Source organism: Lingula anatina, chromosome 1 (assembly GCF_051362555.1).
Source record: "Lingula anatina isolate TDL-2025a chromosome 1, LinAna3.0, whole genome shotgun sequence".
NCBI lineage: Eukaryota > Metazoa > Brachiopoda > Lingulata > Lingulida > Lingulidae > Lingula > Lingula anatina.
In genome coordinates, this window is record NC_141767.1 from 27,560,067 (window position 1) to 27,776,977 (window position 216,911).

At 36.1% G+C, this 216,911-nt stretch overlaps 17 protein-coding genes and 1 long non-coding RNA gene across 39 annotated transcripts; 7 read left to right on the top strand and 11 right to left on the bottom strand.

The window, feature by feature from the left end:
- Positions 1-2,689: 2,689 nt before the first annotated feature.
- Positions 2,690-33,262, bottom strand: LOC106157148 (uncharacterized). 8 transcript variants are annotated; one of them, XM_087014882.1, is made up of 16 exons: positions 33,015-33,261; positions 30,215-30,269; positions 27,552-27,735; positions 23,971-24,189; positions 22,983-23,122; positions 19,704-20,135; positions 15,853-15,888; positions 11,809-14,163; positions 9,731-9,864; positions 7,631-7,744; positions 6,875-7,059; positions 6,592-6,694; positions 6,271-6,432; positions 5,420-5,643; positions 4,932-5,140; positions 2,690-4,610 (listed from the first exon to the last, which is right to left on the bottom strand). In XM_087014882.1, exons 3-16 carry the CDS (start codon positions 27,707-27,709, stop codon positions 4,471-4,473), a joined length of 4,611 nt encoding a protein of 1,536 aa, XP_086871008.1. In that variant the 5' UTR covers positions 27,710-27,735; positions 30,215-30,269; positions 33,015-33,261; the 3' UTR covers positions 2,690-4,470. The 8 variants fall into 8 exon arrangements, with proteins under 8 accessions (XP_086871008.1, XP_086870984.1, XP_086870988.1 ...); XM_087014858.1 differs by having other exon boundaries at positions 19,467-20,135; XM_087014862.1 differs by having other exon boundaries at positions 19,467-20,135; positions 30,215-30,276.
- Positions 33,263-34,793: 1,531 nt separating this feature from the next.
- Positions 34,794-40,193, top strand: LOC106155504 (uncharacterized). 3 transcript variants are annotated; one of them, XM_013530384.3, is made up of 6 exons: positions 34,794-35,115; positions 36,800-36,994; positions 37,350-37,500; positions 37,790-37,919; positions 38,299-38,456; positions 38,985-40,193. In XM_013530384.3, the coding sequence occupies exons 2-6, from the start codon at positions 36,805-36,807 to the stop codon at positions 39,154-39,156; spliced, it is 801 nt and encodes a 266-aa protein (XP_013385838.2). In that variant the 5' UTR covers positions 34,794-35,115; positions 36,800-36,804; the 3' UTR covers positions 39,157-40,193. The 3 variants fall into 3 exon arrangements, with proteins under 3 accessions (XP_013385838.2, XP_086856247.1, XP_086856248.1); XM_087000121.1 differs by lacking the exon at positions 34,794-35,115 and adding an exon at positions 35,763-35,793; XM_087000122.1 differs by lacking the exon at positions 34,794-35,115 and adding an exon at positions 35,763-35,793 and having other exon boundaries at positions 39,453-40,193.
- LOC106157153 (popeye domain-containing protein 3) lies at positions 39,900-42,997 on the bottom strand. Of its 3 annotated transcripts, none has more exons than XM_087000120.1 (5): positions 42,838-42,997; positions 41,974-42,543; positions 41,675-41,777; positions 41,130-41,256; positions 39,900-40,629 (listed from the first exon to the last, which is right to left on the bottom strand). In XM_087000120.1, exons 2-5 carry the CDS (start codon positions 42,534-42,536, stop codon positions 40,409-40,411), a joined length of 1,014 nt encoding a protein of 337 aa, XP_086856246.1. In that variant the 5' UTR covers positions 42,537-42,543; positions 42,838-42,997; the 3' UTR covers positions 39,900-40,408. The 3 variants fall into 3 exon arrangements, with proteins under 3 accessions (XP_086856246.1, XP_013388128.2, XP_086856245.1); XM_013532674.2 differs by having other exon boundaries at positions 41,040-41,256; XM_087000119.1 differs by having other exon boundaries at positions 41,040-41,256; positions 42,823-42,978.
- A 2,267-nt stretch (positions 42,998-45,264) lies between these two features.
- On the top strand, positions 45,265-53,448 carry LOC106157151 (allene oxide synthase-lipoxygenase protein). The gene is made up of 11 exons (XM_013532664.2): positions 45,265-45,767; positions 47,108-47,263; positions 47,403-47,680; positions 48,040-48,228; positions 48,598-48,700; positions 49,025-49,397; positions 49,540-49,797; positions 49,984-50,099; positions 50,356-50,763; positions 50,931-51,923; positions 52,208-53,448. Exons 1-11 carry the CDS (start codon positions 45,621-45,623, stop codon positions 52,385-52,387), a joined length of 3,201 nt encoding a protein of 1,066 aa, XP_013388118.2. The 5' UTR covers positions 45,265-45,620; the 3' UTR covers positions 52,388-53,448.
- Positions 53,016-75,129, bottom strand: LOC106157152 (carbohydrate-responsive element-binding protein). Of its 3 annotated transcripts, none has more exons than XM_086996075.1 (18): positions 74,714-75,129; positions 67,147-67,253; positions 65,968-66,041; positions 62,818-62,943; positions 62,226-62,403; positions 61,898-61,990; positions 61,541-61,650; positions 60,539-61,201; positions 59,810-59,957; positions 58,536-58,675; positions 57,974-58,118; positions 57,646-57,704; positions 57,365-57,475; positions 57,123-57,213; positions 56,732-56,831; positions 56,395-56,518; positions 56,021-56,150; positions 53,016-55,811 (listed from the first exon to the last, which is right to left on the bottom strand). In XM_086996075.1, the coding sequence occupies exons 1-18, from the start codon at positions 75,070-75,072 to the stop codon at positions 55,705-55,707; spliced, it is 2,865 nt and encodes a 954-aa protein (XP_086852201.1). In that variant the 5' UTR covers positions 75,073-75,129; the 3' UTR covers positions 53,016-55,704. The 3 variants fall into 3 exon arrangements, with proteins under 3 accessions (XP_086852201.1, XP_086852197.1, XP_086852191.1); XM_086996071.1 differs by having other exon boundaries at positions 57,123-57,210; positions 58,536-58,687; XM_086996065.1 differs by having other exon boundaries at positions 58,536-58,687.
- A 2,090-nt stretch (positions 75,130-77,219) lies between these two features.
- Positions 77,220-84,690, top strand: LOC106177895 (uncharacterized). Of its 2 annotated transcripts, XM_087008585.1 has the most exons (6): positions 77,233-77,403; positions 78,947-79,452; positions 80,715-80,822; positions 81,204-81,344; positions 82,168-82,212; positions 82,959-84,690. In XM_087008585.1, the coding sequence occupies exons 2-6, from the start codon at positions 79,437-79,439 to the stop codon at positions 83,174-83,176; spliced, it is 528 nt and encodes a 175-aa protein (XP_086864711.1). In that variant the 5' UTR covers positions 77,233-77,403; positions 78,947-79,436; the 3' UTR covers positions 83,177-84,690. The 2 variants fall into 2 exon arrangements, with proteins under 2 accessions (XP_013416289.2, XP_086864711.1); XM_013560835.2 differs by lacking the exon at positions 78,947-79,452 and having other exon boundaries at positions 77,220-77,403.
- Positions 84,691-85,212: 522 nt separating this feature from the next.
- Positions 85,213-126,194, bottom strand: LOC106177909 (dynein axonemal heavy chain 5). 2 transcript variants are annotated; one of them, XM_013560854.2, is made up of 79 exons: positions 125,910-126,194; positions 124,214-124,275; positions 123,566-123,661; positions 122,148-122,180; positions 121,870-121,932; positions 121,647-121,715; positions 121,324-121,416; positions 120,955-121,131; positions 120,556-120,739; positions 120,033-120,198; positions 119,653-119,845; positions 119,019-119,200; positions 118,472-118,591; positions 118,081-118,282; positions 117,762-117,857; positions 117,347-117,610; positions 117,086-117,151; positions 116,697-116,926; positions 116,343-116,494; positions 115,886-116,093; positions 115,429-115,649; positions 114,886-115,145; positions 113,705-113,722; positions 112,896-113,102; positions 112,643-112,723; positions 112,004-112,408; positions 111,684-111,802; positions 111,163-111,462; positions 110,669-110,909; positions 110,213-110,339; positions 107,737-107,809; positions 107,062-107,482; positions 106,753-106,881; positions 106,361-106,498; positions 105,828-106,052; positions 105,356-105,528; positions 104,840-105,018; positions 104,286-104,473; positions 103,849-104,043; positions 103,465-103,707; positions 102,927-103,226; positions 102,437-102,680; positions 101,863-101,975; positions 101,417-101,590; positions 101,089-101,214; positions 100,552-100,692; positions 100,101-100,211; positions 99,651-99,773; positions 99,111-99,353; positions 98,640-98,792; positions 98,217-98,357; positions 97,867-97,960; positions 96,934-97,082; positions 96,475-96,629; positions 96,024-96,177; positions 95,637-95,801; positions 95,121-95,309; positions 94,543-94,905; positions 94,031-94,321; positions 93,458-93,625; positions 92,995-93,132; positions 92,499-92,756; positions 92,061-92,255; positions 91,619-91,774; positions 91,265-91,447; positions 90,683-90,926; positions 90,125-90,430; positions 89,863-90,002; positions 89,478-89,645; positions 89,136-89,271; positions 88,771-88,910; positions 88,443-88,607; positions 88,062-88,256; positions 87,762-87,912; positions 87,546-87,657; positions 86,951-87,320; positions 86,439-86,567; positions 86,066-86,192; positions 85,213-85,806 (listed from the first exon to the last, which is right to left on the bottom strand). In XM_013560854.2, the coding sequence occupies exons 1-79, from the start codon at positions 126,019-126,021 to the stop codon at positions 85,523-85,525; spliced, it is 13,905 nt and encodes a 4,634-aa protein (XP_013416308.2). In that variant the 5' UTR covers positions 126,022-126,194; the 3' UTR covers positions 85,213-85,522. The 2 variants fall into 2 exon arrangements, with proteins under 2 accessions (XP_013416308.2, XP_086864699.1); XM_087008573.1 differs by lacking the exon at positions 113,705-113,722.
- Positions 126,195-129,937: 3,743 nt separating this feature from the next.
- On the top strand, positions 129,938-138,340 carry LOC106177910 (coadhesin). The gene is made up of 8 exons (XM_013560855.3): positions 129,938-130,675; positions 130,968-131,010; positions 133,494-133,571; positions 133,937-134,530; positions 134,920-135,957; positions 136,191-136,367; positions 136,498-137,094; positions 137,800-138,340. The coding sequence occupies exons 1-8, from the start codon at positions 130,628-130,630 to the stop codon at positions 137,808-137,810; spliced, it is 2,586 nt and encodes an 861-aa protein (XP_013416309.2). The 5' UTR covers positions 129,938-130,627; the 3' UTR covers positions 137,811-138,340.
- Positions 138,341-138,384: 44 nt separating this feature from the next.
- On the bottom strand, positions 138,385-143,186 carry LOC106177901 (protein CMSS1). Of its 2 annotated transcripts, XM_013560844.2 has the most exons (7): positions 143,037-143,186; positions 141,757-141,879; positions 141,130-141,259; positions 140,247-140,412; positions 139,708-139,771; positions 139,283-139,370; positions 138,385-139,020 (listed from the first exon to the last, which is right to left on the bottom strand). In XM_013560844.2, the coding sequence occupies exons 1-7, from the start codon at positions 143,073-143,075 to the stop codon at positions 138,848-138,850; spliced, it is 783 nt and encodes a 260-aa protein (XP_013416298.2). In that variant the 5' UTR covers positions 143,076-143,186; the 3' UTR covers positions 138,385-138,847. The 2 variants fall into 2 exon arrangements, with proteins under 2 accessions (XP_013416298.2, XP_013416299.2); XM_013560845.2 differs by lacking the exon at positions 141,757-141,879 and having other exon boundaries at positions 143,037-143,175.
- A 3,116-nt stretch (positions 143,187-146,302) lies between these two features.
- LOC112041233 (cytochrome P450 1A1-like) lies at positions 146,303-147,533 on the top strand. Its single transcript, XM_024077460.2, has one exon. The coding sequence runs from the start codon at positions 146,350-146,352 to the stop codon at positions 147,496-147,498; it is 1,149 nt and encodes a 382-aa protein (XP_023933228.2). The 5' UTR covers positions 146,303-146,349; the 3' UTR covers positions 147,499-147,533.
- Positions 147,534-150,120: 2,587 nt separating this feature from the next.
- LOC147764179 (uncharacterized) lies at positions 150,121-151,682 on the bottom strand. The gene is made up of 2 exons (XM_086999783.1): positions 151,477-151,682; positions 150,121-151,228 (listed from the first exon to the last, which is right to left on the bottom strand). Exons 1-2 carry the CDS (start codon positions 151,680-151,682, stop codon positions 150,433-150,435), a joined length of 1,002 nt encoding a protein of 333 aa, XP_086855909.1. The 3' UTR covers positions 150,121-150,432.
- Positions 151,683-151,726: 44 nt separating this feature from the next.
- Positions 151,727-155,780, bottom strand: LOC147764180 (protein CMSS1-like). The gene is made up of 6 exons (XM_087002257.1): positions 155,633-155,780; positions 154,246-154,368; positions 153,578-153,707; positions 152,675-152,840; positions 152,136-152,199; positions 151,727-151,753 (listed from the first exon to the last, which is right to left on the bottom strand). The coding sequence occupies exons 1-6, from the start codon at positions 155,669-155,671 to the stop codon at positions 151,727-151,729; spliced, it is 549 nt and encodes a 182-aa protein (XP_086858383.1). The 5' UTR covers positions 155,672-155,780.
- Positions 155,781-157,957: 2,177 nt separating this feature from the next.
- On the top strand, positions 157,958-160,695 carry LOC106162646 (cytochrome P450 1A1). Its single transcript, XM_087002736.1, has 2 exons — positions 157,958-158,456; positions 158,965-160,695. Exons 1-2 carry the CDS (start codon positions 158,150-158,152, stop codon positions 160,158-160,160), a joined length of 1,503 nt encoding a protein of 500 aa, XP_086858862.1. The 5' UTR covers positions 157,958-158,149; the 3' UTR covers positions 160,161-160,695.
- A 4,885-nt stretch (positions 160,696-165,580) lies between these two features.
- On the bottom strand, positions 165,581-168,741 carry LOC106162716 (uncharacterized). Of its 3 annotated transcripts, none has more exons than XM_013540119.2 (3): positions 168,450-168,741; positions 167,514-167,754; positions 165,581-167,267 (listed from the first exon to the last, which is right to left on the bottom strand). In XM_013540119.2, the coding sequence occupies exons 2-3, from the start codon at positions 167,717-167,719 to the stop codon at positions 166,442-166,444; spliced, it is 1,032 nt and encodes a 343-aa protein (XP_013395573.2). In that variant the 5' UTR covers positions 167,720-167,754; positions 168,450-168,741; the 3' UTR covers positions 165,581-166,441. The 3 variants fall into 3 exon arrangements, with proteins under 3 accessions (XP_013395573.2, XP_013395581.2, XP_013395564.2); XM_013540127.2 differs by lacking the exon at positions 168,450-168,741 and adding an exon at positions 168,244-168,409; XM_013540110.2 differs by lacking the exon at positions 168,450-168,741 and adding an exon at positions 168,055-168,211.
- Positions 168,742-168,875: 134 nt separating this feature from the next.
- On the bottom strand, positions 168,876-188,820 carry LOC106162707 (rho GTPase-activating protein 1). 3 transcript variants are annotated; one of them, XM_013540086.2, is made up of 15 exons: positions 188,429-188,820; positions 186,911-186,946; positions 182,436-182,543; positions 179,301-179,407; positions 177,854-177,917; positions 176,999-177,086; positions 176,344-176,475; positions 176,028-176,114; positions 175,708-175,806; positions 175,327-175,431; positions 175,060-175,133; positions 174,752-174,829; positions 174,442-174,567; positions 174,030-174,136; positions 168,876-171,309 (listed from the first exon to the last, which is right to left on the bottom strand). In XM_013540086.2, the coding sequence occupies exons 1-15, from the start codon at positions 188,553-188,555 to the stop codon at positions 171,142-171,144; spliced, it is 1,506 nt and encodes a 501-aa protein (XP_013395540.1). In that variant the 5' UTR covers positions 188,556-188,820; the 3' UTR covers positions 168,876-171,141. The 3 variants fall into 3 exon arrangements, with proteins under 3 accessions (XP_013395540.1, XP_013395550.1, XP_023930306.1); XM_013540096.2 differs by having other exon boundaries at positions 177,857-177,917; positions 188,429-188,818; XM_024074538.2 differs by lacking the exon at positions 186,911-186,946 and having other exon boundaries at positions 188,429-188,819.
- LOC147764181 (uncharacterized) lies at positions 183,100-184,559 on the top strand. Its single transcript, XR_015331390.1, has 2 exons — positions 183,100-183,601; positions 183,988-184,559. It is a non-coding gene; the product is annotated as an uncharacterized LOC147764181 (long non-coding RNA).
- Positions 188,821-189,985: 1,165 nt separating the features above from the next.
- On the bottom strand, positions 189,986-202,133 carry LOC106177897 (sodium- and chloride-dependent neutral and basic amino acid transporter B(0+)-like). Of its 2 annotated transcripts, none has more exons than XM_086999926.1 (16): positions 201,907-202,133; positions 200,541-200,588; positions 197,601-197,769; positions 196,902-197,033; positions 196,183-196,347; positions 195,710-195,881; positions 195,166-195,304; positions 194,605-194,846; positions 194,204-194,328; positions 193,897-194,009; positions 193,522-193,650; positions 192,879-192,978; positions 192,509-192,630; positions 192,182-192,349; positions 191,697-191,837; positions 189,986-191,257 (listed from the first exon to the last, which is right to left on the bottom strand). In XM_086999926.1, exons 1-16 carry the CDS (start codon positions 202,018-202,020, stop codon positions 191,204-191,206), a joined length of 2,133 nt encoding a protein of 710 aa, XP_086856052.1. In that variant the 5' UTR covers positions 202,021-202,133; the 3' UTR covers positions 189,986-191,203. The 2 variants fall into 2 exon arrangements, with proteins under 2 accessions (XP_086856052.1, XP_086856053.1); XM_086999927.1 differs by lacking the exon at positions 201,907-202,133 and adding an exon at positions 201,750-201,782.
- A 1,179-nt stretch (positions 202,134-203,312) lies between these two features.
- On the bottom strand, positions 203,313-206,824 carry LOC106162633 (uncharacterized). Its single transcript, XM_013539975.2, has 6 exons — positions 206,499-206,824; positions 205,468-205,578; positions 205,078-205,171; positions 204,625-204,828; positions 204,237-204,376; positions 203,313-203,909 (listed from the first exon to the last, which is right to left on the bottom strand). The coding sequence occupies exons 1-6, from the start codon at positions 206,682-206,684 to the stop codon at positions 203,853-203,855; spliced, it is 792 nt and encodes a 263-aa protein (XP_013395429.2). The 5' UTR covers positions 206,685-206,824; the 3' UTR covers positions 203,313-203,852.
- Positions 206,825-216,911: the final 10,087 nt, after the last annotated feature.

Sequence of the window (216,911 nt, forward strand, 5' to 3'; positions counted from 1 at the left end):
GTTCATGGTGTAAAGTAGGTCAAAGGTCAATTTTAAGGTCACATTTAGATTGCCAGTATATGACTTCCTATTCAAGTTCAATAGTAACTATGGACCTATCTCTGCCAGTTTTGGAGATAAAAGGGAAGAAACATTTGCAAAGTTCAGTTCATGGTGAAAAGTAGGTCAAAGGTCAATTTCAAGGTCACATTTAGATTGCCAGTATATGACTTCCTATTCAAGTTCAATAGTAACTATGGACCTATCTCTGCCAGTTTTGGAGATATATGACTTCCTATTCAAGTTCAATAGTAACTACGGACCTATCTCAGCCAGTTTTGGAGATAAAAGGAAAGCAAAATTTGCAAAATTCAGTTCATGGTGTAAAGTAGGTCAAAGGTCAATTTTAAGGTCACATTTAGATTGCCAGTATATGACTTCCTTTTCAAGTTCAATAGTAACTATGGACCTATCTCTGCCAGTTTGAGAGATAAAAGGGAAGAAAAGTTTGCAAAGTTCAGTTCATGGTGAAAAGTAGGTCAAAGGTCAATTTCAAGGTCACATTTAGATTGCCAGTATATGACTTCCTATTCAAGTTCAATAGTAACTATGGACCTATCTCTGCCAGTTTTGGAGATAAAAGGGAAGCAAATTTTGCAAAGTTCAGTTTATGGTGAAAAGTAGGTCAAAGGTCAATTTTGAGGTCACATTTAGATTGCCAGTATATGACTTCCTATTCAAGTTCAATAGTAACTATGGACCTATCTCTGCCAGTTTTGGAGATAAAAGGAAAGCAAAATTTGCAAAGTTCAGTTCATGGTGAAAAGTAGGTCAAAGGTCAATTTTAAGGTCACATATAGATTGCCAGTATATGACTTCCTATTCAAGTTCAATAGTAACTATGGACCTATCTCTGCCAGTTTTGGAGATAAAAGGGAAGAAAAATTTGCAAAGTTCAGTTCATGGTGAAAAGTAGGTCAAAGGTCAATTTCAAGGTCACATATAGATTGCCAGTATATGACTTCCTATTCAACTTCAATAGTAACTATAGACCTATCTCTGCCAGTTTTGGAGATATAAGGGACTAAATGTTATAATTTTGGAGTTACCATAATGTGCCTTAAATTTTGTACAGAAAAAATTAATTAAAATAAAGAAAATGTCATTTTGGTCAAAATTCTTGAAATAGGAGGTGCTCTGAAGTTTCAGAAGTTCAAATTTGATGAAATAATGTCATTTTTGAACACAAGTTGTCTGCTTTGCCAAGCCTAATGTTTTATTTTTCCAGAGTTCAAAATTTATTATCCATTACCGTACTGCACATTTTGCTTTTACCACCAATATGTACTTTTTGATACAGCGTAACTCGAAAACCGTATGGAATACAAAAAAACCGAGACCACCTCCAGTGTTGGGCTTTACATGCTCTACAAAATGCAAAAAAGAATGGGTCTCTAGCATTAACGGTTCCCGAATTAGAGACAGTTTTCAGTTTCCGTATCTTATGGCCGCTACTCCCGTGAAAATGCACCGATTGACCCCAAATTCATGGAGATGAAAGATGACCTGAAGGGTAACACTTTCCAATAATATTATTGGTTAAGTCTGTGTGGTGTCTGAATAACAGGGCAAAAAAATTTTTTTTCGTAAAAAATTTCATTTTTTTGAAAATTTTGGCCCATTTGACCTTGAAGTAAAGGTCAAAGGTCAAATCCAAGGGTATATTTGAAATCTACACATATGACTTTTGGAAAGCCGTCTATAGAAATTTTTCCCATAACTCCTTCCGTAGGGTAGATAATTAGCATTTAATTTTGCCATTTTTAGACAAGGGTGCATTGCAATGAGTGCCACACCCAGACCCCAATACCGACAAAGCCCAAATTTTACGTGGAACGAGTTGAGATTATAGGTGACCTAAATCCATGAGATGGGTACGGGGGGCCTTACCGTCTAGGAGGAGAAGCGGTAACGGTAGCCGTCCGGCGGAGCCGGCGGAACGATCCGGACGGGACCGAAACCATGTGTACCGCCAGCGCTAACGCTGGTGGTACAATTACAATCCATGTCTGTAAGGTTGTGTCAATGACCAAAATACAACGTTGAGTCAACATCACATTATGACGGTGTTTTGATGTGGCTGGATCAAAGTTGATTTTACGTTGAATTTAGGTAGATCAACAGCAATTCAACATATCAACCTGTTTTCAACGTTGATCCAACTCGACTATGCCTGCTGGGAAACGTTATGAATGGAAAACTATTACTTTTTGTTTTGTAACTTACAAGAATGATACTTAATTAGGATTGAAATACAGCTTAAATTGGAAAGCCAGCTTCATTGGATTCTTTTTTTCCTGAATTTAGTTCTAAGCACTTTTTTGTGAAAGTTTCATTTTTGTCATACTAGCATTTCAAAGTGTGAACTTGAATTCTCATGGGCCTGAAGTATTATATGCTAGTTATACACTTTATTTACATCAACCTGTTGTGCATAATTAAATTTTGGTGTTTACTTTGCATTAGTCTTTATTGTGCATCATTTTTTTTTCTGCTGTTTGTCTGTACATTTGACAGCTTTGCTGCCTTGTTCTCTGTTGCAAGTGAAATTCACCAGTCTCAATTTGGATACTTCTAGAGCATGCAATGCACGTATCTCAGTAGTTTGTACATACATATCTGTGGAATAAAAAAAAAACACACACAAGCATGTAAGTGAGAATTTATTACATTTCAACAATAAACATATTCAAGGCAATTGTAGAGTACAATGATATCACTTTCTGACAGAAAATAAGAGTATTAGAAAAATTATAGGTACACAAAAACAAACAAACAAACAAACAAAAATACATAAATGTGTCTGCAAGTTTTTACTAATGTAAAGAGTCCCACAACCCTGTTTATCATAAAATATCATTATGTTTATGAAATACGTGTTTAATTTTTACAATTTGATGTCTTTTCCTCCTAAATGATTGACTTAACTTAGTTTCATGCATCCCTACCAGCACAGGTTAGTCATTCCCTTGTCAAGAGACTGACAGATCTACAAGCAGTAGATTTGTATTCAGTGTTTCAGGCAGTGAAAAAAATGTTTTGACAGGAAAATTTGCAAATTTTGTTACTTTGTGAATAGAAGAGGATAACTTATGAGTATACAAATTCAAAGCTGCGTATACTTAAAATTATACTTAAACTATAAACTGATTATTTATTTTCTAAATGCCATTAAGTCGCAGGAAAGTCAAAAGGCATTATGCATGAGAGAGTTAGTTCATAACAAAAATCAAATTTAACACATACTCTAAGCAATAAAGAGGCCATATAAAGATTCAATACGCATTTAATGCAATTCTAATACACTCTTTCCAATTGTAAAAGTTACAAGTGATGTATTTATATCATCATCAAACATAATTCAACCGAATTAATCTTTTAAAAAGTCAAAATACAACCTATGTTTTTATATTTGAGTAGGGCTTATTAACAAAGACATGTCAAAATTCAAAGATAATTTTCTGCAACCCATACCAATTTTAAGTAAGATTACAAAGAGCTTCAGCCATTTATTTAAGTGGATTGACTATTGATGCATAACCAAGGTATGTATGCCAGGATTGCCTGGGCAGGCTATTTATGAGATTATTGTTTTTGCTACAATCCCACTTCTGCAATTCTGCAATTCAAATTATGTTTAATTGTGACATATGGTGCAACACAACTGACTTTATTATTACTGGCCTCTTTCAACCTACTTAAGGCCCTAAATGCTAAAGTTCTTAGCAAGGAGACAGCAGATGCCATATTTATTATGGTCTTTGGCTTGACCTTAGTGGGGTTTATAATTGATAGATAGATGAGGTAATGTACAGGCTTCTAATATCAGACATTAACATCTTCTGAAAATTAAATAAAATGCCCGTTTTCATAAGAAAACATGAATTTAATCTATATTTTGTTTTGTTAAGGGCATTTAAAGAGACTGGCATTAAAAAGGGATCCTTTTGGAATGTATGCTCTCTAATATAGTGCCTGACCATCAAAAATTGAGCCAAGAAAAATCAAGTAAAATAAATAGCGATTAATTGCACATATTTGTGAAACACAGGTACCACAATGTAAATATATTTTTTGTACATGAAGTGATAGTCCTATAATATTGCTATAGAAGTACTTGGTAAAGTTTTGCAGTCATTAGGGAATGTTAAGCAGTGGATTAAGTATAGACTGTAAGTTAACTTGTATGCCAGAGTAGAATTTGAAGTGGGGTCATGATGCTTGGACTGAAAACTACAGACTGCTCAAAGTACATAATATTCTAGTCAAAATACAAATGTTGCCATTTACATTGAACAACTTAACTATTCAAACGGGTTAATAATTCTGAATAATTCAATAATATTTTACAGCTTGGCATGGGCAATCCAACATCACAGTGTTCAATCTCTCTATGTACTATAACCTTCGGAAGGATGACACTTTCCAGTTTCATGAACTTTTGCCCATGGTTGCTCTAAGCATCAAAGTTACATCTGCCCAGGCATTGGGATGATCCAACATGTGCTGCCAGACAGAAATTTCTTCTCCTCGGGAATCCATCCAACTGACCTCACGTCCATAGCTGCGGCCTACAATAATTAAATACATATAAATACACTGAGTAGATAAAAAACCAAAAACAGCATTCTTTTATCTTGTGGTTTTCCTTTGAGTATTTTCTTCTAAAAATTTCTATTGTTATTTCTTTTTTTTTTTGAATGATATCTGATATTAAAAGGAAAAAATTCTTAGCACGTATGACTTAGAAGTAAAGGCTTTGTGATGTTACATAAGTTACTTAACCAGAAATAAAGCCATTGTTATGTTCCATTTTAATAGTCATAATGCTTGCACTACATTCTGAAAAAAAAAGGCTAGGAGAAAAGTTTTGTATAATAAATCTAACTTGCCTGTTCCCAAACTGAGTCTAGTGCCACCAAGGAAATCATTGCTAGTAAGCAAATCATGGTCCCAAATTGTGAGTTCCAGGCAGCGTTCCTCCAACTCTTCAAGAGTCAAATTTTCGAACACTAAGGTTTCATTCCACTTTGGGTTACAATTCTTCTTAATAATCTTAGTTTTTTGCTTGGCATGTTTGCTCTTCTCAGGAAGAATGTATCTGAAAAATAAATAGTATATGTAGCTGTCACAGAGGAGATTCAAATCCAGGTAGATTGACATCCTGCTTCACATATATACTTCAAATGTACACGGCATCATTATGAGAAGTATAAGAACTTGCATGCTAAGTTTGACACGTGATAATACAATGATTTATGATATTAATTCAGAAAAAAGCCCAATTGCTTTGCTTACAGACCATATAAAAAACAGAAATCTAACAGCGGCATGGGAATACAAGATACAAATGCTCAATATTGCATAACAAAGAACTTACCCTTTACAGAAAGGATCAGAGGTCCCCCCAGATTTCATCGCAATGAGATTCTTAGCCTCCCTGATCATAACATGGAGCTGACCATTTTTTGGTTCTGTGGAAGACCTCTTGCTTTTCTTCTTACTCTTTGCTGGAGAGTCACTGGAGAGGAACTCTGGTGGGACAAACTTCAGAGAAATACTCAGATCACCCCTGTAAGCCAATGAAGTATCTTCTTCTGCAATCTGAAATAATCCAATCATCGGTAATTATGATAATGCATGAGGATATACATGTATAGAAGTGCAAGATAAACAAGTGCCATTTTTCTTCACAGATAAATTTGGAGAGCCGTCTTTAATCAATACAAATCATACTTCATGGAGTTCCACCTCAGCTAGTTTTAACTAGTTTGCAATTTTAAAACCCAGCCAACCATTAAAAAAAGTGTTCAGTGAAAATAAAACTTCAATGTTATGTTAACGTATTTTAACATGACTTTTAAAAATAATATTGTATTCACTGATAATATAAATTTCACAATAAAATTCCAATCACTTGCTATATATGCCATGCCAGAAAAACATAAAAATGTAAAAATAACCATAATGCCATTTGCCATCAATGTGAAAATGCCAGCTCTAGGAATGAGCACCACCCATCTCATTCAAACCTATAAACATACGGTAATCATGCAAACACTGCAACAGATACCTTGGTTGCCTGGCAATTTTACATATCAAAACAAACCTACAGGCACTACTGCACTGAAATGAACCCAATATTTTTTTACCAAAGTAAATATTTCAACCTGCTTTCTTAATCAAAATTTAACATTGCTTTAAAATACCACTCCAACTTCTTCTACTTACCCTTTCTGATAGCTGGAACCACCTCGGCGAGGTGTCATCGAAGTTCTGCTCATTAAGGGGCAGAAGAACCTCACCCAGGAACTCATTGTGCCCAAATGTATCACTGTGCCAGACTGACAACCACAGAGTTCTCGTTTCCAGCTCACTCTTAGTGACAATGTACTAAAACAGGAAAGTGGGCAACTGTCAGGAGATAAATCACAGCATATACATAACCAAAAACATATTTCTCGATGTACTGAACGATTTACCTTGTATACTTAGCACCAACTATTGAAACCAAATTATTTCCTTTATAGCTCATGCTGAAACTTATCTTACCCGCAATGATTCATCAAATGTGGGGTTCAAGGTATGCTTCTTAATCTTTGTTTTTCTCTTCCCTCCTCTTGTTTTATCTGGCAAAAGGTAGGTCTTGACGTAGCTGTAACCCAAAGATATTTAAATGGTAAAAATTCAAGAAAATTGTGTTGAGTTCTAGGCATTTGGAAAAACACATGGAAATTATTTTTTGGTGGACAAAATCTACAAATGACATGTTTTGCATTCACATGATTTACGATCTTGAATTGTCTCATCTGGCAAACAACTTAAAAAAACTTACGGGTCAGATCTATTCTTCTTGACATCAGCTGGAGCTAGGTCTTGGCAGCGTTTTATATGTATAACCAGCCACCCTTTCTTGTAGTCATACTCCATACTGAGCAGGATTTCTCCAGACACAGGGATGTTGCCATAGCGATCCTCCCCTGCATTGCTGTAATAACTGGAAAGACTTCCTTGGCTTCCCTAGAAGAGAAAAAAAGAGAAATCAACTTCCTACTTCTTTCACATTTTGTTGTCTCATACTTGTTTATTCACTGTCTTAAAGACACATACACAAGGGTTCATGTTTATGTGTAAATCATACAAATCTTCTTACCCTGTCAGGATATAATGTAGTTTTTGTCAACCAGCACATAACAGATATCACTGCTTCAGCTTTGTATCATGAATTGATCAAATTTCAGTGTAATTCAAATAGTTCACTTCACCACTAATGATGTTCTCTAACACTGTGTGGGATACTGTAGCCCATCAATATATATTGAACACAATAAGGGGGGGGGGGGAGTATCTTATCGATGGCATCAAGCAGTTAACACGTCATATTTAGACTTCAATAAATCTTAAGACTTCTTTTTAACACAAAATTTATTCCAATGTGATTTATACTAACAGCATGAATGTAGACAATCCCAAGAAAATGTAGTGTATTTGAACTTCAACAATAGCAATCATCAGGGATACAGCCAATATCCAAGCTCCACAGTTCCCAAAGTGTAGTATTGAGTGAGAAGTATGACACAAAATCACTTACGCCAAATGAAACATGCAAATTTCCTGTACTGGAATGGATGGACCTGTGTGTTGCGAAGAGCTCATCAATATTCTCATCTTCTTTGAAAGTGTCAGTAAGCTCCTCAGAGAGAATCTGAAAAATGACAACAGTAGGTTGTTATTTCTGTTTCAACCACAGTTCAGCTCTCAGCAGATGTTCTTACTCTGTTTTATGTTACATTGATACATTTCAATGGAAACATATTTCCCACATAATGCTTCTCACATCCTGTTTCTTTTGTACACTATCAACATAATTTGTAAATTATTTTGTTCATGAGGAAAGACGTGTTCTTATCAACCATGGTACTGTGTCACATGATTTTTTTTCTGCGCGTGTGTGTGTGTGTGTGTGGGGGGGGGGGGGGGGGGGAGGGAGGAGGGGGGGAGGGTTGAATGTATAGTATTAAATAAGACATTTATAAATTCAATTTTCATTTGATATGAATACAGATAACATTTCATTTCAAACTTATAGACCAGGCATTCAATCCTGGGACTAACTAAGAACTGCGACAGCATAAATTTGGATCAAAACGCCATCTTTAAAAAGGCTGTACTGCTCCTTAATGAGGCGTCAGCCTGACTATATACTCAGCTGCCAACAGGAACCAAGTGGTTTAGGACCAACTGAAATTATTTCACTGCCAGTGATAAACATGTGTCTGAGAGTTAGGCTAACACACAGACCATTACCTGGTGTTAACATGCAGTAATTCTTTTATCTTTTCAGTTCAGGGATGAGACTGCCATTTAGCGAAAAAAAAAGTTTGAAAATATGATGTAGGGTTCAGGGCCCTCTGCATTGATATCAAATGATATTATTGGCTCCCAAAAAGTTGGAAAACTGCCAGTAGTGAGTTATACTGGTGTTTCCTTAGTGAAAGTCCATTTTGGTTAGATAGCTGCTAGATGGGTTAAAATATATTTTAAAAATTGTCATTGTCCAGAACAAAGATTTAGTGCAAACTCTTTTGAATAATTTCACATACCTACAGCAATAGAAATTGCCTTGATGAAAAGTTTTCCATAAGAATTTGCAATTCATCAAGGGCAATGATTGTGCATTATTAACTTCAGAGGTTCCAATCATCTTATTTACATAGAAGCCAAACGCTCTTCACAAAAACTGTTTAGGTAAGATGTACTTTCACTCTTTATTAAATTGATTACAAGTATATCTTTCCACTGGCCATCAATTGTATTGCTTCTGAAAAGATTACTTGCATGAGCTATATTACATTACCCCCTTGCTTCTGCTTACCCTTCACTTATCTACAATTACTGATAAAAGCAGAATGATTTCCCGGGTGTATTTCATGTTGTCTGGCAAATGTAATATTAGGAAAAACAACTGTTCATCTGTAACCTCAGCATGCTGGACTTTCATCACACTTAGTCATATTTATGTAGATTTGTATTTGCGACTTCCCAGCCCCCTCCAAACTGCATTATTGGCATTACCTTAAGTGCTCTGTGAAATTTATGGTGCATCCTAAACACTGTAGTATCATACTAACTGCCAAGGTAAGATAATTGGCATGTGCATTTTTTTTACTGATTTTCTTGATAATAAATGCAAAAAGTAAAGCATGCAGAGATAAAATACAGAGCAGTCTGAATTGTTAACCACTGGCCTGACTGCCAATGCCGGTAAAAATCGAACCAGGCCAGTGAAATTTCTGAAAAGCAGTCAGTTACTGGTTGTTTTTCAGCTTTGAGTTGTGTAACATGTACTCTAATTGATTTATAAATGTTCAGTCTAAATGATGAAGTCTTTTTTTGCAATTAACTTAGGAAAATCCCAACTTTTTGTTCTTCTTTGTAATAAGAAACCCATTTAATCTCAATGTGTTAATACAAGTAAATTTTTTTGAAACTTCGGCTTGGGCCAGTGAATTTTGGTTTGGGTCAGTAGATTGTCAGACCTGGATGACATATGATATTACAGTGATAACATATATAGTATAAGTCTATTGCTAAGAAATCATTTACTGCAATGATTGAAACATTTATCTCATAAAACAAAACTGACACTGATGAGCTGGAACTTTATGTCTATGGATAAAAAAAATCTTACCTCCTGGTCATCTTCAGCATGAGAAGTGACCGAGATAGAGGGAGGCCTGACTGAGTGACCATTAGCATGACCATTGCTCTGCTCTGTGTCTAATGGAGTGGAAGCTAGTGCTCTGTCAGAATCATCAGCTTCATCTGTGAAAAAATAAACTTGTTATTCTTAATTATTACAAGTACATTTTACAGGATTTATCACATCATTTTTTTTCATCAATGTGTAAGTTCATTTAGAATGTCACCATGATGGAAAATCTAAAAGAAGCATAAGCTTCTGTCATAGGTTGTTTCAAAGGGCTCTTTTCCAATTATATTATCATTCTATGTAAACTGATCCAACTCTGCGGGGACTTTTGCTGAATGCAATCAGATTAACAGATTGGCACGCCTCCTCTTGGCATTAAGTAGAATACAGAAAAGCTGGTACTTTTTACAAGTGCCCCTGAAACAGTCGGAGGCTTAATTTGATTGCATTCAACAAGAGTCCCTTCGAAGTTGAGTCAATGTACAGAGAATGATGGTTTCATTGGCAATAAGCCCAAAAACTTTTCTTGCCTTTGGACATTCTGTCTCGTTGACAACTCTTATCAATAATAATAAAAAACAACAACATTACTTGCATTTTGCAAACTTCTAAAATTTACATTTTACATTTGTGAAAACCATTATTAATTGGTAGTTACCACTCCATACTTTAAAAAATGCTCTCACATAAAATTTTATGATACAAAATTTAAAATACATATGAAAAGCTTCTGTAAAAAAAGAAAAAAAAACATTAAGACCAAACTTCGAATGTTTTGTTCATTTGGCAAAATATGCATAATAAATATCATTTTAACACATACCTTAAATATCTTTAAAAATCCATTAAATGTCTAAAGAAGTTTTCTCACTATATTTACTTTCTTTAAAAAAATTAATGAAGTGTCTTATCACAAAACAAGCCATTTTGCCTATAGAAACATCTACCTTGTGATAAGTTCAATCTGACATTATATCAACAACATCATATCCAATTCATGAATAAATGATAACCCATCGTAGCCCAGACCCCAACTTAATGAGGCTTGCAAAGTTGTGTTCCCTGTAGCACCTAAAATATATATGCCTCAATAATTTTTTTTTTGCCTTTGTTTGAAAAAAATGTCAAGAGATTGCAATTCAACTTATCAACCCTACCAAAACTGTTTTGTAGGATTCAAGGCAATTAAACTCAAGGGAGCAAAAATTCCACTAATGTAATTCATAATTTCTTAACATGCAATGTTCTCATTTACAAGCCAAACACAATAAGAGAACAGTTTCTTTGTGGAGAAAGGCAATTTTTTTTCAATTTGCATGTTTTCTCAAAATTGATACGATGATGTAGATCTTCCCCCTCAAAAAAGAAAAAAATGTCACTTCAATTTAAGGAAACATGCCACCTGGTGCTCAACATAAGATCAACAACATTATCCCCAGCTAGCATGATAAAACAAGCTTCCACTTTGTGTTTAAAATAAAGTCAATATAATATTACTACAAGAAGCCAAACACTGGTCTAAGGGGAATATGGGAATACAGATAACAACCAAGCACATGGTATGCCTGTAAGACTATAATGCCAAGACAAACAGGATTCCACAAGGGAGCTTAAATGTCATAGATACCTTGCAGCATCTCTGACTTAACATATGCTTAGGTCCCAACCTTAACACTGTTTCACTTACTGATACACTGCACAACAATGGTATTTTCTAACAGTCTGTTTAACGAAAGACAAACACTGGTTGTATAAAAAATTAAGTGCTTTCTTCTCATGTGGTTTCAAATCTTCATCATGGAAGTTCATCACAACTAGTGCATGTATTAAGATATTAGTGTCCAAGTCAAATCTCAACCAAAACAATAAGCATAAAATCACCTCACTAGAAAGCAAAACACAACAAATTTAGTGTAACGATTATCAAAAATATAATGACACAACAATTACAAAAATAATAATGAAAAAATAAATATATGAAATAAAATAAAGCATGAAGCCTATTGTCTTCCATCTTTCTCTGGGCGTTTTCTTGTTTCATATAGAATCCCATTTACCTGCTGGAAAAGTACCGGAATCAATGCTGACTGGCTGATGTCGCAGTGGTTTGGGTGGAGGGGAGGAGGAGGGCGAGGGGGCTACAGCAGGAGAGGAGTTATAGCGCAGGAAAGGTCTGGTGCGACTAGAAATAGAAGAAGTACTAGGAGAATCTGGCAGAGAGTGATCAGAGGAAGAAGATTTTAAACTAGTATGATCTCCTATTTTGGATGAATCAGAATTTGTTGGCCCTCCACCACTGAGAGAAAGGTTTAAAGAAAGCTTTCTATCACCTGCCATTTGCTTTTCAAATGATTCTTGCACTTGATGTTCATGAAGTGGGGTAGATGCTGCTTCAGGTTGTTTAACTTGTGTACTGTCTTCACAACTGACCTTCTCTTGGAGATTGTCTGCATTTCCACTTAATGGAGCATCAGTATCGATAGCTTCATCAAAACTGATGTTTTCATCTGTAACTTCCACAGAGTCATTACTGCTTGATGTTCTCTTTGCAGTTTCCTGCTCATCTGAAATGGCATCTCTTGTTCTATCCAAATCACTTCCCCCTACTGAGGGTTCACTCACCTCCATTAATTCTTCTGCATTATTACCATTTCCTCTGGAATTAGCACTAGCATTAAGGTTTTCCTCTCCATCCACATGAATGATGCTATTCCTATTTTCACTTTCAGCAGACAAATGCCCCTCATCACAGCTGATAGTGCTGTCGCTGTCACCTTGACTGTGTTCCCCTTTGCTTCCAACGGAGGAGCTTTCAGTTTTAACTTTTTCTGCGGCACTGAAAAAAGGAGCTGTTTTATACCTGGGTTCAGGCTGATCTTCCACCTTTGGTAGTGGTTGCTGTTCCTGAAACAGTGGAACAGAAAGGTCCTTTCCTTCTGGTTCTGTGAGATCTTGTGTGGCCTTTCTCTTTGAATGAGGGCTCATGGATTCCCACTTCCCAACCAAATCCGATACATTCAGGTAATCATCTGGACTGTTACCTGAAGTCTCTTTCTTTTCATATCTCCTTTTCTGACCAGAGGTGGCAAGATGTGACTTTGGCTCTGCTGCAGTTGGCGTGACAACTACTTTGACAGGATGAGGAGCTGTGTCTGTTTGATAACTGTCAGTTGCTACTATCTGAGGTTCTGTTACGTTGGCAAGTTTCGACTGCTCAAGTGCTTGGCCACTAGGTGGCGTGGGGGGTGTACCTGTGGCACCCTGTACAGGTTCTGCTGTATCTGGGATGTCTAAACTTACATTTGAAATTGTTCTGTCGAGTTGTTTCAAATTTTGTTCCACCACATCATCAAATGATGCCCCAAAAGAGGCAAAACTACTGGTCTGACCAGAATTGTCCTTTTGGTCTTTTTCATTGTTCTTGGATTTCCTTCTGAAAAACTTCAGTCTTCTCTTTTTGGCTTTTTCTGAAGACTTAGATTTTTCAAAGTGCTTTTCAGAAGCCTGGGCTTTTACATCAGTTGTTTCAAAACTTTTTTCTGTAACTGCATTGTCCGTCTGTCCATCTGTTGTACTAACATCAAATACTTCCTGATGATCACTCTCTTCAGCTGTGCTCTCTGATGACGAAATAGGTATGCCATCTATGCCTAATTTTGTGTAATATTCAATTATCTTTGCCTTTTGCTCTTCCCCATATTCACTGACTGAAATGGACCTTACAGAAATGTCATCCCCAGGCTCTGTTATCTCAGTGATTATACTCAGAGTGTCTGACATAGCATCTTCCTGACTGGGCTGTTTTTGTCTCATAGAGTTGATTTTTTTGATGGTGTCCGCCATTTCTGTCAAGATGTCATCATCATCCAGTACATCACCTCTGGTATTGGCTTCCTTAAACTTGGACAGAGATTCTTCGCTGTCAAAACTTTGGTTTTTCAAAGAATCTTTCAGTGCATTTCTGAGTTCAAGCAGCATTCTTTCATCCTCATCAGACTCGTGGTTGCTATCGGAATCGAGAACGGCAGCTGTCTTTTCTGGAACAGCCACATCTTCATCATCTTCTTCAAACAATGGGTTTTCAAAGCTATTACTCTTTGCAAGTGGGTATCTAGGTCTATTAGCTGAAGGCTTCCCTGCCTCATTCTCTTCACCACCCTTTCCCTTCCCTTCATGCTGGGGTAGAAACTGGCCATGGCTAGCTACAGATCTAGAGGAGGGTTTATTAGTAAGCGGGTGGCTACTACTGTGGTTAGACTTAAGAGAAGGATTAGTACCTGAGTGGGGCCCATCAGGAAAGTTAGTTGAGTATGATGACGGTTGCTGTCCCGCCCAGCTATGTTCCTCCTCCCCAGTTTGAGAGTCAACAGAGGAGCGGTCTTCACAACTAGAGTCCACAGGTGGAAGCGATGCTGCAGAAAAAAAAAGAGAAAACATTAACTGCTTGGGTGCTGATATTACCCAGACTTAAATGAGTTTATGAGATGTTATAGTTACAGGATAATAAAATAAATAATAATTACAATGTTGAAATTAATTACTGAATATTTTATGTCACGTGTATGCAATGGATTTATCAATCACTACATCATAAAATAGAATTAGCAAATGCACTTGTAAATCACTAATCAAATTCAAAAAACAGTAGTAAAATCTCTAACACCTTCAAAGTACAAGAAGTCCATTTAATCCAGCATTTGTTTTAATTATGAATGCATGAATTATAAAGATTAGAAAGCAGTATAGTTGTATTTGTTGAGCAACACTTGAAAAAGAGATGCAGATTCAATAAATTAACTGAACCATGATACCCCCTCTTGGTACTAGCCACTTGTTGAGTACAGAACTATGACTGAATTGTTGACGGACGGATGGATGGATAGATATGAAGCATTAGAATACTTTGACAAGTTAAAACAATTCAGGGTTTGATAACAGGACATCTTCAATGCCACTTGACTGGCAGTCTTTCCAAGGGTATATATATATTTTTAAATATAAAATATATTAATGTTATATAATGGCCAAAATTTTAGTTTCAATGACAGTTGTGCTTTTTTTTTCAGATGAATATGGGGTCTTGTAAAAAATGACAAGCTTCAAAGCAAAAATGATAAATCAAAACTAAAGCACTTTTAGATCATGCATGCAATTCCCCTATGTCAGTGGTATCACTAATTTGTTAAGCAGCAGCATGAACTACTTTCAGCAACCTATGCAGTACTCTCCCTACGAAAATTACAAGAAACTGAAGCATGTTTGCTCTTCATAGGCTCTTATAATAAGCAAAATCCTATGAATTTGATTGTGTGCAAATGTACTACTCCAACACTGGAAATGAAAGAAATAAAACTCAATATGAGCCCGATCAATAAAAACCAGGTTCAGCTGAATAAAAAATACCAAACAAACAATGTTTTAAGTGTATATTGTGGATATGGTCATCAAAGCTGGCTGGTTAACTTAGGGACAGGTCTCATGTGGATACTGACTCTGTGGTTCTGACTTGGACTGTCACATCAATTAAGATAAGACTTAACTATCATAATCATAATCATACTGCCAAAAAGTTGAGTATTTTATTTAAAAAATGAAAAATCAGTCATCCACAAGTGCACAGCATTATATCAAGACCATTTTCAAAATATATATATATATATATATATATATATATATATATATATATATATATATATATATATATATATAACAACCCCATTTAATGAAAAAAGAAAAAACATCAAGTCCATCTACCTTCAATTATCCAGGACGCAAACTCCTCTTCCACTTAAAAACTTTCCCAAAATCATACATATATCTCCTCAAAATGGATAAAGTACACAAGAACATAATCCATCAAATCATTTAAGTTGCCTCCATCACCACAGAATTATACATGTTGAAAGGGATAATTCCCTCTGGAGAGTATAGGTCAATTAAAAAAAAAATCCCTCAGAACAAAATCTAGAAAGCTAAGTCATGCTGTTCATGTATTTGTAGATAGAGTAAACTATCCTCATGCAGTGAAACACAAACAAAAAAGCTATGGTTTAAATATCAAACCATTTCTTCATGCTTCACAAACCCCATTTTATAATTACCATCAAATCCTCCTTGTAGCTGAACATCAAATGAGCCTAACATAAAGAAAAATTGGCTATATATTTACATTTAAAATGAATGTTTATTTCTGCAGAAATTAGCTCCAAGTAACAAGAAAATGTCAGAAATGAACAAAGCATTTTTAATTATACTGTTTTTGCCAATTGCAAATTATCATTCCCATCATCTGAATTCCAGACTCCACTATGTGATATATACATGCATGACCTAGTTAATAAAACTATTCACCTAGGATTCAATATGTGTGAAAATTCATTCAAATATGTTATTTAGCATGTTCCAGAGGATATCGAGTAAATCATTACAGATATCTAAAATGTTTTACTCCTCCTCTGAAATCATCTTTTTACAAAGGTCAAAAATTGGTGTTAAAACAATACATTCTATAAATGTTTATAGTTTTTTTAACTAATAGGTACATCATCTTCAAGCAGATGCCTGTAAACCACTGGATTATTGTGTTGCTATGGATAGTGTATAGTTGACAGATGGACAACACTTAGGTTCCATCTAGGGCCCACCAAACACCAAAGGTGGAGACCAGAAGTTCTAAAATAAACAAGGTATCTCACATCAGACCAAAAAGCTCAGTGTAAAAAGAATCAGTAAAAAGGTAAGACACACATCATCACACCTTGGGATGTAATATGTATTTATCTGGTGACAGAATACACCTATCTAAATCACACAACTGTTCAAAAATAATTCAGCGGGGCAGCCTATTTCCAAAACTATTCAAGAGGCGCAATGGATTTAACTCCCTTCAAAAAAGTGAGCTGTTTGGCTACATTTATGATATCCTTCCAATAAGATTAAAGAATCAATAGTGCCTTTTTCTACACCTCATGCAGTAAGTGAAGAAACCATCATGTGACAGTAAAAGCTTCATAAATCAAATAAGACAGGGTCATTCTCCTTACCAATGACATTTTTGTGTTACTTAATTTGGCCAATTAGTAAAGTCTCCAACTTGAATTCCTGCGTGCATTGTCAAAGAATAAAAATCAATCTGAACCACAAATTAACTTTGCCTAATTTATTATCTGTGGAGAAAATAGACATTATCAGCCAGACTAAAATCTCTCTGGAAGCAAAATACACAGACAGTTGGCTGCTGACTATTAATATTTGAAGACAATGACTGTCAAACATAAGGGTACTCGAACTCTTGATACCATTTGCTATGCAAGGTCACATATATATATCCAAGTTATTTACAACAGATAAGGAAAGGAAAGAAAAGTAAGATATATGAATGGGTACAATTTTAAATACACTGTATAAAATGTGCTCAGGGGCAGCTCCAATAAGATAGTGGCTGTTTCTGACATGATTATTGCCTACAGATACTGGATGACTAAAATAACCCTTCATACACAGAGGACATCTTTTCTCTTCAAGATAATCTTTCTATATTCTATCTTTCTATATTAAAATTAAGACTGATAATGAATTCTGGTTAACTTGACCAAATGACCAGATCGATTCCTTAAACAAAAGACCATGGAATTTTAAAACGACAAATTGTTAGATTTTAAACACACATTTTTTACTTGAAAGTACATAAACTACTTCATGTTGAACTTGGCTAAGGACAAGTAATATATTAATACATTTTGATTACTTCTAACAAAAAAAAAAATGCCATGAATGTTGCCAAAAATGATATAATTCAACATTTCATAACAAATCTTGACACAAACAAACAGTTTTGAATCATGTGCAACCCAAAATTTGCACTTATTATAATAAGTGATGCCAAAATTTCAAAAACCCATGCTTAGGCATGGATTAAGGACTTTTCATTTTCCCAGATTTTGAATAACTAGTGTCAGGAAAGGAGGATCAAAGTTGGTTAGTTGTAATAATTGTTTACCCCAGGAAAATTTTTCACAGAAAAATCTTGTGCTGGGCACATTTAACCTTTTTTTTTCACATTAATTTGATGTCTTCAAAAGATTAAAAGTTTTGTCATCGGGACTTGAACTTTGGTAAAACATAATTGCATAAAAGATTCCCGGGGATAGATTGGCCTGAAATTCAGGTCAAAAGATTAAATATTCATTAAATGGTATTTCCCTGTGGGCATTTGAAATTTGGACAAAAGGCTGTTTCCACCAAAGATTAATTTCCGTGCGGCAACACTTGATTTACAAAATCAATCCTTGGTGACAAAAGAAGAGTTGATGTACAATAAGATAACATTGTGTTAGAGGATGATTGAAGATTTCCCTCGTAAAGGGCAGGTAGATTACCTAGAAAAACAGTCAGGACATACAGATAGCCTTCTTTTACACATTGTGTAAAGTTGATTTGTAACTTTAACGTTGATTATCAAATATTGTCAAAGTCTCAACTTTGAAGTTGGTGAGAATGTACAAAATTTGTTCTTCAAGCAGTGGAAAGGCCCGTGAAACAGGTGTTTTATTTCTATATCACAGGTTTATTCTGATTGTGTAAATTTCTAATAAAGCCAAAAAAGCAGCTGTCAATGGTAGATTTAGTCTACCAAGTGATAACACCATAGTAGTTTATTGTAATATAACACTGTCATTCCCATGTTTGTGCATACCAAGTAATCAATATATCAGTCTAATCCATAGGATTGCTTTGTTTCTCTAGGGGTACCAAATGTCAGTGACCACATACAGTAAGTAAGGAAAAGGGAGAAAAAAATAGCATTTGAAATCACAATGTTCATTCTTTTGTATAATTAGCATTTTGTTCATGTAAATTAACACTGCTAACGATTATTTGTCAAAGAATGGAAATGACAAACTTCTTGGACTTAAACTTAAGATGAAAGACTTCTTTTTGCATCTTATTTTGTTACAACACCCTAGATCAAACAACTATGTATAAATGAATAATTTATCAAAAGTTTCAATTAAAGCATTATTAATTATGATGAATATGTAACTGTCCATTGGGAAAAAAGACAACTTTTAATTTTGTGCTATTAAAAAAAACACTAATTTTACCTTCTGCAATGCATGTTTTTTATGATAAGGGTTTTCCTTTCTTATTGAATGCCAAACACTTTTTGTTAAGATGTTTTAACCAAAGAAAATATTTTAAACAGTAATTACCAAGCTAACAGGATTTTTTCATTCATGCAAACCCTTTTTTTTAACAGAATGTCCCATAAGCCTAAACATACTTTGGCCAACAAATATTTGAACATGTATTGATATTTGGATATCCTCCCCCCCCCCTCCAAAAAAAAAAAAAAAAAAAAAAATCCATGAGGAATCCAATTTTCCAGGGGTTCATCAACAGATAAAAGAAAGCATAAACATCCAACTTTGTGCATATAACACTGCTACCTTCCTGTCTTTAAATCTGCCTTAATGCTTCTCCAGATAAAAATAATCGCAATAATGCATTCAATTGATCCTGACATTTAGCTAATTTGAAAAACAAAAACCACTCCAAACACCAACTGAACAACCCTCAAACCTAAAAATGAAAATGAAAATGTTCAATACCTGGTCTATTTGTTAAAGGGTTATGTACAAACAGCTTTGCTTGTTTATGAAAAAAAGTAAAATAAAACTGCAGTGCTTTTCACCAACAGGAGACAAATACTTACTTTGTTTTGAAACCCTGGCAGATGCATTTGAGCCATTGTCCCGTCTTGACGAACAGCGCTTGAACTTAATTTGCGTCAGTTCTTCCACAGTAAAATCCTCAGTCCCATCTGTCCTCTCAAGCCCCTCCTCTTCTTGGCTAAGTGGGACAGTGTTATTGTTGGATTCTTTCAGACCTTGTAAATCATACCTATTTTTAGTTGGAGGATGATTATTAATTTTGTCTATGTTTAACTGACCTTGACCTCTGACCTTGTAAGCCTGGACATCATCCATCTGAATGTCATGTCCCCCTGGGGGCCTGTGCTTGGATTTCTGTTTAACGTCAGGAGTCCTTGATGGAGTTTCTTCATCAGAAGTGGAGATGATTGTAGTGCGATCACTAGAGATAGCGGAAGAGCTCTTTAAAGAGGGACTTCTTCTTTGTGAGGATAGTTTTGGTGAGTCGGGTCCACTGTCACTACTGTCAGAATCGTCTGCCAGGCCTTTTGAGGTTACTTTTTTTACCACCACACGCTGTTGCTCAGGTGAATCATTTTTTAATCCTTTCACCAAGTCCAACAGTTTTCTCTTCTCAGCAGAGTCTGAGCGATTGCCGTCAGCTGTACTCTGGGTATCACTGCATTCTTCATCAATGCTACTGTTGAAGGAGGTCTCTCTTACAGTACGAGCTAGGAAAATAAAAAAGAAATTAGATCCCTTTATTACAGGATTTGCATATCATTTAAAAACAAAATTCTTTTTTCCATTATTTCCCAAAATAAAGAGGTGAAAAATATGATTCTGATAAACTGTCAATTTTCAAAACTGCAATGACAAAAGGTGTCTGAAATTAATAATTAGCCTGTGCATTTTTCCAAGACATAAATTGATTTCAGATACTTTTTGTATTCCTTATAATCTTATCTCTACTGATTTTTTAAAAAAATTATATATGTATTAAAGTTACATCTAGAATACTTTCTTGAGCACTCAGTCGCAACATATCCACACAACCAGTGTATACTGACCAAATACAATTGGAGTTATCCTGAAGATAATACTTTTTCAAAAAACAAAAACAAAAAAAATGTAGGCTAGTACCAAGTAACTTCTGAAGAGCAATATTTAATGAAAACAGCACGGATAGCATCTGCTACAACATGGTATGTCTGAGCTTTATTCTCTATTCCCCAGGGAGAACTCAGGTGGATATGTTTTTAAATGTTTTCATCTTCAATTCAAAATTGCTTTGAACTCATGTACTTAGCTAACAAAGCGATACTTTGAGTGTTTTCTTTAATGATATTCAATTTTTAGCTAGGGATCTGCCTCTTTCCCAACTATATTTGGAAACACAGTAAAATGTGTCAACAACTATAAAACACATTCCTCTGCAATCATTGTCAACTAGCAAAACGGCTGCAAACTCCAGATGCCTCAGTGAAAAAAAAAAAAACATCAAGCTAGCAAAACACATCACCCACTTGGGGCACCCTCACCTACCTAACTCATGCAAACTCCCAACAATGGTAGCCCATACTTTGAACCTCTCAGTAAAAGTGCCTTCCTCACGACTCATCCTTGCAACTGTCTATACAACACTGACTCCAACTCTCCCTGCGAGCAGTTGGGAACAGTGTTTAATAATTGTGTATTGATCAATACTATATATCACCCGGCTGCTTTAATGACTGGCAGGTTCCAGAGTCAAGTCAAGTTCTTTGTGATCCTTTGGTAAACAAGCAAAGCAGCGATTTGCATTTATTCAAGCAAGAGGCATTGACCCATGTGTCAGAGGAACTTATTTTCAGAATATTTGATCTTATTTTAAACTTGACATGAATACAATGTAAATCCAATTTTTTTTTAACAGTGAATAAATGATGGAAAAGCCAAGGTAAAATTCTTTGAGTTTTTCAACACCTATTTTAACCAAAATTTAACAAAGCCACTAACCAAATCAATGCAAAAAAAATTAAAGAAAATTTCTTCTTTTATTAAATTAATCACTAAATTATAAGGACTAAATCAATATTCATTCTTCTAAAAAAATGATTGGCTTTTAGTGGAATTTGTGGCAAAAGCAGCCCAGCATGGAGCAAAAAATCTGATCTCAGAAATGTCATGGCATATTTCAGCTTAAGTGCCCCAGACAATATGAGGTGACCTTGTGCACCACGGTGTTCTCTGTAGATAAGCTGTCATTTTGTAATTAGGGTTAAATATGAGTTTCTATACTCAAATACTGAGCCACCACTCACTGTCTGTTCTAGAGGGCTTACCACTGAAACTCCCACCTTTAATGAGGCATTTTTTTTATATGTATGTCTTGAATACTAATGATTCCTCCTCTAGGCTTTATTGTAATAATAGCTTGGCACAAATTATTCCGTCTTATGTAAATGAAGGCAATATTTTTAGTGTGAAAGCAAAGGTTTTGGTACAACTGCAAAACCAAGGCCATGTGCATGAGTAGAACAATTAAATATAAGTTTTTTCCCTTTGTTAGTATATTTTGCATACTAAAAATACACACAAATTTGAAACTGCATCTTCAGGGCTTTATAGACGCTCCCTATTTCGTAATCACAATACACTAACATTTCTGGCAGACACCTTCACAGTCTATTCTGATCAATAACAAACATCCAAATCAAAAAAACTTTCATGTAAATCCAAACAATCAATATTCCTTTGAAAGCCATACAAGCAAATCCACAGGGATAGAGAATGGGAGATGGTTAACATGAATTATTAACATGCATACAAACTCTCTGATCAGAAACCATATCAAACACCACAAAAAACAATTAGTTTAAAGCAAGAGAAAATGCCTTAGTGCAACAATCTTAATGCAGGCATTAGAGAAATATTTGTAATTTTTTGGTCTCCAAGCCAAGTAATACATGTAAGTGATGCAGTCTTTATTTCTTTGTCCTCATTTCAAGTGAGATTTTTTAACATCTTAATTCGTATTTTTTAACAGATGTGTTTGTTGTGCAAACACAATTCACACTTATCACAATGTGGACAGGTCTACCACGTATTTACCAATATACAGTAGTTTCTGAGCCTTATCAGTTATTTATATTAAACAATAAAAGTGAACACACCCATATAACACCCCTACACATTCAATATACACATTGCCATACAGACTAGTGTGCATTTATGCATTATGGAAGGAAATTAATATAAAATGATTACTATCAAATAACACCAGTTTTCATTAATTTGGTAGAAAGGCTGTGCTGTGCTACAGCCTCAAACAGCTATAAAATGGTTCAAAATACTGATGTTCAGCTGATGAGTTTTAGAAGTCACTTCAATACCATGATAGCAAACATCACAAAAACTGTATTTAGTGGAATCATTTTTTTTCTTCAATGAATCACCAGGCATCAAGATTTCTTCAAAAATACTTCAGACATCAGTTACTTTAAAAAAATCATATAATAATATTTAAACTGTTCACAGCAACCTAAGATATGTTGGTCCAAGGAGCTTGACCTTCCCATACGTTAACCTCCCCTTACCTTTGCCACCTCTGCGTATGGAAGCCCTGACAATGTCGGAGCCAAGAAGCACAACCTTCCCGCTCTGACCACTGCTTACTTTATCAGTATTTGCTATAAGGTTGCTATAGAACCATTCCCCTGACTGCATTTTGATTTGCCTAATGAAAATCAACAGAAAACAACCATGCACACAAAATAAAGATATAGAGCAAACACTCATCTGTTTCCCAGAACCAATTTTTGTGACTCTCACATTTTTTCCAGGTTTTCTTTTCTTCAAACTTAAAAAAAATTGTAATAAATAAATAAATAAATAAATAAATAAATAAATAAATAAATATACTGATAATCAGCAGATTATCAGATTTATCAGCAAAATGTGTTGATTTTACATTTGAATCTTAATTTTTTTCTACATGTACAATGACCAAGGGAGGTGACAATGTAGCCTTTCTCCACATATCATTACTACAGCACAAATATATGGTTCTGAGTAACAACAGGAACAACGCAAGTGAAACTAAATCATCAAAACATTTGGTAATCACAAATAAAAGTAAACCAAACATCATTTGAAATTTTACAATATCTATGCATAAGAAAATGCAAGTGCATGCAACAATATCAATTTTTTAAAACTAAACATCTTGAAATCAGGATTGAAATAAACTGAGAGATACACTCTAAAACAACAATTAATAAGATGAGTACAAGGTAAAGATACCAAAAGGGGCAAAAATTCTACAGTCAATGTTACAATACAAAAATGTTTGGGCAATGTCATGGTTGTGATTTACCATTTCTCCCATATTTTATCCACCAAAACCGGTAAATACATGTACCTTGTGGTGTATTAAGGCTGGAGTGGTCAAATGGTCCAACTTCCATAACAATGAGAATTAAGATTTTGTTCCTACAGGTATCTTTAGCCTATACTTATCATCAAAATAACGGAGCACAACAATCTTCTCAGTGTCAAAAATCGATAAATAAATAAATCCAGTACCTCTGTTTGTAACACAGCGTACACACCCATCCTTCTTCCTCTTCTGGGACCACTTCCCTGCATAGTTTACACACTTTGGCATGGCAGTTGGGGCAGAAGGCGCCACTGTTGAACAGAATGCCCAGCTCACTACGGCACCTAGTGCAAGTCTTCTCAGCGTCCTGGCCTGGCTTCAAGGCCCCCTGTCTTCGCAATAACTGTATATCTGCCCGTAATTTGCTAAAGAGATGAAAAGAATATGACATAAACCTTAATGATTCAATATTTTGCACTGACAAAACAGGTTTATATATATTTAAAGTCCACAAGGCACATTTTTGTTGTAAAATGAAAAAAAAATGGAGCACATTTTCTGTACAATTTGTTCAGTGACCAGTGGGTAATTTTAATTATCTATTCAAAACACTTTATTCAAATGTTTGCCAGATAATTTTTTGACTTACATTCTATAATATGAGTCTTGATATGATTATCTCCTATTTAAAATTTTTATGTTATGATGTTTAAATGTCATTAATAAGGTTTAAAATTATATAACTAACTCCATTAGAAAACCTTTTGATACAAAAAAAAAAATTAAAAAAATACCCCTATGACTTTAAGGTTTCAAAAACTGATAAATTGATGATATGATGTGAGAATATAAAATATGCAGTAAACAAACAATCATTCAATTTTCAAAATGTCATCATGTATTAACACAGAAGCTTGGAAATTGATTTCATTAGATTAAAATTTGCATCATTTTGATAATGGTCTTGTCTTTTCTTATTAGTCTCATATTATGAATTACATCTATATACACTGATGATGAGCCACTAACACTCGGAATCAAGATGAGAGATTTCACAAATTTTCTTTTGGTATTTTCTCAAAATAAGAAGGTATAAAATGAAATGACACTACTGGTACATGTATTCGCTGTCTTTTTATTGATAAATTTTATTTTCATATGAAGATGTGTTTTATGTGACATTTTTTATTAAAATTAATGTTTTATTCCATATAATATAAGGACCTGCATTGCATTTTTCCCCCGAACATACAATTACAGTTACTGATCATTTAAAAGTAATAATTATCTCATTCCTGTTTTATATTTGAAGGAATTAATCATGGCAAAAGTCAACAGCACAAGCAGACTTGATGTTAGGGGATTATAGTGGGACACATTTCCAGTGAGTGGTATAACATTCCAATCTTTTCACCTTTTGAAATGAAAAGAAAACTATTTGAGCAACACAGTCTAACTAGTTTATACCACATATTTTAGCTGCAATGTTCACTGGGTAAAAAAAAAAAAAACAACAAATGTGCCATGGCATGTAGAGTATGTATGACTACCGTATAGTACCTGGTCCTAAATTTTAAGAATTTATGCTATGTAAAGAAAAAAGGGGAAGGTGGGAGACATTTTACTTTCTTCCATGGCCAGAGTTCATCATCACAAAGTCAATATACTGTGCAAACTAAAAAGTGTGTATTTGCATATGTAGTAAATACCATTAAAAATCAAGATTAATGGTTCTTGGTAAATAATTTAGAGAATATTTTGAATTAATGTACTAGTACCACAGCTGCTAACCAATATTTTATTTGCTAGCATTCTTTACTGACATCTTTAAAAAAAATTAACAAAATACAAGCCTGCCATGCAATGCAGCACAGAATGCATCTGGGTCATTACAGGCACTAACAATGTCTGTAACAACCCAGATACATTTCTTTTAAAACTGCTGATTTTTTGCAGGTAAAATAAAAACAACAATATACACAAAACTGAAAGAGAGGCCCAATGTTTCAGTAGTTCCTTATATTGTACCATTTTCATATGAAGTTTTTCACTGAGCATAATAGCAAATAAAGAGAAGCTAATCCAAGCCCAAGGTTAAATCACATCATTATCATTTTGTGTCTTGTACTAAAATTGGTAGCCATCACACTATAAGTAATCCCAGACAGAGATTAATACCTTGACAAATGAGCACTTTAACTCAAATGTCTGGGTTTATTGCATGTTAATTCTGATGTCAATCATCTTATGTGCAAATTTCATAACACCAGAAGTGTTCCACCAACATGACCAAGCTTTAAAAATATTGGAATATGAACAGGGTCATCTTTTATGAATAGACTAGAATACTATGCCTCTCACCACTTTTTTTTACATAAGAATGCCCATATAGATACAGGCAATGCAGTACAGAATTCCATGCTGTTGCCTTGTCGCTCTTGAAGCATGAAATAAGGTCACATAATTCTCCAATGAATAGCAATTTTCAAACCAAATGGACACATTGTGTGATGTGTGTCACACCTGCCTGCATTACAGGTATTCATAATATAGAACAAAGCTACAGTTTAAGTTCAACTAAAATTATCATTCCAAAGGTGGATAATGAGTCTCCTTGGACATATACTATGCTGGTCCAGTGCCTGCCTCATACTTCTCATTATTACAGCTTTGTTTTAGCAAGTCTGCTATTCAGTAAATTGGCTAGCTATTCAATACATTAAGCTGTTGTCTAATTTTTCTTTTCAAATTATTTTGGGCACCTTTTCCAATGCATATGTAGTTTTGTGGCATTTACTTTATTTGCAGTTTATATGGAGTAATTTACTTGCTTCAATGTTTCTCATATATCACAAAAATTAGTTGTTGGCTAAACTAAAAATTAACTTAAAACCTTTGCACTCTTCGTTTTGCAAATTAGTTAAAAATCAGATACTAACATTTTTTCTTATTGCAACACAAATACAATCACATCACAAGTCTTCGATGGCACCCATGACAAATTATAACAAAGCACCGCTGTCATATTATAACAAATAGTCTCATTTTCATGAGATGATTTCATCCCCATGCTATCAAAGGGTGGCTGTTTACTCCCTCCAAACACTGTCCTGTTCACCCCCACATAACATGTATCTCCAGTGTCTGGAACTAGTGGCCTGTGACTAAAAGGGCAAGGTATGGGGGTCCCTTTTTTTCTTTCTGAACACTCGGCTTATATAAGTTTTATACTGTATTCAACGTTTTCATCAACCCACATCTTTTGGGACACAAAGGTGGAGACTCCTTGAGGTGAATCCTTCTCTAAGCTGTGTGATGCTCAATGTACACATCTCAACAAAATCGCAGTTTTTTTTCTTTTTTTTTTTAAATCAATCTTATCACATTTTTCCTGAGCAAAGGTGAGGTAAAAGGTAATGTTACAAATGCAACAAAAGCATTAACTTTGAAGGTACTTATCTTTAATTTCAATACCAAATTTCTAACATTTAACTAAGGTCTCTGCTCTAGATTTATTGCAAGTTAAGAGTTAAAATATATGGTTAGAGTTTGGGAGGAAAAAAAAACATTAAGTGCTTTTCAAGCAGGCAGGCATTTTTTTCTCTGCTTCATGACTTTCAGCAATTGTAGTTTTCCATTTGCTTTGAGTTAATATTTTACACCATTTCAATTATCATCATGCAGTTCAAAATACATGCTGGTGCTACATCAGGATGAAAAAATATACTGTATATTAATATCTATAGTGCCAAATTAACTGACACAACAGTTACTAAATCATTCTTACTTGATTCTTTTCTCTTCAGCTTTTTGTAATTCTTCATCTTTGTGCAGTACATTAAGAATGATATCCCTCTCAGTCTCTGTCAGGTGGTTTAAGTCCACAAAGAAGTCCATCTTTGCAGCTGGCCATCTTCTTACGTGCCTGTCTACTGAAGTAGCCATTATCGTAGCTTGTTGATCAAAACATGCTGGAAAAAATTTCATGTACATTATGAGCTAAGAAAGACTAAACTATTTTTATACACGAATATAAAACAATTAAAACAATACTGGTATTCAGTATTTTTAGAACATTTACACATTTCAAAACCAATCTTTTTAAATCTGAAACAAAGGCTCCCAAAAGGCAGACACATACACCAGAAGAAAACTCTTTTGTAGGTGAATTAGTAGAGTTTCAATAGGCTTGTGTAAGGATTAATACATGTAGTATGCATGCTGTTTCGTGTACAAAAAGGTCAGACAAAGTAAAAAATATTCAACAACAAAGTTTAAAACCTTGACTTAATAAATTGGTGTTTTTTCGAAATCCTTCAGTTTGTGACAAGATGCAACACCTTCAATTTTTAAACCACATGCACAAATTCCACTGCAGCACCTTACAACTACCTGAACATTACTATAAGTAAAAAAATAGTTTCACTTATTTTTTTCTAAAACTATCAGTTCATAAACATTTCACTTTGACAACAATGATTTTTCTTTTCTTTCTTTCTTTTTTTGACTTCCACCACAATTATGTTAGAATGCTCAGTGCCTACCCTATACCTACTGTCAGCATCAAAACAGCAGCAACAGCATCTGTCCCCATCTACTCTAGCTGCTTATTCCATCAAAGCACAGTTTACATGTAGCATGACTTAATAAGTACTTAGCCTTGTCAGGAACTGCTTATCTGGCACCTCACAGCGATGCTACTTAACAAGACAAGTGGTTTTCGCAAGGGTCACATTTTACAAAACAACACGTAATTATCTTAACAACGTCTCTGACCCCAAACTCAAACCTAAAAAATACATACAATTATTGTTGGAAGTATGCAAATATATATTTTTTCTTGTTGCTGTTTTGAGAATGCTTAGAGCAAAGGTATGCACTTGTACTGTGTGTAAATTCCTTTTCTTGTAAACAACATTCATGTATATGTTATGACAAGTAAATTCTAAAAGCTAACCTCTAATCCAATTTGTTTATCCAAATAAACTAGGGGGCAACCTATCTAGATATGAAGGTAACTTCATTTGAAAACATGGCCACAGACACTATATGTCACTTAATATAGCCTTATTAATGTAATATATGTCTTTTCATTAGATATTCATATAAGGGCCATTCCTATCATTTTCCCATTGTGAAACATCCTCTTCCCTACATACATTTTTGCATGTCTTTAAGATACTATAAAAGACGGAAATCGCACCTTATCTTTAACTTCTTATTAATTTTTCAGTGAATAGAAGGAGAAATGTATCTTAATAAAAGAAATAAGAACATCCTGTAAAAACAAGTTCAAGACTATAAACAATCCAAAGGAACAGTTAATATAAAGAATTATTCCATGTATAAATTACCAATCTACAACTCAGACTAAAGACACATCATAATGTATACATGTACTTAGAACATATACATAATAAAGATTTACTGTACTCTTTGCAATATATAAAATATATACTGAATGCATAATGCATACGCATACGTTTTATCTTTTCTTTGACCGAAAATGCTGTAATTTCCGTGAAAAAGCCCACATATTGATTGTTCTCATTTGCTTTACTTAAAAATGGTTATTTTTTCCAAGCAGAACCCCTATACTTATAATACTAATGTCTACACATTGATATATACTCTCATTTACAGTATGTGTAAATATACAACTGTATAGCCTTATGTGACCAGAATAAATCTATTTGAGAAATGCTCAGAGGGGTTTAAATGAAAACAATTTTGTTTCCAACCTTTGAAATCAAAAACTTGATTGCTACCCACCCCCCACCTCCACCCCCACCAACAAGCTGAGCTAAGCAGCCAACATAAGCTGTTTGATAAAGGGAGGGGAATCAAGTGTCTACTTCCTTATGTTAAACCATAAAAGTAGTTTTTTTCTTTGTATTAGTAAAACTATTCTGAGACAAACATACAATCAATTTTGTTTGTCATGTTTCCCAGCTGCAAGGAAGTTTCTCAAGCATATCACAAAACTGCACAAACTGAGAAAAAAACAATGCTCATGTATTTGTGGTCAATCTCTTTCAAATCATGAACAGCAGTGGAGGATAAACTTTACTTCAACAAAAATATATTAACTCTACTTCCTTATGTTAAATCAGAAAAGTTTAATTTTTTTCTTTGTCTAAGTAGAAATATTCTGAGAGAAAACAAACAATCTATTTTGTTTGTCATGTTTCTCAAGCACATCACAAAATTGAACAAACTGAGATAAAAAACACAATACTCTTACGTGCATCATGTATTTGCGGTCAACCACCCTCAAATCATGAAAAGCAGTGGAGGATAAACTTTACTTCAAAAATATATTAACTCCTAATAACATACTATGCCAGATCTTAAGGTGACCCCCTTAACTGTTATTACAGTATGATTTAGAATTGAGTTCACTAGCATATATGTATATATAGCTGGGTAAATAAAGTGCTGTATACTCACCCGTCTTAAAGAAAGCAGTTGAAATTCTCCTGTAGTAGTTCACTCATTGTTTGGCCTGCATACTAAGATGAAAAATAAAAAGATGGACACATTTTAACTGAAATTATTAACATTATAAAACCTTCTAAATAGAAATGTGGCACACCTGCATCGTGGATTACAATATATATATTTAAGGTCCCAGGGAAACATTAAGTTGATCTGAATGTTGATATTGTAGTAATGGTAGATATATCTAGAGCAGTCATCCAAAAATATGACCCTTGTCCATGAATAAATACAACAGAGAGGGGCAACAGGAGACAGGATATATTCATCAATAGCCGAAGAAATGTTTTTCACTGTTCTACGACTTTTTTTCTCAAACCATATTTTTTTTTTGGCTTAAGTTTTCAACTAAAATAGATGAAAATGAAACTGGTAAAGGTCTCATCAAAGTGTAATAAACCTAGGACCCAAATTATGAATGTTGCATCCATAGACAAAGTAAATATAAAGCAATTTTTTTTATCAGATCTTCTCCATGGTGGCAGGTAGATCTATTCTGTCATGTCCATAAATAAATGCAGTGCTTATTCACGTTTCTTACATAGCCCCTGGTCACAATACAAGGGGTCTTTTCATCTAAACATGCCTCCTACTTCCAAGATAATAACATGTTTATGAGCAACCATGATATATAAATCATAATACCCTCAAAACATGAGGACTAAAGACCACGATGTCAAAGTGTACCCCAATTTTTTAAAACCTTCCTTTTTAAGACACATTTTGTGCAAAAGCAAAATTGCTTTCTTTAAATAAATGTGCTTTACTTGGGTGTATGATATATTATTTATTCATACACGTATCTAATCTTCTCGTGATTCCAAATTAATAGTAAGAGCATCAAATTGATCTTAGCTTTTTCTAAACCACTAACACCCTGCATAAAAACAATTATCAAGGCAGTAAAATTAAGTTTTGTTTGGAAAAAAACCCTGCTAACAACCAATTCACTACAAAAAAAAAAGCAAGGATTAGAGCATTCAACTACTGAAGTCTCTAAGAATGGGGTTCAATTTTATCAGCAAACTGCATCATCACACACTGATATAAATGAGAATTAAGCAGTCTGATAATGTGTGGAGTGTAGCTCGAAGATGTTTTTGTCAATATTTGGCTGCAGTTCCAAGTAGCTACACGTGCTTAGTGTGCCTTTTATCAAGTGGTTTCATGTGTGCCCCACAAAAGTTGTATGTAAACAAGACTCACCCATACACTGATATTTCTTTAGGGTTAACTTCAAAACATAAACATACTGTAAAATTTAAGTTTATATTGACATCAGAATACAGCCTCATATACAGTGTGACTTAGAGAGCATTTCCAGAGATTTAGATTGACCTTACTAGATTGTCCTAACTCCCTGGGGGGTTCAGGCTAAATTGCAGTCAGCCGACTGTGCACGGAAGTTAATTACCCCCTTACAGCTTGTAGTAGGCGGGATGGACATTTAAGACGGATTATCTGACAGTAATCTAGTGAGACTCCCCACAGGGATAGATCGATCTAAAATCTATGGGAATGCACCCTTATACAAGCATATGAAACATCTAAAATATCCATATGACAGGAGTTTAGATCTTTTCATTAACCACATCTAATGCTATGATAAGAATTTAGATTAACAGTATAAATTTACATATTAATGATTCCCATTTGGACATATCTATGAACCTTGGTGTATGTAGATAAAATTTTACCCAGGAGGGACCTTTTCCTGGCAAAAAGGGTGTTTTTTTTCACCCCCTCCTCCCCCCCGGCTACGGGCCTGGAATGACATAGCAGATGAATACACAGATGAATACAAAGATAAATTATTAAATTTCTCATTCTCTGTTCTTAACAGAAATTATTATAGTTGATTGAAAGGATGAACTACCTTTCACAAATCTTATATGACCTAGACTGTTGAAAAATAGCTGAGACACTTTCCAAACATACCATAGCATACTGGTACTCATATATCACATAGGGAGAGTGTCAAGGTACACACACTATCATACCTACCATACCAGTACACAGTTGTCCGTGTTATTACTGTTAAAAAAATAAAGTATTGCACGAATCATCATGCATTCACACTTATTTTCCATTTTTAAAAATATCTTCTACATGTGTTAATTAGCACATTATTGGTGTTATATTTCCATGGTGCTGAATCAATGTTACTTGATTATCCTCAAGCCAATACTGTCTTTTAATTATGCAATCCGATAATTAATTTAATAACTGACCATGTGATCCCATCTTTAAGTATATATACGTATATATATATACTGACAGATGAATTCAAATTAAGTTTATCTTTAAAGATTTATGTAACCAGACTTCCTCTTTCTATTAAGCGAATTGCCTGAAGTAATAAAATATTCACGCCTGAAAGATAATAGACTATTTAGTATACAGCTCGTATGACCTTACCTCAGTCAAAGGAAAGCAAAATGAAATAATAGGGCATCAATTAAAACTTATTCATATCCCCTTTTTGCAGATTATGGGGAAGGATTTTGCAATGACGGACAAGACATCAATATGGTTATTTTTATTTACAATGTACTGGTCCATATGAAAGTGACACTAACTGATCGACATCTCCCATCGTTATTAAAACTCCATGGCATTAAATACCAAATAAGGCAATATAATTGACGTACAGAATTTCGAAAGGTCGCCTGTGCTTAAAGCCCTGATGACACCGGTTGGCGGAACAGGAGACGAGTGTCAGCCACAAACAACAGCACATATAAACACTCACCGCAAGTTTACGCCACAAAATCGGACATGTCCACTGGTATTTGCACCAGAAACACTGTGCGCTTCAATTCCAAGTTTTCCACTACTTCATAGGAGATAAAACTGGTCATGAAAATGACCTGGAAAGCAAACAGATGTCTAGGCCTTTGCCTCGCGACAGCTAAAACACGCAGAGCTGGCAGTGAATGACACACAACAAGCTTGACGGTACGTGTGTGAAACGGAAATTACAGGCACTTGTTGCTTCCGCTCCCAATAGCTGGCGCCACGTGCTTGAGGCAGCAAGATGAAACGATTACCTAGGGCTCCTATTATTAGATTAGATAAGTAGAATTTAACGTCGGTTAAAATAAAACTCCAGTATATATGTATTTCTAAAAATAAATCAGAGTTTCACATTTATTCAACTTCACTGGTAATATTCTTTTCAGGCCAATGGATGAACAAAAAAAGAATGGACTTACGTTTGCGGAGTTAACCTATTAAGATGGCAGCACGGGAAAGGGCGTGGCTCTAATGTTAATAAAATGATAAACTTTAGCCCTGGTCGTAAACTTGGCTTCGCAGTTTCCGTTGAGTGCTATCTTAGAGTGATACGATTTAGATAGCGAATACAACATAGGCTGTTACGGGCTATCGTATTCATAGATCTGCGTAAAAATGAGTAAAGGGAAAATGTCCGATAAAATAGTTTAACATTAACGCTATTAAACTTAGGGTGAATTTGGTCTTGTTTAACCACTGCAGGATAAGGCTAATGGTGGAGATAATTTTACAGTAAGCTCTGGTACTCGAAAAACTGGCTTTTTCGTCTGTTTATTGTTGTTCTACTTTGATCTGTTTTTAAAAAGAAAGAAAGAAAGACAGAAAGAAAGAAAAATATCAGAAAGAATTTTTCCGCAGGTAATGATACTGAATATTTTACTTGTCTATGAACAATTTACCAAAACAATTTATTTGAAAAGGAAAATACCATTGCCCAATTTTTCTATTTTAGTATTTAATTTCTGAAGCAAACCCTATCTGACTAAATGTTTTTCGTAAACCGCACGGAATTCCCCATGACATTCGTGGTTGATGTGTGGACAGAAAGATTCATATGTTTTGATGAAATTAGATTTAGCAAATTTCACAGCTCTGTGAGAAACTGAGCCTCGATCACAATTTGACTAATTTTTTTACTTATTACACAGTGAAATTACTTGTCATTATATCAGAAATATCTAATGCGATATAAATATATATGCGATAAATACAACTTTTATACAAAACATGTAGAATCATAGAAGTTTTCTACTTCTATGCTAGAATCCAACAATACAGCTAGGAATTGTTGAATACAACCGGGTTGTCCAGATTAAGTGAATCATATAGTATGGAACGAGTGGATTTGTAAATGTTTTAAATGAAAATCTGCTCATCATCGAGAATTGACGTAAAATCAGTGCAGTTTCAGCTACAAAATACATTTATACGCATCGTCGGACTTGAAATTGATTTGAAGCCTTTCATTTTTAAATTGGCAACATACAGGGGGGGAAAAGCAAAAAAGTGTTGATATCACTAGTACTCTGGTAATTTGAAAACCATTGCCCAAGTTACCGAAAAAACATCGCTTCAGAAAATGATCATGGCAAAAAAATCCACCTTGAATGAGCTATTGGAGTGCGAACAGTTTGAAGCGTTTTAATCGGGATTTTACCTAGCACTCCATATTCCACCAGGACTTAAGCCTTAAGAACCTGTTTGAAGTATTTGACGTGCTGGTTTTGATGAACCATTTTTGGCATACTGATGCCGCATCTTTGGCAATCCTATACCTGGGTGATTCATTTATCAGCGTTCTACATACGCAATGTCTCGAGTTTTGGTGTAAATTGGGTCGACCGCAAACGGGCAGATAAAGGAGTTCTTTTTGTAAACTGTAAACCTCATCGCCTACTCAAGAGGGAGTTTATTTTGTACGCGAAGGCACAGGAAATACGACAGAACGAGAATTAATTCCAGTTCAACCGGGAGGGGCCTCAGCAGTAAGGACAGCAGAAAACACGCCGGAGTCGACGGACTACGTAAAGCAGTAAAGGGGGGCAACAGAATCTCAGGTGAGTGCTTTGCTCTTGTATTAGGCCTATATTCTTTCAACTGTCGACGGGCATATTTAACTATTAGTACTGAACACACAATATTCCAGTGTGATTAAACTGTGTTGAGTATTGGACACGTTTTTTAATCCAGTGTTTATGTCTGGTTGAGAAATCTCTGTCGCTTTAAGTTTGTCTGGCCGAGGTTTGTCCAGGTTCGTACTCCCATGGCTATAGCTTTATCAGGATGAAGGCGAAAATTCTCATAAAGTGTCCGAATAGAAGTACTGAAGAGTAAGCTTTTTAGATAGCGGGGCTTCATGGGGATTTTTTTTCACTCCAAATGCTTTGGAACAGCCTTTTGGGATTGGCGTAATAAAAAAAGTAACCTCAGGTGAAAGATAAATTATTTGATAACTTGCAGTCTCGTCATGTTATTTGACTTTGTATACCAAATTCAACGTCTTGGTGGATAGAAAGGGTGGTGTTATTACGTTCACACAAACAAACCGAATATTGTTGCGAGGTCTTGCTTTGCATTCATCAACTTCTCGTTAAACCTGTTTCCTTGCCCAACATAAACATACTACTTATTCATGTAGTTGGTATATATATATGCATGCAACCTACTAGTTCATTTGACCTACATTTAGAATCATCTGGACTTCCTTTTGCTTTCATTCATGTTCACTGACTGTGGTAAGTTAAGTATTTAAAGATATAGTTTAACTTGTACATGTACTGGGTATATCCCGTATAGTAATCCATGTGCAATATAATTATAGTTCAAATCAGATTAGCATACCTCAATTTTTTATGTGACAGACTGATAAATGAACCATTTATAGGCCTATGAATATGCTTGGTAGATATACAGTAAGTGAGAAAAAGTTTGGTGTATAAAGAGCATTTTGAGAATTGCTCATCCTCGGAAGTAATTAAGATACTCTCTCAGCTTGTTTTTGCCAATATTTATGACCCTGCTTCACCTTGATAGGTAATTGTTCACTGAAACCGGTCAGGTAGGATGCCCAGAATAAACACCAATGGTTTGAGAGCATTCTGCTTGCATACCTTGAGAAACCAATTTCAGCCAAAAGGATGCTCCTTGGCAACATTGGCACTTGTTTCTTTTTTGGACTGGTAGAGTTAATGTGTGAATGCCCCCTCACCCCCCCCCCCCCTTTTTTTTTTTTTTTTTTTTTTTGCTCAACTGGTTAGCCTTAGTCATTCTAATTGCCCCAACAGAACTCTTGACTAAATATCCATGTATTCTGTCAATTTCTGTGAGTCAACGGCATAAGTGATTAACTTAGCCATTTGCTGGTGGAAGACTTAATATTTTTGGGCTTGAGTTTAAATAATAAATGAACTGGATATTGGCACCCCATGGTTCAGAGTACTGTACTGTTTTAGACATTCCTCTGTCCATCATTGCTCAGTTGCTGAAGACAGCAGATAATAGAGTAAGGGAGCTCTTGAGCAGACTCTGAGGCTCGGTATATGTTCACGTATCGCTTCCTCACAATAAATTATGAGCACATTCATTTGCTGACCAGGATCATCGTACATTTTATTTCCAAGGTTATTTTGAAGCACTGATAATTATTAAAGCTACAGTACTAGTACATGCATGTTATATAAAATATGTTCCCATAGCTTTTTTTTATAATATTAGCTAACATATATTATCATTTTTTAACAGGAAAGATGTTCAGTCTGTATGTGGTGTTAGCAGCTGGGTTAGTGACGGTGGCCATTGGTCAGGCTAACCCAGACAGGTGGAGCCCTAGTGACTACCCAAACCCAAGGATGCCCAACAGTGGCTCATACAGCTGTCTACGGAAACAAAAGAAGTCCTATATCTGTGATCCAAATACTCTTATTTCATTTGAGGATGGTAAATAATGTTTTTATCACTTGTAAAATCAGATGTTATTTGCTATGATATCATTTGCTCAATTCAATTGATAAATTATTTAGATACCTTATACTGTTCTCATTTTATCACACAAGGCATGCTTTTTTAAAATTGAATAGATTGAATGGTGCTGCAGTTTATTGAAAGAAAAACAGCTGAGAAAAACATATAATGATGAAGTAATCATTATCACATTATATGCATGTGTTACAGGGTCATTTTTTCCAAAACTATACTAGTAATGATGTTTGTTCATGAATTCCATCATAGTCCATGGCTACATCTGCAACTTCTGTTTAAATATGCACATATACAGTAAACTTATTTCTTATAGCCAACATGTTGGACAAAGACTTGGAGCGGATAGCAAACAATAGCCGCTGCCTGTGTTCTGCCAGTGAGTGCAATAGGAGACAGCAGAATAAGGAACCCAGGGGAACAAGGATGGCTGTTGCTTTGATGCAGGAAATGAAAAGAGAAGTAGAGTGAGTAAAGTACTTTTTTTTCTTCTTTCATAACTTTTTAAGCAATTTTTTTAAACATTTTGGTCAAAAAATATAAGTTGTTATTATAAGCACATTTTTCACATGAGCAGAGAAAAGTCAAATTTAACATTCACAAAGTTTCAGATCCTATGTTATTGGTAATGTACGGACATTTGAAAATGAAGAACCTGTATTATATGGGGCCTGAAAAATTTTTATATGAAATCCAAGGACATAAAAATTTATGCATTTATGCTAAAGAAACTTATGGTTTGTCACCTACTTCCAGTGGCGAGGATTCTGATGAAAAACGTATTGGGGATGCACAGTCATTTGCTCACCGACTTTATCCCAACTGGAACTTAGGAGGAGAGTGCCACGATGTTGTACTGTTAATTTATTCTAAGCATGAGAATGTAGTAAGTACACATACTTTGTTTATCAGTTGATTTATTTTTCAAAATGTTAAATTTAGATGGTTGAGTGAATATTATAGAAATGAACATATCAACTCAGAAGAATGGAAAACTTTTTGTTATAGAATCTTAGTTAGAATGTTATAAATGTTAACAACATTAAGTTGGGTGTTATGCTCATTTTCACTTACTAGTACTATAATCCAGCCTCACTTCTTTAATAATTAATTCCTTTGAGTTTAATTTGTGTTTATTCATCTAGATCAAAGTGTAAAACAATGTTAAAAAGGCAATCTAAGATAAAGCTATTTGAGGCAAGTTTCTCAGAAAAATTAGGTAGCATAAAGTATAGAAAGCACTGACATTTATGGGTTGGTTTCAGTTGTATGTTGCCACTGGTCCAGCAGCTAGTCAAGTTGTCAGCAATATGGATCTGAACAGAATCTTGGCTGACTCACGACAATATTTCTCCAGTGGCAATGATGAAAACAGCAGAAGAAAACTTAAAGAGGGACTTCAAAGACTGATAAATGATTTCAAGTAAGCATACATTGGCTTTTTATATGAAACAACATATAAATGTTCGCTTTTTTATCTATTGCATTTTTCTTTTTGTTTTTATTCAAAGGAATCAACATTCAAATGCTGTTGCATGTTTAGATAAAGAGGTTGCCTTTTTTGGGGGGTGAGGCGCTTTGCTTGTCAGCATTGTTTCACTTGCCAACACTGGTAAGATTTCTTTTCAGACATGTTTTTGATGAAAAATTAAATATAGCAAGAAAACCACCTTAAGACACACTTCGTTATTTTATCTTATGCTGGGTTGCTTAGGTCTTGTTTAATCACCCTTACAGAAAAGTTCCATGTTAATTTCAGCTGACTACAGCAGCAAATGCATTAAGGCACAATTTTGTTGTGCAGCACTGCCCCTTCTTTCCATTAAATATATAATTTTTTTTTTATCCCACAGCAGAAATAAGGTCATCATTTGAGAGATTTTACTTGCAAATTAATATAAATAATGAAAAGGAGATGGCTGTCAAAGCATTGTTTTCCTTCGCATTGCAGGACTGCTTTCATTCGTGGCCAGTATATTCCACGCAAATGGCATGGGGGGAGATCAGAGTACAGCCCAGGGTCAGCTGGCCAGTCGGGCAGAAGATCGTCTGCTTTCATGAATACTTTCAGTGGATTGTTAACAATGACAGCTCTTTTCATTTCCTTCCTTGTGATTTACTAAATTTGTTGCAAGTGAATACAAATTCAAGCGCCAGCTGGTCTATAGCTTTTACTGCTCTGCCAAAGTTTACGGGTCTATCGGTGGTTCCAAGGCATGGCCCTATTACCGTACCAAAGATACCACAAAAGTCTGTTGACGGTGCTACAGTTTATACCAAAGCAACCCAGCATTGAAAAAAATGTTACAAATGCTCTTTTTCAAAATCTGAGAGACATTAAAATAATTCTAGTCTTTGTATTTAATGAGAATTATGTAATTTAAAGTAAATTATATGTTTTTGCCTTTGACTCTTGCAGAGAGCATTTAACCGGACAAAAAACAAATATCGAATACAGAATTGAAGCTCAGAAATCCAGTGGAAAGAGAAACACAGTACAGCCAATAATCTTGATGACTCTTGCCATAAGCTTCTTACTGCAGATATTCAAGTAAATATACAGACTTACCAAATGTTCACATTTTTATGTGAAAATCAGTTTCCAAGAGTTCTTTAAAGAAGTTGTGGTCCCTGTGCTCTTAGCAAAAAGGGCTTGAAAATATAAAATATTCTGTAATTAGACATTTTACAGGGCAGTGCCAATTATATTTTAATGTTCATACAGGTGTTTATGCTCATGCACTAAGTTGAAAGTAGTGTTCACATCGTTTACAAATGTTTTTGAATACAAGTAGTTTTTCATCATGCATAGGCTGTAATAGAATTTGCTTTTACACATATTAACTTATATAACCTAGACACTGCATTTATATCAAATATGATAATTTATTGCATTTAGGTTAAATGTATTCTGTTCTGTGCTTTTTAATACAAATAAATAAAATTAATCTTGCAGCATACGTTATAACTTTACCTGTAGAATATATAATTATGTATAAAGCTTGTTATTTTACACTTTCTTATACCAGTATTGCAAAAAGGGAAAAGTTACCAATGACACTAATATTTCACACTTAAATCAAGGATAATACATTTTACCATATTAAGATGATTGTCATAAAAATATTGAAATTCAAATAAAAGTTACATTTAAACATTATTGATTTTTGTTTGTATAACCAATACATTAACCATAAAATTTATTAGAAAATGTTGTGTTGTTCATTAGTCCTGTTTTGCCGCAGAATCTGATAAAAATATCTCTTAAAAACAATCCAAATAAAATGATATAAATTATAATATACAGCGTCAAAACAAAACGGCATTTATAAATAGTCTCTAAAATAGTAAAATCTTTTTAAATAAAAAAGCACTTCAAACTGCAGTATCTCTTTCTGATTTCTTTCTGTTAAGTACAGGAAAAGAAGTGCTTGTAGACGGCCGCGATACAAGTAAACTGTCCAATGCCGTTTCCTCCTCGACATTTCTTTCAGTGTGTGTAATTCCATGTAGAACTGCAAGAGTAGGCAAGCTTTTGTACTGAAGTCCCGTATCACCTTCATTGGTAATTTCATCACGACAAGTGGCCACAATTTCTGTCAATTAGAAAAAAAGAATTGCTGTGATCTTTTTTTATGCAAAAAAAGGCTATAAAAATATCAAAGCCATTATTTGGACAAAACAAACAGCCACATTCAAAATAGCAAAGGCCCGAAAGACTACCATATCACAAAGCACCTATACCAGGAGTACAAAGAAAATTTTGAAGGTAATATACTTCAGATCTAAAAGTAAGGACATTGAAACATATTCCAGGTAGTGTACTACAGTCGCAAATAGAAGAGCAGAAAGGTTAAATAAAAAATCAATACCTACAATAATCACATCACAGAAACTCATGCAGAGAAGGTCTCTGTAATGTTTTTAATCTTCATGTTGAGTTACAATATTTTAAATAGATGATCTTCAAATGTAAAAAAATCGCACGTTACAAATTTTAACTTACCCATTTCCAATGTACATAGATCAGCTGCCCTCAAGTTCTCTAAAGACAGTGGGGAATTTAGGAGATGTCTGTTCATCATGAAAAGCTTACTTGCAATATCTCTCCCAATCACATTCTCAAATATGGCACTGAGGAATGGCTCCTTTGATAGAGCATTTTTGATCCTGCTCTTGGACCAGCGAATGTAGCGACAGTCCTCCAAAGCCACTATAGTCACCTGAATAATAGGTATTCATATCTTCATCTACATAAGTTAGAAAATTTGTTTTCCATTACTTTTGAGATGATTAATTTGAAAGGGGTTTAATGAATTTCATTCTTGCAATAATGGTACATGTTTCCCCTTTTTCATTGTACATACTTCAACCAAATAAATACTTTTATCACTACTTACCGGTATCTACCAGTATCAGTTTCTAAATGAGCTACTGCATGCTGTAATATTAATACTGTGTAGATATATGGTTAAAATTATAAGTAACTGAGACTATGTTATTCTCCAACTAGCACAAACAGAGCACAACAAAATTTAGTCAAGTTCATACACTAGTAGAAAGTTTTTCACCCTGTGTACACATAATGAAATATAAGTAAGAGGAACATAATAGTGAATGAATTTTCATGCAACCAAGTACCTTAAAGCAATCATGCTCAGTGAAAGACACATACTCAGGAGAGTCAAGGAACTGAAATTCACTGATTTCATGAGCAAACTTGCCTGTTATTGATACTGACATTCTGAAACAAGAAAGTGAGGAAGTATAGAGAAAAGGCATTTACTTAAGTTAACAGTGCTGATTTTATTGCCTTCTGAATCTGGGTGGCATACCAGTATGTAATTATACAATACTATAAATAAACAATTACAATTAGTACCCAGTTTGAAAAAAAAAAGATTTTTCTCAAATTTAAATGCCATCAAAAATGCACTTGCCTCCCAGAGATGAGGAGAGACAATCCACTAGTTTTAGTTGACCCTTCTGTGGCAAATAGTTCCCCTTTATTTACACTGAATATGCCATCATGGAGATCCACTGCTTTTTTGAAAAGATGCCTTGGAACTTTCAGGGGTTTAAATAACTGCTCATACATCAATTCAATCTCTGGTGGAAAAGAAAGTGGTCTAAGGTGATAGATAATGAGCACTGCTTGTACAAAGTTGATTATAGCTAAGAAAAAGTTCCATAGGAAAGTGTCAAAAGCACACAGCACGTCCCATCCCCAAACTGAAAAAAATATTGACGCTATGCAAAGAACAGTCCTCAAGAACAACAAGCCATATATTCCATTTGGCGCCAAGTAGGAAAGTAGAAGGCAAACGTTGGCCATTTGAAAGTACACATGATTTGGTGGCAGCCATTCACAACCCATCCAAGAAGTCGTGGAGATATTGTCAAGTAGAGATTCATTGGATACTGCCCCCATTATGACATAGCTTGATGGATCTGTTGTGTTTTCAAAGCTTATCTTCATTGTGGCGAGATTCTGCGTGGGCATCTACAGGCTACAATTCAATAAAAGGCAGCATAATAAAAATGAGTGGTGTATTCAATTTCAATTAAAAACAAACTAAACGCTAAAATACTTGTGCTGAAAAAAGTATTGGGTAAAAAGAACAGTAGTGTCTAACTTAATTTTCAAAATAATGATCACTGCTATATATAAGTCATATTATTAAAATTAACTCATGCATTAGATTCTATTGTTACTGTTATCATAGAAGTAGAGAACCGGTAACTAAATATAACCACGTAGTTAAAATGTCATTGGTTCACGATATTACATTAAAATGTTTTACCCCCTGTTAGCTTTGTGCCAGTAGATTCGGATACGCAACGTTTAACAAAAGGCTTCTAATTCCTGGCTATAATGACATTTTCTTCTTGTCCGAAATAGCTCTGTTCAGTTTTTGTCGTGATAATAAAATTTTGCTGATTAGTTCTTCAAACTAAAGCATACTTTTAAACTCAAGGTAGCTGGTGACAAAGTCAATTGATAAATAAGATTCTTAACATAAAAATAATTATTTTAAAGTGTACGTAATACAATTTCAAATATAGCTATAAACTTTGTAATTGGACATTTAATTATTACTGTCCGTTTTTGCCACGGTGAACTAATCGAAAAGATGTGCGTGAAGTGTGTTTGTTGAGATTGGGGGAACTTGGCGCGTGTGGGAATCAAAAACATTCCGTTTACAATTGTGCTCACCGTGCGTTGGAGGTATTTCAATTGTACCATGGCCCATAGGAGCCTACGCGTGCGTCTTTTAGACGCCCCTTTACATGCGAAAACGACAAGGCCTATGCCGAGTTCGTCTTTTACTACAGAGCTTTGAGAGCCGAAAATGACATGGCTGTGTCTCTTTCGCCACTTACTGAACTCCACAGATGCGAGATTGACACGACCCATGTCGCGTTCGTCTCTCAAATGACACTGTTATAAAACATGAAATAGGCATAACGTGTGATTTTCGCAGCTGAATAAGTAGACCCTTATAAACGAAGTTGACGTAACTTGAGAGTCATGTCGCTTTCAACTCTTACAAACCTCCAACAAAATCTATCTCCACACAGACGCGCGCGACATGTACTATTGGACATGGGTCAGTTGAAACCCTATTAACCTAAAGGGCTCATGTTACTTTCAGCCAACTCTTATATGTCAAATCCAATTAATTTGAAACAGTGCTGTGCTGTCCCAAAACATTTTTTTCATTTGAATCCCATCATAATTTAGTGCTATCTAGATAACAGTGTGGCTAATTGCTTGTAATAATTATATGGCCTCATATTTTTATTTTCAAGGATTCAAATAAAAAGGGTTTTAAGACGGTCCTTCTGTTTCAAATTAATTGGCTGAAAGTAACATGAGCCATTTAGGTTAATGTCGCTTTCAACTGACCCATATCCAATAGTACATGTCGCGCGCGTCTGTGTGGAGATAGATTTTGTTGGAGGTTTGTAAAAGTTGAAAGCGACATGACTCTAAGGTCACGTCAACTTCGTTTATAAGGGTCTACTTATTCAGCTGCGAAAATCACACGTAATGCCTATTTCATGTTTTATAACAGTGTCTTTTGAGAGACAAACGCGACATGGGTCGTGTCAATCTCGCATCTCTGGAGTTCAGTAAGTGGCGAAACAGACACAGCCATGCCATTTTCGGCTCTCAAAGCTCTGTAGTAAAAGACGAACTCGGCATAGGCCTTGTCGTTTTCGCATGTAAAGGGGCGTCTAAAAGATGCACGCGTAGGCTCCTATGGGCCATGGTACAATTGAATTAATTTTGGTACATTTCGCTTATTTGTTTTTTTTTTTTTTTTTTTTTTTTTTTTTGATGAAATTTATTAAAAAGAAGGATTTAAGTCACTAACGTAAATGCTTTTCACCAGTTATAAAATTGATATGCATGCTTTACCTCTCAACTCACATCTGATTTATTCTTATTTCTGCACCTCGATCTTTAGGTGTGTTTATAATATTTTTACATCATCAAGAAAACCAAGTCAAAACACATCAAAGCCAAACAAACAACGATTTGAAGTCGTTAAAAGAACCCTAGCCAGAATCCGAATAGGCCTAACGATTATCTTGGGCGGTTTTTTTTTTTTACTCTGAAAGTTCTTTGATCCGAACATCTAGTGAAACGAGGCCTTTTAATTCCGAAAAGCTTTCTCCTAGAAGGCCATTTGCTCTTAATTTTTATCGCTGATAGAAACCTTATCTTTGAATAAGCAGCTACATATACGCCAGTAGCCATGTTTGGGTGTGACATATGAATAAGGCGTGGTCCTTCACTCCTAAATATCACCCTTGTTATAGACCTATAGAAAATAATGCAAAAGAGTTATGCACGCTTCATACTGACAAAAATGAACGAAAAAGATATGTATCAGTGGGAATCGTCTAAATGCTATTAAGGATATGTAAACGGTTTTTATATTCTCGATTTAGCATCAAACGGTCATGAACAGGCAAAAGTTTTCTTATCAAAGTGAATTCAGGTCATGTTCAGGCGACAGTTATTCCATTTTTTCTTATAAGTTGGTTAATACGAAAGCGAGCCTTAATGTAATTTTTATAAGCCCTTATTAATCTAATCCTTTTTGCGGAATTGTCAAAATCATTATAACTTTAAAGTGGCATCCGTTCTCCCTTATATTTTATGGGATAATTTCGATAAGAACCAATTATTATAGAGACACTGGAACTGGGACATTAACCTTGTTTTGCAATGTCAGCTAGTGAAATAGGACACTACTCGACATTTGTTATGCATGGTGGCCGTTAATATCCAATATTGTAAGTAAACACTTTTTCTCTTTATTCCTGTCGAGGATTCATAGCGTGCGCGGTGCCTCGTTTGTTAAAACGTCCATTGGGCAGTCTTCGTTGTCCTTTGACTCCCAACCGTGACGGAGACAAGCTAAGAGGGAAAACGTAGTGCATACAGTCACATGACTGATATATATTTATGAGTGAATACATATATATGTGTATTGCGCCTCTAGTGTACCGTCTGAAGTGGCACCGGGGACATAAGTACAATAATTGAAGCAAACTTAAGAAATTTACAGCGATGGAGACGACCATTCCTGCACCCCACGAAGTTTACTTTGGCCCCCCTTACGGAAGCCACGAGCAGTGGCAAAACAGAGCATACAACATTGTCGAGGAACACTTAGGAAAGGAAGATTTCGAGAGAAGATTAGCCAAACAGTTTCAGGTATTTTGTTTTTTACAAGATTTAGGTTAGGTGAGGTCTGTAACATTTTTACCGCGAATAGTACCGTGAATTGTACTCTTGAAGCACCTGTGCTTTATTTAAGAAATATCATATATCGTATGCACTGAGGTTTGACAGGTTCATGCTGGCGGTTGATGCCATAAGTATATGCCTTCCTCCGTGCTGAGATTATTATTTGTCATTATTCTTGTTGTCAAGCTTAACACGTGTAGTTTTTTTAAATGTAATTATGTGTTTGGCTTTGCACACTTTTGTCGCGAGGCAGTTGGGTACGTCGTATAGTTGTCTTTTGTCACAGTGGATATGTTCACTGCAATAAGAACAGGTTTTGCTTGATGTAGGCCTACCTTTGCAACATCAATGCTTCATTTACTAGTCGACCCAGGCGACATTCAGTGCACGCAGGCATTCGATACACATATACAAATTTAACAAAAAAAATCCAGCCAAGTATAAAGAACCATTTCGAGCTTTTCATAAGATTATAAGATACACTATTACAAATAGATAACAAGATGCCGAGGTCACTGCCTCCATAGAATTCTTTCCTCTGACATTTCAAGAATTATTAGAACGTGTCCTCTAGGTCAGCTAAGCAAATTTCACCAGCTTCTGTTTGTTCATCTGCCTTGTAACCTTGACAGTCATGGCGAGAAGATCATATATCGCATTTGCAGCAATTTCCCTTTAAACAATGATGCATAATGAACATAAAGAGATGTATTATAGTATTGAAAATATCAATTTACTGCATATCATAAGGCCGTCTATATGCCTATTATGGAAAATCGAGTGCTGTAAATAAGAGGAGTATATAGTCTGATCAAATACAAATCGGAAATTAAACCTAAATCCACATTGCAGTAAGCAGGGCCCGCATTAGCTTTATTTGAAGTCTCGTGAATATTTCACGATGACATCAGACGATAGGCCAAAAGTTTACGTTCTATCATGGCCATGCTGAAAATGATCAAATTTATGAACAAGAAATGTAACGTAAATGACAGATGTAGGCCCATTAGAAAGTTTTTTTTTTTTTTTAAATTATGAAGGCCTTTACAAAGCACGTTGAAGGTCAGTGCATGTACCATGCATGCAAGTAATTTACTTTGTAATTACTTTATAAAGTAATTTGCAAAATGTACCTGCCTTTTCACTTGAAATATGTTTTAAACCCCATCTAAAACTTGCCCCCTGTGCCATAAGGTTCTGTTGTACCTATTCACTTTTTGTTTTTAATATTAACAGAAAACAAAGCACAAGTTTTCTTCTGTTTATATATTACAATATGAATAATATATATATAAATAAAATTGTAGGACGGTTACAATACTCCGACTTGGTTGAGCGGTTTGAAGTTGTCATGGAAGTCTACCAAGATCAGGAACCTTTTTGGTCTAGATTCCATAAAGGGGAACGGATCATTCACCTATCATTCTAGCGTTGGAGGAGCGGGGTTCGCTGTTTTATCCGAGGTAAAAATCTGTGTGTTATGGAACTAAAACTCATTCTTTCCAAGGAATATCGAAAACAATTTAGCAACGTTATTTAAATTATTTCTAATGAAAAAACTAGTTTACATTTTTCTTTTTTTTTCCTTTCTACTACACAAAGAATCTCAATATACCAGAAAACGATTTCTTCAAACCGGGAAAAGTGTTCCCCATACGCATGCGCCATGCAAATCTGTTCACAGACGACGATGCAAGTTGCGACTTTCGCTTGGCAAGTTTGAAGTTTGCTGATGAGGACGGCGGAGGGCCTCTTGATTTGATTTTCTCAACAGGTCGAATGCCTTTATTCTACAACTTGGCCGAATTAGAAAAGCTGGACGGAGCTCTAGGAAAACAAGAGGACGGGTTTAGGAAATGGTTGTTTGAGCGTCCCATCAAGTGAGTTGATGCTAGATATCACTATACTTATCTTTTTTTCTGACGCTTTTTGGCGGTTTTTCATCACTTCGATATTATATCGTTTAGGGTAGATATATCGCCTTTCTGCTATATAGATTATCACAGAGTTATAAAAACATTTTGCTACTTCTATGATATTTATATTTTTTGAAATAATGCGGATCATTTTGCTCGTAAATTAGCATTTTTTATTTCACTTGATTTTCCTTGTGTGTTTGTGTGTGTGTGTGTGTGTGTGTCAGACTTTGTTTCAAGTGCCCATACCGTACACTTCTCCTGTCATTTTTTTTTTCATGTGCGTTATATACTTTCGTGTACTCCGTATCTTTCGCATGCAGTTATTGGGCAGCTGTGGACGGTATGAGACGCGCACCGACTTCATATTCATCCCAGGTTTATTACAACCACTTCACCTATCACATGACGTTTTCTGACGAAAGCACCGAATTGGTTCGGTTTCGACTGGTTCCCGCCGCGGATGTTTCAGAAAGTGGGCTTCTTAACGAACAGCAGCAAAAGCAAGCTTGGTAAGGTCGAATATTTCGATATTTAATCTATCGGCTTCACTCTTGTTAAAAATGTGAAATGTTATTATTTCAAACCATGTCCACCTACCTAAAACACCATAGGCTACAATGACCCGTTCATCATTTCACAAATTTGAATTTATCTTGAAATAAGAACATGGAATTATAATAAAAGACTAATGATTTTGTTGGTTGATGTATCTTCTAATTTGACGTTATCAAAATCATATTTTCAGCAAGCGTGATAAAAAAATCTTTAACCCCGAAGCCAAATCGATGATTTTAAAACCACTTTTCACCATTTCGAAACAAATAAAAATTGCTTTTCATAATTCCCATGATTCATTTTATTGAACATTGTATATTCAGGGTCAGAGAAAGACATTCAGATATTGGTAATCGTGAGAGCTACCTGAGTGAGGAATACGAGTCTCAGGTTGAGAAGCACGGTGCTGTGAGGTGGATTCTACAGGTAGTGGTCTAAACTTTTAATTCACAAACTAAGGAGAAGGCCCACAACTTGACATTCTGAAACATTCTGTATTATATGCAAAGATTTCGGCTCAGCTGATAATTACCTTGTACGTGCAACTGAAAGAAAATGAATGTGGCAAAATTTGCATAATGAAGCTGTTCAGTAGTTGGCTGTTCAGTTATAATATTGCTCAAGTAAAGTGATAACTGCATGTGATCTGCCTTTCAATTAAGAAGATTTAAGGTATACACTTATCTACTTGTAAGCAATGATTTAAGCTGGCCGTCATTCAGTCACCCACAACTCTCAATATGTGTACAGGTACAGCTACATGATGTGACCGAGCTTTCCGGCTACAACCCATGTGAGCTATGGGACCCCGTAACCCATCCATGGCGCAATGTGGCGGACGTCTTTGTAACAGGAATTCTCCCTGCTCAATTCACCGACAAGATGGACTTCAACATAGACAACAGGCCCGATATCCTCTCATTTCCTGAGGCGAAATCTGTTTTTGATTTCAAGTCCGCCAACAAAGCACTTCAAATTATGTATGAATGTCACCAGACACGGATGCAGCGTCGACAAGTTCTTCAAGACCCTGAGGAGAAAGTTTCCTCTTACGTTATCACGTTGGAGTCGGGACAACAGAGCCGTTCCGGTACCCTTTCGTCAGTACAGGTAACACTGCAAGGTACGTATGGTATAAAGACACCCTTTGCGCCATTGTAAATATATCATCTCAGGCATATTGCAGGGCCGAGTCGAATCGGTACGCCAAGTTTTTTAAAGCGGTGCCCAGCCCGTAGTTGCTTACAAAAAGCTTCCCTTTCCAGGTAAAACCAGACGCACAGGCCGACACACACTCAGCAACGTTTACCTGACGTCAGGACTTCATGTGCACCTTGTCAAAGACCGGTCGATAGGCAACTTGATTGCAATACAAGTTGACATCCGTCATCGGTTGTCCAGTGATTGGTACCTCAACCGACTTTTAGTGACTTGCTTGGAAAGGAACGAAACTTACGTTTTTCCTTGCTTTGCTTGGTTCACTGACGATAACAAAACCATGGTTCTAAGACCAGATCCGGCAGGTAAGGTATATCTTTTAAGAATACACTAATATCACGTAGAAAGATACACACACACACACACTGACAGTATACAAGTACTCTTCATCAAGATGCGATAAAGAACCATGTGGCCCCTGAACCATTGGCAACCATTGAATTTCATTTTGGGTTAATATTGGTGTTTTCATGAAATTTTCTCTTTTTTAGTGTCTCTGCCTCAGATGGAACAATACACCAAGCTTGCGGTAGTGCGCAAGTGGGAGCTTCAGAAGAAGAAAGAGCAGTATCGCTGGGCAGATTCAAAGACCGTGGTCAAAACTCAGGTGGGAAATCTAATGTCAATATTGCATGACTTCTAAATGTATTAGTTGGAAGAAACATATTTTTTAATTGTTGTTATTATTCTCATGACAACTACGTTACCTTTGCCAGTTTTTTCGTGGGAAAGAAGGAAGAAGCTGCAAAGAATACGAATGTGTTCTTTGCGGTAAAGAAAAGCGACATTTATCCTATTGGAAATGGTGGAGGGATATATGAATGACATAAAAAGTTTACTTTAATCAAGTTTATGTCGCTCAGGTTGAAGGGCACAATGAAGACAACCTCCCAGGGCGGATCGCTGTGAAAGAAATGAAACATCTACCTAGAGATGCCCAAATACCTGAGGAACGCATAAAACACTTCTGGCACAACCTGAACGCTGGGTTCCTCAACCTCCAACTGGGGCGCCTGGCATCTCTGATTAGTGAATGGAAGCACACTGACGACTTTAAAACCATGGTGAATAGGCTTTTGGAGAAGACCGATACCATGGACTATGTTATGGAGCATTGGACTGAAGATAAAGAATTTGGGCGGCAGATGTTGGATGGAACGTATCCAACCCTCATTCGTCGGTTGGCAAGTCTTCCACCTAACTTCGTTGTGCCAGATGACGCTCTTGTTGGTGTACTTGATAGGGGACGCACTTTGGGAGAAGAAATCCAGGTGAAATGTTAATTGGGTCACGATTGTACTTATCACATACACAGTTGATGTTTCGTTTAAGAAAGAAAGTTAAAACTGAGATGTCAGTATGTTTACAAAATACTAAAACTCAAAGCAATACTCGTTTCTATAAGTTTTCAAACTTACACAATTTATATTTCATCCAGGAAGGGACTATCTTCATGGTGGAGTATCCAGACCTGCAAACAGTGCTGCGTTATCCAGACCGTTACGTAGCAGAAGCCACCTGCCTCCTGTACGTACGCTCTGACGGAGCTTTGGTTCCAATCGCAATACGTCTTATACAGTCCTCCGACAGCCATGAGCAGATTTGGACCCCTAACGACAGCCCGATGGACTGGCTGTGTGCCAAAATTTGGGTGAAGTGCGCCCACTACCAGTACCATCAAATTGTTGGCAGGATGATGTGCAGGTTAATGTTGGAACCAATTGCGGTGGCACTGAACCGTTGCTTGTCTGTGGCTCACCCCGTGTATCAGCTACTGCAGTCCCATCTTAAGACCGCCATTGGAATCAATGTGATGGATCGCCAGGTCTTTGGAGCGGGGTACAATGAATTTCTAGCAATTGCTGCCGGGGGACACATCGCCCTGTTGAAGAAAACCTACAAGAAATTCACCTTCAAGATTTTGAACCTGCCGCTGGATCTGGAGACCCGTGGTGTTGACGACCCAGCAGCTCTACCCAATTATCACTACCGCGACGATGCCTTGGCCCTCTGGCAGGTAATCCGGCAGTTTGTAGAAAAGATGATCTCACTTTTCTACCACTGCGACTCAGACGTCGCTGGGGATGAAGAAATCCAAGCTTGGATCGACGAATGCCATTCTAAGGGATTCCTCAACTGGGAAGAGAACATCGACCACGGGTTTCCAGACAAGATCAGTAGCTTGGAAGGGTTATCTGAGATACTGACCAGTGTGATCTTTACGGCAACTGGTCAGTACGCAGCTCTCAATTATTCACAGTATGATTACAATACGTTTGCTCCCAATATGCCTTCCACAATGAACAGACCACCACCTAAAGAAAAGGGTGTCGTCACCATGAAGTCGATCGTAGAAATGTTGCCAACCAGACGACAGACCGCGTTCTCCATTGCTGTTGCGTACGCGATGTCTCGGCACGAAGGGGGCGAAGTGAGTGTCAATCGTCTACTGGTACCAATTCGTGTGATCGTTTATAATAAAACGAAAGTAGCTGTTTTTAACGGTGTAGATATTGCATGACGATGGCTAATCATAAATTGATAAGACTCAAAATTACGTTTTATTAGCTCAATGTTGACGAAAACATAAATGAAGATTCCTTCACGTCCAGACTTATTACCTTTTACACGTAATTGGCCTTATTCCCCATATTTTTAAACAACAGTTACAATTTTTGTGTTTATGATTGTTTTTTTTTCTTCTTAAAATACTAGGTGCTGCTTGGGAATTATCCAGAGTACAGTTTCACCGAGCCTGGGCCGAGAAAGGCAGTGGACAATTTCCAGGGGGATTTGAAGAAGTTATCCAGTGCTATTCATGTACGCAACAGAAAACTTGCGGTTCCGTATCGCACTCTCTTGCCTGAGAAAATCCCCCATTTCATTGCCATATGATGAGTCTAAGGCCGTTTTGTATAACTTCATACTCGGAGCCCCGAGGTTTCATGAGGTTTAAGAGGCGGTTCTCCTCCTTATTCTTCCCAACGTCACTTTAATGACCTAGCGCACGTGATGTGTGTGACAGTTCAGAATGAGCAAGATAAATACACAGATTCCAACGCTCCAACTACACTTTATCAAGTTTAGATGCCTAGTACTGGAACTTTTTTAACCTACGGTGATACGAATGATATTCAAGGGTTTCAAAAACCCACGTCAGCAAGTTTATACAACTTTGCTCAATATATTTTGTATATTTATATGGCGAAGGGTTTGTAAAAGTAGCAGCAGTAGCGGGGAAGGTGCACATGCTTTTAGCTTTTAGGGGACTGGTGATGGTTTTTTTCATCCTTTTAAGTCTGTTCGAGGGAGACCTACTTTTCCTTTTAAATAGAGAAAATACCAGCCCCTGCCAAAATAATGTCTACTAAGTGCGCCACAATAAAAAAATCCAATGTGTAAAAAAGCAATTATTTACTGGTCAATAGGGTGATGGTTTAAGTAGCGAGTAATTGTTAAATAATTCTTGAAAATGTGTTTGTACCAAACTGTATCCTACCGAAGACATTTCAAACTTACTGTATTAAGTTTTGCTTTTTATTTGCTTCTACAAAACATTATACAGCATTATGCTGCAGCAATAAACAAATTGTACAACATGCAGTACGTTCTCTATAACCACATGAACTATGCTAACTTCACTTTTTTTTATACAAAATTGAAACTGAGACAGATATTGACGATGAAATAACTGTTGCTTTGAACAATAAGTGTATCATTAATATAAAGTGATATACGTCTTCCAGTGCCTTTCTCCACATTCTACATTAAGCTACCTATTCAACATGGCACATTTAAGGTAAAGCTCACAGAGCTTGCCATTATGTAAATGCTTTTTATAACTTCATATGTACAACTACACAAGTGAACTACAATATCAGCAACAAGTGAGCTTTTTATATTATTTTACAATGTATGTATTATTCATCAGATGATTAAAAACAAGATGATTCAAATCTTTTAACTCTTGTGTTATTCTATAACAATTGCTGCAAATTTGTCAGTGTGAAAATTCACCCAAAGAGATGTTTATATTGCTTTTAAATGTTCTTTATTCTCCACCACTGACTTTCACGTGCATTTAAATTATCTATATACAATATTGTCAGAAAATACTCATATATTTAAAAAAATGAAAATCTGTGAACACATTCTTCTACAAAATTATGAAGCTTGTTAATATACTCCCTGCGAATCAAATAATCATGTTACACAAACACCAGAAATAACTTACATTCAATGCAAGCATAATTATTTGGTAAATTCACCTCTTAATTACAGTTTCATTCTGAAAAGATGACATTTACAGCTTGAAAAGGTGTGATAAAAACCTAGCAAGATCAGAGAATTGCTTTAACCTATTAATGTTACATGCACATTTACGAACAGACAATAAAAAATTATATCTTGTTTATGTTTTTTTTAACACTTATTCATCATATGTATTAGTCTTAAGGCTGTAAACATGGTGAAGAACTTTTCAGCAAATCAAGTGTTTAAAAATGTGCTGACATTTAAGGCAAATCTAGATTAGGATTACAGAAGTACAGGCCACTTTTCATTTTTACCACCAAAGAATTTTAGTAAACCATATGTAATGATCACAATTTTTATGAGCATGTTATGACAGCACAGGTCAGCAAATGCATACTCACCGAAATAATTGTTTCTACTGCTCATCTTATTTAAAATTATACCTGACAAACCTGAAGTATCTAAATTAGCTTTTTCTTGTGTCTTAAGTTCCAGTGTTATGCTGGTCTGTGTTGTTGTTTTTACCATATAAGAGCATGCCTGTAGTATTATATGTTTCAAAACTTCTATTCATACCTGAGAAAAGCACATGGCTGCCATCAAGCACCATTCAGCAATTTAAAATGATAGAAGTCTGAATCTTAGACCTCAGTTCTTTACAGTTCAAAAATTACAAAGCTGATCCTAAGAGTTTACAATTCAATTCATCCTGTCTTAAAACAATTTACAAACCTTGTAAACATAATTTTCATGGAGATCAATGCCCATATCCACATTTGCAGTGCCATGGGCACCTTATCAAAGCAATAACAAAGTGTATATAATATATATATTCATACTAAAAATTATAATAAACAATAACAAAAATTTAACCTTATGTATCATCTTTCTTCCTTCTTGTATATTGAACCATAATAAATATATAATCAGGCATTAAGTGAGGCAGATGTTCTATCTACAAAATTCCATGCAATAGAACACCCAATTCACAAGAATAAGTTTGAAATAAATATGTAAATTCTCAATGGTTTATTTTGAAATTGAGCGAAGAATCAGTTCTGTTGCTACAGCATTTGGCAAACTCTAAACCACTGTGCAGAAACGACCCTCTCTATAATCAAAATGCAAGGTCTGCCATGCTGTAGAACTCACTTGTCTTCTCCACTTGTCAAAAACTAACACACTCTACAGACAGTGCATATGAAAACTCTAAAAGTGTTCAGATGCCCATCTGAGACAAATGCTTAACACCAACGTGGAAGTCAGAAAACATGCTAACATGCCAAGTGTTAAAGTTCTGCTGACCACATATCAACTCCGCCGGACAGGTCACATTATTTGTATGGATGACTCCAGATTCCTTAAAGCTGTCTTCTATGATGAACTACAGCAAGAAAAAGAAAGGTCTGACTGCCAATGCTTCGCTACAAAGACTGCATTAAATGTCACTTGTCAACTGCCAATTTTATCAATTCCTGGGAGAAAGAAGTTAAAAACTGTCCTATCTGGGCTATTGAACAATGTTTAGAGAGAGAGAGAAACAGTTCAATACAGTAACGGTGAAGTACATGGGCCTACTGCTGACAGTGGCAAGACCACTTAACATCCCTTCCATGCCAAGACCGTGGAAGATCCTGTGCTGTCCACATTGGGCTCATCCCCATGTTGCAGTTGAAATACTCTTAATGAGTGACAGCCAATGATAACGATGATGAAAACTTTGTACACAAATAGCACCCAAGTATCTCTGGCCTGGCAATACATTATTGCTTCATAACATTAAAGCTTTTATATGATCTTCCTGTTTCAATTTCAATCATTATAGAGTTCTGGGACGCCGAAATATAATACTTTCCCCTTTGTTATATCAACATGCCTAAGCTTGGTTCAGCTTTTTCATTCCCGATGAAACTTTTGTCTTATTAACAGTTTTAAGTACCAGCTTTATGGAAGGAGTCTCAGCCTGGTTTCTTGCCAACTGCAGCTTGTGCCTGCTCTGGTACACGGGAGGGGTCTGACAGTATGGATGTTGATGTACTCAGCTGGCGCAATGAGTTCAGAACACCTGAGGAGATATACACAGCAGAGGTAAATTTGCAGTGAAATATTTCGTTATAGCAGTTTCAAGCCTTATTTGATACAAAAAAGTTAAAAATGACTTTCACTATGTGATTTTTAAAAAGCATTCATTACTCATGGTGAAAAAGGATATTTTCAAATAAGCCAATAAAACATAAACAAATTTCTGTATAACTACTTATATTGACTACCCACCTGGTCTGAGAGCTACCAGTGAACAGTGCTGGTCAAGCCAAGCCAACACAGTCCGACACAGTTCCTCAGCACTGGCTGTGGACACCATGTTATTGTAGGAGTCAAACAATGGGCGGATTATTGTACTGAACTGAACACTATGGTTAAGGGTATATCAGATTAGACAATACTACACTTTCATTTTCTTTATTTTATAACAATACTAGTCAGTAATTTGTGTAAATATTACTTCTAGTGTTAATATCTTAACCATAAAAGACATTCGGCCTAACGCAAACATTCTAGAACCAACATTCTAGAACTGACAAATATGCACAGACTTATTTCTAAGGTTATAACAATGAAGTAATTTAATACAATACTCCCAAGGATACAATCCAAAATTTCCAGTTCTGAAGTGTTCTACTGCGCACGTATTCATCAAACATTTCCCTCATCTGGTCAGCTCTCTGCCTTGTGACGGGGGCTCCAGTTGCTGGTAGCTGGGACTGGCACGTGCTGGAATTGAACAAATAAGTTCATCTTTATGGGACTGACAGAAAGGAATAGACAATCATGAATTTAGTATTTAACAAGTAAGCTGATGTCATGTTGACGGAGAGGTTGCAATCAGTAGCATTCATTCTTATTTTAAAGAAAAATTGCAAATACTTCCTTATGCAGCAGTTTACCAGTTCTTTACATGAATCAATTTGAAATGGGAATCCTTACTTGATAGCAGAGTTGAGGGATTCAATTTCCTGCCTCAGGATTTCTGCCTCATCTTGCATCTGCTTTCTGTCAGATTTCAACTTTTTACAGTACTCAGCAGCTGAAATTGTGTCTTCAGTGTAAGTCACAAGCTTATCTTTATTGAACAACAACCATATATGTGCCTATTTTACATAAGGAGTTAAAATGCTAACCCGAATGTTAAGGTTATTGCTGCTCTTAATTTTTCCTTGGCCATCTACTCTGCTAAAATGTGGTTCTCCTGTGAGATGCCACCCTCGCCACCTGGTGGCATCAGTGTGAACCAGTTTATGGTATATATCCCAAAGCATTTGGATTTAAAACTAATGTCAGTTTAACTACTCATACAAAGACTAAATTTAACACTTACTCTTCTGCAGCATCTGTGCCTTGCTTATTTTAGCATTTGGGTTCTGTATGAGTGCAGGAATTAGGGTATGCAAGACATCGAATCCACCCTGCTCAAATACAAAGACAAAGAAAACAGATCAAGTGTTAGTTTTTGCTGTGAACAAGCTATAAAATCAATACAATACCTGATATCTGATATTTTTTCCAGAAAATAAGTAAATGCCATTGGAAAATGTTGTCTTCAAATCATGAATGCCTCACCTTTATATTCCCCCGTCTTTTTTGTTCTGCTGAAATATGGGACACTCTCCTATGTTCCTTGTACTGCTGGCGTTCATCCTCATTCTTAGGTCTGAATGCCTTACCCGGGGACTAATGATAAATAATAATGATTTTTTAAAAAATTCATTCAAACATTTACAGCATTGAGGTAAATTTACATGCCATCCCTTCATATTTGGCACTCTTTTCAATTCACTAAAATAAAAATATTTTGTTTTGTGTTCATCATTATATTCAGGTACTATAGATTTTGAACTCACCGGCACATCTGAGTCAGGACTAGCTGAAGCAGTCAGGTAACCAGGTGGGGAATCTGCATCTATTAGGGAGAAAATAAAGGGTTCTTTAAATAACCTGCAAATTGCATAAATCTTCTATCAATCTAAATCATATATATGTAGAGTTGTTTTTATCAATTTCAAAATATATCAACCTAGAATGATTAACACAATTGACAATATATTGTCAGGACTACACTGTTTAAAAGCACAACAGCTAAATTACTACAACCAGAACCCAAGGATATTTTCAAACCCTTCATAATGGCTATTTTTCATGTAATTTTTCTACTCAGTATTTTCTACTTACTGTATTTATATTCTGGGGAGTTAGATAATGCTGTGTAATCTCCAGATGACAAACTAGAACCAGGTAAGGAGGTCACAGTGCCCAGCAGGGGATTCTTCTGAAGGCTTAGAGGGCTACTCATACTGCTGTTTTCCAGACTAGCAACCTAAGATCAAAGAAACTCAAGTTGAACTATCTATTGTCATGACAAAATGTAGCATAATTTGAAAGCGACAACTGACAAAATGTAGCATAATTTGAAAGCGACAACTAACACTTACTGTGTTATCAGAGCTTTCACAAGGAATTAAAATGACCAGCTGTCTGACAAAATCTTGATGTTCATATATCGTTTCACCTGTTTTAAATATAGACACAATACTTATAGATCAATCAGTGATTATGGCCAAGGCAGCTCTTTAAACAATCTTTGGAAATGCAGACATAATGGGCCACTCTACAAAACAGATGTTGTGTGAAATATACCTACAAAACTACTGCTTATCTATAGATCTACAAAGGCCCAATTAAAACTGGAGATCTTAGTTAAACCGGATGTGCATGTGCCCATTCCTATACTCACTGCAGCAATCATAGACATGCTATTTGTGGTGACGGCGGTGGTGGACACCGGTGGTGCAGGTCTTATGGGTGTGAACATCTTCCCTCCGCAAGATGCAGGGGTCTCTGTCTTCATGGTGATGTTGGCACCAGGATAAGTCCCTGAAATGTCCCCTTGGGTAAATAAATGACATGAAAATGTTGATGTTAGTACAAACATGCAAAGTGGAGTAAACATCTAAAATTAGAGTCTTAATATCATGCAGATTTTGAAATAGCTCTTGAACCAGAGAATATGGCATCATTGTGGAGTTTTTTGTTTGAAATTTTATGAAATAAATGTTCAAAAAAAAAAAAATTTTTTTTTTTTGGGGGGGGGGAGGGAGAATAGAAGTGGGTGAATCTAGAGATTTCTTACATGAAGAAGATAACTACAAATTCATTTAGCTACACTTCCCCATTTTTGTTTTCTATCAATACACCCCTGCAGACTAACTGCTTCCTTCAGATAGTTTAGAGGATTCTGTAATGCACTAGGAATGAGTCTGAGTTGAATTTTCAACACTTTCACCAAATTCCAAACTAGTTCACTTCCTGTTATTCATTCAGTCTACCAATCAGCCAGTCAGTCAGAACTCTATATCCCCAAGCACATTTTTCAAATCATTAAAAAAGTGTCCTAAACCAATCTTTTGCCATCATAAAAATGGGAGTATGGCATTTGATTAGGTGATGAGTTTTCTTTTCATTATTTTTCATTAATTGAGAAATTTCTTTTCATTTGAGTAATTCTTTTCATTATTATGTATACAAATGAAATTGAGTCTTCAGTCATGTAATGGTTTGCTATCACAGAAATTGTTTATCATGGAACAAAGTACTCTCTCTCTGTGCTGTAATTATACATGCAGGCAGACAATTAAAAGGGTTGTGCTAATTAATTTTCTTAGATAGAAAACTTAATTATAACCAAAATTTTTGATGATTCACCTAAGGTAGGTCATTAGCCAAAGGAAAAAGCCACTTATAGATACATTCAAGATAGCAAATTAGAAATCAGACACTGCAGTAAACAGCAAAGAAAGAATATAATATTACAAAACATAAATAAGGAACAAAAGAACAAATGAATCAATAAAGGAAAAATGATTCTCTTTTGACAAACATCAGGTTCCTCAACAACAAAAAATAGGAAACAATCACATGAAAAAATCAGAAAGAACAATAAGTTTTGTTCTTTGACATCACATAATATCTTGCATAATAACTAGACTACTGTCATCTAACAGACAATACCTGTTGTTAAGAGCTGTGCCAGAAATGTATTCTGCTGTGTAATGGAGGTTCCAGAGGGCTGCGTTGTCATGGCAATAGTAGCTGCAGGTGGGACAGTCGGAGCTGGGACAATAGTTCTTGGTTTAGCACGATTAAAAGTTGGTTTTCCCTAAAAAATAATCCAACATTTTGTGCTCTTGGTGTCTGGGTTATTCAAAGAAATCGGTGTTTTTTGGGGTTTTTTTTGTTTTTTTTAACTATACAAGTTGACTGCTATTTTATTTCATATTACCAAATCTTTTAACATATTTATACTGAAAACAAAATCCTTGATTCACAACAGTACAGCAAATTTGAGTCAACTGCTAAAACTTTTCTTAATTGACAAAAGAAAACATGAAATAACATAGCCACTTTTCACCATATTTCTTTTTGATCTGCTTCATGCATTTGTGTAAAATAATGTCATTTTGATGACTGAGCTTGCCATAAATGAAAGAAAAACCAGTCTGTTGATGATATAATTCGTGTAAAAAGTATCCACAAAAATGATCTTTCTTCTTTCATATTTAAAATGCATTTTTTTTTTCATTTCAAGGCTCTTTTCTTGGAAAAGCTAGTAACAAGAACTTGGGGTATAAGTAAATGCACTTTTAAATGCCATATGTAAATTTTCAGCCATTGAAAGCCCCATTATATGCTCTTTTAATGGTGCCACTAAATGGATAGATCTAGGATGTTGATTCATACCTTTGGCACAACAAAGTCTCCATCTTTTTTGGCAACAGGCTGCTGCTGTGGCTTTTGGTGTTGCTGGCTTGCAAAAGTAACAGTTGCACTGGCTTTCTTGGTTTTGGCTGGTTTCTGTGAATTTAAAATGCTCTGAGCAGATACTGGTGGCTTCTGCACAACACGAGTCTGTATCTTGTTGATAGGTAATTTTCCAGTTGGTTGGGTATCATTCAACTTTACCAGAAAACTTCGCAGGGGCTGTTGCTGTGTTTGTTGTTGTACTTGTTGCTGCTGACCGAGTCGTTCAGAATGCACCGAAATTGGAAGGCTGCTATCCAGATCATTTTGCAAATTAGTGGTTCTATAATTCACCTTGGCCTTTGTATTGTCATTCTGACTTGCCACTGTTTGAATCTGTTGCAAGTTTGCTGCTGCCTGGTTATCATATTGCAATTGTAAATTTACACCAACATTATCCAACCCAATGTCTCTCTGCTGCTGCTGCTGTGAAAAAGATGGTGTTAAAATAGTCACGTTCCCAGTTAAGGACAGTCCCTGGTCTTGCAATTGCAATTGTTGCTGCTGGTTAAGTGTCTGTGATGTCTGCTCCAGAGCTGTCAACAGACTCATGTCATCTGTCATTGGCATTCCGTCACCTTCTGGGACTGGCTGACTGAACATCTGCCCAGAGAAATAGAAAAGATGCACTTAGTTTATCATTACTCTGTACATCTCTGATCATTTGTCAATTGAAAGATATTTCAAATGCTACCATTTCTTCAAAAAACAAAGTATCAGTGTAATTTTCGTCACTTGTAAGCAATTTCTGAAGAACACACTTCAAACTTCACTTAAGTATTTATATCATACAACACCTAGGTAAAGGCACAACTACAGTTCATATGACAAGAACTTCAATCATATCAATTTTCTTACTAGCAACCTAATAGAAGTTATATCAAACTGGACAAAATGAGTGTATATTATTTTCTTGAAGCTTGACCTAAGACTGTCATTCACCTGGTTTCTGAGAACACCTGCTGCACTGTTCATGTCAATAGTGGGCAGTGGTGACTGGGATGTGGTCAAGTTAGGGCTGGACATTGGCTTATGCAGGGACGTGATGATGTCTGTAATATAGAAAACCATTTAAAATAGTGACAGAATTATGAAGTCTTTTAAATAGATGAATAACAAACAAAAAATAAAGAAAAAAAAACTCAACAAATACTGTGTCAACACAGATGTGAAGTATTTTGAATATTTACCCAACCAAAAAATGTTGCCAAAATAGTAATACTCAGTTTTATATAAATGACATGGTACTTTTCTCCTGTGATATAAGTTGTTTCCAGAGTTCAATGCTAGATACACTACCTTGTAAAGGCTCCAAGGTGTCCATGAAATCTTCCAATGCTGGCTGCAACTGTATCAAACCAGGCTGGATGAAGTCAGCATTTCCCAGCAATCCTGGAAAAATGACATGAAGAATGCTTTCTTTTTGTTTTACATGCTAGAAAATAAAAATGCTTGATAAACCTGCATTGAGTTGCCATATTTTGCTGACATATAAAACAGAAAATTGCCCTTTAAGCAATGCCTATTATTAATTAAACTTTTCACCATGGTTTGGTAAAAAAAATTACTTGAAAGAATGAAGTAATATCTTTTTATACTTCCGATGACTTTTTTTGCAACGCCTTACCCATTTCTTTTGGATTTGGGAAAGCAAAGGGCATGTTAAGGCTAGAAAATAAGGTATCCGTGAAGTCCATATAGAAGTCATCATCATTCATCTGGGGTGACCTGGGGGGCTGCAGAGTGTTGGCAAAACGGAATGAATCTTGTTCTGCCACGCGTTGCAGGAGGTCAGCATGAGAAGGCTAAAATATATCAAATGAGTACTTTTAATTTAGACTTCTGTTTTTCCTCTTCATAATTCATTTTCTTTTCCTATAGGCACATTGTCTGTATAATAATTTAAGGTGGTTGTTTACTGCTGATTCAGCATGATTATGAAGTAACCCATTTGTTATAATTTCCCCACTTGGTAGCTGCAGTTGAATAATATTCTGTTAATGAGGCATACCACAATAAGAAAAACACAGACAAGTCTTACTGATTATTTTAAAGATAAAGAGCTATGAATAAATGTACCAAGCTAGGGTCAGGACATCCCCTTTTTATATGACTCCAATCTACATATAGAATTGATATTGTGAAATAAATCATGCTATGGTATTAAAATTTATAATTAAGTCTTTCAGATAAATCAGAAATAAAGCCTCTTCTCTTACCAAATGTATGTCTGATGTTGGTGGCCTGCATTTGAGGCGGTGCTTGTAGAAAACACGCCATTTTTTGTATTCTGCTGTTACAACTTCTAACTTCCTTTTCCAGTACTTGCCTTCCAGCACAACTGCCTGTTCAAATAAAATAAAAGAAAATCAAATATTATCTACCATAAAGTTTATGAACACTTTTTTATTTTCTTCAAAACTACCAGTCCTGTGGTGATGCAATTTTTTTCTTGTAATAAATCTTCAAAAGAGAGAAAAACAGCAATAAAAAGCACTAAATAAAGTCTAAACCACAAAGATAATTCATGGTTAACCAGTCTACCCAAGGTCACAAACTGCCATGCCTGTTTATGTACTACTTCCGAATCAGAGACCCGTGAGTCAACTCCTGATGTAAGTAGTCATCTTTTCTTCTTTACCTTAATCTCAGAAGGGAGACATGTCACTTGCAGGTATGATAAAAAGGGCTTTTAAGGTCACAAGTGCACGCAAGTCAGCCAGAGTGCTATCTATTACACACACACATATATTGGCCTAGGAACAGGTGCCCCTTAAAGGGATGCATACGAGTCTGTTTTTCAGTTTTGTCATGGCTAGAAGACCTGTACCACATGTGTCGCCTTCAAGCACACACTTCATTCATATGCCCTCCGAAATGTTTACAAAATCAACCCAAATGCTGTCAAAACCAGTCTGTGTTCCAAAGTAGGGACCTGATAACTTTTACAACCTGTTATTTCCTTACAAGTGAAATTATTTACCAATTAAAAGGCATGAGATGATTTTTAAATAGGCAAACAAGTTTTGGGTATTCACAAATACCAATTGCCAAAATGATTCAAGAGTGACTTCTTCATATATCCATATGCACATTATGTATTGACCATTAAATATTAAAGTCATAATAACTCTTCGTTTTGGCCAAAAATTGGATTTTCCTGGAAAAAACGGCAATTTTCCCGTACTTACCAATGGCCAACGACCCCATTCCTGCATTCAAAGTTAATCCAGGGTTTTTTTTCCTAAACGTACGGTTTTTTGTTAAAATCTCTTAAGAGATTTTAACTGACGGAGCTCTCTCTGACATTGCAAAGTCACTGGTGACCTACTTAAAACCGCGGGAAAAGCAGACAACAACAACACTATATAAGATTCATGAGATATATTCGTCTTTTTGTTAAAAATGCATTTATATCCACAATGTGTGCCATTCTGGGCTTTTCGTTATCCGACGCACTGTACAAAAACTCGCAACTTACGTCTGAGGGTGTCCCGCCATGTTATTTTGGTCTCGAATGAACGTGAGAATCCGCGTGACACCATTACGTCATTAGCAACGAATGCACTTGTCGACCGGAAAAAAGGGATCGAAAGCCCTATTGACAAGCACAGATTTTAGTTTTCCTACAATAACGGCCGTTTTAGTGGTAAAATACAATAGAATATATTTCCATGCGTTGTTTACAATGTATTTCATGCGGATTTTTGAATCTCAAAGGAAGAGTTATTATTGCTTTAAAACTGGTATATAAATGCAGTATAATATATTTTTTCAGCTCCATTTTCTATCTGGTTCTTTGTATCTTATGAGTTACTGAATCAGCTCAAAATGTACAATGAAAGAAATGTTTATTCTAAAATATGCCTTCAGCTTTACCATTACTAGTGGAGAGAGACTTGACTTATGGTCTTTCCTTTGATTATAGTGTAAATTACCTGTTCATTTTCAAAACAATGAACGTACACATCCGTAAATATTAACTAAGAAGTTGTTAGCTGATGGTTGTCATATCTGTGCTGCTCATTAATTCTATTTGTGCAGTTGATATTAAAATGAAGCAAATTATGTCTATGACAAGTCCTTAGCTAAAGAATTGTGTCCATGCACGGCAATATGTGAAGGACTACAACTGAGTCGATATCTCTCTAATTACTACAGTTCACAGGCCATACATATAAAATAGCATAATGTCTGTATTATATACACATCAAACAGCACTGATCTAATTCAAAGATCTGGTAGCAACCATATCTGATATGGTCATCAACAAGTACTGTAGACTAAATTTACAAAATCATACAGGGGAAACCCCTGACATGTGACCTCAGTTCCATTCAGAGTTACTCAGTGGACCAAGCTGTCCCATAATGGCTGAAGATCAAGTAACTGATCTGGTATCTCCAAGGACATACAGGTTATGACTTATGTCCAGTAACTCTTTTCAAACACAGCAACAAAGGAATTTATCTGCCTAAGTTCAGTGAGCAATGTGTATAAGGGCTTGAATGATACTATGACTGAAACAGATCTCAGATGAGTTAACTTTAGAAATGCAGCTGTCCCACTAGATACAAAAAATGGTAACGAGTTGAAATTTTAACAATAATCACCAAGCTGAATAAATATCATAAAACACACACACACACACACACACACACACACACACACACACACACACACACACACACACAACAGGCTGGCCCTCACATTAGTGCTGTAAAGATGTCCAAAGCTAATGGAAGAAAACAACATGGCTGCATTCATATCACAGTTGATCCGCAGATCAAACATGACCGACCCTCTTGAAAACTAGCCCCATAATCCCTGTGGGGAATCTATTCAGTGACTATTGGGGGGATAATGTGGTTAGCTTTCAAGTGGGTCCCCAAATTTGATCCATAGATCTGTTAGAGCTCTTTCAGAACAGGGGAGTAACAGATGTGCGGGTCAAATATGAATGCTGGTTGAGTAATCCTCGCAGGAAATCTATTCAGTGTCTAATCCTGAATTAAGCGACAAGCTTTTAGTGGGTCCCCATATTTGATCTGTGGATCTGTTAGTCCCCTGTTCTGAATGGTCTCTAAGGCTTCGTTCACATGCAATGTCTATTTTCTAAATTCTATTTTCTATTCGCGGTATGTCTTATGATCACGGTCTGTGCCCTGAATATCCCGCGGCGTAATTACTGGCTTACTATAAGTAACTGGCTCGCGCTGCCAGTAATTACGCGGCGGGATATTCAGGGCACAGACCGTGATAACAAGATACTGCGAATAGAAAATAGATTTTTAGAAAATAGACTTTCCATGTGAATGAAGCCTTAGTCTTGGGACCAACTCTGTTGTGAATGCTCTCTATGAGTTTACCTCTGGCCTTATGTGGGTATCATCTGATACAGGAGTGGCAAACTGGCAGACCACTGGGAACTGACCCTTTACATCTGAAAAGAAAAATAAAATATTTTCAATCACTAGTACAGATCATTGTACCAAGAGGTGGACAGTAAAGTGTTGCCAGCTAAGCTGACAAAATAACATCTGTCTGACAGCAAAAAGAAGGGAAAAAATTAGTCATTACCTTGACTGGTTGACTACACAAAAGAATAATCCTTATGAAACCATACTTGACTTTTGCAGTATTGATAAAAATCATTAGTTTTCATGAAAATACTAAAGATGCCAAACAAAATAAAGTAATATTCAGAACTTCTTTCTTGTTATCTACTAGTTAATGTTTTTGCTCACTGCCATTTACAATGACGAAACTGAAAAAGAACTGAGAAATGTCAACCTGCCTCCATAGGCCAGACTGGTGTTATATAGCAACCTGTCTGCTGTACTTTGGACCCAGTTTGGACCCGTTTGTTTACTTTAGCAAATAGTCAGAGTGAACTGGACAGGTAGACTAAGAGTTTGACAAATAACCCTGATCAATTTTCAAAGGAAGAAATTTACCATGACATATCACAAACTGCACAATTTTCAATGACAAGAAACTGACTTCATTCACATGATAATTTATTTCTCTTATCTACTTGCAACTGAAGTTAAGCACAACTGGGATGAATCAAAATGAATTTAGATTTGGAAAAAAATCTACCCTGAAAGTGTGAATTAATAATTCATCTATATCAGTTACAGTAATTTGTAAATGTATTTTAAGCTTTTGCTTTTTCATGTTGGGTTTAGCTGGCTTTTGTGTTAGCCGCTAAGTGAGCCTTGTGTGTGACAGGTTGAGGTGAAAACTGTTTATCATGTTTGGTAACCTGCTTCGGGAAGTGTTATGGTCACTATGTAGATTCAAGCTCATCTTCTTACACGACAGTTTTCTACAGCTCATATACCTTAGGATAAGCAATCAAAATATCTACTGATTTACTTTTTTCTTGCAAAACTTTTTATAGGAGACAATTTAATTTTAGTGAAAAAAAAAACACTTTTTTTCTATTGAAAATATCAAAATTACACTTTGGAAAATTTTTATTAATTTCAAATATTCAAACATCTCAAACATCATGAAAAATTTCAATTGGAAACAATACTCACATTGCATATGCCATTCTCTCCAGATGATATTATTTAGTCTCAATTTATCTTTTAAACGTAGTTTCAGTCCACGGAAATTCTTGAATTTTGGTGAACACAGCTTTCCACTGTAAAACAAAAAAGAATATCTTATACTATAATAAAATTATAACAAACAAAAAGTTCTATTGCAATCACCATTTAAATCAAAAGAAGTACTTATGCTCTGATGTGAAAAATGTGAAAGGCAGGATATATAATAAATAACATAAATGCAAAGCTATATGCCTAAAGGAAATTTCACTCAAAATATTTTATTTTATTTAAGACTATAACATACTGACCCCCAATTTTATTTATTTATATCATTTTTACTAATAACAAAAGATACCAAAGCTATGGTTGTTAAAACAAACTTGTTTCTTAAATTCTGACTAACACAGCTTAATCCATTAGCATCTCACCAATAATGTGCACTCCAATAATCTCCTTCATGTGACAAAAAAGCCTCTTTGCTACAAGTCCCCATGATCATTAAAATTATGTAACAAATATGTTCAAATCCTTTGCATTATGACTTATGGAGCCATACCTTGAATTTTCAAGTTATAACTTATGAAGCCATACCTTGAATTTTCAAAATATGTTATATTAAATGCTGCACAATTTTTTTCTTTTGTCAAGTATAAGACATTACAAGAGCACATGATCAGCAAGTGATCACTGTAGCCTAGCACAGAGAAGGGGGGTCAGTCCTCAGAAAACATGACATACATTTTCAAAACCTCTGTGGCATCAATCAAGCAGCTGTTATAAATATTTTCTCTGGCACAATGAATGATAATGATCAGTAATGAGCATATGTAAGGGCAAAACGGTACTTTCTTTCGCTTTTAGCAAGTCTTAAACAGCTCCAGACATGACCTATATATTGGCTCAAGCTACTAATGATGAAAATCAGACTTGACCTATATATAGGCAGGACCAAAATAGATATTCACATGCACAGAGCGTGATCAGCTCTGCATTGCACTGTTTTTGTTGGCCCACACATATGATAACAACAGTCAACCTAGCAGGGCAAACACCTCGTTTAGGCCACATGTACCAGTGTGATGTATTTACAAAATTATTTGATTATTATGAATCAAGTCACTGTTGTTTGTGTGTTTATTTTTTCTTCCTTTTTTTTTTTTTTTTTTTTTGGGGGGGGGGAGGGGGGAGGGATAACAAGACAAACACCAGATATTGAGTGAAATAAAGTTTTACTAGTAGTTTGTCGCCTTTTCTTTTGAAAGAATGACACAACAAAGGCCAGTCAATGTCTAGGACAAACATTTACCAAAAATAAAAAGTTCCTCTGCACTTCATGCCCTGCATGGTCAGAAAAAAAACTTCAAAAATCTGAAAATGCAAAATTGATTTATATTTCTTTACAAACTGAATGTGAAAACTAATGGGGCAGATTAGTGAGCACCAATAAGACATGGGGAAATTGCCTGTCTGACATGTCATGGTCACTTGAAATACCAGTAGATCTGCAAATCTTTTGATTCCACAGGTCCTCTGGACTAGCATGGTTAAAGTAAAAATACAGCATGCAATAATAAATCGCACATAAACAAAAACTAGCAGAAAAATAGCCCAGAATTGGGAGGGCCTACATGCACAGAATTCTTGTAGTGCAGGCAACAGTCCTTTGCACCTTCAGTATTTAAGTTTTCACCTATGTGCGCTCAATGAGTGAGTTGACATACCTGCTACTACATTCTGACCTCCCCTGTTGAGGTCAAAGTTTATCTCCAGACATCCGTCCCAATAACAGTGCACAAGCACTGCAGATATAAATGCCATTGTTTCAAAAGGACAAGGCAAACACAGATTATGCATATGATTTCAACATTGGCGACTTTTAGTCATTTTTCTGCACATCACCAGGTCACACTCATGACAAATATATGCTCTGTCCACACAAATGGACAAAAATGATGACAATATGTACAGACACTGTTACTGTCAATACATTAAAATGTGATACTACATTTCTGAAATACATGAAAATGTGATACTACTTTTCTTAGTCTTTTTTATTCAATAAACAATAACTTCCTTTTTTATTCAATAAACAATAACTTCCTTTTTTATTCAATAAACAATAACTTCCTTTTTTATTCAATAAACAATAACTTCCTTTCAAGATTAGCTTTAAACTTCACTATTCAAGCCAAATATATGAGAGGTAAATGCTTCAGAAACCAAGCATTTCAACAAGTACAGGTTGCCAGTAAATAAGAATATCAGTTTAAATATAGAAAACAAATCTCACTTTTCAATTCATTTAATTTTTAAGTACAATTTGAACCAGCTGGTATTATAGATGGTCTGGCATAAAGCCAATCTTTTAGTGAAGGTTGTTTATATCACTACATGCCTTCAGCTAAAAATAGATCTGAAACTGGTAAACAAAGATCATTTGCGCTACCTCACTGATTTTTTCAAATCTATTTGTATTTTCTTAAATGAAGATCAAAACTGAGAAATGCACGAGTGCATTCATGGTACAGGTCCACTGATAACACTCTGATTTATAAATTCTACAAAGGACAGGCAATAATTACAAATATAACTCCCGAAAATTAAGTCTTTTTAGCTTTAGCTTACCTGTATAGTGTCAACAAGATGTGGTAAGTCTTGTTTGTCTACAGCTTCCAGTGTGACAGATCAAACCAGTCATTGCTCAAGTGCATAAATTATTATTCATTAATTACAATCACAAGAAAATGATGCAGATAGCTAGATGATGAAAAGTAAGGAAAAGTTCATATAAAAGAGTATGTACGGCTATTTTTTTTAATTTAATTTTATTTTTTACTAAAAAAAGCCTTGATTTCCAAGCTCAAAATTTCGGTGGATTCCTTAAACAACATTAGTCAGATATGGTGAACCTCAAAACACACTGAGTTGACCAATAAAAATCTCAGAAGACAAAGTTCGGAGTTTTTCAATACTACTGACTTCATTCAAAGTTACAAGAACATTATATTTCTTGAGTATTTAATCTATCTTAAATAAGAGTGTGGTTTACAGCTGTAATTTTTTTATATTCACAGCTCCAAAGTCAACTTTATATAGAAAGTTGAGAAGCCCTGCTTTCTGTCTCACTGTGGTTTTATTTACTCTAAAAATAAATAACAAATTGACAAGGGGGGTGAGTGACTTTACATTGCCACAAAAATGTTATAACTAAAAAAGCAAAAAAAAAAAAAAAAATTATTTCCCAGTAATTGCAAGGTTCAAATCATTTGAAATTGTCTAATTTAAAACCATCAGTTCATCCAGTACAGGCACCCTGAGCTTCAGAGCTAACTTGACACTAACATTTTCACTGTAGCCTATCTCCATCGTGTCAAGTAACCTCTGACCAGATTCGAGTGCCCCCGCTGCCCGCCAATCAAATTTAAAGCCCGCACTCAATGACTCATTAAACGATCTAGCCAATGAACGCGAACGAGTCAAAGCGCGCTTTGTTCAAATCCGGACCAATCAAAGATAAGGCTGAATATCAGGGACTTGCCGTAACCTGTGGGCAGCACGCAAAATACATCATCCCTCAGTAGATAATGATGCAGGGCATCATACTGCTCTGGTTTCAATTCCGATATACTCCATGCTTTCTTTGTGTACGGTTATGCACTCGGAACTACTCGGATGTTTCCGCACTCGACAATAACTATGTTGTTAGTATGGAGCTTGCGGAATCAGCCGAGGATTGCCGATTGACGATCAACCAATCAGCGTTTTCACCAAACTTTGGTGAAAAATTTTGAAACATGGATTCGATTGGCTTATATAAACTAGGTCAAACTATTTTCGTCAGAGGTTACTTGACACGATGGAGATAGGCTACAGTGAAAAGGTTAGTGTCAAGTTAGCTCTGAAGCTCAGGGTGAGTACAGGTAAACTGGCTATATAATACAAGTTGCAAGCTATACCCAGCCTAATTTCTATGCAATTATGTCTTTGAAAAAAACATTTATGCACACAACCAGGGCACTGGCAGTCAACTGTGAATCCTGAAGGTCATACTGACAGACAGTGCTGGATATATTCATGTTACACTGATAACAAGTGTTGTTTACAAAGTTGAACTTGATTCCTGGCACAAGCCAAGGATTAATTTTGCACAGAAGCTACATGCCAGTGATAAAATATTGGTCTGTTCAAAAACATTAACTTCTCCTGGGGGACTGCTGTAATAAAGGAGCTCCTGCTTCTAAGAAAGGAAAAAATTTTTTTGCAGAACCCCCCCCCCTTTAATTCTATAATTTTTAATACTAATTTTTGACATTTCTCAAAGTCAACACACAAATAAATTTTGAGAAAATATTGAATATCGCAAACTTGCATGGTTGGAGGTGGGGGGGGGGGGGGGGTACATTGCAAAAGTGCCAAAAAATAGCTCATTTACCATTCTTTATACAAGGCTAGTCTCATGATAACATAACATTTTTTTTCATCGGTTGGTTAAGATAATCTTCTTCAACTAAAGCAATTTTAAAATACATTGGCTAAAGCCTACTTAATCTTTTCAATTTTTAAACACTTAACACTTAACAGAGGAAAATAATTTATCCAGCATCAGAAGGCTAAGTATGGATGCGCTGTAGGTACCTCAGCTGGGAGCAATGATGGAATGATAGTCTTTTACCAGATGATCTTAGTTTTTCTTTGTATTTCTGTGCACATATCCAGACAGCACATATCACAAGGGTGGCTTGTATATCAAACAGATTGCATCATCTTATCATTAACTTGCCTCTGAGTGCTATCTATAGAGAGAACACGTTTACAGGAAAATGAAAAAAATACCAAACTTAAGATTTCCCAGAATGAGACATTTGGTTGCCAGGCTATATATCTACATACCTAACAATTTTTCTGTACTTTTCCAAATTAACCAGCAGCAGGCATAGAAAGATGAACTATTATGAACTACTACATTCAAAAATTTAAGAAGGCTGAAATGGGTAAAATATAAATCACTTGCCATACCAGACTCTCCCTCCCCCTTCTTTCCTTGATTAAACAGCAGGTATCTTAACAAATCAAACCCAAACAGACAAAATTGGTGATCGAAGATAATATTCACAAAATCAGGTCATTAGATTTGAAATTCATCATAACCTGAAATGACACCTTTTTGATCAGACTGCTCTTTCATATTAAATACATTGCTCACTGTAAGACTGCATTCCCAGAGATTTAGATCCATCCATCTGGATCAACCTAACTCCCTCAGGGTTCACGCTAAATTGCAGTCAGCCTAGCGTGCACCATAGTTAATTACCCCCTTACAGTTTTTAGTGGGCGGGACAGACATTTATGCCTGTTAAGCTGACACCAATCTAGTGAGACTCCCCAGGGGGACAGATCGATCTAAATATCTATGGGAATGGGATCTAAGATATGTCCTGCAAGGAGGATTTTTATCAAACTACCAAAATATGCAAGCATGCTATCTTAACAGGCCAGAGATGAGAGGACAGTGCCCTCTGTCCTCAAAAAACATATATAGTAAGTATATGACCTGGTGCAGTGATGCTAGATAAGGAAGACGTGACATAGGTACATATTCACTCACTCACAATATAGATGTATCTATTTAAAAATAGGACTTGCTATGTAGATACCTGATGCAATGTGAAATGTGCACACCTGATAATAATGTAACCTGACCACTATAATGATTTATCTACAAATATAAATCTGATCTGAATCCCACCAAGTATAAACCAGTAGGTCAACGATAACACAGACAACCCTGAATGCCATTTGTGGTTTCAAAAGGTTAAATAATTCTTACAACATTCTCTGTAAAAATCACAATAAAGCATTTTTGCAAGAGTGCAAAAGAGGTGCCACATGGCTCCAGTTATTGTTCTGCCAACCAACAGCTGCTTGGTAGAAATGGATGCCACAAGTCGTGACTCAAAAAACAAAGAAAACATTTGTATCATGTTGTTTGTCATTTCGTCCAAGGTGATAACTATATTATGAGACAAAACCCTTCTTCTGACAAATTACGTTATAAATATTTAAAAGGTCACTGCCTCCATTTTTTTTTAGTTTTCTTAAATTCATTTTGGCAGCATCTTGCCTTTGAAAAATATCAGTGAAAGGAAAAAAATCACTAAATTATATTGTGTATATATTAATCTATTATGCAAATATTTCAAAACTTTCCCTGGTCAGTAATGTATGATTTAATACAAGCACCCAGTTCTAGATGGTGACCAAAAACCCAAGTATTATTAAATTCAAGTAAGTTGCACTGATAAATCCAAGCTTACTTTGTAACACAACTTGTTACAAAACCATACTTTGATGGATGTTGCTTATACATCATATGAGACACTTCAATAAATATTCTCATAACAGGTTTTCCTATTCAACATCGACACATATGACAGATGTGTGCTATTCCAACTTGACCCCTCCCAAGCCCTTGCATATAATAAATGACCATGCCAAGAATATCTTAATAAGATATGCACAGGTGGTTCTGAATATATAGCCTATAGAATAATGGTTGTCTGGTTAAGACATGAGGACATATACTCCACTTCACCAAACATACAACTCACATGCAATACTTATCTCAGAATGCCCTGTAACATGCAATGACACTTCAAATGTTAGGTATCAAATGTAAGAAATTATTCCCTACTTCTGCACAATGAACATGTAATAGAACTTTTTATTTAGAACTTACTGTAAATATGCATAATGAAAGTTATTGAAAGGGTATTTTCATATATTTAAAATATATATTTAAATATATAGCAATGTTTACTGCGCAAACACTTAACACACATTTATATAACATTCATCTAATTTTACTAAATAACTGAGAGCATTAAGACTTCTCATTTTATAAAAATTGCACGAAATGACAAAATGGTTAAAAATAACACCCACAATTGGGAGTGCCATATTTTGTAATAGCTTTCACTGATAATTCTATATTATCTTTATAGAAAAATTCTCATACAAGATTAGGAAATGGTAAATATCCTTCCTTTTATAAGTCAAACCCACTCTTACTACCACCATCAGATGATCATGACAGATAAGGACATGCCCATGGCTACCATGACAAAAGGCACACCTCTGTATGGACGAATGAGGAGGAGGCAATTAGTTGGCTCAGCAAATAGCAGACTGACCAGTGAACAACGCCTACAATAGTGCATTGTACAAGGAAAACTTTCAGGATGCAAGTTATATATAGGATTTCTGCACAAAACTCACCATGACTCAATAACCAACTGAAAAAACCTTTGCTGTACTTTTCCCATATCACATATCAGCTGATGTGGTAATGGAATGGGGGATTGTTATCTGATACAGCGTTAATATTCAACTTTGTTTTATCAAATATATTCAAAATGTGTAAAATAAATATCACATACCATACCACGTACGGAAGTCTACAGTGTGTCCAAATCTTGCCTTATAATTTTTATTTTTTGTAAAGAAATGCGTTGTGACCTATTAAAACACGTATGGTTTACGGACCATGATTTACCTGTAAGCTAGGGTCATGCATTCAAACAGCTTGGTGAAAGAATCGTCGATTGTAAAACAGATCCCATGAAGGGTTCCATCACCAAAATTGTATGTTTGCTGAGGTTCCCGACTAGCAGTGGCAAAGTCATAACCCCCTGAAGCCTTCGAGACAGGGGGAACGGGCTGGTCGGAAATTGTTTTTTCGTCGTCATACCCATGGACTCGGCTCAACATAAAATGCCCACTGTGGATAAACTTGTCATTGTCAGATTCCTCCCAGTCGTCTATCTTCTTCTGATCTTCATCACTGGAATCTGTATCAAATATATCACTTTTAGCCATAGCTATAGGCGTTAGCGGGGCTTCATGGAGAAACATTTAGCAAATTATTATCCATACACATAACACCAACTTCTGTCCGCCATGGTAAATAACCGAAGTTTTAACGAGAGGTTACGGAAACTAACGACTCTGGGGTTTAGACCAATCAGAGGTGAGAATACCTTGAGAGTCCGAAGGTCACCCTTCTCCATTACAAAACATTACTGAAGTCGAATCGTGTGTGCTATCATGTGCGTTAAAAGGAATGCTGAATTTAAAGTAACGTTAGTGTAATAAAATTCAGATAAATTTAAGTTGCATTTTTATACTAAGTGAAAAATATTAGAGGGAACGATATTAGTCGAATGAGATGCTCCAAGACTGTCAAGTGAAACCAGGCTAGAAAGGATCGAGGGGCTACAGGTAGGCCGACCTGTAGCCTACTAGTAGGCCTACATGTGAGCCTCCCCCCCCCCCCCCCCCCCCCACCTTAACCCGCCCAGGGAGCCGTTTATGAAATATTCTGGAATTTATATGTTAATGCACATATGCAGTGGAACTGTCATTTTGAGATATTTATGAAAACATGATACAAAATTTTATACTTTCCTTTGTTTTCAACGGATGAACGGATCAACTGGTCATAGCCGGGTTGAAAACTTTCATTTTAATTAACTGTCGGCCTACAATTGGGTCCTATTGTTTTTTTTTTTTTTTTTTTTTTTGGGGGGGGGTGCTCACAGTTCACTAGCAAAATCCAACCAACTAAACAGTAAAGATGGCAAATACACAGACACCAAAACGGAAGGAACATCAATAAAATACACGCAAAAATAAAAAAAAATCAAACGGTAAAGTAAACAGAAATACGGTTAAATATGAGCAAAACGTCACTAGTAGTATCAAAAACCAGAATAATTACCGTAAATGGGAACCGATCATGCTGATTTTCGAAAGCAATCTGCCTCTTTACCAGACAAAGCCTCTCAGTAAATTTAAAGTAAAACAAAAACACAGTTTGGCAGTAATAAGGCAAACCTCATGTGTTGGACAGCGACTGCGCCGGCAACGACACGGACAGACCAAGAAGTTATAATGAGATTATAACTTCTTGGACAGACAGACCGATCAGAATATAATTAAGTATCTGTAAGTGTCTGTATATAAAAGTATAATAGGCCTTTTGAAAAAAGAAGTAAAGTTAAGGATATTGTGCTATTATGTATACTATTGATGTTCAAAGCTAATTGGAAAAACAGCCTCGTGGATTGCATGAATATAGGAAAATAAACCGGACATCTTGTTGGATGTTGCGACCTCTCCCCTCCCAGGGGCGTATCCAGGATTATTTGAAAGGGGGTGGGGGGGGGGGGGGGTCCGCAGACGCGAAGCCGATCCTCTCCCCCCTCGCCCTTGGCGTGGGGTTCGGGGCCCGCTGAAGGCCCCTGAAAATTTTTGGTATGTTAGAGGGCGAATGATGCCATTTGGTACGGTTTAGAACTACTGTAGAATGATTCAGCTAGTCAAAATTCTAATTTCAAGAGGGGACCAGAAATCGAAGGGGGGGGGGGGGGGGGGGGGCAGGACCCGCCTGACCCCCCCTCTAAATCCGCCACTGCCTCCCCCTTCCTACACTTTAAGATTGGCCTATACCTTTCCCCGACCTATGCTAAATGCGTTTGAAAATATAATGTTCAAATATCCAAATATTGACCTACCATTCATAATTCGGAAAAAAAGAAGAAACCCTTTAAATTAGTAAAAGTTGGTTTACTTGATGTATTTATTGAATTCTTTTTGAAATCTCAATTGTCGCAATGAGACTATGGCGATCTAAATGAATAATACGGATCTAAGTAATTTAATCAGCAATCGTTAAAAACATTGGATGAAGTGCACGAACCAAACGGATCGAGCAATGATTAGTGAGCAGAAGGAAATATTTGTTTCCCTGTAGGAAAATTAGAATTAGAGATGATAATTGGACAACGCACTAATAAAATGATAATTGGTGTTTCAAACTGTTTGAAATCCCCGACGCTACTTTTTAACTCATAGCTGTAAAACCAATATTTTTCTCAATGCTGTCTCACCCAACCTTGCAGTGATATCGAGTCGTAGTCACACTGGAGAAACAGAGCTAAAAATGCATTAGTTGTGACAAGTGTGGATAGCAATCACAACAAACACCTTACCTTTGTTAAGATTTACAACGAGGCTGTATTTTGTCATCACTAAAATAATGCCCTCGGGAGCGTAGGTGCAGAAGAGCTTACGGTAATTAAAGTCAAACCTCTTGTAATGAGGATATATGATGTTTCTTTTACCTTGAGGTCATGTAGGAAAATAAGTGGCAAATGAAGAGGGGAGCCTCAGAAGACGGAAAAGGTATGTATTTTACGGCATTATTTACGTTGTTATGGACTTATTTCGACTTGCTAAATCAAATGGTTATGGCAGTGCGGTCAACCTGTGCGGAGAGTACATTTCAATTTTACAGCATATTGATATGATAGGAGTTCAAAACAAAATTATAATTGATTTAAGATTTTAAGAAGTGCAATCTATGGAAAAAATGTGGTCGAGGGGGTGGTGAGGGGGCAGACAGCTGACAGCTAGTGCTCTATCTGGTACGTGGACAGAGCTGTACTTGCTTTTTGATTTCAATTTTGTGAACCAAGTTTGTTTTAGCCTCAGATCAGCATAAATGTGGGATGTATTATTTTCCTAACACTTCGTTTATCTAGCATTGAACTGGTAAGCATACATTTTAGAAAAGAGATACTTCTTTAATTTCTTCATACTAGTATTTCGATTTTATTGATTTCTAGTGTTAAGCTGTCAAGTGATGCAGCTCCTAAAAAAACTTCGAATCTCTGGATTTTCAGTGCTCAACTGTTTAAAGAAATCACAAGAATATATATCTGATATTTCAAAATAAATTATTGTAGGCAAATTTTATAGAAATTAATATGTATGTAGTGTTGTGAAGCAGTCTTCAGAGTGTTTTAATGCTTCTTGGTCTATGACATTAGCATTTGGTCTCTTTTTATGAAGGTGAATCTCCATTTTAGTGTATTTTACAGTATTGTTATACTCCACCACAACAAGCACTTTTTTCATGTAGCCTTTCTGTTTTACATATACGTGTAAGCAATTCGATTTATGACACTTTTCCCAAAAAAATGAAGAGTTGTTTTCTCTTTAAGGTAAAGTTTAGGCATGATTGCTATTTTACTTTTTTATGTATATTTAAAATATTTAGGGACTTATCACAATCTTTAAGAGATAACTTGTGTATGAAAAAGAAATATAAGATACTTCTTGCTTATATCCATATATATATAGGTAAGAAGGTGTCATCTTGAAGTTTTTATAAAAGATTAGATATCAAAATATATATTAATGACATATCTTTGGCCTATCCTTTACCTTTAAATGTTGAAATATAAATATTTCTACTTCTTTTTAGTGACTAAAAATAAACACAAAAAGGGAATTTAATAATGATATTTTTGTTTATTTTTATCTGTTAGAGGTGATATGATTATCAAGTAATTATTACTCAGAACCTTGGCCTGTGGATTTTTTTTTTTTTTTTATAAAAATATAATATTTTTTCTTTGACCTGTCTTGAAATATCAGTTAAAGAAAAGTGAAGGGGATTGCAAAGAGGCAGACAGAAATGTGGTTGAAGGCATCTAAATATTAATTGCTATATAGAGACGCTGTTATGCTTTATTTATAATGCTGGAATTTAGAGTTCACACAACAAAGGACCAAGGAGCAAAGTGCAATCAAATTCTGTCTAGGCAATTGAATAAAGGAATTAATCATATTCTGAAAACTGATCTTGCCTGTACCATTGAATACTCTTTGTCCTGTGCATATTTGATTAGCCTCAAATTTTATTTTCTTTTAATGTTGACAGGGAGAAAGTTGGAGATGATAAAGTGGGATATTTACAATCCTCAGTCACTGTTTAGCTGTAGTGAGGGTGTGTGCATTGCACTTATTCCAAGTTGAAACTTGTACCTTGGAACTATTGGTTTGAACTGATCCCAGAGTTGTTTGAGTGTTACCAAGGCAACAAAGTCTACAGTACACTATCAGTAGCGCAGGGTGATTAATAGGGACAATATCAGTGTGATACATGTGTGGTATTCTCCAATAATCATGCCACTGCAATTGGATTTAGATATCATTTAAAGACTGGGAAACTGTGCGGTATTTATTATGGAGCACGGCAACAGAACCTATCTGTCAACATTGTCAACTGTGAAAGAGATGTTGATTCAGGTCAAATGGCTTTACCCATGTAAATAGATTGCATTTGCTTTGTAAATTCTTCATGAGTTTCCAGCGTATGCTAGATACAGAGCACACAACAGGTATTGAATACTGAGAGATGTAGAGTGTGGATGCTGATGATGTCAGGTATGTCAATATATAGTATTCGATTGTCACCAGCTGTACTGTAACTGTATATATATATATAATATTACTTAGTATATGTATAGTATTACTGGCAATGAAACCGAAACTATTGACGAGATCTACTGTGCACTGTGTTTTGACCTTCTTGGCATACACTACCTGGCATGCAGCTCTTGGCATACAGCCATCTGGGATATATTCACCTGACATATGCCATTTGCATGTACATGTTTAAGTATACCCCTAGATAACCAACGTTTGTGGCAACTACCTTATGTGGCTCTCCCACCTGTTGTATCAACACTCTATCAACAGATCACAAGTTCACAACACCCTTAGGTAGTTAAGATTACAAAAATTAAAGTCATTGCTGGAGTGTATTTTATATGATGTGACCCAGCTTCATAAAACTGCATCATCAGCATGTGGTGGCTTATGGATTTTACTGTTTCCTTGGTCGAGGTAAAAGGCTGCCTTGCATGCGTCTTGTCAAGAAAGTTGTTTTGGATTTGTGTCTGAGCCTTAGCTGTTATGTTGTGCATTAAATTACTGAGTAGATTTACTGCACAAAATGTGGTATCATTGTATACCATCATCATGCAGCACTTAAACTGAGATCATTGCAGTCAATGATTTAGAGTCATTATTCTAAAAATAAGACCATACATTTCATTTTAGAAACTACAAAATTTTTTGGTCAAAATAGCATTAAAAAAAAATCTTTTTCTCTTATAAAGTCACTGGTTGTACATGGAAAAGCATGACTCTGATGGATGATTTTTTTTTATGGTGAACAGGAAAACACAAGAAACTGCATATTTATTCTGCACAGCCTTTTAAAAAATAAAGGAATTGCAGTGGTGATATGTTTGCTGGCCAAACCAGTGGATGGAAGTTCACACCAAGAGAGATTTTGTTTTTGATATTGCGGTATATAAATATGTACAGAACAGTTGTAAAGAGTGTAGTGTGCCATGTTTATGTTTCCTTTTATCTGATTAACACACCTACTACGTAATGGATATACATGTGCAGTTCAAAGTTTGTTATAACAGGTATGGCACATAGAAAATGGCCATTTCTGTGACACAGAATATACTATGTAGGAGTGTAATCTCTGATGAAGCTTGCCAAAATACAAAGTAAGTTTGTAATGACTGTTTTTACTATTGGGAATAGGCAGAAATTGTTCACCCAGAACTAAAAAGAATATGCAATGTATAGTACCAGTATATACCTCAAAATATGATCTGTTATTTCAGGTGGGACCAAGAAGTTTTTGTACACTGGTCCCCAGTCAAAAAATGAAGATGAGAATGAATGGGATTTTACCCCAGTAAAAAAGAGTAAAGAAAGCACTAAAAACAGTTGTAAGTTTAGTTTAACATTCACTGTTACATTGTTTATCTTCAGTGCTATTTGCTTGAGTTTTTTTCTCCATTTAGAACATTCTACATACAGCCAGTGTTGTAACAACGAGATAACCTCTTGGTTTCATAGTCATTAATTATTCATCAAATTGCCTTATGTAATGACAATTTAACATTGAGTGATGTATAATTAAGGCACCTGTAATTTAATGGCCAGGAAAAATTTGATTATTATCATTGAGTAAATGTTTATGAGTTTCTGAATAGAAATAATGATTAATCTGTTAAACATATGGATCCTTTTGACATTTACAAAATTGACAATTTTGACATCAGGGGTGTTTATTTCTTAAAAATATTTAATAATGGAGAAACAATCAGTTTCAGTTGAAGCTAACTTGGAAGATGTCTGGAGTATAAAGAAAAATGTTGCTTTGGGAAGTCCTGTGCCCCAAAAAACTGATACTGGTCTAACTCTCAATGTGGGCAAGGGGTTCTACTCCAGGCATGCTGCACTGAAAGGTGAGTAGACGGTAATGACTCGATCTTTTAATGGAGAAAATCATGAATTAAACAGAAACTGTGTTTTTTAAGTCATAAATTCTTATAGTTAGAACATTTCAATTGAAAGACAGCAGCAGAATTGAAAAGCAGGATTGGCTACCTTATAGTTAATACTGGGGGGTAGCAGGTGTTCTTTTCCTGAAAAAATGCGGACTTTTAACCAATTTTCGTGTACCTACATTGTATTTTTACCCAGAGCTGACCTTGTCTCCCTCTCCTCCCCCGCTGTGGACCTGAACAGCTTTTATAGCTATGATTGCTACACTCCTGTTTTTAAGCTGCAATACACTTCTCTCAATAGTAAAGCAGTAATGTATTGTTCATGTGTAGGCAGCTTTGATACTGTACCATGATGCTTTCATAATATTGATTACAGTTGTATTATAAACTGTCCATAGGTTAGGGTCATTGGATTCTTATGGACATGATGTGTAAAAGTTTCATTTTTAATTGTAATGAAAGTTCAAGAGGGTGGGGCTTAAGGCCCAGTTTAGGCTAAGATCGTATTTTATGGCATATCTATCAAATTAAATATCTCTTGCTATAAAAATGTAGTATTTCGCTGGTTGTACAACTATGTATGTAATATCTGTATAAACTGTATTTCTATTAGCTCTGAACCACATCTCTCATAGTGTGATCAAGAACAAATGTACTGTAAAAACAGACATCTCTGAAAAGGCTTGAATGCTGATAATGGACCTTTCTCTTAGTGTAATGTGATTCTACAATCTATATGTAATAGGTAGATCTTATTCATTTTTCTTTGATTTTCTTTCAGATGAGGACTTGAACCATCAAAACATTACCGGTAACACTTCACCAGGTAAGTGAAAGTTTTTTCGAATGTCTATCATGTTTGCACTTAGAGCTTTGAATTGGTTATGTCTACAATATTTCCTTTGTGCACAAAGATTTTTTTGTAGACATTTGACTGTCAGGCCTGCTGATCACGTCCAACAGCTTGGGGCAAACCAGAGATCAATTTTTACTTTCATGAAGCTTGTGCAGGTGTTTTCGTTGTTATTTGTTTTTATAACGGTATTATGTATGCTCGGCAGTGTACACAGAATGTGTTGATGCTAATTGACCCGGGCAACCCATGGGGGTATTGATCTGAAGTTCTGAACAAAACAAACGTGCCATAAAATAGCATTGTTATATTTTATTGTGAGGAACACACTAAAAAATTGCTTGAAAGAAATATATGCATGTTTTCGCCTTGGTATTGAATGTACTCTGCTGCTTGGGTGTATTGAAGATATATACTTTGGTTGCAGCAGTTCTTTCATTCCGTATCAGCCAAAGAATGTGTTGAATTTGCATTCAAGTTTGAAGCATTTTAGGACATTTGCAATGAGTCATGCTTGCAGTCATGGCTTTTGTGCAATACCTTATAATTGAATATAAGAGTTGTCCTTGAGGAATAGAAGTTTTATAAATTTGAGTTTTTTTATTCTTTTAAGAATCTATTTTATATAATCTTAATAAAATAAGATCCTAATGATATCTCTCCAGCAAAATGAAATAACATTGTCATAGATAAAAAATAGATATTTAATTGTCCTTCAGGTGGACGTTCATGGAGTCAGCCCAATCAGTCCAGATATTCCTATGCCCACACCAGTGCAGCAGCGGGGCAGGGACAGGTGCAGCCTGGAAGTCCCTCATCTTCTCCTAAAATACAGCAGGACAACATGGGAAGACTCAAAAGACAGAATAACCAAGGTGTTCAGAGCACCAGCGGCAACGTCCAAAGCACAATGCAAAATAAGTCCAGATACTTTTGATGCAAATATATTTATACTATCACAGAGATCTTTGAGAATATGCCGTCCAACATCTATATTAAAGAATTTATTTGATAAAGGCATGTTTATGCTTGAACTATTTTTTATTGGTATTTTACTGTAGGTTTGGCATCAAAAGTTTTCTTTGGAGCTAATTTACATTTTTGAAGAATCTTTGATGCATTTTAGAATGTTGAACCACAGTACACTTACAAAGACGCTTTTCACATTGAGCAGTATACCTAATCCATACAGTCTGTATCATATTCTCCATGCTTACAGCTGTGCAGTTAAGAAAAATAATGGGCTGCGTTGAGTGTGGAGGATCTATTTAGGTAAATCCTTTACATAATAGCCAGACTATTATTTGTCAATCTTTCACAGTGAACTAATCCAGATTGTATCACATAAGTATATTTTGTGATATAAAAAGGGGCCTAAATCTTTCAAATTATATAGTATCTGGCATATAAAAAGAGTTGACATCAAATGTTCAGGGGTATTTCTCATATATTTTGTATGATTCCCTGCTTAGAGTTAATGCTTGATGTTGGGGAAGAACATGCGGGTCCATGTTGTAGTTTCTATATCAAGTTTTGTGATGATACTTAAATGACATATTTGATAATTCTTATGTTTGAGCAGTTTGTAAGGGTGTGTGTACCTTAATATCTTTCTGTTAGAAAGAGATGGAATAAGGAATGGTGCCAAGTACTGTTGGGATGTTTTGAAAACAGATATTGCATTTTTCTTGAAACTTGCTTGCTGTAAGGCCAAAGTGCAGGCCAAGTTGGAGAAAAGACCCGATTAATTTCGAGCATTATTTCAAATATTGTGTTGTTTTATGTGATCCTTAACAGCTATTTACATGTATGTTACATGATTTTGTGTTAAAAACTTGTTTTATTGTGTTAGTGTTTAGACTGAATAATAGACTGAATTATTTCTTAGTGTTGATAAACAATATAGTATACTTGTGGAGACAACTATATTTTTAAGAAAAATATTTAGCATTAACAAATTTAAGTGCGTTCAAAGGGTATTTACTAACATGTTTATTAACATTATTTCTTAATTTTGATACATTGCAAAATATTTTTGTGATAGTGGATAGATGTACTAAATTTATATTACAGAAATCATTTTTTAAATTATTGTTAGGATGTGCCAAATTTCAGATACAAAGCAACGTAGAAGTAGAATTCTTATCAGTCTTGTTGCAGTGTACTTTTGTTGGTAACAATATTTTATATTTATATCCTCTTTGTGACTGTCAGAATAATGGCATATTCTTCTGGAATGCTTTTAAAATGAACATGATGGAAAATTGGTTGTTTTGAAAAATTGACATATTATTATGAAAGACAATTGTTAGTAGTCACTGTTATTTTCAATAGATAGTGTAACCATATTAAGTCGGAATCTTTCTAGATTAACTGTTTATCTGACATTCCTTGCTTGTATATTTTAACAATAACTGTTATAATAAAGTTTCCCATGTGCTGGTAACAGAATATGTATATTTTTTCAGTAGATATTAATCTCCTTTTGAAGGGGATAACTGTTTACATTACATTTTTGATTACATCTCTTAAAACAAAACCCGTCTTGTGACTCATAAAAGATTTTTTTATTTCGGTTGCACTAAAATGCACAAACAAAAAGCAATATATAAATATAGATTTGTTATTCAATCTCACACGTGCTTTCCCATAAAACCCCAATAATTATGCTATTATATTAGTCCACATTAAATATATAATTCACAAATAAATCACAGTCTGTATAATAAAATGAGTAAATATGCTTCTCTAAAAAACGAGCCAACAGAAAAAAACATTTTATGCAGGTTTCCAGCTGATAAAACATGGATTTCTTTTTCTTTTCACTTGAATGGAAATATAATATGCATTATCATATGTAAAGCTAAAATTCCATATATTATAATGCTTTGATAAAATTTTTTACATTTTCATTGTATTGGAAGGAGAACTGACAAGTTGTAAATTGATTTTTCAACTTTCATATCACATATCTTCGAAGACTTGAATCCATTGGGAGTATGCGTGATCTTTATACAGAATTCAAAGCAGTCCATAAAATGGCATTCCAAGTATTTGGGTAATACTGCAGTGGGTTAAAACTGGACCCAGAACCATAAAGTTCAAATTATGCTTGTACAGGCAAAATAATTTCATATAATACATTAATCATGTCCTTGTTATCATTATGTTTAGTCCACATTGAGCAACTCAAGACTTCCAAAATGTGAAGAAATCAGGCAAGACAGAAATAAAGTGACCAATTCAAAAAACAAATACAAGTGAAAACGATACAATATTTAGATCACTTGGTGTCGCAGAGCAACCCAACTCCTCTCAAAATCCAGTGATCTGGATCCTTGACTGTCTTCAGTAGCAAAGCAAAGATGTAGGTAAGATCTGTACGGCGTGGTTTCTTGTACACTGGACACTCATACAGGTTGTTGCCCTTCGGTCTCTCTGTGTTGATGGCATAGACATGGACAACAGGGAGAGGGGTAAACAACACTTTGGGCGATGGTTCCATAAGGCGAGCATTACGCCTATCCCAGCCAGCACCATCCAGGAACAACCCATGAACATACACACCTGGAAATATTTGAAAAGTTTGTATTATATCATTTTTCAAAAACTTCATGTTGATCTTTTGATTAGTGATAAGAATTTGCCATACATCTGGTGTCCAATTTTGCACCAACTACACATTTTCAAAACATCTAAACAGCGTTTCCAGTTCTGTCTGCTTTCTTGAACTTGAAATCCATGTAAAAACACTGAAATGATGAAAAATCCACTCTGGTCATAGTGCCCATTTTATATCATCACAAAAACTAAAAAACTGACTTACCCTCTGACGGTGGATTGGTGATATCCTCCTTCATCATCTTGGTGACATCATTGGATAGGACCACACCATCCAGGGCCCAGCCCTTGTGTGCTCGGGTGATCTCTTGTCTCATGGCAGTCAGGAAGCCCTGGAAAAGGCAGATATAATATAAACAATCTATTCCCTTAGACCAATTCTGTCCATGCTTTGATCATTTTATCATATCATAAACATATCTGTCAGAAAATTTTAATGAAAAAATAATAATTTGTGAAATGTGATTTATTGCCTTTGGAAGCCTTTAGGAAGACACAGGATGATATATCCAATGTATCATTTTGAAAAAAAAAACCTGAACAATTCACTGAAGAGATTTTATTCTGAAAATATTTACCTGAGGATTGAAGAATCCAGTGAGCCAGAAGTAGGTTGGCCTACCATCGAAGATCCAGGTGGAGAATTGGGCATTTCTGTCCAGCAAGTCCGTGAACCAAAAACCAAGAGTGGCAGACTCCCAGGAGATCTACAGCATAATACAGAGATGAACATAAAATAGACTAATGTAGACTGGGTCCACTCTATCAGAGCAAACTTAAGTATATTCTACACTTATTCTAATGTGGCATTTTTCATTATTTTAGTTCTAAATGCACATATTTCTTTTATCAGCTTTTTGCCTGGAGGACACTCATTGGCAAGAAAAAGAGAAACAAGAGAAAGCTAATTAAAAGGAAAAAGTGTATAAATGTGTAATTTCTATAAAATAACTTATACAAAATCAACATAACTATTCTAAGTTTATAGTCTTGCTGACACAATATGAATAGGCAATACTGATTTCCTTAGAGAACCCATTATTGCCTACAGTATATTCCAACATTTCTTATTCTCTCATACAATACTGACCTTTTTCCAGAAGTTGGGCACCCTAGCATCAAACATATTATCCAGGGCATCTCTCAGATTCTCACTCATGATGATAGTACCATCAATGGCCAGCTTCAGGTCCACTAGCGTTGTCCTCACAACAGAAATGACGCGCTGCATACGATCAATTTCCTGGCGCAAGAAGATGTTCAATGGCTGCAACTGACCCATTTTCTTCAGACGATCCCTCACCTCGAATGGTGAATAGTCTGGCGGGAGTTTCTCCAGCATGTCGTCTGCTAGACGGTAGACGATAGTCTCACGGGTTTCTCCACCACCTCCTCCAGAGTCTTTGGGCTGGATGTTCATTATAGTGGCCAGCATAGAGTTGGCTGTGTTGGTTTGATAGCTGGAAAAAATTTTTTAAAAGTTGATTGTAGTTCTGTGGCACTGATTAAGTGAAGAAAAAAAGATAACAATACAGTTATATAGCTCTTATTACAGCACTTTGTGTTTTAAGCCCGTAATCTTCAGGCGACCAATGATGCAATTCAGACATGCACGTGCACGCACGCACACACACACACACACACACACACACACACACACACACACACACACACACTGGACTTACGTGATGTCAGCATTAGGATGGAGCCCAAACACCTCTGGTGTATCTTGCAAAGGCATCTGCTCAATGTTGTTCCTGTACTCTTCTATTGTCTTGCATTTAGGAATCTTGTATCCTAGAGGGGAAACGACAATTAGTTTCAAGTAATTGCATTCATTGAGAACGTTTTTTAATTGGTAATTACAAAAGAGGAAAATTTTCAACCTAAGAAACTCTTACCTTTGTAGAAATGGAAGCTATCAGCAAACATGTTTTCTCCAAACCACACTCTAGCATAGGTATTGAGCAGACGTTTGTCATAGTCATCTGTCACACGTCCTCCATACTGGATCTCTCCGATCATGTAGCGCACTGTCTGCCAAGACACACCCTAAAATGACAAATATTCAAACCATTAGTCCACTGTTAACTGAAGTAATGAGATATTACGAGATCTATATGTCACATATCAAATCTAGACCAAAAAAAGATGTTCTTATAGATATTCCAATGGTTGCAGACAAAGTCTAAATCTCTCACCCTCTTTGGATCCATGTCATCCAAGTGGTTCTGGCAGAACTGAACGGTGGCATTGAAATCAGACTGGTTGAACTCATAGGGGATGTTCCAGCCAATGGGGCCAAACTTACGCCTCTCCTGCACTGTGGTGTGGAGGAAGGCCACCCCATACAGCATGGGGCGCCACTGAGGCATGTTACTGATGTCTAGTTGCTCCTGTAGAAGGCAATCAAAACAATAAAGAAGTTAATTTTCTTTCCACAATTTTTTTTCTCATAAACTAATTCTGCAAATCTGAAACAACTGAAAATCTTAACTTTCACAATTTTTTGGAAAAAAAAATTTTTTTTTCTTAAAATCGTCTGAGCACCCTGAGTATTGAGGGGGTGTTAATGCACTAACCTGTGTGATGCCTGCATATGTCCTCTTTAAGCCTGCTTTGACACCCAGGGGAGGCTCATTTGTGAACTTGATACTGCTCTGCAGCAGGTTGATGGGGAACTTGGGATGTGGCTCGGTGGTGATCCAACAGCGGAATTGGTCATGCACTGATTCTGTGGTGAGAACCTGAAGAAAAATAAAGAAGTGTTTTAGTATCTACATACTGTTCAGGCAATGTCCTCATTTATTAATCCTCAGGCATATAAAGGATAGATTACTACTCCAGCATTTGTTTTATTAAAAATTATTATCATCATTATTTATTTCATTTTTCTGTTGAAATACTTACAATTTCCAGAAGTTCATCCATAAAGTTCAAGCCCAAATGGCAGTTCTGTAGAAGAACCCATCTTCCCTCTTGCATGGAAATGGACAGCAGACGACGTGCATGCACCTCTTGACCTTGACCCATAGAAATGGCACCACATTCTGGAGGAAAAGAGAAAAAATGTTGATAATGAAACTTGTTCCTCTTTTTTTTGATATACCCATTGCACATTTCAAAGATTACAATTAAATAAATAAAATATATAATTTAAAAAAAATTAACCACCAGATGCAGTGTATGATGCTACATTATGTAATCTAGTGGTAAACAGAAAATTGAAGTATCATTATACTAGATATTCCTCAAAAGTAAGCTACTTGACTTACTCAGTGACTTCTGTTTGGCCAGTTTCTCAATGCTGTCAGTGGGATCAGAACCAAGTGACAGGAAGCAAATCAATGGGCAGCGTTTGTCAGACTCCTCCCACATGCCATCCAAATTCAGGATTACACTTTCAGCAAACTGAAATAAAAAATATATATTGTAAATAAAATAAAAAGACTTAATACTTTGATTTGTATTTCCACCTTGACTATAATAATACTTTTGATTAGGTTTACTTCTTTTCTTAATCTTTTTGGTAAGTGACAACTATTTTTCTTCCTATTCATTCAATCAAAATTTTCAAAAAAAAAAAAAAAAACTCAAATTTAATGCCTTGGACCTACCTGTACACCCATAGATTCGGCCACATACTTCTTAGCCATAGGAATCACACGGTCTGGAGACCAACTACGAATGAGCAAAAGCTTTCTGAATGTATCCAGTGAGGAAGTGTAACCATCTGGGATTGTTGCCTCCTCAGGGGCATCTTCATCAAACCAGGCTTTCCAGGCCTAATGGGTGATGACAAAATGTCATTTTATTAGATCATCTTTAAATTACAAATGACAACTCTGATTTCCCAACACATCCAATTTCACATCCTGTTTCACAGCTCAATACTCTTACAATAAAAAAACTGTGTGTATTAATGCATAGACTTTGGCACGTGATGTATATATCTTAATGTTTTTTTGTTGTTTTCACATGCTACGCCAAGTGAAGACATACCTTGTCATTTCTGCCAACTTGGCCCAGGATCTGACCAAACTGTGGCAGCTTGCTCAGCTCTACTAAGTTTAGCCATGTCATGTCTAGGATCCACTTTCTAGGTTTGGGCTCCACAGCATTTAGATCAAGGGCAGCACCACCTACAATGTAAAGCATGTTGATAACAAAAACTCCTTCTCTGGAGACTTGATAAAAAGCCATACAGAAATTCAAAAGAGTTTTACTATATTCCAATTCCTATTTGTAAACTAAGTCAACCCACCCTTGATGAATGTCTGGAATTCTTCATTCTTGATGCGACCCTGGTTGATCTCAATCTTCAGAGTCAGTAGGATTGTGAACGTAAACTTGTCCTCCTCATACAGACCACGCACCGTGTATCTAAACACCTCAAACGTCAGATACTCAATGATGTTGGCAATGCGTTTGCCTGTGATGGGAGACTTGACAGAGCGTGCCATGGAAATGTCAAAGAGTCCCAAGAACTGCTTCAGAGATGTCTGGTACATGGTGTTTACCATGCTCATCTCCACAATCAAGAAGTATAGGATACTGCCACGAGTTGCAACTGAAATGAAAAAGCCATTGTATAAATCAGACCATGCTTCTGAAACCATCTCAAGTCTCAGGAAATAATTTAACTTAATTTTAATTTAAAAATGCAATAAAGAAAAAAGGTTTTGAAATTAAAACATGTACAGAACTCTCTTCCACTGATAATCAAGATATCTCAACCATCTTACATTTCATATGAAACAAATAGCATTCTACCATTATTCTGAAATATCTGCAATCCATATATCATTTTAAAGTTACATACCAGGTCTGAACTCTTCTCTGGCAGTGTTAATCTTGATCTCGGTCTCCGCAGCAATGGACAGTTTCTCACTGACCTCCTGAGCGGTCACCTTGGTGTTCTTCAGCACCTCAATCAGAGACTCATCCTCTACCAGGGATCCCTCAGTGGATGTCAGCCTGTAGAGAAGATTGTCTTCCAGTTCCTGCATCTTTCTCTTGTTGGCTGTCACGTCCTCCATCAGCTTGGTACGCTCAGACTCAAGTTCCTGAAATTATGACATATTGTAAGCTGATGTGTCTTAACTTATTATAATAAAATAAAAGATGAAAATGGCAATTAAAAATTGAGAAGGGGTTTGCACAGAAAATGTTAAACTATCCATATCGGTATGTAAAAGTCATGGACTATATATTAATTTTAATCATTTGTCAATCTCCAATCTCGCTTGCAAAATAACAACAGGTAAAAACGAAACAAGAAACAAAATGAGGTAAGTGCACAGGCAACTTGTGGTCAAAGTCAGAACAATGTTCATGGACATCAATGTTACATATTGCAACATTCTCATGAAGAGAACAGAATATATTATGATACAATACTTACAGCTTTCTCTGTCAGGATGACAATACCCAGCAGCTGATCTTCCAGCCCCTTCATAGTGACAGTGAAGTCAATGATGGAGGTCTTGGCTGAGATCTCTGGGGTATAGGCTGGGTTAGCCAGCTTGGTGGTGATGTACAGCCGGAACCCTTCCATCACATCCACTTCTTTGTCTCCAACTTTCACCTGGTTAATCACATGAATTAGTACTTTAGATTATTGTCCACAAAGAACATTTGCTTGGAGATTTAAAATTCAAGGTTTGTTTGGTATAATTCATAACATTATTCAAAGCTACCTAAATACACAATTAACATTAATTTACACTCCGAGTTTAAGTCTTCAAAGCAAACCTACTTTAAAGGTGCTGCCACTCTTGATGAAGTTCTTCTCCAGCACGTTATCCAGAGCTGGATCCAATTCTTCCGCAACATCCTCAATAAGCAGGGGTCTGCCCAGGGACAGACTGTCCTCAAGGTGGGTACGGAAGTACTTGTGATTTAGGGATGTTACCTAAAACAGGGCATTAGTGTTAGAATTTTTTAATAAATATATCAATGAAATTGATATATTTCACCGATATATATTGATAAATAAATATGTCAATGAAATATATGAATAAAGGTGCACTGAACTGAATGGGAGTAAATCAACCAATTAACTGAATGTAGCAATGAAAAATTATTACCTGGTACTTAATTCTTTTCAATTGCTAAGAAACAAAGAGAAATTCTTATATCTTAAAATGATAATGATTGTGTACTATGGCAACAGTTTAACCAAACTCTAAATCACTCACCTGCAATTCATTTTTACCTTCCCTGCTCTTGATCCAAAACTTGCCCTGCATTTGTGGATCTATGAGCAGAGGGAAGCGGGCAGCCTTGGTCACAATCAGGCCATTCTGAATGGACAACTCATCATTGGGGAGACCCTCCAAGTTCCACTCGCCAATGGTGGCAGGGTCAACCAACATGCTGACAATATTCAAGTCCTAAAAGATGAAAATATTCATGGTCATCATGTCATACTTGAAAATAATTATTATGATTTTAATTCTTCAAATGTTCAAACGTTAAAAAAATTATGACATAAATAATAAGAATTTCAAAATTTGATATTTTAACCTTAATTACTTTAACAAGCACTGAGATTAGCAGAAGTTGCCAAGCTTCTCTGTTTCACAAAGGAACTAAACTACAAAATCAAATCACTACAAAACAGCAACATAACTTACATCGGAGAAAGGAATCTTGTTTGTAGACATTTCTTTCTTCCAGTTCTTCAGGATGAGGTTCCTGAACTCCTGATTGAAAGGTCCAGTGTAGGACAAGAACCCAGTGGCCAGGAGCACGTCACCAACAAGCCGGTTAATCTGTGCCTCAAACTGTTTACTGGCCTCCGTCCAGCGGACACGCTCTCCAGCCAAACCTTCAATCAGGGCTGTGGCATTGGTCATTTTGCGGCGACAGGCATCCGCATCGTCAAGCAAGGTCTGAAATGATTTATTTTTATTTCATGTGTTATACATGATAACTTTATATCACGGTAAATTTAGAAAGACACTGTTAAAGTTTTATATTGATATTCCACTTCCATTCAATGTTTGTGTACGTGAATTTTAAGCAATTCAATTTGGAGCTATCACAAATAAGAGAACCTTACCTTGAAGCCAATTTAATGTATTGAAATTAACTAAGCAGTTGCTAAGCAGTTGCTAAGCAGATGCTAACCTGTTTTTCTCTCATAGCAGCATCATACATGGCCTGCACCTCATCCAATTCCTTCTGTTTTTCATCCAGCTGGGCTTGTGCCTGGCCCAAATCATGCATGGCTGAATTCAGGCGGGACTCCTGGACTATCAAGTTGGCCTGCAAAGCAAAAAAAACAAAAACTGAGCAAAGATTTATTTACTTAGTGTGCCTTTACTTAGCCAACAGCTTAGACTTAAGAATTGCAATTATACTGAATAATTACTTATGCAAACCTACCAAGGTAGATAATTTTTTTATTCTTGGCTTCATAGTAACGAATTAAGGGTCTTGGTAGAGGTTTATAGCACTTCATTAAATATAGCTCATTGCAAGTAGTTCTTAAAGATAACCTGTAAAGTTCAGACTTGGAAAGACCCAGTTGCAGCAACTATTAAATACAATACCTTTACATTCTTTAATTGTGAACAACTCCCAGACTCACCTTGAGAGGCAATACTTCTTTGTTGATGCCAAAGAAGAAAGACATGGCTTGTGTCCAGGAGCACAGACCAGCCACATCACCACACACCTTCTTGGCAGACTCCAGGTTATAGTCTTCCATCTCCAGGTATGGGGCCAGTAGCTCCACAGTCTCTGCGTTGATAGAGTCCTGATAAAAGTAAGTCATAGAAACTTGAGAAAAAAATTTCTTTGTTGTTCAATAACAGTACATAGGGAATGTGCTATTGTGAGTATTGTGGTTAAACAGCTAGCTAAGTGTGAAAATGTAGAAAAATAAAACCAAAAACAATACAGAGCATGAATATTTGCTTTGTGTCACATGTGCCTCTATTGGAATAATTCTAGTATCAGCAACAAAATCTTAGTAAAATAGCATATAAAAATCAACAATGCTCTGATTCCATTGTCTGATTATGCGTTTGTTCATGGTATGTTTTAAGAATAGAAGTATATCAGTTAAATGCTTAGTCAAGCAACATTGCATGCACGCTGTAATGTGTGCATGAGGGTGTGTGTGTGTGTGTGTGTGCATGAATGCATGTTCCAACCTTACCTTAGGGAATCCCATCAGACCACCCAGGAAGTTTCCACTGCTCATTAACTTCAGAGCATCTCCCCAAGATGGCTTACAACAAGGTCTTTCTGGATCCATAGTCACTGGTTCCAGCCTCTTTTGGAAGAGAAGGAGCACACAGTCCATGATCCTCATGATGAGATGTGGTGGCTTCCCAAGCTTACGCACAGTGGCAATATGGGCAGGTTTGATGGTCTGCAGAGCAGACTCAGCCTCCTCTAGTGCAGGGCGAGCAGCTTCTAGTTTGCCTTCTGCTATTGCCTTGTCAGCCTAGGTAGATTAAATTAATGTACAAGTTAAATACCAGTCCCCGTTTCATGATGGTGAACACTTGAATGGAGTTTTATTTAGTTGAAAAAAATCTTGGTAGCTTTAATAATGAAGCCATTTTGTATAACTTTTAAGTAATAATGATCTCAGTTAATGAAGCTCAAAAAACTCGGCATTCTGTCAATAAAGATTTAAAATTCCTCAAACAAAGATCAACTTACGGAAATTTCATCCACAATAGCTTGGGCTTTATCTTTTACTTTCTGGACTTGGGCTTTGACTTTCTCTGCTGCGGTTGCCTTAGTGGTCACCTCTTGCAACACAACATCTGCCTTCTTAGAGGCTACTGCCAATTCCTTTTCCTTAACAACCAACTCCTTGGAGAGTTCATTAACTGATTCTGTGGCTTCAACCAGTTTTTTTAGACCTGTGTTCATTCTTTGGGCCAACAAACCGACTTCACCCTTTTTGGTTACATAAATGCTCTTGTAGCCAGCAATAAAGGACAGGTAAGATTTTGGTGTTACATGGGTCTGTCTGCGGAATCTTTGGAAGTAATCCACACAAATTTCTGCCACCAAATCCTTTAAAAAAAAGAATGAAATTTTACCAACTATCCAGATTCTCAAATGTTGTTTAGGTAAGCGATTTTTAAAAAAAGATTCTTCAATTCATCAGCACCAAGCACAAAATCTAATCATTCAAAAGATGTTTAACTGAAAGGTATATACTCTACTACTTTTCATACCACATATATATATATAGTGTCCATGAATTTAATATTTCTATAGTGACTAACCTGGAACTCTCCCATGACGTTCACCACGGCACTCTTCACCTGTGGGGTGCACACAATATCAAAGTTGGCCAGGAAGTGGTTGGAGACGGCCTGCAAGGCATCCTTGGGCCACCTCTGGAACCAGTCCATGGTACAGCCAGAGATCAGACCAGGGAACTTCAGGGAACGGTTGCGGAACTTCTCACCAACCTGAAGTGATAAGACATTGAAAATATATCATCATTCCTCTTCGTCCCGTGTGAGACATAAGGCCACAATTGAAAAAATATAGTATATGACAACTGTTTCCCTTTAAATCAACCTTATTTTAATGAATTTATGTGGATCTGAAAAATGGATTACCTGATGTCGAGTGAATTGGGGAGGTAATACTGAGATGTTTAACATTAAATCAAATTAATTATAGAATAAATTAACATTTTTGTCCAGGATATGTACAATTAATTTAAACATTTTCACATATTTGTGAGAAGACCAGTTATGTAATAGCATATTTCACTATTATAAAACACTCACAGGAGAGAAACACAGGACAACATGCAAGTTGTCACGACAACGGCTCAGGTAATAATCGTAGAGGTTCTCATTAGTTGGTGGGCGTCTGGGGAATTCTCTCTTCATAACTGCGACTAATTCTTGCAGAATCTCATCCATTTCATCACGAGCAAAGAGATTGGACACCTGAAATGTGTGAAGTCGTGTTTCAAAATATCAATTAAATTAATTTTAGTGATAACAAAAATTGACTTATTGCTAAATAAATGTATTATTTTTCTTCACAAAATGCTTATTTCAGAATCTGAATCCACAATAGTTTTTGGAAAGAAAATACAGCTGATCAACTTTTTCAAAAATTATTTTTACTTCAGCTATACAATGTGACTGTTGGCAGTTTTCCCTCACCTCTCCTGATGCCAACATATTGTTAATATACTCCAGAAATCCTTCATCCTTGATTTCATTATCAGTAAACAGGAAAGTGATTCCTTTTCCCTGCTGACCAGCAGTACGGTACAATACTTTAAAGTCCTCAAGCAAGTTGCTTGCATTATATGATCTGAAACAATGAAAATGTTCATGAATTAAGTTCACAAAAGATATACAATATAATTAACATTTGCTAAACATGAAATATGAGTTTAAAACAGCTAGAAGAACCTTTTTGAGTGTAATTAAAAAAAATTAATACCCTTAGTAAAAAACCATAGTAAAAAAAATCTAATCTAATCTAATCTATCTATCTATCTATCTATCTATCTATCTATCTACACACACACACACACACACACACACACACACACACACACACACACACACACACACACACACACACACACACATTTCATTTCAATACCTTGTTAATGTAATCTGGAAGGTTTTGTATCCAGCAATGAAGGAAGCAAGTCTTGTTAGAGACTGTTTTCCAGAGCCACCGACACCTACAAGCAAGGCATGGCCTCCTGGCATACCTATCACACGGGAGATTTTCACCAAGTGAGTCATGGCATCCTGAAAAAAAAGGAAGACGTCATGACAACAGGACACCAAAATCTGAAGTAACTAAAAATGTTATTTCATTTTTCTTATTGATGTTTTAGAAAATAATGGACATTAATGCATAAATTATCTTATTTTTATTTATTTATTATTATTTTTATATATATATATATTTTTTTTTTGAAAAGCCTGCATAACTCTAAAAATTGTTCTAAAAGTAGACTTCACAAAAGGTACTATCAATCAAGTATTTAGACTGAAAATAGTAGATGTTGCTTTCTTCACACCCCCCTTCTCTTTTTATGCGTCTACATACCTTGAAAAACACCAAGTCCATGTTTGCACCTCTGATGGACTCATTATACTGGCTTTGGAAAGCCTGTAACTTTTCGTTCAGTTTGTCCAGTGTTTCAACAAGCTCGTAAATCTTGGGAGCTTCCAAATCAGCATCATCAGCTTCCTCTCCTGTAAAACCAAACCAGGGATCAATTAACCCATCATGAGATGATAACTCCCTCTCCATTTTTTAAAAAAATTTTTTAACATTTTCCAATCTAAAGACTGTATTCCTTTTTTCAACATTCCTTTTCATTCAATAAGTTTTAAACACTCATTGGCATTTAGAGTAGTTATGTGAAAGGGTTACATGTACTGGACTTCAGTAATTTTATGTAGGATGCAGGTTTTCTATACAACAAACAGGTTCAAATCACATACTAGTTTGAACTTATACAGTGATCAAAATATTTGTTTATTCCAGTAATTAATCAATGGTATCAAAATGAAAGAAAGGGGTGTATACATGGCCATACAAAATAAAGGATAAAATGTATAAGTACTGATATTTTTATAATTTGGTATATCATGTGACAAAACACTAGATTGAAGATGGATGTATTCAGGGATATATATGTTTGATGGAGGAAATGAAACATTAACAATACAAAGATAAGGAGGGTGTGCTATCTTGAAAGAAAAGATGGACTGTTGGGTTTTTTAGGAGGACGCATGTTGACAAGTGTCTACTGTCCCACTCTACCTGGCTTCTGCACATCCGGAACTGTGAAACGAAAATTATCAAAACAGGATAGAAACAGTACAGTCAGCCATTTGTTTATTACTTTTTAATGCATCTCTACAGTATAACTGCTTTATGAAATAGAGCATGAAGCATACTGTCAGGATATTATAACTGATCTGTGTAGAGATCCTATATAGACTGAAGAAGTTGAACTTGACACTGTCTTACCAGTTGGTTCGGGAGCTTCTTGCATAAAGTCAACAAAGTATGGCTCTTCATGAAGTAAAGCTGCAGTTGCTTGGCCACACTCTTCTTCACAAGTCTGAAAATTAAACAAGTTAAGAATTATTCTATGAGTCATTCTACTTTAATAGTAATATGCTCAAAATGAACAATTTGTTAAATCCTTCTTAATAAAAAAAATTCATGGCAAACATGCAGACATGCACTTTTACAGGCTTATTGATCATTTGAGAAAGAAAAAACAAAACATCCTCCAGAGAGTGCTTGGTAAAATTATGTAAAACATACAGTAAATCCCTTTAATATTAAAACATGCACAAATCCTGAAAACCTACCTGTTTAACAGTCTTCTCAAACCAGTCCTTGTCAGCCTGCATGGTAAAGCGATCAGCAATGACACGATAGCACTCATGTTTCCACAGAGAAACAGCCTTAGATGCATCATCAATGGAACTGCTAATGGTCTTCAACATACCCTGAAAAAGGAACAAAACAATTTAGCAGGAGATCCCAGCATGTATAAGTAGAGCCATTCAAAGTACATCTTCCAAATCAGTTACATCAGTTAAGTCACCAAATTAAATTTTTTTAAACTTAATTACAGAAAGTTCTGATTTTCTTTTGGACTATGTACACCTAGAAGACCATCTGACAAATTTTATAAATCAAATTAACCAGTTAATTCACCCAATTTATACTGTACAGGTATTTTTTGAGAATGTTTTGACCATCAATCTGGATCCATCCTTTATTCTCACCTGCCATATTCTGCTGAGATCTCTCAAGTTGAAGACATAGTGGAACTTAGCAGGTGTGGGCAACATCTTAATCTTGGTTTTCTGCCACAGGCGTCTGGTGGCCGGCACAAGAGTCTTAATACTTTCTACAACATCATCAGCAAAGCCACGTTCCTGGAAAATAAAAAGAGATAATGAAATATTCAAGAAAATTACTACTTTGATTATACTGGATATTTATTCCCAAAGTAATTGTTAGTGATCATGTCCCTTTTTTAATGAAAATATTAATAAATGATTTAAAAATAAAATGTGATGACACTTAAGTTCTTTTTGTGATCTAACCTAGCATAGATAAAAAGATAAAGGTAAAGGCATGGTCAAATGCACTCACTTTTATTCAAATTTATATCTTCATTTTTCATCCATATTTTATTCACACTTTACACTGAATTCATTTACACTGAATTTTACCCAGCAAAAGTTTCTCACCTTGACAAAATGACCACAACCAACAGTCAAAAAGATCTTGTCAATGGAAGCGTTGGACGGAAGAGTACAGTTGAAAATGTTGAACTGTCTCTTGAGTCGCTGTGGAATATCGTTACGGCCACCACCAGGATGGATCATGGCAGATATAAATTGGACATCCACGATGTTGGTGAATTCTCCTGGTTTCTCCAGGTTGTAAAAACCATGAGTTTCCATCATCTGACGAGTGATTTCATTTGTCACCTGGTAACCAAAATACATTTTGTATAAAAAGTTCATTCACACTTAATGGTACCTGGTCATAAAACTATACAAAATTACACATTTGATAAGAGTTATATATAAGCTTTTTGGCAGGAATATATGATAAAAAGCATTTTTACTAAATATTCAATAACATCTAATTGTTAAAATCACTGACATATTAGATTCTTAATTCTTGTAGCATTTATTACTTCAAATAAACTGTTAACCTTGGAGCAAGCAATGATTTAAATTCAGATCAAACAAATTATTCTTAAAGAAAACAATCTGGTGTACCTGATCTCCCCATTCATTAATGATGGGCATGTTGACATCATCAATGAAGATAGCCATCTTCTTGCCAGCTGGAGGACCATAGGTTGTACCCATACGCTTGTCCACAAAGCTTTCCACAGTTCTCTGAAATCGATGAAATTAATGACAATAATACACGATTTGTAACTTCATAGCTGTTAAAAGTATAAATTTCATACAAATATTTATGGTATTAAATATAAATATACATAAAAATGTATAAAAATTAAAAATTTTAAAAATATAAAAAATTATTTTCTTTCTCTATATTCCCTGGTAAATCTCAAGTTGTAGGGCCCATCAATTACAGTGATGCTGGCATGACACGAACCTTAAAAGTCTATTGGAAGGTACTTTGCACCTGAATAGGTTTTATTTGTTATGTTTTCCAGGGATCAACTGACCCAGACTAGGTTTCCAGCTAGACCTTACCTGTACCATCTGTGCTGTGGTGGCACTGGAGAAGTTAAAACTCTTGAATACAAAGGTTTCTGGGTCAAACTTCCCACAGTAACCCTTCACCATGACAGTCTTGGCTGTGCCCTGAAAAAGTATTAAAGATATATAATATACAGTGCATTATTTGACCTTATCATTACATAATACTGAAATATTCTTGTTCTCCACCTGATATTATGTAAAATAGTTCATGAAAACTAGGCAGCAATGGCATGGGAATCACAACAGAGAGCAGAAAATATAAAAAATGTACAAAGGTAACGGTATTTTACCAAACTACATGACTTGTGGAAGAAACAGCACAAAAGTGAAAAAAGGAAACCACTTCTAAAATTAATTAATTAATTAATTAATTAATTAATTAATTAATTAATACTGAATAAAGCCTCATAAAATGCTAAGTATTAACAGCACAGTAATTTACCTGTTCTCCAATGAGCAGCACAGATTTGCCCTGCTTGGCAATGGTGTTGATGAGATAGTCTGTCCTCACATTGTCCACATTGGGGACCAAGATGGAGGAATACTCTGGAGTGCTGTCAGAGGGATACAGGTATTCAGGAACCTATACAGAAGACACAAAAATCATCACTCTGAACAGAACCCCTCAATTTCAAGGTACATAGTCATTTTCTGCAATTAATTTTTAATTTTTGGTTGGCCTACTTGGAATTTTCATAACATGTTTTATGTGAAAAGACCGTCCATTCAAGCAAATTTATCTATTTATCTAAATGACACAATTATATTTAATTTCTGATACACCTGGGTTACATTTATGCTGTGTGAGCCAGTTTCAGACTGTATAGACCATTTCACATTATAAAAGTGTCTTTCAAGCAAACATTCTGCAGCCTTATGGATAAACCAGAAGATTAACTATGTTTTCAATTTGAAAAAAAAATTCAGTTGTATGGATTAAAAAAAATACAATATTTTATTTGGCAAACAACAAACTCACCCTGTTTCTCCAGTGCTCCCACTCGCCAGCACTTGTCACAATGTACTCAAAGATGGTCTCATCCCCTTCTACAGGGGGCAGGTCAAGACTGACGTCATTCTTCTTGTTATTCAAGAACTCCTCAAGCTAAGAACAGAAATGCAAAATCTCAAATAGCAGAAAAGCAGCAAAAAATGTTCTAAAATCACCAATTTAATGAACTTTTATAACAGACCAATAGTAATAAGGAGGTAAAGATACAATCAATTCTATACTGAAATGTCATTTGACAGCAACAGGACTGCTTGAAGGGAGGGCAGAGAGCATGGAGGTAGTCAAATCAAAATACCTTTTTCCTTTCATCCAACTCCAGCAGGGCTCCAAGAGACCACATAATGGACAAAACAATCAGCTTCTCCAGGTGTGCCTTGCTGATATCCTTGTCATCCTTACTGTCCCCTTTCTCTGGGATCAGACCCTCCAGGACATCTATGGCCTGCCTGATATACATACACTCAAGTATCTGAAAGACAAATATGATTTCCCTTCATCAATTTTTCTTGGCCAACAACAATATGTATTAAAAATATCTTTTATCATTATAAACTAGTTTATAAGCACAATTACAATGCATCACATTTTTTTTTTCAAAAAAAAAAAAAAAAAATTTGTGTTAAATTTAGTCAAACTAATGCATACAATCTAAGCAACCTTTCAGAAATCAAACATTCTAAGGCTTGTTACAGCCATTATCTAACATAGATTGTCCATTACAGTTTGGTATTATATGCTCACAGTCATCTTGGGATTCAGACTCTGCAGGATGTATTGGTACAATTCTGGGAAAATGCCCTCAAACAATGAGAAGATGACATCTGCCTGTGCCGGAGGTCTCTTGAGCAGCCACCCTGTAGATAGAGATCATTAAAATATCTAGAAATCTATTCATTTATATCCATATATCATGTGCATTCTGATTGACCAATGGTTACCATATCCATAAAAATTCTGTTGTTTTTTTTTAAATGCTTAGACCAACTATGGTAACTATGGTAACATTAAACCTCAAGTATCTGACTCCAGATGTTCAAGTCTGATCTTTAACCTCCCTAGAGCTGTTGCTTTCTATGAATCCTGAACTCTTTGACCATATATATATACAAGGCTCAGTCCAATAAATTTTATGCAAATGGTAAAAGTTTCTACTATGATGAAGGAAAATGTAATTTTATGTTGAAATTGTTTGATTTTATCATACATTTATTTCAAAAATTTGTTTAAAATTCCTCAGCTAAAATTTGCAAATATATAATGTAAATTTGATCTTAAGTGTGAACATACTTACAAGGAACTACTGCCCTTCACTTACCTTGCAGGATGGGTGACCAGTCCAGGATGGATGAGCTCATGAACACCATACCATTTCTGGACACAGTGGCAGGGGAGGCATTGTCGATGTTGTGGACCTCAAACAAAATCTTACAGTTGGGAGCCATGGGGATACGGTCACCATTGGCCAGGGTCAGGGTCTTGTTGTCATCCAGCACAGAGTTCAAGTTCTCAATCCAGATGGCATCTACTGGGCCATCAAGTACTAGCCAAATGTGCTCACCCTGGAATGCCAAACATCAAAGAACTGATCCTTTGAACAATTCATTTATTTTTTAACTAATGCCAACCAAACGAAATCACAGACTAGGGGACAAAATTTATTTTAAAAAAATAATTCATTTTGATTTGTAGAGCATGATTTGGTTCCTGACTTGAATTTATTAATCCTATACATATTTTGGCCATTAATCAGCAGAAAATGCAGGCACATTCATAAATGTTACTGGCAAATCTACCAACACTCTCACCTTCTTGCTCTTGTGTGTACGTCTCCACAGTGTAGAGAAGATACCATCAGTCCAGTCATTGGTGGCGACATCCAGACGACCAAACATCTGAGGTGCAGTGATAGCCTTGGGATTCATCCTCATCTCCCTATGTGGGGTGCCACAGTCTGTCATAGCCTTCATCAAGCCGTGGATACACTTGGTCTTGCCAGCTCCACTTGGGCCCAGTGCCATCATACCGTGACGTACACGCTGGGTTTCATACAGCTGGATCAGTTTGAGGATCCATGCAGAGTGCTGGATCAGACCCATCTCGGTTACCTATAGAAAATAAGTTTACATATACTTATTGAAATGCGACATGAAATGTGTAATTTTTATAAGCTTGACACACACACACACACACGCACACACACACACACACACAACACACACACACACACACACACACACACACACACAAACACAAATTAATCAAACTGTATGCAAAAGTACACTTTTTGAGCAGTTACTTTCTATGAAAGACTGCATATAATACCAACCCTCTATAATTACTCACATTCTTGGCAATGGCTGCCTCCACCTCAGGGTAACCTGCTTTGTCCAGCTGCATTCCAGGGAACAGATCTTCAATCAGAGACAAGAACAGTGGTTCATCTTCATCCACAAGTTTGGAGAGATTCATGTCTCTCAGGACTCTCATGACAATGGTGCTTTCTCCATCTTCTGGATTCGACCTCTTGAAAGCTCCCAGGGTTCTCAACACAGAGAGAATGTTACGCAGACCAAAATCATAATGGACCTATGATGAAAAATTTCAACATATTTACATCATGATTAATTTAAAGGTAGGATAAGTATGTTATCTCAACAAAACAAAAATTCTAATATTCTACAGGTGAAATTTCTAGTTTTCTAGACAATGTATGCCAGATCTTAATACCTGTTTGCTGAGCTGTTCCTCACAAAGCTTATACAGTGTGTAGAACTTCTTAGACAGCATGACGTTCTGCTGGAAACCACAACTGGCAAGCTTGACACGCATAATGATAGCACGGTCAGGCACCATCATGGCTACTGTGCGGAAGTTGATCTTCAAGTTCTCTGGCAGCTCTTGACGGCCAGCATAACCAGGGTTCTAGTGAGTAAAATTAATAAGAATTAATCATCAAACAATGGATGGCTTTCTGTATTACATGTATAGTATGGTTAATATCTGGTAATAGTCAAATGATTACTTGCTTAAAAAAAGCTTGCCAAATACATTATACTAATTGGGAAATGATGTACCAAGAGACACCTAAGGCTTATTATATACATGATTAACAGTAAAGTATCAGCAGCACTATTTTGCAAATACAAATTGCTATATACACTTACCATTGTCAAGAAGATTCCAAATTCTGGGTCCATGTCCACAGTATCACCATCAGTGAAAATGAAAACTGGTTTCTTCTCTTTCTTACAAGTCAAGACAATGGCAATCTGCTGGGCAGCCACAGACAATACAGGCAGCTCAATTCTGTTGAACTCATCAAAGCAGCCCCAAGAGCCAGACTGGGCTAATCCTAAACAATGAAAAAACACATGTTCAATTTTTCATTCTTTACCTAGTAGGTAACAATCACATGAAAAACTTGACGGATTTCTGTAAAGAGACGTCAGAAAATATAATTGTAGATATTTTAAGGCATCTGTCAACTACCCAATTTTACACATGCTATTTAATAAGACAGTGTTTATGATTTGTCATCACATGCAGAGAATCTAATCATTTTGTTGTCCCACCAACAGCCACTGTCATTCCCACGGAGGAGGAAATTGCAGCCACCAGATCTGCAAAGTCAGTACAGCACTAAATTAAGCCATCCCAAATGGACAGGAAGGGCGCCTTTAAACAGTAGCAACTAGGCAATGAGAACAACTCGACTGACCTTTGTAGATACGTCCCAGTCCTCTGTAATCCATCTGATCGGAGCAGTTGAAGACAACCACATATTTCCCCAGACATCTGCCCATGTCTTTGGTGGTCTCAGTCTTCCCTGTTCCAGCAGGTCCAGCAGGGGCACCCCCCAGGGACATACCCAGGGCCTGAGACAGGGTGATGTAACATCTGCAGGAAAAAAGATTATGGAATCAACTAATGGCCCTATACTATACAAATGTATAAAATAATTACAAGTCAATGGTTTTATGATTTGCAGATATTATGTCGTGTTAGTTAATAACAAATTTACTGTTATTATTGTAAGAATTTATAAAAATCACCAGGGTTGATTATAATACTTTGTTTCAAATCATCCTGGAGATGAATGACAACGTTGGATTTAACTAACAGCAACAAACATGCCTTCACAACCTCCATCACATTTGATACTTTTAACATTTCAATTCAGACTTTTTGTAACATGGGGACTGAGGGGTGAAAAATATTTATTCAAAACAACTACCTGTCAGTCAATGGTGTGATGACCAAACGGTCAGTGCAACCCAGGAACTCATTCATGTAGATGAAGTCCACATCTGTGATGGAGATGATGCACTGGTCAGTGTCCTCTTTGAAGTAGAACCTGGACTGCTTCAGCCACTCAAAGTCACCCACTGAACGGATGTGCATTCTGACCTGTAGAACCAAAAAGATTCTTATAATACTGAATGTCTAGAACTTTCATGTTTTCATGCTTTTAAATATGCAGAAGTTACTATGAAATACCACCTGAGCATGATTTTTCAGAATTATATTACGATTCTTAATATGTATGGCCATTTTCATTTGATATCGCAATATCAGTTATATTTCTAAGTTGCAGGGCAACATTTTACCATGGATTTAACAAATATCATTAAAAGTCTTAAATGATGCAATCATCTTCATTTCTTCATTCCATTACAAACAGAGATTTCAGTGAATTTCTAACTTACCAAATCATCAAAGATATCTCTTTGATGTACATGGATGGTAATCAAGGTCTCATATTTGGTCCTGTCCACCTTGGTCAAGTCAGTGGTGGTCATCTCAATCAATATGTTCAGGATGTCCAAGAACTTCTGGTTAGTGGCCTGCATAATCTTCTTGTCAGATTTAGCATTGCTCAGAGCAGTTTCTGCATCAGCTGTCCACAACATTTGGATACCCAGCAGACCAACCTGTGGACCAACAAATATGGAGTAAAACCATAGCGATATAGAGAACACTTTTACAAAATCTTTGGCAACCCAACTCATTTATATACTTTTTAAATACCAAACTCAAATTGTTGTGAATACAAATATTTCAAAGAATAAAGAAGACAAAGGAGTTGTGTGTCTATAAGATCACCTGTAACTTAACAATCTATTTACTATCTGCTAATCAATTTAAGTCAACACCAATATTCCATGAAATATGATATTTTTGTCTTAAAGAAAAAAGAAAACCGATTGACAACCATTTTCAAATAACCAAAATTACAAACCTGCGCAGCAAACATGTTTTCAAACTCCAGCAAGTTGAAGGAAGGATCTTGGATGGAGATTGAAGCTGAGCGGATGATGCTGTGCAGAGATTTGCGTCCATTCCTCAACAGATCTCCAAGCCACACTTCAACATTGCCCTGAAATAGAAGTAAATTTAAGTTGCCAATTTTATGTTTGTTTTTCCCCACAAAATGCATGCATCATAATTGAACTTGACACAAAATTTTCAAACAACTATATTTTCAACTAAAATTCTACAAAGCTTTTTGTTCGTTTGTTTTCTTTGTTACACTGATTTATTCTTAATTGATCTTTTCAAAAATGTAATATCATCTTGGTAATTAAGATATTTTGTTCATTCATGAACATTTTTTAATTCTAATCTTTTTACCTGAGCCATAACTGGTTCCTCCAGGTTGATAGTTTCTCCCTCCATGGACACCAAGCTGATGATTTTGTCATACTGTTTCTCATCAAAGACAACGCTCTTGGTGTTATCAAAGACACTCAACAAGTGAGCCTAAAATGAAACATACAAGATTACCGTCAAGGGAATAATCACTTAATTAAAATCATATGGCACAACTGCTACATAATTAATTTCTGATCTATTGATCAAAGTCTGTCTCATCAAAATTTGATAATCAAAGAGGGTCATGCTTAAATAAAGTTTTAAAATAAAAATAATAAATTCCCTTACCTGAATAGTATGTGAATCACTGGCCTGACCAAGAATTTCCAGCAAGGCAGGATCTGAGACGAAGAAAAACCTTGAGAAGACCAGACGTTTCTTCTCCAAGTACCCAGTCAGAGATTTCTGACAGATCTCCAGTTGCTCCAGAAGATGAGGCAGCAGCTGCCCCAGGGTATCATCCCCCATACAGCACTGTACAACATTGGTGGTCTCATGGGCCTTCTGCATAATCTTCACCCAGGATTTGTCAATGGTGCCGAATCTCTTGGCTTCCTGTGGCAGCTGTTTGGCAATGTCACCACCCACAAACACGGCCTCCAGGTAGATCCACAGGTTCTGCACCACCATCCAGTTCTCAATGATCTCTGTGGTGCCAGTCAGCTTCTGAACCCATTCTTGAATCTTTGGCTTGAAGGGGGCATTGTATCTGAATTAAATATTAAAGTTAGAGATTTTACGTCTTGCAGAATTTCTTTATAATTGTTATGAAATTTAATCAAATCTTCAAATGCACTATACTAACTAAAACTACTGTAATTGCAATGTTCATAATATGATCTGCAGAGAAGTATCCATCTGTCATCTATCAGTGTATTGCATCAATAACATGTTAGAATACTATTCTGAATAACATCTATCTTACACATTTTCATATGAAAAGACTTTTCCCTCTTTTCTCACCTGTTGCTCATCAGAGAACCTAAGACCATCAAGCTGTCTTCCATTAAGCTGACCAACTCACTGACAACATCACCTGAAAGCATAAAAGGACATTTGAAAACACAATTTTTGACAAAAGCAATAACTTGTGCAAAGTAACACAATTAAGAAATATAATATCTAATAATATCTCACAGTCCCAAAGGCACCAACAAAACAAAATGAAGAAACAAGGCAGCAAAGCTGTCAAATGTACAGACAAAAAGCAGACAATAACAATGCACAAAACAGGCTACTGTCAATTCTGATGCAAAAGTACATTATGCTTAACTGCAACTTCAACATCAAATTTTAATTATGCTCAACAGGTAATACCAATGTAAGTGAAATGTGTAACAAGCGTGAGGCTTCAGGCCCATGGGAGTTTAAGTTCACACTTTGAAAATGCCAGAATGAGAGAAATGAAAATTTCACATAAAACTGCTTAAATTCAATAATAAATGATAACCCATTTGAGCTGGCTTTCTTATTTGAACTGCATGCCAATCCTACAAATCATACTTGTAAGTTGAAAATAATAATAAGTAACACAGTTTTCTTTTCATAATGTTTGTAGTAGCAGTGCAAAAAGATTTTTGTCAATTTTGATGTAACATTACATAATGAATTACAGAATAATTATCACCAATTTTTGATTATTGACTATAAATAGCATGGACATGTAAAAAATTTGATTACCATTTGGCTTCATGTCCATGGGAGCTTCAAGTCCCACAGTGAATATGCCAACACGATAAAAATGAATATTTCACTAAAATGTATAACTTCCAGAAAAAGAAGCCAATTAGACTGCTTTTCCAACTCAGGCTGCATTTTAGTCCTTTGTTTCTTTTTTGAAAGTTTGACAATCATAAGTAACATGGTTTTCCCATAATGGTCATCATGGCAGCAGCACCCAAAATTGTGTTTTCTTCTATTTTAATGCAATATTACGTAATGCTTAACAGCATAATGACCATCAGTTTTAAATAATAAAAGATCCATATCATGGATTTTCAGAAAATGTGATTAGCATGGGTCTTCAAGCTCGTGGAGGTTCTTAAGTCACACCTTGAAAATGCCAATATGTGAAAAATTAAATTTTCACATAAAACTGATTAACTGCCAAAAAAATTTACCAAATAGACTGCATTGCCACTGAAGCTTTATTTAAGTCCCATGTTTCTTCCTGTAAGTTTGAGAACAGTAAGTGACATGGTTTTCCTTAAATGGTCATCATGGGAGCAGTGTCCAAAATAGGGGTGTCTTCAAATTTTGATGCAATATTACATAATGTTTAACAGGATAATTACCATCAATTTTTAATAATAAAATATTAGTATCATGGATATTCAGAAAATGTTCCTAGAAAAGGTCTTCAGGCCAAAGGAACTTCAAAGTCACACCTTGAAAATGCCAAAATGTAGACAAGACAGCACTGTCCTGAAATGTGTTTTTTTCCATTTTTAACAATTTTTTAACATATAACAAAATTAACAATTTACTGCCATTTATATATGATCAACTAAGAAAATTGATGAGATGGGAAAAATATCAATAGAACAGTGTTTAATGTCCAATTTCCTCCATTCTGAGTTTCTGAACATAGTGAATGAATGAATCTGACAAACTGCAATGATATGAGTTTATTTCCATTTTTGAAACTCTATTATACAATACATGATAACAAGTTTACCATCATTTTAACATAATCAACTAACAATGTTGTAAAGATGCAGGAAATGTCAAACAAACACTTTTACGAATCTTATTAGTTAAATAATGAGACTGTTAACATGCCTAAGAATTGAATCTGAGGAAATGTGAAAAAACAGCATAACTTCTGAAATAATGCCCCGATTATGGTGATTTTCGAAATCTACCTGCATTTTAGTAAGATTGACCACTCCTATGAGTTTAATGACATTTGGCCTATCTGTTTTTCTTATATTGTGTTTACAGTGTTGCATATATGCTGAAAAATGAAAAAAAAACAGCATAACTACTAAAACAGTGGCCCGATCATGCCGATTTTCGAACTTGATCTGCGTTTTAGTAAGATTGATTACTCCTGTGAGTTTCATGACAACAGGCCTAACGGTTTTCCTTAAAATGTGTTAACAGTGTTGCATATATGCTGAAAAAAGTGAAAAAACAGCATAACTTCCCTTAAAATGGCCCGATCATGCTGATTTTCGAACTTGACCTGCGTTTTATGAATATTAGTCAGCTCTGTAAATATAAAGCCAAAAAGTAAAACTGTCTTCCACTTATGGTGTTAACGCTGAAAGTGCACGGCGACGGCGACATGATCGGCGACGGCGACGGCGACGGCGACGACAGACGCAGGTGATGGCAATATGTACAGACACATCTGTGTCTGTACATAAAAATAAAATGTTCACAAGATTGTTTGAAAAACTAATAAATAAAAGTGTTTGGAACAGCTGTACGATACCTTTCAGCAGAAGTTCTCCCCTGGCCTTGAAATTAGCAAACTGGAAGTTCTGTCCACTCCAGTCATTGACCACCTGCTTCAGTTTGGCTTCAATGTCCTTCTCTTTCACAGCAGAGATACAAATATCCTACAAGAATAAGTCAACATGTGAAATTATCTTAATTTTATGCATGCCAATTGTTATCTAACGCGCAAGCATTTCAATTTCAAACTTCTTTCCATTAAACACTCTCCCTGTAAAGAAATAAACTCTTTTAGATACAAGCATCAAAGGAACCATGAAAATTCTGTCTTTAAAGTAGGACCACTGCATAGATACCAATAATTTTTATATGAAACAAAAATAGTTTGCTAGGCAAATACTGGAAGCTAACCTCAATTAAATTATATCAAACACAGACAATGTTTTATTCTTTCTTTCCTTTCTTTTCTTTCCTTTCTTTTTTTCCACCTCACCTCTATGTCTTCTTTATTAGCCAGCAATGGCGCTTCCATCAAGTTCCGCAACAAGAAGTTATCAGCATCAACATCCAAGGTGTGTCCTGTCACTGAGGCAATACGATCCCAGTGGCGACTCATCATGGCTTTATTAGACATCATCTCCAACAGGGGACATGTCTCATTGAAGTCATCAATGGTCTTTCTCAGGTCTTCAAATGCCTGCCATTCCTTCAGTGCTTTTGGAAGCTTACGGCATCTAAAATACAATAAAATTAAGATTAAGTTTTTTAACGATATAACCTTAAGAATGTTGAGAATCTGGAAGTAGAAACAATGATTTTAGGATAATTGACTAGAGGAGTATTGTTTAATAAGAAAAAATGTTTTGTTATTTAAAATACTAATATACCAATTACAAATACAGGTTAGCATTGTCCACACAAAAGATTGAATCAGTGAATCAGATACATTTAGACTATGTACATCATATAAAGCTATTCGTTACTTACTTGTTCTGGAAATCAAGCAGCTCATTGTTGATCTTTTCAATATCAATCTCCACCCAGGCAATATCATAGTATCCATTGACGCGCTCCAGTACCAGGTTGTACAAAGAGTACAGCTTCTGCAGGAGATTCAGCTCTTTACGGATCCTCTGAAGATCAGGGTAATCTGTGACAGAGAGGCCAAACAGCTCCTCACCACCTGAATAGGTCTGATACTTGCGCCACAGCTCATCAAATGTGGCCTGGTAGATGTTCAGACGGTCTGAGGCTTCTCTTGGTGCAATACCTTGAACCATTGGGCCTCTGAAATGGATAGCATTAATTTTGTTATTAATAGTCTTAGCTGTTGTTTTTTGAAGAGAGGAGTATGGAGTTGCGTAAAACCCAGAACAACATGACATATGAAAAAGCCCATGCCAACAACTAAGTTCAACAAAAACTGTTCAAATTTTTATGCATTTATATATTTCAAGATATGAAATTGTATAATATAATACTGAATCAAAATGGTTCCACCAACTTACTTTGTGTCATAGTCTGCATAGAAAGTATTGACATCCTGCATAAAGACCTCAACACGGTGAAGAAGATCCTCCTTGTATTCTGGTTGAATCTTCAGCAGATGATTCTGGACCTCCAGGGCCTTAAATGTTCAATATTTATATAGTTACATGGTCACTTGGGCCTATGCTTATGTTTTATAAGATAATATCCAAATACATGAGAGTATTATAATGTTTTTAACAAGTGTGAACCAGAAAATCATGTATATATATTTGAATTACCAATCACTTAGCAAGTCCTCTTTTCAATATCACAAACTTCAACAAAAATTTTACAATACCTGCGTCTTCAACTTCTTCCAGCCATAGGACAAAGTATCCACTCTCTCAGCATTGCCATCATTGAAGAACAGATTGTATCTGCTCAACATGGCATAGGCCTCTTCAATGGGCAGGATAGTCATATCAATACGAATCTCGTTCTCTCTCATCTCCGTCAAGGCAGCCATGTGGGCACGGATGTCATCCAGGTCTTTGCATGGACGCTGAAGAACTTTCATGGTCCTATCGAAGAAGTCCAAGATCTCGTCCATCTGTCCAGCGCACTTCACATTGAGGTTCTTGCCGTAGGCCACTTTCCAGGCACTGGTCTCAGACTTCAAGGCCAGCTTGATGGGATCTGTCAGGAAGATCACAGCTCCAACACGGTAAGTACCTTGGATTTCTTCAATTTCAATTTCCAGGTGCTGTAGGTGAAGTAGTATGATATATGTATGTTCAGTTACTTTTATGAATTTTTGAATCAACAGCAAAGGTTAGAAATATTGTTCTCAAATTTTCTAACATCAAGTGATTTACATGTATAACGCTGAGGAAATTCTTTACTTAGTAAATGTGTTCTGGTTTAATAAATGAAATGTCTCACATTCTTTGACTAAATACATGGACTTAAATTTCAGTTATTAAAAGCACTGCATTACCTCATAGTATTTGACCTGCTGTTCAAATTCTGACATAACTGGGTCACTTGCCACAAACTCCTTGACTTTTTCTTCAGGGTCCTGAAAGTTTAAGTTACAGAATACACTTTAAGTCACAACACTAGATCAACAGAGCAAGCCATATAAATTTAAATTGAGCTAAATAAATTAATAAAATATTATAATTCAAATTACAGAAAGGTATATCTGCAACTACAATTTTTTCCTTCATTATAATATAAGTACAACTTACTGTAGCCCAGAGTTCAGAGTATTTTGTGAAGCTGTTGAGCACTTCTTGCACCTCAGTCTTGAAGGTGCTGACAATATTATGCAACTGAACCACAATCTTGGCCACATCCTTGTGGTCACTGATCAACTTGTGGAGTGGCTTCATCGCGGCCTGGGGAATCACCTTGGTATCACTGTCATCCTTATCTGAGACTGCAGCTTCAAGTTCCTAGAAATGAAGCAGTGTGGATTAATAGCATATATTAATTTTAATAAAATGCAATATAAGGTATGAGGCTACTTTAACTACAAAACAACAGTGAGTTCTAAAAGCGCTAATCAAAATCAACACTCTCTATCTCTACATTTATTAACAATTACGCAAAACAAAGTAAATAATATCTTCTTATTTTCTGCCCTGTGATCAAAGTGACTTGTTTTTTTTAAATATATATATAAGAACATATAGTTTGACAAGCTCATTGGGACAGTGTATGTCCCAGTGTTATGAACCCAGACCCTAACAGTTAACAGGCATGCAAGCAACACACCAAAATGAGAACTGAAATGTCACCCGCCTCCACTTAGAAAGTAACAAGAACACCTCCATTTTAAGTAAAAGGAGAACATTTCCATACAACAAGTAATGCACGTATGGCAATTAGGACAGTCTGCAAATATCAATCACAATAGCAACAATGCAGGGATATTGTTAGTACATGCAAGGAAGGTTATCTTAGGAACAGACAACATTTCAGTAAAGATCATGATATCAATAAAGATCTGAAGGCAGAGCAGAGCTGACACAACATGGAGACCCTGGATTCTTACGTTTTGTACCATTATGGCCTGCAAGGCAAAACAAATAAAATGAGTGGTATTGGGGGGAACTGCTACTGTGTTGTTACAGTATACATGTTGACATATAATTCAGGTGTATAAAACACATTTACTGAAACATGTCAGCAGTGGGTGGTGTTGTTTGGTGATGGGGGGGGGGGTGTCAAAACAATAGTAAAACAGTGCACAACATCTGTTCAAAGGCAGGTGTACAAAGCTGACATATGGCAGTGTTTTTAAAAATATCGTAAAATTATAGAATTATAGGGCAGCCAAAAATAAGGCACAATTATGACCTGTGCAAGACTGCAGGTGAGACAAGAAAAATATAAGTACAGGGCACAGGTAGAATAGGTAAAGGGCATATAGTTTCTTGTTACAGACAGTAGTGTCTTTCCACTGGGATAAGAATATTTAAAGAGGGGATTGGACAAACCTTGCGAATTTTTGGCTGCATGGGAATAAAAATACTTTTTACATGGAACATTATAAAGTTTAATACCTCCAGAGTGAATGCTTCAAAATACTGAGTGTAGTTACAGCACCCAACATTTGAATTGCACATTTCTAACTGAAATATTTCACTTCAAATTTTTAATTGTGTCTTTGAGACAAATCTTGTTAAGAATATTCAGTGTAATACTTTAAAACATTCTTAATGATTTATAAATCCTTTCAAATGCTCACAACAAAAGGAAAATCAATTAAACAGATAAGATAAAGTGCAAAGCAGACGGAAATTACTTAAATTTTCAAGGATTGCATACAAGCTGCGCATTACTTATCACTGCTAATGCAATATTTTCAATAATATGGCTTATGGATTTGCAAGAACAAAAAAAAAATAAACAACATTTATTGGAAATAATCATATACCAGAAAATGGGGTAGTTTAAATTGCATTAGCAGTTCAAGGAAAACAAAATGAAAATAATATATTTCTTGTTGGTGAGTATGTTGAATGAAGTGAAAGTACTACATCAAACTTCCTTAAAAAGTTCAGAAAAATCTAGAATATAAAGGAAAGGTGAAAAAGTATTTATAAAACAAGTCATCAAGAAGCCTGATACAGAAAACATTAAAACATATCCATTAACAGCAGCAGTGAATATATATCAAAACCATACAATGTAACAGGTAGTCCTACACATCAATATCTCAGTCACTCTTACCTTCAGTTGAAGTCTCTGATGCAGCTTCATGTGCTCCCACTGTGGGATCACCTTGGACATATCCAAAATGGTGGTCACTGCCTTGTTCAGCTTGGTCTGCATGTCCTCCATGGTGGGGCGGACCATCACGTTGGGGATGGCCAGAATGATGTCTGCCTTGAACAGTGGGGGGCGCTCCTCCTCCTTGCTGTCTTCACTGGACTTGTACTTGTTGCTCATCTGCAGGCGTTTCTTGATGGCGTCAAGACTTAAGCGAGTGCCTGAAAGTGAGAGATGTATAATAACATACCATGTTAAGGGGTGCATGTAGTTGGTCAATTTCTAAGTCTTGATTTTATCAAACAGGTCAGTTTAAGTGACTGATAACTTTTTCTCATTATCAAAGATTCTATAAAATATTAATCCACAATGCATTGGATGCATACTTATCTTCATATCTATTTTGAATTAAACATATGCAATATTTGATAAACTGTTCAGAGAATCACTTTTACCAAAGTAATCATAACCAAAACACAGTTATTATCAATCTATTTAACTCACACTTGATCAGTGCATCAGTGTTCTTCTGTGTGAAATTGTTGAGCAATTGGTAGTAAGAACAAGGCTGGCACTCCAGGCAGCGCTGCTTCTTGTGTTTGGGGTCAGGAGAGGAGCAGGCATAGCTCTCCTCTGGGGACAGGTTAACTCTGTCCTTGGGGGCAAGATTCATCTTCAGGGTCTCCACCAGGTCATTCACTGATGATTCCACAAGCTGACTTTGCCTGGAATGTGAAGAAGTAATCATGTGCAAACTTAAAACAGAAAACCAAGACTTTTTTTACATCCATTTAATGGAAATGCTGAAAGGAATAAACTTGAGCCGGTGTCATGCCTCATTACATCTTGCTTTAATTATCAGCTGAGGTTTTTAAAATAATCATTAAGATTATGCCCATTTTTTCCTAAAACTAACAAATTTACCCCCCCAAAAAATAATAATTTAGATCAAGCTACTTACTTGATGAGTGTATCAGAAGCCTGAGCACAAGTCTCTCCAGTCAGTTTGAGGAATTCATCCACAGTAATGGGTTCATCCTCAGGCAGGTCACACAGTGCGATTGACCCCATCTCTGCCAGGACAGCCTCAATACGGCACTCCAAGATGTCAGACACCTGCTTCACGAGCTTCTCCAGGTCACTCATGGAACGGTAGGCATTGGACAGGTCTAGAAGACATCAACAATGATGTATATGTGAAATCTGGCACACTTATAACAATATTCACATCATTGTAATACTTGGTTAGAAAAAAAGCACAGACAAGTTTATACAGATGTAAGACAAAAATAGTCTTCTGGGCATTCAGCTGTAATCATGTATATTTTTACAACTTTTATCAAAATTGCCACTTTCACACAAGGTCACTAGTTAATATGTTCTCAATTAAACCCATTCACTAATTGCTAAATACTTACAGGCTTCCAAATTGAGTGAGTTCCATGTGAGAGCCATGAGGCCAGGCAGCAGAGCCTCTCCCACCTGGTCTCTGAATGGCTGCATCAGGGGAAGCAAGATGTGTGGAATGCGAGCCACTATACCATCATACTCCTGCAGCATTTCCTCCAAACTGAAAGAAAACAAGTCAATATCTTCTTAGGGAAAAATCACAGAGCAATGAGGAAAGTCAAGTTCTGAATGAAGTAGATTGATGAAATTCTAAATCCAAACAATGACACTCATGTTAACAATAACAATTATATAAAACCAAATACTAAATCATGTAAAGCTTAAAGTTTTAAAAAATCAGAATGCTGTTAATCATAACTTACGCAATACGATTGGAGTTGATCCTGTCAATGTTCATACACAGTCTGAGGGCAGACTCTGGTATCTCTAGGTTCAACCTCTGGAGGTACTTGGCTTCCTGAACCAGCTCACAGATCTGAGGGTCAAAGTTTACATACAGCTCCTTGGTCTCTGGATGGCGGACCAGGAGGGAGGCGCCCAGGCCTGCCTTGGCTGCATCCACGGCACGATACCAGCTACGATGGTACAACATCTGAAGAATACAGGATAAGTTCTGAGTTTTAATCCACTAGATGAATTCTGTTTCACTTTAACTTTGAAAAGAAAGGTCTTACAATTTCACAGTCTCTAATTAATGAGTGCTATTGTAATATATAGTTTTCCTAATTCTCTGTTGATATTATTTGCATACCTCAAACTCCATCAACACTGCAGCCATTTTGTTGTAGTTTCTGATGACTTTCTTTGCTTCATTATTCTAAAAAGAAAAAAAATTAGTCACACACATAACAAAATATTCTGAATTAACAAAACTCTAAATCATTGTAAGTTTTGAAAGATGTACTAGTATAAATATCTTATGTCAAAAAAACTTCATTAAATTAAGTATACTAGCTGCCAACTTAAGAGAAAGAATAAGTGACAGTAACCATAACAGAATTTGTATCCATACCCTCAAAATTTCTGGTCTTTTCTTGAAGACCTTCATGGGGTACTCTATCTTACGATACAGCTGTCTGGCCCATGCAATCTTCCCTGATACTGGTGGCAAGTTGCGCGGCACTGGGGGCTCGTTCTTGAACTTCTGGTAGGTCTTGCGCACATTCTCCAAGTCACGGCCATAGTTCATCAGCACTTTCATGTACTTCTCATTCATGTCAAGATTGGCACCCTTTATCCTCTCAAATTTACCCAGCAGGACAAGAGCTTTATCAGTCTGAAAAAGACGAGCATGATTCAATAATCAAGACCTCTTCACAGCTAAAATGTGTAGCCAGTCTAAAATCAGATATCACCAGTTTATCACATTCCAAACTGAATGTAAGTAATGAACAGCTTTAATGTCTCCACTATATGAGGGTACTTACAGTCAAGTTTCTTTCAAACCAGGAATCCATGAAGTTTTGCAGCTGATTCTGAAGACCATCTATCTGGTTTTTGAATTCCAAGTAGTCTGCATCGAACTGAAGAAGAAAGTTAATGATGTACTTTTTTTTCTAGTAATTCAACATAAAGTCAATTAAATAATGCAAAATTTCTGTAAATTAAGCCCTGTTCATTATGTCAAAAAAATGTTTGATATGAAATATAATGGTGCAAATATGTTTAATATACAAAAATTTTATGTCATGTTTTTTCTAGTTGTTAAATGCTTCATTCTGTTTCTAAAATATAACAGAAACTCACGTCTCCCTTCCTGTGGTCAAGAATATCATAACTCTTTTTCTTGGCGGAGTCTACAATGGTCTTGTAACGCACTGCCAGGGTCTCGATGCCTTCAATCCTGATGTCTCCAAGGCCAGCAAAGTTCTCCATAGTGTTGACCATGTCACCAATCTTCTCCAGACGCTTGCAAAAAGTGTCAAACTTGCCAAAGATGTAGTTCTCACTGTAATTAAACATTTGTAATGATCAATCTTTACAAAGGGATATATTTGACTGAATGAAAGACATGGAAAAAAGAAAGTGCATAAGGCACTGTCAAACTTATATGAAGTTTTCAAAATAATTAATACAAACTGCATAAATTCAGATTTCTGCTATAAATTACATACTGTATTAAAAAGGCCATAAATACCTGAACTCAAACTGCCTTTCATGAGGGTTTTCTCTCAGCTTCTCCTTGGTCTTCTGGAAGTGTCTCTGGTAGGCTTCATTCAGATGGATACATTCCTGGAGGTACTGAAGTAACTCAGGCCTACAAAAAAACAACCAAATATTAGACATTTTTCATATATATCAAAATCTGGACATAATGTAGAAACACTAAAAACACTTAAATTATTAATCTTTCTTCCTTTAATATCATTCAGCTTTATACAATATATGTGCTTGTCTACTGATGTCAAAATCAAACCCAGGAACCCAGGTTACTACTTCAAAAAAAGAAAGAAAAACACTGGTCTTCATATATGAGTATAATTTATACTTATTATCAAAGTTTACTATGCAAGTTCCCACACTATAATGGACTTGCCAATCATTCAGACAGACAATCAATCAGTTCCAAGTAAACAGCTGCCAGTCTGAACTTTAAAACTGGACTGACTTGACCTTGATTATATTCCATCTGCGACCAACAAATCAATTGTTTTCCCATGTCTGTATCCCACATTTCTATTTACCTGGGGATGTCCCAGACTTTGGAGCTTCCCCTCATGATGTATCCCTTGCAGGTGGTGATCATCTGATTGGTGACCTTCACAAACAGCGAGGTCATCCTCTCAGAGCTGTTATAGTAGCCAGAGATGCTGTAGATCATCCTGATAGCATTCATCAGACTGGGCACCAGCTCACACATTGCAGACTAGAAAAAAAACAAGAGAATAAGAAAGAGGTAATTCTTTATTGTTTTCGTTGTTAAATGTGGTGTTCTTTGCTAAAATTAGGGCAAGTATTTCAATGTAAGAAATACAAACATGTCCTACTCGACAATTTGTTTTTGACAGTAGCTACCAGATAAATGACAATGCCACTATCAAACAAATGTTACCTAGCGTAAGTACCTAGCAATGGGCTAACTCCATAAAAGAACGTACTCAAGTCTTTCAAGACAACACTTCAAATATTTATTCTTAGAAAACAGTGAGTGGGCATTATTGATTTTCTCTTTGAGAAACTCCACATCTAGAGCAAACTTCAATGAATGAAAAGGTTTAAAATGTCATTACCATGACTCGAGGTTCTACACTTTCAAAGCATTGTTTCGGGCCTCAAGCAATATTAACCTGGTTTCTGTAGAATGAAAGCACTTCTTACCGGACTGCATTTTATAAGTGGTCCAAAGAACTTGTCCAGTGTGTACAGGTACTTGACATTGTCCTTCGCTTCATTGGCAGCATCTGTGATGCGAGAGTCAAGTTCACGCCAGTGCTTCAAAGCCTTGGACTTGGCACAGTTAAGGACTCCAACCACTGCTTTACACTTGGGGCTCTTGATTTCTTCAAGTAGGCTGAAAAATAAAGGAAAATTGTACAATATTAACAGAAATGCAAAATAATCTTTCAAAAACTTCCAATGATTCCTTGGCCAATAAAATAATAGCAAACAAAGAAAATTAAACATAATCTATAAGACAAAATTATCACAAAACTCTTTCAAGCATTTTGATCCGACATCAAAAAAATTTTCAGACGTACTTGTTAAACTTGGCTGTCCTACTTTTCCAGTAAGCCAACTCAGCAGTAGGACCAATGTCGTCTGCCTCACGTCTCATCTGCTCACTCTCTGTGAGAACTTGGTCAATCTGCTTCGCCCAGTTCATCAACAGCTCCTCCAGCTTCTCAACAGCATCAGCATTGTTAGCTTGAAAAAAAGAAAACAGAAAACATTTCAGCCTTATTCTTAATAAAATATCAGAGGTACACATACCTAATTATCATGATACTTTCTAGATTCTTATTCTTGTTATGAAATACTCATATCTGAGGAAAATTAAATTTCACTAATTATCATACATGTTCAAATATTAATCTATGCCTGCTGATCTTTTACAGTGTCAAACTTGGCTATTCACACACCAATTCCTAAAACACTGTTAACCTACAAATTAACCTTACATTACAAAACAACACTGATACTGCCATTTACTTCTATACTATTTTAATAATAATCATGTATCTTGACTACAAGGCAAAAACTTAAAGCTTCAAGTATAGTTACCTGCAGCTTGGAAGTCTGCTGGTGTCTTCATCTCATCTAGTTGATATCCAACTCCCTCCTCTGAGAGATGAACCTGGCCATCCATACTTTCCCGGGCACCAGACAGGCTGTTGACAAACTTTTCCAGGAGTTCCAGGAATTCTGCCACCTGAGCATTGCTGCTGTCATTCAAGGAACCCCAGCTCTGCAAGACAAAATATTTTTCTAACAATGCAAGCCTCAAATATAATACATTTCAAGATAGGGCTTTAAAACAAACATCACAGTCATCACACAATAACATACAGATTTTCAAAATTTTACAAACAATGGTATAGTGTGATAAATATATGCCCTTGCAGTGCAAGCCAATCCTTTTACTTATACTCAGTGTAAAAAAATAAAAACTGGTGAACTTACATCCAATGATTTTATAGCTGGGACCAACACTTTGGCCATAATTCCTTCAAAGCCACTGAGGACTCCCTTAGAACCATCCATGAATCCAAAGAACACCTCGGAGGCCACATTCTGTACAGTGATCCCTTTGCCTCCCACTGTCAACTTTAGGAAGAAGTAGCAAGTGCCTTGAAGACTCTGAAAATACACAAAATACAATTCCTTGTTATCTTTATAGGACAAGGGATCCAGTGAAAAATAATTCAATTACAAAAGCAATTTCTGTGGAAAATAAAGTATTGTCCAGTTATATAAAAAAGATTTCTTGTGCTATCAGAGGTTAAAATTTTTTCCTTGGTCATCAAAGACAGAAATTTCACAAAAACTTACCTCTGTCTCTCCAGTTGTGATAAATAGTTTTTTTACAGGGTTAGGGTTATGTACACTGGAAGCATCAGTTCTGGAGTAGACATTATCACGGACCTGTAATAGAAATACATGTTAGGTACAGAACATAAAATTTTGCACACATTTAACAATATTTTCTGAAATGTTAAATGTCTGAACCCTTTGTCACAATACAATCCACCACTTCTGTTTAAAATCAATAACTGATGTTATTCTAAATAATAAAGAAATTTGAGGGAAGTGAAACTGATGCAGTAATATCAAATGAGATTATACAGCATACTTAGAGACATATATGTACTCACCGCTTCTTGATGGAAGAACATCAGCTTTCTTGGGCCATTGGGATCAAAGAAATTTTCTATCATTCCAAACTGCAAAATAATGTATGCACCTATAGTAACTGGCAGTGGGACAAAAATGATGAAAATGCTGTTAAACATGTCAGTACTTTGAAAAGTTACATTTACACTTAAATTCAAGATGGTTTAACAAAAAGCAATTCAATTTTTTTAAAAGTCACTTTACCTTGTCATCACTTAAAATAAAGTCTTCCACTTCTGTTACAGAAGCCCCCATTGCATCTGACAGCTACAAGAAAAAGAAAAATTTGGTTACAAGATGCATAAAGGCTTAAAATACTTTGCAAAGACAGCTTACACTATAATTTAGAACATTACAAGCTCTCATTTTTATCAAATTGATAAACATTTGACAAAATTTTCAACATCAGGTTAACTAGACTTAAATTGAATGGCAAAGTACTGTTGACTTATGAAATAGGATTTCATAGAAAAGTTTTATACCCTCTGGATCAGGTACTGATATCTTGCATCCATCTGGAAATAAAAAAAATAAATATATAAATATTGATGCCTTTAGTCCATAGCAACTCGTAATGACATCTCCCTCAGATTAATACCATAATAACCCCCAGTCAATAGTTCTGTTACTGAGAAACCTTTGTATTCTCTAATGAGAAAATCAATAATCTAGGGAATTACTATGTTCCATCAAATGCCATCACACACTTGCAACTATGTACTGACAAATAGTTTAAAATAATTATTAAGAAGAACAATTTCAATATATATACATTGCTTCAATCTATATACCCATACCCAAATATAACTGAAATGCACTGGAAAGTGTTTTTTTTTTTAAGAATAAACATTCTGCAACCAGGTACAAAACTTCTCCATGACGAATCTACTTTATTCTACTTTCAGCTCAATGTACATTCTGGATCAACATGTTGACACAGTCATAAATCTTCCAGCTCTTTTGACTAGTACTTATTTATTGGGACATAGTTTATCTTTATAATGCTTCTGTACAAAAGATTAAGGAGAAATGTAAACAGCTGGGTGGGACATCGAGAAACTTATTGCATTTATAAAAGCTCTCTCAGTCCAAGAAGTTATCTCATTATAACTTCTTGCTCAGTCTTAATGGAGTAGAGTTGAAAGCACCTATGGGGAAATAAGTGTGTGTGCACAGGAAACCTTTACTGCGCTTTGAAGTTGATACCAATTAACCCTCATTTTCCCTCAGGTAGAAACAGCTACTGTTCCATTTTTATTAGCTCTGTGTTAAAGGAAAAAGTTCTAACATTCTGTCTAAAAAGCAAGGTTTAAAGAACACATGGTCTAATACATTTTGGTGAAAAAATCCTTTAAATCATTGTTTAAATACAAGTGTTTAGAAATATTGACAAGCTACGTTCATAACAATATGCTTGTATGGTTTGTCAACAGAGCATAAAAAGCTTTTCATGTTCCTTTTATTGTCGACTTTGCTGCAGGATCTATGGGGCACACAATACTGGTATACATTAAACAGGTAGTGTTCTGTGCATGCGGTAATGGTTTTGTAAGAACACATTGTTTACCGTGTTTTATGTTAAAGTTACAGGTGTGTGTTTTGACTGGAATTTTAATCTGCCTCACAAACACTTTTCATGTTATTCACCTTCTCTATATGTAAATGAAACTTAGATATCATAAAATATGCAAGCGATCCTTTTTTTTAGATTACATATTGATTGATCCTTTTCTTATCAGATTTACATTTAAAGTATATCTAACCATTCACAGCTATATTTCTGTTCTTAAATGACTTGAAAATATGGGTACTCTAAAGTTTTTTTGTTTTTTTTTGCCACTGCATTTACAATGTCATGGCCCTACAAGCAAGCTTCACTGGAAGTTTACACAAGACTTACCTGCAGTCTTCTTTCATCCTTATTGATTTTTGCCTTTTTCTGCATTTCTTTGAGTGCTTCACTGGACATGACAACACTCTTTTTGGTCCCAGTAACCTAAAGCATAGATGAAAAGAGTGTACTTTCACAAACCAAACATTTTCCATAGAATTCGCAAAAGTTAAAGAAAATCCATGTATTTTCACTGAATAGCAGCCAATGAAGGTCTTAGAGAAGATTAAACCATACAGTTCATTAGTGCACAGCCATTTGGACATAGTCCGATTGATTTCTTGGAACTTAAAAGCCTTGGAATGGTTTTCTGATTGGCTTACAGATGGGCTCTGTACACAGCAACTTAATAATTATTAATATGATTTTAATGACTTAGAATCAACATCTTAACGCCAAACACAACTTCAGTTTGCTCTGTTGATATATTTGAACTGTTTGCCAACATTTATATATCTTCCCATTTAGTATTGTTTACACAAAAAACTGTGAAAACACCTCCTGACTTTTTAAAATGATACATTTTTTAACCAAACAAGGGACAATTATGATATTTTTACTGATAATAATATTAACCAAAAGATACATCAATACTTTTAAAAAATCAGATATTGTTGTATACATGTTACAACTGTCATTTGCTTAATTTTTACGTACCGCCTTTGCTGGCTGTGCCTTTGTTGCACCCTTCTTAGGTGCCTTGCTTGATTCTTCATCTTCTGCAATAAGTACAAATAGTATTATAAAGTAATTGTCACAAGCAAAAATTGGTTCAGTCTGTGACAGAAACCCATTAAAACTTTTTATTTGTCTTTTTCCTAAAAAGCACTCAAAGATTTCATGAAAACATAATGACATTATTTTAACGCAATCAACTGCACTTCCTTACATAATTATATATTGTGACACAAAAAGAATACCAACATGTCCATTTCAGCATCTGAAGGAATATGGGAATGCCCCCCCCCACCCCCTACAAAGTATTGTCCCACCTACTGAAGTAAGCACAGATTCACACTAATTCCTTCACGCCTAGAACCAATATCATCTTTTGATAAATTGCATTAATAAGAAATGAACTGATTCAATCTAAATGAGAAAATACTTAAGTAAAATTTTGAAACTAGGCTTTGTAAGATTATCAATACATCAAAGTTTATAAATTAGATGTGTACTGCCTTAGGGCGTAATCCCAGACCTTTTAGATCCATCTATCCCCGCAGGGAGTCTCACTAGATTACTGTCAGATAATCCGGCTTAAATATCCGTCCTGCCTACTACAAGCTGTAAGGGGGTAATTAACTTTCGTGCCCGCTTGGACAGCTATTTAGCGTGAACCCCCCCCCCCCCAGAGTTAGGTCGATCTAAAGTAGATCAATCTAATCTCTGGGAATGGGGTCTTATTGTCATGAAGCGTTGAGATACATGACATACTGTACATCAGATCTATGTACTGGTTTCTAACCATGTGCATCATCTGAGATATCCTAAAATAGGCTGATGGCACTTGCATGATATCATAAAAGACTTACTTATGATGGCAGATCTTGATAAAAAACAACTATAAAAATATATGTGGTTAAATTAGCTCAACTATAATTCTTTGCAGCACTGCACGCGTTAATCTGGCCACTTTCCCACCAATGTGGACATCACTTTTTAATTCTATACTATATAGTTACTGGTATATTTCACATGTTCAGAATTTTCTAAAACTTCTCAGTCTATACAAAATTAACCTATTAGCATATTTAAATATTTCAAACATTTTTCACCTGTTGGGATTATAATACAACAGGTAAATTATACTTTTTTCTTGGGGAAAATATTTCATACTTTCAGAGAGGCCAGGAATCCTATTCTGTACTGAAGGGTAAGCTTACATGACTATACTGTCTTGTATAAAATCCTAAAATGCCACTGTATAATTGTGGGTTAATTTGCTGGCACACTCTACATGATCTGAAGTTCAGACACACTGAAGGAGATTAGTAAACAAGTCCCAGAGAGGACAGAACTAATGTAAACACCAGCTCATCAAAAGTTGTTGAAATAGGAGCCCTAAGCTGGGATCACCTACCTCACAATATAACATCACTGTAACAATATTTCAGCATTTAAGGACAGTGAATGTCACAAGAGACAGGTATAATATATGATGGATAATAACGCAAACGAAATGTCTCAAATGTGGGAACTGCATGTAACGTTATATAATGTGACGGGCACCTGCTACTGACTTTACGCCAGATAAGCACCGATCGACGAATCAAAAGTAGGGAGTTTATTATTACGCAGACAAATCCCTGATTAAGATACACACCCTTTAAAAAGAAATAAACTGTTTACTTACTTTTCACGGAGATAAGCGGCGGGGCGACTTCTGTATCAGGCTTGGGACTGTCTGGCTTGTTCGCCTCTTTCTCACCCGGGGTATCGTCAGTTGCGTTCTCAACGTCAGCCATCTTTACTGCATAAAGATTTCAAAATTCTAGTAAACTTCGAAGCTCCTGGCTTCGACTTTTTCCGCTAATAATTCACCTATGCAACAGTGTATTGTTCTGAATTCGATCAATTTCTGTTCACTCAACGCGAACTTCTATTAGTTCGCCATCTTCTAGGAAAGTAGTTCTTGAGCGGGCGCGTGAATACAAGTAGTTTTAATAAAACAGTGCATTTGAGTTCTTTGACCCAAAACTAGTCAAAATACTTAATTGAAAATATACTTTTTCATATCCTGCAGCTCCTGCAATGTTAAAATACTTGGATAACATCCTACAGACCAATATCAATCTTCACAAATTGCATTTTGTATTGCGGCAGGCTTTCCTGATAGGTAAGTAAGTCGGAGTTGCCATGACGCCGTATACACATTTAGGCCCCCAGTGGTTTTCACCTGAATGCCATTTCTTTAGACTTTGTTGTTCGAAGTAAATGTATCGCGAACAGGTCAGTTAGTATAGCACTGGCGTATTTACCAACATGGATCTTTGAACTACCGTAGATAAGCTCGCTGAACATGCTATTTGGGCCTATCTCACTTGCAGCGTTATTAAATTAACAGTGGGGCTTCCACAATCGAAGTAAAATTTTCCGTTTGAGAAACTTTGTACGATATTTTTCAACACCGATAACAAACTGCATTCGTTTTATTTCAACATTTTAAAGGTTTTAATATGTGTTCTTTTTTTTTTATTTTTGTTATAATCTAAAAAAATATTTTGGGAAATCGTCTTGTCAAAATAATATAAAATGACTCGGTCATCGCTACCATAATATTGACGCGGCCATAACATTGGATGAATTGAGCTCTTAAATGAAAAAAAAAAGAAAAGTAATATAGAATAAATATTAAGAAAAAGGGGGAGAAAAAAACACACAGAGTCATAAAATAGCGGCACACGGAATTGATTTATCGTAAACATAATTTAATCTCTTTTTAAAGGGTGTGTATCTTAATCAGGGATTTGTCTGCGTAATAATAAACTCCCTACTTTTGGTTCGTCGGTGCTTGCCTGGCGTAAGGTCAGTAGCAGGTGCCCGTCACAACATATATCGTTACAGAACCCACATTTGGAGACATTTCGCTTGCGTTGTTATCCATCATATGTTATAGCCTACCTGACTTTTGTGACATTGTTTTGTACTAATGGAAAAGAGAGCAGGCCTGTGCCCCAAAATGCGTTTTCTGTCCAAAATTCTGTCCAAATTATCAAATATTAGGCCTAAAGAAAAATTAATGTGCTAGAAGGAAATATTACAAAAAGAATACGTCCACTTCACCTGTAGATAGAAAAAGCAGACAAGTGAACAAGTTTATTATGTAGGCCCTATCTTTTCTACCCGAAACGAGGAGATTTCTGTGATTTATTAAGGCGAACAATGATAGTCGTAAATCTTAATTAATAAACAGAAATACGTTTTTATTCTGACCAGTTTATAATAAAAAAAGGCTCGACTGTCTACTTGATACAATGTGGCCTAAATGTAAGTAGGCCTATAGGCCGTTATAAAGTCATTACATTGACCGAGGCCTATTTATTGCGATTTTTAAAAAATCGTTGAAAACACCATATCGATTTTGATCGTTTTCTGGCTTATGGCAGATTAGTGAGATGTGTTGTAAAGTCTTTTTATGTGGTTTTTAGTTATCGACTACAAAATTATGCTTGCATGCAACTATCAAATGAAAATGTGGGAAGATGTGCTGTCCAGATGTATAAGGCTTAACTTTGGAAATGAATGGACTTAAGAAAATGTGTAATATGAGTCAGTGCCGTGCACTTTGTGAAATGTAACAAAAAATCGCCTCAGAAATATAATGTTGATTGTATTAGTTAAAATAGCACACTCTTGCCTGAATTTAAATCACCAACTGGAAGTGGTGTGTTAGATGCGAAACCTGCCACACTTACCGCAATCTCTCTATGTTTGATTCCGTTCGGTCATTAATCTGTGGTAAGCTTTTAAAGTATATGCACCCATTATACAAATCTCCATATAAGTTTGACAACTTCCAAAAAAAAAAAAACAGCTAAAAAGGACAATTATGTTGCAGCCAAGCAGTTTTTCTCACGTTCTCAATTCACGCCTATTCTAATGTTCTGAAACACGATATTCTTCGCCGATTCTTAGCATGACAACCATATCTATAGACTTCAAAGAGAAATAAAAAACAACCCATGGCTTTATGAAGCAGTCCCTGAGTTAGAAAATTTAGGTAGATCTATACTTATCTTAATGGACCCAATACCTTTTAGCAAGGTATTAAAAAGATGATACATATGTAGAAATGTATATATAAAAGATGTTGCAATGCATCATTATGTCTGTCATTTCAGATCTTTTTGATCGAGTTGGTTACATAATTCACTATCTATGAATAAGACTGTGAATCTTTAGTTTAATACTTTTTAGCATCTTTCTTTCTTATAAAATTGTCTCAATTCAAAGATTCTTGTGGGTTATTTTTTTGGTTGTGCACTATTCTACGTGATTTTACTGCAGATGGACAGCATAATTACGTCTTGCTGAAATGGTCATTTCAGACACAGGCAATGGGTATGATATGAGGTAACTTCTTCTTCCTCCTGGCTAACGTGTGCACAAAATATGTAGGTGATATGCAAACGATTTACCCAAAAGATCCCATTGATGTTTTACTTCAAGCTTTTCCTAGATTTTAATTACTGAATATGATTAAGATTTACTGCAAGCATTTAATCATTTATGTATATTTATCTTTTGCATGCTCCTATATAATTCAGAAAATAATTTATAAATTTGCTGTATAATTTTGAAATTCGCATGGTGTGGTGAAATATTGTCTTTTCTGAAGGCCATTCTCACTGACACTGAGATATAAAAGAGCGCTCCTCTCGGGGTATCCGCCTCAATCGTGGGATTTTAGGAGTGGGTATATTATGTTTATGCAAATGTCATTTTAGAAGATGAAACAGCCCAGCCTAGGGCAAGGAAACATTAAATTCGTATAGGTGTTAATGGATGTCCTGTATCTATTTTAAACGTAAATTTTGACTAAGGTGGCGCTCAATGCTTTAAGGTGTAACGGATTTACTCTGTATTTTACACCACACTCTTTTTATTTGCACGAAATGGCATGTGTCTCTATTTGTACCTAAAGTCACCTTTGATCGGCTTTACATCTTGTTTATTGGAGCCTATATTCAGCAGACAATGCTCTAGAAATAGGCCTCCATGTCGGCTTTCACGATAATCTATTAACTTTGCACAGTAAATCTCTTGCCGGCGCTTGAATTTCTTATCTGTTATCTGTCTCCCTGTAGACAACATGTCAGGTCTTAAGTACCCATCACTAAAATTGAATTTTTGTTTTACTTCGTTTGTAAGCAGATAGCATGGCGGGGTGAATGAGACGCAATGCAAGGCCAATCCCTTTAGGTGTAAACTTTACGCTAAAACCGGTTTCAACAACCCTTAGAAATATCACTTTGCTCTCAAGTGGTAAACCTAGCGCCTCGAGACAAGTCTAGCTTTTTCAAACCTCTAATTCCATTATGTCAGTTCGGATGAGTAACCGATGGCAAATATAAAAAGATTGAAACGCTTTAGTCAGAGTAACAATAGGAATAATTTTGAAGCCAAACAGAGCAAATTCTGTTCAATGAGTCTGTTGATATTGGACTTTTCTGGTTAGGTTAGCGTGCAAAACACTGACAACACGAGGACAAAAACCTCGGTCTACCCCAAATCTATACGAAGGACTAGAATGAAGATACATATCCTTTTCATTATCGCAGATATTAAATGAAAACAAAGTTCGGAATCGCTGCTGAGTGAGACAGAAAAAAAAACGCGACTTCAAATATTTTATAACATAGTCATTTCCACGTTCTTTCATTGGAATAGCACAGATATATTTGTTACGTATTACTGCATTATTGCAGGCAGTGTTTGTTCCGGTAGTTTCCTATTCTCTCTCCCACAGGTCGGTGCACCCAGGAAACAGCGCAGGTATAGTGTCTAGGTATGAATCACAGTGCGGCTTGACCTAGTTATTGACTTAAAAAGTGTGACACAATAACATATAATGACAAACTATAATCAACAATCCGACCGGAAAGCTTCCGGACTACATTAAGAAAAAAAACAACGCCAAGGCAAAACGAAAAGCATATCGAAAAGGTACGTTTATTGGCGACTATTCATGCATTGATAAAACACCAGGTGGTAGTTGGATACTGCAAGAAAACTGGAATGTAAATGTATTTAAAGCCTGTCTGTTAAGAAGCAACGCGTCTAAAAAGTTGCCGCCGTGACCTCACGTACAAGTCATGTTTTCCCCCACCTGCTGACGTATTGACTCATGTACTACACGCCTCACGCTGGCCCATTCCTACATGTAAATTTCCTTTTCGGGATTCAGACCCATATCAAATTGATATAGTTGTCACATTTGTGGTTTAAACTTAAAGTGAGTAATTAACAGTGACAGCTATAAAACAGGAGATGGCCCAAGGACTGCCCGCAGAAAAGAACATTTTGACAGCGATACCTCAGATACCTGCAGACCCTTCCATTTAATCTAAAATGGAACGGTTCACAATCTCTAGGATATCTTCTTTATATATTTCATTGGTAAGTATCTTTATTCTATGCATCAGTGCTTAATTTTCATTGCATTAGTTTTTGTAATTTATTCATGTCATGTGTAAACCAGTACTGCTACTTTTTTAGTGATGTAGAAAAAAGAGGCATTCTTTACACATAAATACAGTACGCACTTAAGCTAAGAGGACTGCAATACATGATGAGGGAAACAGGTTGTTTAGCCTCCATCCTTCTCACCTTTAAATTAGCAAGATAAAGATTACTGGATACCACGGACAAGTATATCCAGCTTTTAAAATCCAATCATTCATTGTTTCAGATAGTATTACTTGGGTTATGGGAAATCCATGCTGTTCCGGAACGTAAGTGTTCTTCCAATATAATTGCTTTTAAATGGTGCTTGGATAGCAAGCTCTTGTTGGGCATTTTTTTTAAGTCTGCGAAGTTTAATTCTAATAGGCGTGTCTTGCATTATTAATTAAAATAAAGCCACAGTTATTTGGATCTGAATAAACAATCAATTCCTTTGATCGGTAACATAAATACCTGTCTATTCCAAAAACTTTCAGGTGCTCGTGAGAAAATTCGCAGATTTAACAGCTTGCGTCGGAACTCTTATCATCGAAATGTTGCTTAATTGATTTGTTTGCAGGAAGCATATTCAGGCAACTTTTTGTGGATTTTAAGCTAATCAGTCCGTCAAATTGTGTAGTAGGCTGCCATTAAATAAGTTTTCTTTATTTACCAGGCATGAGTTTGTCCCGTTCCTGGGTCTGACCCAATGTTTCTTTACCTGAATAGTGCAAACATTGACCAATTAGCACATGTTTGACAAATAAAAATGTATATATAACTAAGAGGAAACACTGTTTGAAATGGAGCATCTAACAGGGAATTAATATCCTTCTGAATTGTTCACGTTTCCCCCGGGCTGTCTTTGTGAAATTTACTTTAAGACAATACCTTATGGATAAACTTTTAAAAGTTTGTGGAGCTGGTTCGACTATTTTCAGTCTTATACAAAATATTTCAGTAATTAAGTTGAAAGGGTCCGACAGGAAAGTTTAACAACTGGGTAAAAGGGTAAATCTAATTAGTAAGCATCTAAAATGACGATTACTTCACTGAACACAAAGCTTTACGATTGGCTATAACGATTTAGGCGGAAAGAAGTGATGGGAAATGAAAAAGAAAAAAAAAACGAATGCAATCTACAGGAGGTATATAAAAAGTCTCACTGATAAAAGATATATGTATACATCTTGCAGGTGAGATACACTTCAAGTGTCCGAGAGATCAAAGGAACAAGGTGGTGATCAGCTATTCACTGCTCAAGGTACAAGATTCGTTTTCCTGGCAGTAAACAAAACAAAAAATGGACACGAACTAACACGTTCAGCGGTTATGTTTAGTTTTTGTTATCAAAAAAATACACAGCTAACTTAGTTATTTACGGGGATAGCGGATTTTCAGGCTTCCTATGGTCAAGTATGTTTTTACAACATTAATGAGAACTCTGAGCAAATGAGCAATTCTTATCTCGAACCACAAGCCTTTGCCTTTGATGTCTTGGTTGGTTGGCAAGTCATGATAGTCAGTCAAGCGCGGTGCAAATTCCCATCACTCAGGTAATGCAGGTGTACAAAAATATATATACCTGGAGTTCATACCCTAAATATAAAAAAATAAAGCACACCTTGCTCCAGTGATCATTATTTTATATGTCAAATTTGCCTTTCGTGTTACGTTAACATTAGCCCAGCAGCTACTTGTGTATCTCAAGCTCGCCCCGATAGGTATATGGAACCTAATTAGCCATTATATAAGTGGCCGGATTGAGACGGCCGTCCGGCCAGACTGGTTATTTATCAGCCTGCAGAGGCTGTAAAGCAAATGATGTTAACAGAAAAAGTACGTGTTTTGAATACTCCTCGAAATAAAATTTAGCCCCAGTGGTTTAATTTTGTAATAACTCACGTGCATGGAAATATAGCGGGTCAACAGAACTGACTGCCGGGGTTTTGTTTGCTTGCTTCTACTTACAAGAAAATATGTCATATGGAATATTTTCTACGTTTACTGGTTCCACCTCTTTCTATCATTACCTTCACCTTAGCCAACATACTGTGCGAATAAAAAAACTTCAAAGCTACCGGCAACGAACTGGCAATTTTATTAATCATATAATAAGTAAAATTATCGCAATATTTCATGCAGCAGAGCCAGCGGTGTTTATTACCGATGAACTCCTCGGCCGTACTTGCTGGTATTATGTCTGAGATACCGCCTGTGAAGTGAGAGAGAATACACGCTGTCTGGCCCGCGGAGCATGCATCGAATTGGAAACATTGTATCTTTCTGACCTTCCTCACCGAACGTGCTATCGCAAGGAATGCATCAAATTTCTGGAGCAGACATATCCTTTTAACCAAAACTCATGTTTTTTCTGCGCAAGTTCGTGTCCTCCAACTCCACGTGTTACGACCGATATACAGAGCATTAGAAATAGATAAACATATATGCGAAACCTCAACAAGGTCAACACCATTGAACGGCTGTAAAGTTCTCACCCAGTAGTAATCCATTAGTAAGGCTTTCATCAACACAAATACTTAATGCTACCTGTAGGCAAGGTTCGCGACTTGCATTGTAAAAAATCCATCTCTGGGTTGATCAATGACAAGCTGGGGGAGTTACCGTGTACTAATGCTGCCACTGGCACCTGTGTTGTGTCCTAATTTTTCTGAAAGACCCCGCATCTCATTATTACAGCCTTTGATAAAATGTTTTTACGGAACCCGTTTACATTAATCTTGTTACTGATATAGTGTATTTTTTTCTGCAGGACCCAAATTCTCGCGATACAGAGGAGACATTCCCATAGAGACAGCGACAAAAACGCCCAAACCACGCACCACCACAGGTTAGTTGCGCCGGATATACATTGTTCCCGTTTTTTTGCTTCTAAGGCGTCATTAACATGTTTTCTTTCTTACATCATTTTCCGTTCAGTTTTGATTTATCTGAATCACATCGAATCCGATCTGTCATAATATCTATACAGAAACTAAAACTAAACAATTGAAAGAAAATTTTAAGGAAAGAATCCGAGAAAAATAAATACATATTTTTAAGTTTTTCTGTTAGATTAATATACTCACGTCAGTTTGATGAAGGCCTCCGACCAGGTTGGCCGTAAGCAAACGGTACGGAAAATTTTAGGCTTGTGTCTGAGAATTTTCATGTTTAGATTAATCTATATTTTCATTTTATTCTTTTTAATTTCAGCAACCGACTGTGGCATGACTCCTGCAGACATAGTGTTTGTTCTCGACTCCTCAAGAAGTATATGGAGAGTGGACTTTACACAACAGCTCAAATTTGTGAAAGATGTAGTTAGCTCATTCAGTATTTCGAAGAACAAGATTCAAGTCGCTGTTTTGATATTCAGTAGTCAGCCACAAGTACAGTTTTTCCTCAACGAATACCACACCACTGCTGATGTGGTAAAGGCTATCGATAAAATCCGACAAAGGCCTGGAGAAACCTACACTGGGGATGCGCTGATAACTATGAGGCGTGATGTTTTCTCCACCAGAAATGGAGCGCGGCCAGGCGCGAGAAAGATCGGAATAGTCATAACAGACGGCTTATCAACCGTACCCACCGAGACGGATAGTGCGGCCAAGGCGGCAAAAGAGGCAGGCATTAAAATGTTTGCCATTGGAGTTGGCGAATTTGCAGATTTCTCGGAAATAAAACGTATTGCCAGTAAACCTGAGAATGTCTTCACGGTCAAAGGATATGATGCTCTTTATAAGATCCGAGATGAGTTAACACGGAAAACTTGTGGCGTGTTAAACGATCCAGCAGCAACTTCAGGTAACCACATTTTGGTAAATACTGCTCATAGGGGTGTGCAACCAGCTAATAGAATCGTTGACCGCAAAAAGATAAGGCGTCCTCAAAGACGCAACATTTACCGTCTTACGCCTCTAGTTATTTCAGCGTTAGAGAATATGATCTTAGAAAAAACCCAAATGCTCTTCAGAATCTGGAAAAACACTTGTCTTTGAAGCACCGCGCTACCCTCCATTAGAACTTGCCATTTTAAAACAATCTTTCGTTTTCATTCACATCTAAAAGTAAGAAAATTCATTTAAAAGTACATGATGAAAAATAATCATAGTAAAAAAACAGTTAAATGCATTCTTATAATTGGTAAAAGTGATAATATGTAAAACGTAAAAAAATTATTGGATACTTTTTAGGGACAACGCCTCCTCCGATCCATGGCGGATGGAACACTTGGGAATCATGGACCACCTGCACACTCACTTGTGGAGGTGGTACTCAACATAGAATGAGATTGTGCAATAACCCCTCCCCGGCACACTTCGGAAAAAACTGCCATGGCTCTAAAGCAGATTTTAGAGGGTGCAATATTCAAAACTGCCCGGAAGACGGGAACTGGTCTCACTGGAGTCCTTGGAGCACGTGTTCTAAGTCATGTGAAGGGGGGACGAAAACGCGATATCGAATGTGCAATGATCCCACCCCTAAACATGGCGGGCAGCCGTGCAAGGGGGATAAAGAAGAGATAAGCTCATGCAATCTGCAGCCGTGTTCTATGCCGTTGGACGGTGCTTGGTCAACATGGGCGGAGTGGAGTAGCTGTTCCAGTTCGTGTGATAGCGGTTTCAAAAGGCGTTTTCGTTACTGTAATTCACCTGCTCCGGAACGAGGAGGGGAAGATTGCGTTGGCCTTGACGAGGATATTGTCCCGTGCAAAGTTCGAGAGTGTCCCGTGAATGGCGGTTGGTCAGATTGGGAACAAACTGATTGCAGTGTTAGTTGCGGTGGCGGTTTGGCAGTACGGACTCGCACCTGCACAGCACCAAAACCAAGCAACGGCGGAGAAGACTGCCGAGGCGATTCGAAAGAAACGCTATCCTGTAATACTCAAAAATGTCCAGTGAATGGAAAATGGGAGCCGTGGAGTCCATGGTCATCTTGTACGAAAAGCTGTGAAGGAGGCACAAAATCGCGCAAAAGAAAGTGCGTGCCTCCTCAGCATGGCGGAAAAGATTGTAATGGAGCGGACGAGGAGACAGTCTCGTGTAACACTGACCTCTGTCCAGTCGATGGTTACTGGACATCGTGGAGTGCTTGGACAGCATGTAGCGCAACCTGCGGGGAAGGTAAAAAGATGAAGATGCGAGTGTGCATGCCTCCGTCTTATGGTGGACTGCCGTGTGGACAGGGGGAGACCACAATGCAACAAAGCTGCAAAGTCAAGGAGTGTCCAGGTTGGTACATGTACACACAGCGCTTTGTTGGTGACCTTACTTGAGACCATCTTAGGTAGAAAAGAGCGAGTGAGGGCCATTTCGTTTTTCTAATGTTAATCTCAAACAGTTCCTTTACCGGCAAATGATTCTTTTTAATTCATTTTCCAAAAGACAGACAGCTGATTCTTGCTAATAACAAATGTGGCTCTTTTCGCTTATTATCAATATTAATGTAACTTTACATCTTCCAGTTGCTGGTAATTGGGGCGACTGGTCTGGTTGGACAAAGTGTTCTGTTCCATGTGGAGGCGGTAAACAGACACGACAGAGAGCATGTGACAACCCAGCACCGGCACACGGGGGACAAGAATGCCAAGGGGATAGGGAGCAATCTCAAGAATGCAACAAAAAAGCCTGTGCAGACGAATGTAAGTCCTATATAGTTATGTTTAGGCTTGATGATTGCTTTTAGTCTAAAGAACTATATATGTTGATAGTTCAAAATATAGAGACAAGTTGAATTACCCAAGTAATTTTCTTCGATTTTTTTTTCTTCAGCCAAACCCGAACTGGTGAAATGCGGAGAAAATCCTGCCGACATAGTATTTGTGGTTGACGCATCTTCAAGTATTTGGCCAGAAGATTTCAAGAAGTTAAGGATTTTTCTGCGCGACGTGGTAGCTGAATTTAACATCGGGAAAGATAAAACCCAAGTTGCTCTCATGCTTTTCAGCGACCGCCCCCGTGATCAATTTTACCTGAACACATACAGCAAGAAAGACTATCTTCTCCGTCACATGTTAGCCGTGCAACAAATGGGAGGAGGTACACGAACAGACAAAGCTCTAGAAAAAGTAATGACAGGACGTTTTCTGAAACCTCAGTTTGGTGCCAGAGCCGACGCCAAGAAAGTTGTGATTGTAATTTCTGATGGCCAGTCATATTACCCGGAAAAGACCTCTGAGGCTGCGGCAAAGTTAAAAAAATTCACTTCGTCCCCGCCCATTGTCCTCGCGTTGGGAATAGGTGGCCAAGTGAACTTTAGGGAACTCTACAGCATAGCTACCTCTCCCGTCCACAGCCACGTATTCCGTGCGATTGACTACAATTCGTTAGCACAGATTAAAGAAATGGTTGCAGAAAAAGCATGTGAAGGTAAGGATGCACAGGAAATAAGTGTGAACGTTTTCTTTTTTCTTTTTCTCTTTCTTTTTTTTTTTTTTTTTTTTTTGGGGGGGGGGGTGGAGGAGGTATAAACGTGTATTGCTATAACAGGAAAGTAATTTCGTCGTAACCTTTTCAACGACGTAACAGCAATTTCACATTCCATTTGCATGGGTAGCGAAGGCGCAATTCCTCATGAAATCAAGATATTCTTTAGACTATTTATTCCCACTCCTATTAAGTTTTAGAGACGGTTTAAAATTGATTCAAAAATTGTCATCAGGCCTATATGATTGAGCCACCGGGCGCGACCTATTGTTCAAAAGTAATTTAACACCCACCTTTGATTGGTAATGCCACTGTCAACCTTAAATTTATGAATTCATCGCACTTCATATTATCCCGTTTCTTCTTGAAAACGAGTTCTACAATCACTAGAGTCAAAACTTGGATGTTTAAATTTCAGTCTGCAGACGATCATTAGTGAACGCGGCACCAGTCAAACACTAATTGTCAGTTGCGATCTTCCTCCCTTGTCTGTAGCGTAATAAGTTATTCTGGTACTCTTGATTGCACAAGACCAAATGCTGGATTTTTTTTGTAAATGGAAGGTTCGCGCAGCTTTTTTTTCACAATATGGATATATGAAAATCGTAGATAACGTATTTTCTTCATCATAAAACATTTTATTTTCAGGTACCCGATAGCACAGATTAAGATCTGCGTGGTGCTACGTTTACTGGTGCTTTTCACCCAGGAATACCAAGGAATATTTCCACTTTTTGTCCGCGTCAGTGAGTCTCAGGAACGTCTATGCACAAAGTCTGCCCGCGGATCAGTGTGGAGCGTCTCATCTCGTTTTTCGCTCGACTTCATTCGATTTCACTTCTGGGATATTTTCAAAAACGAAATTGGAAGGGAGAATTTTTAGACTTTTCTTCAATGAAGTGAATTTGAATTAATTTAAAATTGAATTCAAAATATCTGGGATGTTTTGGGGGTTTATCAGTTCTAAAAAAAGTTATACGAACTATTAGTACCCATATCCTTTAGGGTTTCACTTTAAATTAGTGTATTAACAATTCCAGAAATTTCACTTATTTCAAAACTTCAGGATGCTTGTCATCGGAGTGAATGGTTATAAAACAGCGTTATCAACCGTCATAACGCCCAGGTTTCCTGTCTAGATACAATTACTATCTATTTCTTAGGGAATTGCCTATCAAAAAAATAAAAACTGTGACGGATATAACTGGGAAAAGCGATCAGCCAAAGAAGACATCTCTTAAGATTAATTTATTACGCATATATTCTTTGTATTTATACATTTCATATGTACATATGCAGCTTGCATGTAACTCATTCATATATTTTTATGTACTCTTGGAAAGCAGTTTGCCTTGTTCAAATATACTGTGATATTTCATATGTGAATAAATGTGAGAACAATCAAAATGGTTTAACTTGCTTAAATGCTTTTAATCCCTACCAATAAATCGGGAAACTGCAACCATAAAGAACTTGTAAACATTTTCAAAGAAATACCCTTAAAATTCATGCCACTTAGCAGATATAATATAATAATACTAACGTTTGTTTCTTTTGTAAATAAACATGTAGAACCCCATCAGTTTTATATTAACAAGACACAATCTCCCTCTCTCTCTCTCTCTCACACACACACACACACAGCACTGAAATCCAGATGACAAAAAGAAATAAAAATTAAATACGCTCAAACACATCATACAAGGCCTATTGTAACATTCTTCTGTCTAACAAGCTTAAAAAGGTGCTTCTTGAAGAGTTCTAAAAGTTCCTCTTTGATTTCTGGTATAGATATCATTTGCCGCAACCTCTGGTCTCGCCACATCCAGTCAAGAATTATGTGTTGAATCTGGTCAACTTTTAGAGCACCTAAAACAAATCAAATGTGCAGTCAATTTAATTCTGGCTTTGCTAGCTAACCATATCATTCACATCAAATCATAGTTTTTATTTTTGGTTCAAGGGAGGACTTGTTCATGTCAACTTGAATGAGTACCAAGTGTAACAGCTATGTCAATTTATAATCAGGTTATTTAATATTGAAGAACCAGAAAAATCTTTAAACTTAAAGCCTGCTATAAATCACTGAAAATATTAACATCATGTACTTAATAGTTGAAATGCACCTTACCTTCCTCAATAAGGGCATTTATTCTGTGAGGTGTACCTACTCCCATCTGGATCACTGTATTGTCCAAGTACTTCTTCTGTTCTTCTATCTGCATTTTCAAAACAAAACCCATTTTTACATACATATTTTCATAACGGCCCTTCATCTTAATGGAGATCAATTTTTCCAAGCCTCTTAAATCATATCCATAACATAATTCATATTTATAAATGGTTTTACATAATGTTGCCAAATGACCATACTGCTTCTCATGGGATTTAAAATGGGGTCACTCGAGTCCTGGTGATGTTAGTGAGACTGTTTAAGCTAAACCAGGTCTTACCACACCCATTCTACAGACATTTGTGCTACCATCACATAACTTGGGACAACCTAATAAATATTCATAAATTAATTCTAATCAGTAATGTCAGCAAGCAATTTACCTTCATGTGCTTGGCAAATAGTTTAGCCACTTTACACTTTTCTTTGAATGTTTTCTGTATTTCTCTGTAATTGACATAATGGAGAAACAACTGAACACCATTATAATCGAATTGGTCTGAAATTTTATCTAAAATTGTAAAAAAAGTAAAAATTATCTATTTTTTCTAATTAGACATATTCATATATATAACCTTTTTTTATTCCATGCAATAATTCATCACAGGTAATAGATGGGATGTTTTAAGTAAGAAAAAATTATCTATTTTTTCTAATTAGACATATTCATATAAATAACTTCTTTTTATTCCATGCAATAATTCATCACAGGTAATAGATGGGATGTTTTAATAGCAATCCCATTATACAACTACTTTGTGGAGAAAAAAAAAATCAAAGGCCACCTTTCAGATCTGCTATCCTTTAAGTGAAACACAAAAATAAACAAACATGTTAAATCGAGTGCTTCTGCCCTGAGCTTTCCTGCCTGATTTGATTAACTGGATGAAAGAGTAGTTTTGCCGCGGTAAAGTTAACTGACCTGTTGAGGTGAACTGCCCTGGATGCAGCACTACAAATAACCAGCACTAGAGGTGCTCCATTCTCCTGCTTCTGGACTTTCACCAAACGCTTCCACTTGGGGAGAACCTGTCTCATATAGTCAGCCACCTGGCAGTTCAAGGATGCACATTTCATAAAATGACTGTCTAGAATAAGGAAAAAAAAATAGGTTCATTGATCAGAAACTGTCTATGGCAACAAGTAGGCATATGTCTCTTACAAAAGACAAGGCTAGGCTTACTGTTTTTTCAATTTATTCTTTGATTACAAATAACATATTTTATACATATTGTGTACCCAATGGAGAAAATGTCTATTTTATATTTTACTATATCTATATGTACTTTTAAAATTGTTATTGTAGTCTAAGTAATGCTGTTATAGAATAGAATTTATTATTAATAGGTCAAAACTGTTGTGTGTTTGAATAAATTAACAAAATTAAAAATATAATTTATTTGAATTTGGAAACGTGTGATAAATTTAAGATTTTTTATGTCAGTTATTCTTTGTTTGGTAGTACAACAGTCATCACAACTAGAGGGTCTCTTTTTTTCAGCTAAAAGCATTCTAAAGCATGCCTGAACAACATGATCATCAAGGTGCAATTTCTCTTCTGCTTTTCTCAAAGTCATTGTTTTAAAAAAAGAACAACCAGAACAAACATAACAAGACTAACCACAATTTGAATTTTGTAGAAACAACAGCTGATACATAATATACTAGAGAATTAGAGTGTGTGAAAGTTTTCTCTAAAAATCACCACCAATTTAAAACAAGAAGTTCAACTTTTGCTTATAACAATTATATGTATTCAAATATGTTTGTACTGAGACAAAAATTCAGAGAAAAATATTCCTCACCATCAAGCTGCACTTCATCCATTTCCACTGCTGATAATTTGTCTTGAAAATGTTTCTGAACTGAATCTATAAAGTCTGAACATGTTACTGCTTCAGGCTTCTGCTCAGCAAGGACTTGACTCAGGGTTTTCTGTTATCAAAACATAATGAATAAATAATATTTCTTGTGCCAAAAAGCTACATCAGTGTAAAAAACAGATGACAGTTACATAATACAAAGCATATAAATGAAAAATTGCAAAATAAAAAAGATTGATGATAAGATCAAACAGAGCCATTTAGCAATGATAAAGGTCACTGGTAATGATCTAAAGTTTTCAGATATGGCTTTCGAGAATTTATGATAAAAGTTTTAGTTTAATTGACTACATAAAAGGGTTTTGTGATTGTTGGAGTATTTCAAGTTTCAAATGTTTTAATAGGCAGGTTCCTTCAAAATATTACTTTCTTGCAAAAATATTCTTGTATCCCCTTCCAGTCCATCCCCATCCTCCTAACCTCCATTCTATCCATTAGTATTCACATTGCTTTACTACAAATGAAGTATGCAGCTGTATTCTGTGTATAACTGTGTTCATCATATTTTCAATTTTCATGTGGAAATTAGACTGAAGCGCAAACACTCACTTTCTTGTTTTTTCTTTTTGACTTTTTATTTTGTGGAGTGTCAATTTCACTATCACATCCCTCAAATTTTCTTTTCTTTTCTAGTGGAAGAGATATGTCTTCTTTTTCCTCTTCAACTTCACCCTAAAAAAGCCAAGTTTGTTAAGCACTACAGGTAACATGGACTCTAAAAAACTAGCAAGTGACTCAATTCCAAAACTGTGCAAAAAAAAAAAAAAAAAAACAGAATAATTAGCGTAAATGTATAATAATCATGCTGATTTTCGAAAACCAACCTGCTTCTTTACCAAACAAAGCCACTCAGTAAATTTCAAATAAAACAAAAAATATGGTTTAGAATTAAGTTATTTGGCAAATGTCATGTGTTGGACAGCGACAGCAATGTACGAACAGACAGACCAATCAAAATATATACACACACTTACAGTGTCTGTATATAAAAATGGAATGAAACAGAGTCCAAGTGCTTAACAGGTTGATCAATGATTCCCGAGTTGGAGAAAATTGTCTTTTTTCTGAGAAAAATTCCTTTTTTGGTGAGTAAATCCTGTATAAAATGTCTTTGAGGTTATGTGTTCTGTTACCCAAAGTCTGGCATGAAATTCATGCATTACCATTCATATTTACAGTTTCTGATATGTATTCTGCTAACAGACAAAATCTGGGGGGGCAAGATGCATATTTGTTCTTGATGGGAGTTGACATGCAAACTGGTCATCATTTTACACTTTATGAAGGCTTCGTTTTCATGTGTTAACTAGCAAAGCATACAGATACGTAAATAGGAGTGCTAATGTATGTTTTTTGTTTTACCCCAAATCAGGCTTAAAAATGGGTATATATAAAACTTATAAAATTATTACCATGGTTTGTCTTCAGAAAAAGTATGATTTTTTTCTGGTGACATCATAAAAGCTCTTGTGGGGGTGAAAGTGTTATTTTTGGTTTCTTTATGTTCTCTACATGCACTACTTGTGCCTGGTCTTCTTTCAGAAAAATTCCGAATGCAAACACAAGAGCTGGGGTGCAGGAGCTGTGCTGTGCACTATATAGGACAGTGTGGCCGATCTTTCTGACACAATTCCGTTCAGATTTTCGGTCTTATAAGCTGGATAGATCTACGTTTTTACCTGCACTAAGTACACGTACCGTGACTTAGGCAATGGTCAAATATGATTTAAAAGAAAAAACTCAAGTAAGTCAGATACTTATCCTCACATCATTGTCAAATAATCTCAACGACCTAAACTAAAGTAATGAAAGTAATTACTGGAATTTACCTTCTCTATCCACCACTCATCATCTAAGCTATCGACCATTATTTGAAATCAGCCTTCTGGGGCAGAGACAGACAGAAACCCACGTGTATGTCGTTCGCTCCTGATCTCGTGTACGAAGGATTACTCTTATCATTTAGGAGGTTAGAAATATGAGCATTGTGGTTGTTGAGCCCTCGCCTGTTCAGCTATCACATTTATAAGAGCAGAATGATATACTTACTATACAGAAGAAATTGAAGGCTCCAAAATTTCTTTTATAAATTCGTGTACCTGTGATGTACACAACGACTTAAGTGCCATGGTTTTCTTTTTTTATTGCCTTTCTGATAATGGTACACGTGATAGGCCTACACACTACTGCAGTAGTCTACAACAACTTGCCATGATTTTTTATAATTATTTCTTTATTTTTTTTATTATTTTTTTACTTAACTGAATCACGGATGTCATTGCTGCAGTTACATGTTTATTAGGGTAGACTAGAGAGGTCATGTGTCTCAAATTATCATTTCACTGATAATGCTGCATCCATCGGGTATACAACATTTCTCATCACATCAGTTTAAGGTAATTTAATCTGATTGCTTTTCTTATTCTTGCAAAACCGGTTGATGGTTCTAGTCGAAAGAAATTTTACGGTTTTATCCAAGCGTATATTTTAGTATTTTCCAGCCAAACTGAATTTTCCCCGAAAATTTTCTGCGGCTCACGACTCATTTGATTCAATGCTTTATACCATTTTCAACAAAAGGATTTAGTTCCTTATAACTGGCCAGTCAATGACAATCATGTGCACTTTTTTAAGAAGAGAATAGTGATATTGGGTACATGTAGGCTTACTTTTCAGATCTATTTGAGGGGTCTTATCGTTTTTAAGATCTGGATTGAAAAAGATAAGTTTTAAAGAATACATGTATGTATACAACATATATGACTCTGGGGCATTTTAGAACATCTATTAATCAATTAAATGATCGATCGATTAATTAATTGATTGATTGGTGGGCTATTCTCGCTTTCAGAAACTTCTTCCCTTCAAGCTGGCTAAATTAGATGATAAATATCATAGCATATTATAATTTATCAACTTTCTTTAAAATTACCAAGGTGTCTATTTTGTTTTGAAATGGTCAGAAAACACCTGCTCCCAGATCACTTACTGTAAGCTTAAAAATTAAGCTTAAAATTTGAAACACGGCAAACGTTTATAGCCTACAAAATATTATCATATTTTTAAAGAGTATTTCCCAAACTCTCTCACTTACACTTAAATTGTTACATTAGGCCCCTATTAAAGATGTACACAGAGACGAGGAAAGTACATATAATGGCACTGTAGAATGAAACATAAGACCACTGACCCGTTTAAAGCTAATTGAGATGTACTTAAAATAAATGTTTGAGTTTCACGCTGGCGGCTTTGTTGCAGTTGACCATGGTGTCAGGACGAGCAGCTAGCTCCTAACTAGAGTTGTCCCGACCTGACGTCACACTGGACGTGACCTGCCATCAGACACCTGTACGGTGTAACGAAACTGAGGGTCAGTGTAACATAAAGTCCGCCTTTCATTTAGTTATAATGGTTAGGGTTAGCCTGACCTAAGTGGGTCAAAATCTAGGGTGAGACTTACCTGTACAAATGAATGGGAACTCTAATATGGGGGACTCTCTGTCACGTTACACCGGGTTAAAATCCATACAAGATAGATAAAACAGACATTGCACTGCATCAAGCCTTACATGATATATAACTTCGCAAGAGCTAAGTAGGCCTACTAGTATGCCCGGCAAAAGAATTGCAAAATATTCAACTCTTCAAAAACGGAGATAAATAATAAAACTCGGGGGTTTATTTTCTTCAATATCTCTGGCAGTGAAAATTGTTTTGTCAAAATAAAGAGAGAGACTGTCGTAACAAACTGACTGATTTAAACTCGGAAGAATAAAAACTCTGGCCTGAAGTGATGAAGTCAAAAGGACAACAATTACTCTTCATTTTTGACGGGAAAAGTGCCAGAAACGGATTTTCCTGGGGTAAACGACAATGCTCCCATACTAACCTATCGTTAATGAATCCGTTCCGATATTCGAAGATAGTCGATTTTATGTTTTTCTCGGCTTTTTTTAAAGAGATTATTACGGAGAGTAGGCATCTATGCAGGCCCACGTGGTCAAGTGTCAAGCACAGATATCAGAATACTTGGGATAACCACCGTTTTGGTGGTAAAATGGACTTTATTAGATTTCTATGTGTTGTTTACAATGTGTTTATTGACTTTTGAATCTCAAATGAAGAGCTGTCATACCTTTTGATAAGGTCATCAAGGCAAATCAAATTTACATGCATTGTGCGTCCGTGTGTAGGCCTGCGGGAGTGCTTAGATATCTTTGCGTCATGCAAATTTGAAATGAGTTGAACCAAGGAGGGCATCACATTCAGGCAAAACGAAAAGAAAGTATGGCCGATCACGAAGTTTTATACCAAGCGATAGTTACGGCACTTATTGTGGTTCTGTTATATTCTATTTTCTTCAGATTATGGAAATGGTACAGCATCTTCAGACTGCTCCCTCCTGGTCCTTGGGGGTGGCCATTTATAGGATACCTCCCTAAACTTAAGACGAACAGGCACATGGTCCTAACGGAGCTAAGGAAGACGTACGGCGATGTGTATTGCCTGAAAATAGGAGTGCATCGAGCTGTTGTTCTGAATGGGTTGGAAACCGTTCGCCACGCCTTAGTTCATTTAGGAGAAAACTTTGCAGGTAAGAAAGACACCTGTTGGGTTAGGACCTAGATGTCCTAGATCATTTCAGTTTTTAAAGATCAAAGGAAACAGTTATGGGTAATTTCATAGTTTACTTGCAAGCTTGCATCTTATATGTGGAATTACAGTCCAACTATAAACTGTAAGGTTATTGCTTCAGTAGCCTTACAGAACTTCATTTTAATAAATTTTGATAAATTTTGGAATTCATTCAGAAATCTGATTGGTTGTTTTGCATAGTGGTCGAACAACAGGAGAAAAAATTGAAACCCCCCATCGCACTACATATAAATATTTGTAATGATTTGCGCTTTTTTCATCGTTACAGCTTTTCGTGTTGGTTGCAATGTGAAATGCTCTGTCTCTGTAAAAACAATCAACGTAGAATAACGAACTTCTAGATTGACATGCACAGGTCGCTGAAGTGTACTGAAGAATTGCAATAAACTTGTGTTTTTAAATGCATTTTATTTTTGTAATATTTAAATTTTTATTGCAGGACGGCCGAGTTTTCATACGTTTCAGTTCATTGAAAACGGTAATAGCATGGCCTTTTGCGATTTTGGTCCTCGTTGGAAAGTGAGAAGAACGATAGCCTTAAATGGACTGCGTGCGTTTTTGAGGGATAAGGTTCACCCTGTTGAGATTGCAATGGCAGAAGAAGCAGCATATCTGGTAGAAACATTCTTGGGCAATAGTGGAAAGCCTTTCAATCCAGAAAACAGCGTATATCTTTCACTTGGTTCTATAACATTCGGTTTGTGTTTTTCGGATCACACGTTAGGCCGCAGCGATGCTGACTATCTGAAACTGATAAAAAGCGTCCGCGACTTTACTCAGAATGTTGCGGCGTGTAATTTGGTTGATATTTTGCCATGGCTTCGATTTTTATGGAAAGACAAACTCAAAAGTTTCATTGACGTTAATAACACACTGCAATCCATTCTAAGGCGACAAGAGAGAGAGCACCTCGCAACTTTCGAGGAAGGTCACATGCGGGACATATTGGATTCCTTCATTAAAACTTGCCGTGAAATGAACGAAGAAATTAAACAAGAAGTGCAACTCAAAGACGAGCATATAACTAACATAGCTGCAGATTTTCTTCGTGCAGGAACTGTCACTGTGTCGGCGACGCTAACATGGGCTCTGCTCTTCATGATAACATATCCCAAAATACAAGAACGTCTGCAAAAAGAAGTCGATGACGTCATTGGTCCAGGGCGAAATCCACGATTAGATGACATGGGGTCTTTACCGTATACAGAGGCGTTCATCTTAGAGACGCTGAGGAAATCCTCAATTTCTCCTCTGTCTTTGCCCCACGCTACCACCAAAGACACTATTCTGTATGGGTATCATATCCCCAGGGGCACTTGGGTGATCCCTAATTTGTTTTCGATAAGCCACGATGAAAAAGTTTGGACGGACCCCCATGTTTTTAGACCAGAACGCTTCTTAACGCCAGAGAACACTGTGGATGAGACTCTCGCCAAGAGTTTCCTTCCCTTTAGTGCCGGCAAACGGCGTTGTTTAGGGGAATTACAGGCGCGCTGGGAACTTTTTCTTTTTGTCGCAACTGTCGTTCAACGTTGTCACTTTGAGAGAGTGCCCGGAGAAAAGTATGACTTGACTCCTGAATTCGGACTGGTTCTGCATCCAAAACATTTTAATATCATAGCCAAATCGCGTTAGTTCGACGCCTTAAATTACCGTGCTATTGAGACAATGAAGGCGCTCTATTTTACTTGGGTATATTTTACTTTTCCCTATTGAGTAACTAGATAAATGAAATGCTTACAAATGCCCTATGGTGTTAAAACACGTAATAGGCCTATTATTTTAATAATAAAATCTTAATCTAAAATTTTATCTTAAAAGAGATATCATAGAAATATTCAACATAGCATGTGGCCTATACATTGTGTACAGTACTTTAGTTAAAATACTATGTGGCCATGCAGGTTTTTGAGTAGCATAATAAAGGCTTGGTCAAGCAACATCCCAAAGATAGTTTATGCGACTATTCATACCTATCTATATTATTTGTGAATATCAACATGAAAAAGCACTTAAATACTATATTTTACAAAATTAAAACAAGTTTATCTCGCATAAAACACATAATAATTTTCACATTCATTGTAACATGTTGCTTGGAGTAATAAAAACATAAATGTGCTAGTAGCAGAAAAAAACGAAAAGTAAAAGACTTAATTAAGAGGAACATTTTTTCATTTGAGTTTTAAGCACTTGAGAAGGTCACATACGTTGTACATAGAGCTTTTCTTTACTTACAGTGTGTGTGTGTGTGTGTGTGTGTGTGTGTGTGAATGTGTGTTTTCACTATATGAGGCACATATGTTTTCAATCACGTTTATCTGCCACTCTGAAGAAGATTCTATTTTACAATGATAAGTTGTGGTGTCCTCTCTAAAATAGGGTGTCACAATTACAGTTTACAACACCACATTTTTATACATACGTGTCCCTTGGCAGACTACCTGTAATATGAGGCGTGACTTGTGTAATGTTGGTTCAATCTGGTCAAAATCGGGACCTGAACTTCAAGTGTATCACAGCATACTTTGCATTTAGGTCTACAGCCTTTGAAATGAATATTGTTAACGATGTTAAATTATGGGTGGTAGCTTGGATTGGGAATAAAAGCTGCCACAGACTGAATAATGCATTGCGTTTTCGCATGCGACAGGGTAAAATGAATTATAATTTATCACTGGGGGATCAAGAGGTTGAGGTTGTGCATGTAAGCACAACACCTCCATATTTCATATTGCATAACAAACACCGTCTCTTTTCCGTTCTTGGCATCTTGGATCCATCTCTGTCTAATAACATAAGAAATATATCTATGAGGTCATATGCTAATGCTGAAAGGGTTTGCAAATTTGCATGTAGTTTTTGCTTCAAGCGATAGGTAGCGACTGTTGTCACATTCCATGACTTTACAGAGAAGTAGAAGAAGGCTATTTACGCTTCTGGTGATTCTGAAAAAAATGTTTGGGAGTTCTACTTGTTCACTGGACATTTTTTGTTATTTTTTGTCCTGGTGTTTTTCTTTTAACTGTTTAATCTCCCATACTGACGTTCTTGCGTCTTAATGTCTATTCCTGCAAAATTCACGCTATTTGAACAAAATCGCATTTACACATACCTCAGTAACGGTGTAATTTCACCTTTACTATTGTATAAAAACACATTGTATAAAAAGCGGTCATAAACTGAGGCTTCGTTCACATGCAATGTCTATTTTCTAAATTCTATTTTCTATTTGCGGTATGTCTTATGATCACGGTCTGTGGCCTGAATATCCCGCGGCGTAATTACTGGCAGCGCGAGCCAGTTACTATAATATTACTATAAGTAACTGGCTCGCGCTGCCAGTAATTACGCGGCGGGATATTCAGGGCACAGACCGTGATCATAAGATAGCGCAAATAGAAAATAGAAATTAGAAAATAGACATTGCATGTGAACGAAGCCTAAAACCGAATTGCAGACGGAGATGAAGCAAGAGAACGTACCGTACACGTGAGATGGAGAGTATTTTTTTAGGTAGGCACATTGTGGTTGCTGCGCTTTCTAACACAATTTCGATGGAATGAAAAGCAAGAACTCAGAGGACGTCGCAAACGTCTTTGTGACCAAGACCAGTGTTTATTCCGTGTATTACCTGAGAAATCGATTGTGCTAGGGGTGAAAGAATGCGTAAATTTGTTCTTAATTTTCCCTTCAGTGGCGCTGTCATAAATTTCAACGTAAACGCTACTTTGTTAGAAAATATCTCTTAAAAATGGAACTACTATTTATAGTAATTAAGCCAGTGGAATTAAAACTATAGGGACCTTTCTGCTTTTACGAAAGAGATTTTTTATGTCTTAACATTCTGTGAGCTTCTTATCTCTTTAAATTCAGAATTTAAAATTATACAAACCTCCAATTAAGGTCCCTGATGTCGATAGGTACACAAAATATCAAGCCCAAGTGCAGGAAAGAGTCGAATAGTTTGTGAGTAGGAAGACATTGCTTTTTTTTATCGAAGAAAATTAGATTTGGGCGAAAATCTTACATAGCCTTCATCTGTAGAATTCATTGAACTATGTACTAGCTGATGCAAATATCTTCATGTTTTTCAGTCGCAGTCTTGCAAGAAAATCCAAAACATTACACAATTGTTTTTAAATTAATGTTAACGAAGCTACCACTAAATTTCCGAGATGTTGTTTAGTAGGTTATCTGTAATTGGTCCCTACTTTTTCGACCATTTTGAATAAATATACTTTTTGTCAGCATAACTCTAAGCCCTTTTTATTTAATGCTTTATTACATATCAAAATGCTAAACTAAAACATTAACATTGACAAAGTAGCCACTTTGAAATTGATGGCGTTATTTTGTGTCTCACTGACTTTAAATTAGAACGGTCGAACGGTCATCAGCAGGCAGTACGTCTTTACTATTGTAATGAGGAATGTTTAATTTTAATTATAGCAAGAGTAATAATTATTAATCTTTTATTATCATTTTAGCAGCCTGCGGGCGGGTGAGCAATTGCTTTCTCACAGTCCATCAGAATTCTCTTACTTTTCCTCAGTCAGCGTCAACATTTCAAATATACGGCAAAGCATAGTTTGATTTGGGCTTAATCTCCTTCACCTGAAAATGAACTTTACTTTTTCTTTTCTCGATAACAAATCTTTCTGGCCGATACTTGGGAAGGTAGGACATTCCTGACGACGCAGCCGACGTCAAGTCACTTCTCCGATACGGTCTCTCCACCCGCTGTTTTGGTGCGTAACGGTACGAGTTTCTATACGTGGGTAAATGGTCGCGTGTCACAGGTTTACAATATATACAGTGCGTTTTATAACTTTCAGCGAGAATGTGGCCCAAATTTGGTGCTACTAAACTCCTCGGTGTCGCATCCACGGGCGGGAAAGCATAATTCTGCACTTTCCTTGCAAGAGCTCGATTCGTTTTTTCGATGCAATAAGAGCAAGAACTTGGCCCAAGAACATCGCAAAACGCCTGGGAAAATGTCGCATTTCGATTCCTTGCACCTCCGCATCTCGTAGGTTCGTAATTTCTAGGATGTGTCTGTACAAAAGAAGGAGTCCTTTTGCCAATGAATTCGTCGATAGTTTCCTGAGTAGGAGTCACGACGCGATCCTTCCACCTTGCTGTATAATTTGGCACACCGTAAGGGACTAGTTCAGCCTGAGCAGGCCTCTTCAGTTTTTGTATTAACTGATGGGGAAGACGATGCTTTGAGGCGGACTGCAGTCTGGATCGCAAGATCATCTCCTTTTCAACTTTTGCGTCTAAGTTTTTGGGTAACTGGCCTTCCCCAGTCGACGTATCCCAGTCTTCTTGGATCATTTCAATTGCCTCTAATGCGTCTGAACTGCAACAGAGAGAAGCGCCATTTCCGTACAGTGTGCTTAATGCAGGATGCGTCTATTGATTTTAGAAATGTTCAATTTTGTAGAAACCTTTTTGCATAATTGCTTAGCCTAATGAAATCGAATAGCATAATTGTTTATTCATTAGCTTAGCGTGTTATTTCCTAAACAAAAGTTAAGGTAATCATTTTTACTTTACAGCTAAATTCTTAAAGAGTAACTTTTCAATTTTTTTAAAAGCGCTTCTTACCTAACCAGCGACAGCAAAGATTTCGCTCTACGGTAAGGTTCCAATCGACTAGGATCAACACCGGAATTTCTTCGTAACTTTCTGATTATCTGTCCTTCGACTAAAAGAGTGTTCTCTCTGGTAGGAGGATTCGAAGCGGATGATGCTATAGAGAAGTAATCACTGGTGGGAGAGCTCGCATTATCACCCACGCTGAAAGCGGTCATCCTGACCCATTTTTACATACATATTTTAATAACGGCCCTTCATACTAATGGAGATCAATTTTTTCAAGCCTCTTAAATCATATACATAATTCATATTTATAAATTGTTCTACATAATGTTGCCAAATGACCAAACTGCTTCTCGTGAGATTTAAAATGGGGTCGCTTCTGGTGATGTTAGTGAGACTGTTTAAGCTAAACCAGGGCCCTGTAACTCGAAAGCATCACGCACTGCGACCAAGCGCAAGCATCTTGATTCCATAACTCGCCCATATAATACATTGTAGCCTCTATGTGATATCGCTATTTGCAATACGCGATGCTTTCGAGTTATGGGGCCGTCTTAACATACCCATTCTACAGACATTTGTCCTACTGAGGCATCACCATCAAATAACTTGGGACAACCTAATCCATATTCATCACTTAATTCTAATGTCAGCAAGCAATTTACCTTCATGTGCTTGGCAAATAGTTTAGCCACTTTACACTTTTCTTTGAATGTTTTCTGTATTTCTCTGTAATTGACATAATGGAGAAACAACTGAAAACCATTATAATCGAATTGGTCTGAAATTTTATCTAAAATTGTAAAAAAAAGTAAAAATTATCTATTTTTTCTAATTAGACATATTCATATAAATAACCTTTTTTTATTCCATGCAATAATTCATCACAGGTAAGAGATGGGATGTTTTAAGTAAGTAAAAATTATCTATTTTTTCTAATTAGACATATTCACATAAAAAACTTCTTTTTATTACATGCAATAATTAATCACAGGTAATAGATGGGATGTTTTAATAGCAATCCCATTATACAACTACTTTGTGGGAAAAAAAAAATCAAAGGCCACCTTTCAGATCTGCTATCCTTTAAGTGAAACACAAAAACAAACAAACATGTTAAATCAAGTGCTTCTGCCCTGAGCTTTCCTGCCTGATTTGATTAACTGGATGAAAGAGCAGTTTTGCCGCAGTAAAGTTAACTGACCTGTTGAGGTGAACTGCCCTGGATGCGGCACTACAAATAACCAGCACTAGAGGTGCTCCATTCTCCTGCTTCTGGACTTTCACCAAACGCTTCCACTTGGGGAGAACCTGTCTCATATAGTCAGCCACCTGGCAGTTCAAGGATGCACATTTCATAAAATGACTGTCTAGAATAAGAAAAAAAAATAGGTTCATTGATCAGAAACCATCTATGGCAACAAGAAGGCAAATGTCTCTTACAAAAGACAAGGCTAGGCTTACTGTTTTTCCAATTCTTTAAGGTGAACGCAAATGATTACAAATAACATTTTATACATATTGTTTACCCATTGGAGAAAATATTTGTTTAATATTTTATTTTATATATATGTACTTTTTAAATTGTTATTGTAGTCTAACTAATGCTGTTATAGAATGGAATTTATTATTAATAGGTCAAAACTGTCGTGTGTTTGAATAAATAAACAAAATTAAAAATATAATTTATTTGAATTTGGAAACGTGTGATAAATTTAAGATTTTTTATGTCAGTTATTCTTTGTTTGGTAGTACAACAGTCATCACAACTAGAGGGTCTCTTTTTTTCAGCTAAACGCATTCTAAAGCATGCCTGAACGACATTATCATCAAGGTGCAATTTCTCTTCTGCTTCTCTCAATGTCATTGTTTTATAAAAAGAACAACCAGAACAAACATAACAAGACTAACCACAATTTGAATTTTGTATAATAAAACAACAACCGATACATAATATACTAGAGAATTAGAGTGTGTGAAAGTTTTCTCTAAAAATCACCACCAATTTAAAACTTAAGAAGTTCAACTTTTGCTTATAACAATTATATGCATTCAAATATTTTCGCACTGAGACAAAAGTTCAGAGATAAAGATAAATATTCCTCACCATCAAGCTGCACTTCATCCATTTCCACTGCTGATAATTTGCCTTGAAAATGTTTCTGAACTGAATCTATAAAGTCTGAACATGTTACTGCTTCAGGCTTCTGCTCAGCAAGGACTTGGCTCAGGGTTTTCTGTTATCAAAACATAATAAATAAATAAATAAATAAATAAATAAATAAATAAATAAATAAATAATATTTCTGGTGCCAAAAAGCTACATCAGTGTAAAAAACAGATGACAGTTACATAATACATAGCATATAAATGAAAAATTGGAAAATAAAAAAGATTGATCGATGAGATCAAACAGAGCCATTTAGCAATGATAAAGGTCACTGGTAATGATATAAAGCTTTCAGATATGGCTTTCACGGATAAAAGTATAAGTTTAACTGACTACATAAAAGGGTTTGGTGACTGTTGGAGCATTTCAAGTTTCAAATGTTTTAACAGGTAAGTTACATGCTAATCCTTCAAAATATTACTTTCTTGCAAAAATATTGTTTCCCCTTCCAATCCATCCCCCTCTTCCTCACCTCCATTCCACCCATTAGTATTCACATTGTTTTACTACAAATGAAGTATACAGCTGTATTCTGTGTATAACTAACTGTGTTCATCATGTTTTCAATTTACATGTGAAAATTAGACTGAAGTGCAAACACTCACTTTCTTGTTCTTTCTTTTTGACTTTTTATTTTGTGGAGTGTCAATTTCACTATCATGTCCCTCAAATTTTCTTTTCTTTTCTAGTGGAGAAGAAATGTCTTCTTTTTCCTCTTCAACTTCACCCTAAAAAAGCAAAGTTTGTTAAGTACTACAGGTAACATGGACTCTGAAAAACTAGCAAGTGATTCAATTCCAAAACTGTGCAAAAAAAAAAAAAAAAAAAAAAAAAAAACAATAATTAATTGATTTTCGAAAGCAACCAGCTTCTTTACCAAACAAAGCCACTCAGTAAATTTAAAATAAAACAAAAATATGGTTTAGAAGTTATGGGGCGAATGTCATGTGTTGGACAGCGACAGCGATGTATGAACAGACAGACCAATCAGAATATATACAGACACTTACAGTGTCACTCATATTTACACTTACAGTGTCTGTATATAAAAATGGAATAAAACAGAGTCCAAGTGCTTAACAGGTCGATCAATGATTCCCGAGTTGGAGAAAATTGTCTTTTTCCTGAGAAAAATTCCTTTTTGGTGAGTAAATCCTGTATAAAATGTCTTTGAGGTTATGTGTTCTGTTACCCAATGTCTGGCATGAAATTCGTGCATTACCACTCATATTTACAGTTTCTGAAATGTATTCTGTGCTAACAGATAAAAGCAAAGATCTCAAAAAGTGTAAAATGATGACCAGCACAGCCAGTACATATCAGAATCGTCAATAGGAGTGCTAACGCATGAATTTTCGTGCTAGTGCATCCACTGTGATGTGGGAGCTCTCAAATTCGCTCCTGTAAAGGCCAACTAGTTTTTCTCGTCAACAGAGCCAGGTAAGGTGAGACCCATCTGCTTGTCTACCAGCTACAGTGTAGGTGGCTGTCAAATCATACACAGGCGCTCTGGAGCAACAAACTACTTAATTCTTGATGGGAGTAGACATGCAAACTGGTTATCATTTTACACTTTATGAGGGCTTCGTTTTCATGTGCACCCCACCAAAATATCATACTTTTTCTGGATACAAATTATATGAATAATTTTATAACAAGAAATTTTATATATACCCATGCATTTTTAAGCCTGATTTTGGGTAAAACAAATATCATACATTGGCACTCCTATTTAAGTATCTGTATGCTATAGGACAGTGTGGCCGATCTTTCTGACACAATTCCGTTCAGATTTTTGATCTTATAAGCTGGACAGATCTACGTTTTTACCTGCACTAAGTACACGTACCGTGACTTAGGCAATGGTCAAATATGATTTAAAATTAATAATTAAAAGAAAAAAATCAAGTAAGTCAGATACTTATCCTCACATCATTGTCAAATAATCACAAAGACCTAAAATAAAGTAATGAAAGTAATTACGGGAATTACCCTCTCTATCCACCACTCATCATCTAAGCTATCGACCATTATTTGAAATCAGCCTTCTGGGGCAGAAACAGACAGAAACCCACGTGTATGTCGCTCGCTTCCGATCTCGTGTACGAAGGATGACTCTTATCATTTAGGAGGTTAGAAATATGAGCATTGTGGTTGTTGAGCTCTCGCCTGTTCAGCTATCACATTTATAAGAGGAGACTGTTACAGGGCATTTAGCACGTCAAAATATTATCATGTACAAATCCAGATTAAATCAACATCCATGACATACTTACTATACAGAAGAGATTGAAGACTCCAAAATTTCTTTTATAAATTCGTGTACCTGTGATGTACACAACGACTTATGTGCCATGGTTTTCTTTTTTATTGCCTATATTTATATGGTACACGTGATACACACTACTGCAGTAGTCTACAACAACTTGCCATGATTTTTTATAATTATTTCTTTATTTTTTTATTATTTTTTTACTTAACTGAATCACGGATGTCATTGCTGCAGTTACATGTTTATTAGGGTAGACTAGAGAGGTCATTTGTCTCAAATTATCATTTCACTGATAATGCTGCATCCATCGGGTATACAACATTTCTCATCACATCAGTTTAAGGTAATTTAATCTGATTGCTTTTCTTATTCTTGCAAAACCGGTTGATGGTTCTAGTCGAAAGAAATTTTACGGTTTTATCCAAGCGTATATTTTAGTATTTTCCAGCCAAACTGAATTTTCCCCGAAAATTTTCTGCGGCTCACGACTCATTTGATTCAATGCTTTATACCATTTTCAACAAAAGGATTTAGTTCCTTATAACTGGCCAGTCAATTACAATCATGTGCACTTTTTTAAGAAGAGAATAGTGATATTGGGTACATGTAGGCTTACTTTTCAGATCTATTTGAGGGGTCTTATCGTTTTTAAGATCTGGGTTGAAAAAGATAAGTTTTACAGAATACATGTACTGTATGTATACAACATATATGACTCTGGGGCATTTTAGAACATCTATTAATCAATTAAATGATCGATCGATTAATTAATTGATTGATTGGTGGGCTATTCTCGCTTTCAGAAACTTCTTCCCTTCAAGCTGGCTAAATTAGATGATAAATATCATAGCATATTATAATTTATCAACTTTCTTTAAAATTACCAAGGTGTCTATTTTGTTTTGAAATGGTCAGAAAACACCTGCTCCCAGATCACTTACTGTAAGCTTAAAAATTAAGCTTAAAATTTGAAACACGGCAAACGTTTATAGCCTACAAAATATTATCATATTTTTAAAGAGTATTTCCCAAACTCTCTCACTTACACTTAAATTGTTACATTAGGCCCCTATTAAAGATGTACACAGAGACGAGGAAAGTACATATAATGGCACTGTAGAATGAAACATAAGACCACTGACCCGTTTAAAGCTAATTGAGATGTACTTAAAATAAATGTTTGAGTTTCACGCTGGCGGCTTTGTTGCAGTTGACCATGGTGTCAGGACGAGCAGCTAGCTCCTAACTAGAGTTGTCCCGACCTGACGTCACACTGGACGTGACCTGCCATCAGACACCTGTACGGTGTAACGAAACTGAGGGTCAGTGTAACATAAAGTCCGCCTTTCATTTAGTTATAATGGTTAGGGTTAGCCTGACCTAAGTGGGTCAAAATCTAGGGTGAGACATACCTGTACAAATGAATGGGAACTCTAATATGGGGGACTCTCTGTCACGTTACACCGGGTTAAAATCCATACAAGATAGATAAAACAGACATTGCACTGCATCAAGCCTTACATGATATATAACTTCGCAAGAGCTAAGTAGGCCTACTAGTATGCCCGGCAAAAGAATTGCAAAATATTCAACTCTTCAAAAACGGAGATAAATAATAAAACTCGGGGGTTTATTTTCTTCAATATCTCTGGCAGTGAAAATTGTTTTGTCAAAATAAAGAGAGAGACTGTCGTAACAAACTGACTGATTTAAACTCGGAAGAATAAAACTCTGGCCTGAAGTGATGAAGTCAAAAGGACAACAATTACTCTTCATTTTTGACGGGAAAAGTGCCAGAAACGGATTTTCCTGGGGTAAACGACAATGCTCCCATACTAACCTATCGTTAATGAATCCGTTCCGATATTCGAAGATAGTCGATTTTATGTTTTTCTCGGCTTTTTTTAAAGAGATTATTACGGAGAGTAGGCATCTATGCAGGCCCACGTGGTCAAGTGTCAAGCACAGATATCAGAATACTTGCGATAACCACCGTTTTGGTGGTAAAATGGACTTATTAGATTTCTATGTGTTGTTTACAATGTGTTTATTGACTTTTGAATCTCAAATGAAGAGCTGTCATACCTTTTGATAAGGTCATCAAGGCAAATCAAATTTACATGCATTGTGCGTCCGTGTGTAGGCCTGCGGGAGTACTTAGATATCTTTGCGTCATGCAAATTTGAAATGAGTTGAACCAAGGAGGGCATCACATTCAGGCAAAACGAAAAGAAAGTATGGCCGATCACGAAGTTTTATACCAAGCGATAGTTACGGCACTTATTGTGCTTCTGTTATATTCTATTTTCTTCAGATTATGGAAATGGTACAGCATCTTCAGACTGCTCCCTCCTGGTCCTTGGGGGTGGCCATTTATTGGATACCTCCCTAAACTTAAGACGAACAGGCATCTGGTCCTAACGGAGTTAAGGAAGACGTACGGCGATGTGTATTGCCTGAAAATAGGAGTACATCGAGCTGTTGTTCTGAATGGGTTGGAAACCGTTCGCCACGCCTTAGTTCATTTAGGGGAAAACTTTGCAGGTAAGAAAGACACCTGTTGGGTTAGGACCTAGATGTCCTATATCATTTCAGTTTTTGAAGTTCAAAGGAAACAGTTATGGGTAATTTCATATCTATTAGTTTACTTGCAAGCTTGCATCTGATATGTGGAACTACAGACCAACTATTAACTAATAGGTTATTGCTTCAGCCTTACAGAACTTCATTTTAATAAATTTTGATAAATTTTGGAATTCATTCAGAAATCTGAATGGTTGTTTTGCATAGTGGTCAAACAACAAGAGCAAAAACTGAAACCATCCATCACAAAACATATAAATATTTGTTATGATTTGCGAACATCTTTTTCGTCGTTACAACTTGTTGGTTGCAATGTGAAATGCTCCGTCTCTGTAAAAAAAAACAATCAACGTAGAATAACTAACGTTTAGATTGGCATGCACAGGTCGCTGAAGTGTACTGAAGAATTGCAATATACTCGTGCTTTTAAAAGCATTTTATTTTTGTAATATTTAAATTTTTATTGCAGGACGGCCGAGTTTTCATACGTTTCAGTTCATTGAAAACGGTAATAGCATGGCCTTTTGCGATTTTGGTCCTCGTTGGAAAGTGAGAAGAACAATTGCCTTAAATGGACTGCGTGCGTTTTTAAGGGATAAGGTTCACCCTGTTGAGATTGCAATGACAGAAGAAGCAATATATCTGGTAGAGACATTCTTGGGCAATAGTGGAAAGCCTTTCAATCCAGAAAACAGCGTATATCTTTCACTTGGTTCTATAACATTCGGTTTGTGTTTTTCGGATCACACGTTAGGCCGCAGCGATGCTGACTATCTGAAACTGATAAAAAGCGTCCGCGACTTTACTCAGAATGTTGCGGCGTGTAATTTGGTTGATATTTTGCCATGGCTTCGATATTTATGGAAAGACAAGCTCAAAAGTTTCATTGAAGTTAATAACACACTGCAATCCATTCTAAGTCGACAAGAGAGAGAGCACCTCGCAACTTTTGAGGAAGGTCACATGCGGGACATATTGGATTCCTTTATTAAAACTTGCCGTGAAACGAACGAAGAAATTAAACAAGAAGTTCAACTCAAAGACGAGCATATAACTAACATAGCTGCAGATTTTCTTCGTGCAGGTACTGTCACTGTGTCGGCGACGCTAACATGGGCTCTGCTCTACATGATAACATATCCCAAAATACAAGAATGTCTGCAAAAAGAAGTCGATGACGTCATTGGTCCAGGGCGAAATCCACGATTGGATGACATGGGGTCTTTACCGTATACAGAGGCGTTCATCTTGGAGACGCTGAGGAAATCCTCAATTTCCCCACTGTCTTTGCCCCACGCTACCACCAAGGACACTACTCTGTATGGATATCATATCCCCAGGGGCACTTGGGTGATCCCTAATTTGTTTTCGATAAGTCACGATGAAAAATTTTGGACGGACCCCCATGTTTTCAGACCAGAACGCTTCTTAACGCCAGAAAACACTGTGGATGAGACCCTCGCCAAGAGTTTCCTCCCCTTTAGTGCCGGCAAACGGCGTTGTTTAGGGGAATTACAGGCGCGCTGGGAACTTTTTCTTTTTGTCGCAACTGTCGTTCAACGTTGTCACTTTGAGAAAGTGCCCGGGGAAAAGTATGACTTGGCTCCTGAATTCGGACTGGTTCTGCATCCAAAACATTTTAATATCATAGCCAAATCGCGTTAGTTCGTGCTATTGAGACAATGATGACGCTGCATTTTACTTGGGCGTATTTTACTCTTCCATATTGAGTAACTAGATAAATGAAATGCATACAAATCCCCTATGGTGTTAAAACACGTAATAGGCCTATTATTAAGAGATATCATAGAAATATTCATCATAGCATGTGGCCTATACATTGTGTACAGTACTAAATACTGTGGCCATGCAGGTTTTTGGGTAGCATAATAAAGGCTTGGCCAAGCAACATCCCAAAGATAGTTTATGCGACTATTCATACCTATCTATACTATTTGTGAATATCAACATGTAAAAGCACTTAAATACTATATTTTACAAAATTAAAACAAGTTTATCTCGCATAAAACACATAATAATTTTCACATTCATTGTAACATGTTGCTTGGAGTAATAAAAACATAAATGTGCTAGTAGCAGAAAAAAACGAAAAGTAAAAGACTTAATTAAGAGGAACATTTTTTCATTTGAGTTTTAAGCACTTGAGAAGGTCACATACGTTGTACATAGAGCTTTTCTTTACTTACAGTGTGTGTGTGTGTGTGTGTGTGTGTGTGTGAATGTGTGTTTTCACTATATGAGGCACATATGTTTTCAATCACGTTTATCTGCCACTCTGAAGAAGATTCTATTTTACAATGATAAGTTGTGGTGTCCTCTCTAAAATAGGGTGTCACAATTACATTTTACAACACCACATTTTTATACATACGTGTCCCTTGGCAGACTACCTGTAATATGAGGCGTGACTTGTGTAATGTTGGTTCAATCTGGTCAAAATCTTTACCTGAACTTCAAGTGTATCACAGCATACTTTGCATTTAGGTCTACAGCCTTTGAAATGAATATTGTTAACGATGTTAAATTATGGGTGGTAGCTTGGATTGGGAATAAAAGCTGCCACAGACTGAATAATGCATTGCGTTTTCGCATGCGACAGGGTAAAATGAATTATAATTTATCACTGGGTGATCAAAAGGTTGAGGTTGTGTAAGCACAACACCTCCATATTTCATATTGCATAACAAACGTCTCCTTTCCGTTCTTGGCATCTTGGATCCATCACTGTCTAATAACATAAGAAATATATCTATGAGGTCATATGCTAATGCTGAGAGGGTTTGCAAATTTGCATGTAGTTTTTGCTTCAGGCGATAGGTAGCGACTGTTGTCACATTCCATGACTTTACAGAGAAGTAGAAGAAGGCTATTTACGCTTCTGGTGATTCTGAAAAAAAAGTTTGGGAGTTCTACTTGTTCAATGGACATTTTTTGTCATGGTGTTTTTCTTTTAACTGTTTAATCTCCCATACTGATGTTCTTGCGTCTTAATGTCTATTCCTGCAAAATTCACGCTATTTGAACAAAATCGCATTTACACATACCTCAGTAACGGTGTAATTTCACCTTAACTATTGTATAAAAACACATTGTATAAAAAGCGGTCATAAACTGAAACCGAATTGCAGACGGAGATGAAGCAAGAGAACGTACCGTACACGTGAGATGGAGGGTATTCTTTTTAGGTAGGCACATTGTGGTTGCTGCGCTTTCTAACACAATTTCGATGGAATGAAAAGCAAGAACTGAGAGGACGTCGCAAACGTCTTTGTGGCCAAGACCAGTGTTCATACCGTGAATTACCTGAGAAATCGATTGTGCTAGGGGTGAAAGAATGCATAAATTTGTTTTTAGTTTTCCCTTCAATGGCGCTGTCATAAATTTCAACGTAAACCCTACTTTGTCAGAAAATATCTTTTAAAAATGGAACTACTATTTATAGTAATTAAGCCAGTGGAATTAAAACTATAGGGACCTTTCTGCTTTTACGAAAGAGATTTTTTATGTCTTAACATTCTGTGAGCTTCTTATCTCTTTAAATTCAGAATTTAAAATTATACAAACCTCCAATTAAGGTCCCTGATGTCGATAGGTACACAAAATATTAAGCCCAAGTGCAGGAAAGAGTCGAATAGTTTGTGAGTAGGAAGACATTGCTTTTTTTTATCGAAGAAAATTAGATTTGGGCGAAAATCTTACATAGCCTTCATCTGTAGAATTCATTAAACTATGTACTAGCTGATGCAAATATCTTCATGTTTTTCAGTCGCAGTCTTGCAAGAAAATCCAAAACATTACATAATTGTTTTTAAATTAATGTTAACGAAGCTACCACTGAATTTCCGAGATGTTATTTAGTAGGTTATCTGTAAGTGGTCCCTACTTTTTCGACCATTTTGGATAAATATACTTTTTGTCAGCATAACTCTAAGCCCTTTTTATTTAATGCTTTATTACATATCAAAATGCTAAACTAAAACATTAACATTGACAAAGTAGCCACTTTGAAATTGATGGCGTTATTTTGTGTCTCACTGACTTTAAATTAGAACGGTCGAACAGACATTCATCAGCAGGCTGTACGTCTATACAGTATGATGACTTTTCTATTGCAAGGGGGAATGTTTAAGTTAAATTATAGTAAGAGTATAATTATTAATCCTTTATGTTCAGTTTGGCAGGCTGCGGGCGGGTGAGCAATTGCTTTCTCTCAGTCCATCAGAATTCTTTCACTTTTCCTCAGTCAGCGTCAACGTTTCAAATATACTAGTCTAGTGGGATTTCCACAAAAGATGAATAGTAGGGGCATTTTGGGGTAAAAGTTGGGAACCAGGCTTATTAGCATAATTTTGGGATGCTGAATCCGATTAACCCGGTTCCCAAGCGAAATTTTGCGTTTTTAACGGTCTAATTTGCAAAAAAACAAAATGGCCGCCAGATTTCCTATTTTCTGCAATATCTCTGGAACTAGACAGGCAAATATGACAAATGAAGTGTCTTTACCTATATTTTCAGGGTCGAGGAACATTATTAAGATGTTTCTGTTAAAATTAGATTTACGCAATTTTCCTAAATATGCAAATTAGGATCGCCATTACTGAAAAAACGTTTTATTTCTGTATCTCTGTACCTAGGTAAGCAAACATGACAAATGAAGTGTCTACACCTATGTTCTCAGGGTCAGGGAATGTGATAAATCAGATGTCTTGTCTGATGGGTAGCACTGACTTTGTGAATCGTGTCCGAGTAGCACCTTTTATTGTTTCTTCCTTGTATCTGTTAAACACAAGTCAATCTGCTGATAGTTAGAACCTGCCTTCAGAACTGCTCTTACGTAAACTAGGCAAGCAAACATGACATATGAAGTGCCCACACCTATGTATTCAGCGTTAGGGAAAGTTGTTAAGACATTTTCACTATAATCAAATCAGCAATGAGTGCTACACTGTCACACTGTAGCAATTATTCGAATCTGAATTGAATTTTGCAATTAAACACTGCGCTGCCATTGGGATGTAAACATATTGGATCACACAACTGCCCCTTTTACCTAGATTTAAAAAAAGATTTCCTTATTAATGCAATGGAGGGATTTGCTGAATCAAGTAATTCATGTGATGCAATGTACGGACTTGACATTTAAATGGATTTTTTTCAAACATATTTTCTTTGATTTTTTCCCATATATTAGTGATGGATGAAAAAACACTTGTTATCATGTTCCATATGGCTTTAATAAATCAACCCGTGTGAATACATCATCAAAATTTTAATTTAAATACGTATTCAAATCAGCGTTATAAACAGCGCATGGATAATTTTATAGCTGATAACAACAAGGTATTAAATACTTATGAACTCGATATTATCAAGAATATCAGTTGGTAAGGATTTTCTCTTACACAACAGAACCATCAAGACAAATGTGAAAAATGGGAACTGATAAGAACGCGCGCAGCCTCTTCTAGCTGCAACCAGAGCCCTCACTCGGTGAGGGATCCATGCAGAGAGGTTTCTGAGAGTTTGATCCAGTATTGTGTTACACGCATTAGTAAGAGCTTGCATAAGCTTGTGCCGATTTGTAGGCTGGACGGGTAAGCTCTTGATTCTGCTAGCGATTTATGCCCACAGGTTTTCTATAGAATTCATGTCAGGGGAATTCCGTCGGCCAAGGCAACTGGTTTACCTCTTAGTTTTGCAGAAAAGCAGTTATTGCATGGGCACGGTGTGGTCGGGCATTGTCATCTTGCAGGACGAAGTTGTCCTGGAAGTACCTTCTTGCAAATTGCAAGCAAGTATTCTCTAAAATGTCCCTTTATTTTATCTGGTTAAGGTTTCCATCAATTGTCACCAATAGTGTTTTGGCTCCAGTGTGGAAACCGGCCCATACACAGATACTGCCACGGACACAAGTCACTCTAGTGTGACACAATCCTCGTGCAGTAACTCGTCTGGAAGGCTACTGACTGATTCAGCCATCACGGTGGTGGAACTAAAACCCTGCCTCATCTGTAAAAATCTACATGAACCCAGTGCTGTGCCTGGAACCGCAAATGGTGTCTAGCCCACCACAGAGGTAACCAACTAAAAGTAGCCTTGCATTCACTAGAGCTCTAGAAAAATGCTTTTGAATGGTAATTTGCCACTCATTTTTTACAGCAAGAGTTGTCTTTGTCCGGTTGTTGCGACATAACCGCAGAAGCAAGCGGTCTTCCCTTCTGGTGGTGACTTTAGGACGTCCTGGCCGTGGTCTCTGTGTTAATGTACCAGTCTGGGCGTGTTTCTGTAAGACGTTAGAAACTGCTCCCTGGGACACATGCAGCTGTCTGGCAATAGCAGTTTGCTTCAGTCCATTCTGGCATAATGCAACAATAATGTGGCAAGTTGCTGCCGTTAGTTCACATACCGTAAGGTCAGCTAACAGTCTGCAAAATATCAAACTATTTGACTGGATGTTGCCGAAATATAGAGACTTATTCTGCAGAAGTGCTGCCCTTTTATACGCATCCTGTAACCAGCCAAAGAGGACTGCTCAGAGAAACTGCCACATATTACGTAATACAACCGCGCTTCAGAGAAAGCAGCCTAATGAACAATAACCAACACACCTGGCTACACATATACCTGATCACAATTGTCATATGTTATCAATTTTTCTGAAAAAGTTAATTTATTATCAACACTTTGCTTTTGAACTAAAATATTCCATATTAAATGTCAATATGTATGTGTATACTTTAAGTACACGATGACATCTCACCTCATCCATTTCAGTGATTTTTCCATTAGCTTATTACTGGTTATCCGTTGGTATCGTTTCATTTTAATTAACAAAATTTCTTGAATTTTAACTTTAATCTTCTGATATTCTGTTGATTCACTTCTAATTGATTCTATTAAATTATTGACGATACGGAAAACATTTCTGTGTTAATAGCATGTCTGAGCAGTTTCTCAAGCTTCTAAACGATTTCTTTGAGACCAAATCTGTAACAGAAAGGTTAACAGAAGACGTATTTTGCCCTGATGAAATTAAACTGAATGACTCCTAACCAAGTGGCGGATTTAGAGGGAGTGGGGTCAAGGGGGCCCTGACCCCCCCCCCCTTGAATTCCGGTCCCCCTCTTGAAACTATAATTTTGACTAGCTGAATCATAGTTGTAAACCATACCAAATGGCACCGTTTGCCCTCTTAAATACCAAAATTGTTCGTGGCCCTTCAACAGGCCCCTAACCAGTTGCCAAGTGTAGGGGGGGAGGCTTTGAATCCGCGGACTCCCCCCTTCAAATAATCCTGGATCCGCCTCTGCTCACCTTGCCTTATAATTGATTGGCAAGCAATGGCAATTTCACTGGGAAAGCCTGACAATGCAGTGACCTTTGGTAGTTTGGCTGACAAGTACGTAAGGTTCTAACTATCAGCAGATTGACTAGTGTTTGACAGATACAGGGAAGAAACAATAAAAGGTGCTACTCGGACACGATTCACAAAGTCAGTGCTACCCATCAGACAAGACATCTGATTTATCACATTCCCTGACCCTGAGAACATAGGTGTAGACACTTCATTTGTCATGTTTGCTTACCTAGGTACAGAGATACAGAAGTAAAACGGTTTTTCAGTAATGGCGATCCTAATTTGCATATTTAGGAAAATTGCGTAAATCTAATTTTAACAGAAACATCTTAATAATGTTCCTCGACCCTGAAAATATAGGTAAAGACACTTCATTTGTCATATTTGCCTGTCTAGTTCCAGAGATATTGCAGAAAATAGGAAATCTGGCGGCCATTTTGTTTTTTTGCAAATTAGACCGTTAAAAACGCAAAATTTCGCTTGGGAACCGGGTTAATTGGATTCAGCATCCCAAAATTATGCTAATAAGCCTGGTTCCCAACTTTTACCCCAAAATGCCCCTTGCCTCTTATGCAGAGCCTTTTTTCAAAAATCTCACTAGACTATACGGCAAAGCATATTTTGATTTGGGCTTAATCTCCTTCACCTGAAAATGAACTTTACTTTTTCTTTTCTCAATAACAAATCTTTCTGGCCGATACTTGGGAAGGTAGGACATTCCTGACGACGCAGCCGATGTCAAGTCACTTCTCCGATACGGTCTCTCCACCCGCTGTTTCGGTGCGTAACGGTACGAGTTTCTATAAGTGGGTAAATGGTCGCGTGTCACAGGTTTACAATATATACAGTGCGTTTTATAACTTTCAGCGAGAATGTGGCCCAAATTTGGTGCTACTAAACTCCTCGGTGTCGCATCCACGGGCGGAAAAGCATAATTCTGCACTTTCCTTGCAAGAGCTCGATTCGTTTTTTCGATGCAATAAGAGCAAGAACTTGGCCCAAGAACATCGCAAAACGCCTGGGAAAACGTCGCATTTCGATTCCTTGCACCTCCGCATCTCGTTGGTTCGTAATTTCTAGGATGTGTCTGCACAAAAGAAGGAGTCCTTTTGCCAATGAATTCGTCGATAGTTTCCTGAGTTGGAGTCACGACGCGATCCTTCCACCTTGCTGTATAATTTGGCACACCGTAAGGGACTAGTTCAGCCTGAGCAGGCCTCTTCAGTTTTTGTATTAACTGATGGGGAAGGCGATGCTTTGAGGCGGACTGGAGTCTGGATCGCAAGATCATCTCCTTTTCAACTTTTGCGTCTAAGTTTTTGGGTAACTGGCCTTCCCCAGTCGACGTATCCCAGTCTTCTTGGATCATTTCAATTGCCTCTAATGCGTCTGAACTGCAACAGAGAGAAGCGCCATTTACGTACAGTGTGCTTAATGCAGGATGCGTCTCTTGATTTAGAAATGTTCAATTTTGTAGAAACCTTTTTGCATAATTGCTTAGCCTAATGAAATCGAATAGCATAATTGTTTATTTATTAGCTTAGCGTGTTATTTCCTAAACAAAAGTTAAGGTAATCATTTTACTTTACAGCTAATTTTTTAAAGAATAACTTTTTAATTTTTTTAAAAGCTCTTCTTACCTAACCAGCGACAGCAAAGATTTCGCTCTACGGTAGGGTTCTAATCGACTAGGATCAACACCGGAATTTCTTCGTAACTTTCTGATTATCTGTCCTTCGACTAAAAGAGTGTTCTCTCTGGTAGGAGGATTCGAAGCGGATGATGTTATAGAGAAGTAATCACTGGTGGGAGAGCTCGCATTATCACCCACGCTGAAAGCGGTCATCCTGACGGGAGGAAGGGCTTTCACTCGTGGCGAATCTGAAAATCATAATGATAAGGCAAGGTTGAAACATTTTTTATTTTAATTCTTAGACGTCCATATGATTCAGACCTGGCTTTGGTCAGAGTCATAAGCAGTTTGCAGAATAAATCATAAGGATATATTTCAGCTCTCCATATAGTGTTTATACTGCTTACACATTTTATACTCACTTTAGACTGACATAAAAAGGAAACTTAAATGTTTGCGTTTTGACAGCTGTTGCAGTCCCAATCGCACTGAATAAGAATGCTGAAACTTAATATGACAATTTAGTTTAATCCCTCTTTTCGCCAAACCTTTTTGTTTTGCTTCTTGCTGGACTAGCCCTGGTCCAGCCATCCTCCTGCCTGGCTAACACCAAGTGGACATACAGTGTGCGTGTACTTTCTGTATATGCTTCTTCTTACCAACAATTTGTTTTTGGCAGGTGTAGTGCATACATGATGCACTGACCTCATAAACAACGGTGACACGGAATAACTTACCCGGTTTGTACTGTTGATGAGAGCCATTTAGTTGTGTGGCTTAAGTAAACCGCGTTGTGCATCTCTAACCCCTAAAACTATAAGTATCCAAGACCAAATTTACACAAGACACAGTAAATTGATATCTATCAAAACCAAAGTCAAACATAACCTCTCTAACCGAAAAAACAAGGGACTGAAAATTAAAGTAAATTGTCAACACTTACCCCATTATGTCCATTCTTTCTTCCTGCGCCCAGGTCGCTGTAATGAAAACTACACCGGGGCTCGCTTGATGCAGTTCTTTTTCGTTCTTCTGGCTAGGAGTATTGTCTTTCTTTCAATTTCAATAGTTCTTCACGGTTATTCGGGTTTCCCGCTCGATACCTTTCAAGACAACACGTCCACCGTTAAACGCGTATTATTACGATGGCGCTTTGAGTTAGACTGAATAAATACTGGCATTTAAAGCGTTTGTGAGTAAGCAGTTTTGTTGTTTTTAGAAAAATAAAATTCGACTGTAGAAGCGACGCAAAGCGCATTCATAGTTCACTTGAACTTTTTTGGTGCATGAATTATGAGACCTGCGTTACCTTGCCCAAGGTGTATTACACAATGTGCGAGTTTGGTTCAAAAGACCGTGAACATACCTGGTTGTCTTCATTTTATTATACGCATTCACAAAATCATTACATAATTGCAATCTGCTGAATACCGTAATTTGTGAAGTACCTGACAATAAGATTAATGAAATTGTGGGTAGTTAGTATCAATGGCCACGTCACCAATTGGTTGTAAGAGCCGAGCTGACCATCCAGAATGCCATCACAACAGTAAATAAATATATTAATACAGCCCATAAACTCCAGTCTCCATCTCCCCTTTTTTTACCCGTTGTATTGGGTAAAATGGAAGAAAATTTTAAGTTTAAAATATATTATTAACAATTAAATGAAATAAAGATGTATAAGCCATTGTAAAAACAATACACAAAAACAATTTAATCAATTGTATGCATTTTTTTTATATTTTGCATCTGTTTATTACCAATACAATGAAGCACCTCTACCTAGAAGTGTACACAGTATAACATACTTGTCAATTCAATACCAAAATTTTAATAAACAGGAGAATATGGGCATTATCTTTCCATGTGCACTCATTATTTTAAAACAAAGCTGAAAATTAAGTTTTCTTCATATCAAACTCCACTAGGAAAAAATACTTTCCCAAATAGCAATATAGACAGAGATAAGGTTAATCGTAATGCTTTCTTAATATCACCTTACGTATGTTATTATTATTATTGCACCATACTGTTCTCATCATTAGCTCAGAGATCATAAATTTCATGAATATGGACATCTTAAAACAGCTTCTGAAAAGAATATATAGATTTTTAGGGCCATGATATATTACTCTTTATACCCACACAATCATGATTTAAACCTATCTACACAGCAATCCATTTGTTTCAGTTAGCGGGAACTAGTAAGAAATATTAGTTCACTGATGTCCAGAACATACAGAAGTATCATAATGGCATTTCACATATATCACTGTAAATTGCACTCTGAAAAATACGCAGTATAAGCATTAAATCAATACACTTTATATCTGTCACCAGTACATACCAGCACCAAACGTAGACGATTATCTTAACGTTTAATATGAATAATAAATACAAAGGCACCATTATGAAAATAAACAATACATTTCAGTTACATAAATATCATTTGTATCATTTGCTGGCCTGCTTTGGCATCAGAGCCATATTCAAACATACTGTTTAAATTTGTTCAGTCATGGTGTTTTGTGAAAAAAGGCATACATCTAACAGGTTTTCAACATGATAATTATGTCATTTCAGGATTTATTAATAATTGTGATACCCCCTCTGGGGTAGCGCTAACACTCGCCAATTTAGCCAAATGCTAAAACTGACTTAGGGTGCTTTCCCAGAGATTTAGATCGATCAAAAGATTAAGTTTTAGATCGACCTAACTCCCTGGGGGTTCACGCTAAATTGCAGTCAGCCGAGCGGGCACCATAGTTAATTACCCCCTTACAGCTTTTAGTAGGCGGGACAGACGCTTAAGCCGGCCAAGCTGACAGTAATCTAGTGAAACTCCCCACAGGGATAGATCGATCTAAAAATCTATGGAAATGGGGTGTTAAATTGGCTACACAAAATAGGGTTGGTTTGATTTGTTTTAGTCAAATTTAAAGCATATAGAGGAAAAAGTGATGAAAAAATAGTGATTTGGCGTAGTGAAAAAATTTGCTAGTGCTACCCCAGCCCCTACATATCTCCCTACAAAAACATGCAAAACAGGTTAGCACAGACACTTGTCATTTTTAGCAGTATTGAAACTTTTGTGGAAAAGCAGCCATACAAAACTGCATAGATAAACTGTGGACCCACACCTATCAATTCTTAATATGTACACTTTATAGGAACAACCAACAGGTAGTTTAAAATATTAAAACATCTCATAAGGAGCAAAATCTGTTGAATGGGGCCCTACATATGGATGTTATTTCGCATAAACACCCCTCTGAATAATTTTAAAACGGTTCAAAACCAATCAATGCAGTTCCAATTGTTCTCTCATTATAACAGATATAACATTCTCACACAAACACACTTCTCAAATGTTTCAAGAGATGTTGTAAATTTTTAGACACTCAGCTTAGTTTTTTGTCCAGTCTTATGAAGAAACCCATCATCACAAAATAAAACCATGTTCTTTGTGGTGTAACACTTTCTCTGCTTGCTTATGCCAGTTTCCTAAAAGTGGAATGTTTCCAATACAACTCCATCATTCTGTGCAGCAATTCAAACTGGATCCTATTTACAGCTGAAAGTCTCCACAAAAGCAAAAAAAAAAAAACTTCACTCAATGCTTCATAATCACATCATTTTGTAAACAGTTCTTCAAAATGGTCTATCAACAGTTTAGTGAAGGAGTTGATCTGTGTCAGGCTGGCAATAGAGGCTTGGTTCCGAGACCAGATCAAGTTAGGACCGAATACAATAGCTAGGTTCAATGCTGTCATCATGTTCAGATCTGCTTTGGCTGCCACCTGAAGAACGATAGATAAGATTCTATCTTTTACATGAGCATTAAACTGTGAGAGCGTTGCAGCTAAAAATAAAGATCTTACAGAAATATTTGTTAACTAGAGGATCAGAGAGGCGATACCGCCTCCAAATATTGTACCACCAGCTGGAGCAAGCGCATTCGTATAGACCCCCACATACACAAAATAAGGGACACAGCCACCAGTTTTGTGCTTGACAAGCTGTAAAAATGCAATCAACAAGAATTTTTAAACTATTGCAAAAAATATATATGGTACAATCAAATTTAAGTTCTTCGTAAGGTAGGTCAAGGGTCAATTTCAAGGTCACAGTAAATTGCCAGTATATGACTTCCTATTCAAGTTCAAGAGTAACTATGGACCTATCTCTGTCAAGTTTGAAGTTAAAAGAGAAAGAAATTAGCAGAGTTCAGTTCATGATAATAAGTAGGTCAAAGGTCATTTTCAAGGTCACACTTAGATTGCCAGTATAGGACTTCCTATTCAACTTCAATAGTAACTATGGACCTATCTCAGCCAGTTTTGGAGATAAAAGGGAAGCAAAATTTGCAAAGTTCAGTTTATGGTGAAAAGTAGGACAAAGGTCAATTTTAATGTCACATTTATATTGCCAGTATATGACTTCCTATTCAAGTTCAATAGTAACTACGGACCTATCTCAGCCAGTTTTGGAGATAAAAGGAAAGCAAAATTTGCAAAATTCAGTTCATGGTGTAAAGTAGATCAAAGGTCAATTTTAAGGTCACATTTAGATTGCCAGTATATGACTTCCTATTCAAGTTCAATAGTAACTATGGACCTATCTCAGCCAGTTTTGGAGATAAAAGGGAAGCAAAATTTGCAAAATTCAGTTCATGGTGAAAAGTAGGTCAAAGGTCAATTTTAAGGTCACATTTAGATTGCCAGTATATGACTTCCTTTTCAAGTTCAATAGTAACTATGGACCTATCTCTGCCAGTTTTGGAGATAAAAGGGAAGCAAATTTTGCAAAGTTCAGTTTATGGTGAAAAGTAGGTCAAAGGTCAATTTTAAGGTCACATTTAGATTGCCAGTATATGACTTCCTATTCAAGTTCAATAGTAACTACGGACCTATCTCTGCCAGTTTTGGAGATAAAAGGAAAGCAAAATTTGCAAAATTCAGTTCATGGTGAAAAAGTAGGTCAAAGGTCAATTTTAATGTCACATATAGATTGCCAGTATATGACTTCCTATTCAAGTTCAATAGTAACTACGGACCTATCTCTGCCAGTTTTGGAGATAAAAGGAAAGCAAAATTTGCAAAATTCAGTTCATGGTGTAAAGTAGGTCAAAGGTCAATTTTAAGGTCACATTTAGATTGCCAGTATATGACTTCCTATTCAACTTCAATAGTAACTATGGACCTATCTCTGCCAGTTTTGGAGATAAAAGGGAAGAAAAATTTGCAAAGTTCAGTTCATGGTGAAAAGTAGGTCAAAGGTCAATTTTAAGGTCACATTTAGATTGCCAGTATATGACTTCCTATTCAAGTTCAATAGTAACTACGGACCTATCTCTGCCAGTTTTGGAGATATAAGGGACTAGATGTTATAATTTTGGAGTTACCATAATGTGCCTTAAATTTCGTACAGAAAAAATTAATTAAAATAAAGAAAATGTCATTTTGGTCAAAATTCTTGAAATAGGAGGTGCTCTGAAGTTTCAGAAGTTCAAATTTGATGAAATAATGTCATTTTTGAACACAAGTTGTCTGCTTTGCCAAGCCTTATGTTTTATTTTTCCAGAGTTCAAAATTTATTATCCATTACCGTACTGCACATTTTGCTTTTACCACCAATATGTACTTTTTGATAGAGCTTAACTCGAAAACCGTATGGAATACAAAAAAACCGAGACCACCTCCAGTGTTAAGCTTTACATGCTCTACAAAATGCAAAAAAGAATGGGTCTCTAGCATTAACGGTTCCCGAATTAGAGACAGTTTTCAGTTTCGGTATCTTATGGCCGCTACTCCCGTGAAAATGCACCGATTGACCCCAAATTCATGGAGATGAAAGATGACCTGAAGGGTAACACTTTCCAATAATATTATTGGTTAAGTCTGTGTGGTGTCTGAATAACAGGGCAAAAAAAATTTTTTTCGTAAAAAATTCCATTTTTTTTTAAATTTTGGCCCATTTGACCTTGAAGTAGAGGTCAAAGGTCAAATCCAAGGGTATATTTGAAATCTACACATATGACTTTTGGAAAGCCGTCTATAGAAATTTTTCCCATAACTCCTTCCGTAGGGTAGATAATTAGCATTTAATTTTGCCATTTTTAGACAAGGGTGCATTGCAATGAGTGCCACACCCAGACCCCAATACCGACAAAGCCCAAATTTTACGTGGAACGAGTTGAGATTATAGGTGACCTAAATCCATGAGATGGGTACGGGGGCCCTTACCGTCTAGGAGGAGAAGCGGTAACGGTAGCCGTCCGGCGGAGCCGGCGGAGCCGGCGGAACGATCCGGACGGGACCGAAACCATGTGTACTGCCAGCGCTAACGCTGGTGGTACAATGATAAAGATCTTACAGAAATATATATTAAAACATTGGTAAAACAATATTTTAACATATCATACTTTCTTACAGAAAGATGCTTATATGATAAAACGATTGTTCTGTATTTCATGTATAACCATTTGCTATCTTTCCTAGTTAAAATAAGCAGCACATACCCATGTTATAAACTCTAAAATGTACTTTAGTACAAAATAATTCTCCTCTGGCAGCTCTGTCAATAGTAACTTCTGGGCTTCAACTATCTGAGCATCCTTGTTCAAGGCTGTTTAAAATACCAACATGAAAAACACTTTCAAACAAGGAAATCCTACTTTCTATCAGTATGTTACAGAAAATTTCTGAATACTAAAGAAATGTTAAATCAGTTGAATATCCATCAATAATTTGAAAATAAGTTTACTTGAGCAGAGTAATTTAAATTTAACAATGTAGGTGTCATTTATTTAAAATATTTTCAGAAGAAAAAGACTTATTGAAATTCTACATGGAATAATTAAAAATTATATAAACCATAATCATGTCTTTTTTTTATAACAAGTTCCCCCCCAACACTGTGATCAGACTCACCATGTAAGTTCATGAGTTTTGGATAAAGTTCAAAGGTCATAATTGGTTCTGGGAGTTCTCTGAGGAATGACTTCAGCAGCACTGCAGGAATATTGATGTCATATTCTGCAAAGTCTATTTCTTGGCCTGCAAAGACAATATTAATTGAACAAGTGGAATTAAAGTTATTAATTTAGAATATTTTGCTTTTATGTGACTTCACTTTCAACAGGTTATAATAGTTTTTTAATACTGAATTGCCCAAAGTATTTTCTGTTTTATAATTTACTGTTCATGAAATAAAATAAACTTCTTCTACAATGGTCCTTACCTTCATTGAATTTTTGCTGCATTTCTTTGATTAAGTGTGCATTAGCAGATCTTCTAAATATCCCTTCCACCTCAAGACCTAAAATGAAATGATGGCAGACAGATGTCACTATTATCTCACTATATGCACACATCATATATCAAGAAAAAAACATGTAGATATCATAAGAAATATGCTAACAGAAAATTGATAAAGTATCTGCCTTGATAAGGGGAACTTAACCCCCCCCCCCCCCCCCCCACACACACACATACACACCCCTCTGCCTTACTTTTACTTGTCTTACTATTTGTGTTACGCTCTCTTACCATGTTCTTTTAAAAACTCCACACACTGTTTCACTACAGGGGGAATGACCTCTCCTCCATGTTGCTCTTTGATACTTAAATAAAAAGAAAAATTAGCAATATAACAGCCTGTTCTACATGAATACACACTTATATTGAATATCAAATTATTTTCATATGTATGGGTGTTTAAATATACATTTAATATACATGCCTTCTTGCCATTGATTTTAGACATAAAACATGATGCATGTCAAAAATATAATACTATAATCCAATGTTACTTACAATTTTAAAGTCACTCCAAACTGCTGAGTGTCTAAGGCTGGTTTGTCCTGGCTGGCTGTCCTGGCAGGGCGGGGCTGGTGCTTCTCTATCAGTTGTGCATCATGCCTACAACAGGCAACACATATAATATATATTATATAATATAAAATACTGCATTTAATCCCATTACATGTGTGCCTGCAAATCTACAAGTGTCACATTCCCATATGTGTGTGCTTAGTAGTGTTGTTGTTGAACTGTTTACAGTCAAAAGCCTTGCTTGCTTTTTATAAAGGAATTTCAACTGAATATGATTAACTTCATATACCTTGGACTTTTTGAATTTTTCACTTGATGAAATAAAAAACAAACTGCACAAGCAATTCAGAATACACAACTTACTCTCGTACTCTCTCTGGAATGTTTATTTGGTCAATGTGGATATACTTTCTGAGTTCATGGAGATAGTTCACATACATTATCTTTTTGCCAAACTTGGCACTGAAAAAGAAAAGGAATTCACATCCGCTTTTCTTTGATGATAATAAGCCAAAAGCTTTGTCTCAGTTACCAGTATACCTACTAGAACAGACTTCTTAGAATCTTTTTATTATATATTTTAAGAGTATACTAAGTTTACAGTTTTTTTCAATCTTTACTATTGCAAATTTGGAAGAAAGAAAATCTTAGAACTGTGAATCATGCACCCTATAAATACTTACCTAATTATTGGTCTAAATAGTAATAAAATTATCTTAATAAAGTTTGTGGGATGAACCAAATACAGATTCTTCAAGTTCTTCTTGTATCTAAAATTAGATAAAGCATTTCATCCTTGAATGAATTATAAAACGGATTTACCTAAAGATAAACATTTACTTTACAGGATCAATGCCTACCTTTTTTTTATCATCCAAACACATTACTTCAAAATATTTCTAAAACATAAATACACTCATAATAATTGCACATATATCTTTTGTTCAGTTTAAAAGATGCAATGAATACAAATAAAAAACCCAAAAGATAAATCCTCACTTTCTGTCAAACTCTCTGTAAGCTTCCTTCAGCCATTTAAAGCTGGGTTTGTTCTGACTGTTCAGTCCATAGTGGAAGTACACAATGATGTAGTCATTCTCAACATACTGGTCCAGTGTATGCTTCAGGTACCTAGAAATTATTAAAAGAGGAACATTCAAATAAAATGGGTCTGAATACCTCTGTCATGAATCATATCACAGAGAAATATTGAGATCTGAAAAGTTTAAATTCCAATTACCACAGCCTACCACTTTTCAAGAGATTTTTTTTATCGTATCTAAATATGCTACTGTCAAGATTATATAGAATCAGATCAAATACTTAGATTGAGGTAAGTATAGGTGTATAAGCTTTGTTTTCTTGTAACTACCAGTACAATTTGACCACTATATTTGAACAAAACAAACCAGATGAGGCAAAATAATATTTAGCTGATATGATATAGTCTTAGTCTCTGAACCTTTAGGAATTAATTAATCAAATTAATCTCATTTTTCCATATTTTTGGCAGCGGTTCATGCAGCAGATTGCATTTTAAGATTCAGATAATACCGACTTGTGTATTGTTTTCAATTTTCAGTTATATATTACTGAACACCATGTCTTCAGACCCATTAGAACTGCATTCTGATGATCCAACAGACAAACTTACTGCAGCAATCTCTCATGATTGAAGTCTTTACTCGGAGGCAGCCTACAGGCCGAGAAGACAATCACTTTCCTGCCATAGCGGTCATCACCTGAAGACAGAAAACAAATCACATGTACTTTATTTACCACACGGCAATGACTTAATATAAAAGAGATTCAGCAATAAAACAGGCAAAACTAAGTTGTAAATTGTCATTATCACATCTGTACTTATGGAAGTACTTACTTGTGTATGATGTAAAAACAATAGTAACGTGTATTTTGTACAGGTGTATCACACAGATAATATAAAAAGCTTTTTTATGTGCAGGATAAGAGAGTAGGCATGAACTACATGCTAACAACAACTATAAGATGTTGAGGAGTTGAAATTTAATGGTTAATCACAGGGTAAAATTTCATGTAGAGAGATTACAGTTTGTTGACGTTTTTATTAACCAAAGTCAAACAGAACTTAAATGAAAATCAGAATTGTTGACAAATGATTAATTTCTACAAACAATTCAGTACTTTTACTAAAAAGTGAAAACCCTAAAAGCCATTTAAGAGCTAGTGTTATACATGTAACAGAAAAAATTCAACTAAAAAGATAGTATATACCTAAACATCCATCGGCTTAAAACCCCTCTAGACACTGCCACAAATTAAAATTACTACAAAATACTACGGTGTGTAAAAGGTGTGTAAAAAGCACAGTAGTCACTATAACTAACAAACATGCTGTTGGTCAGCCCATTGATTGAAAGTTGTAAGATGTGGGTGCAGTTTATGTCCAAGCCATATGACAGCAGCAGAGTTCACATTAGCAGGTCCGAGATAAGCCAAGACAGGTGCAGGGAAAAGACAGACTACTCACTACCTGCAATCTCCACTATTCTGTGCTGTGCAACATCGTAAAATGGCATGTCTTCTTCTCTCACCTGTAACGATTAAAAGGAGTCTTCAGTAATGTGTCACAATTCTTTTGTATGTTTTATGGATAAATCTTTGAAAACACTTCACAAAGAAATGGTTTGTATTTACATGAACCAAACAATATATAAATTGTTTATCACTTTCTGTAAAAACAATGTCTTGTATGTGCTAAATAAGAACATGAACCGCCCACCCTCATGGCATAATATAACATGATATGAAACAGATGGATGCTACCAGATAGCAGGAAATACCACCTTACACAAATTGGCTATATCCTATAAACAAAACAACTCTTTTTATACTCAAAACAGTTTGCCAGATATATGCCATCTGAAGTTGAGGGATAATCACATACACATACATGTATACATACACTCAGTAGTAACTTCTGATTTATCATAAATAATAATAATAATAATAATATTTCACTTATACAGTTCAAGTGAAATGAGCAAAAAGTATGATGGGTTACAAAATGTTTTTTGTGATGGGCTTCAATACCTAACAAAAACCCTGAAGATAATTGAGGCCCCATCTTCACCAACCCTGTATAATTAACTCAGTTAAGCTAGTTTGATATGAGATAATATATTGTGTATATAATTACAACAAGATCATGGCAGGTAGCTGTCAAGCTATGGCACACTGAAATTAGTTTATGTAAAAATAGCTGCAAGTTCTGAGAAAATCCTGTCGCAGGAATTCCTACAAAAACTTTGCCTCAAAACATGTCAAGTGATATATCTAGATGGCATTTGTATCTAGTATGTGCAGATTTAAGTGTCCAGCATCCTGTATACAAGAGTACATTTCCCTACATTTGTTAGCGATACAGACCCATCATGTATTCAAGTTATCAATTCCGGCCAGCACTTCCCATATCCTGTGTCCATAATTGCTTCATTTATCAGTGTATAATACAAACATTAGACGGTGATATATGTTAATGAGGAAGTGAGTTGCATTGCAAACTCAGGGCTTGCACTCACAGTTTCGTCTCTTTTATAACCTGAACACAGATCTTAAGTTCCCAACAAATTCTCAGAAACTCAGGGCAGTCATTGGTATACCTATAGGCTGAGTGAGTTGTTCAGTAAATTTATTCATTTACTTAATTTGTGATGTGTTTTTGAAAATAAAAATAAAATAAAATATCATCTCTCCAAAGCAGCTTGTAAAGGTATGTCGAAATGCTACAACTAAACCTAATAGAAAATTAAAGAAAAATTGAGAGGAAAACTGTGGGTTGTAGGGGAGGTAGGAATAGAGGAAGAGAGCGTTTCCAATATGACAAATGTTCCAATCTTTATACTGTTATCTACATCTTAGGCAATGTAATATTTCCTTTAATATCAGTGGATTATTGTGTTTATTGGTCTTCTCACCTCCTCCTGCATCCCAAGTTCCTTTTCAAAGTCATCATCCAGGAGACCATCTGGGGTCATGGCCCCACTGCGCAGCACCGAGTTGGGATCATCCGGATTGGGAAGTTCTAAAAGAGCAGATAACAAATCTTATTATACAGAAAGCAATTCAAGTATAACCCATTATACTTATCTAATTAAAAAAGATGCTACACTGCGGGCTGTTCTTAAACAAGTGGCAAAGAACATGTTCACGGCAAAGATGTAAGATTAATAACACTGCAATCTGCCTGAAACCATCTGCTGAATATGATCACTTTGCTATGGGACCGTTCATAGTGAATTATGACGACCTAACAAATGTGCACAAAGTCCAAGAGGACTCTTGCTGAATGTAATCAGCTTAACAGACTAACATTCATCGTCCTGCCCTTCAGTTCCTGAAGTAGAATATATAGAAAAACTGATGATTTCACAAGTATGTTGGAAATGAGAGGAGGCCTTTGTTAGGTCCACAAATTTCATTGTGAACCATTCCTATGACTTGCCAAAGCTGACATAAAAGTACCTTACTTAAAAATATTACATATAGTGCTTACATTAGGAAAAAAGGATAGTTAAGGTAATTTTTTGTACTGGAATGAGGCAAACTAATTATTCTTTAGGAATTATTTTGAAATACGTCTCTCAAGTGAGATTAACAGACGTTTAACATTTAAAACCAACAATGACACACACATGCAGACAAACACATAAAAACTATAACCACAAGCTTACATCAATATGTAAACCAACATGACATTCTATACACACACCTCCTACAGCAAGTTGACAAAAGAGATTGTAATGCACTATTCACCTGCTCAAGATGATTTAGCCAGTCAGGTTTAAATATACATGTGAGGAGTGAAGGACATACACTGTAGGCGTGTCTTATTTCACCTGTAGGATCTCTTTCTTGAGGAGAAAGAGATTTTATCCATTTGTTTATAAAGTTTTCTTCTAGAGTATGTTTTATGTGTGTTGAATGCATATTCATCCAAAGTGTTATCATTGGTTACATATGCCAACACACACACACACACACGCACACACACACACACACACACCCCTCCTCAAAATGTGCTTGCATGTGCATACGCACACGAGTGCATGCATGCAAGCACACACATACTCACACACACAAACTTACTTCTAAACTTATTTGTATAATAAGCAACATTTATTTTCACACTTGTACATACAGGTAATTTAATTATTAAAATTCCACAAGTATCTTAACCACCTGTAATACCAGCCTCGGTGGTGTATGGAGATAAGGGTCAGTGATTTTCTTACTACTTGGATCACACCTGCATAGTGGTTTACTATTATCATCCATACAAAATAACCAGTTCTGACAATTCGGAATGCCCTTGCTGGTTGTAAATATCATCACTATTTTATCTAATGACTATATTACCAACTGTCAGTTTTGGATCTTAATCTATTTGATGAATGAATGAATGAATGAGTGAATGAATAAATCTTAAAATTACTTGCTTTCTAGTATATTAATTTCCTTAAAAGATGCAAGTTTATAATGGAAGTGAAGTTATATAGGAGATTGACAATCATTCTGATTGTACATTTATGAACACTTCAATACAATGAAGACATTGCTTCTACAATGTAGCTACTAGCACTAGAACATGTATTACAATTGTTCAGGTCTAACACATCCTGTTCTCCTCATATAGTATCTGATGACAATAATTGTGACAACTGAGGTGACACCACTTAATACTCAGATAGCATGCAGCATGCAAACAAGCTAGAAAAATGGCTCTATTTCTTCAAGTCAAAACTCCCATTTCTTCATTCTTTATGGTATAGCTTTGACCACTACTCAAATGCTGCATCCAAAGAAATATGTACAACTCACTAGCTATAAGTGAATATTTCTACAAGCAATATATACATGAAACTCATTAACTCAGTAGAAGGATGTGCATCATTCCAACACTCAGACAACTCTTCTGACAATGTTTCAGATAATTGGCTATTTGGGCAACATTTCATTACCAAACTGGTACCCAATTTATTTCTGCCTGAGGCACATCTAGTAAATGAATAAAAACAATCTATGCCGTTACACAAACAAGTATATGACAAGTAAAACACTAAAAACGCAAATGGGTAAATTAAGAGAAAAACACATCAAAGGAATGGGTATACTGGTATCTACCCTTGGGCAGTGTGTCCAGCCTTTCCTCTAACCCTGGGGCACATAGAGGCAAACCTTCTGTCTCTGGACTGGCTGCTTAAATAGATAAATGACATACAAACGGGAATGCCCTTCATGTACAGGCAAAATGTGCTGCATACTGTATATGCTGTCTCTTTGTAGACAGGTGAATCATTTAGTTGGTTTGGTTTATCTAAAACAGATTTTACTTTTGGCACTTACATTATTTTCAGGAATACTTTTCAGTTATTTGGTCTTATTTGACTTGTCTTGTTTATAAATCAGTAAGTCTCACAACTAGCATAACAGCACTCATTTTTGCAAATTTGCAACATTTTTACCTTAATTGCTTCAACCCTTAAAACCAAATACCAAGCTGTTCAATACTGTGTGCTTCACCAGTATCATAGCTTTAAGGGATGTAATGTCCATAATTAACTTTTTATCTTTTGTGTGATCCATGACCGCCATCAAATGTACAACTGTATCGTCACCATTTGTAAAAAGGACGAGTGACATGTTTGCCTATCGTCTCCAAAGTAGCAATCACATTGAGAGATGTGCTACATACATACTGTACATACATAATTTAAACACCAGAAATATAACCTCATTAACTGAAAACTAATGTACAATATGTATGTGCCAGTAAGCCTGCCAGTCACATAAATGCTGAGATGATCTACAGCAGTCCTACTGAAATGTAATGCTTTTTATACAGGTATTATTCTTTAATTAGCAGCTTCAATGTTTTAATTAAGAAAGTAGTCAAAGCTGTTTAAAAGAAGCAAAGACATACATGTAGGACCTAAATTCAATATAATAGTGGAACTGTGTAAATAAAAAGGGTAAGAAAATAGATCATTTCAGTTATGAGGCAAGAAAGTACAATATCAGCAGATACATTTAGGGATATTAACTGCACAAACCTTGATTGGCTGCAAACTCAAGACTGAAGTTCAAGTCATCATCAAATTCAAACTGTGGTTCTTCTAAGCCATCCCATTCAAAACCAGCACTGCCACTTCTCTCTAGAGCTGAAATACAATCAAAACAAAGCTTTTTATTATATTTATATATGGCCAAAAACAAAGAAGATTAATAAATAGATTAAAACCAAAACAAATATAGTAGATAATACATTCACAGCTGAGATAATTTAAAAAAAGAAGAAAAAAAAAAAAAACACAACATACATCCAAGCTGTACTGGTGGTTTAGAATTCAACTGCAAAAAATGGTTGTAATTAATTTGTCTTTTTTTCAACTTGTAGTACAGTACTATTATTGGTTAGGCTATATTAACAAGCCTTCTGATCTCAGGCTTTACTTACCAAACACATCAACAATACAAGTGAGAAATTGAGATAAAGTGACTTCAGGAAAAAAGTGCCAAATTTATAAACAGACAGAAACAAATGCTGTCAGGCTGACAAATTAACAATTGACATTTATGCCAGAAGCTCAAGAAACTTGGCACATCTGATTCAATTTGATAGAAAAACAAGGCAGCAAAGCTGTCAAATGTACAGACAAAAAAGCAGGAAAAAAACAAAATAGGGCACTGTCAATTCTGATGCAAAAGTACATTACAGACATGCTGAAACTGTCGGTCCGATCGGTCATGACCGGCAAAATTTGTCTGGACCAGTAAAAAATTGTACTGTGTCGGTCCAAAGGACCGACAAGAGTTTTAGGCGCCGCCATTTTGAATTAACAGTTATCGTTCGATGTGCTTCAGAAATAAAATTATATAAAATCCACATCATTTTTTCTTTCATTTACTAATCTAGCGACACGTAAAAATGACCACATTTTGGTAACATTCACTTACTAAGTACGAGAGCCAATCATATTATCCCTCTCAAACGAATGGGTACTTCCCCATGGGGAATCCCCCTGCTCTCGATATTACGCGCCCTGTCATTGGTATATTGGCCGCGACATACAGACAGCTATCACGAGGGCGGTCCACGCTGCCAAGCACATGTAAACATGCAGGAAAAATGTTTACTGCTAAACTTGGACACCTGACTCATTTCTCAAGAACAATTATTCATGTGGGAACCAAGGATAATGACGCCTGGCCTTCAAAGGTACGTATACATCGTTATTCGTTCTTTTTTTGGGAAAAAAAAACGTTGATAGTGCATGGAAATGAGGTCACCCGATTCAACCAGTAAAAACGATTTCAGAATTATAGAACTGAATCTCATGCGTAATTAGTGGTGATTGTAACGATATCTAACTTATGGGTACTTTCGTTTGCATTCAGCTTATACGCAGCAGTGCCTTCTGCATAGCGACGTTTTAGGTAAAGAAAGTTTGACAGTTCGGCCGCTTCCTACCTACCGAAAAAACTTGATCCATGGTGTATGAACGTAATGTTTCACAGATTTTAAATATCCAGTAAGCATAAACGCGATACCAGTTACCACTACCAGTTACAGTTTTCATTTTATCAATATTTTTATTATTTCAGATTATGATATCGTCGAGTCCTGACCAGGAAGCCGTTCGTTTCCATGCAGAAAAGACAGATACAGTGAAGTGGCTAGCATGTTTCATGCATTGGCACTCCCATTCAGACTATAATATGTACTGTTTGCGTAGCATCAAAATTTGCAAATTATTTTCAAGGATAGGAGAAATTGACCAACAGCAAACTTTGCTATTGTTGAACAGTGGGAATTCATTTAATTTTTTATCAAATTCATTTCACATTGAAATAACTCAACATTAAATTTTTGGAGAAATTGATCATGATAAAATTTAAAATTAACCTCAATTTATGACATGGATATGAAATATATGATGAATTCCTTGCTTTTCTACCATATATCATTAAAACATACTATAATACATGTAGGTGAGACACTTGCCAGAATGGCATGTCCTGAAAAATTAAGCCGTACGCGCTGTACTATTGAATTAAAGGACAAAGTGTGAAATTCAAGGACTTTCAAAGGAAGAAACAAATTCAAGCTCTTTTAAAGGCCTGTATGAACCCTGGAACTTGTGAAATGAGAACAAAAATAAAGCAGTGCTTCACAAGTGTCAGTTTTTGTTTTTAAAATTTACAACATGTCCAAATTATTTAATAGTATTACTGAATATGTATTTACAAGAAATACTTCTGTGTACTACTATGCAAACAAAACATTTCCATCACTGAATGGAAAATTTTCGGTCCGGCAAAAGTCCATTCGGTCCGGCAAAGTTTTCTTCACTGCCGGTCCGAATGTCCGGCAGTTCTGAAAAGTTTTCAGCATGTCTGCATTATGTTAAACTGCAAATTCAACATCAAATTTTAATTATGCTCAACAGGTAATTCCAATGTAAGTAAAATGTGTAACAAGCATAAGGCTTCAGGCCCATGGGAGTTCAAGTTCACACTTTGAAAAGAATCCAATTAGACTGCTCTTCCAACTCAGGCTGCATGCCGATTTTCAAACTTGACCTGCGTTTTAGTAAGATCGATTTTTCCTGTGAGTTTCATGACAACAGGCCTATCAGTTTTCCTTGAAATGTGTTTACAGTGTTGCATATATGCTGAAAAATGAAAAAACAGCATAACTTCTACAATAATGGCCCAATCATGCCGATTTTCGCAACTTGACCTGCGTTTTATGAATATTCATCAGCTCTGTAAATATAAAGCCAGAAAGTAAAACTGCCTTCCACTTATCGTGTTTACAAGGAAAGTGCACGGCGACGATGGCGACACCGACAATGACACATCTGTGTCTGTACATAAAAATGCCAAAATGTAAACAAGACAGTACCATTTCAACATGGTTTATTTCCATTTTTAACACTTTTTTAACATAAAACAAAATTAACATTTTACTGCCATTTTTATATGATCAACTTAGAAAATTGATGAGATGTGAAAAATATCAATAGAACAGTGTTAAATGTCCAATTTCTTCCATTCTGAGATTCTGAACATAGTGAATGATTGAATCTGACAAACTGCAATGATATGAGTTTATTTCCATTTTTGACAGTGCCAGTATGTGAGTGTTTGCTTATATCAACCCTATTATTATGTACAATTTATGAACCCAGTTTTATCATTTCATGATTGGGTTATAAATATATCTCTTTTTTTCAAGTAGGAGGTGTAGTTTAAATATACTACTTAATACTATTTAGAATACTTTTAGAATTTAACACCCTTATAATATTCAACTCACATCTTAACATGCATCTCTCCATGTAGTTTGATCAAGATACATGTACTAGTACATATATTAAACCTATTAGTTACATTCACTTAGCAAGATAATTTATGTTGAGTTGTCCATAAACAGAAAAATCAACCTAGATTGGTTATATTTATTAGACTGGCTTTCAGTTTGGCTGACAGATTTTGCACTTTATTAATTTAAAATATTGATTAATTACAGGTCAGTCTTGATGAAAAAGCAGCAGGATAAATGGGGTTAATGGTGGAGTAGATAAAAGGAGCCCTATGTTGTTTGATTGCTAGGATACCTTGAGCACACTGGTTTTGATAACCTCTCTTAATGTACGCTTTCTAATAAAACACCCAGAAAAACATACTTGTAAATGCTTGTAATGTTCAACTTAAATACAGGATGTATAGTTTTTCTACCTAAGTGACATAATGGTATATCAAGCACTTTAACACATTGACTTCTTTTGCTTACAAAACAAAATACATGTTCTTCACATTACTTCATTATTGATCAAGATTAGAAATTATATATTACCCAATTTGGCCGTTTAAATGCTCTGTTAATCGGTATGATAATTTAACACATGATCAAATGAAAAATATATAAAATCAACAAAATGCAAGTTAAATTAGAGACTACAAACAGTTGATATACATGCTTGAAACCACCTGAGTTGAGTGCACTAAAACTGTAATTAAGAATAAAGCTAGATAAAATGTTAATCTATCATGCAGATATGCCTCTAATGTGCAAAGGCACTGAACCAGGCTAGTATTCTAGTAACTGGAATGGAATGCTATTAGTATAAGCATCAGAATGTCATTGCTAGCTAAAGGTGACAATGAGTTTAACTACTGTGGCTAAACAAAAGGTAAAATGATCCCTTCACAATGGCAATAAAAATAGTAGGAAATGATGTAGTAAAATAACTTACTTTGGAGAATGAAAATTTGGATATAAATTTACTAATGAGAGTGTATTTAGATGGCTTAGAAAAGGTATAATTCCATGGATATATATATAGTTGTAAGTGTTAAGAATGTATCCCAGAGATACCATCATACAGATCAGCACAATCCCTAATAGTGGAAGGCAATGCAGTCAATTTAATATGGTATAATTAAACCTTCAACCTTGGTGATATAAATGAATATATAATAATAGTACAAGTATCCAGCACCTGGCAGTTAGTTGTATTACCTTCAATGCTATCCTCCTGGTCCTCAAATATCACACCTGTCACAGAGGAAGAGCAGATAACAACAAAGTGTCCAGAACACTATATATATATGTGGACATCAAATGCTAATTTTTATTTCAAAAATTCATGAACACGAGCAGAAAAGTAATGTTCAGTACCATTTATAAATATTCTGTACCTGGAATAAAAGGAGAAATTAATTGCAAGCCTCTCAGCACTGCATACACATATCTCTAATTCTTGTTTTAAACATGATATACCCTATTCCTGAACTTCAGATTCTTGCAGAGAACTATCAGCTGTTGAGGACCTTCACCAATATTTCATTAATGTTTACAATGACAGTTACAAATTCATTTCATCATTTGGATTCCCAGCTCCCACATGGGAGATGTGTAACAGTTAACATTTGCCTAAGAAGTTCAATAAGAATCTTTTTCATGACTAGTCAAAATGGCAGTTTAACAAATAGCCTTAATTTTTTTCTGGGTAGAATGCAATCTATTCCTGTAAGAAAAATATGTGATCAGATCGGTTCTCCTTATCCTTACAAAATACTTGGCTTATCAAACCTTACTATTGTTATAGATACAAATTGCAAAATAAGGCAGACCAATGTGCTGGATTTCTTCAGATATAAATTGTACCATCCAGATACCGTGACCTTTTCTGAAAATCTAATAATTGACAAAATACCTTTAAGCCATCTAAACTGATGAGCAGACAGCAATATCAATCACATCTACACAGACTGCATATATCTGGTAGTAACTTTCCAATTCAGTAAAACTCATCTTGAAAACTGACTGAAAAAACTATGCATCTGCAGATAGACCAAAATAACAGTTAAAGAAACAAGAGTCTTCACTTGGTGAGGGGGCCTATAGCAGCACTCACCAGAGCAAAAATGCACCAGTATAGGCTGCTACATGTAGTAGTTGCTGAGTGTTTTATCTGTATGTCCATCTTTTAATTTCATATTAAACAGTCCTGTAGTCTCTAGTCATCCACTTTTATCAAGTTAGGCATAATTAAATGCATGACACCCATACAATGATGTACTACATATATCATGTGCAAGGAGACTACAAGCAAGCATATATCTTACAGTAACATGCATGCAATAACCAACACATTCAGTGCCCCCCCCCCTCTCTAAATATAAATTATCACTGACATATCTAGGTAAAACTGCCACTGATAATAATGAAATCTTTGCATTTATGAGTAGTTAAGTAGTTAAGAATTGTTGTCAGATAACTTTCACACAAAATATACTTAATTTAAATAAACTACATGTACCCAGTAGTAAACTGGATGTCTGAAATGTCTGGAAATAACTGAACAAGTTTGTACATATATGATATAGTATAGCACAGATTCGTGAACCAAATTTACTAAAATTCACAAAAGTCATAATATCAAGCAATGTACCCTTTCCCCTTGTGTTCTTTACAGTTTTCAACATAAACTAAAACAATGTCAACAAAACATTCAGTGGCGGCCTGGTTACACACCTGAGCGTCTTGAGGCTGAAGAAAGTCTCCCTTTTAGAGAGTCTGGTCTTGTGGCACTACTGGCACTTCCCTGTCTTTGTACAGGTGTCTTGACGGGCGTGTCACCGTCCCCTTTAGCGTCCTCCATGGACTATCACCACCAGTACGTGTAGCGATTTCAGATTAAGGTAACGTAAACACTTCTTTTAAGTTCAACTAAAGCCGTTTCCCAGTTGACGTCATATCACTGATGGCAGATTCAGTATTGAACTAGTGCAAATCACCATTCTATAGTGTTAAGAAAAATATTATCTGGCTTATATATTGTAAAATCACAACCAAAATATCAACAGTCAGTTGCTGTCACTCCCCTACTTCAATCTGGACTTCTGTGGTCGTAAAAGTCGTAAGAGGTGTCTCTAACGCAATACGGTACTAATACGCAATACAGTGTCGTAAAATATGTTCCTCAAGACCCAATCCCCAATCCTTCTCTGTGCAAAATTAGATTCCTAGAAAACGTTTAATTGGATAAATTGTTTTTTATCCCCCAAAAATGAGATTTTATTTTTAAAAAGACCAGGGTTAAGATGTTCTTTTTGTAAGAACTCTTTTTCGCCCAAAATCAACTAAGCAATGAATTTAAGGAGATTTTTGAAAACACATAGGCCCTACTTCATAGTTGTCTTCATTTTAGTATTTTTCTTTAATACTATTATAAGCTTTTTAATTACACGAGGAGTTACATTCTAGGAGGAAACCATATGTACCCCCAGTATTCCCGTGCGCAGATTCCATGACGCTTTCTGGTGTTACTTCTTATTTTTCGGATAGGCCTACATGTATTTCTTAACTGAGTCATCGTTGCTTACATAAACCCAGTAACAAAATTATGAATAAATATCCATACAAAAATATGTAGTAACGTAATACGTTGATAAAATTCAAGATGAAGTGGTTGCTGAATGTGTTTTCTTCACCTAACGCAATGAGGACTGTCTGGTCGAGAAAAAAATCGTTTCTGTGGGATGCGACTTCGTTACTTCAAGTTAGCCATACGTGTGTATTTACACTGCTAAATCTATTTTATAGGATAAGACAAACGATTGATGTAGCCATGCTCAGGCAAGAGAAAGAACGCTTTCGTAAAGATTAAGTAGACTTTTCGTATTTAGGTACCAAAGACAACATTATTTTTCTGCAAAAATTGGATTTTATTCTTTCCCTTTTTTAATCGTCAAAGCTGGAATAAATTTTAAAAAAGGGACCAGGACAGTCTTTTTATACAGCATAGTTCTTTTCATTAGAAAGAAAGGGATTAACAACCTATTTACATCGGCCAAACGAGCCACAGCAGAGTTTTCATTTTGATTTAATATCGAGAGCAAGCGCACAAGCTGAGAACCCCCCTCTCTCTCTCTCTCTCTCTCTCTCTCTCTCTCTCTCTCTCTCTCTCTCTCTCTCTATATATATATATATATATATATATATATATATATATATATAATAACTGATCCACTTCTGATGACGACCTATCTTAAAACTAAGTCCGCACAAAAAAAAACAAGACGACGTACATAATAATAAAACCTTTTTGTTAAATTTTATTATTTATCACTGAAAGAAGTATATGTGTATGAAATGTATAACAATAAAAATACATTTAGTAAAACATTAAGGTCAATAAGATAATAAGATTGGATGTTGCGTGAATTTGGCAATTTCTCCAACGGAAACACGAATATCAATCACATTTTAACCGTATCACAATTCAAAATGCCTTTGCGACCTCTTACGGCCCGCTTCAAAAAGAAAGAACAAAAAAGAGAAGACAGAAAGGTAGAAAGGGAAATATTCAATTTAAAAAATGACTGGTCTACCAGTAAACTTATAACAGAAAGATGACCCCAATTTTAACAACTTATTTCAATAAATACAATTGAGATTATACTTTCAACTTGAATAAATCTCAACACAGGCAGACCAATTTAAACCCAGGACCGAATTCAGATGTCCAGATAATTATATCAATATTTTTGTGATAATCCACCTATTGCAAAGCTTTGTGAGTAAGCTATTCATGCTAAACTAAACTGAGGCACACGTTCTTGCTTCAGGATAACCCGTTCCTAAAAAGGTGGAAGAACTGCAACCTGGATAAATCAGATCCTCATGCGCTCACTTCTTCCTCTCCCTCTCCTTCCATTTTACAGGAGAGGCTAAAAGATGGTAGATTATGAGGATACGGATTTATTCAGATTGGAAGAATGGCTACGAGTAATAGATTCTCGAGTTGCAAAGTAATAAAAATGTGCCTAAATACATACCAATATTTTCTACATGTATATACATCTATGGATTGACTCGTTTTGCATTTACCAAAATAATGATAAGATTCATATTTACATGCGAAGATGTAATTGTGAAAAAGATATCCTCATCTTCGGCTTTATGTCAAGGATTTCTTCATACTTGTTCCCATAATTGCATAGGCTGGTTGATTTCTTGTCTGATATTTTGGATGATATAAACAGCTGTGCTTTTGTGGAAGTATAACACTATAAGCACTACACGGGCAGGGGCGGATCCAGAGCTTTTTTTCTGACAGTCTCCCAAATTATCTTTGTTGATCCATTCTCCATTTTTGACCGTCTTCCGACAGAAAAAAAATAGATACAACTCAGTGTATATTTGAATATCTGACCGTCTTCCTGAAGACCCAGAATACGGCCTCAATCCGCCCCTTACGTGTCTCTTCATTCTCAGTTTTTTTTTTTCTAGTTCGTTGCACGAGATTCATAGCCTGTCATCTTCGTAAGCTGGGTTTGGGACACCTGGACCAGGATCCACCTGAAGGTAGTCGTGACAAATCTGAACAAAACTGTACACAGAGATGAAATATTGATATTCATACAAAGATAGAGTGCTCATGGTTGAGGGGAAAGATCGGTATTACATGTACCTCATTGGGGACAAATAACTGACGAAGTCTACTGCTTATTTACAGATGTAGAAGGATAAATGGTCGAAATGCACACATGGTATTGCCATATTATCCCTTACACATCCCCAGTAGATCAAATGAATCAAATAACCTTTGTGTTATTTTCTTCTCTTTTTTTTTTTTTTTTTTTTTTTTTTTTTTTTTGTGTGTGTGTGTGTGTGTGTGTGTGTGTGTGTGTGTGTGTGTGTGTTATAATGTACGTTTTATATCTCTATCAATTATCAATTATTGGCCTACCCTTGGGTCCATTATGCTGAATATTCGAACGCTAGGTATTAGACTTACTTTCACTTCCAGGCCGTTCCCCATTACACCAGTATCCCATGGATCAATAATCATTGCACGGTGGAACCTGGCTGCCAGGCGCCGGTGTTTAGGTAGAGCAGGGCCCCATTCTACTGTCGGGGAGGCGAGGGTTACAATACGCTGCGGATAAAGATAAAAACAAAGTGAATTGACTTCATGAAAAATCTGAACTACTGGTAGCGAGTCAGATTTAGTGATTTTCATTGGTAGCTTTACTAATTGGATCTACTGACAAATACAATCATAGCATCATAGCACATGCCAATAGTACTTGAAAGATTAAGTTAACCAAAACACTTTTTTGTAAAAAAATATTTTGGACACAAAACACTTCATCTTACTTCTTTTATTTTATCATAGGGAACCACGTCCCACAAGAAGACATTAGCGGTTCCACATACTAGTGCATTCATAACATATATAGAAGATAATATAGAAGGGGAAATGTTGTTTTGAACACTTACAGTCCACAGGCCGCCAGGTGTCACTATGAGCAGGTAGATGTATGGGATGAAGATGCCTACCACCACCGCCATGGTCATCAACCAGCCGAGTGCAAGACCCCACACTGGATACTCGTAAGTTCCAAATGACAGTGGCTTGTAGTTGATCCAGGAGAAGATCATAATAAACTGAAAGGTGGAAGCAAAAGCAGTTTCAGAGATTTCGGTCATCACTTTGGTCTTTGGAAATTTGTCATAATTTTTATTTACAACATACGATTTTTAATACGGATTATTTTGATTATCACACGTGCTAATTATTATGCCATGTGCCATGATTTCACTTACAGCCACAAGGAGTGGAGTGAAGAAACACCAGTTGACAGCCCACCACCACCAGGAACACATCCAAGGGAAGCAAGGCATCTCTCCAACCATCACGTAAATGTCGTCTCTGAACCGCTTTACGCCTACAAAGTAGTAACACATTGTTTGCGTAGTGAATGGATAAACTGCCAGTATGAGCAGAATTAATTGTCTTGTCTTAATGAGCAATAAAACTCAGTAAGACTGTGTCGTTTTCTTAGGCAAAAGAGTCCTTAACTTAGAGTTGTAATTTTTGGCGTTTTGGTTCAAGTCAATCCGAAGTACAAATGATTTGATATACTCATATGTTTGAAATTATTACTTTTAAAAAACTTAGATTTTAAAAAGTTACCGTATACGAGGCCAATGGCTATGCACTCCGAGAAAGCAATCAAAAGAACGTTCCAGCCCCCAGAATATTCATCCGCCAGCTGTAGTAAGTAGGCTCCACCCTGGAATAATTATCAGTTGTTTTTGTCGAATTACATCATATATAACAATTTGTGTTGGTTATTAATTTCCAAGCAAGCAATGAGACCAGGTTGTTGATTTTGTTATTTCTTGAGTATTACCGGTACGTAAGCATTCGACATTTCCGCCTTTGTTTGGGTTCAACTTGTTAACACCATTTTTTCTTAGGCTTCCATACGATCTGTTGTGTCAAGTTAATTATCCTGCATGCATTTTGTTACTATTTTATCGGGAAATGAAAAATATCACCCTGAGTTTAGTTATACGATTTCAACAACACTTTGCCTACTGGAACTACATATTTGTGGGTCCCTTTTTTTCAAGCTCATCATCAAACTGTAATGTATTACTGGGTTATGAAAAAGGCCCATGGATAGTTGATCGCAACATTTGAATAGTGTATGATCATCATCTTGTCATTTTGTGTCTATGTCAAGAATAACTGTTTTATCACATTTGTCACAAAGGCGGATAAATTTTGCAGATATTTATTAACAGTAAAGTACGCTTGATTCCCAACTTACAGACGTGCACATAACGAGGCCAAGCAGGTACAAGATGATGCTAACGCACGTGACCACGGCCCATTTGTGCTTCCTAGTACTGGTCCATACGTCCATGATAGAAGTGGTGACGGTTTCAACTAAGGCAAACTGTGAATATATAAATTGAAAAATCAGTATTTTGTTTTGCAAAATTCCAAGAAGAGGATATTATTAATACTTTGCGACGATGTTCTATTGTATGTCACCCCCGTGTTTTAAGCAAAATACCATAAAGCCAGCGTTTTACTTATTATTTCTGTTTATCTATAATGCTGTTCATCTTAAAACAAAATGTCAAAATGTGAATCTTTTACTTATGTAATCATGAATATGAAACCATCTGTATAAACGTACCTCGCTGTCCAAGCCAAGTGTAATCAACATGATGAAGAAGATGATGGACCAAAAGTGGGATGCGCCGATTGTTGCAACGGCTCGTGGATATACCACAAATGCCAGTCCGATACCTGTATTGAACAATCCACTAGTAATTACTGGACATACACTCATCCAAATATTAGCAGTAACAAAGATCATACTGTTTAGAGAAAGGAAATTTGATGACACCCAAAGACAGTGCTAAGGAAGTGTTTGATTATTGATAATTGATAATTTCCAATAATAATTGCGTTGCACTGGGAAATGATGCTTATTCATTTACCTCCGTCAGCAACCTCCGAAACTGGCAAATTTAGCTCGCGTGCCAGGAAACCAAGGTAGGAGAAGATGACAAAGCCGGCAAAGAAACTCGTTAGACAGTTGCCGATGGAAACAATCAAAGAGTCTCTGAAAATGATAATAAATTAAAATAAATCACATTTTGCGAGAAATATATTTGCCAGTGGAACATATTCTTTCTGGAGCAATTTTCTGTTTAAAAACAGTAACACTTACATTAAATAGAATTGCCTCAATTTATTTTATTTTATTTTATTTTATTTTATTTTATTTTATTTATTTATTTATTTATTTATTTTATTTTTGTAAAAATATCCTTTGTCTTACATCAGCAATCCTCTATAGGATAAGTCACCATATTAAAATAAATACTGTAACATTTACCTCAGACAGTTATTATGGAAGCGATTATAGCTAGAGAGGGTAATCAGCCCACCCCATGAGGCTGACAGTGAGAAGAAGATCTGAACAGCCGCATCTTTCCAGACAGCTGCTTCAGTCAACTTGGTAAGGTTCGCCTGCATGATGTAAAACTCAATCCCTTCTCTGTGACCATCAAGGAGAAGTCCGCGGACAAACAGAATGACCAAGACGACATATGGAAAAAGTGCGGTGAAATAGACAACCTGAAAAACAACGATTGATTCAAGATGTTAATTCCATTTGATGTTTATTAAGACACTACCTTTGCATGCGTTTCAACTACTCTTTTTTTAAAATAATAATAAAAAACAGTCGCGTACCGTTTGAACAACTTGAGTCTAACCACTCTTTAAAATCTCTTAGTTTGATCTGAGTATCTAGACTTTCATAAAATCTATTTAAAATGAAATATAGATATTTAGATTCGACGCTTGTACACAGTGGTTTTCCCAGTCAAAACGACTATAACTGACAATTAAATATATGATAAATTATCTATATGTAATAGTATTTGTTACGCACTTTTCCTGATGACTTTATCCCCTTGATCAAACTGAGAGCCACAATAACCCAGGCTCCCAGGAGCGATACAGCCAGGTCCCAGTGCAGCTCTCCTAAATTATCCAGACCAGTGCTCTGGTATAGTCGCCACACGCGACCACTGCAGAGATAAATTAATAATTGCATTATTAATTAATGACAAAAATATCTTGACATGCCCATTCCAAAATCCTAAACATTTGATCAGGTATGTCATTTGAACTATATAAAATTTAAATGTGGACTTATATGTTTAAGACGGCGTATGAAAAAGTAATTACGAACTAGCTTATGGGTTTACTCTGGACGTTCGAAGGAAGAATTCTTGGCATCATGTTAACTTTTTTATCCAGGAGAAATTATGAATCGGGGAAACACCTTCGTATACAGTGTTATGAATGGGTGAAAGGTTAAAAGATGAGATTGAAGCAAACACAAAAAGGCGATTAAGATTAGTTCCATTGAGTATATCGCGCAATTAGCTCGTTTTCTGTGCATCCAATAGTTCAAAGCACATATAGCTTACTATAAGTATTCTTCTGCTGCTGGTCGAGGACTGATATTATTTTCCTTGGCTCTTGTGTAATTCCAGATACCAGCAACAACCGACCCATTATAACAGACGCCATTAGCACTTTCTGTAAGTGACATTGCTGAACAATTGTGGGAGGTGAGGTTCGTCAAGGTTTCCGCACAAACTAAAAAGGAAAAAAAAAATACTTGATTTAAACGGAATATTTACCCGCAACGAGTGGGCTTGTGTGAACAACTGAGAGCTGATATACCAGAAAAAATAAAAGATTGTAAAGCAAGTACCTTTCCTCCACAGCACAGACACCCATGCATAACCACACGCGCGAACGCGCTCGAGCTATCACACTCACACGCAAACATACATACAAAGCCGGTTTTGCAAACAAATGCGCGAATAAAAAACCTATACCTAATTCTAAATGAAGCAGTTCTTGGGATATTTTACAAAAATATTGTTTAACTCACAATCCGAGTTCCACCAGTTCCCACATCCACCGGCGCCGGCCCAGGGCAGCGTCCCGGTCGGGATGGAGATGATAGACGCAAACAGATAATAGAGCGACCAGGCGATGATCATGTTGTAATATATAGCAACCAACGCCGACACGATCACCATCCCAACACCAAGACCTGAATATAAAGATTTGCACATGAAAAATAATCTATGAAACATAATGATAGTGTAAAATAGCATGACGATTCAGATGTGTAAAGCAACATTTTACCATTGTTAGATTAACCTTAACTCATTGCACTATAAGTTTGAACGTATATTCAGTTTTAGATACCATCGCAGTCATCAGTTTTGTCACCCTATCGTGTTAATATATTGGGATTTGCCGAATTCTCTTTAGACAACCTGTGCTTATATCTAACAGATTTTTGTTAAATCATTTTTGATAATACATACTTTTACAAAATTTTAAAGATATTTGAAGCAAGGGTGGAATTCTGGTACAGTGTACGTCGCACATGTAAGATGGTCTTAAACATATTTAAAATGTATTTTGAGTGTTAAATCCGTTTGAGTGTTGTTTGATAAGGGCTAGATAATTACTGAAGACGGCAAAATTTTCGTTTGTTGCATTTTGTTGTATCGAAATCTTGTACAATGTAAAAATATTGAATTGTCGATTTCCGACATCCAGGATTCATAAAATTGTGACGGAACATACTCGTCTTACCTGTAAACATTGGTGCAAATTTCCAACACGTTAAGGGTCCGCTGCTTGTGAACTGACCAAGTGATAACTCCAGAAAAAATATTGGCATACCCACCAGAAATAACATGATGCAGTAGGGGATGAAGAACACAGCTGTAAAGAAAAGAGAAAAAAAAAATGCTGCAATATTTCATTACCAGAAAGTATAGGGGCAATGCAAAGTTCATAAAAGCGGCCTTTGTGTATACGATACTTTTCTTTTAAGCCAATATCAACTTTACTATTCCCAATCAACCACCATTCCCAAACCAGCACTTTTTTAGTTTTTGGATTATCCAACAAAATAGACAAGCAACAATCTCAAGTTAAGAGTTTTTATATCGAAATTTGATGTTTCGTTCTACGTACAATATAGTTTTAGCTGTCTTAAATATCACTTATTAAAGCCTCATATATATATATATAAAGGTTATTAATCTCAAAACTGGCTTTATTTTACCAAAAAATTGCCTTTGCCATTTCAGAACGGATGATGTATATATATTACAAGTTAATGAGTAAGAGTAGCTCTAAACACTTTTAATCAGATTTTATAAATAGAATTTTATCAGTTAAGACACACATGTAAAGATAACCGTATATGGAGATGTAAATCAGTGATTTCACTTCCTGGATTTCTTACTGAAAGAGATATTTCATGTTGCAATTCTTCACACTTACCTCCTCCATTTCTATAGCAAAGGTATGGGAACCGCCAGACGTTCCCCAAACCAACAGCATAGCCTAGACAGGCCAAAAGAAAGTCCGCTTTCCCTGACCAATTTCCACGTTCTTCGTTTTCATCTTTAGTGAAGTCAAGCTTTCTGTCTTCTTCAATTATTGAAGCAGCCTGAAAAATGATTTATATATTCTTTTTTACAGAACTTTGCTTCAGTGGTAGTGATTAGATTATCTTCATCGGTTTGCACTGTTATGTATATGGGTTTGCAAAATAAATACCTATATGTTAAAGAAAGCTAATGTATTAGGCCTACTTTCATAGAACTGCGACTGTAGTTGGGATGTAATCAAACGAATCTTAGGTTCGAGCGACACCACCATTTGGTTTAGTACAAATTTTTTTTAGGTTAACCATAAACTTTTAAGGTGAATTCTTAATTAAGTGCCATTTCGAAGTATAATATAAAAATATCTTCCAAGAAATATGACACCTTTATTTTTTCGAAAATCAAGCTTGACAGTTTAGATTGTTTAGTCTTCTTGGAAGCACCCATAGAAAGCTCATTTTCTCCGGATATACCTGCATCTATCGAATACGAGTATCAACTAAAGCAAGTAACGGAAGCAAAAATGCACCATAGGTCTTCAAAATACAGTAAGGTTTACAATGCCACGTGGTTAAGCAATATCACAGGGAAGACAAAGCAATATGATCTACGGAAATTCAGACGATAACAAATGGTCTATACGAGCACTTCTTTCCAAACTGTACATACCGCAATAACGTATATCAGTTTCTATAGAATTAATTGCTAAAAAAGGGTTTTCGCTGCCCAGAATTTCAAAGTTTTACACATATTACTACAGCCAACTAAGGTATATTCATTGGGTAAGGTCAAAACCGTACTAACAAGTACTAAAAATAGTGTGACTGACTTCATGTCCCGTTGAGTCCCTTAAAACTTGCCCTAGAATTCTACCCCTCCCCCCCCCCCACCCGAATTCAGGCATTAGATCGGTATGTGTGATGAAGTCAGATAGTACATTTTCCAAGTTTGTACGGTGTTGATTGCGTTTTAGATACAACAGCGCATATCTACCAGTGTAGCCTACAGTATGCCTACTAAGTCACTATAGTATTGCATCACGGTCAATGCTTCAATAGATTGGGACAAATAAAGCAAGGGTAGTGTATTTATACAGCAACTTATCATTTCATATTATTTCTATATTATAAAGCAATGGAGCACAGCAGGTATGGGATATTGTAAGACTGCACTAAATCTGCAACAAGAGAAAGAAAACAGCGCAAAACGAGGACACGGGGAACTGGCATCCATACACCTTGTCTACCTTGCTCACTCCATACGGGGCGTGAAAACGCAACATCTCTAGGTCTAAACTTTGAACCTCTGGCTAAAATAAAATATAAACGTGCATGGCATTTGAGTCGTGTGAGATTTCAAAAAACATCTCTGCTCTATTTTCCACGGGCCGTCGCCTTAATCGCCTTAAACATCACAAAAAAGGGTAAAAGAAAACATGACACCTGAGAGGTCTGCCCAAGCTAACTGGTTTTCCCACGCATAATATAGATATAACATTATATCTATATTAAGTTTGGAGCCTTCAGGGGTACAATGTACAAATAAATAGTAGTGCCCTGACTCTGTTGTTCCCTAGCTACGACATCCCTCCGTTATGTTCAATCGTACTCGCAAGACATATGTAGTCAAAAACCGAATCAGATCATGTTGGGTAACATATGATTTTTAAAGGCCAACCTAATTTCTAAACAAACATGGCGAAGCAGCCTTACATGAAAAAAACATGCAGCCTATTGTATAATGAGTACATTTTGTGGAAAATATCAGGGTCTATTGCAATATTGTAATGGTAAGACGTTTACCTATCAATTTCAGTTTTATTCAGTGAAATACCCCTAATATATTCTTCTTAAGAAATGCATCAGGACGATTGTTAAGATCTTGACACAAAAGGAGCAACTACAAAAATCCAAATACATTTCTGATACTAATGTCAAAAGTTGGGATTTGGGTACATAAGCCAAATGTGAAGCACCCTTTAAGGTAATGTTTCTTTAAACAACATATGTAACCTAATCAAACGGAACCAAAAGCCCTTGCACCCCTTATATTTCATCGGCAAATACAATTTATTTTTGCTTCCCATAACATGGTAGTAGACTATAGGCCATAGGGCAGCTGCATATCAATATAGAAAATGAAAGTGACAAAGTTATGAATTTCACAGCTTGTCGGCGAAGACTTTGTCATTTTTCTAAGAAATGCTAAAACGTCCCAATTTAATGATACTGTATTACAGTTGGTTAGGACTGAGAAGGTGCCACGGGGTGGTTATCAATATGAATAAAAGGGCGCGGTTCATTGTGACTGAGGGATTATGGTTTGCGACCCTTCAAAGAAAGAGGTCTATAATATATAAAAGCCGGTGTATGGCGGACACACCCGGTGAGTTATATTCAGAGTGCTACGTCCCACGCTGGCGTGCTGAATAGACGTGTTACATACCGGTACCATATATGATATAAAAGAAGCGCAAAACCGTAATCAGGAAAAGGATCAAGAATGATCAACAGTACTCTGTATGGACATAATTCCCCGCGCTCTTTCTTTCCGGTGAACTACTCGCACAGTCTTTCTATTCATCCATTGAGTAATTAATACATGAGTAATTAAAACTTTTGCATGCAAACAGTAGGCTCGGTCAGACAGACGATAGGCCAAGTGTGGTAAGTGTAAAGTATAAATAAAAGCCCTTTGCTGAAAATTATTTTCTGTCATGTTAATTTATATATGCTTACTGGCAAGATATCTATACTACTGTATACCCCAAGGAAGAAATTTGACACTTATGTATCGTAACATAAACAGCTCATTTAGGCAATCATGCACTTACCTGCTCATGTTTCCTTTTCTTCCCATCTATGAAAACGACATTCTGAGGCTGAGAAAAGAAATAACCGTGAAGTGAAAACATGAATTGAAAGTGTTGCAGTAGGGAGATGTTTTACATTTTAGTGTTGTATTGTCATTTATAAATGTGCAAGCATTCGAAACCTTAATCACTCAAAGGCCATTTTATTCTGAAGATGTTCATCGTTGAATGACCACACAAATTAATTGCACTGGTTGCTATGGTATGTACCTCAACAATCACATGTGTTGCTTCACAGTTTGTAATTACTAACTTCAGTTCAAGTGACAAATTACTACAGAGTCATCATAAAGTCACTATTCCGGAACCTTAAGTGCAAACACAGTTATTAAATGGTTTTAATTTCGTTAAAAAACCAATTGGGATTCAATCATATTAATAAGTTTACAATTTATGCGATCAATGAGTTAATGGCCGCGTTATTGTTGTATGCAAATGAGTCACTTTCACTCGCGCCAGGACACGCCCTTTGGCACCTTTCACAGGGTAAGAGGCCAAGTCTTTTTTTCTTTTTCTGATGAACTTTAATCACTGGAGATTCCAACGACAAAATTTGCCGTGGATAACATAATTATCGTAAAATTCATAAACGATGACTATGCAGTCTAATCTGGATACCTGTAATTGAGTTAGAATGTCAGGTAGGTTTTAAATGCCTTTCAACAAAAAGTAAAAAGGCGACAAACTTTGACGAGATATTTTAGCATGTACCCCGGTACTGCAAACGTGTCGCAGCAAGGTGTCGTTATATGATGTTACGATGACTGCAGATGATCACACTCAAAACCAGTCCAAGCCACATTTCACTGGCATTGTATACGCGCTGTGCATGACTGCGGAAAATAACAATGGCTCACCCTAACAAAAGGCGGCATACACTCCAAAGATATTGAATACCCAAGGTAGCCATGTTTGCTCCACTCACCAACTAATTTTCTCGTAGACTTTAAAATTAGTAACTCCGCGTCCTGCCAGCACGAAATAATTTCATAGAACATACATTTTCTCTCTAAAGAGCGTGGTACATTACATATTCCCCGACTGTTATAGTATTAGAATCTTTGGTCAAGTTTCCGCCCATTGATATAACTTCCCAATGATTAAGAAGGACCACACCCAATCGTTGGTTATCTCGGTGTAACACTATACACGATACTCCATAATACTCACTTTTTCATCGGACGACATTGTGCTTTAACTCAAATTCTCAATTTTGCTTAGAATTAAAAAGATTCATAAAAGTCAACATTTACATCATAAATGAACGTCCCCAGACATATGCAAATAGTCTGAGTCGCTGTGTGATTGGTGCAGTTCTTTATTTTACCTGTGGTGTTTGCCCTCGCAGATAAGTGTCAAGCTGACTCTCTAGCCTGTCAACTGAATCCTGCAGATCGCTCACTTTTGACTTCAACTCTTCGGGTTTCTTATTTTCCGACATGGCGGGTTTCCCTCTCCCTGTACAATTCAGAGTCCGTGTTCAGCAACTGTGCATTACCTGTTTGCTATAATTGGGAAAGGTCGGTAAACGACTGACAGGGAGCGCTCCTGTGGCGAAATATTTGCTCTAATACCCATTGTTACTCAAGCATTTAAATCACAAAAGAGACTTTGGTCACATGGGCGTTGGTTATTATTGGTGGGAAAGCTACCTTTTGCCGTCACCGTTTACACACCTAGCTCTGTGTTCATATGCAAATACGCGATCGATCGAGTGCTACTCGGGGCTTACATTTCAACGAAAAGAAGCCCAAGTATGCGAAATCTACTAAGTGTTTATCTTACTATTTATATGATTAAGCAGACTGCATTTCCCGACCAAACAGAGATTTACTACATTTGACATTAACACATGATACCGGTAGTAGAAAGAGCGAAATGATATCCGCGAACTCGCGTTTCTTGTAAGCTTGCAAGCTTCACATTTTTACTTTACCTTTTCTTATATTCGGCACATTTCATAACAAAGTACAAGTGGAGGAATGGTACTTTTCGTTTCATTACACTGTGTATTAAATATTGAACTTCCGTCGAAAGAAATTTGCACTTTTTTAAAGGCTCATTTGGGGTTTTGCCATTTTCTCAAATTTCAGGCCAGCTACAGAGAATATTTAAAAGGCAAAGTAAAAGTAAAGCAATAGGACTAAAAACCGTTCTTCTTTTTTTCTCTGTGTACCTTTGATTTATTTCTCAAAATAAAATGATTAAAATTAAAATCGTTTTATGGAACATTCTAATCTATCACTTGGTTAATACATGTCAATGAGAAATGTAACAGGCAAATGAATAACATGAAAAGGGATTAATCCGGCAAAGGCAATGAATGAAAGTATCAAAACGACTGTATAACATGATTATTCAAATGACAGATGTGCAGGGAACGAGGAGGATTAAAAAAATTGGTGAAGCAAAAGAGAAAAAAATTAAAAATACATTTCGGGTAATGCTATTTATTTTAAAGGCCTATCATATACACATGTACCAAATGCTGGTACAAGTGAATAGACAGGTTATGGGAGTCATTGTTTTATAGATGCAAAATAGAAAATATTTGCAATTGGTACGAAATGAATTTGAACATCTTTTGGGCACTTTCTGATTGTAGTTCCAAAACCCCTTCCTTACAACATTACAACCACTTGCATATATATATATATATATATATATATATATATATATATATATATATATATATATATATATATATATATTTTTTTTTTTTTACACAAAAACGGTCTTCATAAATTTATACGCATAAATAGAGAATACTGTGAACTTTGCAATATTTCAATGCATTGCTTGCAGGACTTTTCGCAAGTAGTAAAATGTCTTATTCGTTTACACAAAAATCTTTAATTGTTATTTAAACTACCTTTTTTGTAATTCATTGTAAATAACGTGTTTTCAACCTGCCTTGAACGGCTAATAACCTTGATGTCTGACAATACAGCAGTATTGAAAAAGAGCGTTTTTTGATAAAGAACAACCCTTGCGGCAGTAGTGTTGCGATGATTTTCATTTCGTATCATTTGCGAATATTTTGTCTACGGAGCACTTTCATAAGAACGGACAAATCACTTTGCACATTTTTCAGTTTCAACTGGTTGAGAATTTTTTTCGCGGCCATAATCGATGAACAGATTTCTTACTACTATTGTAGAGGACGAATAGAGTTAGAATAAATGAGTTTTTTTATTATAATAGTCATTCATAGTCCTTTCTCGTCAGTGGTGGTGAATTTCGTTATCTTGATGTACTCTTGCAAGTAGAAACTTAAAATTGCTTCTTCCAGGGCATTTTTCTTGCAAATCGTGCATTGTCAATTACAGTCTGAAAAAAAAAAAAAACTTTAGTCCTACCCAGGAATTATCACAACTTAAAGTTTACAGCAATACGATTACAATCACAATTTAATTTTATGGCAATATAATATCGCATATAATGTTTTTTTTTTAAATGACTGTACTGACGGCAATTCTTTTGTCAAATGGACTGCGTACCATTAGTCATTGTGAAGTCCAGCAAAAGACGAAAGCAACATTCCGTGTCACTTACGTCTTAATTCTTTTGATCAAGCAAAAATAAAGATGCAACACTACACTGACGTTGTTTTTACTTCTTTTGAAGCATCAAAATGATCAACAGTGCTGTAATTACCTTTTGGAAATACAAAGTTGTTGAGGATTTGGATTCGGCGGATGTGCAACCAGCTGGAACCATGCATATGCTAGGATCCGAAATGGGCCACCGATAGTCGTGGAAAACCCTGCTGCTGGTCACTGTGTGAGTCGAATTAGCTGAAAAAAATTTTTTTGCGTCAATAAAAGACAATTGAGCCCCAGAACTGGATAATACGAGAATTCCAAAATGAAAATAATGAAAAACAATCCATCAAACAATTAACAAATGGACATACAGAAAAATCACCAGACTGCAAACTTAGATGGTCAGGACGATTGTCAATAGTTATAAACTGGCCAGTTTTTGATGGAACCGATACAGTTCAGGATCAAATTAAACAACAGCAAATGAATTGATGTCTCACATGTATCGTTGAGATATCCAAACATGGTGTCCATGACAAGGAAACCTCCCGGCTGCCGCACGTAATACGTGCGATTTGCCGAATACGCCATGTTCTCTTCCGCGTCAACACACTCCACCGAGTTTGGTCGGGGTCTGGGTCCAGGTCCGGGTTTGGGTCCTACTATACGCCCGATATCCACTGCGTCTCCACATACGGCGGTATCTGGCATAGCGAGAATAGAGAATAACAAAATACGTTAACGAAACCAGAAGGCCGCAACTAACTTGTCCGCGGATCAAATATGGCGACCTACTTAAAACCTTGTCGTCTAATCCCCAAATAGATACTGCATACATTCAGCTCGGGTATTACGCAACAAGCACCCTAGAAACTGAATAATTTTATGGCAATACTAAAATAGGATATTTATCAAAGGTCTGTGTGTATTACAAAAAAGGAAGAGGGATATACCTGGAATGCAAAGCCAGTCGTCACGCAAATCTGCACCAGGGTCGTTGGCGGAATACGTACATAAACCATCCTCATCTATGACGGTTGTGTTACCCTAGAAATAATCACGAAAAAATGAAATTGAATGATAAGTAAAAAATCATGAGAATGTAATGTCACACTATCCCCCCTTTTTTATAAAAACGAAATAGTCAGTTTTGATATAGATGGGAAATAATTATTTATTTTAGATAGATAGATAGATAGGTAGACATGATGTCCAAGTAGCGCACCCCCCACACCCACAGCCCCTGCATGAGTCAGGGACCTAAGTTCTACCACACCCACTTGCAACCAGTCACTCGTTAACAAATGTGGAGATAACGAATCTAGATGAAAAAGTTAACTTACCGTGTTGTAATCTATGACAGTGGTCAGAACTGTGGTGACGCCATCCTCCACCTTTGTGACCAGGGTGCACACCTTGGAGTTTCTGACATCCACGGCGACATGATACTCCGCCTGGAGATTAGATTATTCTTTCTTATGGAAGACAACTGGTGAGCAAATGTGAGTTGCTTCTTATAACTAGCTGCAAGTGTGGTCTTAAATACAATAATTATGTAATGTCCTAAAACTTCACATTTGCGTTACAGACTTCAAATTAATGTTGAAAGGTGTCATGGCTACGGTTTTTTTTATGCAAAATGTGGAATTTGAATTTTGCGAAAAAAAATTGTAACAAAAAGGCCACTAAAAATTTGAATAAAATTGTCGCGCTCATTTCTTACTTGTGACAACATAAATGTTAAAATATATATCGTTTGAATAATACATACGCAATGAACTTTTTATTGCAAATTCTCAAAAACTATCCATCATAATTCCTTAAAATCTTTTACCTAATACAACTACATGGTATGACCCTTGAAACTAATCATTCCATAGCTTTTATATCATTAATCTGATTTTTAGTACAGAAACGTCCTGTAGTTTCTTGGGTGGAGACCTTCCTCCAATCTGATGATTTCTCTGTACAGTTGAGCCTCATATCTCATATTTCAGAGGTTTTGGAAGAACTTCTCTCGGTAGAAGTACTATACAGAAAATAAATGAGACCATACTTTCCAGCTATCGATTTTGACTCTCTAGCAGAATTCCAGTAAAGCTTGTTGTTTGGTACATGTACCATGATCAAACGGCTCAACTGTCACCAATTTTGCAACTGAGTTGAAATAATATCTGTTCGCCAATGCAAGAAATGGAAAACTTACAAAGAAAAACAAGACCCACAGATAAATAGTTCTCATGTATAACCACGAATTACAGAAGTAGAAACACTAGTATTGGTATACATGCTACGAATACATGTACATATAGAAACGGTGATTTTTTTGCGGGTAAACACAATTAGGCTTTCTATATAATTTTTGGCGCCCTACCTGAAAGCTGATTGTGTCCGTTTCCTGGTATATAACGTCCATCCTGTATTCTATCTGATCGGGCACAGTGAGACAACGTACGGCCGGTCCATCGGGAAAAGGCGTTACGTGAGAATGCTTTGGGCTCTTTTTCTTGGCAAGTGCCACGGCCAGAATCATGGCGAGGAAAAGTGCCTTACTGAACATGCTGATAAATTACAGCCACACAATTGCAGTACGTTTCTTATTTCTGTAGAAATAGTTTATACTTCTAGACGGCCAGATGATCGCTTTATATATGGAGAAAACCTGAGCTCTGTATCCTCGTGATCTCTCGTGATCGTTTATACTTTGTCAAAATGTCCCCTTTGGCCAAATAATACTGACAAACACTTTTTATACTTACTAATGCGCTATCAATAGCACAATTGGGACAAATGTTTGTCGATTTGAATAATCTATGTAATTACGTTCTTTGCACAATTAATTAACAAGCCCCTTATATTGAAATTGGAAGACAGGTCATGATGCGCTGTCTTTTTTCATTTTATATTTTGATCTCCCCTGCGGCAACTTTGGGTAATGATTCAGTGTCAACTTAGCACACATGACACACATATGACATGTGTAGATATAATCTTGCTACAGCCGTAAAATACCTTGATGCCAGTGAAATGATCTTAATCTAATTAAATCCTTATATTGGATTGCATACTAAATTAAAAGATATTTTAAAAATCAAATATACAAAAAAAGAATGAAAATAATTTTTATCGTTTTTTGTTCGATTCACAATTAAAATCCGAGCTTTTTAATTCAGAGGTCTTAAGACACATTATCGTGCAATAAGGTTTAATTTGTTCTACATTTTGATCTTGTACCGCTTAATTGGAGACTGAACAGTGCCGTGGATTTTTCCATACAAAAAGTTTTGGTATAAAAAATCTACGGCACTGTTTGGTCTACTGGGAGTTGTCTTAATAGTTAAGACTATGCCCAGTGGATCTTATTTGAGAGCATCCCCTCCTCTCCCCTGCCAAAAAACAAATCCTTTTTTAGAATGCACTGCATCGGCAATAGACTCATGTGCAAGCTGATGGATGAAGTGTTCAAGTTTGAATAGCTAAGCATCCATTAATCCTATCCATGCCAAGAAATTACTGGAAGTGATAATATGCCCATGCTTGTATCTATTACAATTTCCAAACCCGTTGAAGAAATAAGGACTTGAAGCCTGGTTTGGACCAATAAGCCATATTGGCAATTACTAAGTCCGTGTTAAAGACACCCGAAATATATGTTTTCAGCTTTACTGATGCGATATAGGATTTTCCCGCAAATTGAACATAACTGATGATTATTATAATGATGGAAAATATTATAAGAAGCACTTTTTCCATTAGGTAGCAGTTCAGAAAAACAGAAACAGTACTTAACTGCTGCCATGGCAGCTGTTCTTGGAATATTCACGCAGAAAAATGAATTGTTTATTTATTTATTTATTTATTTATTTATTTATTAAGAGAGAGAGCGAGAGTTTGGATGGCGCCTGTTTTGGAACACGGATAACTGTCAATTATAATGTGTATGTTTATTTGCAATATGTAAGAAGGGGCATTTTTTTACTGATTATCAACGAAACGATATGAACTTAGAAATAGCTTTTACTTGTGAATGCACGTAGATGAACATATTGAACGACAGCGAAGACTTATATACCTTCTAAAATCATCGAACAGCTTTTAGAAAGCATCACATGCCAGTGGATCAGATCTATGAAAAATTAGCCCATCTGCAAGCTGGCGAATGAAACATGGATATATATGAAAAAAAATCAAAATAAATGATAACGGTATGATGAGATTTATTTGCTGGCGTTTACAATCGTCTTATATGCCTTCGGCACGGCTGTGAGAATTTCTCATGAGTTTTGATGTCATGTCAACGCCCTATAAAGGTACGATTGTAGACAAGATATTTTTAAAAATGATGTCATAAGTACTACAGGTAGGTACTTCAGGTAGACCCTGAGGCTGATTTATTTCAAGTCTTGAGACTTATCACGCGGTAAGTTTTTTAGTACAAATATCTAACGTGACTGTTTACGTTTCTTCAAAAAGGTGAGGAAACCACTGATATTCAATTTTATTCTGTAAAAGGAGAGAAATATTACAAACAATCATAACACTTTTTTCTTCTATACAAAAAAAAAATCAGTATTTTTTACTATTTATTTCACATTTTTACATTTGAAAAAAATCGAGAGAGAGAAACTAGAGCAAAGATAAAACTGCTCAACACTCTTTAAAATGATGCATTAAAATAGAATAAACAATATGAGATACGAGATACTGGAATAGGAAGGTGATAAATCAAATATTTAAAGAGGTAATATATATATATATATATATATATATATATATATATATATATATATATATATATATATATATATATATATATATGATGAATTGAACAATAAGTTGAAGACTATGGTAAAATTTAAAGCGTGAGGACATCGAAGTATAGGAAAGCATTAAGCTTAGCAATTTGCATGATGCCAGTCAGAAAATTTGGAATGTTTTTTTTTCTGCCATCAACAGCTAGTATTGAAATTGTTTTTAACCTCCATGATTTCGCTTTCTCTCTAGAACATCTTCATCAGGAAATGCGGTTATCAAGAAGAATAGCATATATCCAGGAAATATACTTTTCCATGAATTGTATTGTTACGCAATGTCCATACCAACATATGTATGTGAGACTTGGACAATGCCAAAAGTGATGTAAAAACAATTAATGCTGTGGAGATTTCCACTGCTTTGGAAAAGTAGGTGTGGGAAAACTTACCATCACAGCGAATATGGAAGGGAAAAGAGCAAGATCGAGGCAGACAGAGAACCACATTTTTCAAATACCATCCATGAAGACTATTCTCTAAATGCACGGAACAGATTTGTTCCTAGCATTTTATATAATCTGAATGAAAACAAAGGCTTCATTTTGGCTTACTTCCATCACTGCTGTTTTCTCTCACGACCAATAATTGCCTTGGCCACTTCATGTTATAAGGTTTCTATTGATTAATGTAGTTACGCATTTATCATTTCAATATGATCTTCGGCTAGTAATTTCCTATGAAGAAAACTCATTTTACTAGGAGTATAATGAAGAAGTAAGGCGATTTTTGCAGAACGTGTACATGTATTAAAGGTCTGTCCATTGTAAGCAATCAAACTGACCTTCGTCAGATTTAATAAAAGTGGAATGTTTTAGCTGATACAGATTAAGAAAATGTGTCTAAAGTGGTAAGTAAGTGATAGCGATTTTTCTTTTTGGTTTATTTGAATAATTTTTCTGATCTTCTGATTCTTATACCTGTGCTGTCATACAAATATATAGCACTGCCCAGACACCTTTCAATATTTTTTGTCTGCAACCGACACTGGAAACCACATTGTCGCCTACGCGGACTCAGACATTCAAATGGCAGATTTGTCACACACCTTCAAATCGGCGAGAAAATTGTCATCAGAATTTTTTGAAAAGGAGTTTTTGTGGCCCTGTGTATCCTGATAAAGCTGCAAGTAGGTTGTCGTTCACTGCTGGAAGAGACTGTATTTTACTCAAAATCGCTCGAAGAAGACAGACCAAACCTATCAAATCTTCTGCTACCGAACACCCGGCACAAGTGCACGCCATACAGATAACCAAATATCAGAAAGCCAAAGATGACGATAGAATGTTAAAGAATCGTAGGGTGGCACAGGGTCGCCAAGCTAACGGGCTATACTGCAGGTGAGCCTGCACCGTGCCATTAAGGTCGCCGAATGGAATCATGTGCTTTTGCGATTGAACCTGGGTATGTGACACTCCCATGTAACACGCCCATGTGATGTACGCCCCTATACGATAGAGATAAGCTAGGCATACGACAAATACTTGTGCCCCTAAAGGTATTATATGCTTCTCATACGGTGATCGGTATAATATGCATAACGCATACGTAGCGTTATGCTGATGAGCGAGTAGTGCATTGAACATATCTCTAACGATTGATTAACGTATATTTAAGTATCCCGTCTTTAAATAAGCGAACATATTTAGCATATACCTAACGTAACACGTGTTCCTCTGTACGCGAGAGTGTGACAGGCCTTATACCAAGCGATGTCCGTACGGTGCACGTACGTTTAGTGCCGGTGCACAATGAAAATCTGACTCCCCAGTCAAAATTTCATAATAAAATTTTGACTCCCCCCCACAAAACTTTATAAATCTATTTTATTTGAGTAAATGACTTTAATACTTGTACTTTATGAAGAATATATTGGAAATATTTAAAGTTTGATGGTAAAATATTGGGTGAAAAAAAAAAACAAAAAAATAAATCACAAAAAAATCTTCGTTTTTATACCCATGGGATTTGGACTCCCATGAAGAAAAGGCCCTATTTTATATTTAGACACCGTACTATTATTTCCACATAGTATTTCCACATAGTTTGCATTGTGACGTAAATTTGGATAGTATCTGAAAGTTTTGAAGTGAAAATTTTGGTGAAAATTGATAATTTTTAAAACAAGTATTTATTTTACTACCTGTTACTGTAGGATTTGGACTCCCATGTCAAAATGCTACATATTTCATTTTTAGCTCAAGAAATCAGCCCCAATTTTATTGAATTCTTCATAAATAGCAAGCCCAACAAAACACTTACTAAAAAGGAAACATTTTGAAATGATCACCAAATATCAAATAAATAGCTTTTTCATAGGGGAGTCATTGGGTGGTACACAATTTTAATTTTCTTATTTTCTCATGAAAATGTTCGCCTGCAAACCAATAAAAAGTGCCAATGTATCCTCCATTATGCATACTACAAGATAAAAGTCATATTCTCAAAGGAAATAAGATTTATGAAGTTTTGAGGGAGGAGTCAAAATTTTATGGGGGGAGAGACGGATTTTCATTATGAAATTTGACTCCGGGAGTCAGATTCTCATGGGAATCAGATTTTCATGGTACATGACGGGTAAAATACTACCTGCATATCCCTTTATGTCTCCTCATTAACCCAAGCAAAAGTATAGGTAAAGGACAAACACAAATATGGTGTTCGAAATTTGGCCGGTAGCGGCTGCTTTTATTGAAAGGTCCCTCTAGTAAAAGAATAGTGTTAGTTATTATATAGCATTAGATAATGTTGAATTAATCAGAAATTATGTAATGTTATAGCATAAAAAATAAATATCAATACAAATAGTGCGCATTTTTTTATTTGAGGGGTTGCAAAGCAAACATGCCTTTTCGTGAGGCATCCGTAACAAGGCAGGCAGTGAGCGTTTTAAATGCGCTGTCTTACTACAGCGTAAGCACTAACGTTATGGGTCCGTTTTAATTCGTATCCGTTTTAATTCGTATACTTAGTACGCAGGGAAACCTAAGGTAGGGCCGCAGGTTGGAGATCTTAAATTAAAAGTCTTGGCTTATTTTTATCCCTGTTGCATTCATTTAAGGTATCTTCAAAACATCTAATTATGCTTGAAACACAGTTCCAAGTTCATTGTGTGACGTAATATTGGGATTTTCGGGGCAAAAACACCATTTTCGGTTTCCTGATTTTCTCAGGCACCTGGACAGCTATAAACATGCTTTTAATAGTATTATAACACTTGGACAAAGTACTACAAAAGGGGTTCGAGGATTTTTCTTTAAAGACTTAATGTTGATTTTATTTATAAAAACGTAATTCTTAGCCCTATTTGAGTACAGCCCAACCTTAAGGCACGGTTAGCATATGAAAAAAGAACCCCTGCGTCTTTTCATATGTGTTATAACAATTTCAATCAGTTCAATTTCCAAATCTTTGTCATAGCTCTTTCAGAAGAAGAGGATGAAGGTGCCTATTTTCTAAATACGAGTTGGATCTGATTAAGTTTGCATTTCATAATGATCAACAGATAGAAATACGCAACCCAGATATTCGTACTCATTCGCTTATATACGATAATTAAACGCTCATATATACGCTTATCAAACCCTAATTAACCATTTTAATAATATACCTCTACTCAAAATGGACACCGCCCATGCCTGCCTTGACCAAAGTGAGTATTGAGACTATTGGTTGCATTCAAGACAGATCTAAATGATATTTACTAAAATCGCTTCTTCGCTGCAAAAAAATTAACTATGAAAGATGAGCATTCAAGACATTAAATGTCCGTGTAAGGATTCTTTACATTCTTGCATGAGATTCTTGCATTAGGCAATTGAATTGTCGAACTGTCATATGAAAACGGCCATACGAAACGATGAGCATGCCGAGCACTGAGATCCATTAAATTCGATAACCTATTCTATAAGCTTCATAATCTGCACGATAGCAATGCGTTTTAAAACTACTACCTCAATATGCATAATGAAGCGACAGGTTTAAGTCACGTGGTCTGTGACGCATGTGTTACAAAAGTGGGCAAAAAGCGAGAGAGATGCGCGTCAATGATGTAGAATTTACGTGTAAGGTTTCTTTGCAATCTTGTATTGGGCTCTTATATAAGACAATAGGAGCGGCGTACGGTCATTCGACCTCTGTCATATCAAACGATGAACATGTCGAACGCGAGTGCATTGTTAGATGTGGCACTTCTCAATGGAACTTGCTCAGTGAATCCATTTAATTTGTATTCTTTCATCATTGGGGGAATATTTGGTTCTCTAGTATGTTTGATAGGGCTGGTTTGCAATCTTTTGATAATAACTGTTTTCTGGAAGGAAAATGGACATTTGCCAGCAGCGTACCTACAGTCTTGTGTAGCTGTAATGGATTTGGTTGTTAATATTATTGGGATATTTACTTACTGTTTACCTTCTATCACTTTATGCACAGAGTGGCTGGAATGGTACTTCATACAAGTCCAGCCATATGGTAAATACCTTTGGCCGTTTGGATGCGCCGCAAGATTATCATCGTCCTACCTGATTATCTTCTTGGCGCTGGACCGTTACAGAGCTATATCCAAACCATTAGAAAGCGCAACGAACTACACCGTTCTCAAATGGAAACTACGTGTACACGTTTTGATTGCTGTCTGCATGCTGTTTAACATTCCGAAATTCTTTGATGCCGAATATGTCGGATATGCATCGTGCTACCTTGGAAAATCCGATTTATGTTTCGTCGTTCGTGTAAAGAAACTTGGCACTTTCACTGTCATCTATCGCTTAGTTTGTCACTTAGTTCTCAGCCAAACCATGCCAGTCACACTCATGGTGATTCTTAACATCAAACTAGCATTAGCTGTGCGTAAGGGCATGTGGAATCAAAGATCGATGTGTCTGTTTTCTTCTGTGAAGAGAAAGGAAAAAGAAGTGACAGTGATTATAATTGTATTAGTGACCATCTACGTCTTTGCCGTTGCGCCTCTTCTAATAATCGAAATCCTCAATGTGTTCAAAGGCTCTCTGAGTACAAATGCTCATGTATTTATCAAATGGTCAGTGCCCATCATATTGCTGTTATCAGCAATAAATGCATCAGTTAACTTTTTTATCTATGGCCTTGTGGGTTCAAGGTTCCGCCGACAATTAAGGACCCTCCTGAGACTCCAAGAAGGAAGCTTATCTCCCATATCATGGAAGACGAACAGCAGCAGGGATATATCTATGGTGGAATTTGACGGTCTGACGAGAAATTCAACGGTTTTGAAAAGAATGAGAACTTCTACGCTAACATTTACAGAGATTATTTAAGATTAACAGATGTCTTATATATACATATTACCGTGTACTTTCCTCAAATGATGACGTGAGGTAACGTAATGATGATCATATGATGTCGTACACTTTGTGCACAGTACCAAAGACAATGAAGAACCAAGATGTGATACGAGAAGAATTCACTCAAAGCGTGTTAGTAACGCACCTTTTGTCTCACTTGTCACACTTCTCTAATCTAGTTGTACTGTGGTTCTTTCCGTTCTTTCCGTGCGTAAATTTTAAAGCATTTAGTCCTATTTTAACATTCAATTTATGTTTATGTAGAGATTTATGTGTTCAATTTTTCAATTGGTCTTGCCCTGACGGCTGAAATAGATATAGATTGATTCAATATTCAAGATATCGGTTTTTTTTTTAGTAAAACTCGAGTTTTAGTATGGGAAATAGTATGATAAATTCTGCAATGCCGCACTTTGTTATTCACAAAATTGGTGCAAATTCAAATAAATATGTACTTTCAATAAAGAAATCATCACAGAGTTGATTTTTCAAACACCCAAACCCAGTATAGAGGTGCATTTCACGAGCTGATGTCTCAAAATAAAATTGAATGAATTCAAAGTAGTTTTCATCGTTTATAACATGTGTATGGAAGAAAAATCCAAGACTGTTTCAATTGTAATTTCTATTATAATCTATCATTATAAGAAGCCTAATCGAGAACTTCCGCTACCAAATGCAACGTATAATGTTCCAATTCTATAAATGCATTTAGTACTTCGCTCAAAGCAAATTATTTATTTAGTTTTGTTTGACAATTATTTCTGAAAACATTTGGTGGAATTCACGTAAAACATTATTTGAACACCACCACCTGCTTCGCCTACATCGGCACTGAGGATGGGTTGTTATTTTGTGGCTTTCTTTACACTTGTAACTCACCTCATCTTATTTTTCTCGACCAGACACCAAAAAAAACTATGTGACATGAGAATGAGCTAGTTTTTTTTCGAAGCCGAACTTGTATGCAAATTGCTATTTAATGGTAACGTATGTTCCGGTATCGGATGTTCCAGGAGTTAAAATTATTTTTTATGTCGAGTTCCAATATATGTTGTAGTGATTCAGTCTAGTAAATTATACCTGACGTAAGGATGACTTTATAAATATTTAAACTGTAACTCAGGGGGCTCTGCGTCATGACTAAAACGTACGTAACTTGTATGTTCCCCAGGAAAAATTTTATTATTGTCCAAACATTTGGTGCAATAGGTAACAGTTTTTTTTGTTGTCGACTGAAACATGGCGTTTTTGTTAAGTACTTTGACATTTCCCACACGAATAAAAATAGTTCATTTAATGCCTCTTTTACTGTCATCATGCTGTAGGTCTATCCCCCCCTTGATAATATTCAGTGACAAATAGACTAAAACGCGCAAGAAAATTTACTGCTATATATTAAAGATTGTCGTTTTTCACAACGTTATAGGAAATAAAGAAAAAACAAGTGCTGATTGAATTGTCAACATGAGTTTTGCAGTTTTGCATTTGTGAAAAGAACGTATGTTCCTTTTTGGGGTTAAACGATGAATTATTTTTTTATTCTCCGCGGTTCTACACGTAGGAGAGTGAAACTGCGATACGAACTTCTTCGTGTGGGACCCTAAAATTATCAAACATAGTTTCTAATCTGTACACTTAGTATTTTAAAAGCGTGCCTCTGACATTATTTTCACATCTATGTTGGTGGCTAAAGACTTCATGGCACAAAAAAAGTTTTTCTCAGTAGCTTCTGTATGGTGAAAAATTGCAAAATCCTAGTACAAAAACAGAATATCGCATTGTCTGCTTTTCGGGGTGTCCCCTGTAATTCCTCAGAAAAGCTGATAATCGACCTCCTTCTAAACAGTTACAGTTACATGTTTCACTCTGTTTTTTTTTCACATAATACTACATGTACATTTTAATCCCTCCCAAGAATAAATATTCTCAAACTTCTCAAATTTTTTTTTCATTTCGGCAATATTGTACACTTAAACCCGGTGTGACAGGAATGGTAGTCCACTAGGAACTGTAGACCGTTCCCCCTTACTTTATACAGGTGACGTTCTTTCCAAATACTAACCCCAATACTCCCACTAACCCTAACCTGAAGTTCTCATGTGAGACCCGGACTTCCATTCTCAGGACTACCATTCCTGTCACACCGGCATTGCATATTTGGACTAAAATTGTGTCTTGAATGCTACACGACTTCTATTTAATCACAACTTTTACGTCCCAGAATCAATATCGTGAAATAATATAACGTGAAATTCTGTCGATGTAAATTGGACAAATCTTGAGAATATAAAGAACATGGCGTGTTTTCCATCTGCACTAAAAGAAAATAGGGTGTTAAGATTATTTGAAAATGTACCCACCCTTCTAAAATGTGTATTCTTAGGCAAATCTCTCTCTCTTGCTTTCTGGCTGTGTGTGTTTTGTGTGTTTATAAATTGGTTCAAGAGCTCAAGAAATAGGTTCCTACTTTTTTGTCCTCTAATAACATAATGATGTAACAGGAAGATAGTGTGATAGAATTGAAATTTGAAAAGATTTATATCCAAAAAGGTAACCTATTTGAAAGAACTTCCATATTAAAAAGTAAGTAGAGAATTAAAGGGGATATGTCGGAATATACAATACAACCAATCAAAGTACATACTCCTT

Excerpts from the sequence above, each read along its gene's own strand:
- LOC106162646 (XM_087002736.1), top strand. The coding sequence starts at position 158,150 with ATGGCCGATCACGAAGTTTTATACCAAGCGATAGTTACGGCACTTATT. Across the intron at positions 158,457-158,964 it reads TTTAGGGGAAAACTTTGCAG|GACGGCCGAGTTTTCATACG; the intron begins GTAAGAAAGACA and ends TTTTTATTGCAG.
- LOC112041233 (XM_024077460.2), top strand. The coding sequence starts at position 146,350 with ATGGCCTTTTGCGATTTTGGTCCTCGTTGGAAAGTGAGAAGAACGATA.
- LOC106162716 (XM_013540110.2), bottom strand. The coding sequence starts at position 168,097 with ATGGCTGGACCAGGGCTAGTCCAGCAAGAAGCAAAACAAAAAG. Across the intron at positions 167,755-168,054 it reads GCAAGAAGCAAAACAAAAAG|ATTCGCCACGAGTGAAAGCC; the intron begins GTTTGGCGAAAA and ends TATGATTTTCAG. Across the intron at positions 167,268-167,513 it reads TCTTTGCTGTCGCTGGTTAG|TTCAGACGCATTAGAGGCAA; the intron begins GTAAGAAGAGCT and ends TCTCTGTTGCAG.
- LOC147764180 (XM_087002257.1), bottom strand. The coding sequence starts at position 155,671 with ATGGTCGATAGCTTAGATGATGAGTGGTGGATAGAGAGG. Across the intron at positions 153,708-154,245 it reads CAAAAAGAAAGAACAAGAAA|AAAACCCTGAGCCAAGTCCT; the intron begins GTGAGTGTTTGC and ends TTTTGATAACAG. Across the intron at positions 151,754-152,135 it reads TATTTGCCAAGCACATGAAG|AGGCTTGAAAAAATTGATCT; the intron begins GTAAATTGCTTG and ends ATATGATTTAAG.
- LOC106157152 (XM_086996065.1), bottom strand. The coding sequence starts at position 75,072 with ATGTTTCTCCATGAAGCCCCGCTAACGCCTATAGCTATGGCTAAAAGT. Across the intron at positions 62,944-65,967 it reads ATACCCACATAAGGCCAGAG|GCAGTTGTGCTGGAAGGCAA; the intron begins GTAAACTCATAG and ends TTATTTGAACAG. Across the intron at positions 62,404-62,817 it reads CAACATCAGACATACATTTG|CCTTCTCATGCTGACCTCCT; the intron begins GTAAGAGAAGAG and ends GATATATTTTAG.
- LOC106177910 (XM_013560855.3), top strand. The coding sequence starts at position 130,628 with ATGGAACGGTTCACAATCTCTAGGATATCTTCTTTATATATTTCATTG. Across the intron at positions 131,011-133,493 it reads AATCCATGCTGTTCCGGAAC|GACCCAAATTCTCGCGATAC; the intron begins GTAAGTGTTCTT and ends TTTTTTCTGCAG. Across the intron at positions 136,368-136,497 it reads AAAAGCCTGTGCAGACGAAT|CCAAACCCGAACTGGTGAAA; the intron begins GTAAGTCCTATA and ends TTTTTTCTTCAG.
- LOC106177909 (XM_013560854.2), bottom strand. The coding sequence starts at position 126,021 with ATGGCTGACGTTGAGAACGCAACTGACGATACCCCGGGTGAGAAAGAG. Across the intron at positions 99,774-100,100 it reads CCACAGCACAGATGGTACAG|AGAACTGTGGAAAGCTTTGT; the intron begins GTAAGGTCTAGC and ends CATCGATTTCAG. Across the intron at positions 91,775-92,060 it reads AAGGTAAAAATGAATTGCAG|GTAACATCCCTAAATCACAA; the intron begins GTGAGTGATTTA and ends GCCCTGTTTTAG.
- LOC147764179 (XM_086999783.1), bottom strand. The coding sequence starts at position 151,682 with ATGACCGCTTTCAGCGTGGGTGATAATGCGAGCTCTCCCACCAGTGAT. Across the intron at positions 151,229-151,476 it reads TCTTTGCTGTCGCTGGTTAG|TTCAGACGCATTAGAGGCAA; the intron begins GTAAGAAGCGCT and ends TCTCTGTTGCAG.
- LOC106177895 (XM_013560835.2), top strand. The coding sequence starts at position 77,373 with ATGAAGAGGGGAGCCTCAGAAGACGGAAAAG. Across the intron at positions 77,404-80,714 it reads AGCCTCAGAAGACGGAAAAG|GTGGGACCAAGAAGTTTTTG; the intron begins GTATGTATTTTA and ends CTGTTATTTCAG. Across the intron at positions 82,213-82,958 it reads TACCGGTAACACTTCACCAG|GTGGACGTTCATGGAGTCAG; the intron begins GTAAGTGAAAGT and ends ATTGTCCTTCAG.
- LOC106157153 (XM_013532674.2), bottom strand. The coding sequence starts at position 42,536 with ATGCCCACGCAGAATCTCGCCACAATGAAGATAAGCTTTGAAAACACA. Across the intron at positions 41,778-41,973 it reads TCTCTCCTCATCTCTGGGAG|AATGTCAGTATCAATAACAG; the intron begins GCAAGTGCATTT and ends TTCTTGTTTCAG. Across the intron at positions 40,630-41,039 it reads TCTATGTACATTGGAAATGG|AAATTGTGGCCACTTGTCGT; the intron begins GTAAGTTAAAAT and ends TCTAATTGACAG.
- LOC106155504 (XM_087000121.1), top strand. Across the intron at positions 36,995-37,349 it reads TCTTATTTCATTTGAGGATG|CCAACATGTTGGACAAAGAC; the intron begins GTAAATAATGTT and ends TATTTCTTATAG. Across the intron at positions 38,457-38,984 it reads AGACTGATAAATGATTTCAA|GACTGCTTTCATTCGTGGCC; the intron begins GTAAGCATACAT and ends TTCGCATTGCAG.
- LOC106177897 (XM_086999926.1), bottom strand. The coding sequence starts at position 202,020 with ATGTCGGAAAATAAGAAACCCGAAGAGTTGAAGTCAAAAGTGAGCGAT. Across the intron at positions 197,034-197,600 it reads TTGCTATAGAAATGGAGGAG|CTGTGTTCTTCATCCCCTAC; the intron begins GTAAGTGTGAAG and ends TTTTCTTTACAG. Across the intron at positions 196,348-196,901 it reads ATTTGCACCAATGTTTACAG|GTCTTGGTGTTGGGATGGTG; the intron begins GTAAGACGAGTA and ends CTTTATATTCAG.
- LOC106162633 (XM_013539975.2), bottom strand. The coding sequence starts at position 206,684 with ATGTTCAGTAAGGCACTTTTCCTCGCCATGATTCTGGCCGTGGCACTT. Across the intron at positions 205,579-206,498 it reads CGGACACAATCAGCTTTCAG|GCGGAGTATCATGTCGCCGT; the intron begins GTAGGGCGCCAA and ends TCTAATCTCCAG. Across the intron at positions 205,172-205,467 it reads CTGTCATAGATTACAACACG|GGTAACACAACCGTCATAGA; the intron begins GTAAGTTAACTT and ends GATTATTTCTAG.
- LOC106177901 (XM_013560844.2), bottom strand. The coding sequence starts at position 143,075 with ATGGTCGATAGCTTAGATGATGAGTGGTGGATAGAGAAG. Across the intron at positions 140,413-141,129 it reads GGATGAAGTGCAGCTTGATG|ACAGTCATTTTATGAAATGT; the intron begins GTGAGGAATATT and ends TCCTTATTCTAG. Across the intron at positions 139,772-140,246 it reads AGGGCAGTTCACCTCAACAG|AGAAATACAGAAAACATTCA; the intron begins GTCAGTTAACTT and ends TGTCAATTACAG.
- LOC106162707 (XM_013540086.2), bottom strand. The coding sequence starts at position 188,555 with ATGGAGGACGCTAAAGGGGACGGTGACACGCCCGTCAAGACACCTGTA. Across the intron at positions 175,807-176,027 it reads CTATTTAGACCAATAATTAG|TGCCAAGTTTGGCAAAAAGA; the intron begins GTAAGTATTTAT and ends TTTCTTTTTCAG. Across the intron at positions 174,830-175,059 it reads GGAGTTTTTAAAAGAACATG|GTCTTGAGGTGGAAGGGATA; the intron begins GTAAGAGAGCGT and ends ATTTCATTTTAG.
- LOC106157151 (XM_013532664.2), top strand. The coding sequence starts at position 45,621 with ATGGAGACGACCATTCCTGCACCCCACGAAGTTTACTTTGGCCCCCCT. Across the intron at positions 48,701-49,024 it reads CTGTGAGGTGGATTCTACAG|GTACAGCTACATGATGTGAC; the intron begins GTAGTGGTCTAA and ends ATATGTGTACAG. Across the intron at positions 49,798-49,983 it reads TCTAAGACCAGATCCGGCAG|TGTCTCTGCCTCAGATGGAA; the intron begins GTAAGGTATATC and ends TCTCTTTTTTAG.
- LOC106157148 (XM_087014865.1), bottom strand. The coding sequence starts at position 27,709 with ATGGCTACTTCAGTAGACAGGCACGTAAGAAGATGGCCAGCTGCAAAG. Across the intron at positions 23,123-23,970 it reads ACGCTGTGTTACAAACAGAG|GCAAATCAAAATGCAGTCAG; the intron begins GTACTGGATTTA and ends GATTTTCATTAG. Across the intron at positions 9,865-11,808 it reads TTCCGGTACTTTTCCAGCAG|ATGAAGCTGATGATTCTGAC; the intron begins GTAAATGGGATT and ends ATTTTTTCACAG.